The sequence below is a fragment of the Giraffa tippelskirchi genome, chromosome 9 (assembly GCF_054371585.1).
Source record: "Giraffa tippelskirchi isolate mGirTip1 chromosome 9, T2T-mGirTip1v1.2.pri, whole genome shotgun sequence".
Classification (NCBI taxonomy): domain Eukaryota; kingdom Metazoa; phylum Chordata; class Mammalia; order Artiodactyla; family Giraffidae; genus Giraffa; species Giraffa tippelskirchi.
Window position 1 is genome coordinate 86,541,009 of NC_137283.1, and position 281,658 is coordinate 86,822,666.

The window sequence follows — 281,658 nt, forward strand, 5'->3', positions numbered from 1 at the left end:
GGCTTGCTTTGTATCCTAGCATGTGCTTTATCCTGGAGAATGTTCCATGTGCACTTGAAAAGAATGTGTGTTCTGCTGCTTTTGGATGGAATGCTCTATAAATATCAATTAAGTCCATCTCATTTAATGTTTCATTTAAAGCCTGTGTTTCCTTATTTATTTTTCTGTCTGGATGATTTGTCCTTTGATGTAAGTGGGGGTGTTAAAGTCCCTCACTATTATTGTGCTTCTATCTATTTCTACTTTTGTCTGTTAACATTTGCCTTATATTGCAGTGCTCCTGTGTTGGGTGCATGCATATATTTACTTGTTGACTATCCATTATTTGTGGCAGCTTGGAAACTTTTTAAAGTTCAGAACAATTCCTTCAGAGAAAGGGATTTGCAGAGAAACAGTGTGTAAAACAGATTGAGTTGCTTGGATTGAAAGTTGTGGGAAGCCACGGTGATCTAGGGAATCCTGCTGTCCACGGAGAGCTGGAGGGCAGAAAGAGCTGGGTTCTAAGCACACAACTTCACTAACTAGACCTGCCAAGATTCAAAATTCCACCTATAAAATGGCAAATGCTACCTATCTTGTTGAATTGTTATGAGAACTATATGAGATAACTGATGCATTCAGTGCACAAGTTGCAATAAAGGTCACTGAACAGCGTTATGGCAGAAAATGTTGGTACACAGCCACTTCCCCTAGGATCTTCATTCACCATTTTAGTCCACGTCCCCCGCTACCTCCCCTTCATCAGCAGTTATACTTACTTTGAGGAGAACCCAGGCCAGGACAGGTGAAGTGCCTAAAATGTACATCACCAATTCATTGCATCCCCATGGCCCGCACCTTGTGACCAACTGATGGGAGCAGAAGTATTTCATCATCTTGCCCCCTTCAGGATCAAGCTAAAGCCACCTCTGGAACTTGCCCAAGAAGAGTACTCCCCTACTTGACATCTCACTCTCCCCTGTCTTGCTGCCCTACTCCCTAACAGGTCTCACAAGCATGCCTCTGTAACAAATCATTTACACAGAAACTATCTTCTCAGGGCCTGCCCCTGAGCAATCCATCTAATAGGGGTTAACAAATGGTTATGAGAATGATATACAAGGCACTGGATCATAATCCCAATTTCATTTTCAAACACCCAGCCCCATTATTACATCCTCAACATGGTTTCTCTAATTCTGCCCCTAGAGGAGCCACAGGGCTTCCAAGGCACCATGAATGTGCACACCTCCCTCACTAATGTTTAGAATACCTTTCCCTATAAGAAACACCACTCATCCTTCAGGATCTAACTCAAATTTCCAGTGCTCTGTGATACACCCTGAAATCCCAGCAGAAATACCTGCTCTGCGAGTGTACTTAAATTTTTTCACCTATATCACCTATAAAATATGCCATATTGTATCAGTATTAGTGACTATGTCTGGGAACTCAGAACAGTGACCTGATCCTATGTACCTTTGCATTTCATCCAGTTCCTCTCCAGCCATTCTCCACCATCAACCTAATCAGGTACATGTCCAAAACCCTTTCCCCAAACCCTAAGAACCAGATGAGCTTTGGAACTCAAAACCTCCCAGGCTTTGATTATTACTGACCATGTACCACACTTACAGAACATTTTTGGTAGGTTCTGGAGTAACACTCCCAAGGTGAATATAGAATATATCATGTTCAAGTGTCATGTTGTACACATTATAAATAGCTATTTCCTTGGACTGATATTTTCATGTTTAAATTCCATGATTAGAATTTAATTCAAAATCCCATTTCATCCACGAGAAAAATGTGTATTCACACAAATGAGATAAATAAAAAATTCATGTAGCCTCATATCCATTTGGGTTAGGTTTTGCCACTAAATGAATTCAGCCTTCTTCGACTTTTTTGAGTTGCAAATTTATAAATAAAAGATTGTAAACTTTTAATAGAAGCTCAATATGTGTTTATTGAACTGGACTCCAGAAAACTTCCTCTCATTGTGGTGTAATATTTATTTTTTTGCTTAAAACTATTAAGATTAGCTTTTTCAAAGTCCCTAGATACAACTGCTTTTTACCAGAAGCCAAGACGAACTGCCCAAATCACCGGATTTCCTTTCCCAGTTCCTGGAGAAATAGGTTATGTTATTTTGCTCCTTCTCTGAATGTCAGACCATGTAAAGTCAGGTCTTCTGTTATATATATGGATACATAAAAATTGCAGAGCCTGGAATACTACTAATTTGACTAGCAAATCTGAGGCTAGCAAATCACTTAAACACAGTTTTCCTTGGTTTGCATTTGGCTATCAATAATCTCACAGACATGAAAACCAAATCCCCCCAAAAGGTGTAATCATATTTGATGACTGGAAGCATCTTAGAGGGTACCTTTTAATCCTTTCACTTTATAAATGGTGAAACCAAGGCTCAGAGAGGTTAACTGACTTTCTTGGGTTCACACAGTAGGTTAGCAGCAACACTGAAGCTAGAATCAAGATCTCTGGGATGAGTTTGGTTTGCTTGTTTGTTTGTTTGTTTTTCCATGCTATCTTGCCTGAATAAGAGTTCTTCTAACCCTGATCCTTTCAGCCTGCTATTCTAAAGGCACAGCTATCCCATTCTGTTCTCTGAGTAACTTCATTGCAGGCATGGTGTCCTTCCTGATTTTGCATACCAAGAAGGTTGTTTGAAAATGGTGATAACAGCAGCTTCCACTTTGCTGAGTCTACCCAATATGTCAAGGTGTGTGCTCAGAGCCTAAAGAAAGGAAGACATAAATTGAAGATGATAGTACTAAAGGTAATTATGGTTCTCAAACATACATTAAAAGCTTAAAAATTGTTTTTTAAAATATTCTTAGGTTTAAAAAAGGCTATATTTATAGTAAATTAAAATGTATTAGGCTTATTCATCAAATTCTCAATATAAAATGATTCCAGAGTTCAAGACCTTGATAGCCACTTTATTGAAATACTGTCACTCATTTAAATGCTACACACGTTTTAATTTGCTGGCTCTGTGGTATCACTTAAATAGAGATTTTGAATTAAATTCTAATCATGGAATTTAAACATGAAAATATCAGTCCAAGGAAATAGCTATTTATAATGTGTACAACATGACACTTGAACATGATCTTAAATATTATTACCTTATGTAAAGAGGTACAAGTAATTCCCCCAAGCATCAGGTAGCATTAAACTTCAGAAAGAGTTAGAAATTTTTAGTTAAGTTTTATCTACAGAAAAACCTCAAGTTTAATGAAGAAAAAAAGAACTCTGCATCTCTGTTTCCTTTCACATCACCTATCCAGAGAAGATTTCCTTCTCCACTGGCTACCCTCTTCCTTTCCACTTCAAGAAAAGTGAAGAGAAAAAGATAGACTACAAAAGTGTACTTGTGGGTCCACACCTACCCAGAGAATGTGAATACACGGGGGATGTGAATATACAGAAATGAAGACTTTAAAACATCAGTTTCCCTCTGACATAGGCCATATGAACTACAAAAGATAATCTAAAAATATTCTCCCATTAGTTCTTTCCTTTAGAAGAAAGTACTGGTTCTCTTCAGTGAAAGCGTGTGAATCCCTCCAATACATCAAAGTTACTTTTGATTGGAAGTAAAATCAACAATTAGCCATCCTGAGGTACCCAGTTAAAATATCCTGTCATCAAACCACTGATGACAGGTTTAGTACCTCTCAGAACTAATTAAGCAGAGCTACAAATGGATATCATACATACATTTGAAAGAAAATCCTACAAGAATCCAAGAAGTGAGACCCTGCTCCACTGAGCCTCCTGTGAGCAGGAAGGAATCATCACATCGATTCTCCCATGGACCAGGCCACATCTCATTTGGGTTACTTAAGACAGTGGTTTAGCTGAGTGTTGTTTCATTTCACTAATGACAAAATTTCCCAACCAATATAACTAGAACAGCCCAGTCACTGAGCACTCTTAATTAATGAGAAATTCAAAGCTAATTCCACCACCACCTAGGTTTAATTTTCTATTCCCCTGTTTCTATTCATTTGAAAGTGTAAGATCTCTGAAACGTTGGCCCCAAAGTAAGATATTTTACTTAAGTTTTTGTCTTCAAAATAGCCACTGGCACACATGGCTGCAAACTACTGTCTACCCACTCACTCATATGTGCACATATACACTTCTAGCATTTCTATAATCACTATGTGAAGTGATTTGTTCTATTGATTATAAGAATAAGCAGTGCAAAGTGAGATGCACCTTGAAGTGTCAGGTGAGCAAGAGATAATGTGAAGGGAATATCTGAATAAAATCAAATGCAATGCTTTTTGTTTTGTATTGTTTTTACACTCCCTTATCTTTACTACCTACAATAGCATGCAGTACATACTAGACACTATGTAAAAACTTATTTTTATTTATATATTTATTTATCTGCATCAGATCTTAGTTGTAACGCAGGATCTTAGTGTATCATGTGGGATCTTTTGTTGCAGTGCATGGACTCTCTAGTTGTGGCTCATGGGCTCAGTAGTTCATGGGCTCAGTACATGCAGTGTATGGGCTTAGTTGCTCCACAGCACGTGGGATCTTATTTCCCTGACTAGGGATCAAACCTGTGTCCCCTGCATTGCAAGGTGGAATTTTAATCACTGGACCACCAAAGAAGTCCCTGTAAAAAATTTATTGAATGGAAAAAAAAAAAACATTGAATGAATAACTGTATTGTGCTTTGGTTCACACACTTGCCACATGGTCCCAAGAATTGCCTTTGAAACTCTATTAGCTTCTCTGCCGGTCACACCCAGGTAAGCATCAACCCTACAGGATGGTCCCAGGGAGTACTCATCTCCAATCACCTCTAGCATCATCTCAACATGAAACATCTGCTGATCCAAAATAAGCATGGCCCTCAGCATACTTTGCTGGTTTCCACAAAAGTGTCTCCCATTTCAATCAGGATGCTACTGTCAACTAAAAAAAATACACTCAACCTAAAAGTTGAGAGTTAGGTTTACTAGGTGGGGATCATAAAGACTCCGAGCCCAGGAGAGCTGTCTCCGAAATGAAGGGTAGGAGCCAGGCTATATACAAGTTTGCAGCAAGGGGCAGGTAATCTGAATATTAAAAGATTACTGTTAATTAAGGAAAACCAGATTCATTCTCTCGCTCTTACACACACACACACAGACACACACGCACGCACACACACGAAGAGATTTAGCTCTTTTCTATGTATGGCACTTTTCTATGCAAGCATCTGGGCTTACTGAAATCATTTCTTTCATATGAATCTCAGCTATCTGGGGCCAAATCCTGCTTTTGGATTGTTCACATCCTAATTCCTCATTTACTGTAAGGGGTGGTGGATGGGGTGGATGACTGCCTCTTGTTCTTCTCACATACCCCCAGCTCCTTAGCACTTACCGGGGAGGAAGTAGCTGATGGCTTGCCAAATAGCTGGTATTGTTTTACCTGGGCTCAGGAATTTGCATTTGGAAGGCCGAAATCCCAGATGGGGCTGTGACATGCTTGTTCACAGATAGAGCAGTAAACATTTCATTTCACAGAAATTTTCATTTCACACTACTCTTGGAAGTCACTATTTTATGCCCATATGAACAATTGAGATTTGACTGGGAGCAGCCTGGGTTCAGTTAGGAGATAGAAACCACAAAGTGGGTTAAACAGAGGAAGATTAACACAAAGTAAAAGCCATGATAGAAGGTATAATATAGTAAAACTCTACATGATGCAACATGGCTGAGAGAAAATACTCAAAGAAGAAATAACTTGGGCATGGGGTCCCCTTACCAAGGCTGGGGATCGGACCCCAGGGGAAAAGGTATATTTCAGTCCAAAGTGTCAGGGGAGTGTGTAATTTCCTCAGTTCTGTCTCGCCACAGCAAAGATTTGAAACGGTGGACCAGTGTTACAGTTCGGTTTCAGCTCAGTTTTATTTGGCAAGCAAAGGATAGTATACCCTTGAGGTGTGAGGGCAGGCCGACCCCAAAGGGAGAGAGCTTCAATCTCTTTTGGCTTCCTCTTTTTATACATTTTGTCTCCTCCCTCTTGAGACTTCCCTATGCAAATTGGGCTAGCCAAGAAGGGGACGTGTTTGTTTCACGTGAATTTCTCACTCTGGTCCACGGATTTTCTTTTGTTCCATTTTCATGGGATTTTCCCTTTCTTTGTCTTTTAGCCACTGCCATTTTGGACTCCTTTTTCCTATTCTAACTACGTAACATTTCCCCTTCAAGAGATGGGAGGCCCAGTTCTTTGGGAATAGGGGCGTCGAGGTATCTCTGGCTACTTCCTGCTGAGCTGTGACTGCGAGGGGCATTGGGCATCCTCTTCTTGCTAGTCTCAAGCCTCAGAGTCCCTATAGTGGTGTCCTTCTAATGGTTAGTGATATTTTCCGTGGTCGGCTGTGGTTTTAGACATCCTTGTTGAACTGGCACTGCATGTTGTATTTTGTTGACCTGGGCAGAGACAAAACAGATTAGACAATTGATAATACATGGAGCACTCATAAGCAGCATAAATATGGTGATAACAGGGATTAGTAGGGGCATTAGCCAACTCCAAATCTCCCTTCACCAGGAGAAGGATCCTCCAAAGAGAGATTGTAGCCACCCCAAGAACTCTCCAGCTCATTCTTTGATATCCCATAGGATCTGAATGTTTTTCTTGATGACTGTGAGATTTTCTTTAACTCGGCTGGAGATATTTACCCAGAAACAACACATCTCATTCAAGATGGCTCAAGTCCCTCCTTGTTCAGGGATCAGGAGATCTATCTCCTGTCTATTTTGGAGTACAACCCCTGCCAAGCTGTGTTGGCTCTTTATAGCTATCCTGAGACTCTTATCCCCAGAAACTTAATTTTGGGGATGTTCATTGGAATGATACTCATTTGCAGTCCTGAATAGGAATCTGAGAACTCCCAGGGCTCACCGGTGTATTGAGTGTCCTCTTCTGTTTTCTTCCACGGCTTGACACGTGAGTAGTATATCCAGGAGTTGTGTCCTGGTACTTTGACTGCTATGGGGGTAGAAAGTATTACAGGGTAGAGGCCCTTCCATGTGGGCTATAGTTGAGCCTTTGGGGACCCATCTTTCCAGACTTTAGTTAGGACTTGAGTCCCTGGAGGATATAGTGGTGGCTCTTTAAAATCTTTTGGGTCCTGGTTGACACCTCACAAGCATATTTCTTATTGCAATTGCCCAATGGCCATGGTGTAAGACCAATGGGTCCGAGCCTCTGGATCTAGGAAGAGGTCATTGACATAAACAAAAGGTCTCCCATATAGCATCTCATAAGGACTAAGACCAACTTGTTCCTTAGGGGCAATACGAGGGCAGAGGAGAGCTGTTGGTAAAGCCTCCTTCCATCCAAGGGTGGTCTCCTGGGTTATCTTTTTATCACTGATTTTAAGAATTAGTTGGCTCTTTCTACTTTTCCTGATGACTGAGGCCTCCAGGCACAATGGAGATAATAAGGAATGCCCAATGCTTTAGAGATCCCTTGGGTGACGCTAGAAGTAAATAATGTCCCATTGTCACTTTGTAATGACCTGGGCAGACCAAATCTCAGAATTTCATGGAGCAGTTTTTTTTAACACCTCCTCAGCCTTCTCACTCTGGGTGGGAAAGCCTTCAATCCATCCTATGAATGTAACTATCATGACCAGTAGGTATTTATATCCTTGAGAAACTGGAATCTGGGTGAAGTCCATCAGCCAGTCCTCTCCTGGGTAGGTCCCACACATTGGACGGGCTGGGCCAGCTGGGGTCTTCGAGCTCCTTGGGGGTTGTTTAATTGGCAAGTGGGACAAGAGAAGACCACTTGCCTTATAGTCGTTTGGAGGCCTGTTCCTCTGAAGGACCTTTCTAGTAATCTTTGGAGGGCCTTTCCCCTAAATGAGTGGTACATGTAAGGAGTTAACCAACTTCCACTGGAGGTTCCCAGGCAGAAAAAGGAGTCCCTCCTTTTGGAACCACCCCATATGATCTTCTTAAAAGCCCTCACTCTTAGATTTAAGAGTCTCACCTTCAGTATATGAAGGAGTTTCTGGCAAATTAGTCTGAGGAAGTAGGGTGGCAACCCCTATTAGGTCATTGTTCTGTAGTGCTGCTCTCTTAACAGCCTGATCGGCTGCTTGGTTTCCTCGTGCCACTTCCGTGCTCCTTTCTTGGTGTCCTTTACAGTGGGAGACTGAAACCTCAGCGGGCAGATGGACTGCCTCCAAGAGCCTAAGGATTTGATCACCATACTTGGTTGAGGACCCTCGGGTGGTCGAGTGGCCTCTTTCTTTCCAAATAGCAGCATGTGCATGGAGCACCACAAAGGCATACTTGGAGTCAGTGTAAATGGCTCCTCTTTTTCCTTTTCCCAGCTCTAAAGCTCGAGTCAGGGCTATGAGCTCAGCTAATTGGGCTGAAGTACCTGGTGGCAAAAGGTTAGCCTCTATGGTCTCAAAATTGGAGACTACTGCATATCTGTCTCTTCTTTTTTTCATCTAAGACAAAACTTACTGACAATTCTTGACTATTGTTAAGATTGCTTTAAAACTTTAAGCACAGAAGAGGGAAATGAAAGAAGTTGATGTTTGTTTTTTAAGATGATCCAACTCTAGGGTTTGTACATCTACCTGTCTTCCCCCCCCCCAAAAAAAAGGTAAATAAGAAAGAAACCTTTCAGGCTGCTTTGTGACTCTGAAACTGTGGGAGAATCTAGAAGGCGATAGCCATAAAACCTATTAAGGGGACCTCCCTGGCAGTTCAGTGGTTGAGACTTCGCCTTCCAATGCAGGGGTTGCAGGCTCAATCCCTGCTCAGAGAGCTAAGATCCCACATGCCTTGTAGCCAGAAAACCAAAACATAAAACAGAAGCAATATTTTAACAAATTCAATAAAGACTTTAAAAAGGATCCACAGCAAAAAAAAAAAAAAAAATCTTTAAAACAAACAAAAAAACCTATTAAATATTGTTATCTGACATGACCTGAGAAAAGAACTCCAATATTAGAGTATCGGTAAAGTGTTTCTCCCCCAAGAGTGAATAGCATCTTTAAAGAAAATAATTCATTAATAAAAAGTAGGCTCCTGTCTTGAGTTTTCTGAACTAATCCTGATTATAGCAATCTTCCTCAAGTATCCCCTTAGTGCATTTTTAAATGTATTTGTTTTAAAATAATTTTCATCTAGATTAGCCACGCATGGTTTGTGGAGGAAGGTTTGAATTCCTCTTGAAAACAGATTTGATAAATTGCTTTTTACTGCCCAGGGAAGGTATGAAAAAACTTGGTGAAAGTTAATAAATAAACACAGTGAAAGTTAGATTATATTCTCAGTTTGTAAATTTTTGAAAGGCACTCTAGTGGTAGAAAGTGAAGAGGAACTAAAGACTCTCTTGATAAAGATGAAAGAGAGTGAGGAGAGTGAAAAAGCTGGCTTAAAACTCAACGTTCAAAAAACTAAGATCATGGCATCCAGTCCCATCACTAGAGGGGGAAAAATGGAAACAGTGACAGACTTTATTCTTGGGCTCCAAAATCACTGGGGATGGTGACTGCAGCCTTGAAATTAAAAGATGCTTGCTCCTTGGAAGAAAAGGTATGACAAACCTAGACAATATATTAAAAATTAGAGACATCCCTTTGCCAACAAAGGTCCATATAGTCAGTTATAGTTTTTCCAGTAGTCACATACAGATGTAACAGTTGGACCATAAAGAAGGCTGAGTGCCAAATAATTGCTGCTTTTGAATTGCGGTGTTAGAAAAGACTCTTGAGAGTCCCTTGGACAACAAGGAGATCAAACCAGTCAATCCTAAAGGAGATCAGTCCTGAATATTCATTGGAAGGACTGATGCTGAAACTGAAGCTCCAATACTTTGGCCACCTGATATGAAGTGCCAACTCACTGGAAGACTCACATGCTGGGAAAGACTGAGGGCAGGAGAAGAAGGGGGTGACAGAGGATGAGATGGTCGGATGGCATCACTGACTCAATGAGCATGAGCTTGAGCAAACTCCGGGAGAAAGTGAAGGACAGGGAAGCCTGGCGTGCTGCAGCCCATGGGATCTCAAAAAGTCGGACATGATTGAGTGACTGAACAACAACAACAGATTTATTAAGCAATTGCTAGAACTTCCTTTTCCTTACAGCCCCAAGAACCCTTCCTTGTATAAATATTTGCAACTAGCAACAATTAATGAAGCACCAGATGCAAAGAACATATGTTTTGTTTAGTTATGCCATACATTCAGTTCAAACTCTCCAATGATGTAGCTGGAAAAGAGAATGTTGTGTAGGGGCTTAGTTTACAGGTATATATGTTCATTTCTCCTATTGAAACTCCAGTCTCTTTTTAATAAACTGACAAAAAGCAACTGCACTTATTTGACTTCTAATTGTCTATCATGTGCTTTATGACTAGAAACAGTGAATGTACATTACTTAAAAATCACATCTTCTTCTGACTTACTCTAAGAAGACTCAAATAAGACAGCTCTTCACAAATACCTGTTCTATGAGCAGTGCTTATAGGAGAAAATAAATTACATTCTAGTTGTGGTGATGCTAAACTGTCAAAATTAATACTTACCTGAAATGCACAGTCCTAATGTTCTGGACCATAATGGCACAAGGTTAACTGAAAAGTCTCCAACTTTTCAGATTCTTCACATATATCAATGATAATGGTAATGATAGCACACATTTAACGAGCATTTATTATGGAATAAATAAAAATAACTATGTAGATTTCCCTTTATTAGACTTCAAGGAACCTTTGGTTGAATAACATTAAGTCAGTGGCTTAACATGTTGATTTTATTTATTATACTGGATATGTGCTTCCATGTGGATAATCCAGTTTTATATTATCTTAAATTTTTAACAGAAATTTTACTTTAATTGAAAAAAAGAGGATGAATTTTAGAAAGGTGATATTTTTGCATGTATGTTATCTTGTTATGGGCTTCCCAGGAAGCTCAGTGGTAAAGCATCCACCTGCCAGTGAAGGAGACGTGAGAGATGTGGTTTCGATCCCTGGGTGGTGAAGATCCTGTGGAGGAGGAAATTGCAACCCATTCCAGTATTCTTGCCCGAAAAATTCCATGGACAGAGGAGACTGGCAGGCTACAGTCCATGGGGTTGCAGAGTTGAACATGACTGAGCATGCACACACATCTTGATATATTTCACATATTTATATAAAATGGTAACACAGTGCCTTTTGCCTTTTATTTATACATGTATATATCCTGTATTCCCATCATGATGCTGAAAACAAGAACTCTGTACTTGCCTTGCATGATAGCTAACATGAAGAATTCGAGACTTTCATATAAAGAATTGTTGATTTTTTTTTATACCATTCATAAAGATTCAGAAGACAAAAAATTGGACCAAAGATGGTAAAAAGAACACTAAGAATATCTAGAAATGTTTCAGTTGATATCTCCTACAGCTAAAGCTCCCACAGCCCTGCTAGCACTCCAAATTTCCTTAATATGAAAAAGTGTTCCATAAATGCATACACCAGAGTCACGGTGCGAACAAGAAGCAGGATTCCAGGTCGTCCTTTGTTTTCCAATAAATGACGGCTGAGGCCCTCTTGCAGCCAACGCTTTGCCTCAAACAACCTTGGTAGCTCCAAGCACGTCCCAGAGGCATCCTGGAGTGTCTGATCCGGACAGGAGGAGCAGAACCAGAGGACCCCAGAGGCTAGCAGGAAGGCTGGCCCCATCCACCATGCTCCATCCCAACTCCCTCCTTCCTCTCTGGAAGTCAGGGCTGCACCGAGCTCCACTGGACACTACCCCGAGCACTTGTGTCAAAGCTAGTACACGTCCCTCAGCGGCACAGCTCTGGGATCATCCTCAGACAACTTGCACAATTTCCTTCTCCACTCCCAAACCTTGAAGATCTGTAAGACACTCAATGCAAACAAAGGGAGACTTTCCTTGGGGGAGATGGTACTCCATTCCCACAATGCATCTGTCCACCAATGCTACAGCCAAACATCAGCAGGACTAGGGGTCCTTCACGGTCACCGACTGCCCAGGAGCAGGGAGGCTCTGAGGTGCTGGGGAACATACCAGAGCTTTTCTTTCTTGGCTTACTTTTAATCACCTAAATGTGGTTCACTAAGCACCAGACCTGAACCCAGGCGCCAGATTACAGTGCCTTTCCCAAAGGCCTTCTTCCTGTGCGTGACGAAGTGAAGGGTGAGGTAGAGCTGTCAGGTCTGTGTCAATTCCTTTGCCACTGGAGGCATGGCCTGTCTCGCACAGCCCCGCGACCTTCCTCTGGCTGCCAGACTCTTTTCCTGTCACAGAAGTTTGAAGCACACAACCACATATAAAGGCTGAGTCTCAGAGAGGTACAGAAATGTCCATTTACATTTCAAAGGTGTTTTTATCTGTTTCAGGGAGACATATCATCTGTTCATTAAACATCCACCTACCACCCGCTCTGAAGCAGAATGGACCTTGATCCATCTCTCACAGATTTCTCGAGAGTTTTAAACCCCTCCCCTAATCTCAGGCTGGTTCACATCTAATTGCTAAGCTTTTTAGCTGAGTATTCAGAAGCAATCACCACTTCATTTGATCATTTAAATAGAGGAATGTATCTTTCCTCTTGATGCCTTTAATCTTTTCCTTATTAACAAAAAAGGCCTTAAGTCAGACGGTAGGCAGCGATATGAAGGGAATTACTAATCTCTTTGGGAGAGAGCTCTGTACAAACATAAGGCGTTATTGCATCTGACCCTTCTAAAACTGAGCTTCCTGCCCTTTACAAAACTTTCACCTGTTTTAGGGCTTTATAAACCATTGAAAACACCCATATTTGTGTCTTCCTAAGTACTTCCTACATATCTCTTTAGTATTATAAGACTTTATGGTGGAGTGGAAACAGATTGAAAGTGAAAGTGAGGGTCACTCAGTGTGTCCGACCCATGGATATACAATCCACGGAATTCTCGAGGCCAGAATACTGGAGTGGGTAGCCCTTCCCTTCTCCAGGGAATCTTCCCAACGCAGGGATTGAACCCAATGGAAACATTACCTGGGTTCATATGCCAGCTCTGGTAATTTCTAGATGTCTTAACCTTTCTGTGCCTCAGTCTGTTTATCTGTAAAATGGCCATATAATAGTGCTTTTTCTAATAACACTGTTTGCAGAATGAGTTTAATATATGTAAAGTATTAGAACAATCACTGGTGCAGGTTTGGGTTCTATAATGTCAGCTATAATTTCATGAAATAATCTGTCTAAAATGATACACCTTAAAAATTTTAAATGAGGTTAAACTCTGAATTTTCACTCTTGTTACTGACCAAGTACATTTGCCAAAAGGGAAGCAAGCCAAATACTGAAATGCCAAGGACTGTAGCAAAGAAAAAGTTTGTTCAGACGTCAGCCAAGTGAGGAGATGGCAGACCAAGTCCCAGCATCCCTAAAAGCTTAGGGATTAGAATATTTATGAAATAAAAAAGCAGGTGCTCTGAGGCCTGAAGAAAGATGCTTGAAAGCAAGAAAAAAGTGAAGTAATGAGCATTCTGTACGGGTGTAGCTGAGTTACATGCATCTTTGTGTTCAGAAAACGGCAGTGTTAACATGGGCTGAGGCTGGAGCTTTCAGCCCTCTGAATTCCACACTCAGCCTCTGGACACCTGCACAGGCCCAGCTGAATGGCCGGTGGTCTGACCGGTTTGACCAGTCTGACCGGTTTGGGCAAGACCAGCTCCGTGTTTCAAAAAAACAAATTAATCAACAGTTTCCATACCATCTATACGTCTCTGGGGGATGGTTAAAGAGTCTTGTGATATATTGTCTAAGCTGCATGAAGCCAGGAGGGTATGAAATTGGCAAGCACAGTTAAGGCGAGCTTGATTGGTGAGGGCAGATTCCAGGATATTATTTATTAAGCAGGTTATGGTTTAAGGAATCTAACTGATGCCTGCCCTTGGCTTCTCTCTCTTTGACGTCATCCACCATCGGATGTGTCTACCTCAGCAATAAGTTCCAAGTCTGTCACCTTGAAGAAACACTTCAATTCTTTCTTAAGTTTTGGTGTTTTAGCCTGTAGAATGGAAATAATCATGATGGTTAGCTCATAGGATTATAGGGAAACCTGGTGTGCTGCAGTCCATGGGATTGCAGAGTTGAACATGACCAAGCAACGGAACTGAACTGAACTAAGCACAAAATTAGTTAAGTTTCTACAGAACAGCGATGGGTCTGGCTGCAGACAGGCATTTATTCGGGATTCAAAAGTCAAGTTCAAAGCAGGGGGCTGCTCTTCCCTGGTCAGGAGAGCTTCTGGCAGAAAATTTCTGTTCCAGTGAATCGCTACGTCTCTTACCTGGGGACCTTGCTAGAATAAAGATTCCTAGGGGGAACCCGAAAATATATATTTCAGTGAGCTCTCAGGTGATGCCACTGTTGCCACTCAGAGGTTCACATTTTGTGGAAAGAGGTCTAGTCCTCAGAGAGAAAGGGTTTTGATGGTGGGTGACCTGGATCTGAGAGATTCTCATTTATTATTTTGCTGTATCACTTTGGAGATCTCTAAACGTTGAAAGGGTTTGTCCAGGTTTGGTCTTTAGGGAGTGGGTAAATTATTCTCATTCCTTCAAGAAGCTGTGTGCTGGAAAATAAGATGTTTGGCTTCCCTGGAGATTTTTCTGAATAGGATGCCCACTTAAGACCTAAGAGCACTTTAGGGCATTCTTCCAGGCATATTCGATCCCTGTGCCATCTTTCACAGGTCGGAGATGTCAGATCAGCCCCCGTGGTCTGATCAACCACTGCGTTGGAGCCAAAATACCCAGTTGTCACATAATGGGTGTGACTGGATAATCTCTTAGGAGTCATTCTGCTCTAAAGTGACCTCATTCCAGGTTCTGGTTTCTCTCGTCAAAGTATGGGGGCTCTTATGTTTTACTTACCGTTTGTTTTCATCAGATTTAATGCACACTGTGCTGTGCTTAGTCGCTCAGTCGTGCCCAGCTCTTTCCAACACCATGGACTATAGCCCAGCAGGCTCCTCTCTCCATGGGGATTCTCCAGGCAAGAATACTGGGGTGGGTTGGCATGCCCTCCGCTTAATGCACACTACTCAGAAGCAAAGAGGAGACATCAATACAAGCTGCTCATCCAGCGGTGGAGGAGATGGTGCCCCTTCTGAGATGTCCATGATGGTAAGTAATTTAAACAAAGCGTGTGGTTAACCCAGGGGAAAACAACCTCCTGAAAAATCTGTTTTAAAAATTTCTGCACAGGTATGCATATGGATTCACCCATTTTCTATGGCATAGACATAATTAACTTTTCCTTTTTACCATGAATAACGGTGCAGGATCCTTTTCAACAAAAAATATATGTCTAAACAGCTTGTGCTCACCTCCTCCACGTGTTCACTCTCTTTTTTTTCCAGTAGCATCTTTTAACATCCCTCTAACAGACTATGTAATTTAGGGATTTTTTACATTTATATTTTGTTGCCCATCACCATACTGCCACCCCACAGGGGTGGGGATCTTTATTCTTGTTAACTGAAAAAGAAGATAGTGTTTGGTACATAGGAAAAAAAACCCTAAACCATATAAAATCTTCTAAATCCAAACCCCCTGATTCTAGCCTCATGGGAAGAAAGAAAGAAAGATGATTAAGAAGAGGAAAATGAAGCATTTGTGAAAACAGATTAAAGTTCTGCATTCTGCATGATACCTGCTGGATGATTAGAATTCTTCAGAGCTTTAGAATAAGCTTTACTAAGAAACAGTCATGTTAACTAATGTCAATTGCTTCACTGGAAAGATATTTAGAATTCAAGCAGAAGAAATAGCAATATTTGCAGCAAACAGTTTATTATAACTGATTTCTTGATAGAGGAGCAAAGGCAGATGAGGGCAGACCTTTTGTGTGTGTGTGTTAACTACAGTGCGTGCATGTTAAGTCACTTCAGTCGTGTCTGACTCTTTGAGACCCTATAGACTGTAGCCCACCAGGCTCCTCTGTCCAAGGGATTCTCCAGGCAAAATACTGGAGTGGGTTTCCATGCCCTCCTCCAAGGGATCTTCTCAACTCAGGAGCTGAACCTGCATCTCTTGCGTCTCCTGCATTGGCAGGAGGGTTCTTTACTACTAACAACATCTGGGAAGCCCATATTAACTACAGACATCTGCTTTATTGTTTGTCAGCGTTTCTCCATCTCTGAAGACAAAAGGATTTCAGTAGCCTACCAAATACTGACAAAGCAAAGTCCAGCATCATGGGAATCCACAAAGAGACAATGGGGCAGGGGAAAATGGATGTGAGCTCTGAGCTGGAAGAGGCTCCAGGAGGAACTAAGGAATGCCAGCTGCACCAGGAGGAACTGAGCAGGGCCATCCCGTCTCTGTTGGCTTCTCCAATCCATGAAGCCTAAGTGTCAGTCTCCTCATCTCAGGATTGTTTCAATTCCCACTACAAAGCCCTTCATTCGATCATCTTCCATGTATTAGTGCCTTGGAACAATCCTCTTTCATGCAGAATTCATCAGTTTAGTTAGCTGAAGAAACATTCTTTTTACCACTGCATTCATCTCCCAGTAATCCACTTAATAATAATTATTATAATAACATCTTGGATTTATATAGCGCCTTTAGCACTACTGTCTCATCAGTCAGTTGCTATTTCTTTGATGGTTTTCCTCTTGATGCTTACATACAAAATGGAGAGATGGAGAGGACAGAACCCTTGAATTATAAATATTACTTTATAGGATCATTTAGTCGAACACGGTGATGCTCAGAATACATTACTGCAGACTGGGTTGTGATTTATTGCTTATGTGCCAAACTGCTCATGAAATTCAGGCTCAGTAAGAGCCAGAGGCCTTTGAGAAGGGATCATCTGCTATAAACACTGTCCACCAAGAGAATACAGGGCACATTCTCCATGTAGCAGCCTGGCATGGAAGAAATAGCACTAACTTCAGAGTCAGAAAGACCAAAAGTGAAACAGAAATTCTGGCTCTGCCCTTACTAGATTTGCAGCCTTGAGCAAATTTCTTAACTTCTTTAAAAGTTAGTTTTTTTCTACAGAAAGTTGCAGTGCAGATTAAATTAGATAATGCAAACAATCAGTGGGCAAGCAATAAAAGGTAGTTGGCATTTTTACGCTTCTCTAAATCTCAAAGATATTAGCTCAACCAGCTTCTATGGCATATTATTATTGAGAAAAATAGTGATTATTACTAATAAACATGTATTGAGCATTAAATATGTGGTAAGTTGTCATTTTCACAAAAACAGAATATCTTTAGAGACAAGATACATTATTACCCCATCTTAGAAAAACGTGCAAAGTGTGCTCAGTCACCCAGGAGTTGTGTCTGACTCTTTGTGGCCCCAAGGACTGTAGCCCACCGGGATCCTCTGTCCGTGAGATTTCCCAGGAAAGAATAGTGGAGTGGGTTTCCTCCTCCAGGGGAATCTTCCCAACCCAGAGACTGAACCGGCATCTCTTTTATCTCCTGCATTGGAAGTGGGGTTCTTTACCACCAGCACCATCTGGGAAACGCCATCTTAGAGTTAGTAGTAGTGTTAATAGTGTTAATCACTCAGTCGTGCCCAACTCTTTGTGACCCCATGGACTGTAGCCCACCTGGCTTGTCTGTCCACGGGATTCTCTAGGCAAGAATACCAGAGTGGGTTGCCATTCCCTTCTCCAGGGGATCTTCCCAACCTAGGGATGAAACCCAGGTCTTGTGCACTGCAGGTGGATTCTTTACCACCCAAGCCACCATAAGTCTAGTATCCTAGAGCTAAGAAGACAATAAATCACAATCTTTTAGAGTCCTGTCTTGAAGCCTCCAGAGGTTCCCCATTGCACTTGGAATCGAATCCTAAAACTCAGATTCGCCAAGTCCAACAAGAGCTGGTCCTTTCCTCCCTCTGTGACTCACCCCCCACCATCCTCACGCTTCACCAGCACCCACACCCCAGGTTTCCCAAACTCAACAAGCTTATTCCCTCTGGGTAGAGTCCCTGCACTGAGGTCCCCTTACCTCCGTCCCAATTCCCATTTTTATAGGGCTAGCTCCTTGTCAGGAGTTCTCAAAGTAAATGCCATTTCCAGAGAGGCTTTTGTCAGCCAGTCAATCGTAGCCACTGGGTCATTCTCTGCGACATTACCTGATGTTATTTTTCTGCACAGTTCTTATTACTCTCTGATTATCGCTCTGGTTTAGATATGTATTCATTTGTTGTCTACACACACACACACATAAGTGCACACATCAGCCCTGGGACCCTCAGGAATGTCTGTGTCTCCTGTTCTTAGAACACTTCCTGGCACCTGTTGGATGCTCATAAATACTGTTCACTGAAAGTGATAGTGAAAGTTGAAAGTTGCTCAGTCATGTCTGACTATTTGTGACCCCATCGACTATAAAGTCCATGGAATTCTCCAGGCCAGAATACTGGAGTGGGTTGCCATACCCTCCTCCAGGGGATCTTCCCAACCCAGGGATCGAACCCAGGTCTGCCCCGTTGCAGGTGAATTCTTTACTAGCTGAGCCACCAGAATACTGGAGTGGGTAGCCTATCCCTTCTCCAGGGGATCTGCCTGACCCAGGAATTGAACCAGGGTTTCCTGCATTGCAGGTGGATTATTTTACCAGCTGAGCTACCAGGGAAATCTGACACCTATTGGATGCTCATAAATACTGTTGCCTGAATGAAGGAATAAATGAACAAGTGACCTTATCACTTTGATATGTAGAGGCTTTCCTTGTGTCTAGGCAAAATTTAAATTTAGTCATTTCCTCTGGTTTTCTTGTCTATAGACACAGAGAACAAACAATTCACTCATGCATCAAACATCCTTTATTTGCTAAAACATAGTTAACTAGCTCACCTCTTAGGCTTTCAAATGTAAAGTATCACCTCAACATAAACATAGCCACCACTTGCTCCTCTCCCGTGACTCAATTAGGTGTAATACATTGATTTCTCTTACATCTTCTCTAGTCTTGGTTTACACAAAGGTACTTTTTAATCTTCAGCTGATGAGATGGTTAGATGGCATCACCAACTCGGTGGACGTGAACTTGGGCAAACCCTTGGAGACAGTGAGGGACAGGGAGGCCTGGTGTGCAGCAGTCCATAGGACGGCCAAGAGTCGGATATCACTTAGCAAATGAACAAATCCACCATGTACGTCGCCACTTGGCCACTCTGCCCCCTTGAGGCCAGCACGGAGATGACACCCAGCACTCACAGTGATCAGGACACCACCCCAGGCTCTCTGTGCTGTTCCTGAACTTCCCAGCTCTAGCTGAGCAGAGTTCATGACCATTTGGTAACATCGCTATAATGTTTCCTTTTGAGATACTATCCATCCTGTTAATTAGAATGAGAATTAAATGAGGTAATGAGTGCAAGGTGCCTGTGGACACTAAAAAGTGTACCTCATTTTGTATGAGCTTGACAAGATGATAATGTCAAGAAAGAGAAAAATATCAGAAATTTCTTAAAGTTGCAAAAAAGCAGAGTTCTCTGGTAGATATAAATGTTCCCTGCCTAGAGTGCTGTAATAAATAATTAACCTTGGAGCTATTTGCTTCTAAGAGAGAAATCCTGTTGGACAACAATAAATTATTGCTATAATATAAGGAACAAAACATGTTTTGTATTTTTTATAGGTATATGTTTTAGATTTTTTTTTCAAAAACAATCCAGATGACTTGAAAAGAGACTGTCTTAAATCCCCACATACCAGGAGCCCTTCAGAACATACTAGTGACTACAGATAAACTGCAAAGAGGGCAAGACTGGGGTTATGTATGGGCAGCAAGATTCTCTCCAACAGAGCAGCAGAGCCGCCCAAACTTACAAAGATTTTTTTCAGAATCAATTAAAATTATCACAGGCTGTAGGGCTTTTCCCAGCATACAAAATTAACGACAACCAAGAGGCAGACAAGTAGAAAATAATTCAGAAATAAGTCTCTCTTGCCTTATTTCTATGTGCTCTCAGGTAGAAGTTAATATAGGTCAACACGGAGATTAGGCAATCGACAAAAACCAGAGATAAAAGGATATTTAAGTGATACCTCCAAAAAATTATCCAAATACTTGTTCTTAATGCTTATTTAGCCTCTTCTATATAAAACATTGGGCTTCCCTCCCATGGCTCAATGGTAAAGAACTCTTTGTGGCCCCATGGACTGTAGCCCACCAGGCTCCTCTGTCCATGGAACTTTCCAGACAAAAATACTGGAGTGGGTTTCCAGTTCCTACTCCAGGGCATATTCTTGACCTAGGGATGCAGATTCTTTACCACTGCACCACCTGGAAAGATGCTATGTAAGATATTGGGCTTCCCAAGAGGTGTTAGTTGTAAAGAACCCACTTGTCAATGCAGGAGACAGAAGAGACCAGAGTTTGATCCCTGTGTTGGAAAAATCACCTGGAGGATGACATGGAAACCCACTCCAGTATTCTCGCCTGGAGAGTCCCCAGCGACAGAGGAGCCTGGTGGGCTACAGTCAATAGGGTCTCAAAGAATCAGACACGACTGAAGCAACTTAGCATGCACACACATATAAAATATTATGCCTGCTTCTCCATTATGTACATTATGATTCTTAAGACATCTCTCAGTTTAAACTTTCTCATAAAATTTTCTAAGCTTTCAGTTGTACCTTGACAGCTTTCACTCATTGATTTTGGATCTGAACTTAATATTAGATTAATAATGAAACTTGAAAGAAAAAAATCAACCAACGTAGTTAAAAATAATGTCTCTCTTTCCTTTTCCCCTTCTAAAATTGTAGTTTCCTCCTGTTGGTTCCAAAACTCAATGATAGTCTCACCAAAAAACCTGCTCTTACCACAATTATGATCTATTCATGCACAATACTTTTAAAATTCATTCCAGTTTATATAAAAATGTAAAAGAATCAAAATGAGGATTTACTATTCACATTGGAGACCACTTTACAAAAGGATTCATCATAGGGTTTCTTAAAATATAGCACTTCTTTATGTAGTTACTAAATTCATTTAATAAAATTGAATTTTCACAATTTTCAGGCATGTATCTATTGCCCAAAGTGCAATAAACAGTAATCTGTGAAAATCACTACATTTCATGACAGATTGAATAAAGTAAGCCACACAGATTTCTATTAAACACACACACAAACTTACTTTGAAGCAGTTTTGTTTGCTTTTCAAGGAAATTCAAGGGTTCACTGCTGCATTTAAGCATCACAAGATGCTCTGAATAACCTAAGACGGGTGGTCAAAGGAATGCTGATCCCCTAAGGAGACACATGGCGGGAAGAGAGAGAATGAAATGAGGGAGAGCAAGGAAAGAATCCCAAATAATGTCAGGATTCAGTGCTCTGTGAAAGCCTCCATGTTTCTGCACAGTCTGGGCATTCTAGCAAAGACTGCCAGCAACCTGGGTTAAAGGAGAATTGAAGAGCAACCCTACAGAGACCTACAGATAGCTCTAAGTCCTAACTATCTGTGAAGCCCCTCATTTCCTTTCTGGGCTTTGAAATGAGATCTTCCTCTCCTCTCTCCAGAGAGAAGTTGGTTGTATTCCAGAGCAAAGGTCTCTCTCCATCTCCTGTGGGGAAGATAAGCAGATATGCAGCCCCTCTACACGAGCTCTGAGATTCATAATTTTGGGGCTCCCCCCCCCCCCGGTGATGCACAGGCAGGGTAATTAGGCCTCCTTCCTTGTGCTCTTCCACGGGGGACATCAGGCCTGGGGGATTGGCACTAACAAGCTCTGTGAGAAGTAGTTTGTCTATTTTCCAGTCCATAATATGGTGTTCCCTGTCAGGACAAATAAATAAATATAGCTATAAGAATCAACAGATAAAAATGAGCATCTATGGATAAACAAAAAGAATTAAATTTATGGCAGATGGAAAACCCTCTAACGTAGACAAGAATTTCTCAATCTTGATGTTACTGGCATTTTGCATCAGTCAACTCTTTCTTGTGGGGGCTATTCTGTGCACTGTGAAATGCTTAGTAGCACCCCCCAGCCTCTACCCACTAGATGTGAGTAGCACCTCTTCAGTTAAGACAACCAGAAATATCTCAAGATGCTGCCGAATATTTCCTGCAGTGCAATACTGCCCCTGGTTGAGAACCACTGAAATAAATAGACTGAATGTCACCAACTGTGACCTCAAATTTATAACAGGTTTCAAATACAACCTATTAAGTGACCTTAGAGCAACTGCCCTCCTTTCACTTTAGCAATGCTACCTCAATATTAATTTGAGTCACTAAGTTAAAGTCACCTTATCCCAAACCAATACTTTAAGGGATTATCCTATTTAGAATGATAGTTCTCCTACAACAAATTGTGGAATAAAGTATGTGATTTCCTAGATAGAGCAGTCCAATTAATTGCACAGTATTAGTCCAACTAGGAAACAAAACACTAATATGTGAAGTTGTTCACCATGTACAAAATTTTAAAGTTAGAAGGAATCTAACTGTTCACAGTCTCTGACCACACTTTGAATGTTTTAATATTCTTCACAATATTCTTCACTGGGTGGTGGTCCATCCAGGTCTTGAACATCTTTACTGATATTCACTCCTCTTAAAGAGGTCCATTGATTTCCAGATAATTTGGAATTTTAGAATTTTCTTCCTTAAATTGAGGAAACACTATCTTCTCTTAGCTCCCAACCACTGATCCATTGGATCATTCAAACAAATGGAAATCCCTTCCCAAATGAAAAATTAATAATCATATTTCTCGATTATCTACCGCTTTCTTACTAAACACCTATAAACACCATCTTTTGTAGGCCAGGATTTTAAGTCCTTCCATCATCCTGGCCATTCTCTGGAATATTTACCATTTGTTCCTGCAGCTTTTATAATCTGGTTTTCAAAACTGAATGCCGTGCTCCAAGTGTGGTCTGAACATTATACTGTGAGAACAGAACCAGAGGGAATATCATGTCCCCTTCTAGACACTACATTTCTTTTACTGTAGCCTAAGATGCTGCATGTAGCAACGAAGCAAACAAAGAAGGGACAAAAGGATTTCTTGATGCTATAATTCTGGTGAATAATAAAAGGAAATAGATTCTGTTACACTTCTGTCTTCTCTAACAAGGAAAATTATCTCCTGAAAGAAAACTTTAAAAGAGAAAATGACTTCATCTCTTCTGTTGGACAAACCATACATATTGTTAACTCATATTGAATTTTTCCAATTTCAACTAGAAAAATTTCCCCTTCATATGTGATGCTGCAAAATCCTCTCCTCTACTTATTTGTGAAGCTTGTATTTGGATCCAAGTTTAGAATCTTACACTTAATTTCAATTTCATACCAGTAAATCTCTGTAATAATATTTTCTAGATTTATAAGATTAACATTGAACTCCAAGTTTAGAGTTACAAACTTGACATTTTCATGCTTTTAGAAAAATGCTCCTCTCTTGTAGCACTTCGTACGTTGCTTACATCTTCATACATATTCACTCATTTATAGACATTTTCTATAAATTTTTTTACTAATATGAGTGAATCACTTCAAGAGGGGGTGATCTTGCCACCAATGGATTTGTTCAAACATAAACTAAATATCAGTTTTTGATCATTCTTTTTCAGAAAATAATTCATTTTGATAGAAAAGACAAGCAAAATATCTAGTCTCTTTATTATTAATCAAAATTTTAGCATCAAGTAGTCCATCTATTCTTTATCTGTTTGCTCTATTGTCAATATAAGAAACTTGAGTCTCTTTTGATATTCTTCCCAGTTTTTCTGAGCCTCAGTTTTTGAACTCCAGTCAAGGTCACGTTTGACCTAAGATGTTTTTAGGAGATGTAAGCATGGCTAAACTCTGAGCTTGAAGCATTGTTCAAAATAAGAATGGTGTCTAAGAAACTAAACAGATGCATACGTCCAGGATTGCACAGATACACTGAATACTGGCCTTGTCTTCACTTACTATAAAATATAAATTTAAAGTTTTGTACTACTTTACCCGAAATTCTTTAGAAGTCCTCCAGCAAAGAATCAGAATTAAGAGTTTTATTAACAGAAAAACTGTTAAATGGCTTCCTCTGCAACTTCATACACACACACACACACACACACACACACACACACAAATATTAGACGTCTATCACAAAATGCACAGTGACTCTGATGTGCAGTCACCATCTCCTTTCTGTTCATATCTGTCCTATACTTTTAAAAGGCAACTTAAGGCCCACAGATACTGTTCAAGTTTTCTTGAACAACACTGTCATTTGTATAATGTCTTTCTTAAAGTTAATTATTTAGTGTCCTGTCTGGCCTTCCCAATACCCTGTAATCTATTGGAGACAGCAATGCTGTCTGATTTTCCAAGGGTACTCCCAAGAAACGAAAAGGAATAAGTAAAAGTTGTTGAACTGAGCCCTCCACCAAAAGCTGTACCTAGAATATATGTTTGAAAGATAAAGTTATTTTATGCACCAGTGTTTTTACTTTGTGGTAATAATCTGTCGACTTTAGCAAACAGTATTTTTCCTGATTCACTGCTGTTCCATTTGCTGTCCCTGATAGCCCTTTAATTAGGCTGCTTGTTTGTCAAATGCCAGTTTGCTGTGCTTGTTCTCCTCCACGGATTCAAAAATAATCAGGGCAGGTGTTGTATAAGTTGTATAGGATGACATGCTGTCATGATCAATTGCTAATTAATTTCAGATTATTTCTGCTTCTTTGATGTGGATGCACTCTCTCAAATGAAAAACAATAAACCATCATTATTCGTTTTGTGTTTGTTAAAGCACTTCATAATTAATAGCCAAGATGGGATTAATTTTTAAGCAAGTGTTTTCATCCAAGTGTTAGCAAAGACTCTGTTGGCTAGAAACTATTGCTGATTTTATTTTTTACTCTGAGAAGTCAGTGACTGTTACTAGGCAACATGCAAATAAATGGGGGGAGAAATCCATTCTGGAAAGAACTCCATATACTATTATAGGTGGAACATTTTAAAGAGGAGTCGATAAATGTTCGGGTCCTTCATATTTTTAGCAACATAAATAGTACCCAGCAACCACTGAGTTCTTCCTATGTACCAGGTACTTAACATGCCTGATGCCATTTAACCTCTACACCAACTCAGTGGTGTTGCTACCACCATGATATAGATGAGGAATCTCGTCCCAGGTACAAGATGAGTTCCGAAAAATCACACAGCACTGGCTAAGCAACAGGCTTTATTGGGGAAAGGGAAAAATGTCAAAAGCCAGAGTAAGCACCTATAAAGTGTAGTTCCCATCTGCTCGCTACCTCATAATGACACAGGCTGGGCAGGATATTAGGCTGAACTCTCACTGGGACCCCATATTCTTTATCTTTCAGGGGGTAGGTCAGATATAGCAGTTGTGTCACAGAGAAATAATTAGACCGTGTTTTGGGTACAATCTGGTTTGGATTGCCAGCAGTTTACAGAAGTTGTTTGGAAAGCCAGCTCCCAGATCCTAGGAACCATGAAGCCCATGAGATATCCCAGCCTCTTGTACCATAGAAACAAACTGTCTCCGCTGATGGAAGGAAGACCTGGGTCTCAGCAAGCTCATTGCCCAGGTGACTGGCGTGAACAGCCCTTAGTTACGCTTGGATTATTTTGTTCATCAAACCACAAAAATAAAGTATTAGAGAGATTAAAGTACTTACTCAGGATCAGAAAACTGTTAAATGATGTTATAGGAACGCCAGGAGAAACAGCTGACCTAGAATTTTGAAACTGCAAAACTACTTTTTTGGAATAAGATGGTTAAAAACGAAGTGTTTGCTATCAACAGATCTACATAAAGTCCTACCAAGTTGTACTCCAAGTAGAAGGACAAGGACAGCAAAAAGAATTATGAGATGTAAGAGGAAATGATGAGCAAAATAAGCGGCTAATATGTAGGTAATTCTCAACCAATGCTGTCTGAATTAAGAAATAAAAAGAAAATAATATCTAATTTGTGGTATTAATAAAATAACAAAAAATGGACAGTAGTTACACATATGTCAGGAGAAAGTGATTGGAGTTTATATATTCTATGGGTCACGTTTCATTGGGAGGAGAATTTCGATATAATATTTAGACTTATAATATTTCAAGAATAACCAGCAAGATAAATACGTACTCATACAAGACAGATGGAGGAAAATGAAATATGAAAGCAAAGATAGGCTATCAAAAGGTTAAAAAGGCAAGAAAAAAAAAAGAAAGGAAGACTAAAATGGAATATCACAAAGCAATATGATAGAGACAAATGTCAGCAATCAAAATAAATTTTTAAAAAATCTTGCCAAGTAAAATACAGAGAATTTCAAGCATTTTTTTCATTCAGTTATATGCAGGGTATAAGAGGCACACTGTCTCTGTCAGCTCAGGGTGCTATAACAGAATACCATAGACTGGGTAGTTGAAACAACAGACATCTACACAGTTCTGGGGGCTAAATCTAAGATACAGGCACTGGCAGATTCAGTTCCTGGTGAAGGTTCCCTTCCTGGCTTGCAGATGCCCACCTTCTCATCACCCTCACACAGCAGAGAGAGAACGCTAGTCTCCCTTCTTATGAGAACAGAGAACACTGATCCCATTACAGGGGTCCCACCTTCAGTCATGCCTGATTCTTTGCCACTCTATGGACTACAGCCCACTGGGCTCCTCTGTCCATGGGATTTTCCAGGCAAGAATACTGAAGTGAGTTGCCATGTCCTCCTCCAGGGTATCTTCCCAACCCAGGGATGGAACCCGTGTCTCTTATATAAGTCTCCTTCGTTAGCAGGCAGGTTCTTTACCACTATCAACACCTGAGAAGCCCATAAGAATATGGAAAAGCTGAATATAAAAGGATTGAAGATTCTATATATATTTTTTATATATTTATATTATATATATATATTAGGCTGATACTAGACACAATAAAGCTGTAATCTCTATTTAAATATGAGCTAATATAGCTCATATTTCTGTGAAAGCATCATTAGAAATTGATAAGGATACTACATTATGGAGAGAGATCCAATTCATCAGGGAGTTATTGCAGCTCTACTGGCCCAATAAACTATATAAAGCAAAAATGGACAGACATATAGAGAGAAGAGGGCAAATTTACCATTATAGTGAGTCGTTGTATCACTTCTCTGGCAATCTTTAACACAGGCCAACTTCCTCATTCGCAGATTGTCTGTGGTCCTGGGGCTTATAGGGGCAGAGGTGAGTGGTTGAGACACAGCTGACATGATACACAAAGTCTAAAATATTTACTATTTTGTGTTTTACAGAAAAGGTTAAATGTTCCTCTTTGCCCTAGAGGAAGATCCTAAGACAAATATTTTAATAAGTAGTTTATTTGCAAAGTACAGAAAACACTGACAGGGCAGTCTGGAAAGATGACAGGGAAAAGAAGACAGTCGCCAAAGTGTGAGTCAGCCACCTACGACCACAGGCAGCTGATGCTTCATCCTGTGGGATAACTCTGGGAACTAGCGCAGAACACATACCTCAGGGAAAGAGCCAGGTTTAGGACATCTACCAGACAGGCCAGAGGGAACAACAGTGGTCCCAGCTTCAGCCCTAACAGATCCAGCGCCATGTGCTAAGAAGGGAAGATAAGTCTAAAGAGCAAAGAAAAAGAGCAGACCCTCACACTCACTCTAGTCCTACCCCTCAAAGTACACGTTTCTGAGCCAAGTGCAGGTCTGAACTGAGGAAACGGGGAGAATTTTTTAAATTGGACAAGAAATCAAAATTTAAGATTTGAGTAGACTTTTTGACAACAAAATATGAGACAGTTCTAATACCTAAGTGAGATGGGAAAATCTATGAGATTTGTCTGGGGAATCTTCTGAGACAGGGCAGGAAGAGCCTACAGAGTTTAGGATTTTGAAGGGATTAAATGAATACTATTTCATAATTGCACCTCACCACGTCCAGCTCATTTAATTAAATGTTAATAAAAGATAATTTTCAAGATGCTAGGCTCTATGAAGATTAGAAAACAGCAAGCTGTGAAGGAGAGGTTGGAGTAGGAAGGGACATTTATTAGAGTGAAGGTTTCTCTAAGTAGGAGGCTTGGGCCACACCATGCATTGTGCTAGGGACTGAAAACACAGGCATGAAAGACCAAGATTCCACAGAAAGAGAGTCCTGGGAAAGACTGTCAAAGAGACCCAGTGTCTGTTGGTGGGAATGCAAACTAGTACAGCCACTATGGAGAACAGTGTGGAGATTCCTTAAAAACTGGGAATAGAACTGCCATATGAACCAGCAATCCCACTGCTGGGCATACACACCGAGGAAACCAGAATTGAAAGAGACGCGTGTACCCCAATGTTCATCGCAGCACTGTTTACAATAGCCAGGACATGGAAGCAACCTAGATGTCCATCAGCAGATGAATGGATAAGGAAGCTGTGGTACATATACACAATGGAATATTACTCAGCCATTAAAAAAATACATGTGAATCAGTTCTATTGAGATGGATGAAACTGGAACCCATTATACAGAGTGAAGTAAGCCAGAAAGAAAAACACAAATACAGTATACTAATGCCTATATATGGAATTTGAAAGATGGTAACGATAACCCTATATGCGAGACAGAATAAGAGACACAGATGCATAGAACAGTCTTATGGACTCTGAGGGAGAAGGGGAGGGTGGGACGTTCTGGGACAATAGCATTGAAACATGTATATTATCATATGTGAAACGGAACACCATTCCAGGTTCGATGCATGAGACAAATGCTTAGGGCTGGGGCAATGGGATGACCCAGAGGGATGGGATGGGGAGGGAGGTGGGAGGAGGGTTCAGGTTGGGGGACACACGTAAACCCATGGCTAATTCATGTCATTGTATGGCAAAAACCACTACAATATTGTAAAGTAATTAGCCCCCAACTAAAATAAATAAATTTATTAAAACAAAACAAAACAAAACAAAGAGACCCAGTGTCATAGGGAACAGTGTCACAAAAACAAAAATACAAAACTGGTATCTAACCAAGCCTGAAACACACGAACAAGCCACAAGGAAATCAATGGTTGTTGAAGGATTTTAAGGAGCACAGTGACATATCAGATCTCTGCTTCCTAAATTTTACCATGACAGTAAGACTCCTGACTCAATGGGCATGAATTTGAGCAAACTCTGGGAGACAGTGGAGGACAGGGAAGCCTGGTGTGCTGCAGTCCATGGGGTCACAAAGAGTCAGACACGACTTAGTGACTGAACAACAACAACAAAATGGAAGGTGGACCAGAGGAGCAAGGGCCGGGGAGTGGGGGGGTGGGGGGGAAGGCAGTAAAAACAAGAATATAAAGAAAGGGCATTAAGGAATGGAAACACAGTCAACCCAGTCTGGTCATTGTCTGGAGGTAAATACATGATTTCTCAATTAAATGATGAGTTCCATGATTGTCCCAGAAAGAGGAACATAGGAAACAAACAAACATATTTGGAACGAAGTTTCCCATAAAAGACCCACTGAATATATCGAATAGCTTCACAGGAACCTTCCCCTTCACCTATTCTTCAAGGCTCATGCCATACACTATTCTTGGGAAACAAATTTTCCCTTCTTGCAATTATTGTCTGTGTTATTCATCTATTGTTGCTCCAAAATTTGTGATTTTATTTAGTCCCTTTAATATGACCTTAGAAGTTTGGGATGAATTGAATCAGTTTTACTTTACACAAAGCTAAAGTAGGCATGAGACCGTAATAAGGTACTCAGCAAAAATTGAATAAGTGAATGAATGAATCGATGCATGACTACTTGTCTCTCAAACCAGGTTTACCCAGCAGTTCCCCTGCTGAGAGAGCTGCTTAATTCAAAGGGAGAAGGAAATCTAATTGACTGTTGGGCTTCCCTCATAGCTCAGTTGGTAAAGAATCTGCCTTCAGTGCAGGAGATCCGGGATCAATTCCTGGGTCAGAAAGATCCCCTGGAGAAGGGAATGGCAACCCATTCCAGTATTCGTGCCTGGAGAATCCCATGGGCAGAGGAGCCAGGCAGGCTATAGTCCATGGGGTCACAAGAGTCAGACACGACTTAGCAACTAAACCAACCAACCCAAACACTGAAATGATTGAAAATGATTTCAACCAAGAACTGAAATGACAATCAGTCCTCCCTCAACCACCATAACAGGATGCAACATTGAAGTCATAGCGTAAAAGAGAAACAGTACTTTTAATAATAAGTTAACATGTATTGAGTACTTTCCATTTACCAGCACAATACTAAATACATTATATCCATTATCTCATTTCATTCATTCAACAAACATTAGTTAAGTGAATGGTCCAGGTAATGCATTAGAGTCACAAAAGTTAACAAAACAGATATGTTCTCATGGATATGAGGGTTGTAGGTGAACAGGGTAACCAGTAATAAATAAGCAAAATTCAGATTGTGCAACTGTAGCGAAGGACATAAGTTGGGAGATACAACAGAAGAACTTGGAGGCAGGGGGCACAGGGTAGGTTGAAAGGCCTCTTTGAGAAGATAACATTTAGGCTAAAATCTGGATGAAAGGATATAACCCTATAAAAATCTGACCAAAACTGCCTCGGGCAAAGGAAAGAACAAGTAAAACTATCCTGAGGCAAGAAATACTTTGGTTTGTCTGAGAAGAGAAAGAAAATGAAAGAGATTCAAGCATGAGTAGTCAGAAAAAGATGCGTGAGAGGTGGATTAGGAAAGACAAGGAAGGCCAGGCTGCGGAGGGCCTGGTAGACCATGGTACAGAAGCTGGTATTACTGAACTTGCAATGGGAAACCACTGAAATGCATTTAAGTAAGAGAGTAACATGACTGGAAGACCATTCTCTGGCTGCAAGTTGGAAAATAGATTTGGAGGGTGGTTCAAAAATAGACATAGTTGGACCAGTTGGAAGGCTCTCTCCCCAGTGATGTGGAGAGAGATAAAGAAAAGCAGATACATGATTGAACTCATTCTTTGGAGGTTGAACATGCAAATCTTGCTGGTCAGTTGGGTAGGGTAATGGAAAGCAAACAGATAGCAAGCATAAAAATTTAGGTTTTGGTTTGAACAACTGAAACATGATGTTGCCACTTATGAACAGAAAATAAAAGAAAATAACTGGGGAGGTGGGGGAGGTAGAGAGGAGGAATCAAGACAACTGATTTGAGCAAGTAAAGCAAGATATACATCTAGAGACTTCCCAGGCAGTCCAATGGTTAGGACTCCAGGCTTCCATTGCAGGGATCACGGGTTCTATCTCTGGTTGGGGAATTAAGATCCTGCATCCGTGCAGTACAGCCAAAATAAATTGAAATGAAATAGCCATGAGGATATACTATTTAAAAAATAAGTTTAATAAATATATCTAACTTGGAGCAAATAAAGTGACACATACACCTAGAGGTAAATATCAAGTCAGCAGCTGAACTTATTAACCTAGAGTCAAAGCAAGAGATAAAAGGTTGCAGCATATTGGGAAATTGAAGTTATATAAAGAAAGAAAACGGTTTAGATTACCAAAGATTGGCATATTAGGGAGAAGAGGAGGAAGGGGAGGGAAGGGAAAGGAAAGGGGAGATAGGAAGAGGAAAGAGGAGGAAAAGAAAACAGAGGATGGCCCACTTTAGCTTCAGGGCACAGATAGAAACAGAGAGGTGGGGCTGGATGAATGGAAAGAAAATCAGGAGAGTGGCTTATAGTCAAAGCTAAGGGAAGTGTTACAAGAAGAATATAATATTCCAAATGCTGTTTAGCGGTTGAGTAATGTATGAACAAAGAAATAGCCTCAATAAATTTTCACAATAGCCCTGAGGTAATTAGTACTACTACAATGTCTACTATGTAGAGAAAACAAGTTTTAGAAAGATATCACTTAAAAATTAAACTCTGGAAATAGGATTCTAATTGAGGCTATCTGATATTAAAAAGAAGTTCATCATAAGGAGATAGATACTGAAAAAGAGCACATAGAAGATCTAATTTGGGAGAGAGAATACTCTAAAGTAATAAGAAATGGGGTTCAGAATACTAGCTTACTATTCAGGCCAGTGAAACATGGCTCATTTTATTTCAAATTAAGTGATTCACCAGATAACTTCTGAGTGTCCACTCTGCACCATACACTGGTCTAGACTCTGGACATACAGTGGATTCTGAACTCAAGGTGCTTATAATCCAGTGAGGAAAGCTAACAATAAGTGAGAATACAAATAATATTCCAGATTCGTGCTCAGTCGTGTCTGACTCTTTGCTACCCCATGGATTGTATCTCGCCATTCCTCGGTCCAGGGAATTTTCCAGGCAAGAATACTGGAGTGGGTTTCTATTTCCTACTCCAGGGGATCTTCCCAATCCAGGAACTGAACTCAGGTCTCCTGCATTGGTAGACGGATTCTTCACCACTGAGCCACCACGTTCAGCCAGTAACTAATGTTAAGAAGGAAAATAAATCAGAATAAGGAGGGTATGTTGGAGAAGCAAGGGCTGTTTTAACGAGATGGTCAAGGTAAGCCTCACAAAGCAGGTAATATTGGGGCACAGACTTAGAGAAAAAGAGTGAGTTATCTATAGGTCAGAAAGCAGGTCCACCAATGTAAAGGGCCAGGAATTGGCTGAAGTTTTTTCTATTTGACAGAAGAGCCGGAAGGTCAGAGTGACTGGAGAAGAAAGAATCAGGAGTGGTTGGGGGAAAAAATGTGGGCTACAGAAAGGAAATGGATGGTGTGTGGCCATGGCAGGGAGCTTTCATTTTATTCTAATTACAATCACTTAGAGAAATTTTGAGCAGAGTGGAGATCGGTTCTAATTTACACTTTCCAAGTTCATCCTATCTGCTGTGTGGGAAATAGACTCTGGGAACAAAAATGGATGGAGGAAGTTGCCAACTGAGCAATTTGATAGAACTCATCAGGTATAACCCAAAGCTTTAAATTCTCATAGGTCCTCATTACGCTGAGAGTCAAACTGTGCCTGATGTGTGATAGTGAAAAGAAGCTGATTATGAAAAGAAGCTAAGGTCAGAGTGAGGTAAGCTTGTTACCAGGATCACAAGCATTTGAATCCATAATTAACTGCCATGACTTTATAAGCATTTATCCAGACCCAATCTGAGGGCTTTATTAGATCCAGTTTATGTTTCCATAAGGTATAATAGGGTGTTTTATTTTGTTCTTGGAGAGACTTTAATTGTAAAATATTTTGTAAGTTATAAGCATCATTTACATGGCTGCTAAGATACAGCATTATTTACATGTATTAAGGAGAAAAGAGAAATATTATGAACCATTTAAATATTTTTATATAACAAGTGCATTTCAGTATTAAAGGAAAAAATAAGTATTAAGACATATGGAATAGGCAAACATATGATATAGAATGGGCTTCCCAGGTGGTTCAGCATGTAAAGGATCTGCCTGCAATGCAGGAGCCACAGGTTCGATCCCTGGGTTGGGAAGGTCCCCTGGAGGAAGGTATGGCAACTCACTCCACTATTCTTGCCTGGAGAATCCCATGGACAGAGGAGTCTGGCAGGCTACAGTCCATGAGGTCACAAAGAGTTAGACACGACTAAAGCAATTGAGCACGCGTGCACGTATGTTACAGAATAACCCGATAAAAATCACCCGTATTTCTAAAACTAGGATTTAATTAACTCCTTTTTATTAGTTTTCCAAGGAGGCACAATAGCCCTCAAGACTATTAGAAAAAAACAGCTAAATATAAACAAGCTTCCTTAAACAAAATTAGAAAATTCTTACATGTCTGTGTGCCTAGGACTAAGAGTATTAAAACTCCAAATAACTTAACTAAAACTAAATTTATCTTACTTTAAATTCTATTTTACCTTTAGGGATGCTGAATTAAATTTTAGTAAAGAGGATTATTTCTAAATAGGACTATAATGGTATATTTTTACTGATACAGCAATGTTCTTTAAGTTTATACTATTGCTCCCTGCCTTAAGCAGATTGAACATAGTTTCAAATGGCTCAAATGAGTTTAAGGAAATACCATAGATTATTTTCAATGTCCTTTTCACAGAGGATGGGTTTAGAGATGGAGAAAAATTAAATCCTTGTAGGCTGTACTCTCAGTGAATCAAAAAATAAAAGTTGAGAAAAGCCTGAGGAATCATCTACCTCTTTACCAGAGAGTATAGACTCCAGGCCTTCTAGTTTAAGAAAGAGTGAATACACCTCAAAGATCATGGGACATATTCCATTAAGTGTTTTTCCCCAGACTTTACAATTATTTTATATTAGCTTGGGAGATGGGATTTGAATTTAATCCTCCCCCCAAAACACACTTGGCTTCCTTATATTTCAACCATGGCTTTGACAGAACTTCCTACTCAGTCATGGGGCAGAGAGTGAGCTCTTAATGAAGACAAGCGGAGGTCTGCTATTCTCAGTTGGAGTAGGTAGAATTCACAGTACTTTCAAGCAAACTAACCTTAATATTTTCTAATATAGCAAAGGCCTGAAACTAAGCTATTTTTTCCATGGACGGAGGAGCCTGGTAGGCTACAGTCCATGGGGTTGCAAAGAGTCGGACACGACTGAGTGATTTCACTTCACTGGGTAACCTGATTTAACCAATAACATATTTGTATTAACGTGTGTGTGTGTGTGTGTGTGTGCACGTGTGCATGCTCAGCTGTGCCTGACTGCTCGATATCCCATGGACTGTAGCTCACCAGGCTCCTCTGTCCATGAGATTCTCCAGGCAAGAATACTAGAGTGGGTAGCCATTCCTTCTCCAGGGGATCTTCCTAACCCAGCAGGTTCTTTACCACTGTGCCACCTGGGAAGACCCTTATATTAAAACAATTCTACGAAAAACTAAAAGAAAATTATATGCCTAATTTAAATATACCTTGAACAATCTTTTCTACACTATTAATTTAGAAAGTTGGCATTTTATACATACATAGAACAAAGAAGCAACATTTTAAAGCAATAGATACCTTTCTTAGGAGGTCCGTGGGTCCCTGTAAGGAAGTTAACATTCTGAGAGTCAACATCTGAAAAAAGGGGAACAGTGATGCATAATTCATTATATTTTTGTGAAATCTAAATGAATTAGGGTTAATTAATTCATATTCATAAAGAAAGCATAACTCTTGGTGTTTAGTAGAACATATACATGAGTTCTTCCACTATTCTGACCAATCATTGCAAAAACATAAATCACAAGAAGTAGAATCTGAATTAATGAAGCACTATCCTGTGTAAAATGTTACTGATGAAAATTGACCAAAAAAAGTGACAAGAAGAAATTTTACATGAAAGTGACAAAAGTATGTCCTATCTATGTTTTAAACAGATTAAATAAATATGCTGAAGACACAGACTATGTGAGGGCAGGAAATCAAATTAGTGGAAGCAAAATCTAAAGTACAGTAAAAGAGGAAAGCTGGAGGGAAGATGAATTCTATGTAGCAGTAGAAATGCTCCCACCATAACCTGGAGATTGAGGAAAGAGAAAAGGAGGATAGACGAGATACAACAAAGGGATAATATTTTAAAATATAAAGAACCTTTGCAGATAAACATAAAAACCATGAGATTTATATAGAAAATGTGACAAAGACATGAAAGGACAGCTTAAAGGAAAAGAAATACATGCAGGCATTAAATATATGAATAATTGTTCTGCCTTTACAGGAATTAAGTAATCTAAGTGTTATTTGTTACCTACCAAAGAAGCAAATTTCTTAAAAACCCATGCTCTCACCAAATGCTGATGTGAATATATGTATACCCTTTGTTGACATCAATTTGGAAATATCTATGGAAAGCTGTCAAAAAGTTTGTATTCACTAAGTAATTTCATTTCTAAGAAAATAATCAATGCAAAAATGGTATGTAAGGATGTTATTTGCAACATTGATTTACAACACAAATTATCCAAATATCACAGACAATAGAGTGAATAGAAAAACGGTGTGTAAGCTATGATTATCTATATGGTGGTCTATTAGAGAACCAATAAATATATGTCTTTGAATCTTTGAGAAACAAGCATTGCTTTCCTTATCCATGAAAACACAAAGTGTAATACTCAGACACAGCTCAGGAGATGTAGAATCTTGAATAGATATTAATATGACACAGTCTTGTTATAACTTTGGTAAGGAAACACTATTTATTTAAGCCTAGATTACGAATACAGGAATAGAGATTTAAGAAAATATATATCTCAGTATCAAGAAAGAGCATTCCTGAGTTAAAGCTGTCATTTAAACATCCATACTAGATCAATGTATCAGGCTATTTTTTTAACTTAAATTGGGATTTTTTTTTCATTCATAAAATATATTGAGAAGCAATGTAACCCTTGAACTTTGAAGTCTATAGAGAACTGGGATGAAGGCCTAGTCTCTTTTCTGATAGTTGATGACTTGGGGTAAATTATTTAACTCTCCTACGTCTCAGTTTTCCACTGTAAAAAAAGACTATCATACTTGATAAATAGTGTTAGGATGAGATTTGAATTAAAATCAGATTGCATATAAAGTATGTTGCCTAGGTCTCAAAAGATAGTAGTGATTGCTAGTGTAGTTTCATTCCATTCTTTATTTCCTAGGCCCCAAAAGAGCTTTAATTTAAATGCTTTTGATATACCAATTCCATCCACAATTCCTAAAGCCCACCATCTGTCTGTGCTCAGCTCCATGGATATAAAGATAGAATCAACCCTCGCTTGCTGTGTTAGCTCTATAATGTGCTAGACTGTAGGGCAAAGGATGATCACGACCCCTGCCCTTAAACCTCCATACCCAGAAGAGTATACAATTATAATAAAGTATAAAAGCACCATTAAAGCATAATGTGAAAACCACTTCAGAAGTATAAAGTAAGAAAGGAATAATTACCTTGACAGTGAACAAAACCAGAGATTGAAAGCAAGTTTTGAAGTAGAATATTAGCTAGCATAGACTTTTGTATTCCTCCCTGTGACTGAAAATTGCATGCTCTCACTTTAAAAAATAAAATAAAAATTAAGATGAGAAAATTGGTTTCGTTTAGAGGTGTAAAGAAAGCAGCAACAGCATTTTAAGTTGTGTCGTGTCCATGAATAAGGAAATATCTGACATTCAAGAATTGTAAGCATCCCTAAACAAAATTCCATTCAAATTACCAAATATATATAGAAAAACAGAAGTCAGTGAAAAGGAATAACAAGTACCCACCCAGGTTTGACAAGCATCTGAAATGCTGTTGTTGCAATAGGGTCTTATACACAATTTCATTTGTATCATTCAGCAAGTTCTCCTACAATTATCTAGACAGAAAAGCTGCTGGGGAGGGAAGTAGGGAATATTTCAGTGCTCTATTCTGTTCCTGCAATTACTTTGCAATAGACAGGGCCCTGTTTTCAAGCGGGGGTGGTGGAAGGAGAGATAAGAGTTAGCATTAAAGATATAAGTGAAGGATAACTTTTAACAACAAAGAAAACTTTCAAGCTACAGGCGATCTATGTATGTATCCTTTTAAGCCAAATGTCCTTTGCAAGCTTAGAAAATTTGAGCTCCATCTTGGTTAGAAGGGTCACCCACAAGTTCTGATTGGAGGGCGAGGCCCAGCAGCAAGGTGGGCAGCAAGAGGAGTGGTGAGAGAGGAGCTGATCTCTGGGGTAAAGCAGGACTTCAGGCGGTAGCCACCGTGAAAGCTGCTAATTGCGTACTAGCTGTGGGTACAAAAATGGAAGTCAGCCCATGGAGAGAAACAGTTGGTCAGGGCTGGCAAATTTCTCAGGCTCAAACATGAGGGATGTTGTGTAGAATAAGGAATCTTAGGCCAAGTTCACTACTGGAAGTTGCCTATTTAACTCATAAACATTATGTGGTGAGGGTACTTGCTGACCACTCTTCCAGTTCAGGGTCCTCCTATGGAGCTTCTCTGCTCCGAGCTCATGTGTTTATGGGTACCCTGGGGCATTACAGGGGGCTGGGTGATGAATGGGGCATGGAAGAGATAAATGTGCTGGTGCTCCCTGGGATTGCAGAAAGTGTAGATGTGGGTCACAGCATGTGGTGAATGAGGGGCAAAAAGGAAGCTGAAGCTGGGAAGGTAGATGGGGGGCGTGGTTAAGAGGCCTGGTGAGTCACCTCCAAGTACAGACATTAATTGTTCTGTAGGCAATGGTGAGCTAGTACAAGTATTTCAAGGGAGTAATATGTTTCATCTGTACATGCATGCCTGCATGTTCAGTTGCTCAGTCGTGTATGTTTTATCCAGGAATTTTTAAAAGCATAATTATGGAGGATATTTTGGAAAAAAAAACAATCATTTGAGACAGAGAGGCCAGTTAGGAGATTTTGCTCTCTATAAAATGGTTCTACTAGATTCTTTCACATCCTGACTTTGCCCAATGCATCTTAGCTAAAGAAAAAAAATTAAAATGTTGAACCGAGATAGGGCAGCAGTAATGAGAGGGAGAAAGAAAAGGAGAGAAAAGGTTGGGAAAGAGAGCCTTAAATGTGAGCAAGAGGACTAAGGAGAAAGTGAAAATGACTGATGCTTTTAATCTAGGCAAATATGAAGCTAGTTGTGCCATCCATACAGGATGAGGGAAGGATGTTGGAAAAACAATGGCTATGAATTTGGTTTGAGGCATGCCGAGTAAAGAGTAACAAATAACCATTTATGCAAAACAAAAAACAAAGTTTACATTTAAGGACACTTTTAATTCCCATCAAGTAGATGACTAAAGGAAATCTCTAGTTTTGAATCCAAAAACTAGATGGTGATTTCTCACAATACAAAAGGATTCTTTACTCTGTAATAAATTCTTTATTCTGTTAATAAAACAGTTCCACTAGATTCTTTTATATCATGACTTTGCTCAATGCATCAAAACCATGATAAATTTTTAAATCTTAAGGCCTAGAGATAAATAAAAAGGAATTACTTTGTGACAGGATCAAGTGAATACAAACTAAAATTCTGTAAAGTAAGGATATCAAGAGAGGAACAGAGGGAAGGAGAAAGCAAAAGTGAGCAAAAAGGCAGAGAAAGTCACAAATGAAAAGAAGAACATGAATCTAAGGACAAAACCAGCCAGCACAGGATGAGCAAGAGGATGAAGCCTCTATACTTCGTAGAAGGGCAGAGAATCAGACATACGAGTAAAAGAAACACCCTGATGTGAAAGACCAAGATCACCTCTTTCTCAAAGTCCAATACTTAAGTTTGCCTAGTGTGCAATAATGTAGTATATATCATGAAAGTGAAAGTGAAAAGTGTTAGTCGCTCAGTCATGTCCGACTCTTTGCGACCCATGGACTGTAGCCTGCCAGTTTCCTATGTCAATGGAATTCTCCAGGCAAGAATACTGGAATGGGTAGTCATTCCCTTCTCCAGGGGATCTTCCTGACCCAGTGATTGAACCCAGGCATTCTGCATTGTAGGCAGATGCTTAACCATCTAAGTCACCAGGGAAATCCAAGGAGAGCATCTCTTTCTCAAAGTCCAATAGTCAGTTTGCCTAGTGTGCAATAATGTAGTATGGTACGCGCTGTGCTGTGCTAAGTCACTTCAGTCCTGTCCAACTCTTTGTGATCCTATGGACTGCAGCCCACTGGGCTCCTCCATCCATGGGGTTCTCCAGGCAAGAATACTGGAGTGAGTTGCCATGCCCTCCTCCAGGGGAATAGAAAGCATTAAATAAGTGTCAGTTTTTATTATGAACAAAAAGAGAACTCATAATGGGTTCCAAATAGTTTAATATTTCTCCATTAAGTATCAAATCATTACCCTTTCCATTTGTCTTTTATTAAATGAAAGTTCAGCCTGGGAAGGGTAAACTATTCCAGTCACTAACACTATAGTGTGGGGTTCTTAAACCAATCCCATCTTCCAAGCAGCAGGAGGAATTCAGGGTAGCATGGTTTGAAAATAGTATATGGAATACTAAAGAAAGATTATGAGAAAAATGAACAAAAATGCCATTTTAGAATTTGGCAGAGTCTCCCCGAACATCAAATGTCAGAAAAAAGAAATCTTAATAAAATCATTGTGTGTAAGAGACACGATTTTTCAAAGATGATGTTAAAGTTAGGAGGAACAAAGTAAAAGGATTATAAATTTAGCAAGAAGCAATAAAGACACAGAAGATGTGAGGTGGAAATGAAAATCTGATGCAGCTTTAAGGGTTCTCACTGGTGAGCAAAAATATTGAAGGTGAGTTTGGGTGAAAGTTCCTAGATAAAGCCTAGGTCTAGACACCATGGGGCAAAGAGGAAAAGGACTCAAGACTAGAAAGAATCTTGAGAGAGTTTAATGAAGAGGCCAACCTTCAGTAAAACAGGGATATCTGTTGGATTTCCCATCTAGGACTTTGTTCACACCTCTTATACAGCAAACTTGTCTCAATATTGTCATGAGATTCTGTAAATTATCTTTGGTAATGATACCACATTAATAATTCTTCTTCAAATCCCACCCACAGTGAAAATGGGTATTACAATTCCTTTTTAAAAAATAAACCTTTTTAAAGAGAAGGTAATTTTAAACATGAAGAAAATAAAAGTTATATAAATAAAATGTTATCATAAATTTCTCATTCAAGGCATGCCCATTTCTCATCTTAGAGCTGATTGATTTGTGAATTTGTGGAACAAAGAAATCAAGAAAATGACGCCAAGTACCATGTCTTTTCTATTGTCACAGTGTCACATTTTTCTTTACAGATAAATACATCTCAAATGTAATTTTAAATTCTATTTTCTCATATATACACTCTGTGGTACACTGATTGCACTGCCTGCTGGCCCGGTTTTTTCTCTCTCATGGTGGGTGAAGTGTCAACTATAAGCACACTCACGTGACTTGCTTTGGTCAGTGGACTATGAGCAGACATAATACCAGTCACAAGCATGGAAAACTCTTGAGCATTTTCCCTGCTTGCCCTAGCAAGCATCTCCTTTCTTGCACCTGTGTTCTCATAGCTATGAGAACATATCTGGTCTATCCTTTTAGAGAATGAGACATGGGAAGAAGAGCTGCACCTTCCTGCATCCTATCTGAAGCATTCTCGATACTAGCCCCCAATCAATCCATGGCTTTCTGCAGATACATGAGTGAGTCCAGCCAAGATCAGCCCAACCTGCCAGTCAGTCTACAGATCTGTAATAAGCAGTGCATGTTGCTTCACACCACTAGCTTTGGTATGGTTTGTTACTTAGGATCATCATTCCAGTAGCTCATTGATTGACACACACACACACACACATTTATTTGGCCACCTCAACAGAACCATAATTTCATACTTCTTAGTTTCCACCATGGTAATCTATACTCTGAATATAGCTACCAGGTTTTCTACATGTTGATTAATAGATGAATTATAGAGAACTGTGTTAATCAAATGTTTTATCTAGTCAAATGTTCTAGCGGTGATTTTTTGTTTGTTTCAGGACTCTTTCTCACGTTCGAATATTACTGAGGACCCTAAAAAGCTACTGTTTATGTGTATTATATCTTTAGATACCTATTGTAGAAGAAATTAAGACTGAGAAATATTTCAAAAGCAAGCATCACAAGCACACATGCATTAGCCATTGGAGAGCTGATGTCATCACAAGTCATATGTGGCCTCTGGGAAGCCACTATCTGTTCTTGAGAGAATTAAAGTCAAAAAGGTAGACAAACTAATATTTGCAAAAGACTTAAAATGAATACCTGACAAATAGTGATATTTGATGTCAAATAAATAAGAATATTTCATAGTGATCCTGTGTTTGTTTTCTGAATATCACTACCGTATAGTCTTTAAAATTATCACATATGAGATGATTTACAATAATATGTCTGCCAAGGAAGATATTTAATTGTTTTAAGCAGGAAGTACCACAATATTCACATTTCTGCATAATGAAGTATTCTTTCCAACATCAATTTAATTAGGATGTTACTTTTCCACCGAAAAGCAAATCAGTTAAAAATCCCTACATGTCAGAGGCAAAACACAAAGGCAGCTAAGTGAAACACACACAGACACTGCTCAAAGCCACAGCCTGACACAAATAAAGAAATAGCTTTCAGTTATAATAACTGATTAGCAGCCTGCATTTTGCAGATTGTGTGGAGGGATACAGAGTTCCTATCAATATCCATTATTCCAGTCCCCCTTAATTATAAAACCCTGGTTTAACTCAGAGGCAATGTTCTCCTTTTTAATTGCCTGCTGCTTGAGATGAAGATGTGAGGGTTCTAGCCCCCAAAGCCATCTCAGACCACGCAGAAGCATAAAAGCCAGACACTGAGGATGAACAGCATTGACAAGGAGCTTGTATTTCTGATGAAAATGAGGATGCATCAGGTAACGGGGAATTGCCTGCCTCCAGACTTCTTTTTACATGAGGAAGACTCTTCTATCTTGTTTAAGCTATTATTTGGGGGTATTCTCTTAGTCACTGAGGTGCAGCCAATTTAAACTATATAATATATGTGATAATTGTGTGTGTGCTCAGTCACATCCGACTCTTTGTGACCCCTGGGACTGTAGCCCACCAGACTCCTCTGTCCATGGGATTTCCCAGGCAAGAATATTGGAGTGAGTTCCCATTTCCTCCTCCAGGGAATCATCTTCCCCACAGGGGTCAAACCCATGTCTCTTGCATTGGCAGGAGGATTCTTTACCACCGAGCCACCAAGGAAGCCTCATAATTGATAATAAATGTTTTTAAATTGAACTCTAAAAAATCATGGGGGTGGAAAGACATAATTCTAAAAGAAAAAGAAAACCAAAACATCTGACTAAAAGTCTTCAATAATTTCAATTTAGATGAATAGGAAATTAATAGCAAAACTTAACTATATATCATTTGGAGTGAAATGTTTATGTTTTATGTTACCATAGATTATATATATGTCTGTTCATAGCTTATTTTCAATTAGCCTAAATTAATATTTTGCCATTTCCACAAAGGTTGAGTGTTTATGGAGAAAACTTTTTGCGATGTTTACAGCAAGATTGGAGTCAAATAAAATAACCTGTTAATTAACTCTCAATACTGAGTATTGCTAGGTGTGTGCATATGTGTGTGTGTGTGTCTATATACCCCTCTATGTGTACATATGTGTTTGTTACATTTAACAGCTTTTATTCAAAGTTTTAAAACTTTCAAAAGCATAGACATATTGAATGAATACTTGGAGCAAAGTAATACTCAGTAAGAATCAAACTAAACATCCATCAACAGAGGAATGGATAAAGAAAATGTGGCACATATATACAATGGAATATTACTCAGCCATACAAAAGGAACAAAACTGAGTCATTTGTAGTGATGTGGATGGACCTAGTGTCTGTAATACATAGTGAAGTAAGTCAGAAAGAGAAAAACAAATATTGTATATTAACACATATATGTGGACTCTAGAAAATGATACAGATAATCTTATTTGCAAAATAGAAATAGAAACACAGATGTAAAGAACAAAAGTATGACTATCAAGGGGATCAAGGGAGGTTGGGATGAATTAGGAGATTGGATTGACATAAATACACTATTGATACTATGTATAAAATAGATAGGGCTTCCCAGGTGGCACTAATGCTAAAGAACTCACCTGCCAATGGAGGAGACATAAGAGATGTGTGTTGATCCCTGGTCAGGAAGATCCCCTGGAGGAGGGCATGGCAACCCACTCCAGTATTCTTGCTAGAGAATTCCATGTACAGAGGAGCCTGGAGGGCTATGGTCCATAGGGTTGCAAAGAGTCAGACACAACTGAAGCAACTTAGCACAGATGGATAAAATAGATAACTAATGAGAATATACTGTATATGTCAATGTATGGCAAAACAAATACAATATTCTAAAGTTAAAAAATAGACAAATAAACTAATTTAAAATTTAAAAAAGATAAATAAATAAAAAGAATACACTGTATAACTCAGTGAACTCTATTCAGTGCTCTGTGGTGACCTAAATGAGAAGAAAATGCAAAAACAGAGGGGATGTATGTATACATACAGCTGATTCACTTTTCTGTACAGCAGAAACTAACACAACATTGTAAAGCAACTATACTCCAATAAAATTTAAATAAAGAAAAATCAAAGCACTAGACTCAACTCTGAGAATGTTACTTTAGCAGGGTATTTTCTGTCCTGGTATGTTAGATCTTCAGTAACTAAATTATATTGATAAAAATGCCTCAAACACCCTTCCTACCATTAATCATAAATCCTCTCTCTGATCAACTCCTCAAAATTACAAAATTATACAATAGGGATGCAGGGGAACTAGACACTACTAGGATTGTGTGACTTTAAAAAAGTATCATTGTATTAAACATTTCCCCAACATTAAACATTCATGCAGGTTTCAGTTTTGTTCACCAATTTTATCTTAGATTACACAGCTATGATACTTAATTTTATGTCAATTCAACTGGACTAAGGGATGCCCAGATAGCTGGCAAAACATTATTTCTGGATGTGTCTGTGAGGGTGTTTCCAGAAGAGATTAGCATTTGAATCACTAGACTGAGTAAAGAAGATTCTCTACCAATGTGGCATGCATTCATCCAGTCTGTTGAGGGCCTGGATAGACCAAAAAGGCAAAGAAAGGAGGAATTTGCTCTTTTCTTTGGCTGGGGCATCCAGCTTCCCCTGCCCCTAGGCATTAGCTCCCCTGGTTCTTAGGCCTTTGGATTCAGATCAAATTATTTCACCAGCTTTCTTAGTTCTTCAGCTTGCAGATAGTGGACTACGAGACTTCTTGGCCTCCATGTTCATGTGAGCCAATTTCTATGATAAAGCTCCCCATATATATTAGACCTAGATATAAACTTCCAGTTGCTTCTATTTCTCTGAAGAACCTTGACTGATATAACAATGATAAACATATGTTTATTTATGCTGCTCTTCCACTTTGTTATTTCTAAAGTCACGTCATCAAAACTGTCAAAGTTTTTCATAGTGGAAAAAATGGCTGAAATAAAAAAATATACCTCCCAAATATTTTTATTTGTACTTTCTCAATGAATTATCTGCAAAATATATGGAGGTAGAGAAGAGTATTTGAGGAAAAAAGTACATATTGAGGAAAAAAACCTTGAACCTAATGGTTATAGAGACATGAAGTTACTATATATTTCTTTCTTCAATCTAATCTTAAATTTCTTCATCCTTAATTTATTATCTGAAAGATGCAAGCAATAACACAGATCACTCTGTCCTGCCCTAGATGAACAATACTAGATGAAAGTATACGGAGAATATTTGAACTCTGTTTGTAGATACTTGCATTGAACAAAAATCTTAACTGACTTTCTGAAAACAGACTGTACAGAAAGTGGCATAAAGAGAAACATTATATTGAGTATTACTTTAAGTAAATTAACTCCAGAAAGGAGTCATCCAAAACTGTTAAGCCATAGAACTTCAAAACTTCTAGGATTTAACATAATCCATGATTGTTCATCTGAAATGTTGGTTCATAAAGAGCTATGCTTTAACAGGACATGTGCAGAAAAAGATGCTCATATTATAATTCATGTTGTTACATCTAGTCAAAGCTATGGTTTTTCCAGTAGTCATGTATGGATGTGAGAGTTGGACTATAAAGAAAGCTGAGGGCTGAAGAACTGATGTTTTTAAACTGTGGTGTTGGAGAAGACTCTTGAGAGTCCCTTGGACTGCAAGGAGATCCAACCATTCCATCCTAAAGGAGGTCATTCCTGGGTGTTCTTTGGAAGGACTGACATTGAAGCTGAAACTCCAACACTTTGGCCACCTGATGGAAAGAGCTGACTCATCTGAAAAGACCCTGATGCTGGGAAAGATTGAGGGCAGGAGGAGAAGGAGACGACAGAGGATGAGATGGTTGGATGGCACCACCGACTCAATGTTTGGGTAAACTCCAGGAGTTGGTGATGGACAGGGAGGCCTGGTGTGCTGCAGTTCATGGGGTCGCAAAGAGTCGGACACAACTGAGCAACTGAAATGAACTGAACTGAGAAAACAGCAAGGCCATATCATGTTTACAAAGAAAGGCATAAAATGTTCTCCAGAAAATTGCATGATTTCAAGAGTTTGGAGGTCAGAGGATAGGGGTTGGCCCTACATCATGATGTTAATATTTCTAGTTATTGATGAAATCCTTGACATTTTTTATACAATCTCCCTAAACATCTAGGTTTACCTAGATATTAACATATAAGAAAGACAGTGAAGAAAATCATTATAAAAGTTGTCAAAATGCCAAGGGGCTAGAGCTAGTATCACAGTGATGATTAATAATGACATAACCATATGAAGTTACTATTATTTACCCCCTTTAAAGATGAACAAACTAGGGCTTACAGGCATTAGGTAACAGGGCCTTCAACATGCTTCAATTAATTTGAACCTAGGTTTCTGGGAATCTAAATATTTTTCTGTCTATTCTGCCACACACTGAGCATACTATCTTTGCCCTCAAGGAACAAGAGTAAACCCTAGGGGAAAGAAAATACCATGTACAAACAATGTGACAGGTGACATGAGTGAAAATCTAATAAGATATAGGCATGGATGGAGAGGGGTCGAATAACACACTCCTTAGGTGGAGGAGGTAACTCTAGAAAGACACAGTGAAAAGAGCATCTGAATAGACTCTTGAAGGACAAATTGTGAGAGACAGAAATGAGAGATATTCCAGGCCTGATAGTATGAATGAACAGAGGTAAAAAATTATAAATGACTTGTACATAGCACTCTCCTTATGCCAATCACTGTCCTAAGTGCTTTACATCTACCAGCTCATTCATTTAGTTTTCGGCATAAACCTAGGAGATACCTACTATAGTTATCCTCACTATAAACAAGAAACTGAGGCACAGAGAGGTTAAGTAACTTGCCTAAAGTCACATAGCTAGGAATAAGTAGAAGCAAGATATGAAACTTGGGTATCTGGCTTAAAAGCCTACACTTTTTTCCCCTCTCAGTAGTGAAGATATTTCCTAAGAATTGAAAGACAGCCAGGTATTGGTAAAGCGCAGAAGGAAATAAAGGGTGAAAACACTAAATAGGTAGATGGAGGCCTTGAATGTCCTTCTAAGGCTCTTCATTCTCATCCCATAAGCAGTGCGTCTCTGAAAGAGCAGGATCACATTAAGGATAGGGTTTGGAAAAATTTCTCAGTTGGTTCTGTGAAGAAAAACAGGCTAAAAACAAAGTAACAGAGGCAGAAGTCTCAGAAAAATTACTGGAAAGGTTCTTTGACAGTTCAGTGAAAAATGGAAGGCTTGAGCCAATCTCAGTTGGAAGAAAAAGTCTGTATAAAGCAAGAAGAATCATCATCAAGACTTCTCATTGAAGTTGTACCTCCGTTTGGGATCTGGAAAAGCACTCTATAGAAGTGCTTTATGTAATCTTGTCAGTATTTTCCACAGGATCTTACTTTCATAGCTATAGATTCAGCTCTGGATCTATGGTCATTTCTGAAATCCTTCAATGGCTTTCCAAAATGCTCTTTTATGGGTGGTTTTTTTCCACCACTAAAATCAGACAAGGACCTAGCTCTAATAACAGAATTGGTTTTTCTCATGAGGAAGTGCATGGGTATAATAAGATGACTTAACAACTGATTGTTCAAAAGACTGAATGAAATAATATGTGGAAACTGGTTAGGATAGCATCTGGCACCTAATGGGCTTTGCAGATAGCTCAGTGGTAAAGAATCCACCTGCCTGCCAATAAAGGAGATGCAGGTTCACTCTTTGGGTTGGGAAGATCTCACGGAGGAGGGAATGGCAACCCACTCCAGTTTTCTTATCTGGAGAATCCCATGGACAGAGGAGCCTGGAGAGCGACAATCCACAGGGTCACAAAGAGCTGGACATGACTGAACGACTGAGCATGCAGACACGCTGGCAAGTAATAGGCACTTAAAGTTTCCTGCCTGTCGTATTATCGCTATTATTATTAGAGCTTCACTGGGGCCCATTTCTTCAGCCCTAACTCTTCAATAAGGAGTCCTGTGTCTCTGACCTTTCGCTTCGCAGGAGGGTGTCACTCAAGGGGCTTAGAGTCATGGTGACACACTGTAGCTCTCCCTCCTCTTGAAGTGCTTCCGGTGTCGGTCTTGCTCTTTCTTCCAGAAGGTCACTCACCTATGAGATCAGAGTATGTTAGGTGCTCAGTAAGGGCAAACCCTCTCCCAAACGAAGGAGCGAGGGCGTGTCCCTTCCACTCACATACCAGGTAAACAGAAAAAATGGGGAAAGAAACAGAAGTGGAACCGGAAAAAAAAAAAGATTATTTTAAAAAGAGACTAACGATTATAACCTATACACTGCATGTTTTATTTACATATATATATATATATATGTAGCTGTACTAATCTACATAAGAAAATAATGCTAACTGAGGCAGGTTCTTTGTGGAAGAAAATCTGAAAAATCATAGAAAATCTAGATATTGGTTTCTGCCTCTGGTTCCTGGCACAGAGCTCCTAAAACCCCTTGCAGTTTCCTAAGTGATAAGAGCATTAGAAGCATTTTTTGGTCAAATATTTGGTCTTGGACCTCAGTCTCTGACACAGAGTTTCTAAATCCCTTAGAATTTCATGGGAGATAGGAGTGTCTTTGTGGGCTCCTGGATGGCTTCAGGATGGGGCTGGTCACAAGAGCAAGCCATGATTAGGAGCCAGCTCCTGGTGGCTCAGTGGTAAAGAATCTGCCTGTAATGTGGGAGACTTGGGTTCAATCCCTGGGTCTAGAACACCCTCTGGAGAATGGAAAGGCAACCCACTCCAGTATTCTTGCCTGGAGAATTCCATGGACAGAGGTGCCTGGTGGTGCTACAATCCATGGAGTCACAAAAAATCGGACATGACTGAATGTCTAACACTTTCACTTTTCAGGTAGGGAGAAGGGCTGGAGAGTCACGATTTCATGATAATAAGCAATCATGTCCCTACATGATGAAGCCTCCATAAAAATCTGTAAAGGGTTTGGAGAGCTCCTGGGTTGGTGAACACACCCACAGGCCCGGAGAGTGGTGCACCCCAGCTCCACAGGGACAGAAGCTCCTGTGCCTGGCAACCTTCCAGATCTTGCCTTACATACCTCTTCATCTGGCTGTTTATCTTTATCTTTTACTATATCCTTTACAATAAACCAGTAAACTTAGGTGTTTTCCTGAGTTCCATGAGTCATCCTAGAAAATTATGGCACCCAGGAGGGGGAATCCTGATTTATAGCTTATTGGTCAGAAGCACAGGTGACAACCTGAACTTGTCATTGGCATCTGAATCACTGAAGTGAGGGACAGTCTTGCAGGACTGAGTCCCCAACCTGTCAGTCTGTGCTAACTCTGGTTAGTGCTAGAATTGAAATGAATTGTCAGACACCCACATGGTGTTGAAAAATAACTTGGTTTGACACATCTGGTCACAGAAATGTTCTGTGTGAGTAGTAGAGGAGAAACACAGCAATATTTTTCCTTTTAAATGAGAGCTTGTCTGAAAAAGGAAATATGGCTATATATGTATTGGTATAGGATTTGTCACCAAAAAATGGAAATATTCTTACTAAGCCCTTTTGAAAATCAGATGCAATGAATTACCTTCAGAGTCTATGCCTAAACCCTTAGTGGGGTTTGTAGAAAAGTGTAGTAAGTACAATATTGTAAAAAGGATTAAAAAACACATCATTTCAATAAAGATGTTATAGTTTACCCAATATTCTATAGACAAAAACAACAAATAAGAATAACTTGTATAAAACAATGTTTTTCCAGAATGCTTTCACACAATGAAAAAAATATTCAAGAATTATATTCTACCTAAGAATCTAGTCATATTTGGTTATCAAGGAGAGTAACCTACCCAAATTTAATAGTATTGGAAAATGCCTAGGCTCAAATATCAAGTTGATTAATAATTAAGGAAAAAATCTAAATTTGAAGGAAAAAAACTGGAGTGGTATAATTTTTAAGAAGGCCAGTATAATTGCTTCTTGCATTATGCATTAAGTCTCTTACAGCCAGCTTATATTTGGATTACATTTCTCCAATTATAATTTTCTCCATAACTGACCGAGGTGTTTATCTGAGTCTTTCTTAAATTTTGTTACAATTCATTAGTGACTGCATAATATCTAATTAAGATAATTGTTTAAAATCTTAATATAATCTAACTCATAAGAATAAGTTTAACACTACAGGCCATAAATAACGTTACAGGCACTAAGGGAAGATGACAAAAAGGATCAGGTTAACACTGTGCTGTGCTGTGTGCTTAATCTCTCAGTCGTGCCCGACCCTTTGCAACCCCATGGACTGTAGCCACCAGGCTCCTCTGTCCATGGGCTTCTCCAGGCCAGAATACTGGAGTGGGTCATCATGCCCTCCTTCAGGGGATCTGCCCAACCCAGGGATTGAACCCAGGTCTCCCGCACTGCAGTCAGACTCTTTACCATCTGAGCCACCAGGGACACTTGAGCTATTCAATTATATATCCAAATATTTTAGATAATGCTCCTTAGCTTTGCAGGGCCATGGGCAGGGCCCTGAAAAAAAGCTCATCCCAATTAGACCATAAAACTTGACATTCCCTACATAAATTCAAATGATATATATCTATATATATATATACAAACATCTTGAAGGTTGAACCATTTGTCACAGAGCTTCTGTTTCACAGTTCAAACCTTTTCTCTAAAATTTAAAAGTATTAAATAGATTTTAAAATATCTAATAAAATTGCATAGATATTAACATAAACAAATGCAAAAGCTCTAATGACAAGCAAAATTTATAACCACCAAACTTTAATACCAAAAAAGCCAATAAATCAACTAGCTCTTACTAAGATCTTACCCTGCCTATAATGCTAGGTGGAATGATATCTTAATACATAATAACTACATTCATTCACAATTTAATAGTGATGGTTGATGGTATTTAATTTATTTATTTTAATTGAAGGCTAATTACTTTATAATATTGTAGTGGTTTGTGCCATACATTGACATGATGATATAATTTTGAATTTAATATTAACATTTACCTAAAAATGTAAAGTATCTGCAGTCATATGGTTTAAGAAATTGGCAGAGAAGGAGGAAACAATGAAAGTTCAGGAGGAAAATTGGCAAAATGTAGAATTCAAAAAACCTCAGATATGCAGATGATACCACTCTATCGACAGAAAGTAGAGAGGAACTAAAGAGCCTCTTGATGAGGGTGAAAGAGGAGAGGCTTAAATCTCAACATTCAAAAAACTAAGGTCACAGCATCTGGTCCCATCACTTCATAGCAAATAGATATGGAAAAAGTGGAAGCAGTGATGGATTTTATTTTCTTGGGCTCCAAGATCACTCCAGATGGTGACTGCAGCCATGAAATTAAAAGACACTTGCTCCTTGGATGGAAAGCTAAGACAAACACGGACAACATATTAAAAGGTAAAATATAGCTTTGCAGACAAAAGGCCACATAGTCAAAGCTGTCGTTCTTCCAATAGTCATATACAGATGTGAGAGTTGAACCATAAAGAAGGCTGAGCACCAAAGAATTGATGCCTTTAAATTGTGCTGCTGTAGAAGATTCTTGAGTCTGTTGGACTGCAAGGAGATTAAACTAGTCAATCCTAAAGGAAATCAACCCTGAATATTCATTGGAAGGATTAATTCTGAAGTTGAAGTGCCAATACTTTGGCCCACCTGATGTGAAGAGCCAACTCATTAGAAAAGACCCTGCTGCTAGGAAAGATAGAAGGCAGGAGAAGAGGGCCGCAGAGCATGAGATGGTTAGATAGCATTGCTAACTCAATGGACATGAATCTAAGCAAACTCTGGGAGACAGCGAAGAACAGGGAAGACTGGCATGCTGCAGTTCACAGGGTCTCACAGAGTCGAACACAACTGAGCAACTGAACAACAACAAGGATTCAGACAGCATCTCCAGAAAGACAGATCTTTTTATTTCTGTAGCAGAGTGCTTGTCAAGAAGCATTTGTTTAATAAATGTTTGTGGAACTAAATTCAGTTGCTCATCATATGAAAAGACATTTCTCTGAAGCAAAGTACACCACGCACAACTGGAAGAATGAGGGAAGAAGAATCATGTGCAAAGAATTCTAACTCAGAGACAGGTGGCAGTGTGGAGAGGTAAGGTTGAAGATGTCAACTTTTGATCATCTCTTCCTCCTTTAATGTTCTTGGCTGCCCACACCTAAGTTTTCTGATGTTTCTTTCTTGAGTGTTTAGTCTACTGAGTCAGTCCTGTGCCAGTCCCGAATAAGATAAGAAGTACATCAACAATCCTAGCCCTTCTGCCTAGTGGAACTTAAAGTTAAATCATCCTCATAGAAAGTCAACGTGTCACTCAGTGACACTTGTGTCCAGCTCTTTGCGATCCCATAGACTGTAGCCCGCCAGACTCCTCTGTCCATGGGGATTCTCCAGGCAAGAATACTGGAGTGGGTTGCCATGCCCTTAAACAGACCCAAAACTCAGTGACTTTTCATTGGAAGCTAAGAATATGCTACTGCTGCTTTGTCTCTACCAGATTCTAGACCTGCCCTCTAGATGGAACCCAGCATCTGGTCTGTCCTTTACTTCCTTTGGGAGCATCTCTTGCCTCTTCTTACTTCTGATCAGCTACACCTCCACTCTGTCTTCTGTAGACTAGAACCTGATATGTTCACAAACTACTAGTGTGAACCAGTGAGTTCTCCTGTCTCACCCCATGTTCTCTAGTGCTGGACATCCTTTGTGCATGACTGGCTCCTCTACCCGCAGAGCAACCCCTTAGTGAAGGCTCTGTCTCCCATCTTCTGCCGTGCCTGCTGTGTGAATCTGGATTCATGTCTCAACTCCCTTCAATCCTGGACTTCTGTGATGTGTGACTACAAGAAAATGTTTTTGTTTTGTCCCTAGGCAGTGAGGCTTGGCAGGAATGCTAAGTTGGAATTAGGTTTCAGTGAGTCTTGAATGCCACATGAAAGGAACTGGGAAACATCTGATAATCAAAGGAGAGTCTTTGCAAAATTTGGAGTGGAGACATGGCACAGAGAACTGGGATTTTAGCATGATGAATCTGGAAATTAATTATAGGTTAAAAAAATACCACCTGCAATTGGTACACACAGCCTGGTTGAGCAAGATGAATTCACTTTTCTTCCTGTGACATATGCCATGGTGATGATGGACATCTTTTTCTGGACATAATTAAAAGTTCTAAAATATCTAAAAGTAGCTTGACAAATTGCTAAATTGTTATGGAGAAATTTCAATTAAAATACTATTGTTTTGGTTAAAATAAAGAAAAAGCTATATATGGAGAAAATAATCACTAATGAAAATGTGATTGCTTTCAAAGTATTTGAGAATAAAACTCATCTGGAACATTTTCTGAAACAAAATAGAATATTTTTCGAAGGATAGGTCAGTTAGGCATCATAATGAGGAAGCTTAACATGTTAAGTAATATAATTCTATAGCGAGGCTTTAGAATAGATGCATTGTATTCTACCTTCACTGTCATAAGGTACTGTACACTTAAAAGTTGGTTGAGAGTATTTCGTACATAGTCACATACATGAGTTGGATTTTATGTATGTGCTTTTTATCACAATAATATAAAAATAAAATTGTCTCATACTTTGGGATGAAGTGTATTAATGTTTTCTTCTGTGAATAATAAAAACATAACCTGTATCAGAGAATATTTTTTCTAATCAAATTATGTAACACTGTTTTCTCCTGAAATGGCTTTACTTTGATTTTCAAACTAAGAAATATTTTCAGTATATACAACAGTATTTTTTAACACTATGATCAAAAATCTAAAACATTAAATTATCAATTTTCTGCTTAAATAAATCATATGCCATATACTTTTAGATTATTTTAACTGAATATTTGTCCTGTTAAAACAAGACAATATTAAACACAGTCATAGAAACTTTCAATACTTCAAAAAGCAATGAGCTAGAGGCAGAAAAACCTAATATGTCTGACTCCTAAACAGCAGACCTTGCCAACTGGTTTGTTATTACAATTCTCCAATTAAAATTGATCCATGTTAGCTATGTTGTTAATTATTAGTAGAAGTGAAAAATGCCTTCATCTTTTCCCTAGATTTATTTAGTCTAGGATTTGAGTACATAAATCCTTTTTTCAGTCTCACCCAAGTAAGTTACAACGGACTCCACATAATTATATACCTGAGAAAATTCAGTATAATTTATGTGAAGGTTAGAGCTAGGGAATTCATGCTAAATAAAAAAGGATTTTTCTCAAAACCCCATGTCCTTATTATTTTGGAGTGTTAAATAAGTTTAAAGCCAGGACTATTTGACTGATCCTCTTTTCCTAAATGGAAGACCATGGGACCACCTGTGTTACTTTGCTATACACCTAAAACTAAATCAACTATACTTCAACAAAATGTTGTTTGTTTTGGGAAAAAAAAAATTACTTCCATGGGAGATGAGATCTGATCTTTGAGTTTATCATTCCCTATCTTGACAAATAGAAGATTACATTGTTTTTTTTAACCTCACTGAAATCTCTATTGATATGTTCTTCTTTGGTTTTGTATAGAATGCCTAGGATATGGTAGATTCTAAATAGTTAGTCATGAATTAACAAAACAGAACTAACATTTTTGTGTAACTTCAGGTATTCATTTTGTCAAATATAGACGTACCTTGGATTTTGTGGTTAGATAGATTAGGATTTCATTCCAGGCTCAACAACTTACCAGTCGTGTGTTCTTGGGCTAATTACTTTCATTCCCTTTCCTGTCAAATGAAGGTAATATATTGAGGTTACTGAAGACTGCATTAGATAAAATAAGCATTGAACATGGTGCCCAGTAGATGTGTGAATGAATGAATCCCCCTCAAAACTCTAAAAGGGTAGCATAGGGAGGCCAGAAAACTAAGGTTCAAAAAGTTGAACAAGTTGCACAGAAAATAAGTAGTGGAGTTGGGACCCACACCCAGCTGTGAGGGCCTGCAATCTGAAGAAAGTTTCCACTGTTGCAAGACATGTTAGTGACACTTTCCATTCCAGTATTTCCTTAACGGATGTGTGCTGATGAACTCCAGTTCATTTGTCAGATTCTGCCTCACCGGAAATCTCTTTAGGTTGGAGTTAGTATCATTTATTAACATTTCACACCCTGCCCAACATGTTTATAATTGGATGGTCTGATAAATGATCCTGTACGAGCCAGCATACTAACATCTTTGACCTTCCTCTGACATTTTTTATGCAGAATTCCTTTTAAGTGCCTCACATACTGTTTGATGTGCCCTCTTTTAAAGCAGATATGCATTGATCTCAACATCTTCATTGTCTAAGCTACCACCTGACTATAAATTAGCACTTCTGGAATCTATTATTTCATTATTTTATTGATGTCACTCTTAAAACAGGTACCACATTTGTATCTAATTGTTTGTTTCTTTTTATTGCCCATCTTTTAGCTTGACTGTGAGCTCTCATAGATGGGAACAACTTTCTCGTCTTTTTATATGTAGCAGCTAGCATGGTGCCTAGCACATATTTGATGCTCATTAAGTACCTAAATCAACACTACTATCACAGGTTATAATAGTTATGCTTTTATTATCCTTTATTAAGAACCCAGAGAGTGATAATTATCTATACTTTTATGATCCTGTCAGTTTTATAATCTCTCTCCTAGAAATTTTGTTTTCCCCATCTCATTATAGAAATATTCAGAATTCTCAAGCAGCTATTGCAGAAATTGTTTGGAGTTTAAGCCACATTTCCTTTAACAGGTAAAGGAATACACACAAATTCCCTATATTTCTGTAAAGTGTCAATATTCATAAAACATGATGGTTAATCAAGAATGCCTCTTTTGGAACTCTTAGTCTTGATGTGATGAGGTAAGAGTGGGTTGGGGCAAGCAGGGTATATGTAGTCAAGAAGAGAGGCACTGATTTCTAGTTATATAATGAGTAATTTCTGGAGATGTAACATACAGCATGGTAACTCTAATTAACAATACTGCATTGCATGGCACCCCACTCCAGTACTCTTGCCTGGAAAATCCCATGGACGGAGGAGCCTGGTGGGCTCCAGTCCATGGGGTTGCTAAGGGTCGGACACGACTGAGCGACTTCACTTTCACTTTTCCCTTTCATGCACTGGAGAAGGAAATGGCAACCCACTCCAGTATTCTTGCCTGGAGAATCCTAGAGCTGGTGAGCGGAGCCTGGTGAGCTGCCATCTATGGGGTCACACAGAGTCGGACACGACTGAAGTGACTTAGCAGTAGCAGCATTGCATATTTGAAAGTTGCTGAGATTCAATCTTCAAAGTTCTCATCACAAGAAAAAAATTGTAACTATGTGAAGTGAAGGATATTAAGCTGATTGTGGTAATTATTTCACAATATATACATATATTAATATCACCATGTTGTACACCTTAAACTAATCCAATTTTATAGTATGTCAATTATATCTCAATTAAAAATGGTAAAAAAGAATGAAAATGAAGAGGAGAGAGACAAAGGACTCCCAGCAGTTTTGGGGAACCATGGTGATGGGCTGTGGATGGAACACTTGTCAGCTTTTCTTGTCTTTTCTGATGTTCCTTGGGCAATTCTGACCCCACAGTAAAGTCTATATTTTTTGATCCTTCCCCTAACTATACAAAGAATAATTTCCTTAATTGAAAGAAGGTGTGTTATATTACATAGTTTTTAAAGGATAAAAGAAGAAATTTTAAGAGTAAATAAAAACATTTTAGCAAAAATAAAAAGGGTAGAGCCTAGAAATAAGTAATTTATATAAGAGACGTTCTATAATAAAATTTAGCATTATTATACTTAACAAATATTACCCAGGAAAATTGTTCCTCTGAGTCCTATAAAGGAAAATAAACTAAATTAGCTATAAACTATAAAGGCTAAGAATATATAAAAATATACTAATTAAATAAAACAGAATAAAGTTAATGATACATATTTCTTCTGGTAATTGAGAATTAATAACAAAAGATAGGAAATTTCCTATTGTGTCATATAGTCGCTAAGTCATGTCCAACTCTTTTGTGACCCCAGGGACTGTAGCCCACCAGGCTCCTCTGTCCATGAGATTTCTCAAGCAAGAATACTGGAGTGGGTTGCCATTTCCTTCTTCAGGGGATCTTCCTGAGCCAGCGATTAAACCCACATCTCTTATGTCTCCTGCACCGGCAGGCGGATTCTTTACCACTGAGCCACCTGGGAAGCCCTGAGATTTCCTTTATGAATGTCAAAAACATCCAGCTGTTGTAGGACTTGAATTACCTAAATGTCTCCCCAAACCCCTCAAATGATACAGATTTAAAAATTACTTTGAATCTTCGGGATTGCAGCCTCCAAAAAAAATAGGGAACCCTCTGTCTTGACCACCAGCATGCCTGGCATTGGCTCTTATGTGACTTCACTGAACCAGAGACAACATTCCATTCCCCACCATATGTATTTCAATCCTTTAGTAGAAATTCAGTTTAGTTAGATTACTTTGATAAAACATGATATTAATGAAAACAGTGGGTATGAGGTGAGGTTTTGTTGCTTGTTTTAGACAATCTCTTGAGTGTGAGTGCTTTATACATCAGGTTCTGAGCCCTTTTACAGGATTGTCTGCCCCAACCTCCCCAGCCCAGGGAAGCGCTCAGTCTAATTTTCTCTGTCCCCTTCATCCTTTCAGTCTCCCCGATCCTTGCCTCTGGAAGATAGAAGGTCATCATGTATAAGGATGCATCAAAACTATGCTGCGAGAGAGATCAGTATTAGTAAAAGAATAGTTGGTTCTTGTTACAGATGTCCTACTGTGATGAAATGTAAAGATCTGGGGTAATTTAGAAATAAACGAGCTTTGGCTACATGAGGACAGAATTTAGGTAGAGAGAGGCAAAGAAAGGGGAAATAAAGGTGAGAGAGAAATAGGAGGGCTTCCAGTACCCACAGGAAGTGACATTGGCTCTAAGAAATGACCCTGAGGGGACACGTACAAATTGTTTGTACTGTTCTGGACTCTACATATATTTCTAAGTAGCTGCGCTCAAGATCAGGTCTCTCTGGGGGATGAATTGAGGCAATAACTTTTTCCAGCTATTGCCAATATATATATAATCTAAACAATTTCACCCACGTAACTCTATGGGTCAGGGTGTTACTTGCACAAAACAGCTAATAAAAGGGAACAAGTCAAGATTTGCACTTAGTGTCTGTATGAATTCCAAGTTTGCAATATTTTCTCTCTTTATCTTGCTGAACATTTTATTTAGGAGGTGGAGAAAGGCAGAAGCAGAGAAAAGAAAGGCCAAAAGGAAGAGGTAAAACAAGTAAGAACTAATTTGAGCTTTTCCCAAAAGAGCAGATCTCAGTAGAGTTCAGTTACAGTAGTCTGAGAAGAGAGAAGAGAAATTGATCAGTGGAAAGTGGAAGAGCAGAGTGAAAACCCTGTTGTCTAAGAGGAGGGAGATGGCACAAAATTAAAAATACCTTAGTGGCAACTTTTCTTTTGAATTTCCCATGAAGTTGGAGTGTCCCTTAGTGTCCCTTCCAATTCTATTGGCTAAATCCATAGAGTTTATCCCATATAACTACACTAATTCTACCCAGTCCACTCCAGCTCCTCTCAGATCACTTTCTTGACCCTGCCTAAGGGAAGGTTTTCAGAGAGATAGTTAACTTCCTCCTCCCAACAGTACTGGTGATTTTATACAGATGTGATTGGTTGAGATTACACCCTTCAGGGTAGTAATGAACTCAGCAATTAAGCTGGTTTATGCTAATATAAATACTGTTCCATGCAAAGCATTGCTCCCCAAAGCAATTATTACTATAAACTTTCTGAGTGTCTGTTCCAAAAACCAAGCTTCATCAGTCCTCTTTCAATTGTGTTTATTACTATCTTCCAACATAAGAGTCTTTACAGAGTCTTTCAGTCAATAAACAATAAAAAAAGCCTGATGATTATTGATGAACATGACAAGGAGATGTGTACCTAATCCAAAAAGAAGCAAAAAGCTACTTCCCCTGAAAGAGGATCTTGGAGGTTTTCTTGGCCTTCTAGAAAAAAAAAGCTTTTTAATTTAGAAGAGAAGGGATTCAGTATTAGTTAACATTCTTTCAGACACCCCATCTTTCACTGGAACAAAATCTAGACTGTCTGGTATAAGTTATTCATTATATTATTTTTATTCAATAAATAAAAAATATTTATTAAATATCTGCAGAATGTCATCCTATTGAGAGACTGGGCAAACAAAATAACTAAGCTAAAGAAATGTAGTAATAAGTAGTAGCCAAGAGCTCAAAATCACTATTAAAATAAAGCTATAGTCAACTTTATAATATATTATGGTTCATGCACAGCAAGTTATAAAAGTGAAACTGAAAGCCGCTCAGTAGTATCCAACTCTTTGCAACCCCATGGACTATACAGTCCATGGAATTCTCTAGGCCAGAATACTGGAGTGGGTAGCCTTTCCCTCCCCCAGGGGATCTTCCTAACCCAGGAATCAAACCCAGGTCTCCCACATTGCAGGCAGATTCTTTACCAGCTGAGCCACAAGGGAGGCCCAAGAATACTAGAGTGGGTAGCCTATCCCTTCTTGAGCGGATCTTCCCAACCCAGGAATTGAACCGGGGTCTTCTGCATTGCAGGCGGACTCTTTACCAACAGCAAGTTATAAGATAGGCTCATTTTCTCATGCTGCTGCTGCTGCTGCTGCTAAGTCGCTTCAGTCATGCCCAATTCTGTGCAACCCCATAGACGGCAGCCCACTAGGCTCCCCCATCCCTGGGATTCTCCAGGCAAGAATACTGGAGTGGGTTGCCATTGCCTTCTCTATTTCTCATGGATGGTAGTCAATTAATCATCCATTGATTGCATATTCTCACCAAGTATCAATGCTTTATTACTAATTGACCAGTCCCTGCCAGTTAGAGAAATAGATACATAGATAGACAGATACAAAGATAGACAGTTATAGGTGACACCATTTTGATCTAATGAACCCACTTAACATGAGCAAAAATGCTTTGAGTGAATCCATATGTTTAAGATGAGCACATTCGTAGAAAAAAAGAAAGAAAAAATAAGAAAAATATGTGTATCAGCCTTGCATTCTCCAAAGGTAAAGATACTAAAGTAAAAACAAAACACGATTTTTGATTACCTGAAGGAATGAATTCAATCTTTTCCATAGTATCTCCTCATAGTTACTGGAATCTACTTGGGTACATTTTGCACAGCATCTAATATATCTTTGTTCTTGCTTAAATATAAAACTAACAATAATGGCTTTTGTAACAAGAATCATAACCTTGAATAATTAAGGAAATCATCAGAGTTTTGGTTAGATAACATCATCATAAACCAAACAGATATTTCTTCCTTTAAATCACCAAGTGCCAGTGGATCTTACAAAGTAAAGTATTATCCTTTTGCTTCTAGTCGACAATATTAAATACTTCCATGCTGCTGCTGCTGCTAAGTCGCTTCAGTAGTGTCCGACTCTGTGCAACCCCATAGACAGCAGCCCACCAGGCTCCCCTATCCCTGGGATTCTCCAGGCAAGAACCTGGAGTGGGTTGCCATTTCCTTCTCCAATGCATGAAAGTGAAAAGTGAAAGGGACGTGGCTCAGTTGTGTCTGACTCCTAGCGACCCCATGGACTGCAGCCTACCAGGCTCCTCTGTCCATGGGATTTTCCAGGCAAGAATACTGGAGTGGGTTGCCACTGCCTTTTCCGAAATACTTCCATAGGAATGGCCTAAATAAAATCTAGCCTTGGGGCCCATTAGTTCACTGTTGGGAACTGAAATTGTGTGAGTATATGAGATCCCAAGAAGGTTGCACAGAACAAGAAAAGGCAAGTGTGAGGCAAATTAAATCCAAATGATATTTGAGTACATGGCACAATTTTCAACTGATCTAATAGCTCAGGTGACATAAGCACAATTGTTTCTACTGCATTCATTCCTTTGGGATGAGTAACTCACTAAAATTTAAATTCCACAAAACATCTTCCACCGTAAAATGCAGGATTTAAAGCAATGAGTGAAAAAAGAGAAATATTTATAAAGGAAGTTTCTACAATGCACCTCGGGCACACTGGATTAAAGCAAAATACACCCATTCTCCACTCTTTTTTTCTCTTTACATACAAACTCAGTGATTCTGCTATGAATTCTCTCCTTTTCCTGAGCCAGATGCTTTCTGCTTTTCATCCACTATTTATCAGTCCTCAAACAACTAACTCCAAGGACTAAAAGAGATACATGGGTGGGGGAAGGTGGCGAGGCTAATCCAGGAAAGAAAGGTTTAACCTTGTGTTACTTTCACAAAGAAATACTAAGGCTTCCTTACACATAAGGCAAGTGTCTCTTCTATTTGTTGTATTTGGGGAGAAACAGAGAGTGACTCTAAAATTCCTGGATTTTTTTCTCTCCTTTCCCCCTTTTTTTGTAAGGAGACCCATCTGCCCACTCTCAGGTTTGCGCATTAACAAAGGAAAAAGCACAATCCCAAACGCCCAAGAAAACAAAGTTCTACTCTTGTCGTTTCCTGTATCACATAATTTTTCTTTAACTTAGGGCTCCATGACTAAGATCTGCCTCATGAAGTCTGTCCTGTGTAACTGTAACAGTGTATAAGAATATGGGAGTGACTAGGAAAGAGGGCAGTCATTGCTATCTAGGGGACAAATAGAGAATGCAGGACTGGACTGACTGGTCGCTACAAGCCCTCTCCAGCTCTGCACTGCTGGTATTTAGAGCACAATGTAAAATTGTACCAAGCACTGGGCACAGAGCTTCTGATTCTAACTAGAGTAAGACAAGTCTTCATGTAAGAAGTCTCTTAGCCCAGCTGCCTTGACTGATTCACAAACCGCTTATGATCCTTTTTGATTTATTCTCTAGGATCCAACAAGAAACGGTTCATAAGGTAAGAAATTTTGGAGCATGCTAATAGCTCCAAAAACAAATCAGGTAATAAGTCTGTCATTTCCTATGAATTTTCATAACAATGAGTTAACATATTAACAGTTACTATGGCATTGGGTCCCAACCCTTCATGGCAAATAGATGGGGAAAAAATGGAAACGGTGACAGATTTTATTTTCTTGGACTCCAAAATCACTGTGGATGGTGACTGCAGCCATAAAATTAAAAAACACTTGCTCCTTGGATGAAAAGCTATGACAAACCTAGACAGCGTATTAAAAAGCAGAGACATCACTTTGCTGACAAAGGACCATAAGTCAAAGCTATGGTATTTCCAGTAGTTATGTATGGGTGTGAGAGTTGGACCATAAGGAAGGCTGAACACCAAAAAATTAATGCTTTTGAATCATGGTGCTGGAGAAGACTCTTGAGAGTACCTTAGACAGCAAGGAGATCAAACCAGTAAATCCTAAAGGAAATCAATATTGAATAGTCATTGGAAGGACTGATGCTGAAGCTGAAACTCTGATACTTTGGCCACCTGATGCAAAGAGCTGACTCATTAGAAAAGATCCTGATGCTAAGAAATATTGAAGGCAAGAGGAGAAGGGTGTGACAGAGGATAAGATGGTTGGATGGCATCATTGACTCAATGGATGTGAGTATGAACAAACTCCAGGAGATGGTGAAAGACAGGGAAGCCAGGCGTGCTGCAGTCCACAGGACCGCAAAGAGTCGGCCACGACTGAGAGACTGAACAGCAATTCTGTGGCATGCACCACAGTGAATTTCAAATGTTCACTCAGAAGTATAAGAATATTTGTGAGTGTTTGATAAAAGTGGAGATTTCTAGGCCCACCCCTGGGAATCTGACTAGGTAGAAATGCCAGGAAGCCGCCAAAAGCCTCAAGATCATTCTACGCAGCACGGTTACAGAAACCTCGACAACTATGATTTAAAAGTGGCGTGAAGGGGTTTTGTAAGCAGAAGGGTGCTTCCAATCTGAGGCAGAGGCCACATAAAAGATTAATAGTAACTGTATTAAGAGAGTTAATTGTTTAAATCTTGGCTCCTTTGACCTGCAGGCTTGGGAAGAGATTCAGTTTTCTGAAGCAGCCCTGGGGAAATCACAGGCTTCTCTGTTGAACTTGGCCTGAAACCCCTTTAGTCGGAGGAGCTGAGCTGAGCGGGGAGACAGGCAGCCCAAAAGCATAGATAGTTTTCACTGTGTGGGTCAGTGACCACAGCTGCTGCAGCACTTTCAGAGACAGGAAAAGCAAGTGGGGAAGCAATTGCCTAGGCAGCATGGTTGGTCAGCTCACCTTGCGTTATTGACTAGGGCCGCCAGGTTAAAAAGGGCGGCAGGCCTGGCAGCTTTTTGCAGAAGCAGGGCAACAGCAATCCAGCCACAGCCCAAGGTGAGTGATGCCCATGGCCAATGCAGAGCAAGCAAAAACCAACTGCCTGTAGTTGAGTCAAAACTAATCAAAACTAATATCGGATCATAAATGGGAACCAACTTTGTGGTCTGTGAGTGAGGACAGACTGGTTTGTTCCCAGAATTCTTCTTGCTCAGTCCCGGGGGGAACAGGGAGGAGGTGGACAATCTATTTAAATCATATTATTTACGGCATTCTGTGCCTCATTAATACCACTGTGCAGTGAGCTCGCCCCTGTCATCACTAATGCTATTCAGGCTCATAGACAGGTTTGTTAAGGGCATTTAAAAAATAAAACTAGTAACTGCAGACTTAAAAAAATATTCACAACTTAAAAGTTGAGAGTTATAATTTTATTCAGTGGGAATTTTTAGGGCTTAAGACACAGAGGCAGCATCTCAAGTAACCCTGAGGGAACTGCTACAAGGAGGAGTCAGGTTATAAAGAACTTTTGCAACAAAGGGCAAGTAGTCTGACATCAAAAAACTATTGTTACTTAAAGAAAAGCAGATACTCCAAGTCAAGGAATTCAGCTCTTTTCTATGTATGGGGAGATACAAGAGTCTGGGCTCAGTGAAATCATTCCTTTGATATGCACCTCAGCTGTCTGGGGCCAGTATCCTGTGTTTTCACAACCTGAGTTTCCTCTGGGCTCACCATAGGGAGTGGCTGTATCTGATGGTTTCTAGATGACAGGTATTCTTTCCTTCTTGAGTTTCCTCAGGGCTCACCAGCTCACCATTAGCCATTCTCGGTGGCTGTAATTGTTGATGACTGTGACATTCTATGTTTACTAATATGGCAGGAAATATTCCATTTCTCATAACCACTGTTGTGAAGCTACCAGTGTGAAGAATAAATAAATAAAACCAAGTGGAAAACACCAAAAGAGTTCACAAACCATTTACCTAGAAGCAACCTTGTTTGTCCAGTCACATGCTTCATGAGCATTAAAATCCCTCTTTCTTGAATTTCTTCAGTGAAATGCATGTCAGTGGCCAGCCTCTCCCCCAGGGACCTGTCGTGGCTCAACACTTCCTTCAACCAGACTCACAGCAAACCCAGACCACTGTCCACCTAACTGAGGTGGGAACTCTGCCATACCTCGGGTATGACCAGTAAAGTGCTGACTTCCGATGCAAGCTGGAAAGCATTCTGATGGTTTGACAGATGGAGGAGAGCTCTTCTCACTTCTGAGGGGTGCCTAAGCTCCCCAGCGTGCCACCAGCTGTGGCCGGGCTGCAGGCCTCGCCCCATAGACTGTAATTTAACAGACAGTCAAGAAAACCAGCAAGTTGTCAACTGGGCTTCATAGGTTTTGAAGCACTGAAGTTGTTCTAGTCCCCAGAAGTGCAGTGTTCTACATGCATCCCTTCAGTCCAGCCCTCCCACAGGACAGAGCACAAACAGGAAAAGGGGGACAACTATTTAGATATATTTCCCTTTAAGATGAGCTTCAGTGGAGTCCCACGTAATTAGCAAACAGCTGCTGAGGATGTACTGTGTTTCAGATGCCAGAGTGGCACTGGGTTTACAGTGATGTGGGGGTGGGATATGCACGGTCCCTGTCTTTGTGCAACAAACATGCAATGAATAAATAAATACATGGTTATGGATGCTGATAAACTCTCTGCTCATAGAAAAGGGTATAATGCTGTAAGTCATAAGACCAAACTAACTCCACCTGGGAGAAGGGTAGCTCCACAGAAGGTATAGTTCGGTTAAAATTGGTTGAGTAATAAACCACAGGGAGCGAGGTAAGGAGCATTCCAGGCCAGGTGACTGGCAATGGGAAAGTCCTAGGAGGGAACAAGCTTGGTACATTCAGGGAATTGAAACAGACCAGCAGGGCCAGAACATAATGAGCAGGCAGGAGAGAGGCAGGGGCTCTCTGGGAGGATGGAAAAGGGCCAGACCGCCCAGGGCTTGTAGGACTTCGGGTTTCATTTGAGCCACAACGGGAGGCACTGCAGGATTTTAGGAAGAGGAATGACATAAGCTGAACTGCATTTTTAAAAGGCCACAGGCTAACTGGGCAGAGGAAGCAAGAAAAGAAGCAAGGAGACAAATACTGAAGGCAGGTAACTAGGGCAAATGATGTGGTGGGACAGAAATGGACAGAGAGAGAGAGGTAGATATTTATAAATCAATGTAATTAAAATCAAAAGCTCCCAAGCCAGAAATACTCTCCACAAAGGCAATGGAGAAAGAAAACTTCCGTTACTGAATGAGCATCAAACCAGAATGCTATGTGCATCACAGGCAATCTGCACACGTCATACGGCTGAGCAGATACGCCCTATTCCATACAAGTTCTCAAGAGAAACAGTGACTAGTCTTAAATAAGAAGACTTGACAACTCCATTTGTCACATACAGCTAATCCTAGATTCACCCAGTAACTGGGGTAGCCATTTGTGTTTGCTAATTGGTGTTACCCCACCCACCCCCCCAAAAAAGAATAAACTTCTCACATCTTTAAGGAGGTAGCTTTGCAATGAGGTTGGGGGCTTCCCAGGTGGCAAAGAGGTAAAGAATCCACCAGCCAAGAGACAAAGTTTCGATCCCTGGGTTGGGAAGATCCCTTGGAGAAGGAAATGGCTACCTGCTCCAGTATTCTTGCTCATGGGGTCGCAAAGAGTCAGACATGACTGAGTGTGCGTGCGCACACACACACACACACACACACACACACACACACACAGCCAAGTCAGACTACCCTCACACAGAGACTGGGAGACAGGGGCACTATGTCCCTAGATGTTTATATTTCAAAGAGATGGCTCCCAAGTCTCAGAGTAAAGCATGTCTTGTCATAAAGCTATGAAGAGAATATTTAGCTTTTAAAAGATTTATATATATATATAAAGAGAGAAATTACAAGTTTTCTAAAGTAAATGCTCTAGGAAAAGAGGGAAAGGAGGCCAGTCTCTTCCTTTATTCTCAAAAGAGAGACTTAAACCCCGTATTTTTTAATTTGTATTTGCCCTTAACAATAGCAGATAGATAAATTGATAGAATTAAGATTAGTGTAATTGGATTAGATGTGAGGATTGAAAAAGAAAGAGAAGGCACTAAGACTACTATCAGGAGTTTATGTCAACTTACTGAAAACAAAATGTTTCTCTGTTCTAAACGTCATGGAAGGCTCATCTGCAGCCTGAAGAGGCTGTCCCATTTGAATGTGGTGAAAATTACATTAAGTGTACACAGGATCTCCAGGGAGCTGATTTCACTAAGTTGTCCCCCAATAACCTCAACAGCAAAACACAACCATGCCTGGCTCAGCAATGACACAGGCAGTTGGCCCCTATAAGGAGCAGGCCTGCATTTGCAGAGATTTGGGCACATCTAGAGGCCTATCCCTGAAGCAGGCAAATGACTTGTTCTGGTTACAAAATAACTTTCTCTCAGTAACAGACCTACTCCTGCAACCTAGGCTCCTGCTAGGCTCTGTGGTAAAAGCTCTAGAGAAGGACTGGAGGAGGAAGAACAGCCCTGCTCCCCTCTTGCTTTGCTTCTCAATCCTTTCAAATTGCTTCAGCAATGATCCTTCACCCTGTTCAGTTCAGTTCAGTTCATTTCAGTCGCTCATTTGTGTCCGACTATTTGCGACCCCATGGACTGAAGCACACCAGGCTTCCCTGTCCATCACCAACTCCCAGAGTTTGCCCAAACTCATGTCCATCGAGTCAGTGATGCCATCCAACCATCTCATCCTCTGTTGCCCCTTCAAGTTTCCTGCCTTCCAACTTTCCCAGCTTCAGGGTCTTTTCCAATGAGTCAGTTCTTCGCATCAGGTGGCCAAAGTATTGGAGTTTCAGCTCCAGCATCAGTCCTTCTGTTATAGCCACGCGTTCCGGGAAACAACCTCACTCAGAAGGACGATGCAGATAGTGAAGTGCAGCTTATTACACCGGCGGGCCCAAGGCAGAGTATCCTCTTAGCCAAGGACCCTGACGAGCATTTGTGAAAATCTTTTATACCCCACATGTACCTGTCTCAACCCACCACCCCAATTTCCTTGTGACTTACATAAACAAAGGAAAGGTAAATACAATCACAATAACCCCATTATGTGTTCAAACAATCAATTATCAATAAGCCCGAGGTGACAGAAAAAATTTATGACCTGTCCGGAGGAAGGGGGATCAGTGTATGTTTTCTCTTAGGTGATGAGTAACCTGCATACAATCTTCAAGATTCCCCTGTCCGGAGGGGGTCTTATCCTTCTATTGTCGTTTCCACAGGCACTAAGCACAGAGTTCAGGGTCCATTAGAGAGGTGGCCGAACATGATCAGCACAAACCAGCCTAAGATGGAGTCCAGGCCCCATGAATTCCTTCTTCACTTCCAATGAATATTGGAAGTCCTTCACCTTGTTCAGTTCAGTTCAGTCGCTCAGTCGTGTCCAACTCTTTGCGACCCCATGAATTGCAGCACGCCAGGCCTCTCTGTCCATCATCAACTCCCGGAGTCTACCCAAACCCATGTCCATCGAGTCGGTCATGCCATCCAACCATCTCATCCTCTGTCGTCCCCTTCTCCTCCCGCCCCCAATCCTACCCAGCATTAGGGTCTTTTCCAATGAGTCAACCCTTCACATGAGGTGGCCAAAGTATTGGAGTTTCAGCTTCAACATCAGACCTTCCAATGAACACCCAGGATTGATCTCTTTTAGGATGGATTGATTGGATCTCCTTGCAGTCCAAGGGACTCTCAAGAGTCTTCTCCAACACCACAGTTCAAAAGCATCAATTCTTTAGCGCTCAGCTTTCTTCACCGTCCAACTCTCACATCCATACATGACCACTGGAAAAACCATAGCCTTGACTAGACGGACTTTTGTTGGCAAAGTAATGTCTCTGCTTTTAAATATGCTATCTAGGTTGGCCATAACCTTCCTTCCAAGGAGTAAGTGTCTTTTAATTTCATGGCTGCAGTCACCATCAGCAGTGATTCTGGAGCCCAAAAAAATAAAGTCTGACACTGTTTCCACTGTTTTCCCACCTATTTCCCATGAAGTGATGGGACCAGATGCCATGATCTTAGTTTTCTGAATGTTGAGCTTTAAGCCAACTTTTTCACTCTCCTCTTTCACCTTCATCAAGAGGCTCTTTAGTTCTTCTTCACTTTCTGCCATAAGGGTGGTGTCATCCGCATATCTGAGGTTATTGATATTTCTCCCAGCAATCTTGATTCGAGCTTGTGTTTCTTCCAGCCCAGCGTTTCTCATGATGTACTCTGCATATAAGTTAAATAAGCAGGGTGACAATATACAGCCTTGACGGACTCCTTTTCCTATTTGGAACCAGTCTGTTGTTCCATGTCCAGTTCTAACTGTTGCCTTGTTAGGGACTGTTAATTCTCATCTCCAGCTTTCTTTCCCATCTTCCCAAACAGCCTCACTGTGCCCTGCAAGGTACCAGAAGCAACACTTCCTCAAAGGTCTTGGTCCCAGGACATGGGGGCCCACTTGTTAGCATCTGAATTCTGACAACCCAATTCGTTCCCTTTGTTTCCCCAGCCCAAGGGGTGGAGCTGCTGGCTTCAGTCATTATCTCTGGTCCCTCTCTTTGCTTTTCCAGCTATCCAACACTTAACAAATTTCCTACCTTAATTTGCCCCTGTCAAAATCCCTACTATGAGTTTTGTTTCCCTGACTGACACAGGACACAAGTGGAGAATCCTGTCAGTCATAGAAGTAATGGAGTGTTCTTCAGTCTGCCTTTAAAAGTTTGGCAGTGATGATCTCATCTTGGAAAAATAGGAGAACAGAATAGTGAATTGATTTTAAAATAAGAGGGATTTTCTAAATACTAAAATGTGAGTTTATTTCTACTGTTGCCTTATTTTGTACTTCTTTAGATGAATTTAAAAGCCATAATCCAAGGAAAATCAAGTTTGCTTGTGAGTCATCTGACTTGGGGAAGGTGAACTAGTGAAAGAGATTCCCAGGTCCCAGATGCAGGGCTCCAGGAAAGTAGAAATCGGAGCCAGGGATGTTGATGTACTCAAAGGAAGCTCTGAATACCAAATCTATCCCTTGCCTCCCCATAGAAAAATCTACCAAGGTAGAAACTCGGAAATAGACATCCCAAGGTTCAGTAGGAGTTGCCAGCATCCACTCCATCTCTAGCCACAAAGACAGAGAATCCCCTGTGTGGTATAGGGGTAACCAGAGACAGGAGCTATAGAAAAAGCCATAATACTCTTTTATGCCCAAATGGGGACTCTCTCAGTGAATCCGTGCTCATTTGATTTAACCATTTGGGTGATGGGAGCAGTTTAAGATAACATGCTCCTCTTTTTCAATAAACTTATTTTTATTTAGTATAGTTGATTTACAATGTGTTAGTTTCAGGTGTACAGCTAAGTGATTCAGTTATATTTTTGTTGTTGTTATTTTGTTGCTAAGTTATGTCCGACTCTTTTGTGACCCCATGGACTGTAGCTCATCAAGGTCCCCTGTCCATTGGCCCAGTTCAGTTTTATACACACACACACACACACACACACACACACACATATATATATATAATATTTGGGCTTCCCAGGTGGTGCTAATGGTAAAGAACCTGCCTGCCAATGCAGCAGATGTAAAAGATGTGGGTTCAGTCCCTGGGTCAGGAAGATCCCTTGGAGGAGGGCAAGGCAAGCCACTCCAGTATTCTTGCCTGGAGAATTCCAAGGACAGATGAGCCCAGTGGGCTACAGTCCATGGGGTTGCAAAGAGTCAGACACAACTGGAGCAATGAGGCATGCAGGCATATATAATATTCAGTTATATATTCTTTCTCAGATTCTTTTCCCATATAGGTTATTGCAAAATACTCGATATAGTTCCCTGTGCCATATAGTATAGAAAAAAAAATTTATGATTACCAAAGGAGAAAGGTAGGGGGAGGGATAAGTTAGGAATTTGGGAGAAACATAAATATATTCCTCTTTGAGAGTAAGTGTTACCTTTCCTTGAGTTCAGCCTAATGACAGTAATTATAATAGTAACAGTACTGGTTAACATTTAGTGGCTGCATATTATGCTCTAAACACTTCAGAGATTAGCTCATTTAAGCCTTACAATGCAATGAGGCAGTCACTCATTTCGCAGATGAGAAAAGTGAGGCATTGAGAAGTGACCTAGTTAGTATGTAGCAAGGATGTAAGGTCTGGTCTACTGCTGGCAGACGTTGTCTGGGGCTCTTTAGTTTTCCCGCCTCCAACAGACAGCTTTCCTTCTGCCTGGGGCTTTCTCTAGGTGCTGCTCCCCATGTACCCCGTGGAGTTTCTCTGTCTCCCCTCGAAGAATGAAGTCTTTGTGGCTAGATATTGCATCTTGTTCACCACGGTCTCTCCTAAGCCTAGGACTATACCTGGCTTGTAATAGACACTCAGTAAATAGTTGATGAATGAATAAACTTTTAAATGTCGTCTCCTTAGTTACTTATCTCAGCATTTAAGCACTTTTTTAGTCCACCATGTTATGTAACTATGGCTAATACAAACTTCAAAAGAATTACTTAGGACTCTGTGAAACTTGATTTCTCTCTCCAGGAAGGGAAAATGCAATACAGGAAGCTAAACAAGACTTAAAAATCACACTTAAGGTATTATCTTCCATGTTGCACTTCGAGAATTTTCATGCCTTTAGCTTTCTTCCAGATAGTTTCCCAGTAGAGATAGTGTGACCGTATAATATTACGACTGTTCAAAAGCTAGACAATGTGAGAGACAGAGGAGCCACTTTCTTAACTCCTCAGAGTTGGTTATGGACCAAACAGAGCAATGCTGACTTTAAAAAAAAAAAAGAATAACGTGAGAGTTGTGGGTTAAGTTTTATTTGGGGCAAAATGAGGACTATAGCCTGGGAGACAGTACCTCAGATAGCTCTGAGAAACTGCTCCAAAACCGCAGGGCAGGGAGGACAGTATGTATGTGGTTTTGATGAAGGGGCAGTATAGGCAGTCAATCACATAATTTTTTTGCAGAAGGCTTCTGCCAGTCATGAGAAGCAGTTATCAACATGAAAGACTTTAATGTTTTTCTAGATACGAGAAGATATAAGAATTGGGCTCATAAAATTGGCTCCTGAAAAAAATCTATCTGAAGACCTGTTCTGCCAGTTTTTCCCAGAGCACAGAGTGCTTCCTTTCTGCTCTCCACCCTGATCTTTCAGGGAGTGTTGAAAACCAACAGCTGCAGTAGCACATGATTTAAGCCTTATAATGGTAGATGGCAACTGCCAGTGGCAAGTGCCAACTTGTAGTTGCCTAGAGGAAGGCATGTGGCACAGTGGCTACACCCAGTGCAGGGGAGGCTGACTACTTTGGCTGAAATCCTGACTCAATTCCTCCTACTATGTGCATGACCTAAGTTACTAAACTCTCTGTGTCTTGGTTTCTCCAACTCTACAATAATAGTATCTCATAAGCTATTGATTACATGAGTTAACATATGTAAAGCAATTAGAACACAGTGTTTGGCACATAACTAGTGCTTATTCTTAGTTTTACCTAGAAGAGGTAATAAAATAGTGCATTAGTATCTAATACAAGTATCACTGTGGTACTTTGTTGCTAGAGTAGATAGAAATATGTTTTGGAATTTAACCAACTTTTGAGTAATCTAGTAGTTGTGTGATCTCAGGCTGGCTTCTTTAGCTCTCTGAGCCTCTGTTTCTTCACCCATGAATGCATTTTGACAATTGTTAGCTTGAAGCAAAAGCGAGAGTCCTAGAAATAAACATATAACCAACAAGCCTTGCTTTTAGGAAATGCTGAGTAAGCAGCAGCTATTTTTAGCAAAGATGAATTTCTCTTCAATCTTGGAAGAAGTGTGGGCTCTGGAAAGTAAGATCAGGTCTATGGACAGAGTGAAGTGCCAGGATGACACTCAGAGCTTAAGATATGGATTGGGCAGGACAGTCAACACACAATGCGATGAAAGCCACAAAAAAGGAAGCGCGTGAATGGCAGGCAGAAACCCTGAAACCAATGTCCCCACCCTCCAGAGCACTAACAGTAAACCAGGACTAAGGAGGAGGATCCTGCAAAGCAGACTGACAGGGAGACAGGAGGGAAAAAGGGACACATACATGGTCACAGCTGCAGGGGAGAGGAGAAAGGGGAGTAGGAGGAAGGAGAGCTTGATGGCGGCTAACGTGGTGGTGAATACAGGGAGGACAAGCCCTGGGGAGCAACCTGAGTTTTGCAGCAAGTCGGTCACGGTGACCTTAGGGTGATCAGCTGACCTTAGTCAGCGTCCAGTCAGGAGAGGCTACATCATTTTCAGGGCTCAGTGCAAAATGAATATGTGAGCTGGCAAGGGTCAGGGAAATCCATCTCCCCTTTCCAAGCCACAGTCACAGTGGACCAGCTCCTCCAAGGAATTGCAGTCTCGGTGGGGGACGCCCTAGGGATCTCCACTGAGGGTCACTAAGAGTCATCCCCGCAGATTCCCCCACCCAACTCCCAATGGTGCTGCCAGCACCAGTAGGGGATCAGCTCTTGCTGCCTTACCACCACACCCCCCAAGACCCTGGGTGCCGCCCCCACAGGGCCCTCCCTGTGCTCGTGCCCAGGGGACTACTAGGGGTGGAGGGCAACAGCAAACACATCCCCCTCTCTCTCATCAAGCAACCTGGTGGCCGCCTGGGGCTGGAAGTGACAGCAATTCCCGGGCAGGGACCTGGAGCCCCTGCTTCCAACCTCTCCTCGGGGAGGAGGGACTTCAGGAGGTGACCCCACCCAAGTCAAAGCTCCAAGTCTCCCGAAAGCATCATCCAGTAACTGAAGCATCACCTACTATCTCAATAGACTTCCAACAAGGCAAGCCTTCAAACACAAAGTTCCGAAGAACCTGAAGACAGCCACTGTGATCACCAAAGACCCAGTGCGAGGAGCCTTGTGTGACCTGCCTCGCTCCCACCCCTGAAGCCCGCCCGGGGTGCAGTGGAGAGGCAACTGCAGAGCAAAGCAGTCATCAAACCAGCCCCCTGGTTGAAGCAAGTTTGCTGGGAAGGAGAAGCCAGGTAGAGCTGTAGATAGGAGGGTCAAAGAATTATTTTTGAATTTGTTTTGTTGCTATTGTTGTTTTAATCCAAGAAAGATGAGAGTAAACTTAAAAGCTTCTATGCAAAAAAAAAAAAAAAAAAAAAAGCTTACAGAAGGAAAAGGTGAAGGGAGACGGAAAAGTGATGACAACGGGGGTGGTTCCTAACCGTATCCAGAAGAGAAGGGACCCAGAGCGCAGGTAGGAGTCGCTTTAGTTACAGGCTCAGGGACACCTGGTATAAATGGCAGTGGAGAAGGTCTTCAGAGCCAAGGAGAAGGGAGACAGCGCCTGCATTCATCTCTGATGAAGACGCGCAACCGGGACACACTGAAGTATTGGTGGTCCAAAAGTGGTGTTTGACAAAAACATCAGTGGAGAAAGTGGCCCTTAACATGACTAGCCAACATCCTGGCTGGAACCGCAGTCCCATGGGCATTCAGTCTAATTTAATGTGTCAATTAAGAAATATTATGACCACGGCAGTGGATTTTATTTCTGTTGCCATTGCTTTTCTCAATGTTCTATTCATAAAAGCAGTTTCAATCTTTTTCCAATAATTTTCCCTGCAACTAACTCCACTGCCTGTCAACTTCTGAAATACGGTTTTTATTTTAATGGAGCAGACACTTTTTCTGCACCCTGATCTTAAATTGAACATTGTTCATTGCTTCGTTTAGAGGCAGGAAATTATAGTGGAGACTGGGTGCACAAGGAAATCAAATGTCAGCTTCTAAATGAGCACAGTTTCATTTCAAGGTTACCTCTTGTCTTAATGGAATAACTGGGCCTTCTTATACAATAGGCCTATCTCCAAACTCCTTTTGTCTGCTCCAACAAATAGCAAACTCTGACAGTGAGCAGCTCTCTTCTGATGCTCCACGTGCAATCACAGGAGATATTGATGCTGCTACTCAGGTATCCTGGAGAGGAAGGATGCCTGGATGCTCACCATCCTCTTCCTGAAAATTACTCTCCCTCTCCTTCTGCCTTTCCTTTTTTCTCTTCCTTGATTCTTATTTTCTGCCTCTCCCACTCCTTCTCTACTAGAAAACCTGAAATGTATCACTGTTTTGAGCTGTTCCTTGGTTTGTCATCTGAGACTGCTTAAATTTAAAAAAAAAAGTCTTAAATGACTAGAAATAGAGGTAATTATTTGTATAAGCAAGTAATTACTTAGTAGTAATAATACACAGATTTGTAAAGGCTACTTTCTTTACCTCAAACTGTGAAAATGTAACAGATTTTCACATTTGGCAATGCTTTTCCTTTTTAAAGTTTAGATCCTCCTTCCTTTGAAACGCATGTTGCATTTGTATGTCAGAGTTTGAGACAATTTTTTGAATCATCTTGCAACAGATAACCCCCCAAATCTATGAGAAAGTTGAGTTGCATTTCATTCCCAGTCCTAAGGTAGGTATCTACAACCTAAACAAACAAAATTCATTCAGAGTCCCTCTCTTATTCATCTAATTTAGTTAACTTTTTAGAGACAAAAAAAAAAAAGAATATGTTGCCACTCAGACTTTGATTTCTGAAAAATTCACAGGTACATATATATATATGCAATATTCTGCACACATGTTCAGGGTGTTCTTTTTCAGGTAATGATTTGATTTGAATAGGTAGGGAAGACAAAAGTGTGGGTAAACACAAAAATCAATATTTTTTCAAAACCCAAGAGTGATACTCACTGAACTGTATATTTACCTATACTTCTGCCTGCCCCACTTAAACAGAAAACCTGAAAAAAATAATTACCTGAAAATGTTTGCACAGTGTTGCATATATTCATGTATGCACATAAACAATATTGCATGTATACATATGTCTACATAATACAATATTTTATGAGTATTAAGGTATGCACACAGACATCTATATTACATATATATGCATATATATATGTGTATATATATATGTATACACATATATATACGTACATATGGTCTATATATAATAGAATAGGGTTGTGGTTGGTTCTCCACAATAAAACTAAAAAAAAAACCCAAGTGCATTTAAAGGGAAAATTGAATTAACTAATACTATTACATTGGAATCTCCTATAAGTTTATGTTGTGTTAACAGTGTGGGAAATACGTGTGAACTTGAACTGTCTTGCAGTTTATGCCAGAAATCACAGTGTTGTTTTTGAAAAGCCCAGAGAAACTCTGAATTCTCCACACATATTTCATGTAAGAAAGCAGAGAAGAATTTGCCAACTTGCATATTTTCTATGCACGCACTTAATTTCTTCCCAAGGGCCCAATTTACTAGTCATTTGGTCTCAGCATCAGGGAATGGACATGGAGAAGCAGAGCTGGAGCAAAATGAGGGCTGCACCTGAGCCAAGAAAATCCTCCTCAACAGAGAGCACAAACTCAAAGAAAGAAAAATCCTCAATCAGCCTAGGGAAGTGAAAATCAAATAAAGAGGCAATGTGGTCGAAAATAGCCTTATTCCTGAAAAGTAAGAAATCTTAAGACATTCCCCATTTATTCTTTCTCTCATTTTCCCAGATCTGCTCTATTAAGGCCTAAATAAACTTAACATTATACTTTGGTTTCCTCTTAGACCACTGTTTTTGAAGCTAGGTGAATTTAAACTAACATCAGTTATCCATCCGAGACTAACTCTTATTCAAAGGAAAGGAAAGCAATCAGCAAAAGATTGAAACTGTGTTCTAGCTGAAGTTTCACATCCAAGTAATTGCTCTGTTTCTAATAGCTACAGAAAAGCCTATTATCTTGATTATAGCTGTTAGCAAGTGAAAATATATTTATACTTCACAAATGTTAGGAGTTTCACAAGTCTCAAGTTTCAGGGAGTAATATCAAATTATCCATTTATTATTAATAATTAGCACTTTAAAAGTTATTTGTATTTGCTTGCTACTAACAAATATTTTTATTTAGTCATTACATATACAAGAAAAATTTTAATGTACCTAAATATCAAAATGCATAGTTGTCTCTATATTTTATTTAGAGTTTATGACTCCAACATAGACTCACAAAAATATTCATAGATCCAGTGATTGTCATTGAAGTTTATAGCTTAATATAGAGAGACAGCTACATCAAAGAAATAAAAAATACACCAGAAAACAAAAAGTGCTGCCAAGGGGACTTCTCAGTGGTCCAGTGGCTAAGACTCTGTGCTCCCAATGCAGGAGGCCCAGGTCCCACCCTGGTCAGGCAACTAGATCCCACATGATGCAATGAAGATCCAAGGTCCCACCTGCTGCAACTAAGAACTGGTGCAGTCAAATAAAAAAAGTACTATGACGAAAATTCACATGAAGTGATGTGAGAACGATTGGGTGGCTCTTTTAGCTGTGTGGAAACCAGAACACCATCAAATGTCACTGAGGAATGTTGAGGAAGTGACTAATCAAATGCCAAGACAGATGTCAGAGGCAACTGTAGAAACCCTGTAAAGAACCACATCAACCAAGAGAACAGGGCGCTCTAGCATGATTCGATAGGTTGGAATGAATATGAAAGGGAGCAAAGAAGACTGGCAGAGTTAAATCACCCCAGATTAGATTTTTTTTTTTTTACTCTGGAATATAGGATTAGTCAGTCAACAGTTCACAAAACTTTATCACTCTTGTCATGGAGGACTCGAGCCTAAGATTCTTTGAGGAAAGAGCTTGTTGTTGCTGCTGTTTAGTCAATAAGAAGTGTCTGATTCTATTGTGACCCCATGGACTGTAACCCACCAGGCTCCACTGTTCATGGGATTTCCCAGGCAAGAATACAGGAATGGGCTGCCATTTCCTTCTCCAGCGGATGTTTCTGCCCCAGGGACTGAACTCAGGCCTCCTGCTTTGGCAGGCAGATTCTGTACCACTGAGCCACTAGGGAAGCCCTTACTGAAAGTAGGATAGTATATAACAACTGCAGCTTTACTCTATTTAAAAAGTTGAAAACCCACTACAGCTTTGTAGTCACTTACTATATGTATGCATTCAAGGTATTTGTTGTACACCACAATAAAATCAGCTAATTCTGTATTTATGAACCTGCATGTTTCTCTGAGTCTTGATTTCTTTTTCTTTTCTTTTTTTTTCTTAGCGGAAGGTTAGGGGAAACCTCTGAAGACATTTAATATGATATTTGAAAAACCATGCAAATGGAAGCAAAGATCATTAAAGAAAATTTAAGAAAAAAGAATAACCAGTTAAAAACAACTACTTTGATAAATAAGAACAGTTATCAACTAAACAACACCTTCTTTATCTTTGACTTTTGAATGCAACTTTTTAATTGTGTATTTAGAGTTGAAGGGGCATTCTTGGTGTGGTTGAAAGCAAGGCATTCTTTTTCTTCTTTTCCATAGCACTTCATACAACATATTCATAAGGAAAACTCTACTTGCTTAACTCTGGGTTTTATAGTAAAACAGATGGTCTTACTGCATAATGATCTCCCTCTTTGGTTCTGACTGAGCTAACTTTTCTCAAGTGTCCATGCACAATAAAATGAAATGAAAGTGAAATATATATATATATATATAAATATATATAATAAAAGCTTTAAAAATTAGAGGTTGAACTTGAAAAGGATTGGGTAATATGTGGACATTTTGATTATGTCAATTTAAAGTCAGTTTTATCTTCAATCTTCATTTCTACCATCTATGTGTCCTGTCTGGAAAAGAGCTACCACCAAAAGTACCCTATCAAAATCTCTTACATCTTTTTAAAAAGATGTAATGTTCCTCAAGTTGGGAAACAAAGTAATCTCCATTGAAAATTAACACAAATTGGGGTTTTGGGGTTTTTTTTAGTAAAACGATAAGTATATTCTAATCTGGTCTGAGTGCTCACAGACCACGTTAAAACCAAGAGACTGTTCCGGCTAGGCAAAGATGGATCTGCAAAAGCTGAATTCTAATTCTCCAGGTGATTTGGCTGTTTGCCTTGTTCATACATGCTAAGTCTCTTCAGTCGTGCCCAACTCTTTGCATCCCTATGGACCATAGCCTGCCAGGCTCCTCTGTCCATGGAATTCTCCAGGCAAGAATACTGGAGTGGGTTGCCATGCCCTCCTCCAGGAGATAGTCTTGGTCGAGGGATTGAAATGTATCTTATGTCTACCTGCGTTGGCAGGTGGGTTCCCTACCACTAGCACCACCTGGAAAGCCCCATTTTGCCTTAGACTGGTTCAAAACTGGGAAAGGAATATGTCAAGGCTGTATATTGTCATCCTGCTTATTTAAATTAAATGCAGAGTACATCATGCGAAATGCCAGGCTGGATGATGCACAAGCTGGAATAAAGATTGTCAGGAGAAATATCAACAACCTCAGATATGCAGATGTGTGAAACGTGAAAGTGCTCAGTCATGTCCAACTCTCTGTGACCCCATGGACTGTAGTCCATGGAATTTTCTAGGCCAGAATACTGGAGTGGGTATCCTTTCCCTTCTCCAGAGGATCTTCCCAACCCAGGGATCGAACCCAGGTCTCCCGCATTGCAGGCCAATTCTTTACCAGCTGAGCCACAAGGGAAGACCAAGAACACGGGTGTGAGTAGCCTATCCCTTCTCCAGGGGACCTTCTCGACCCAGGAATTGAACTGGGGTCTCTTGCATATGCAGATGATACCACCCTTATGGCAGAAAGTGAAGAGGAACAAAAGAGCCTCTTGATGAAGGTGAAAAAAGAGTAAAAATGCTGGCTTAAAACTCAACATTCAAAAACTAAGATCATGGCATCCAGTCCCATCACTTCATGGCAAATAGATAGGGAAACAATGTAAACAGTGACGGACTTTATTTTCTTGGGCTCCAACATCACTGTGGACAATGACTGCAGCCATAAAATTAAAAGATGCTAGCTCCTTGGAAGAAAAGCTATGACAAACCTGAACAGCTTGTTAAAAAGCAGAGATGTTATTTTGTTGACAAAGTGCCATATAGTCAAAGCTATGGTTTTTCCAATAGTCATTTACAGCTGTGAGAGTTGGACCATAAAGAAGGCTAAGTGCCAAAGAATTGATGTTTCCAAACTGTGGTGTTGGAGAAGATTCTTGAGAGTCCCTTGTATAGAAAGGAAATCAAACCAGACAATCCTAAAGGAAATCAGCTCTGAATATTCATTGGAAGGACTGCTGCTGAAGCTGAAACTCCAATACTTTGGCAACCTGATGTGAAGAGTCAACTCATTGGAAAAGACCCTGATGCTGGGAAAGACTGAAGGCAGGAGGAGAAGGGGGTGACAGAGAATGAGATGTTTGGATGGCACCATCAGCTCAATGGATATGAGTTTGAGCAAGCTCCAGGAAATGGTGAAGAAAAGGGAAGCCTGTGTGCTACAGTCCATGAGGTCCAAACAGCTGGACACAAATGAGCAACTGAACAACAGTTATATAATGTGGAACATTTTGTCTATGAAGCCCTTAGTTTAAAGGCTAAGCTCATACAAAAATCTGCCAAACTTTGTTAAACCAAAAATGTTTGCATATTGACTCAATATTTGGAAGTCATTCTTCATCTAAGAGTCTGGTTATTATTTGCAGAGTAATCAATTTGGAATCAGGCTTCCCAGGTGGCTCAGTGGTAAAGAATCCACCTGCCAAGCAAAACTTCTAGAGTTTTGTTGTGTAAAGCAGTTAAGCTACTCAGAAAGAGTGTGATGCTCTAGAGACTTGCATTTAAGTGTTTTGAGGTGGGTGCAGCACAGAATTAGTCTTTTCCCCACTACTTAGGTAATGTTGTTCTGAATATTCCACTCTCTGCCCCATGAATTATGGGCTTTTCCACTCTGGCAGATGGGAACACAAACTCTTTCCAGGTTTTTGTGATCTCTGTATACTGCTCCTTTTGGGTGGTTCTATCCAAGCCTCAGAGAGTTTCTTCACATTCAGAGGAATTGTTGGAAGCACCAGTGGACGAGGGGAACACTCTATCCACAACGCTCTCTACTTGCTAGAGTGTGGATGTGAGAATCTCCTTACCCTGGACCTCCCTTGACTTTCAGCTTGGTGTCCTCAACTCAGAAAGATGGCTGGGCTCCACCTGGTCTCTCTCTCTGCACAGCAGCCCAGAGCACTATGAAGGCAGGAGGCTGGAGAGATTGCAGGGGGCACTGTTTCCCTTCTTTCAGGGGTCACTGCCCTTCCTCACCTGAAAACCAGTGTTTTGGAAATTGTTTTATATCTATATAATACTTCATAATATTTTACATATCATACTTATATAAATATATAAATTTTTATAAATTATATGTAATATATATTATAGTTGATATTTATAATATAATATCTGTATTCCATATAAATATATACTGATAATATTAATATAAATATGTAATATATCATAAATTATAAATTTCTATATTATAATTTTAAATGTATTTATATAAACATAAATTTATATAAAAATTTAATATAAATTTATAGTATTTATATTATATATAAATACATAATATTTATATGAGTGCATAATTTATATATTATATTAATATTTATATTTAATATAATATTTATAATATTTTAAATGTATATATCGGAGAAGGCAATGGCACCCCACTCCAGTACTCTTTTGCCTGGAAAATCCCATGGATGGAGGAGCCTGGCAGGCTTCAGTCCATGGAGTCGCTCAGAGTCGGACATGACTGAGCTACTTCACTTTCACTTTTCCCTTTCATGCACTGGAGAAGGGAATGGCAGCCCACTCCAGTGTTCTTGCCTGGAGAATCCCAGGGATGGCGGAGCCTGATGGGCTGCCGTCTATGGGGTCGCACAGAGTCGGACACGACTGAAGTGACTTAGCAGCAGCAGCAGCAAATGTATATATATATATATATATTTACCTAGCTTTTTAGTTCTTTTCAGTACTTTTATTTCCTTAAAATGATTCTTGTTTCTTCATCTTGGCTAGCTAAGTACAGAAGTTGTGATTTTTTTTTAATATTCTACTTCAGTAAGGTGGAAGGAGACAGTATCAGGCTTTCACTTGGTCTTAGTTAATATGATGGCTTTGGCTTTGACCCCTGGGCAGACTCAGTGTAAACTTTTCTTCAACTGCCAATATGTCAACTCCAGTTGTGCAACCAGATGTGGGAGATCAACCACAGAGTGAAGCCACAGACCCAGCAGACCCACAGCAAACTGGATGTTGCCAGGGACTCTATGAACCCAGCCCTCCATTTGTCATCTGTCTACTGGAGGAGCCATGATGACATTTCACGTTTCCTGACTTCAAAAGCCCAAGAGATCTCTGAGTATTATCCTTTCCTCACTGCATAATCAACCAAGTGAAAAGCTGTGAACCTCTTAGGAAGACCTGGAGAATCATTATAGTACACACTTGCCATGGTATTGTAGGGTTCTACCTCCTGTCAACCAGACCACACCTACAGTCAATGGGTCCTGGGTCTAAACATTGCTTCTTGTCTGGAACCATGGTAAGATCATGGAATTTTATTGAGTTGATCACTCTCAGCTTCCTGATCAGTCATTCTTGCTTTCTTTTCTTTTAATTTTTATTTATTTTGACAAATAAGAGTTGTATATATTTAAGGTTTTAAAAATACATATGAATTACTTCAGTAGATCATTTTATGTTAAAGAGCTCTGGAGAACTTGCAAGGTGACAAAAAAAGCTGCAAAGGAAAACCAAAGAAAAGGTAAAAGGAAACTACAAACACACGCAGACAAGAAAACGATTTATGAGAGGCCAGGATGGCCCTCAATTTTTTTCTCTATAATATTTAAACTGAATAATGATCATCTGAAAAAGCTAGCTTAAAACTCAACATTCAAAAAACTAAGATCATGGTATCTAGTCCCATCACTTCATGGCAAGTAGATGGGAAAAAAATGGAAATTGACAGATTTTATTTTCTTGGGCTCCAAAATCACTTTGGACGGTGACTGCAGCCATGAAGGTAAACAACACTTGCTCCTTGGAAGAAAAGCTATGACAAAGCAAGACAGAGTTAAAAAGCAGAGACATAACTTTGCCGACAAAGGTCCATATAGTCAAAGCTATGATTTATCCAGTAGTCATGTACGGATGTGAAAGCTGGACCATAAAGAAGGCTGAGAGTGAAAGTGAAAGTCATTCAGCCATATCCAACACTTTGCAACCCCATGGACTGTAGAGTCCATGGAATTCTCTAGGCCAGAATACTGGATGGGTAGCCTTTCCCTTCTCCAGGGGATCCTCCCAACCCAGGGATCAAACTCAGGTCTCCTCCACTGCAGGGGGATTCTTTACCAACTGAGCTATCAGGGAAGCCCTGAGCTGATAGCCCTGATTTGGGTGCAATCTCCTTAACACCACAGCCAAAGATTTGATGTTTCGAACTCCGGTGCTGGTGAAGACTCTTGAGAGTCCCTTGGACAGCAAGGAGATCAAATCAGTCAATCCTAAAGGAAATCAACCCTGAAAATTCAATGGAAGGACTGATGCTGAATCCAAAGCTCCATACATTGGCTACCTGATGCAAAGAGCCAACTCTTTGGAAAAGACCCTGATGCTGGGAAAGATTGAAGGCATAAGGAGAAGGGGACAACAGAGGATGAGGTGGTTGGATGGCATCACCAATTCAATGGAAATGAGCTTGGGCAAACTCTGGGAGATGGTGAAGGACAGGGAAGCCTGACATGCTACAGCCCATGGGGTCACAAAGAGTCGGCCACGACTTAGCAACTGAACAACAACAACAAAAGAGACTAGATTTACCAAATCAATGGAGATTCCTGATTTAGTCCTTTTAACCATACTAAAGTGAAGTGAAAGTGTTAGTCACTCAGTTGCGTCCGACTCTTGGCGATCCCATGGTCTGCCCATGGAATTCTCCAGGCAAGAATACTGGAGTGGGTTACCATTCCCCTCTCCAGGGGGTCTTCATGACCCAGGGATCGAACCCAGGTCTCCTGCATTGCAGGCAGATTTTTTACCATCTGATCTACCAGAGAGTTCATTTCAGTTCAGTCACTCAGTTGTGTCTGACTCTTTGCTACCCCATGGATTGCAGCATGCCAGGCTTCCCTGTCAGTCACTAACTCCCAGAGTGTGATCAAACTTATGTCCATCAAGTCGGTGATGCCATCCAACCATCTCACCCTCTGTTGTCCCCTTCTCCTCCCGCCTTCAATCTTACCCAGCATCAAGGTCTTTACAAATGAGTCAGTTCTTCGCATAAGGTGGCCAAAGTATCAGAGTTTCAGTTTCAGCATCAGTCCTTCCTATGAATATTCAGGACTGATTTCCTTGAGGATTGACAGGTTTGATCTCCTTGCAGTCCCAGGGACTCTCAAGAGTCTTCCTTAACACCACAGTTCAAAAGCATCAATTATTCAGTGCTCATCTTTCTTTATAGTTCAACTCTCACATCCATACATGACTACTGGAAAAACAATAGCTTTGACTAGACCGACCTTTGTTGGCAAAGTAATGTCTCTGCTTTTTAACATGCTGTCTAGGGTGGTCATAGCTTTTCTTCCAAGGAGCAAGCATCTTCTAATTTCATGGCTGCAGTCAGCATCTGTAGTGATTCTGGAGCCCAAGAAAATAAAGTCTCTCACTGTTTCCATTGTTTCCCCATCTGTTTGCCATGAAGTGATGGGACCAGATGCCCTGATCTTAGTTTTTTGAATGTTGAGTTTTAAGCCAGCTTTTTCACTCTACTCTTTCACTTTCATCAAGAGACTCTTTAGTTCCTCTTCACTTTCTGCCATAAGGAGTAGCCCTCATAGTCAACAAAAGAGTCCAAAATGCTATATTTGGGTGCAATCTCAAAAATGACAGAATGATCTCTGCTCGTTTCCAAGGCAAACTGTTCAATATCACAGTAATCCTAGTCTATGCCCCAAACAGTAATGTTGAAGAAGCTGAAGTTAAACAGTTCCATGAAGACCTACAAGACCTTCTAGAACTAACACCCAAAAAAGATGTCCTTTTCATCTTAGGGGACTGGAATGCAAAAGTAGGAAGATAACAGATACCTATAGTAATAGGCAAATTTGCCCTTGGAGTGCAAAATGAAGCAGGGCAAAGGCTAACAGAGTTTTGCCAAAAGAATGCACTGGTCATAGCAAACACCCTCTTCCAACAACACAAGAGAAGACTCTACACATGGACATCACCAGATGGTCAACAACGAAATCTGATTGATTATATTCTTTGCAGCCAAAGCTAGAGAAGCTCTACACAGTCAGCAAAAATAAGACTGGGAGCTGACTGTGGCTCAGATCATGAACTCCTTAATGTCAAATTCAGACTTAAATTGAAGAAAGTAGGGGAAACCACTAGACCATTCAGGTATGACCTAAATCAAATCCCTTACAATTATACAGTGGCAAATAGATTCAAGGGATTAGATTTAATAGAGTACCTGAAGAACTGTGGACTGAGGTTCGTACATTGCACAGGAGGCAGTGATCAAGATTATCCCCAAGAAAAAGAAATGCAAAAAGGCAAAATGGTTGTCTGAGGAGGCAGACACCTGTAAAATAGATGAGAAAAGAAGAGAAGCTAAAGACAAAGGAGAAAAGGAAAGATATACCCATCCAAATGCAGAGTTCCAAAGAATAGCTAGGTGAGATAAGAAAGCCTTCCTCAGTGATCAATGCAAAGAAACAGAGGAAAACAACAGAATGGGAAAGACTAGAGATCTCTTCAAGAAAATTAGAGATACCAAGGGAACATTTCATGCAAAGATGGGCTCTATAAAGGACAGAAATGGTACAGACCCAGCGAAAGCAGAAGATATTTAAAAGAAGTGGCAACAATACACAGAAGAACTATACAAAAAAGACCTTCATGACCCAGATAACCATGATGCTGTGATCACTCACCTAGAGCCAGACATCCTGGAATACAAAGTCAAGTGGGCCTTAGGAAGCATCGCTATAAACAAAGCTAGTGGAGGTGATGGAATTCCAGGTGAGCTATTTCAAATCCTAAAAGATAATGCTGTGAATGTGCTGCACTCAATACATCAGCAAATTTGGAAAACTCAGCAGTGGCCACAGGACTGGAAAAGATCAGTTTTCATTCCAATCCCAAAGAAGGGCAATGCCAAAGAATGCTCAAACTAGTGCAAATTGCACTCATCTCACACACTAGCAAAGTAATGTTCAAAATTTCCCCAAGCCAGGCTTCAACAGTATGTGAACTATGAACTTCCAGATGTTCAAGCTGGATTTAAAAAGCAGAGGAACCAGAGTTCAGAATGAAAAACATCCGTTGGATCTTCAAAAAAAGCAAGTGAGTTCCAGAAAAATATCTACTTCTTTATTGATCTACCACGGAAGCCCATACTAAAATATTGATTTAAGTATCAGGTGCTGCTCACAGATTGAGGTAAGTATAGTAGAGGGGCCTGGAAGCTGTGAATGTTGATAATCCTGTTTTACCATAGGGATCGGGATTTCATTCCCTGTGCTCAGTGAGAGAAGAACGTCGTTTCAAAGCTGCATCAGTCACATTGAGGAAAATCTAATGTTCCTTCAGACTGAGAAGATAAATCAAGAAAAAGGAATGATAAATGTTGCTTTATTAGGATTCTCTCTAAGATCCATTTCTTCTTCATAAGTGATTCATTGTTTTCTCTCCTGATTCTTAGGTCATCTCATAAGCATTTGAAGAACTTTTGCTCAGTGATGAAAGGAAACAATGCCTGAAATTTCTTCTCTTAAATCATTGTTGACACCTGAAATTGTACTGAAGCCACTCTCTGTAGCCTCCATGCTTTGAGAAGGAGCAACTGCAGAGATGCAGTGAGCTTCTAATGACATCACAAGAGGCACTTTAACTTTCCTGTGCCTCTGTTCTCCATTGCCTTTCTGCATATTGAAAACAAAAACAGATTCTACTTAATGATCATTTTGATACTCAACAGAGAAGGCATCTTAGAGACTATCTAGCTTCTCTATTTTGCAGATAACTTTTTAGGGCTTTCTAGGTGGCGCTCGTGGTAAAGAACCCAACTGCCAGTGCAGAAAACTTAAGAGACATAGGTTCCATCCCTGGGTCAGGAAGATTCCTTGGAGGAGAGTGTGGCAACCCACTACAGTATTCTTGCCTGGAGAATCTCATAGACAGAGGAGTCGGATGGGCTACAGCCCATGGGGTCGCACAAGAGTTGGACACAGCTTAGTGACTAGACAACAACAACAGCAAATGTAAGTTCATGAAAAATGGACTTTTACAGTTAAGTAATGTAAGTTCACTTCATGCAAGGAATTGTCCAAAACCACAGACTCAGTCAGTGACAGAGTGAGTATGATGCTAATCATAGAGTCACACTCAAATTCAAGATACTTTCTTGGTACCTTCCTGGTTGTCCAGTGATTAAGAATCCACCTTGAAATAGAGGGGACATAGGTTCAATCCCTGGTAGGGGAACTAACATCCCACATGGCTTGGAGCAACTACGCCTGTGTTCTGGAATTACTGAACCCACGGGTCACAACTAAAGGGTCCTCACAACACAACAGAAGATCCTGCGTGATGCAATAAGATCTCATTTGTTGCAACTAAGACCAGACACAGCTAAATAAATAAATACATACAATACTTTAAAAAAAAAAAAAAGATACTTGCTTATCTCTATAGTTAAGTTTATGTAGTTTAAGCAATTTACTGCATATTAATAGCTGCAAATCAATACCGAAAACAGAGGCATATTTTAATACAGCAGTGAGGCAAGTGAATTCATTCAGTCAAGGTAATGACTTGCTTTTACTGAAGAATAATGTGACTTGCAGGTTAGAAAGTAGAAGAGTTGTTCAAAAATGTTTATCAAATTAATCCAGTGTGTATATAACACAATAGCTTTGGTGATGGTATACTTTTAGCCTGATTGGCAATTATCTAGAGTGGCTTTGATGTACCTTTATTTCCAAAGGCCTCATTTAAAAAAAAAAAAATGTTTATGAGACAACTCATTTTTTTCTACCGAAAAAATATTTAGTGAAAACTACTGATTCCATGGATGTGACTGAATGCCTATGTCCTGATTACCAACTCATCAAATGTCAACGTTTTTAGTCACAAACTTCTTCAGGTTTCAAAAAGATTTGACAGCTACCTGAAATTTTTATCACACTTTATAATAAATGTTATGACAATCCACTGGATGCATTACAGAATAACCACTGACTATGTGATAGGCACAAACTTGAGTAAGAGCTACAGACTTGTGAAAGATTTGGTATGACTCATTTAAAGAGGTGATATTAATAACATTCTTACCATAAGAAAGCTGGACTTCAGAGATTATCATATGACATCCCAGGGGCCTTGCTAGTTTATCTGCCACATAGCAGCAGCTTCTACAATACCTTTTAAACTTTTCTTCTCTTCGTACGTCAGTGCTTCTAGTTTTATAAGTCATGAAGCTCAATACAAACATCCCTCCCTAGATTTCAAGGTAAAGACAAGTATAGAAATCTGGAAGGATCAATTTTTTTTTCCAAAATGGTAAATTCCTATTTTGTTTTGCTTTTTAATAATTCCAAAAATAATGCATAAACTTCTCTTATTTGAGGTCCCACTCTTACAGGATTTAAACCTATCTTCAGCCTATTTGCAAGGAGACTCTAAGGACAAGCTCTGCCTCAGCGTGTATGTGTGCTTAGTTGCTCAGTCTTGTCTGACTCTGCAGCCCCATGGACTGTAGCCACTTGGCTCCTCTGCCCATGGAATTTTCCAGGCAAGAATACTGGAGTGGCATGCCATTTCCTACTCCAGGGGATCTTCCCAACCCAAGGATCAAACACGTGTCTCTTGCATCTCCTGCATTAGCAGGCAGATTCTTTATCGCTAGCACCACCTGGGTAGTCCCTAAGTTATGCCTCAGAGTTGTCCCCAGATAAGCAAGATATCCAGAGTGAAATGGGAGCTCTAATAATCACACAGAACTCAAGATAATGAGTCACAGCCTTCACCCAGACTTATATCCTTCAGAATTCTAGATGGGCTGCCTTCCCATGCTGTTTCAGATATATGAGCCCTGCCAATTAGAAGCCCTGGAAACTGGTATAATTTCAAGTCATCCATCAGGTATTCAGGTGGACTTCTGCACAAATGATCCATTATTGCTGAGAACTGAGTAGCTTTGGAACAACCCTAAACCAGTGGCACCCTCCTATCTAAAGAGGGAGTTCAAGCCCCCCTCTTCCTCCATCACTTGGTGTCCAGGTTAGAGCTGTTCTCAGTGCGAGAGGAAAGGTTTTGGAGATGTTAAATTTCTTACTTGTTTGTGTTCAGCCTGCATTTGAGAGTTTCTTCTCATGACCTTTCCTTCAGTATTGCTTCAGTTCAGTTCAGTTCAGTCGCTCAGTTGTGTCCGACTCTTCGAGACCCCATGGACCACAGCACGCCAGGCCTCCCTGTCCATCACCAACTCCCGGAGTTTACTCAAACTCATCTCCATTGAATTGGTGATGCCATTTAGGATTGCTTAGTGCTCCTATTTTCTAGGTTCTCTTCTATGCATCTGGAGCAGTAAGATGAGTTAGAACTTCTATAACTTGTCAGGACCAAGAGTCTACTTTTAAAGGTTAAAGAGGGATAAGGATGAGAAAAGATGCCAGGGGGTGAATGCTTTAGGCCAATTACCCTAAGCTTCATGGCATAGTATTCAGGAATAATATTAAGAAAGGACAGTGAGGGTGAATTACTCTTCCAAGAAATTGTCAGGGAAGCCAAAGCAGGAGATGAGACAGGTAAATTAAAATGTAAAGGTTTAAGCTCTCAGATGAGTTAAGTTGCTGATAGAGAGGCATTAGTAAGAAAGAGGGTTGGAAGATGGACAATCAGAAGGGAGCAATTCATAACTTTTTAGAGCAGTCTGTGAAGGAATAAACTGAAGACAGAGATAAAGAAGTCAACCTTGGAACTTCCCTGGTCGTCCAGTGGTTAAGACTTCATAAACCCACTGCAGCAGGCATAGGTTCAATACCTGATCAGGAAACTAGGATCCCTCATGCTACACAGTGTGGCTAAAAAATAAATAAATAAAATTAAAAGTGATGCTGAACAAAATAATCAAACTTAAAAAAAAGAAATTAACCTTAAGATGGAAGAATCTTCCTCTGAGACTGGGATAAAACAAAATATGTAAAGAAATAGAAAATTTGTGAGGCAGAGATAAGGGAAGTATATACAAATTTCTCAGTAAAATAAGAATTGAGTTTATCTGCTGAACTTAAGATAGACCAGAAGATATAGAAGACTTACAAATTATGGAAAAGTTTAGGTGCATTTACCCTAAGGAAGGTCATAGGGGGTAATCAAGGGACTGAATAAACATTTTAGTAAACAATAGCAAGAACCTAGATAAGAAGAGAGAGCTTGAATTTTTAAAGTATTTATTCAACAGAATTTTCTGATCAAGTATTGACCCATCAAGAAGGGGAAACTGAGGAAATGATTGGTTGCCTAGATCTGGAGAGCGATCAGAGTGGATGGGGGATAAAGGTCAGAGTGGGTAGAGAACTCATAGGTGCCAGCCAGTGCAGAGCTGCACTGGATGGCTACTGACTCAATGCTGAGGGAGACAGAATGGAGAAAGGATAAAAAAGAGAGGAAGGGATCAGGTTGCTGAATGACATACTAAAGGTTACAACAAAGAGAAGCAAGGGGCTAGGAGAAGCGGCAGTCAGGGAAGTTTGAACTAGATGAGTACAATTCACTGACTAGCAGTGTCAGTTGAGTTCAGCCACTCAGTCGTGTCCAACCCTTGTCGACCCCATGGACCGCAACATGCCAGGCTTTCCTGTCCATCACCAACTCCTGGAGCTTGCTCAAACTCATGTCCATCGAGTCAGTGATGCCATCCAGCCATCTCATCCTCTGTCATCCCCTTATCCTCCTGCCTTCAATCTTTCCCAGTATCAGGGTCTTTTCCAATAAGTCAGTTCCTTGCATCAGGTGGCCAAAGTATTGGAGCTTCAGCACCAGTGTAGACTAGCAGTGTAGACATGTTCTGAAGCCAGGGGCTAAATTCTAGTTCCACCTCACTAATTGTAGGACTGGGGGAAATGGGATTGTTTTTTAGTTAATATGTATAAGGTACTTAGCATCTTCCCAGATGGTGCAGTGTTAAAGAATCCACCTGCCAAAGCAGAAGAGGCAAGGAGACGAAGCTTCAATCCCTGGGTTGGGAAGTTCCCCTGGAGTAGGAAATGGCAACCTACTCCAGAATTCTTGCCTGGAAAATCCCACAGACAGAGGAGCCTGGTGGGCTACAGTCTATGGGGTTGCAAAGAGTCAGACACAACTGAGTGACTGCGGAAACACACATATAAGGTATTTACATCAGAGTCTGACATAGTATACACTCAATAAACGTTAGCTATGTAATGACATTCTAGAGTTTCCCATGTAGGGGTAGCATAACCCCAAATGGTGAGACATAATTCAAAATGATGACGCACAACTTCAAAGTATGTGTGGTTTTGCTGATGAAGAGGCATCACTGAGAATAGATGACTTTGTGTCACCAGGGAGCTGAAGTTTAGTGAAGGTAAAAGTCTATGGATTCAAGGAAATAATTTATATTCCATCTCCTGAAACATCTAATGTCAGTGACTAGGGATGACAGAAAGAGAATTCATTAAATTACTTCTTTTCTGATTATTTTTGCATTTGGGCTTCCCAGGTGGCTCAGTGGTAAAGTATCTGCCAGCAGTGCTGGAGACACAGGAGATGTGGGTTCAATCCCTGGATTGGGAGGATCCCCTGGAAAAGGAAATGACAACTCACTCCAGTATTCTTGCTTGAAGAACTGCATGAGCAGAGGAGCCTGGTGGGCTATAGTTTATGGGGTCTCAAAGAGTCAGACATGACTATAAATACACCCACACCACCTCAAAACTGCAGCATTAAACATGTCCACCTGACAAAAGATGTGTGCACTTAGTTCAACATGGAAAAGTTCACATTTCGGCGGCATCCTGCATCAGTGCTGAGTGCCCTTTTCTGTGCACTGCCTGCCAGGGTTCAGAAAATCTCTGAGCAGGCCCACTTGCATGCCCATGAAACTCTCTCATTTAAACTGAAAATGAGCTTGATGTGCTTCCTAATAAAATGTTATGGGAATTCAATTCTAATTATGGGTTAAGACATACCTTGGACACATCTCACAAAATTAAAATCGAACTGATATACTAATTGGACTCGGCATACTAAATATCATCTTATGGGCAGGATGACAAGAGAGTCTCTTCTGATCAGAATGACCTAAGGTTTCAACGTGATTATATCCAGTTGATTAATTATGCCATGTCCCTTTTCATTCATTTATTCAACAAGTGGCTCTCCATATCTATCAAGTGTAAAGTGAAAGTGAAAGCCACTCAGTCGTGTCTGACTCTTTGCCACCCTATGGACTATACAGTCCATGGAATTCTCCAGGCCAGAATACTGGAGTGGGTAGCCTTTCCCTTCTCCAAGGGATCTTCCCAACCCAGGGATCGAACGCAGGTCTCCCACATTGCAGGCAGATTCTTTACCAGCTGAGCCACAAGGGAAGCTCAAGAATACTGGAGTGGGCAGTCTATCCCTTCTCCAGCAGATCTTTCCGACCCAGGAATCGAACCAGGGTCTCTTGCATTGCAGGCAGATTCTTTACCAACTGAGCTGTCAGGGAAACCCAGATACACACTTATCATGTGTAAGGCATATGTAATTGCTACCAAGAATAAGTGACATAAAATGGGTTAAAACTTCCTACCTTGGAACATACATCTGTGGTGGAGACAGGCAAATATATACATTAATACTAGAATAGAGGGCAGAATGTATAAGTGTAAATATTGAAGAATCAGTTGATTCCAGCAGGGAGAGCTCATAGAAGTGACATAAACACACACATTCATGAAGCAGATACTCCAGGCTAAAGACAAATATGAGGACAAAAGATGTGCGGGGTGTGACTTGGGGACCGTTTGAGAAAGGCAGCGCGTGTCTTCGCAAATTCTTAGCTCGTTCAACAATGCTCTTTGTCAACCAGCATTGTGTTAAAGTTTAACACGTTTCTTAAAAAGCAGCACCAAAACAAAAATAAATAAATAAAAGCAGTACCATCTCTGGCCCCAGCTTTGTTAGATACAAGTTTATAGGCAGGAACTGGCACCTTTCTTCATAAATTTGATTTGACCTTTTGATATCATATTTATTTTAATCAAGCATCAGAATGATCACTCATTTTAATCATCAGCCTTAGCATTTTTAGAAATTTTACTGATTATATCCAATATAGAATGTAAATACTTTTTATTGTATATATCAGATTTGATTGAGCATCAAAGATTTGTTTGTATGTTTTTTGTGGCTAACTGATTTTAGCTGCAAAGTTTTACTTCTCAACTTTTAAAAAGTTAATGTGTACTTTGCTGCTTTAATTATAGGAAAATAGATTGTTTTAATTCTGAAAAGAACTGATTTTTTGCTCCTTGTTCATAAATAGTCTGGGGAGAATTCTATTTTTATCTTCCTTAGACCATGCCCTCATTTTTCTTGTCATAAGTTTGTTCAGTCTATCCCACTGTGAGTGAGTGCATGCTATGTCGCTTCAGTTGTGTCTCTGAGACTCTATGAACTGCAACCCTGCAAACTCCTCTCTCCATGAGATTCTCCAGGTAAGAATACTGAATTGGGTTGCCATGCCCTCTTCCAGGAGATCTTCCCAACCCAGGGATCAAACCTGTGTCTCTTATGTCTCCTGCATTGGCAGGTGGGTTCTTTACCACTAGCGCCACTTGGGAAACCCGTATCCCAGTGTAGGGAGTTCCGAGTGCTTACAGAAGTTATATACCTTTCTTGCAGAACAAAAGCAACACTAATTCAAAGCAACACTCATTCTACTGTGCATAACATTCTCCTTCCCTTTTCAGAGACTCTACATTTCCATGACCCCTTCCAGATATGGGACATGTTGACAAGTACAACTTCACTCTTCACTGATTATAAAATACCACAGTCTTCCATGTCAAAAATTCTATCATTCCCAGAAGAAACCCTCATCTAGAGTTCTTTGCATTGCAAAAGCTAACCTCATTTCATTCTCCAGCAAAGTTATTGCAGATTTCAACCTGATGTCACCCATTGATGTTACCTGTAAAATCTGTCCTTTAACAAGCAGCACAGTCACTTTTTACTAACAGATTCTGACAGGACAACTGGCACCCTGACTCTCACTCCTGTACCTGCTTCTGGCTCTGTTTAGCTATATCAAAAATTATTGAGCTTTCTTCTTTGGACTTAAAAACAAAAATAAAAAATCAAGTATACACTCCTACTTAATCCAATGATAAAACAATGCTCCTGAAGGAAATAGAGAGTAGAGAGAAATTTCCAAATTCACTGGAATTGGAATTCCAGAGTGTCCTGAGCATTAATGAAGCTCTCGGAGTAAATCATTAGGAACTTTGTTTATGTTATCATGGCTTTTTCTAATAAAACATGCAAGGGGCAAATAGATTGCTTACTATATTTATTTGCGTGTTTATAAACAATCATGTTTATAAAAATGGAAAATGTTTAGTATGTGGCTCTTCCACCTGAAATCTAGCATGAACATTACCCCTGGATGGCTTCCCGAGTGTAGATGTCCAGAAAGAGAACCCAAGAGTCTGGTCTGATAATATTCAAAAGATACCAAGTATATTTATATATATGTAAAATTCCTCTATACATTTATAAATTTAATATTTACTTATATGTTTATAAGTAAATAATTTATCATTTCCTTTTCACCACTTCCATTTAATCAGCTGCCCTCTAAGTATGCCAGCACAGAGAAAAATCAAATCCCAGAGATGAATATAATCAGTCTAAAATGATATAAGCTTTCTTTTTACCTTGTCACGCAATCTCTAGCTTACTCTCTTGTTATGTTTTACACACTGGATACCATCGGAATAAAAACAACCTTTAGAGATAGACCATGCAGTCAACAAGTACGGAACATTGAACAAAACACTTAAGATTACGATTGCTAGGATTGGGTCAAAAATACTCTTCCCTTGTGGCTTCACTATCTCCTTACATTTCTATGGTATCGTTTAAAGTTCACATGCCCAGATTTTCATTTAAACTCAACAGCTCAAACATGAATGGCAAAATAAAAATAAAACCACCACAGTCTTTTGAATCACAATCAGATCTGTTTCTCTTAATGCCAAAGATCATAGTGTAGAAATAGCTTCTCCTCGAAGGGTTAACATATGTCTGAAAATAGAATGTTGCACCCAGAGGTTTGCAGAAGCTATCTACTGCTTCTCAGTTTCTGCTCTCAATGGACCTTCCCCATTACATGCACTGTCCCCCATCATCCTGTCTGCACCCCTTATATTGGCCAGTGCCATCACCAACATCCTGAAGACAGGCTCCAACCTCACCAGAGTAGTTCCTGGGTCCTTTCTCAACCTCTGTCTGCTGAAGTCCGTGCTCCAATATCGCCCTCATCTGAACTACAGTTCAGTTTTGCAGTTAGTCTTTTTCTTTTTCGTTTGCAACGTGGCATGTGGGATCATAGTTCCCTAACCAGGGATTGAACCCGTGCAACTTTCATTGGAAGAGTAGAGTCTTCACCACTGGACCACCAGGGAAATCCCTGCAGTTAGTCTTTATGTTTCTAACCTCTCCCTTTCTGATTCATTCTGGGTTTTGCTGCCATCGAGTCCTTAAAACAATGACTTGTAGAATTCCCTGTTCAAAATTCTTATACAGTTTTCCATTAAATACAAATGAGATACAACCTCCTCTTCAAAGCTTCAGACCTTGAATTCAAAGCCTTCTACAATATGGACTCAGGCTTAACAACTATTTTCCACTAGACACACACTGTACACTCACATACACAAATCACACTCCTCTTCAGCCCTTCATTCTGTGCTTCACTAACTCTGTGTGGCTTTTTTTAAGCCATTATTTCAGCTAGAAGGTTCTTCCTCCTAACCTTTCTCTCCATTCCTCAATGTCCAGTTCAAGTGCTACTTTTCCTCACATCTATTATTTCAAATAAATATTTTCTCTGCATTTTTATTGCACTTTTATTTTGATAATGAGCACAGTTTTTCCTATAATATATATGGGTGGATCCATATTATTTTATACAGATTTTTTGGGTTTCTTAAAATTTAGGGACTATGCCATAGTAATCTTTATCATAGAAAGTTTGGAAAGTTAGTATTTATTTATTAATTTCTATTTCATTAAAGTTATCAGACACTGATATTTTCCAAATAAGGAAGACGAGAGGAGAACATTATTTTAATTTGTTGATATTTTGACTAATTGACTTATAAAATGCAGATTGGAGTATAACGAGGAGACGAGGTAAGATGAATGTAACTGTAGAAATACCCAGAAAAAAAAATGTTTTAAAAGAGACAAGCTCAATTACTTGGCTCTTCATGGGAAAAAACGTTCTTTTCACTAACATATGAGTCCAGCTATTCTTTCTTTCCATGTAAGATGGAAAAAAAAACGTCTGATTCAGTTTGCACCAGTCTCCTGACCACTCCTGCAACTTCAACAATGTTGCCAGTGAAGAGTATGTCACAATTAAGGACAGAATGGGTCTAAAACCTGAAGCTGAGAAGGCATATTCAACAAACACATGAATTCTTCTTACACTTCTTCTAGTTTCTTTAGTTTCTTAAAATCATGTGTCTTTAGTTATTAACGGTTCTTGATAGATTTGACTTCATCCAGTGTGTTTACATATTGCTTATTCTTCAATTCACAGTCAAAAAGGCAAGTTCAGTAAATGTATTTGTGCTTAACCTCCTTCAGATCAAAGCATAAAGTATATTTGATGGAACTAAAAATACAATTTTCTAGAATCAGAAAGCTAGAAACAGATAATAATTTACTACTTTTACCAACTTAAATAATTTATGAATTTTAGAGAATTTGGTATTTATTCAAAGCATATGTTTCTTGACTGTGATTAATAAGAACAATTTTATTCATTTATTCATTTCAAAATGAAAATCATACAGTGTCAAGAAGAGCAGGGAAAACTTTAAGCATCATTACCACAGAATGAATCATCGTAGCACACTCAACCTTAAAACAGCTTCAGAATTTTAAGAACCTAGGTTCCTTGCTTGCGGAGAAGGCAATGGCACCCCACTCCAGTACTCTTGCCTGGAAAATCCCATGGGCGGAGGAGCCTGGTAGGCTACAGTCCATGGGGTCGCTAAGAGTCAGATACGACTGAGCGACTTCACTTTCACTTTCCCTTTCATGCATTGGAGAAGGAAATGGCAACCCACTCCAGTATTCTTGCCTGGAGAATCCCAGGGACAGTGGAGCCTGGTGGGCTGCCGTCTGTGGGGTCGCACAGAGTCGAACACGACTGAAGCGACTTAGCAGCAGCAGCAGCAGGTTCCTTGCTTCAGAACAGGGAGCAAATTCAACTTTATCTGTGACTGTAACTCAGGATCTGTTCATGCTATCATGTCAAATGCAGGCCTCATATTCTGGAGTTCATTTCCTGGATTTCTTTTGTTTTGTTTTGTTTTGGTGGTGGGGCAGGGGGCCTGCAATTTGGCTCAAAATTGCGTGAGTCAATCTCTTATAGGATGGCAGTTGACTACACAGGCCTTTCCTCAACACAGAGAAAACCAGCCAGCCACTGCGCCATTGGGAGATATTTTGTCATTTAACAACCTACAATAGAAGTAAACAAGAAAGTCAATTTTTCATGTCTTTTTTTTTCCTTTTAAATATTTCACTGAGAGGTACAAACCATTATATTGTAAATACATCCTTCGGCACACAGCCAATATATTTTTTTTCTCTCTAACTCAAGTAACTCCTATCTTTGTTGAGAGGACAGCATGTTACCTATGCCTTCTGGGGTCTACAATTTATCTCTGACATTTTGTGGTGCAGAGATTTGTCTAGCAATCTTTCCTCCAACTGAGCAAAATAAAGGGCATATATGATGTGAATTTTAGCACCTGTTACTACAAAGGGAATGGAAATGAACATAAAGCCTGTAATTTTTTAAATAAGAAACTGAAGTGATCACAAAGTAGGCAGGAAGCTAGATTTATCAACCCAGCAATGTTAAAAGCAATGCAAAAGCAACGATAATCTCAGACATCTGTAACTCTTGTTCTGTCAACCTTTAGTTTTGGGAAGAAATGATTGGAGAGGGCACAAGATTCTATAAAATGAAGCATTACCTCCCTAAAGGGCTTCCCTTGTGGCTCAGACAGTAAAGAGCCTGCCTGCAATGTGGGAGACCTAGGTTCAATCCCTGGGTCAGGAAGATCCCGTGGAGAAGGAAATGGCAACCCACTCCAGTATTCTTGCCTGGAAAATCCCATGGATGGAGGAGCCTGGTGGGCTACAGTCCATGGGGTTGCAAAAAGTCAGACATGACTGATGGACTTCACTTCCACTATCAGCTCCCTAAAAGGGCTGTTGAGAGGACTCAGTGAGATTACGTTTCTGAAGCACATATCCTGACACGAGGAAAGCGCGGGATACGTGACAGCTGAAAGAAGCAGTAGCAACAGTTGCCAGTGACCAGGATCTCTGTGTAATTTCCCTCACCTGCTATTAGCCTTGACCATGTCATGTAACATGTCTGATCCTCAGAGATAGAAAAAATTATAATCCCTACTATGCAGACCTCCCTCACGTTATGAACTCAAAAGGGAAAATCAACGTCACACCCAATAGAGAATCATTTCTAAAGAAGCTCTGGAGGATAATCATTCAGATCATGTCTGAATATCAGGATGGTAAGTAAGTCACTACTTATAGTTCCAGCCAGCTCAAGGCAGGCAGGAACACATACCCACAGACATCGAAACACTTGTAATTTCCTTGTCCCTTTTCCTGCTGATATTTCCCTTTTGTCAGTAACCCAGGACCTATCTGAGTGGATGACCGATGGTGGCCGGAGTTAGAAAAAGGGCACGGAGGATGCATTTCAAAGTCTTCCATTCTTCTCTGAGTCCATTCACAAACAATCAAGAGTTGACTACAATGTATGTAGTCAACATTCAATTCAAGACAAATTACAGGACAGTAAAAGGGAAGAGAAGTCTGTGAACTATTATTGTCTTCCAAGTCTTGTCTTGACTTTAGACAGAATATTCGGGGGAGTTTGTTTGATTCAGGGAATAATTGGTGTTCCATTAGAATTTCTTATTTACTTGGTTATTACACTCTAGCTGTCCCTACTGAAAATAATTTATCAATACTTTCTCTTCCAGGTATGTGTGCCTTTTGTTAAAGTTGAATACATAATGCTAGTATAAAAATTAGATAGATTATAAAGCCATAAGGAGACGGAAAGAAAAAAGAGATAATTGCAAATGCTTTTAGAGTCTGCTAATATTGATGGATCTCTAAAAGTTAGTTAAAACATCAGGAAGCTGAGAAATTAGACCAACTCTTCATTTTCTTTGAAGTCTAAGTGGCATATTGATCTGTGAGTGGGTTTTAATTTTAAAAGGCACCACACACTGATTAGGACTGTGACAGTGGAATAATTCTTCTCTTACCCATTATAGAGCTGCTTATGCCTGAAATTCAGTGCTGCTCTTCACCTTAAACATAAATAATTATTCTCTATAAGCAAGAAGCACAAAGCCGTATACTGCTATTGTGTTATTAAACAGCCACTAAAATGCTGTAGTATTTGACAGCTATATGGCATAATTACATGCTAGGTGAGAACATTCATTTTACTAAGTATATAAAAAAAGTAAGGGCTTCCCAAGTGGCACTAGTGGTAAAGAACCCACCTGCCAGTGCAGGAAACATAAGAGACTCGGGTTCAGTCCCTGGATTGGGAAGACCCCCTGGAGAAGGGCATGGCAACCCACTCCAGTATTCTTGCCTGGAGAATCCCATGGACAGAGGAGCCTGGAGGGCCACAGCTCATAGAGTTACAAAAGTTTGGACACGATGAAGCAACTGAGCCCACACGTGCAAACACATGAGGAATTCTGTGTATGTAGGAGGCTTGAGAGTTCCTAACCATGGCCTGAGGAGTAGTTCAGCAGACTACAGAAGAGCATGTTACCAAGAAAGGTAGCTGCAGGACCTCAGCTACTGTTAGAATGTTTTCCTACCCGGCCCCCATCAGAGGGCTCTGTTGTACCCAATCCTGCTAACACTTGGGCCTATTTGCCTTCGCTGGAAAAGTTCAATGAGAAGCAAAAGTCAGCAGCAGAACTAGGAATACATAGAAATATATGACCAAGCTTTCTATTCTCTCTGGGCTCTTCCTAAATTAATAAGGTAATATCTCACCTTTAGAGTCAAAAATTAATAGAGAAACTTTTATCTCTAGGGGAAGTATGGAAAAGTTGCCTTTAGATTTTAGATTCATACTCCTCATGTTTATTTGTTGTTCATCAGCTGTATATCAGGGTTGGCTGCATATGTGTTGGGAGAAATGGAATATTGAAATTAGTAGAATTAAGGCATGAAGTGATGTAACCTTTAAAGAAAGTTAGTTAAATTGATCATTTACGTGCAAGATGAAAGTTCCGTGTTAATAAAACACTACCTTGCATTTCATTTATAAGCATCTCTTTTCCTCCCAAAGTGTACACACAGACACACACACACACACACTCATCCATGTGCGTGTTGGAAGAGAAGGAGCGAAGATAATTTGGGGGTTTTGGAACAAAACAAATAATTCATAAAAATTAAAATCTATACCATTCTATGGAATTTATATTTTATAGGGTGGGAAATAGCATATATTTCATAAAAAAGGTATCAGTGACTGAAAACTAAATTCAAAGGCAGGTGATACAGTGAAAGAACTGGGATTATAAAAATTAGAACTTCCATCTTTTAAGTGTAACCAAGTTCCTTCATACTAGATTATGTCCTCTTTGGAAAGTATTATTTCAGGTTAATGGGACAGTCTTTTCAAGTGATAACTTCCTTTACTTAAATAAAATGATGCCCTCTAGTGGCTGCGTTTATAACAGCCTTAAATTAATTTTACAAAGTCATCTTGACTCCAAACTATGAACATCAAAAAGTCTCACTACTTCGATATGGTGGGACAGGAATTATTGAACAACAAGAATCCAATACACCACTGCATTTCAAGAAATAGTGTTATGTGGATGGAAGAACATTTGTGTGAAGGCCCAAGTCCTTGCCCTGATCTACAGTTGTCACTGAGCTGTACTGTGTATGTCCTGCCATGAAATTCAAGAAATAACTATTTGAATGGACAATAAGTAAAATCCATTAGACTTTTATTCAAAAATTCATTGTCTATAGTTTTTCACCATTCAGTCTTTAATCTTCAGTGCTCCTGCCAGTCCTTTCTCTAACTGATAATAAATCTAATACTCTCTGTTTAGTCTACCTGGTCTTCCTTCTGGAGCATTTGATCATGTTGACAATTCTTCCTTATGTAACCTCTTCCCCAATAAGCTCTGCCATGCTTTCCCTTGCCGCTCTCCCTTCACACCAAAACCAAATGGCCTGACATTTCCTCTGTGTACCTGAAGCATGTCCATCTCTGAATATCCAAAGTCTACCTGTCATCTAGAACCTATTTTAACACCATCTCTTCATGAGGTTTTATTGCCCCTCCTAGGCAGTACTTTCTCCCTTCCTTGGAATTTCCACAGCACTCTATACCTGCCTCCTTTAGAATATTTACAATTTCCTGTGAACACACACTTACCCCCAAAAGAGTTTCGTATATGACCACCACCACCAGCACTGGTTGTTTTCGAGTATCCTGAGATAAAAATCCAGCCACCGACCACATCAGCTCTCCTTGCTGGCCCTGATGTACAGTGTTCCTCCTTTGTATTGCTGCTTCTATTCTGCCTTCCACTTATCTCCTGAATCCACTTTGGGACCTCAAAGTACCTGTTGCCCAATACTTGATCATCTTCAACTAAGAGAGAATTCTTCAAGCCCCTTTCGTATTACACTCAAATGCAGAGCCACCAAATTGGTTCTGAGACCCCAATATCTTACCTAAAAGCACTACATGCAGCGTCCTTATGTGGCTTATCCATGGACATGAGTACATGGTGGGCTGAGCCAGAAACTAATTTATGATACACTGAAATCTTTCCTCCTGCTGGATAACTGAGGCTTCATTACTAGATGGTCTTCCATGTAAAATGAGATCACTTCCAAAAAGCTCCACAGTCACTATTAAAACAGACTTCCAGCACACTCACCAGTTTGTCTAACAGGGCTGTATGCATTTACAATGTAGGCTAAAACTGGATTTTGCTCTCCCATCCCCACTCCACCTGTGCTATTTCCCAACTGGACCACTGTCAGTTATTTCTCCAATCACCCTTAGCATAGTGTTTCCCATACAGTAGGAATGAAATAAAAATCTAAAGAATTAATGACACAATGCAACACCAAATTCCTTTTTTATCTGCTTCTCCTTTCCATGTTTAAAAGGCTGTTCACAAATAAATAAGTTTTCTGTATGTAAATGACATGTAGAGAATGCAAATAAGCCATTATGCTAATAATATTCCCCAAATTTTATCACAGAATGTGTTACTACTACTGTTACATGAGAAATAGTCTCTATAGCTGATTTCTGTTAAAATCTGAATACATTTAAAGGAAAATGGAAAGCCAGGGGTTTTGCTTTCCAAAGACTTGCTCTGTTTTAATTAAATAGGTGAGAATTTTAAGTTTTGGTAAGTAAATGCATATAAGATATTTACATTAAGGTAAATTTTTGTTCCCCTATGCTTTGAAGTCTATGTTTTTACTCTCTGTAAGAATAAGGTAGAAAATAGTATATTTCCAAAGAGTTTTGCTTTGGGGTGAGATATTTCTTGGTTCCACAGAGGGGTAATGTTCTTCTGGTAGATGTTTCTATATTAAATAATCATTCAAAAGTGTTAAAACAAAGTACTTACAAAGTCCAAGTTTGGGGAACAAATACAAGTCACTGAGGGAAACAAGAAATAAGTGTTTATGAGTTACGATGATCGGATTCTTTTCTCTATTAAACAAAATTGATAGGGGAAAATTCTGTGGTCTTCTCTGCAAGGGATCAGTTTAAGAGTTTGTTTGTCTCAGAGATTTTCTTCATCACAAACTGAAAACACGATAAGGACAATCAAACTAGACTTCATTATAATAAGTGGAAATATACCATGCATTTCATTATTTCCATAAAGTGTATTTGAACACTCAATAACTGATTACTATAGCCAGTATTCTTTATAGTTGAGAATCATCATTATATTAACATTGTCATCCTACATCTAAAAATTTGCAGTAAATCAAGTTACTTTTGTAGGTATGGTAGAATCTGCTAGATTTTTTTTCCAATATTCACTTTCATTTTCTTCCTTAATTGTACCCTAACTTTACTTCAAGATATTGCTACCTGACATCAAAACTGTTCTTCCCATTTTGGAACTAGGTGTCCATATTTTGTTCTGTTTCTGTATGCTAAATTTATTGCAGTATAAAATTATATTTTTCCAAACCTTCAGACATTTTCTCCTGGACCATTTGATTAAAATGTAATACTACACTATATCCTGGCCTCTTGCAGTTTCCAATCCAAGTTTCCAAAACATCTCTGGTGTGGGACATTGAAGACAGAAAATTTTTTGGTATTTCATATTTTGGCTTGTATTTAATGTTGCCTGGTTCTTTACTTTTCAGTTTCACTTTCTTTCTTCATGGCAATTTTGAAGTTCACTATTTTCATGACTAGAAAGTCTCAGTAAATGCTAGGGAGGGTGTGGAGAAAAGGGAACCCTGTTACACTCTTGGTGGGAATGCAAACTAGTACAGCCACTATGGAGAACAGTGTGGAGATTCCTTAAAAAACTGGAAATTGAACTGCCATACAACCTAGCAATCTCACTGCTGGGCACACACACCAAGGAAACCAGAACTCATAGAGACACGTGTACCCCAATGTTCATCACAGCACTATTTACAATAGCTAGGACATGGAAGCAACCTAGATGTCCATCGGCAGACAAATGGATAAGAAAGCTGTGGTACAAATACACAATGGGATATAACTCAGCTATTAAAAAGTATGTATTTGAGTCAGTTCTAATGAGGTGGATGAAACTGGAGCCTATCATACAGAGTGAAGTAAGTCAGAAAGAAAAACACCAATACAGTATATTAAAGCATATATATATGGAATTTAGAAAGATGGTAACAATGGCTCTATATGCGAGACAGCAAAAGAGACACAGATATAAAGAACAGATTTTTGGACTCTGGGAGAAGGTGAGGGTGGGATGATTTGAGAGAATAGCATTGAAACGTACATTACCATAAGTGAAATAGATGACCAGTCCAAGTTTGATGCATGAAACAGGGCACTCAAAGCCAGTGAACTCTCATCATATGGAGAAAGGGTGGGGGGGAGTTCAAGATGGGGGACACATGTACACCCGTGGCTGATTCATGTCAATGTATGGCAAGTTCAGTTCAGCTCAGTCGCTCAGTCGTGTCTGACTCTTTGTAACCCCATGAACCGCAGCACACCAGTCCTCCCTGTCCATCATCAACTCCTGGAGTTGACCCAAACTCATGTCCATTGAGTCAGTGATGCCATCCAACCATCTCATCCTCTGTCATCCCCTTCTCCTCCTGCCTTCAATATTTCCCAGCATCAGGGTCTTTTCTAATGAGTCAGCTCTTCGCATCAGGTGGCCAAAGTACTGGAGTTTCAGCTTCAACATCAGTCCTTCCAATGAACACTCAGGGCTGATCTCCTTTAGGATGGACTGGTTGGATCTCCTTGCAGTCTAAGGGACTCTCAAGAGTCTCCTCCAACACCACAGTTTAAAAGCATCAAGCTTTCTTTATGGTCCAACTCTCACATCCATATCTGACTACTGGAAAAACCATAGCCTTGACTAGATGGACCTTTGTTGAAAAAGTAATGTCTCTGCTTTTTAATAACCTGTCTAGATTGGTCATAACTTTCCATCCAAGGAGTAAGTGTCTTTTAATTTCATGGCTGCAGTCACCATCTGCAGTGATTTTGGAGCTCCCCAAAATAAAGCCTGCCACTGCTTCCACTGTTTCCCCGTCTACTTGCCATGAAGTGATGGGACCGGATGCCAAAATGTATGGCAAAAACCACCACAATATTGTAAAGTAATTAGCCTCCAATTAAATTAAATAAATCAATTTTTTTAAAAAAAGAATGGGAACCCAAGAAATGGGCCCCCTATGAATTCTTCTGTGGGAGTGAGACAGAAAGAAGTTGGGTTTTTTTCCAGATTTACTGAGATTGACATACCGTGTAACTTTAAGATGTACAATGTAATGAGTTGATAAATGTATATATACTGAGAAATGATTACCACAATAAGGTTACTTAGCACATTCATTGCTCACAGTTACCTTTTTCACATTGACAGAAATTTTAATACCTATTCTAACAACTTTCAAGTACACACTATACCATTATTAACTATAGTCACCACGTGGTACATTAGGTCCCTCAGGACTTCTCTTATAACTGGAAGTTTGCACCCTTTGACCACACCTCTTTCCCACGCTCCTGCCCCGGCAATCACCAGTCTACTCTGTTTCTACCAGTTTAGCTTTTCAGATTCCACAAGTCAGTGACGTCATACAGTATTTGTCATTCTCTGTCTGACTTATTTCACTGAGCATAATTTTCCTCAAGTTTCACCCATGCTGTCACAAACGGCTTTTGTATGGCCAAATAATATTTTATAAACGTATTTCTCTCACATTTTCTTTACCCAGTCATCTGTCACTGGACACTTAGGATGTTTCCATGCCTTGACTACTAGAAATAATGCTGCAATAAACATGGAGGTGAGACAGTTCTTTGAGATAGTGATTTCATTTCCTTCAGATATACACCCAGATGTAGGATTGCTGGATGACATGGTGGTTTAATTTTTTATTTTTTGTAGGAACTTCATAGTGTTTTCCATAGTGGCTGCACCCATTTACAACAGCAACAGGGTGCAAAGTTTCCATTTTCTTCACATCCTTGTTACCTTTTGTCTTTTTTATAATAACCATTCTAACAGGTATGAAATGATATCTCACTGTGTTTTGACTCATATTTCCCTGATAACTAATGATGTTGAGTACTTTTTCATGTACCTATGGGTCATTTGTATATCTTCTTTGGAAAAATATCTAGTCAAGTCCTTTTTCATTCCAATCCCAAAGAAAGGCAATACCAAAGAATGTGCTGTTGGAAGGTCTTTGCTATGACCAGTGTGTTAGTCTCTTCAATAAAAAGCACTGGGAAAACTGGACATATACATGAAAAATAATTTTTTCTTCCTTGCATCATATGCAAAAATAAAATGTACTAAAGACGTAAATGTACAACCTGAAACCACAAAATTCCTAGAAGAAAATATAGGCAGTATGTTCTTTGACATCTGTCTTAAAAATATTTTTTTGGAACTGTTTCCTCAGGCTAGGGCAATAAAAGCAAAAACTAAACAAATAGCACTACCTCAAACTAAAAAGCTTTTACACAGTGAAGGAAATTATCAACAAAACAAAAAGGTGGCCTACTGAATGGGATAATATATTTGCAAACAACATATCTGATGAGAGGTTTATACCCAAAATACATAAAGAACTCATCCAACTCAACATCAAAAGGACAAACAATCCAGTTAAAAACTGGTCAGATAAACTGAATAGAAATTTTTCCAAAGAAGACATCTAGATGGAAAACAGATGCATAGAAATATGCTTAACATCACCAAAATGCAAATCAAAATCGAAATGAGCTACCACTTCACACCTGTCAAAATGTCAATAATCAAAAAGACAGTACATAACAAGAATTGGTGAGAATGCAGAGAAAAGTGAACCTTCACACACTGTTATTGAAACTTTAAGTAAGTTGGTGCAGCTACTATGGGAAACAGTACAGAGTTTCTGAAAAAATTAAAAGTACAACTACCATTTGATCCAGCAATTCTGCTTCAGGGCATTTATCCAAAGAAATAATCACTGATTTGAAATATACACAATTTTCATTGCAGCATTATTTACAACAATTAAGATATGGGACTTCCCTGGTGGCTCAGATGGTAAAGAATCTGCCTGCAATGTAGGAGGCATGGGTTCAATCACTGGGTGGGGAAGATCCCCTGAAAAAGGGAATGGCCAGCCACTCTAGCAATCTTGCCTGGAGAATTCCATGGACAGAGGAGCCTGGTGGGCTACAGTCCATGGGGTCGCAAAAAGTGAGACACAACTGAGCAACTAAGTTCACTTTTTGCAAGATATGGAAGTAACCTAAGGAGCAGAAGAGACAATAACTTGAACCATGCTTTGGAAAATGTGTAGATATTTTCCATGCAGAAAATGTACAGAATATCATCTCAGACAGAGAGATCAACATCTCTATAACACAGAATTTTGCTTTTAGAAAATGCAAGGAATTTGTCTTTGGGAGGTCAACGAGATATTCGGTTGAAGAAGTAGGCAAATTCATATCCCTAACTTTGAGTCATGTTTGAAAAACTTATGAGAAATAACATTATTGGTCAAATCAGAGATTATATACCATCTGTGTTAGCACCATATAAAATGATGAAACGAAACAGCATTGATTCCATTTCCCCCAAGACGTAGAGTGTGAAAAATAAATTAAATGTAACCTGACATTCAAAGAGAACTGGGAAAGTTTCAAGTGACAATTTACATTATCATCCTTCAGGGGCCAATTTTAAAATTCTCTTTTGGATTAAGAATGGAGAAGTGAGTTCAAAATATGGGTACTTACCATGAAAAAAGAGAATTTTGACTTTAGAAAAAGAACAGATTTTATGGAAAAGAGGTATTCCCAATCTGCCTGATAAGCTACAAATTTTCACAGTGTACAGATTTTCACTGAATACATTTGGAAGCTTGTCTTCCCCATTAGCTTCTTTCTTCATCTACAAATATGATAAAGGTTCTCTTATTCCATATCAGGTGTTCCTCAACCCTACCTGTCTCCTTGTTTGCACGCCTGTGAATACCCATAGGAGTAACTCACCCTACTTAAAAGTCCTGAGAAGTATCACTGCTAAACCCAAAATCCTTGCCTTTTCCCAATCCTGCTTTTATCAAAACCACTGGACGGGGACTTCCCTGGTGGCCCAGGGGTTAAGAATCTGTCTTCCAATGTCAGGGACGTGACTTCAATCCCTTGATGGGTGAACTAAGATCCCACACACCATGGGGCAACTAAGCTTGCACATCCCAAGTAAAGAGCCTGTGCCGCAACTACTGAGCCCATATATTATGACCAGAGAAGGCTCAAGGAAGAGCCTGCGTGCCCCAGTGAAGACCCACCTCAGCCAAATAATAATCTTTATTAAAGCACCTGACAATACTAAACTGAGGCTCCTTAGTGAGACTCTCACCTCTCGCTCCAGTGACCTCCAACCTTTCTCCTATTTCTTATTTCTTTCCTAACAAGTACATCACATGTTCCTTAAAGTGTTCACCTTTCCTCATTTCTCTTCTCTATACTTTGCTTTTATTCTCTCACCTTGGACCACCACAGAAACCCCCAAATTGGACTTTTCTGGACTTTGTCTCTTCAGTTCATCCTTTAAACCAGTGCCAGGATTATTTTACCAAAACAAAGGTCAGGTCATCATAGCAATAATAATAACATTTAACTTCTGTATAGAATCCTGTAGTTTTCAAAGAACTTTTATAGTCACTGAATGGATAACATGTACAATCAATATGACTATACTTACTTACAGAATTGTATATTAGGACCCTGACAGGGTAAAAGACTTGCTCAAGATCACATGATTTATAAAGAGCTTGGGTGACATCTGAACCTGTGACCTTTGACTTTCCAGTATTACCCAGTTGCCTCCATGCCACGTCCCTCCTACCAATCCCCTTAATCTAGAGTCTAGGGTTTGTTATGTAAGTCGCCTACCTTTCAGCCTCCTCTTCCACTGTACACATCCCATACATGTAAAGTACTAAGAGTACTTCACAGAAGATAAGCACTGCAAAAAGTTTATTCATTTTTTTATTATTATCTGTCTCAAGCTTCCCTGGTGGCTCAGATGGTAAAGAATCTGCCTGCAATGCAGGAGACCTGGGTTCGAACCCTGAGTCGGGAAGATGCCCTGGAAAAGGAAATGGCAACTTACTCCAATGTTCTTGCCTGGAGAATTTCATGGACAGAGGAGCCTGGTGGGCTATAGTTCATGGGGTCACAAAGAGTCAGACACGACTGAGGAACTAACATATACACACACACACAATTTGCTGTGGGTTTCATAACTTTCTATCCTTGCCCATGCCTTTCCTCTCTTCCCTTCTTCGCCTTCTGAATCCATGTGTGAAACGCATTGCTTCTGTAATAGTACTGCTGTGATGTGTGCTCATTCTGCTTGTGACTATGTCTTCCCCAATAAACTCTTCTTTTTTTGCAACAGATTATACTTTTTAAATTCTCTTCTCACTCTTCCTAACCTAAAACACTGCTATTTGCACACTTTATGCATATAAAAGTATGTTTGTTGATATAAATGTTATCACAACATTATAGCATAGCCTGTCCTCATGTCTTTAAATATTTTATAAACACCATTTTTAATGCTCTCAGAGTATTCCATCATGGATATATCATATATTTATTCAATAATTTTTCTAGTTTGGTATCTTAAATTACTTTCCACTATTACTAATTCAAATAATGCTGTGATGAGTATCTTTGTACATAAATCTTAATTTATGCTTCAGATTAAAGAATTACAAAATCATAAATTGATTCTTTGATTCTTCCTTGTTTACAACTTCACTTGAAATTATTGGCCCTAATTTACTAGAGTATTTAATGAGAAATCTTAATATTAAAAGCATTTGAGAACGTAAAACGTTCGGCTAGGCAATTTAGTTTGCTACCAGTTGAAGGATGGTTAAAGAATTTTATAAAACAGATACCATGAAGGTGCCAGGAGGAAAGCATGAGCAACTTGGGTTGAAAAGTCCTGTTTACATTAGATGTACACGTGTTCTGTACTTTGTCATCATGAAATTCAATGTGTCTAGATGGTTTGTTGAGAAAAACTAAACAGATTTTCTATAATAGTCTGCTTTTAGATACAAAGATTCTTTGTCATCACTTATGGAATATACCAACTCGTAGTCCTTGAGGCTACAAATACTACAAATCTGCTTTTACATATTTGTTGTAAGAAACTGAATTTATTCACTATATGTTTGTTATAGTGAATTGTATTTATTGGAATATATTTGCTGTAGGAAATTGAATTACTTCCCTAACTTGTAACACACACAATAGCACAGTTATGACTGACTAACTCACTGTCTATGCTATCACTAATTTTTTTATTAATTTATTTAAATTGGAGGCTAATTACTTTACAATGTTGTGGTGCTTTTTGCCATACACTGACATGAATCAGCCATGGGTGTACCTGTGTCTCCCATCCCGAACCGCCCTCCCACCTCCCTCCCCATCCCATCCCTCTGGGTTGTCCCAGTGCACTGGCTTTGAGTGCCCTGTTTCTGCATCAATCTTGGACTGGTCATCTATTTCACATATGGTAATATACACATTTCAATGCTACTCTCTCAAATCATCCCATCCTCGCACAGAATCTAAAATTCTGTTCTTTACATCTGTGTCTCTATTGCTGTCTCATATATAGGGTCATCATTACTATCTTTCTAAATTCCATATATATGTGTTAATATACTGTATTGGTATTTTTTTCTGACTTACTTCACCCTGTGTAATAGACTGCAGTTTCATCCACCTCGTTAGAACTGACTCAAATGCATATTTTTTAATAGCTGAGTAATATCCCATTGTGTATATGTACCAAAGCTTTCTTATCCATTCGTCTGCCAATGGACATCTAGGTTGCTTCCATATCCTAGCTATTGTAAACAGTGCTGCAATGAACATTGGGGCACACGTGTCTCTTTCAATTCTGTTTTGCTCGGTGTGTATACCCAGCAGTGGGATTGTTGGGTCATATGGCAGTTCTATTTCCAGATTTTTAAGGAATCTCCACACTATTCTCCATAGTGGCTGTACTAGTTTGCATTCCCACCAACAGTGTAAGAGGGTTCCCTTTTCTCCACACCCTCTCCAGCATTTATTGCCTGTAGACTTTTGGATAGCAGCCATTCTGACTGGCGTGAAATGGTACCTCATTGTGGTTTTGATTTGCATTTCTCTGATAATGAGTGATGTTGAGCATCTTTTCATGTGTTTGTTAGCCATCTGTATGTCTTCTTTGGAGAAATGTTTGTTTAATTCTTTGGCCCATTTTTTATTTTTACTTTTCTGGTATTGAGCTGCATGAGCTGCTTATATATTTTGGAGATTAATTCTTTGTCAGTTGCTTCATTTGCTATTATTTTCTCCCATTCTGAAGGCTGACTTTTCACCTTGCTTATAGTTTCCTTCATTGTGCAAAAGCTTTCAAGTTTAACTAGGTCTCATTTGTTTATTTTTGCTTTTATTTCAATTACTCCGGAAGGTGGGTCATAGAGGATCTTGCTGTGATTTATGTCAGAGAGTGTTCTGCCTATGTTTTCCTCTCAGAGTTTCATAGTTTCTGGTCTTATATTTAGATCTTTAACCCATTTTGAGTTTATTTTTGTGTATGGTGTTAGAATGTGTTCTAGTTTCATTCTCTTACAGGTGGTTGACCAGTCTTCCCAGCACCACTTGTTAAAGAGGTTGCCTTTTCTCCATTGTATATTTTTGCCTCCTTTGTCAAAGATAAGGTGTCCATAGGTGCATGGATTAATCTTCAGGCTTTCTATTTTGTTCCATTGACCTATATTTCTGTCTTGATGCCAGTACCATATTGTCTTGATGACTGTATTTTTGTAGTATAGCCTGAAGTCAGGCAGGTTGATTCCTCCAGTTCCATTCTTCTTTCTCAAGATTGCTTTGGCTATTTGAGGTTTTTTGTGTTTCCATACAAATTGTGAAATTATTTGTTCTAGTTCTGTGAAAAATACCATTGGTAGCTTGATAGGGATTGCATTGAATCTATAGATTGCTTTGGGTAGTATACTCATTTTCACTATACTGATTCTTCCAATCTATGAAAATGGCATATTTATCCATCTCTTTGTGTCATCTTTGACTTCTTTCATCAGTGTTTTATAGTTTTCTATATATAGGTCTTTTGTTTCTTTAGGTAAATTTATTCATAAGTATTTTATTCTTTTTGTTACAATGGTGAATGGGATTGTTTCCTTAGTTTCTCTTTTTGTTTTCTCATTGTTAGTGTATAGGAATGCAAGGGATTTCTGTGAATTAATTTTATATCCTGCAACTTTACTATACTCATTGATTAGCTCTAGTAATTTTCTGGTGTTGTCTTTAGGGTTTTCTATGTAAAGGATCATGTCATCTGCAAACAGTGCGAGTTTCACTTCTTTTCCAATCTGGATTCCTTTTATTTCTTTTTCTTCTCTGATTGCTGTGGCTAAAACCTCCAAAACTATGTTGAATAGTAGTGGTGAGAGTGAGCACCCTTGTCTTGTTCCTGATTTTAGGGGAAATGCTTTCAATTTTTCGCCATTGAAGATAATGTTTGCTGTGGGTTTATCATAAATGGCTTTTATTATGTTGAGATATGTTCCTTCTATGCCTGCTTTTGGAGAGTTTTTATCATAAATGGGTGTTGAATTTTGTCAAAAGCTTCCCCTGCATCTATCGAGATAATCATATGGCTTTTATCTTTCAATTTGTTAATGTAGTATATCACATTGATTGATTTGCAAATATTGAAGAACTCTTGCATCCTTGGGATAAAGCCCACTTAGTCACAATGTATGATCTTTTTAATATGTTGTTGGATTCTGTTTGTTATAATTTTGTTGAGGATTTTTGCATCTATGTTCATCAGTGATATTGGCCTGTAGTTTTCTCTTTTTTTGTGGCATCTTTGTCTGGTTTTGGTATTAGAGGCCATCACTAATTTTATTCTGGAATTTTATCAAATGGCATGAATTCATTGAGAATTACAATCTTTGGCCTTTGATTTCTTTTACATCTCTAATGAGAAAAATTAATTAGTAATTCCAAGAACTTTAACATACAAATTTTTTTCTTCATCAAGATTCACTCTTAAAAATTAGAATAAAAAATCCTATGAAATTTCAAAGCTTTTTAATACTTTTTTGCTAAATAAATTGTATAAAAGTTTATTTATTCAACAAATTCATACTGAACACAGATTATGCCAGGCACTGTTCTGGTTACTAGGGATAAGGTTGTTATGAACAAAATATTTGTCCCAAACCATTCTCTCAGTGATAGCCAATGAGGGTGACCCTGACACTGTGCCTTTGCCAGTACCACTGTTTTAAATCTTTATGATTTTATTTACCAAATAAAGCATATTATTTTATTTATTTGCCTATCTATTATTACTACTAATGTTAAAATTCTCCTTGTATCTATTTCCTTTTTCATTCACTCATTTTTCTAATGGAATTTTTAACTTAGTCATAGAAGGTGATTATATATTAATGACTTCTATTCCCTGTCTATATTATTTATGGTAAATATAGATTTCATGTCAAATATATAGATTATATATGTTACACTGAGGAGAGCTTTTATTTCTATCTACTGTTTTTTTCTTTCTGTTTCCCATCATTTTATACTTAGAACTGGTTTTCTCATCCCCAAATCAGACACATATACATTCATATTTTCTTCTATTTCTCTTGACTTTATCTCATATTAAATCTTTAATTCCTTAGAAAGTAACTTTGGTTTATAGTATAAGATAGAGCCATATTTATTTGTTGTTAAATTTCTTACTAGAGGACTACAAATCAACTTATTAATTTTTTATATCCCACAACAATTATACTACTTTCTCTCTTAGCATCTTTAAAAATGTTAATATAGACACAATATAGATATAGATATTTGTGTTATCTAAGGCAAGAAGACCAAGACTTTTAGCTCCATGATGGATTGCGTATTAATTTTTAATTTCATTGTTGGTCCTTTCCCCCTCACAAAGCAGTTTCAAAGGTGACTGCCAATTTCATATTAGTTAGTGAGTATTAAGGAGTGACTAAAACTCTTTTATTTCTCACTTTGTTTTGCTGCTGTATTTTAGCCCTAAGTATGCCTTAGTTAAAAGGATTAAAATAATCACTTTAGACTGGAGAGAGAGTTGCCATGGCCAGATTTTTTTCTCCTATTACCTCACTTTTCAAGGCCTAGCAATTACTTGTATCTAGCCAGGGTGGACAAAGATAACTATATCCAGTCTCCAAAATGCAAAAGTTATAACTTTCTTTAATTTTAAATAAGGAAATTTAATTTCTATTTAGGGCATCCAATGCATCAGATAGCAGTAGCCTGAATCACTTCTTTGCCCACCTACCCCCTGTCTCAAAGTACACTTTTAAGTTATATTTGTGTGTAATTAAAGCGTGTAAGATGGGCTTGGGAGTGGGGAGGGTGGCATCTTGTCCGTATTAGTCCATGCTGTCATTCTGGCATCGAGCGTTTTCCAGTCTAGTGATAATACACTTCACTGTGTCTCTTGCTCCCATCCTAAAGGCCCTTAAGTACAGAGACTCTCCTCATACGACCTTGCTGTAAATTATTCTGCTCCCCGCATGACTGGCTAGGCTAAGCCACTTGCCCATTCTTCTCCCAAGCCCAACAGTTCATCCTGCTTTCTGCTGTCCTGGAGTCATTCTGGGGTAATAGCATTCTGTGAACCTACCCCAGGTCACCTGCCTGAACAACACAGCACACCCTTAGAGGTGCTATTCACATGAAAGACAATGTGAACAGCCCCTTCAGCAGCTGTGAGATGTAGTATCTCTGAACACACTATCATGCCACACTTACTCTGGAGTGCTTTCAGATCCACAGGTCTTGACTGCTCTCAATATCCCAAACCTTTATGTAGTCTCAATCATGCCTCAACACACACATACAACACACACATACACACACACACAAATAGAACATGGCTAAGGGTGAGGTACCAGAAATCTCATTCTTTGCAAGAAGACTCTACCAACCTCTGTTCACTCAGTCCTTCCTCTCGTTTCTCTAGGACTGCCAAATTTGCAGGGCCTTTGTCTAGACTTGGGTGTGAAAACCTAACTCTGATTTAGCAGGAATTCTAACTTCTGAGTTCTTGTAGTTAGGATTTTTAACCTCCAAAAGTCCTTTTTATGCTCTTATTGATATAACAGTTCTAATTAATTATCTTACTGATGCTTGAGCCTAACGAGGATCAATAATGGTCATTCATTTCTCTTCATCCTCACTTCCATTCCCTTGTATCTTAAACCCTGTCCAGTCATAAAGAACAGAATTTTTAAAAGTTAATAATATGGCCAACAAAGCATGACAAAGGCCAAGAAGAAGAATCGGTGAAACCCAAAAGATGGTACAGAGGAGAGGGATTTAAGAACAAAAGAGGCAGTGGAATAGGTGCTAAGGAAAAAGAGTCCTTACAGAGAGGAGAGGCTCCCAAAGAGATCCAGAGATGCTTGACCCTTACAAATAAGAAGAAAGACCCTTCGGGGAATAGCTACTAAGGAGCAGAAGAGACAAGATCAATAGAGTAGAGGCGCATGCCCGACTAAGGGAGACTGTGTGGATTAAAACAGGCAACTTCAGCTCCCATCAGTTCAGTTCAGTTCAGTTCAGTCACTCAGTCATGTCCGACTTTTTGCAACCCCATGGATCGCAGCACACCAGGCCTCCCTGTCCATCACCAACTCCCGGAGTTGACCCAAACTCATGTCCATCGAGTCGGTGATGCCATCCAGCCATTTCATCCTCTGTCGTCCCCTTCTCCTCCTGCCCCCAATCCTTCCCAGCATCAGGGTCTTTTCCAATGAGTCAACTCTTCGCATGAGGTGGCCAAAGTATTGGAGTTTCAGCTTCAACATCAGTCCTTCCAATGAAAACCTAGGACTGATCTCCTTTAGGATGGACTGGTTGGATCTCCTTGCAGTCCAAGGGACTCTCAAGAGTCTTCTCCAACACCACAGTTCAAAAGCATCAATTCTTTGCTGCTCAGCCTTCTTCACAGTCCAACTCTCACATCCATACATGACTATTGGAGAAACCATAGCCTTGACTAGATGGATCTTTGCTGGCAAAGTAATGTCTCTGCTTTTTAATATGCTATCTAGGTTGGTCATAACTTTCCTTCCAAGGAGTAAGCATCTTTTAATTTCACGGCTGCAATCACCATCTGCAGTGATTTTGGAGCCCAAAAAAATAAAGTCTGACATGGTTTCCACTGTTTCCCCATCCATTTCCCATGAAGTGATGGGACCAGATACATTGATCTTAGTTTTCTGAATGTTGAGCTTTAAGTGAACTTTTTCACTCTCCTCTCTCACTTTCATCAAGAGGCTTTTTAGTTCCTCTTCACTTTCTAGCATAAAGGTGGTGTCATCTGCATATCTATGGTTATTGATATTTCTCCCGGCAATCTTGATTCCACCTTGTGCTTCTTCCAGCCCAGCATTTCTCATGATGTACTCTGCTGCTGCTGCTAAGTCGCTTCAGTCGTGTCCGACTCTGTGCGACCCCATAGACGGCAGCCCACCAAGCTCCCCGTCCCTGGGATTCTCCAGTAAAGAACACTGAAGTGGGTTGCCATTTCCTTCTCCAATGCATGAAAGTGAAAAGTAAAAGTGAAGTCGCTCAGTCGTGTCCGACTCTTAGCGACCCCATGGACTGCAGCCTACCAGGCTCCTCCATCCATGGGATTTTCCAGGAGAGAGTACTAGAGTGGGTTGTCATTGCCTTCTCCGAAGATGTACTCTGCATATAAGTTAAATAAGCAGGGTGACAATATACAGCCTTGTACTCTTTTTCCTATTTGGAACCAGTCTGTTGTTCCATGTCCAGTTCTAACTGTTGCTTCTTGACCTGCATACAGGTTTCCCAAGAGGCAAGTCAGGTGGTCTGGTATTCTCATCTCTTTCAGAATTTTCCACAGTTTATTGTGATCCACATATTCAAAGGCTTTGGCAGCAGAACACAGTCAAAGGCTTTGGCATAGTCAATAAAGCAGAAATAGATGCTTTTCTGGAACTCTCTTGCTTTTTCGATGATCCAGCAGATGTTGGCAATTTGATCTCTGGTTCCTCTGCCTTTTCTAAAACCAGCATGAACATCTGGAAGTTCATGGTTCATGTATTGCTGAAGCTTGGCTTGGAGAATTTTGAGCATTACTTTACTAGCGTGTGAGATGAGTGCAATTGTGCGGTAGTTTGAGCATTCTTTGGCATTGCCTTTCTTTGGGACTGGGATGAAAACTGACCTTTTCCAATCCTGTGGCCACTGCTGAGTTTTCCAGATTTGCTGGCATATTGAGTGCAGCACTTTCACAGCATCATCTTTCAGGATTTGAAACAGCTCAACTGGAATTCCATCATCTCCACTAACTTTGTTCATAGTGATGCTTTCTAAGGCCCACTTGACTTCACATTCCAGGATGTCTGGCTCTAGGTGAGTGATCACACCATCGTGATTATCTGAGTCATGAAGATCTTTTTTGTACAGTTCTTCTGTGTGTTCTTTCCACCTCTTCTTAATATATTCTGCTTCTGTTACATCCATACCATTTCTGTCCTTTATTGAGCCCATCTTTGCATGAAGTGTTCCCTTGGTATCTCTAATTTTCTTGAAGAGATCTCTAGTCTTTCCCATTCTGTTGTTTTCCTCTATTTCTTTGCATTGATCACTGAGGAAGGCTTTCTTATCTCTCCTTGCTATTCTTTGGAACTCTGCATTCAAATGGGAATGTCTTTCCTTTTCTCCTTGCTTTTCACTTCTCGTCTTTTCCCAGCTATTTGTAAGGCCTCCTCAGACAGCCATTTTGCTTTTTTGCATTTCTTTCCCATGGGAATGGTCTTGATCCCTGTCTCCTGTACAATGTCACGAACCTCCATCCATAGTTCACCAGGCACTCTGTCTATCAGATCTAGTCCCTTAAATCTATTTCTCACTTCCACTGTATAATCATAAGGGATTTGATTTAGGTCATAGCTGAATGGTCTAGTGGTTTTCCCTACTTTCTTCAATTTAAGTCTGAATTTGGCAATAAGTAGTTCATGATCTGAGCCACAGTCAGCTCCCAGCCTTGTTTTTGCTGACTGTATAGAGCTTCTCCATATTTGGCTGCAAAGAATATAATCAGTCTGATTTCAGTGTTGACCATCTGGTGATGTCCATGTGTTGTTGGAAGAGGGTGTGGCTCACATCAAAAACAATTATACTCAATGCTCTGGATTTCAAAATATTCACCTACATAATGGAACATGCAAGGCTTAAAGAGACCAAATGCTTTTAGAAATGATAATAAAAGGATGCCAAGGAATAGGCCTGCACTTCGGTTGATATCATTAAAAGAATATACAGATTATTCCCTAGTGCACATTTGATAAACTGGAAGAAGAAAACTTTAATTTTCATTTTTTGCTAAATCTTGTGTCACATTAAAAGTATGCTTATATTTCTCTGGTAAGAAAACAAGATTTCCTATTTTATGCTTCTATCTCATTTTCACAGTTTTGTTTTGTTTTCAGAATTCACATTTTCTAGGAGTCCTATCTGAACTCCATTCACATCTAACCATATGGCTCTGACAATTAAATTTTCTTTCCCTTATTATGAACTTCTCCCTATGGATCAAATTCAAAATTAGTCTCAAATAAAGACATCTATGTCTTCAACTGTTTTTAAAGTGCACATCTTTTTTAATCTACATGAACCTAATAATATCTTATAAAACTATATAATTTCCCTTACTTTATGAAAGAAATCAGTCTTTTGCCTTAATCTAGCTCTGGATTTGTTTTTATTTATATATCAATATCTTCATTGCTTAAACCAGAAAGCCAATATCCAATATTAATATGAACTTATATCAAACATATTCAATATGCCAAACTATTCTTGACCTCTAGTTCCTAGAGCAGATGGATTCATCTTTGGGTCAGATGGTAAAGAATCTGCCTGCAATGCAGGAGACCTGAGTTTGATCCCTGGGTTGGGAAGATTCCCTGGAGAAGGGAATGGCAACCCACTCCAGTATTCTTGCCTGGAGAATGCAATGGACAAGGGAAGCCTGGTCGGCCACAGGCCATGGGGTCCCAAAGAACTGGACACAACTGAGCAACTAAAACTTTCATTTTTTTTTTTTCACTTACCAGAGTGGAGAGGGAATTTGCATTCTTTTGCACTGAATATTGCAGTGAATATTGCATTCTTTTGGAATGCAGTCTCCCCTGCTTCTCAATTCCTCACCATTCACTCCCCATTCTCTCCTAGACTCTACTCTGTACCACAGAGGATGGAAGCCTAGGAAATGCATTTCCCCAACTCCTCTCCTCTCCCTAGTATTCTAAATGCAATTACTGTTCTGCCAAAAGGAGGCATTTACTTAAGATTTGGAAAGACGAATGGAATCACTCTGGGTTTATTTCCCTTCTCCAACATGAGGCAGACACATGGATTTTTCTGATATAGGTGTTCACAGCAGCCTTCGGTTCCCTACCATTCAGTTGCCTTGGAGTCAAGTTGGACTGATTTAGAGCTAAAGGATATTGACAGTTTTTCCACACCTTCAATTTAAACATCTAGAAACTACTGATTAAAAAATCTGAAAGGATAAAGTTAGAATAGGAAAACAATTTCCAATTAACTAACTCAAGTCAAAGAGATCAACAGTTCTAAAAAAAAAGAAAAAGAATGAATTGCCCTAACCAGACCAAAACATAAAATACAGTTTCCAGGATTCTTTTCTCCATCTTATGGTTTCTAAAAAGGCAGCAATGCACAAAAATACAGGAAATATTCTCAGTTATCCTCAGGGTGATCTGTTCCCTGGAGCACTGAGGTGAGAAGGGATAAGGTGGAAAAGTCAGAGAATTGCTCATCTTTCAAATCTTACCTTGGGTTAGGTTTCCTAGAAGCAGAGCTCCAAACAGCAATACTTGTATGAGAGATTTTTTTTTTAATTAATTATTTATTTATTTTAGTTGTGCTGGTTTATTATCTTATCTATGTTGCTGTGCACAGGCTTTCTCCAGTTGCAATGAGCGGGGGCCACTCCTCGTTGCAGTGTATGGGTTTCTCACTGTGGTGGCTTCTCATATTGCGGAGCACAGGCTCCCGGCACTCAGACTCAGTCGTGGCAGTGGACAGCTCTAGGGCCTGCAGGCTACAGTCGCTGTGGCACACGGATCTAGAGCATGGGTTCAGAAGTTGTGGTGCACGGGCTTGGTTGCCTCGCGGCATGTGGAATCTTCCTGGACCAGAGATCAAGCCCATGGCCCCTTCATCAGCAGGCAGAGTCCTATCGACTGTGCCACCCAAGTCTGAGAGATTCTTTTTGAGGAGGGAAATAAGCACTGGACAGTGGTTTTAACTGGTCTAGCCTCAAGCTGATCCCCTGAGGAGCATGGATGGTTCCACAGAGTTTTCCACTGGAAGACAGGGGGCTGGGCTCTAGGCTGGAAAACACACAGTAGCTCGAAGACCAGTCCACCTCTCTGGTAACGAGATCTAAATCAGGCACAAAACCTGCCACAAACCCCGTGGCAGTGCTGTCTTTTGCTCATTTGCAATGTACACCTATACTCACACCCAGCCAGACCCCAATCCATGTCCTATCACAGGTGAAATTCCACGCCTAGAATACTAACATCAGAGAAAAATGAGAACCATCTAATCACTGATTCTGTTCAACTTTTTAGAAATAAGATCACTTTAAGAAGTCACTAATATACTTTAAGATGTCTTTTGACATTGCAAGGAATAAGTGCCACCAGAGTTGTATTTTACACAGTTTGCAAGCAATCGATCCAAGACCAGGTTAAAGATCACAGTCCATCTTTAAAAAGAAAAGAAATATTAAACAGTATCTTCACAATAAAAATATATAATATTCTACAAGGCATACTAGTTTGGAGTGGGGAGGGAAGCTGAGAAAATAACATAATCATCTTCCCTATTTCGTCTTTCCAAAAGGTGTTAAAACAAGGTGGAACAAGAAAACAGGAGGGTTGCTGCCTTTAATTGGTACAGATGATCCCTGTTGCAAAAGACTTAACTCGTGCTACCTAACTCAAATCAAATTTGTGAGCATGTTGCTGTGTTATACTGGAAGATATCAACCTGAAAATTGAGTTCCTGATGTGACTGATGCCAATTTAATAATTGAGCATGAAATGTGCTTTCTGTTTCTCCTTTCAAGCAGTTGACATGAGTCTTCATCACGTTCCTGTAAAGCTTTTAGTTTTCACCAATAGTTGTGTTATTAATGAAGAAAAGCTGAAACTTCTCATTCAATCTTTTTTATATACAGTATTTTTAAATAGGAAACTCATCCCAAAATAACATACTTTTTTGTCCCTCATTTATTGACACCCTAAGCATGTCTTAAGCATTCCTATTGGGTGGCCCCACAGAAGAAAGAAGTATTGGGGCACAGAGGATCCATACGCCCTTGAGGGTCATGCCCACCCAGCCCAGCAGAGGGGTAAGAACAGAAGACCTCTCTCCACCGTTGGAATAGAGATGAGGAATCATAGGAAAGAGAAGAGAAGAAAATCCATGCAAACAGGCATTGTAGGAAAGCTTTGTGGGCACAACTGAGAATGCGAGTTAAGAGGAGAAGTTTCAGCACAGCTACTGATGTGTGGGAAAGCTGGCTGAAGAAAAAAGATTTGAATATATGAAGTTATAAGGAACAAATTAAACCCTCTTTAAAATTCTTAGAGGAACAGAAATGAAGTTTGGAATTACATTTAATTTTTCCTCTGCTGAACTGTCTTTCTTTTGAGACACAAGATTTTTTTCATGCATTCAGTCAACTCATCACTTACTCAACAAATGTATATTGAGCATCTATCAGGTTCCAGGTCTGTTCTTGGCACTGAAGATACTATGATGAATAAAACAAACAAAAGTCTCCTTGCCAGTGGAGCTAACATCTTAGTTGAGAGAGACAAACACACAAATTACTAACATCATTTAATATGTCAGATGGTGATTGCGCTATAATCCTATAGAGAAGTACTATACTTTATAGTGGAGCTTCCCCAGTGGGTCAGCGGTAAAGAATCCACCTGCAATGCAGGAGATGCACAGGAGCCGCAGGTTCGATTCCTGGGTTGAGAAGATAGAAGGAAATGGCAACTTACTCCAGTATTCTTGCCTGGAAAATCCCATGGACAGAGGAGCCTGGTGTGACAGTCCTTGGGGTCACAGAGGTGGACATGACTTAGTGACTAAAAACACAACATGCTTTATGGTATAGTATAGAGTACTGTGTGCTACACTGTGCTTAGTCCCTCAGTCATGTCCGACTCTTTATGACCCCATGGACTGTAGCCCGCCAGGCTCCTCTGTCCATGGGGATTCTCCAGGAAAGAATACTGGAATGGGTCCCCATGCCCTCCTCCAGGTGATCTTGCCAACCCAGGGGTCGAACCCAGTCTCCTGCATTGTGGGTGGATTCTTTACCATCTGAGCCACCAGGGAAACCCAAGAATACTGGAATGGGTAGCCTGTCCCTTCTCCAGGGGATCTTGACCCAGGAATCAAATCAGGGTCTCCTGTATTGTAGGCAGATTCTTTTTTTTTTTTTTTAATAAATTTATTTATTTTAGTTGGGGGCTAATTACTTTACAATATTGTAGTAGTTTTTGCCATACATTGACATGAATCAGCCATGGGTTTACATGTGTTCCCCTTCCTGGACCCCCCTCCCACCTCCCTCCCCATCCCATCCCTCTGGGTCATCCCACCGCCCCAGCCCTGAGCCCTTGTCTCATGCATCGAACATGGAATGGTGTTCTGTTTCACATATGATAATATACATGTTTCAATGCTATTCTCCCAGAACGTCCCACCCTCACCTTCTCCCTCAGAGTCCATAAGACTGTTCTATGCATCTGTGTCTCTTATTCTGTCTCGCATATAGGGTTATCGTTACCATCTTTAAAATTCCATATATATGCATTAGTATACTGTATTGGTGTTTTTCTTTCTGGCTTACTTCACTCTGTATTATGGGCTCCAGTTTCATCCATCTCAATGTAGGCAGATTCTTTACCAGCTAAGCTACCAGGGAGGTACTACAGAGGGAAATAAAGCAGCAAATGTTGGGGAGGTTGAAAAGTTAAATAGGATGTTAAGGAAAACCTAACGTAGGCCTTCTTAAGGAAGATACTTTTGAACAAAGACCTGAAGTGAGTTGAGTAACCCAGTAAGCATTTCAAGAGGAAGCAACAACCACTAAGGCCCTGGATGAGGGTGTATTAGAGGCAAAATTTTCTTCCTCCATTTGTTTAAGAAAAATTTGCATTCTAGATAAAGGTATTGACAGATATAAGATACATCATTATTCTTCAAATTGTGGGTTACTCATTAATAGACAGCAGCAGCAGCATTAATAGACAAAAATTGATTTCACTGATTAATACCACCACTTTTAAAAATACGGTAGAAAAAAATGAGAAGATAACAGAGAACACCATGGTGTTGTTTTGAATTTAAAATGTTATTCAGTAGTGTGTGTATTTGTGTTTGTATGAGAGAGAGAGCAGGTTTGAGTATAGAGAGTTGTGGTATAAAATATAATGGGTTGACCAAAAAGTTCATTCAAGTTTTCCCATTATATCTTATGGAAAAAACCCAAACACATCTTTGGTCAGCCCAACATTTCTTAGTATGGATCTGTCAAAAAATGTTTCAGAAATATGGAAGTTGCCTGTGCTTCCCTTCTAGGAGTTAAAATTCTTAGTTTTCTTTCTATCTTCAGAGTAGTGATTCTCAATTGAAGTGAACTCTCCCACAAGTAGGAAAAGGAAGACATTTCAGAATCATCTAGGATGTACTACCTCCCACCCAGAAATTCTAATATTTCCTCATTCTGACAAAGAATCACTTTCAAGATTGATCCATCACAAACACTGAAAGCTGTTTGTCACATCTTCCCCCTAAGCAGAGGCTTAACCATTCTAGATTGTCCTGGCGACTGGCTGGGCTAAATCTAGCCTCCCTGTCACAAACATCATTGCCAATGAGAGTGTGAGCCCACAGACTCAAGGCTGTGATCAGCACTGTCCCAGAGAGTGAGGAGCATCACTTCAGACAAGCTGAGATGGAAGGGCTACCCCTGCCTGACCTCTCTGAGTGCACACCTGTGCAGGCACGGTCTTTGATGTATCACAGTCTACATTTGAAGAAAAGAGAAGGTCTCAATTCATGTCTAGGTCTCTATTTTGGGGAAAGGAGAAGTATTGAAAATACTCACATGCATATGAAAGACTGCATTTGTTTTACTTCGTGCTGAGTTTATCTTGTGATTTCAATTGCAAGCCCGTTTGTTGTTTCTGGAACAATTAACAGCAACTTTTACACATTAAATTGCCCCTTACTCCTTTGCTATGAAACAAAATATTCATCCTAATGGGCTGAGGACCTGTACTCTTTATGAACCTTTACCCACTACCAGCTTCACAAAGTTTGTATTAACCATTCTACTTTATTTTCTGTTGGTGTATCATTATCATCTTTTGTGCTAAGTTGCTTCAGTCGTGTCCAACTCTTTGCAACCCTATGGACTGTAGCCCTCCAGGGTCCACCATTCATGGGATTCTCCAGGCAAGAATACTGGATTGGGTTGCCATGCTCTCCTCCAGGGGATCTTCCAGACCCAGGGATTGAACCCACATCTCTTGAGTCTCCTGCATTGGCAGGAGAGTTCTTTACCACTAGTGCCACCTGGGAACGGTTACAAATATTCAATAAGTTTCCAGCTCCAAAGTGATACTATTTAGTATTCCTAAAAGTGAAACTTGGGAGGTATACCTTGTACATACATAAATCACAAGCTCTGGATCAAGATTTTGTTTATATTCTGTAGACTTCTTGCAATGTTGTATGTTATCGCCATCTACAGGACCAAAATTAATCTAGTTCCCCATGCTTTTCCAAAAAATGCTTTAAAAAATATGAAGTCATAGCTCACATGATATTGTTGTACTATGTAAAGAACGGGTTTCCCTGGTGGCTCAGTGGTAAAGAATCTACCTACGATGCAGGAGCCACAGAAGACGTGGGTTTGATCCCTGGTTTGGCAAGAACCCCTAGAGGAGGGCACGGCAACCCACTCCAGTATTCTTGCCTGGAGAATCCCATGGACAGAGGAGCCCAGAGGGCTACAGTCCACAGGGTTGCAAAGAATCGGACATGACTGAAGCGGCTGAGCACACACACATGTAAAGACCAAAGGCATAGGTCTGATCTCTTGGGAGGATTGTTCCATTCCACAGGTACAATTCCATACGCATTAGCAACTTTGCATCATGACTGACCACACTAGCACCTGAAGAAAAATAACTTCAACATGTGTTCTGCTAAGGTGTCAATAACAGTATCACAGACTACAATTAGCCCTGTGAATAACTATCAGCTAATGTCGCTCACATAGTGGGACTGAGCAGTCCTATCAATTTTAAATTTAAAAATTTTAAAGGTTTAATTATGTTCTATTGTGGGTAGCATTAATGGTGTAACAGACAAAAATAGATTCCTGTATAATTTTATAATCTAAATCTGGAAAATAAATATAAGAAACATTACAGATTGAAGGTTCTAATCCTAAAAAACAAACATCAGACACATAGGTAGATCTTTCCCCTACCAGTTAAATAAATTCTGGCTATGAGAAAAAATTAGGAGTAAAAGCCTACATAGTAAAATCAATAATACTAAATGTTTGAAGTACTCACTAAATCTTACAGTCATGTGGGTGAAGCACTTATGTATTGTTTTATCCATTCAGTGAGTGAAGCAAGCAATAAATGGTTTGGTAAGACTACTATATTACCAAATTAATAGAGATTTATGTATGAGAATCCATATTTGTACTTAGATTAAAAAATATTTGTGAATACATTTCTCTAATATTGTACATTCAAGTGTTCACTATTAGAGGCCATATTTCTAAACAATCAAATGGAATAAAGGAAAAGCTGTATGGTTTCTTGAATTGAAAACTTTAAAATATGAAATTGCAACATAAATTTCCCAACAAATGTAACGTATTTTATAGGAAAAGTGTATATTTTACCTTCCTGAAATAATTTGCTTCTCATTTTAAATTGATCATGGAAGGATTTCCAGAGTTACTTGAAAAATAAAATGTAAAAGGACATGGAACAATGGGACATAACTGATGTATGAAAAATGAAATTATAATACATGTACAATGCCTTTGAAATAGTGATGTCTGCTTGATATTGTCTCTGCTAGAGACAAAAGTATATAAATTTTCTATTCTTAAATATTGTCTCCACGTTTGAAAACAAAACCCATCTGGCCTCCTTTGAGAACCATCCTCTCCTCCAAAATCCTCAATGCTTTCATCCAACAAAATTCATACATCTTAATCAGATCCTATAGTGCTATAAACATCTGGCCTCAGATTATGATACATACTTCAAATTACAAAGAAATAGAGGAAGTTACATACGTATAATCAAAACCCATTGACTCATAAGCAGATTTCCTCCCCCCCACACAGACATTACCCTAACTCAGAGGAATTCATTATTCTCTCATCAACCAAGTCCTGATGAAACAATCTTCTTACAAAAGCAAATGCATATTGGCAGGGGTGGGGGACAGGTGTTGTTTGGCGAAGTCTTTCCCTTCATCCCACCTGACACTAAGTTCTTCTGGGAAGTCAGTCTATCATATTTGCTTTCATGTAAGAAATTTTATTGTATTCTTGAAAACATGAAATTTAACTTATTCCTGTCTCTAAGGAGGTAAGGATACCTGAGGGATTGTTTAGATGAAATTAAACTGTGTTCACAAAGACAATATCAATTGGTATCAATTCTCAAAGTCCTAGAACACAACAAAATAAAAGAATAAAATACCTCTAAACAAACAGTCTCTCACTGATGATTTGGCAAGAAATTCAGTATCTCATTATTCTTGAGAGTTGTTGTTATAAGTTCTTTTTTTCTCTGCATACTAGAGTAGATATATTAAGTACATATCAAACTAAGTTGATGTGGACTGTATAAAATGTTCTGGAACTTAGATTTTTAAATAAATCTCTGAGACCAGCTAACTTATTTAATAGTTGATTCTAATTTATTTAAAAGAAAAAAGTACAGTTTGGATCTATTCTAGGTCTTGAATTCAAGATAAATGAGAATATGCTAAAATGAAAAGCTTAAAATCAAGTATCACCCTTGAAAAGATGTAAGACACACTTTGTTCTGTATTTATGGTGGTTGTATGTGCTAGACTGGGTTCAATCCTCACACCTTCACTTACTAAGTAAGTATACAGCCTTCTGCAAGGCTTTATTCTTCTCAATGTCTTGGTTGTCTGTAAGTTGTAGACAATAGTAACACTCACCTCCTAAGGTCATTGTGAGGACTAAAACAACTGATGTGATCCTTGATTTCTCATTTTTTATCTCCCTTATGTCCAATTCATCATGAGGTCCTGTTTGTCTTCCTCTAAACATACCTTGAGCCCCTCCACTTCCCTCGGTCTTCTCTGTGCCCCCATATGTAAATTAACAGATAAAAGAGTGAATATAAATAACTTGAGGGTATCGCTTTTGCTATTGAAAGAAATTTACCAACTCAATGAATAAACACTATAATAGCGGGTAGCATTCAAATGGATTTTATCATGCAATTATATTCTTTGATATCTTAGGAAGAAAAGTTTGAATCAATGGAGACATTTGAGTTTCATTTGTAAAAACTGCAGAAATAATAGAATAGCAGATAACAGAATCTTCATTCCTTTCTCAGGGCTCTCTACTGAACTCCATAGGTAAATTTCCCACAGATAGGCACAATATTCCCCTTAACACAGAAACACACACACATGTTAACATGCAGCTGAACAGATGGTAGGTGCTCAAATATTTGTTGAATTGAACTGATTTTGATAGAAATAAAACAGAGACAATACTACAAAGAAAGAAGATTGAAGATTTGTTATCCAAAGCCTCATAAATGATTGCATAATAGCCTGGATCATTAATTAATCAGTGACTCTAAACAGCTAATCCATAGAAATAACCATCTAGAAAAAAATCCACAAGTTATTTCATTGCAGGAGATCTCTCGTGTGCTTTTAATATAATGCGAAGCAGTGGAAATGTTCTTGGATGGGAGGGAAAGTTGAAAATGGCAGTGGGGTTGAAAATATGCCTAGACTTGATTAGAGCAAAGAAGAGAGATTATTGTCACAACACAGAAAGAAGAAAAATAATAAAGAGAGAGACTGTGTCAGACAAGTAGAATCAAGTGGCTAGATTGCACGTGTTGGGGTAAAATGCAATTTCAACTACAGAAAACAAGAAGAGCTCAGAGAAAAGCAGATATTGCAGAAGGCAAACAAGAGGGAAAGAAGTTTGGGGAGTTTGCATCAACAATCAAGTACTCAAAACATCCTACTTATTCCTTCGTAATACAATATAAAAGAACATGCTTCAGTTTTAAAACTAAATCTTTGATTTTAAGGAGTTAGCAACCTATGCTCAAAAAGTTACATTTAGAAAAAAGGATTTAAGAGATATACATACTCTCATGGTTATTATACCATTATTCACAATAGCCAATACATGCAAACAACCTAAATGTCCATCAATGAATGAATGGATAAGGAAGATGTGAGATGGATGGATAGATAGACAGACAGATAGATAGACAGACAGACAGATAGATGTGCATTTGTGCTCAGTCACGTACAGCTCTTTGCAACTCCATGGACTGCAGTCCGCCAAGTTCCTCTGTCCATGGGATTTTCCAGGCAAGAATACTGGAGTGGGTTGCCATTTCCATCTGCAGGGGATCTTCCCCACCCAGGGATCAACCTCAAGTCTCTTGTGTCTCCTGCGTTGGCAGGCGGATTCTTAACCACTGATCTGTCTGGGAGGCATAGATAGATAGATTGATTGGTGGTGGTGGTTTAGTCACTAAGTTGTGTCCGACTCTTGCGATCCCATGGACGGAGGAGCCTGGCAGGCTACAGTCCATGGGATTCTCCAGGCAAGAATACTGGAGTGGGTTGCCATTTCCTTCTCCAGGGGATCTTCCCAACCCAGGAATCGAACCAAGGTCTCCTGCATTGTAGGAGGACTCTTTACCAACTGAGGAGTATTATTCATCTAGGAGAAAGAAGGATATCCTGCATCTGCAACAATATAGACACACCTAGAGTACATTATGATAATGAGCTAAGTCAGACAGAAAAAAACAAGTACTGATATGAACCACTTACATGTGGAATCTAAAAAAGCCAAACCTGTAAAAACTGAGTAAAATTGTAGTAACCAGGGAGTTGGAGAGTAAGTTAAATGTTGTTTAAGGGTACAAACTTAAAAGTAGTAAATAAGCCATAGAAATCTAATGCACAGTATAATGAATTTAGACAACAATATTGTACTATAATCATCAAACTTACTAACAGACTAGAACTTAATTATTTCAACCACTAAAATGAAAGGATAATTATGTAATATGACAAAGGTGCAACATATCATTACAATAACAATCATAATACATAAATTTATCACCGGTTGCCTACCTTAAACTTATACGATGTCATACATCAAATTTACTTAATAAAAAATTCACATGAATACCCAATAAGTTATGAAAATGAATAATTTTTAACATTTATATTTGAAAGAAAAAGAGATCTAGATGAATGGCAAGTCAGATATCTTAAAGGTAAAGTAAAATATGTATTTTAGACACAAAAACTTTCAGCAATACCTAAACATCTCTGTGGTTTCTCAAATGTTATAGAGTAAAATATCCTATATATAGACAGCATGTATAGAACTGAATAATTTCTAAAAATTCCCACAGTTTTCACAGATGATATCTGTGAAATATTATCTCTATTATTCCAAATAATATTTCCATTAATTTAAAACTTTCTTCTCAGGATGTCAAAGTATATCACAAATAAATTTCATTTGTTATACCTTCTCAAGTGACAACAGATGTTACATCTATTTTGTAGAATGGAAAATTGAGCAGATTTTGTGGGACTTGTCCAATTTAAAGCAGTAACTCAAAACAAGTTATGATCTCAGACCTGAAGATCCAGTTCACCAGGTCTTTCTTTCTTTCACCAGATCCAGGTCTTTCTTCTCTCTCTCTGATTGCAAATAATTAAAATTAATACAATATCGAGCCACCCACTAGAATTTCACCTACTCCTTGTATACACTATTATAAAATAAGCTCAAAAAATTGAAAAGTTAAAAAATAAAATTCAAATTTTACCACTAATTTCAAATAATGTTGTTTATTGAAAAATGTAATCCATGGGTGTTTCTAGATTAAAATACATGAAAACAGACACACATGCTTGGGGGAAATAAGACTCTACGACTGACTCTCCTCTTTCTTCTTAGAAGTCATATCCTTGAGCTTCTGGCAAAAGTATCAAAAACTTTAGCATTACTGATTTCTATCCCCATTGAGGTGCAAATGCGTGCTCAGCCTCTCTGGTACTTCACATATTGCAAAAGAATTAAATGAGAAGCTTGTTAAACATCCAAGCACCTCAAGTGGTTCTGATCCAGGCAGTATTGGGATCCAACTTTGGAAACACTTGATGTTAGAGTTAACAACCCAGTCATAAGACAAGAAAAACACACAACCCAAGAAAATACATAGCCATCAGTGCAAGGTGGATGTTTGCTATACGGTGAATGGTGTGATCAGTGGAGACAGATGGTGAACATGGCCAGGGCTTGCTCCACACAGCTGGAGTTCTCCAAATTACAAGTACAACTCTCACTGAGATTTAAAGGAATCAGGCATAATTAAAAGGATGAAATGTCTGTCTTCCTCCTTCCCATAAAAAAGCCTAGGGAAAGTATCCCTCTGGCTAAAAATGAACTAAGTCTTACAAGTGATCCAGCCAAGGCTTCTACTGGGTCATACTGGAAAAAACTAATTCTAGCCTCAAAATTCATGAGCATTTAGGAAAATACTTCTCCCATAGTCTTCCTTTGGAATTTGGACCAAAAGTTGTTCTTCCTTACAATTCCCCAGTAAGTAGCTCCACACAGCTCTCAACTTCAAATTCAAATGATATTGCAATTATGCTGTAATTATTTGTGAAAATACATGAACAGAAGTATTTCAGAGACTACTGAGAGAGAATGACCATGGCTGAACACAAAGTGTGATGGGTGAGAAAGTGCTCTGCATCTTAGGGGAAATGAGTTGAAAGGGAGAAAGGGTAAAAATGAATAAACAGCCTCCATTTCTTGTATTTCAGATAGAAACAACTCAATCATGACTTGGTGTCTTCAATTGGCAAACAAATAAAGGACAAACCAAAATACATATATTCAGATAGTAAAGAACCTACCTGCAGCGCAGGAGACCCAGGTTTGATCACTGGGTCAGGAAGATCCCCTGGAGAAGGGAATGGCTACCTACTCTGCTATTCTTGCCTGGAAAATCCCATGGATACAGGAACTGGGCAGGCTACAGTCCACGGGGTCACAAATAATCGGACACAACTGTGCGATTAACACTTTCACTTTCAAGATACATGTATTGAACTCAATGAGGCAGCATTGCAACCTGGGAATCCTTTCATGTCCCAGGACAGTCTTGGGAGGAGACATCACTAAAATGAGGCCTGATATGAGTGGGTGTGAAATTTTCAGAAAATATCATCCTCTCCACTACTGAATCACTTCAAATTAGATAATAGCCTGCGGAACACTTGAAAAGCCTGCCTCTTTAGTCTAGAATCTCACAGATGACATTGGCTGTGGAAAGAAAGACGGAGAAGTGAAAAGAGTCTCCTGTGACCCTGATTGAGAATGATGGAGGTTATTCATGGTTGATAGATTCATTTCTGTTCAGTCGCTCAGTCGTGTCTGAGTTTTTGCGACCCCATGGACTGCAGTATGCCAGGCTTTCCTTCACCACTCCCAGAGCTTGCTTAAACTCATGTCCATTGAGTCGGTGATGCCATCCAACCATCTCATCCTGTGTTGTCCCCGTCCCCTCCTGCCTTCAATCTTTCCCAGCATCAGGGTCTTTTCAGTTTTTTGCATCATGTGGCAAAAGTATTGGAGTTCAGCTTCAGCATCAGTCCTTCCAGTGAATATTCAGGACTGATTTCCCTTAGGATTGACTGGGTGGATCTCCTTGCAGTCCAAGGGACTTTCAAGAGTCTTCTCCAACACCACAGTTCAAAAGCATCAATTCTTCAGCGCTCAGCTTCCTTTACAGTCCAACACTCACATCCATACATGACTACTGGAAAAAACCATAGCTTTGACTAGATGGACCTTTGTCAGCAAAGTCATGTTTTTGCTTTTTAATATGCTGTCTAGGTTGGTCATAGCTTTTCTTCCAAGGAGCAAACATCTTTTAATTTCATGGCTGCAGTCACCATCTGCAGTGATTTTGGAGTCCAAGAAAATAAAGTCTCTCACTGTTTCCATTGTTTCCCCATCTATTTGCCATGAAGTGATGGCAGATTCAGTCAAAAGTAAATAAGTACCTCAGAGTGTGAAGCTCTCTGATTCAAAGTTGGCTTTAAATCTTCAAGCAAGATACTTGATGGTGTCCCCAAAACAATTTATAAGAAATTTATCATCAATTAAAAAAATTCCTTTCAAAAAGGTTTTTTTTTTACAAATACTCTTATTAAGCACTTTTACTATAGTCATTTAACTATATTTAGTTAATTAACTATATTTCTCTCACTATGTTAGGAGAATAAATAAGTATGCAATGTAGGAGTTTACCTCTATATACACTGGAACCTTTGCCTGCCATCTATCTTCTTACAAAGTACAAGGAAGTAGGTCTTTTAGTGACTGTATATCAATATCTGTTTCAGTTTGCAAATGTGTCCAGTTTTCACTGCAAGGATTAGTATTAACTGTTGCACTTAAAAAAGTATATTTGCATATTTACTTTAGAATATTTTTTTAACTAGAGCATGCAGGACACACCACACTGCATGGTGAAAAATTAAATACAGTATATTATGAGAGGTTCTGCCAAAACGTCGGTCTTTTATTTTTTCGATGGCCTCTTAATGTTTAGCAATTTCTTTAAAAGGTATGGTCTTTGACTTTATCCTCCTTACTTCCTGGTGTTAAAGAGATACTAACGTAAGAGATAAGTTCAACAGAGGGTTTTTTTTTTTTTTCCATTTTGAGTGTCAAATTTCTACCAGTCTCAATGAATTTCATCTCCATTCAGAAGTTAATGAGGCTAAATTAAATACCACTAAGTCAAGTCATTTCGATTTTTGGTGACATAAAGAAAATAGAGTTGGAAGGAAGGAGTCTTAAAGAACACCAACAACTGGTCCCAATGTGGGGAATTCCTCTTCAGCTTTTCTAATGAATGATCGCCATGGCTCTCTTTGAACATGAGCAGTCATGGAGAACTTCCCCTCTACAGTGGACATGATGATCTGCCACCAGGCGCCCTTCAATGAAGTGCTAACAGCTAACAGTAAACAGCCTTATCCAGGGATTGCCTCAACCGCACAGAGCTGCCATGCCCAGCACCATGCCTGTTTCAGGATGTCTAGAGTTCATTAAGGGATGGAGGAGTCAGAAAGGCTAGCTATTGTGGCCTACCTGAAGACATTTCTGAAGGACCACTGGGCTTCCATTTAAACTCAACTTCCACTGTTAAATCCTACTTAATTTCCCTGCTTTCCAAAGGGCATTTTTCAAAGAAATTCCCTGAACATTATACTGTGTCTCAGAGGCTGCTTCCAGGGAACAGAACCCGCAAAACTGTCTTTCTGTGCAGCCCCATCCATTGTTTGCTTTCTCTCCTGCTGGGCCCATAAAAATACACTTTCTGCATTTTCACTTAGTAATCCTTCTTCTGTTCTCAGAAACAACACAAATAGGAATTGTATATTCTGCTGTTGTTTGAAATTTTCTTTAAATTTGTTGAGATTTCTTAAAACATGCAGGAAATAATTAATTCTATGACAATGTAACTAGATCAATATTTATATCAAAATATAAATTGCAATTCTTCCTCTTTAAGTATTAAAATAGAAATTCACTACAATGGAATATTATTCAGTCATAAAAAAAGAATGAAACCTTGCAATTTACAACATGAGTGGACCTTAAAGGTGTTACACTGAGTGAAATAAATCACACAAAGAGACACAAACACCATGTGATCTTCCCTATATGTGGAATCTAAAAGAAAAACACAAGTCCAAAGATACAAAGAACAGATTGGTGGTTGCCAGGGGTAGGGGTGGAGAGTAGATAGGCAAAATGGGTAAAGGAGGTCAAAAGGTACAAAATTCCAGTTATATTATAAATAAATCATGGGGATGTAATGTACAGCATGTATACTTGCATATATGAAAGTTGCTAAGATAATAAAATTTAAGAGTTTTCATCAGAAGAAAAAAATGTTTTGCATCTATGTATGGTGACAGATGTCAACTAGACATTGCAGTGATCATTTCATACTATATACAAATACTGAATTATTATGTTATATACCTGAAACAAGTGAAATGTTATATGTCAATTATATACATAAGTTAATCAGTTAAATAGAAATTCACTAGAAGTTGTTGCAAAATTAATCTGGATTTTTTAAAGTATTTCCAATATATTTATACTATTGAAAGACATATTTTATCATTTGGATCCTCCCTTTCCAAGATGGAAGCCACAATATTCATTTTAATAGAGTCAAAATGGGGGGGATTTGCTATTGATTGGTGTTTCAACCCACGACATAGGAAGAGTAATATCTCGCACTGTCTAATTCCTAACTCAACCTCACCCTGCCTCTGTCTGGGGATTTCTGATGGAGATTAATGCAACAGCAGCCACCAAATAAGGGGAAAATTTTAACACTGTCTAAGCCAATGTCTGATAACTCTTAATATACAGCTCTAATGAAAAACTGGGTGGAGCCTAGAGCCAGACACCTGGAATGAAAAGTCAAGTGGGCCTGAGGAAGCATCACTACAAACAAAGCTAGAGGAAGTGATGGAATTCCACTTGAGCTATTTCAAATCCTAAAAGATGATGCTGTGAAAGTGCTACACTCAATATGCCAGCAAATTTGGAAAACTCAGCAGTGGCCACAGGACTGGAAAAGGTCATTTTTCATTCCAATCCCAAAGAAAGGCAATGCCAAAGAATGCTCAAACTAGTGCACAATTGCACTCATCTCACACGCTAGCAAAGTAATACTCAAAATTCTCCAAGCGAGGGTTTCAACAGTATGTGAATTGAGAACTTCCAGTTGTTCAAGATGTTCAAGCTGGATTTAGAAAAGGCAGAGGAACCAGAGGTCAAATTGCCAACATTCGCTGGATCATTGAAAAACCAAGAGAGTTCCAGAAAAATATCTACTTCTGCATTACTGACTACACCAAAGCCTTTGACTATGTGGATCACAACAAACTGTGGAAAATTCTTAAAAAGAGGGGAATATCAGACCACCTGACCTGCCTCCTTGAAGTCTGTATGCAGGTCAAAAGACAACAGTTAGAACTGGACATGGAACAACAGACTGGTTGTTAAATCGGGAAAGGAGTACATCAAAGCTGTATATTGTCACTGCTTATTTAACTGATATGCAGAGTACATCATGCAAAATGCTGGCTGGATGAAGCACAAGCTGGAATCAAGATTTCCAGGAGAAATATCAATAACTTCAGATGTGCAGATGACACCACCTTTATGGCAGAAAGTGAAGAAGAACTAAAGAGCCTCTTGATGAAAGTGAAAGAAGAGAGTGGAAAAGTTGGCTGAAAACTCAACATTCAGAAAACTAAGATCATGGCATTTGGTCCCATCACTTCATGGCAAATATATGGGGAAATGGTGAGAGACTTTATTTTGGGGAGCTCCAAAATCACTTCAGATGGTGACTGCAGCCATGAAATTAAAAGACTTTTGCTCCTTGGAAGAAAAGCTATGAACAACCTAGACAGCATATGAAAAAGCAGAGACATTACTTTGCTGACAAAAGTCCTTCTAGTCAAAGCTATGGTTTTTCCAGTAGTCATATATGGATGTGAGAGTTGGACTATAAAGAAAGCTGAACACATAAGAATTGATGCTTTTGAACTGTGGTGTTGGAGAAGACTCTTGAAAGTCCCTTGGACTGCAAGGAGATCCACCCAGTCAATCCTAAAGGAAATCAGTCCTGAATGTTCATTGGAAGAACTGATGCTAAAGCTGAAACTCCAATTCTTTGGCCACCTGATGCAAAGAGCTGACTCATTTGGAAAGACCCTGATGCTGGGAAAGATTGAAGGTGGGAAGAGAACAGGACAAAAGAGGATGAGATGGTTGGATGGCATCAGCGACTCGATGGATATGAGTTTAAGTAAGCTCTGGGAGTCACTGGTGATAAATAGGGAGGCCTGGCATGCTGTAGTCCATGGGGTCGACCATGAGTCGGACATGACTGAGCAACTGAACTGAAGTGAACTGTGGCTTTAGGTCAAGCTCAAATTGAGGTAGCTTCCCTTCCCTCAGGGGCTTCCCAGATGATTTAGTGGTAAAGACTCCACCTGCCAATGCAGGAGATACTGTTTGATCCCTGGGTCGGGAAGATTTCCTGGAGGAGGAAATGGCAACTCACTTCAGTATTCTTGCCTGAAAAATTCCACAGACAGAGGAGCCTGGCAGGCTACAGTTGATGGAGTCGCAGAGTCGGACATGACTAAGTGACTGAGCACACACACACACACACACACACACCTTCCCTCAAGTGTGAATGCAACACTTAGCGTCTACTACCTTCTAACTGTTAAAAAGAATAGGAACTAGATGCAAAACCAACATGCTCAATTATGAGCAGCGAGTCAAGAGACAAGTCATCCATCCAAATTTACAGAAGAGAAATAGCTATGTATGGATACAGATTTTTTTAAAGAAACAGAAATCCTACATACTAGTAATCATGGTCTAAATGTTGTACAGAAAGTTGAGTGATATAATTGGAACTGCTTTATCCTTAAAAGAAAACACTTAGGTAAGGAAGAACTCTGAAAACATTTTCTATTTGTGATTGTCTTCAAATATGAAAATATATACTAAAAAACAAAAACAAAAAATTCTCTTGATTATTTTAATTTCTCCTCTCTAAAATATGTCTTAAAACTTCTCTTCTAAATGCATGTATTTTCTTTTTGTATTAACTAACTTTCCCTACATTTACAGATATAGGTTTAAATTCTAATGACCTACTTACTAGCCACGTGATCCTTGGCAAGTATCTAAACTCTGGGTCTGTTTTCTAATCTTAAAAATAGAAATAATAATAACATCTATCCCAAAAGTGTATTTTGAGAATAAATTTTCACATGTAAACTGACCCAGTGGTTGAGAGCACTGAAGTCAGATGTCTATGCATTTGAAATCCAGTAAACTTACTTAACCTTACAAGATATCATTTTTCCCATACATGGACTGGAGATAATAACAATATTTTCTTTATAGTTATGTTGTTGGGAATGAGTTTAAATACTCCATATAAACCATTGTGTATGAAGACGGCTTAACTATTATAAACTACTATGATTTTTTTAAGCACCTGGAATACAGCAGACACTCAATAATTGTTGGTGTTATCCCTCTCCTCTCTATTCCCAATCCCTATCTCTTTTACTTCTAACATAACCTTTGTGTATGGAACCTACATACGTCTTTTTATTACCTTGTTTTGCCACAAATGATGGAAAAGAGATACATGCCTTTGGTTTTTGGCAAAGAACTTTAGTTAAAGAGACCTTTGGGACTTCCCTAGAGGTCCAGTGGTTAAGAGTCCACGCTTCTAATGCAGAGGGCATGGGTTCCATCCCTGGCTGGGCAAGTAAGATCCCACATGTGTGTGGTGCAACAACAACAAAAAATGTTTAAAAAGAAAAAGAACTTCGATGCTAGAGTCCATCTTCTGAGGGTCCTTTTGAAAATATCCCGAAAGCTTAATCCAATTCAGGCCACAGTTCAGTTCAGTTCAGTTAGATCGCTCAGTCATGTCCGACTCTTTGCGACCCCATGATCCGCAGCACGCCAGGCCTCCCTGTCCATCACCAACTCCTGGAGTTTACCCAAACCCATGTCCATCAAGTCGGTGATGCCATCCAACCATCTCATCCTCTGTCGTCCCCTTCTCCTCCTGCCCCCAATCCTTCCCAGCATCAGGGTCTTTTCCAATGAGTCAGCTCTTCGCATGAGGTGGCCAAAGTATTGGAGTTTCAACTTCAACATCAGTCCTTCCAATGAACACCCAGGACTGATCTCCTTTAGGATGGACTGGTTGGATCTCCTTGCAGTCCAAGGGATTCTCAAGAGTCTTCTCCAACACCACAGTTCAAAAGCATCAATTCTTCGGCGCTCAGCTTTCTTCACCGTCCAACTCTCACATCCATACATGACCACTGGAAAAACCATAGCCTTGACTAGATGGACCTTTGTTGGCAGAGTAATGTCTCTGCTTTTAATATGCTATCTAGGTTGGTCATAACCTTTCTTCCAAGGAGTAAGCGTCTTTTAATTCCATGGCTGCAATCACCATCAGCAGTGATTTTGGAGCCCAAAAAAATAAAGTCTGACACTGTTTCCACTCTTTCCCCATCTATTTCCCATGAAGTGATGGGACCAGATGCCATGATCTTAGTTTTCTGAACGTTGAGCTTTAAGCCAACTTTTTCACTCTCCTCTTTCACTTTCATCAAGAGGCTCTTTAGTTCTTCTTCACTTTCTGCCTTGAGGGTGGTGTCATCTGCATATCTGAGGTTATTGATACTTCTCCTGGCAATCTTGATTCCAGCTTGTGTTTCTTCCAGCCAAGCGTTTCTCATGACGTACTCTGCATATAAGTTAAATAAGCAGGGTGACAATATACAGCCTTTATGTACTCCTTTTCCTATTTGGAACCAGTCTGTTGTTCCATGTCCAATTCAGGGCACATATTGGTGCTAAATCTGGGACACAAGGCAGATGGATAGATAAACATATTCCATATTTTTTGCCTTAGGCAACTTTTCACATAAATGGCACATATAATATTTTATTTAGCATAACCTTGAACTATCTCTTTCTATGCAAAGTGTAAGCATGCTTGAATAGACATCATTTTTAAGGCATATAAGCATATTACAAGGCTTCCCAGGTGGCACAGTGGTGAAGAATTCGCCTACAACATAGGAGACGCAGGAGATGCAAGTTTAATACCTGGGTCAGAAGATCCCTTGGAGGAGGAAATGGCAACCTAATCCATTATTCCTGTATGGGAAATCCCATGGACAGAGGAGCCTAGAGGGCTACAGTCCATGGGGTCGCAAAGAATCAGACATGACTAAGCAAATAAACAACAACAATAACCCTATTATATGCACTTTAAAGACTCTCAGACATCAGGGATGGGGGAGGGGAGGGAAGGAAGTCTGTGCCATCCAACGTTATCTTTCATAGCTCGTCAGAGCTTTTACTGAGTCATTTTCTTTAACTCAGATTCACTGAGTTAAATCTGCTTTTTTGTCTCTTAATGAACTACTCTTATACAAAATTACATGACTAGTCATATACTTTTAAAAAGAATGCTTTCTTATCAAGGCCAAGTTAGCAACAATGTAATTATTAAGTGTTAGCACTTTTATCCAATGTTGGTGTGACACAGCACTAAATTTGCTATTAGTCCTATATGTTGTTACTATTCATGGCAGACCAGTAGGCACTATAAAAATAAATCAAATAACATTTATTTAGTTCCACTTCAATTCAGTAATGCTTTGACTTCACAAGTTCTCTTTAAAACTAAGGAAGATGATTCTGAATTGAAATAAAAATATTCATTTCCCCAGCATGCCAAAATGCTTAAAATTTTCTTATGGTAAATGACAGAAAATTAATTTTAAAGAATCAAATAGCCCATAAACTCCATTATGCTAATACTAATTAAAATTTCTAACTTAGGGTAAATTCAGATCAATGTGTTCAGAAACAGTGGTGTCTCTTGTTATTCAGAATAACATAATGGAAACAAGGCAACCAGAGCTGCATCTATGCATGAAGAGAGTCTGAAAGAACCCTAACTTCTATGTGCCTTAGTTCCCACTTCATTATTAAGCAACAATATTTTCCCTCCTCAGAGAAGGCAATGGCACCCCACTCCAGTACTCTCGCCTGGAAAACTCCATGGACGGAGGAGCCTGGTAGGCTGCAGTCCATGGAATCGCTAAGAGTCGGACACTACTGAGCAACTTCACTTTCACTTTTCATTTTCATGCACTGGAGAAGGAAATGGCAACCCACTCCAGTGTTCTTGCCTGGAGAATCCCAGGGACGGTGGAGCCTGGTGGGCTGCCGTCTATGGGGTCACACAGAGTCGGACACGACTGAAGCGACTTAGCAGCAGCAGCAGCAGCATTCTCCCTCCTGACAAATTTGCAAGTTTGTACGTGAGTCATTCCCATCAGTTGTGAAATTAAAATTCTTCAACTAACAGAGCTACAAAAGATAAATCTAGTACTATGTATTGGTCACTTGGGTGTCAATAAAATTCACTTTTATCTTCTCCTTGGTGAAAATGCTTTAGATAAAACAAAAATAAAAGTTGAGGCCTGCAAAAAGAAATAAACAAGTCCAATAATATATGTGGAAACTTCAACTTTCAACTTAGAGAAAAAATTCAGGACAGACTGTAGAATTTGATAAAAAAAAAAAAATCTAACCGCATAACAAATGCATCAAACAACCTTGCTGAAAGAGGCGGGGGAAAAGGTGATGCCCTAACTAACTTTGGAAATAAATGGAATTTATAAAACTAAAGGTAAAAGGAACGGCACATAAGCATTGTACTCTAGTTGATAAAGCTGTTTCTGTGATCTCCAGGTTAACAATTCTGATACTGCTATACCTATACACTGGAACTAGACAATTAGCTAAATGGGAAGACAGATTTCTCACTATTGGAGTGGAAAACTCACAGATAAGCAAGGAAGAGGGTTGTAATGATTGATGTGGTAATGGATTAAAGTTGGAGACATCAATAACAACTCATATTTTACTGGTTACATACAGATATGTGTGCGTGTAGGTTAATATTGAGAGAGCTGAGAAGCAATGACATCCCAGTAGCAATAAGAATGCCTAAGGCCCAGATCTTGGTGTCTAATACCATTTTACAGTGAAAAGAACTGGGGCTCCTTGCAGAAATGGATGATTCTTGGACTGGAGCAGGACATATACAAAGTAAGCTCTTCTAATGACAGAAAGTAACTACTTCAAGACATACTGGAAAGAAAAAAAGCAAAGCATAAGGATAGGGGTATGTCAAACAGATACAGGAGCCAACTGAAAGCCCTCCCAATGGCCAAAGCAGGAACAATTTGAACAAAAATAAGTAAAGTAGCATTGAGTTATAACCCAGAATATGAAACAAATGTCATGAGTCCATGCTAATATAAATGCTTAAATGAATTAATAAACTAGGGAGAAGAAACAAATACTCTTGCAGAAGAATTCTAAATACATTTATACTGATATTTTACCCTAAAGGTAGGAGAGCATAACTCTTGCTCCTTAAGTGTAGGCTGCCCATAGTGAACTTTCTTACAAAGAGTACAGTAGGGAAAGGAGGAGGAAAGAGTAACTTGAAAGTGGAGAAACCTGAAAAATACTATTTCAACGAAGGGATCAAAGTCTACATCAACAATCATAAATCATGTTGACAGTACGCACCCTTGATATGATGTAATGAAATGACACCACCTCTGATCTTCCTCCCCAAAACCCACAATCCAGGCTAGTTATGAGGAAAACTTCAGAAAAACTCCATCAAAGGGGCATCCTACAATATACCTGGTCAGGACTCCTAAACACTATCAAGGTCATCAAAAACAAAGAAAGTCTGAGATGTCACAGCCAAGAGGAGCCTAAGAAGACATGACAAATGTAGTTTGGTAACATGGATGGGATCCTAAGACAGAAAAAAAGTCATTTAACAAGAAAAATGGAGAGATGAATAAACTATTGACTTTTGTTAATAATAATGTATCACATTGAGTCATTAAATACAGCAAACATAACACACTAATGTAAGAATGTTACTAATTGGGAAATGTAATACACAGTGTGGGACATATGGGAACTCTACACTACCTGCTCAATTTTATCTGTAAATCTGAAACTGTTCTAAAAACTAAAGTTTACAAATAAAAAAATTTAAAGGCCATTTTTCATGAAGAGCCTCTAGAAATTTCAGAACCTCAGAAAGAAAGAGAAAAATTTAACAAGTTTTCAAAACAGAAAATGTGGATGATTTCCAAAGTGATGAGACTCAGAAAAGCATAAGACTACTTGTGAACAATATTGGATGCTAGAAAAAATTTGAGACAATGCTTTCAGAGTTTTGAGAGAAAATAATTTTGAGACAAGATAAATAAATAATTGTGAGCCTAGCTAAACTGTTACTCAAATATACAGGCCTACAACCTGCCCAATGGTGTCATCAAGTTAAAGATCCCCCAAACAGGGCCTGTGCACACAAAAAACAATCATTTATGGAAAGGTGACTTTTCAAAATGAAAGAGTCTGTCTGTACTGAGACCCAAAAATATTTTTTAGGTGCTATTACAGTCCTGGTCTGACCATATGGGGAGGGACAAGTAAACTTCCCTGCCAACCTGGGGGAGGAACAGATGATGGAAATGTGATGTTTCCTCAACAAAGATCTTCTTGCTCTCCCCTCTCTTCTTCTTATTATAAAAATGTAACCCACTGAACACTCAGGCCAGTTCAATGCTTGCCTGTCCACTTGTGAACCCTACAAGAATCCTATTCTAATAAAACCTTCTTATCTCTCACTTTGCCTCTCACTGAATTCCTTTCTGAGTTGAGACATAAAGGAATGTGGTGCTGGAGCTCTTTGGAGCCCTGGAAATGACACTTAACAGTTTCACTGTGGCTTCAAAACCCTTCCTGTTTCCTTAGTAAATAATATCTATGTACTCTACATTTTGAGCTCCTTATGGTAAATTGTTTAGAATAAATCTGTAGACATAGCACAAAAGATTTAACTATAATTAAGGATAAAATGTAGATGCTATAAATACATATAATTAAAAGTCAATATACATGTATATATATATATATACACATATATATGTATCTATACATGGAGGTCAGAGGTTACAGAGGTGAAAAAGTCAGAAGTGGTGAGAAGCACAGATGTGCTGGTTCTTTCATTGTGGACACTGCAGAGTCAACAGATATCGCCTGAGGTTAACTGGTAAAATAGAATTCTAAGTATATTGTGTAATGGTTTAAAGGTAAACAATAAAATAACTAAAAATAAGTATGTGACAGACTGAGGCAGTGACAGTTTAGACAGGTTGTTGGAGGCATAGGGAGAAGGTAATATAATGAGCTATACTCCTCATTTTTCAAAGTATGTGAATGATAGATATTCACTAAAGTTTATAAATTAAGAAATGTAGGTAATTGCACATTAGTAAAAAATATTTAAAACAAGATAATGTGTTTATTATTTTGAAGGATTTTTTAAAAATTAAAAATGATAAAAGTAAGTTTTTTTATTTGAAAATGTTAAATGCTTATGCCCAAGTTCTGAAGGATAAATGATACCTAAGTTGCTACTTTAATTACATTTAGAAATCAACAGGCTCATGAAGCAAATTAGAGTAACTTCCCTGGTGGCTCAGACGGTAAAGAATCTGCCTGCAATGTAGGAGATCAGGTTCAATCCCTGGGTCAGGAAGATCCTCTGGAGAAGGAAATGGCTACCCATTCCAGTATTCTTGCCTGGAGTATTTCATGGAGAGAGGAGCCCGGTGGGCTACAGTCCATGGGGTTGCAAAGAGTCAGGCACGACTGAGAGACTAACAGTTAAGCTGAGCTCAAAGTATGTATTGAGCTTTAAGTCTTCACTGTTTAACAAAAAAGGCAAGCACGAAAATCAGCCAACTAAATACTCAGCTCATAGGAAAAGAAAAACCTAAGAATCGTAAATATAAGGAAAATAAGAGGGGAGAAATATAGTCCTAATTAGAAAAAAAAAAAAAATCCATGAGTACAAAAAAGGGAAAAAGTAGATTTGACAAACTAAATTTTATTTGAAACATAAAGCAGACATATTTCTGGCACGTCAGCTTACTTTAGTTTTCCTTTGAAAAGGACCACACAGTAGTAGTACATAAACAAAACAATAAATGGAACATAGATAAAACTGTATTGCTTTTAATTACAACAATAAACTCTGAGGGATTGAGGTGGGAGACAGATGGGCCCCAGGCTAGGCATTCACAACTGGCTTCCTGTTTCCATTTCCTGAGACAGTGGCTAAGTGGGCTCCAAGGTTAGACACAGCCGTCCTCCTGTTTGCTCTCCAAAATGGAAGCAACAACTGAAACCGGGTCAACAGCCAGGCCTTGTCTCTTGTGGACATTGTAAGATAACAGTCATGGTAGGAACAGAGAGGGGCGAAACCTTGTTTGAGTAAAGGATCAGGAGGTTATATATTTCCCATCCTCGAGGCAAGGGAGACATTTCACATGCCCAGAAAGCCTTCTTGGGGGTCAAAAAGGAAAAGGCACTATCCCATAATATGTGATGCTAAGGCAGTCCCATAGGCCTCTGGGCTGGAATCCCTCTTGGGAAAAAGTCATGCACACATGTCAGGGAGGGTCCTAGGGCAGGTCAGGACCTAAAACAAACCACATAATTGGCCAAAGGTAAACAAAGGCCCTCAAGAACTGTCCTATACAGATGACTTAACCGCCTCTTTACCACGCTCCTTCTCACTGGGAAGGACACGCCATCCTTTCTCTCCAGGCTTGCATCTCTGCCTTGCTTCCATCTTAACTAGACAGACTTTCTGTGTGCTCTCGTACTTGTTGACTCCTGCCATTTCAGGACTCGGGAAGACTGCAGAGATGATTTTCTGATTCCTCTTCATTTCACACATGAGGAATAATGTGTCTCAGACAAGGAAAGTCACACCTCTAGACTCCAGATTAACAGTGCAGTTATTACTCCACCACACTGCATCATCTCTTGTTTATTCCAACACAAGATACAAAGTAAGGCTTCATCATTTTCCACTATTTTTCAATTTCCTTATGATATTTTAATTTTTCATATGTCTTGAGCAAACCTACATTTCAGTGGGGTGGGAGGAACAAGGAAAGGGAAAAAGGAAGCATCCTCCAAACACCACCTGGCTCAGTTTCTAAGGCTGCTGCTGAACCCGAAGCACTCAGGCACTTACATAGAAATACTCTGGCAAAGCACCCGTCCTCGTGGGACATCAGCACATCAGTCCTGATTCTTATTCAAATGTGTAAATCTCAAAGCCCTCTGTAACAGAATGTAAATACAATTTTTGCTTTCCAATATAAGATCAAGCCACAATTTAAGGTTCTCTGTAATACTCCTAACATCCTAGTCCCCAGGCCTCTAAGAGCACTTCAGGACACAAACCTGCCTCGGGCAGTGTTTCGTAGTTCAAATAGGATGGAACTAGGAAGTAATTCTAAGACTCTGAATAGGTTCTTGATGAAAATATTGGTTAGGAAAATGAGTGTGCCCTCATGCCTATCCAGCACATCTGGTAGGAAAGGACCATCACTTTATTTGCATTCCACGAAAAATTAAAAAGTAATCTGCAGTTTGAAACAAACCAATGTGAAACAGCATATGACTAAAATCTTCCCCCATGAAAGAGTGCATGAGTGTGTGCTCAGTTCTGACTCCTTGTGACCCCATGGACTGTAGCCCACCAGGCTCCTCTGTCCATGGGGTTTTCCAGGCAAGAAAACTGGAGTGGGTTGTCATTTCCTCCTCCAGGGGATCTTTTCAACCCAGGGATCAAACCCGAGTCTCCTACATAGGCAGGCAGATTCTTTACCACTGAACCACATGGGAAGCCCTCATAAAAGAGTAATACTGACTAAATTAAAGACTTTTTTTTTCTTTAAAAACTTCATTCATTGAGTTCCATTATTTTTAGATTTTTTGATTAATTCTAGTTTGATCTTTATCTTTGCACTCAGTAATTTTCCAGAAGCTGGAGGTGGAGGGGGACGATGCCATAGAGAGAGGAGTTGAGAGACATGAATGGGAAGAGGTTCAGGAAAGATTGACTGGGCAGAAGGCTCACCATCAACCCTGAGGGAGGGGGAGGAGCGTGAGAAACAGGGAGGACAGAAGGAAGGTGACAAGACATGGGACAAACAGAACAGAAAAGATAACATGGGGTGAGAGGAACAAGAGCTTCTCCCATTTCAGAGGAAGGTGAGCAGAGGATGCTTGAAGAGTGTAGACAGATGAGCAAGCAGCGAAGTCCACATCCTCAGTGGTGACTCCTGTGTGACTGCAGGTCCCGTGTGACTCGAGGTCAGCTAAGGACCTGCCTGTGAATGTGCACTATCCTTCAGGCTCAGGGTTGGAGGGAGAGGCAACTACGATTCGGCTTTTGCTGATCTAAAGAGCTACATTTTCCTTAGGAAACGTCTGGCTTAATATTTGGTATATTTCACTTCTAATTTCAAATTAAATTTATATTAGGATAATTCTGGACTTCCTTCGTGGCTCAGAGGGTAAAGCGTCTGCCTTAAATGTGGAAGACCCGGGTTCAATCCCTGGGTCGGGAAGATCTCCTGGAGAAGGAAATGTCAACTCACTCCAGTATTCTTGCCTGGAGAATCCCATGGACACAGGAGCCCAGTAGGCTGCTGAAAAGTGCCCGGAACTCGTTTTCCGATTGCGGGGAAATAGCACGTAGCCAAGGTGGCGTCAGTCAGGCTCTCTAGCCCAACCTCTCACACTCTCACATCCTTTCCCAATACCCTGTTAACAGCGACCCCGCATGATTATGAACAGCTGAGTTCGCTTACAGCGCTGCGCATGCGCATCATGTTGTACCCCCCCTCAGTCACGGGCCGCTTTTGGGCTGAAGACAGACATAAGCCGCCCCTGAGAAACCCCTTTGCCCCAGCACCCGCCACTGGAGAATAAACATGTCTGGTCTCTAGTTCCTACAGCCCCTCCAGTTTTCTTCCGGCTTCCCGGCTGGTGCCTTGCCTACCCTGAGTTCAGCCAACAGTGTGAACAGAGAGACACAGATGTACTCATGTGTTGTAGAATAGGCCAACAATGGCTGCATGCTATGATACTAAATATCTGCAGATCAGAAACCTGAGTTGAGGAGATAAATTTCTTAGCAACAGGGTTTAACCCTGCAGTAATGAACAGAGTATAACTTGCTGAGTTGCAATACAGGTTACACTCTTGTCTGCAATGCTGGACAGACACTTCCACTGGATCCAAGACTTCTTTTCTATTAATTAATCTAGGGAGAACAGTTACAAGATCTGTATACCAATCTACATGCCCCCCCACCCCAGACCCTTTTACAGACATTATTAATCAATCACAGTGCTCTCTCCTGCCTGAGGCAGGACTCAGCCTCATTATAGCATTCAATTGATAAGAGCTGGTAGGAGAGTCAAAGAAAACGGCTTCCCACCTGTGAGTTATTATCTGCGATGCCTTACTCAAAAACTAGTAATTAGTAACTGTGCTCACTCCAAATACTTAGAACTGAAAAAAAAAAAATCATAGAACTGGAAACATTTAGAACTACAAAAATGTCTTAAAAATTGCTGTGAGAAACAAAATGACTAAGTACTACCAGAAAGAAAAAAACCAAGAAAATTGCTATAAGGATTCTCTGAGTGAGAAATTCTACCTTTTCTGTAATAAATATATAATTGTACAGTGTTTTATAAACTTCAAAGACCTTTCAAATACAAATTCGTTTCTCCTCTTCTTAGTTTAATACTAAATGCTCTCTTTAAGCTGCTGTATGTGGGCCAGCCACACCCATGGTTTTTCTTTGTATTTCTCAGTATTCATGGGGCTAAGAATAAAATTTGTTGACTGAAAAAAATACATGCAACCTAAAAGTCGAGAGTTATGTTTATTCAGTGAAAATTGTTAGGACTTCAAGCCCAGAAGGCAGCATCTCAAGCAGCCCTGAGAAACTTCCCCAAAGAGGCCAGGGGAGGAGTCAGGTTGTATAGAAGTCTGCAGCAAAGGGCAGGGAGTCTGAACATTAAAATATTATTGTTCATTAAGGAAAACTAGATATCTCAAGGTATTTAGTGCTTTTCGATGTATGGGAAGATGCAAGCGTCTAGGCTCACTGAAATCACTCCTTTCCTATGCATCTCAGCTGTCTGGGGCCAGCATCCTGTCTGTTCACATCCCCCTTGTTTACCAATATGGCAGGAAATACTCCAGTTCACAGACTGGAATCACAATTGTTCTAAGATCAGGAGCCAAACTTTGATCTTAGAAACATAAACAAATGTCAAATTATTATGCTTAAAGAACACTTCTACTTTTAAACCCTTTCTACTATAGAGAAAATGAGACACATTTTTCCTATATCTAATACAGTTGAATGCAAGTGATCGTAAGTACAGGCAATTAAACCAGACCTTTGTTATCACAGATTGACATCAAAGACATCCTTGTACTCCAATTAAAAAAAAAAATCATTCTGAGTAGAGAGTTTGAGATCCTTTCAAAATTTCAGCCTCCATCCCCACCCTCAGAGTTAGTTAATATAGAGAACATATACCAATTGATCCCACTGGCTTCCTAATAATGTGGTTTAATTGCTAATGTAGGTTTGTTATTCATATCCACAACTATGATATCTTTTATTATTATGGCTCAGATTACATATGATTAAAATAAATAAATAAAAGCCCTGACTCAGCATAAGCAAAAACCTATTGTAGAAAATCCCACAAATTCGATCAAATCAATTTTCTTTAAGATGTAGTATACTCTGGATACATATTTTCTTATATTTTATCTAAGACTTCACATAGGATGTTTTGTTGTGAATTACTGCTAACAAAAAAAGTTAACATGAAATCCAGCTTACAGAAATGCTAGTGAAGTTAAACAAATTCATCTCATTTCACTCTATGCCCCTGTCTTATTTTTCTGTGTGTTCCACTTTAGCACTTTTATTTAGATTTGAGAGATTAATAACAAAGTTGGAAATGTAGTTTCTGGGAAATGTTTCCATGTCATTGTGTCTTTTATTCCTAACCTGTCCTGGGGAGGAGGAAGTGACCATGCTGTTGCTCAATCATTAGTAAAAACGATTCAGAGATGTTTCCTTTTAAATACTATTTCACTGCTACTGCTAAGTCACCTCAGTCGTGTCCGACTCTGTGCGACCCCATAGACGTCAGCCCACCGGGCTCCGCCATCCCTGGGATTCTCCAGGCAAGAACACTGGAGTGGGTTACCATTTCCTTCTCTAGTGCATGAAAGTGAAAAGTGAAAGTGAAGTCGCTCAGTCGTGTCCGACTCTTAGCGACCCCATAGACTGTAGCCTACCCGGCTCCTCCGTCCATGGGATTTTCCAGGCAAGAGTACTGGAGTGGGGTGCCATTGCCTTCTCCGACTATTTCACTGAGGATGGGGAAATGTAGCCAGAGAAGGAAGCTGATCCTTGGCAAATTTATCTCACCTGGCACATCAAAATGCCCACCGAACTCTAACTTCACAGACTTGACTGCTTTCCAAAATTCTGTTAGCCTGAGATGGAACTAAAGAGGAAAAAAAAGTGGATACTTGCTTAGTAGACATCATAAAAATTTAATTGTACTGTTTTCCTCATCAATCTGAGAAAGATTTATTCATTGATTTTGAGAATTAATTCCCTTGTGAAATAAATAAAACATTACTTCCCAAGAGTAATTTATTTGGTTTTTCAAACCACCCTTCTATGCTGGCAAAACTGAAGAAAATTGAGTTGATAAAAGCACACTCATTCGCTATGAGTTTTTGTGTCCACAAGGCTTAGAGACTTCTGACTTCAACTCTTACTACCTACATGAGTCCTTTAATATTTCTAAACTTCTAAAATTTCTAAAATGAACAATTCTAATATTCTAAAATTCTAAAACTATAAATGGAAATTTTACTCTTTTCTCTTAGAATAGTGCTAAGCAAGTACACAGTTGTCCTTTGTCAATGGTAATCCTTGGTAACAGGGAAGAAAGTGAGTACAGCAGTAACGGAATCATGTAAAAAAAAAAAAATTAGATCCCATGGGACTTCTTTGGTGGTTCAGTGGTTAAGGATATGTCTTTTAATGCAGGGGACGTGGGTTCAATTCCTGGTTGAGGAACTAAGATCCCACCTACCCCAGGGCAAGTAGAGAGCCCCTGTGCTGCAACTAGAGAAGTGTGAGCGCCACAACTACCAAGCCGGTGAGTCCTGAATCCTGTGCTCCACAACTAGAGAAATCCTGGGCACTGCAGCGAAGACCCACCACAGCCAAAATTCAAAAATAAAAACATAAAATAAACTAGCATATGATCCCCATTTAAAACACAGGTCCCAATTTCAATTTCATCCAATTCAAAACCCTGCTAACAGTATGTCCAAAAGCTACACACCAGGGAATACAAAAGCTATTCACAAGCAAGCCTAGCTGCTCAGAGGAGAGATTAGGAAACAGAGTTTAGGATGGTAAAAGCGAAATGCAGTAAAAATCAGTGGTTTGCTGATTTGCCTCTTTTGCATAAATTTCCATGCAGATAATTGAAAGGTCCTGAAGTTCAAATGTATATAATGCATTCATTCATTCTTTAGAGATTCAAAATTCAAGCCGCAGCCAGAAGAGATGGGTAACATCTAATCATATGTCAATGAAGGGGTCAGGTTCCTGAGACTGGAGTTGAAGCTGAAAGGTATTGTGCTTGATGCCCTTTGTTCTGCGTGCCTGTAGACCTGAGTCCTGAGTGTCAGAATCCTCAAGAACCCACTGCCTGAGGATGATTGTCTAACCTGAACACATTACATGGGTGGGCAAGTGTCAGGGACCACAACCCTACCTAGTGCCCAGTAGATTTCTGACAACTTGCTGGTGTAAACAGTCATGGATAAAAGCTTTTACTCTTCAAACTCTGATTCTTTTTTCAATTGAGGAAAAAAAAAAAACAGCATTTGAATAAAACATTTAAGCATATACAACTGAATTTGAGTAGAGCAGTCCCTGGGCTCAAAGACTCAGACAAGTGATAAGGCAGACAGAGACTAGCCCTCTACTCTGGGCCCCAGAACCCTTCTTAGAAGCAGATGACCCCAAATGGGTATTACTATACCCAGACTTAGTGATTTAATTCGATTGACAAGAAAGCAATGATTCTTGGTGCTCAGTGAGCTTCCAGAGGCTTACTACCCAGGACCTAGAGGCAACCATCAACCCAGTTGCTTTACCATGAGCGAGCTTCTGAGGTTAAAGTGACCATCGCAACCTCTCCTGTAGCTGAGATTTCCAGTGACCCTCTCCCCTTTACTACCTTCTCAGCAGCACGTTCGTTCCTTCCTGCTCTTGCTCTTGGACTCTAGCTTCAAGCTATAAAGATGATGGCAAAGGGATTCTTCTTGTCTCTGTCTAATCCTCTTTAGCTGACACAGTAGCATTTAATGTGGTGGGAGAAGAGACGGAAAGTGAATATTATACCAAGAGGTAGTTCTTAGAACACCGCTTTGGAGTCAGACTCTGAGGGTTGACCCTGAAGTCTGCTAGTTTTACCTTGGGCAAATTACTTAGCCTCTCTATATCTCATTTTCTTCATCTGTAAAATGGACCTAAATAAGTAAGAAAGAAATGAGACTGTTGAGGGTAATCATGTATTGAGAATGATATAATCATTACATAACCATTAAGTATTAGTTGGTACAGTATTATCATTATAGAAACATCGAGTGTTGAGCTTAAAGACAATAGATCCTCAAGTGGTAAAATCTAAAAGAAGCTTGAAATACTTACCAAGGAGGACTCTAAGTAGAAGAGTCTTACCTATAAGAAAAGAAAAACATACATTTATTAAACACATATTCTCCAGACATTGTTAGTTCCTCACATGTTATCTCATTTTATTCTCAAATCAGTCTTGCACTGGTTGCAAGTATTGTGACTCCACACAAATGAAAACAAATTTAAGAGACTTATGACATTTTCACAAAATTACCCAGCTTATTGGAAGCAAAGGTGAGTTTCTAAAATAAGTAGATCCACCCTCCAAACTCATGTGTTTTCATCAAACCAAGGTGCCTTCAAAATACATTCAGTGATCACTTTCCACTGCTAATTGTGTCAGTTCTAATGAATCAATATGCCCACTGTAAAAACAAATAAGCTTATGAAACATTTTAATAGCTTCAGCAGTTTCAACAAAGAGAATACACAACACTTAACATACCTAACCACCAGGGAGTAAAGAGTAAAATCTAAAACTGTTATTAGACACATCAGCCATCATTCTGACCTTTACTACTAAGAAGAATACCCTTTGCAGGATAGTATAAAAGGAACATTAAAGAAGCTAACCTTTGTAAAACTTTTTTTTTCACAAGGAGGAAACTTCATAGGTGTCAATAGATTCAATGATATGCCTTAAGGCATGTGAAAACCAGGCTTGCCAGCTGCTGCTCAGAGGTTAGTATTTCACTATTAGTATTTCACTGAATACTAATTAGTATTAGTATTAGTATTTCACTGAATTTCACTATTATACAGTAACTTTTGCCTTATGAGGGTTTCTAAGAGGTTTATAATTTTATAAACAATCTAATGGGCTTCCTTGGTGGCTCAGGTGGTAAAGAATCTGCCTGCAATATGGGAAACCTGGGTTTGATCCCTGGCCTGGCAAGATCCCGTGGAGGAGGGCATGGCAACCCACTCCAGCATTCTTGCCTGGAGAATCCCATGGACAGAGGAGCCTGGTGGACTACAGTCTATGGGGTCGCAAAGAATCAGACATGACTGTGCAACTAAGCACAGCAAGCACACAGCAAACAATCTAACAACGCTAAAGTCGTTCCTTTCCTAAATGAACATAAACTCTGCTCAAATTCACCAGGGAAAAGTCACAGTGACTGTTCCATTGCTTCTTTAGCATTGGCTATGCTGGACACAGGACTCCAACTGCACTTTTTAATATAACTGTTATAACTCTTATTATCACATTGAAGCATAATTATTAACTTATACCTCTGTCTCATCAAATAGCCTGTGGGCAACCTGATGGCAAAGACCATGTCTTATTCATCTTGGTACAGTTTCTGTTCAATAAGTATTTAATGAACACTTACTCCTATGCCAGCTATGTGGTCAAGCTAATAAGACAAATGAGACTCGGCACTGGGCTGGAGAGACGCTGTGAACAGACGAAGGAAGAACATTGCTCATTTCAACACAGTACGAGAGAGACGGCACAGATACAGCATGCGCACAGGCTGGTGAGAGCATGAGGACCAGGATCCGGCCCTCAGGGTTCAAAGGAGACTCCCAGAGGGGGGGAGAATGTAGTTCTGACCTGAGGATGTCTTCTAGTGCAGAAAGGCCTTTTGTTGTTGTTGTTCAGTCACTAAGTCCTTGTCCAACTCTTTGCGACCACAAGGACTGCAGCACGCCATGTTTCCCGGTCCTTCACTATCTCCCGGAGTTTGCTCAAATTCATGTCCATTGAGTCGGCCTTGGTAAGGACTTTGTATCTTGTTCTAAAGTGATTAGAAGTCTTCAGGGGGTCGTTAGCATGCAGTGAGATTGTTTGATTTAATATTTTATAAGAATCCGTTTGACTGTGAAATTGAGGAAAAGCTAGAAGAGATCAGTCGAAGCAGGGGCCCAGGTTGAGTGATCTGGAGATTAATCTAAAGATTAAGATGGTAGAGCCAGAGGAAATGAAAACACTGAATTCAGGATATTTTAATATCACAGTTAAGAATTTGCTGAAAATTTGGATGTGGTAGATGAAATAAAGAAGTGAAAGACCAGTCCAGGGTTTTACTCTGAAGGACTAGATACACTGTGCTGCAAGGAAGCCAAGGGACTGAGAGCAGGCTGTTGCAAGGTGCATCTGCGCGGATATTTCAATAGAGAAGAAAGCTGACCAGGGTCATCAGGGAAAAAACAGTGGATGACTCCATCTAGAAGGCGTAGCTGGAGCGATTATGTGGTGTCATCAAGTACTAATAGTTCTTCCATTTGGTGGTGGTTTTAGCTTGTGTAAGACAATTTAGGAAATGTGCATCAGATACTGTGATCTAGGAACTTCAGAGAGGAACTAAAGATTCTGTGACCACCATGTGGCTGAGAGAGCTGATTCTTAGGTAGGTTGATAAGGAGTCTGGGCCCTTGAGGAGAATAAAGGGGCCAAAGGTTCTCAAAGAAGAGAAAAGGACAAAGGTTTTTTTCTATGTTGCTTTGTCTTAGTCAATATAACAATGTATCTTGCTCAGGGACATGTTTCTCCTTAACAAGAACCTTCTGACTAATCTTGTTATTTTAAGACTATATTGTGGGAGTGGGTCTGGTAAGACCTTTCTATTGTTAGTTCTAATCTTGTTAATCTAAGATGCATGTTGTGAGAGTGGGTCTGGTAAAAGTATATAAGGCCTTGATAAGACTAGTGAGTGGGGGCAGTCTCCATTCCTCTCTTGATGTCTATATCAGCTTTCTCTGTCCCCTTTTCACTTTAATAAAACTCTACTACACAAAAGATCTTGAGTGATCAAGCCTGGTCCCTGGTTCCGAAGCTAAATTTTCTTCTATGGAGATCAGGAATCTGACATTGTTCACCGTAAGCTATCAATTGTTACCAGTTCTCCTGGTCCAACTACGACTTTTGTCACTACGTGTTCACATCCCTTTCAATCATTAATTCTTGAATCAAGCTTTTGTGACTCAGGGAAGGTCTTATACAAACAAGAGGCAGGCAGAGGACATGCAGGAGGGGTTTGCCCTGGGAAGGACCCATAGTGTTCTGCTTGGATACACACCCCCAAGTATGAGCTCCACCAGGCTCAGCTACTTGCTGTTTATTACACATGATCTCCCAACACTCTCTGCCTGTGCTCTGCCCTCTGACTGGAATTTTCTTCCTCACCTTTACCCTTGGAGAGCCCCAACTCAGCTTTTTTATTTAACTCAGTAAATCTCTTCACTATGAGATCTTCTCTGACAATTGAGAAAAATTTAGCAAAGAATCTGCTCTGTTTCTCCAATACCTTCCTCATACCTCAGAGTTCTTGTCCTAATCTAGCACTTGTCCATGTTGACCTCCTTTCTAGCCTAGCATTGTGAATCTTCCTAGAATAGGATTTGTATCCAATTATTTTTGCACCACCAGGACTCAGTACTGACTGCAGAAAATTATGTGCCCAACAAATAACTTTGGAGGTGAATGACCCTCGAGAACCTCTAGTCTCTACAAGGCAGTTATTTCTCAGTTTGTTATAGCCTCTTCTTTCAAAGATAAACTTTGATTAATTGCAATATCTGTAGCCATAGGCATGTGGACACCTTCCACCAGCTGTAGGCAGCCATACTGCAGTGAGCTACCTTTTTCCCTCAGTAATTATGGATGCCTTTTTTTTTTTTTTTTTAACTTAAATCCCTCTGGCCCTTTCAACTACTGATTATGTTATCCAGCTGTGCAATCAGCCTGAATGAAAAACTGTCAGCAGTTACTTTTTTAATGTAAATGATTTCTTTATCCACAGGTCTGGGCTATATGTTTTTCAAGGGGTAGTACAGGATAGGGAATGAAGAGAGTTTTCTAATGAAGCATATTTTAGAGTTTCATAGTCATTTCTGATTTTCCACACAAATATGCATGCATCCTGGAAGTAATTACCACAAATTTTGATGTTGTTGTTTAGTCTCTAAGTCATGTCCAACTCTTTTGCAACCCCTTGGACTATAGCCCACCAGGCTCCTCTGTCCCTAGCATTTCCCAGGCAAGAATACTGGAGTGGGTTACTATTTCCTTCTCCAGGGGATATTACCGACCCAGAGAGCAAACCTGTGTCTCCTGAAGGCAGATTCTTTGCCATTGAGCCATCAGGAAGCCCTAATTATCAAAATGGTTCTGACCAAATTATGCTTGAACACAAGGAGCATTTCCCAAATTTGAGTCTAATACCTACTGCTAATCTGATTCTGTCATGACATTTCACACTTAAAGCCAGCTAACTTCTTTGCTGATGCTGCTAAGTCACTTCAGTCGTGTCCAACTCTGTGCGACCCCATAGACGGCAGCCCACCAGGCTCCCCCGTCCCTGGGATTCTCCAGGCAAGAACACTGGAGTGGGTTGCCATTACCTTCTTCAATGCATGAAAGTGAAAAGTGAAAGTGAAGTCACTCAGTCGTGTCCGACCCTTAGCAACCCCATGGACTGCAGCCTACCAGGCTCCTCCGTCCATGGGGTTTTCCAGGCAAGAGTACTGGAGTGGGGTGCCATTGCCTTCTCCCTAACTTCTTTGAGTCTCAGTTTATTCCATTAAGAAAATGACTCCCTAGTGATGATGAGAAAAATGGACAGCTACATGTGAGAAAATTAAATTAGAACACATCTTAATATCATATACATAAAAATATACTCAAATGGATTAAAAACCTAAAAGTAAAGCCAGATATTATAAAACTTTTATTAGAGGGAAACATAGGGAGAACACTCTCTAACAGAAATCCCACCAAGATCTTTTTCCATTCACCTCCTAGAGTATTGAAAATGAAAATAAAAATAAACAAATGGGACCTAATTAAAAGCTTTTGCACATCAAAGGAAACTAACCAAACACAACCCTAAGAACAGGAGATCTCTTCAAGAAAATTAGAGATACCAAAGGAACATTTCATGCAAATATGGGCTCAATAAAGGACAGAAATAATATGGACCTAACAGAAGCAGAAGATATTAAGAAGAGGTGGCAAGAACACACAGAAGAACTGTACAAAAAAGATCTTCATGACCCAGATAATCACGATGGTGTGATCATTCACCTAGAGCCAGACATCCTGGAATGTGAAGTCAAGTGGGCCTTAGAAAGCATCACTACGAACAAAGCTAGTGGAGGTGATAGAATTCCAGTTGAGCTATTTCAAATCCTAAAAGGTGATGCTGTGAAAGTGCTACATTCAATATGCCAGCAAATCTGGAAAACTCAGTAGTGGCCATAGGATTGGAAAAGGTCAGTTTTCATTCCAATCCCAAAGAAAGGCAATGCCAAAGAATGCTCAAACTACTGCACAATTGCACTCATCTCACACGCTAGTAAAGTAATGCTCAAAATTCTCCAAGCCAGGCTTCAGCAATACGTGAACCATGAATGTCCAGATGTTCAAGCTGGTTTTAGAAAAGGCAGAGGAACCAGAGATCAAATTGCCAACATCTGCTGGATCATCAAAAAGCAAGAGAGTTCCAGAAAACCATCTATTTCTGCTTTATTGACTATGCCAAAGCCTTTGACTGTGTGGATCACAATAAACTGTGGAAAATTCTGAAAGAGATGGGAATACCAGAACATCTGACCTGCCTCTTGAGAAACCTGTATGTAGGTCAGGAAGCAACAGTTAGAACTGGACATGGAACAACAGACTGGTTCCAAATAGGAAAAGGAGTACATCAAGGCTGTATATTGTCATCCTGCTTATTTAACTTATATGCAGAGTACATCTTGAGAAATGCTGGGCTGGAAGAAACACAAGCTGGAATCAAGATTGCCAGGAGAAATATCAATAACCTCAGATATGTAGATGACACCACCGTTATGGCAGAAAGCGAAGAAGAACTAAAGAGCCTCTTGATGAAAGTGAAAGAGGAGAGTGAAAAAGTTGGCTTAAAGCTCAGCATTCAGAAAACTAAGATCGTGGCATCTAGTCCCATCACTTCATGGGAAATAGGTGGGGAAACAGTGGAAACAGTGTCAGACTTTATTTCTGGGTGCTCCAAAATCACTGCAGATGGTGATTGCAGCCATGAAATTAAAAGACGCTTACTCCTTGGAAGGAAGGTTATGACCAACCTAGATAGCATATTTAAAAGCAGAGACATTTCTTTGTCAACAAAGGTCCGTCTAGTCAAGGCTATGGTTTTTCCAGTAGTCATGTATGGATGTGAGATTTGGACGGTGAAGAAAGCTGAGTGCCGAAGAATTGTTGCTTTTGAACTGTGGTGTTGGAGAAGACTCTTGAGAGTCCCCTGGACTGCAAGAAGATCCAACCAGTCCATCCTAAAGGAGATCAGCCCTGGGTGCTCATTGGAAGGACTGATGTTGAAGCTGAAACTCCAATACTTTGGCCACCTTATGCAAACAGTTGACTCATTAGAAAAGGCCCTAATGCTGGGAAGGATTGGGGGCAGGAGGAGAAGGGGACAACAGAGGATGAGATGGCTGGATGGCATCACCGACTCGATGGACATGGGTTTGGGTAGACTCTGGGAGTTGGTGATGGACAGGGAGGCCTGGCGTGCTGCGATTCATGGGGTCGCAAAGAGTTGGACACGACTGAGCGACTGAACTGAACTGAACTGAACTGAAGAGCAGGAGAAAATATTTGCAAGTGAAATAACCAACAAGGGATTAATCTCCAAATATACAAACAGCTCATACAGCTCAATATCAAAAAAGCAAACAATGCAATAAAAAAAAAATGGGTGGGAGAGCTACATAGACATTTCCCCAAAGAAGACATACAGATGGCTAAAAAACACACGAACATCACTAATTATTAAAGAAATGCAAATCAAAACTACAATGAAGTATCACCTTACACTGGTCAGAATGGCCATCATTAAAAAGTCTACATCCAATAAATGCTAGAGGGTGTGTGGAAGAAAGGGAAACCCTCCTACACTGTTTGTAGGAATGCAAACTCGTACAGCCCCTATGGAGAACAGTACAGAGGTTCCTTAAAAAACTGAAAATCCAGTTTTTGATCCAGCAATCCCACTCCTGGGCATATATCTGCAGAAAACCATGATGCAAAAAAGTACATGCACACCAACATTCATTGAATTACTATTCACAGTAGACAGGACATGGAAGCAAACTAAATGTCTGTCAACAGAGTAACAAATAAAGAAGATGTGGTACACATATACAATGGAATATTACTCAGCCATAAAAATAACAAAATAATGCCATTTGCAGCAACATGGGTAGACCTGGAGATTGTCATACTAAGAGAAGTAAATCAGACCAAGAAAGACAAATATCGTATGATATCGCTTATTAGTGGAACCTAAAAAAAAGGGTAAAAATGAATCTGTTTATAAAACCAAAATAGAGTTACAGATGTAGAAAATATGGTTACCAGGGGGTAAGGAGGGGTGGGAGACAGATAAATTGGAAGATTAGGATTGACACATACACATTATTATATATAAAATAGATAACAGTTAAGGACCTACTGTATAGCACAGGGAAGTCTACTCAGTACTCTGTAATGGCCTATATGGGAAAAGAATCTAAAACAGAGTGGATATATATATTTGTATAACTGATTCACTTTGATGTACATCTGAAACATTGCAAATCAGTTACACCCCAATTTAAAAATTTTTTTTAAAGAAAATGGCTCTCTACAGCTAGAAAATCAACCCAGGGCTGTGGAAGAAGAGAGCAGAGTATCAGGACTTGGACTCTCCACTGCCAGAGTCTCCTGCCTAACCTCGAGATACATCCATAAACCTAAATTAGAAAAACAGTTATCAAGTGCTTGTAAGATAGGAAAATCCGGCTCTAAAGTTTCTGGTCTGGAAGAGAATACATGCAAGACATTTCTTACTCAGTTAAAGAAAAGCCTCTCTTGTTTATTATCTCATCAACAAGCCTGAGTGAGCTTCCCTGGTGGCTCAGAGGGTAAAAGCGTCTGCCTGCAATGCAGGAGACTCAGGTTCGATCCCTGGTTTGGGAAGATCCCCTGGAGAAGGAAATGGCAACCCACTCCAGTACTCGTGCCTGGAAAATCCCATGGATGGAGAAGCCTGATAGGCTACAGTCCATGGGGTCGCAAAGAGTCAGACACGACTGAGTGACTTCACACTTTCATTTTCAACAACTCTGAAGATGGGATTTGTTATACACAGGAAAGAGAAACTTTCTCTTACAGAGAACATTCAAGTTCAATGCCAGCTAACTATTTGCCTGATAAGAATGAGCACAGTGCATCAGAAGTAATGCTAAGAAACAACTGACCCTAGATTCCATTAAGCTCTTAAGTAAGCCTCTACCTGGCACTCAGTGCTCACAACATGTTTTTAATGAATGAATGAATGAATGTATAAGCTGTTCCTGTGTGGGCAAAAGCCAGTTCTGAGTAACCCCACAGCCTTGGGTATTAATAGCCTATAAGGAGATTAACGTTTATTTTGCTATTTAAATTCTCACACACATTCCTGAAAGTAATATATTATTTACTTTAGTTTACAGAAGAGGAAACCAAGATTAAGAAATGCGTTCAGGATCATACGCTACATAATAAGTGGAAAAATCGGGATTAAACTCAGTTCTGACTATCTTCAAAGAACATGCTCTTCTGATACTCTACCATGATGCTTCTCTGAGTTCCCAGTAGCTAAGCATGATTTAATGCTGAACCTTGGAACATTGTTTCCTCTCTGACTCAAGATTCCAAGCAGATAGCGATTTGATTACACTACAGGACATAATAACTGAGCATCCGGAGAGGGTGTGGGGCTGCCATTGAGGAGGTCTTCCTGGTTGTTAAATTAAGGCAGTTCTTTAAAATGAGTATGACTAGCTTTGACTGTAACATAATTGGTCATGGTTTGTAAGTGACTTTAATGACTGGAAATTATTAACACTTTCACGTGCATGCTTAGTCGCTTCAGTCGTGTCTGACTCTCTGCGACCCCATGGACCATGGCCTGCCAGGCTCCTCTGTCCACAGGATTCTCCAGGCAAGAATACTGGAGTGGGTTGCCATTTCCCTCTCCAAATCTTTCACGTACTCTCACCAAATATTTCAGGGGTTAGTTGTCAGAAGGAAAGAGGAAAATGAAACAGGCATAAAGCTGCTCTGACCCTCTTCTAAAGACCTGCCTGATTTGAAGCATCAAAACTCATGAATGGTCCATCTATGAGAGTCACTTCCTGCCAGGCTAACAGCTAGAAGGAGATCCCCAGGCCATTCAGGTTTCTTTCACCTGCCTGTCCCCAAAGCCCACACATGAAGAATATTGAGTGCTCAGTCCCAAATTACCACCTCCATATTGGCTGAAATCACAACATGCAGAAATTAGTTTTGTTTAATAAGTGAGTGTCCCTGGTAGGTAGGAGATTATCAGACATTTACAACTTTGAACCAATTTGTTCAAGCAGCTCCCTCCTAATTCCTTGTTGGGATGAATATACTATAAATGTGGTAGTTCTAATAAATGGAGAAGAATGGATAAAAATTTTGGAAATAAGGGTGAAACAGAAAGAAGTGTCCAGGGGGAAGCAACCAGAGGTCAATGAGAAATTCAGAAAACCTAGGTTCTTTCTCTAACCTTGGCAATGGCATCAGCCTTGCAAGAGTGCTAAGGCAGGAATATATTGGGTGTAAGAAGCAAATACAATGGCACTGCCTAGAGGAGAAGATATACATATTGGGCTACAGCCAAGCTTCCCAATCAATGTGCTGCCAGTACTAAAGCCCTCAGGTCTCATCCTCAAGGCAAGCCGTTGAGGGCATGGGTTGTTGCTGGGGCAGCTGGAGCCCAATGTGAAGGATGTTGAAATACGCTGAGTTAGAGCACAGACTTTACAATCAGGAAAATGCAGCTTTACTAGTTTATCTGCTGTGTGATCGCAGGTGAGTAAGTTACCATCTCTGAACGTTGCAATTCCATGCAGGAAATAAGAATACTTGTCTAGGGCCATAAGTATTGTGCAGTTAAACATGCAAAAGTCTTAGCAGAGTTGCAGACTCATATAGATACTTATGGTGGGATAACTGGCTAATTGAAAGTATTACAAACATTTACAACTATAATAAGTTGTAAGAAAACATATGACTATTCTAGCCTTTCATGCATTTGTTGCCTTTTTACCATGTAAAATTCTAAGTCAGATCTGGAATCTGCACTAAGAGATAACCTAGAGTGCTGTGAACAGAAAATAAAGATTTCTTGGCTAACAATCTCCAGAGAAAAATGATTTCCACGCCATGTAGATGTGAAGGGCAGTGTACATGTCAGCTATGTTCCTGGAGCCGCTATTCCCGGCAGGGACACGATGTAACTATCTCTTTCCTGGATATTACTTAACACCCTGAATGTCTACCAAAGCAGGGTGCCCATAAACGCTCTTGTTGATGACTACCTTAAAAATCCTGCCAGCAGTACTTGTGGGGACCCAAGTTCCATCCACCAGGAGTTAACTGAAGAGGTGTAAAAGGTAAAAACGTAGTTTAAATTGTATTCTGGTCAGTACAATACTTTCATTAAAGCTTGAAAACTATGTTTGCATCTAAATAAAATATGTATGTGTACTAATCATTGCTTCTATTGCGGAGATTCAATTCTTTCCCTTTTTCTGATCTTAATATCAAAAAAAAGAATTTTTAACAGTTTCCTTTAACAGATTCTAAAAATAGTTCTTTACGCTCTGGTCAGCATTAGCTGCCTAAGAAAGCTGTGAGATAGCTTTCATCCTTCCTTCCATGTCTTTTATCCTCAAACCCTAGTCATACTGCGCTTGTGGTGTTAGAAGTACAATTTTACCCAATTATGGAGGTGCTGGAAGGAGAATGGAAAAGTTGAACTAGTTCTCTTCTGAGAGAGCCATCATAAAATCTTAACTTGAAAATTGCCTAAGAAAAGCCTTCTCAGCCAATGTAAGCAGAAGAAAATTCACCTAACTATACAAAATTAGTACCCAAACTTCACAAGTACTGTTCCTTAATTCACATATATCATTTCAGCCCTCAGGAAGATTCCACTGTTGTCCACTGTTATTAAAATGATTTTTTTTTCCTAGAAGCTGATAGCAACTATTCCAGATCTTGGAAAAACAGTTTTCTGATGCCAGATTTGTATACAGATGCTTAGAAAATCTCAGAATAAACCAAAGTATTTCCCAACAACATTTCCTGGAGTGCTTGCTCCTCCATGAGGTTTTATAAGAGACCTTCTAGAAAACCTAAATTCTGTCTTAAAAAGTATTCTTACTGGTACAAGGAGCAGCTTTTGCTTCCATAGAAAGTACATTTGAAAAAAAAATTGACACCTTATTTAAATTCCTAATGGGTTAGTCAAAAATCTTTTAATGACTGCAAGGATATAATTTTAGTTAGTCACACATTTTGCAGATAAAAACAGAAGTGATATTCTCAGTTTTAATTCTGGAAAGAGTAGAGGAGGTAACTTTTAAATAGCTTAGCTATATAGTGGGCAAAAACAAAAGATGTGCAAAGGAGTCAAATTTCTTTCTGTTTTTCCAAGTGATACAAAAAAAGAAGTGTATTTCAGACCCGGACCAATATATTTCTTCACAAAGTAAGTTGATAAAAATGTTGGGAAGCTTCAAAGCTTGAGGCCACATGAATCAGAAAGTGTTTAATGGTGTACAAATTTTCAATTTCTTTAATGTAATTCCCTAAAACCCAGCTAGAAATATGACTTGAATACTCTCATGTAAAACTAAAGCACTGCAAAAACTTAACCCAGAGTTTCTCCTTTAGCTGAGCACTGGGAGACAGATACAAAGCCCTGAGCCACATGAAAAACAATCATCCAAAAAGACTAATTCAAAAAGGTATTAGCATGATGGATGTGTCTAGTAGACATTGAATAAAGAGAGCCTCTTGGGAATGAAAAATAATTCATCCGGTTATAAAGGTTCATCAAAATACAATATATTATAAATTCTCTCCCTTGAAGCAGCTACAGTGGTCTAATTCTGTTCCGTCCATAAGAAGGCTATTAAACTATTGGGGACATAGCACGATCTATAAAACACAAAAGGGCCTTCAAAATGTGAAGAAATGAAGGAATGAATGCTAAGGACTAGGGTTTCTCCGACTTTCTCCTCCTAAACACCAAAGCTGAACCACTTCAGAAATTAACCAGACTGCCTTTAAGATGAGCTTGACATTTTAACATATTTAAAGGTGTTGGAGGGGGAGGGGCCCCAGAAAAGAGGAGACTAATGGATTTTAATGTGACTGACAGTGGGAAAGACTAACTTCACCCATTTTGTCTCTAAAATCATCCTGACACAGAAGCTAAAACATTCATTCATAGGGTCCCTTCTTTGATTTAAGGTTTGGTTTCTGTAAGCCACCTAATGAAATATAAATGCATTCCTTGAAAGAGAATACACGACACTGCCCACTGGCAGACTAACTTGTAAATCCATGTCTCAAATCAACAAAGACACGAGTTAACTAATGAAAAATGGGAACAAGAGTATTTCGGGGGTTAGGGACCACAGCCTTAAAAACGTGAACTGAGAACAGCTGAGAACAAGAGGGCAGATAGGACATGCGGAAAGCCAGACCTTGAGATGAGGGTTGAAGAGGGGCAGACAAATGAGCAGAAAGTCTTGGACAGTTTTTGCCCTTTCCACCTCCTTTTTCCCCAGGGATGGTCCTAGGTAGTGAGAGTCAGTGTTCTCTCCCTAACTCTCTCTCCAGCCCCACTGTTTTCTCTCCTCACTTTCCTGTCACTATCCCCCCTACCCCAAACATGCTGTCTTATATTGAACGTAATAATCTATTTCCTACACTGGGTTCTTGCTTTGTGCTAGGAATTGCTCTGTTTTTCATGTTGTATCTTATTTAATGCTCATATGATCCCTCAGAGATGATCGTTTTCAAGAATTAGGTAATAGTATGATTACATTGAGGACAAATTACATTCAAGAATTAGGTAATAGTATGATTACATTGAGGACAAATGATGGAGGAGGAAACGGCAACCCACTCCAGTATTCTTGCCTGGAGAATCCCAGGGACGGCGGAGCCTGGTGGGCTGCCGTCTATGGGGTCGCACTTCGGACACGACTGAAGTGACTTAGCAGCATGATTATATTACTTGACAGATGAAGAAACTGAAGCTATCCCATATCTCACAGGTTTCTTAGGCAGACTGAATAAGATTCTGCACGAAGAAAGGTGCTCAGTCAACACCAGGCCCATCTGTTTTCCTCACCCTCACTCTTGTGTTTGTCCTTTGGTGACTGGGAGATATATGTCCAGCTGCTTATCAAGTCAGGCTAACTCTTAGACAGCACAGACTTCTTGTTTCAAACTGGTTCCATTATCTGCCATCACACTCTTCAGTTAAAAATCATTTCAGACCCTCAGCTTCACCTCTTGCGACAGTGTATGCCACTGCTAAAAACTGCTTACTCTGAAGAGGCAAAACCTCACATCTTTAGCCATCCTCCGTCAGTCTATTATAAAATATCACTGACTCATTTTGTGTCCCAGGCTGCTCTTTGGAATACGAATTATATTACAGACAGTCTGTAATAAGAATGGTCATTCACAAGAATGACCAACCACCATGGAGCCCCAGCTGTCCAGTGTTTCGCATAGGTCTGGTATATAGGAGGCATGCAATGAGAATGTTTTTATAAAGAAGCTAAGTGATAGTCACTCAGTCGTCTCTGACTCTTTGCGACCCCATGGACCATAGCCCGCCAGGCTCCTCTGTCCATGGAATTCTCCAGGCAAGAATATTGGAGTGGGTTGCCATTTCCTTCTCCAAAAGGAGCTAAAGGACTTTATTATGTTTTTAAATCAAAGAAAATATTTTAGCATTCTTTGTGCCTATAATTCTGTGAACTCTCAAGCATTAGGGAGAGTTCAGAGGCGACTCTGGCTACTTTCATGTCCACCATCTGTCACATTCATTTTCTGATGAAGAATTTTTAGTGCAGAGGGAAATCTCAGGGAAGACATTTCCATTAAATGAGTTCTAATGATGTCTTATTTGAAGTTGACTATTAGGTGGAAGATAATTTAGCTAAATCAGTGTCTTGAAGGATTGCTCTCAGTGACATGGGCCTTCTAGTTCATTCAGGCCATTCCCTCATTGGGCAGAATAAAGACCTCAGTCACCTCAGTCCTAAAGTGATTTGATTGTGCAGAGGCTTGTCTCACTTTACATTCGTAGGAGACTGGAAATAAATCTAGGATTTGCTGACTAATTCTTCTGGCAGATATCAACTTCTAACATGCATGAGATATTCCCACTGTTATTTGCCTAAAGGGCATCAGAGGGAGAGAGGGAAATGGACTTTCTCAGAGCAAGCTTAGGCCAAGTGCTCACACAATCAATAGTATTACATTTTCCTTGGGCTCAAGACACAAGGAATTGTGATGGATAGGTAATAGAAAACGAAAAAAAATCCGTCACTGTTTCACCATCACATCCCAGTAAACATCAATGTGGAACAGCTCAGATGCAATCAGCAATTTCTTCTAATAGCATTCAATGGCTTCAGTGACACCTTCTGACTGGACAGACTCGGTCTGACAGTGACAGCTCATCCCAGCGCTCTAAGTATAGCCAATATAAGCACCTATGACCACGATAGGACTTGGACAGTTCACTATTATTCACCTCTTACAAACGGAAACTAGAACCATAGCTTATGACCACTGGTTGTCACATTAATTACCAACAACAAACCCAAGTCATTTGTTTTCTCTCTAAACTGCTGCTGCTGCTGCTGCTGTGTTGCTTCAGTCATGTCCGACTCTGTGCGACCCCATAGATGGCAGCCCATCAGGCTCCTCTGACCCTGGGATTCTCCAGGCAAGAATACTGGAGTGGGTTGCCATTTCCTTCTCCAATGCATGAAAGTGAAAACTAAAAGTGAAGTCGTTCAGTCGTGCCCAACTCTTTGAGACCCCGAGGACCACAGCCTACCAGGCTCCTCCGTCCACGGGATTTTCCAGGCAAGAGTACTGGAGTGAGGTGCCATTGCCTTCTCCCTCTCTCTAAACTAACTTAACCTAACAGGTAGCCCACTCTAGCTGTTAGAGAGAAAAGTGGAAGGCAAGGTAAGAAGATAACCTTTTTAAAAGTAGCATTGTTGTTGTTGTTTAGTCGCTAAGTTGTGACTCTTTTGTGACCTCACGGACTGTAGCCCACCAGGCGCCTTTGACCATGGGATTCTGCAGTCAAGAATACTGGCGTGGGTTGCCACGTCCTTCTCCAGGGGATCTTCTCGACCCAGGGATCAAACCTGTGTCTCCTTCATTGGCAGGTGGATTCTTTATTAATGAGCCATTAGGGAAGCACTAACATGAACATGACCTAACAGAATATAAAAATACATTTGAATCGGTTCTACTGAGATGGATGAAACTGGAGCCCATTATACAGAGTGAAGTAAGCCAGAAAGAAAAACAACAATACAGTATACTAATGCATATACATGGAATTTGAAAGATGGTAACGATAACCCTATATGCGAGACAGAATAAGAGACACAGATGCATAGAACAATTTTATGGACTCTGAGGGAGAAGGTGAGGGTGGGACGTTCTGGGAGAATAGCATTGAAACATGTATATTATCATATGTGAAAAAGAACACCATTCCATGGACGATGCATGAGACAAGGGCTCAGGGCCGGGGCAATGTGATGACCCAGAGGGATGGGATGGGGAGGGAGGTGGGTGGGGGGTCCAGGAAGGGGAACACATGTAAACCCATGGCTGATTCATGTCAATGTATGGCAAAAACTATTACAATATTGTAAAGTAATTAGCCCCCAACTAAAATAAATAAATTTATAAAAAAAAATAAAAAAAAAATAAAATAAAACCAGCTTGAACATCTGGAAAAAAAAAAATACTTACTAATAAAGAAGTGGAGAAAAGGTATACCTCAGGGTGTCCAAAAATTCAATACTGATAAATTACCAAAACAATCTCAATGATAGCACACTCTGCAAGCAGAAGAGCCCCTCAGCTTTACAGAGAAAAGTAATTCATTTCATTCCTCTGTGTGGGGGTTCCTGGGTGACACTGGTGGAAAAGAACCTGCCTGCCAATGCAGGAAACATAAGGCACACAGGTTTGAACCCTGGGTCAGGAAGATCCCTGGAGGAGGGCATGAAACCCACTCCAGTATTCTTGCCTGGAGAATCCCATGGACAGAGGAGCCCTGTGGGCTACAGTCCACAGGATCGCAAGAATCAAGTGAAGCAACTTAGCACGCACTCTGTGTGACTGACATGAAAACAAGCAATAAACATAAAGAAACTGGAAGAAACAGAGAGAAAACAACAACACCAAGAAAAAGAAAAACAGAAATGAGAATAAGACATAGCTAGAGAGAATGAAAAACTAGGAGAGGAAGACAGACAGGGAGACAGAAAGAAAGAAGTATGCACTGAGCAGAAGACCAAGACTTGGTTTGTACCCTTTCTCCCCCAATCCAATGGCCTGTGAATGTTTAAAACTCATTTTGGAATCTGTGCAAACAGTGGGAGTTGGGGAGAGGGAAAGGCTTCATTGATCCCAACTGTGAATGTCTCCAATAGAAATATGAAACCACTCCCAACATTTTATCTTTTCTAGGTAATAATCTTTTGGCTCAAACATCCTATGTTTCTTCCTCTATCTTTGAAGTTCTATGGGAAGTAATTAAATATATGGAAGACTGATCACCTGCAGAATGGCCTCCCAAAAAAGTGTTGCCCTCCTATAAACTCCTTGGCATTCAGCCATGAGCAGTGTTATGAAAATCAGTCCTGGTCAACTTCAAGGCTAGGAGCACAGTGCCCTAATCACACCAGAGTGAAAGCTGTGGTAACTACCTCATTGTGTCACACATACAACTGCAGGGCTTATCCCCAAACCCCATATTACATCAGGGGTACTCATTGGGGGCTCCCCTAACCATGAATGCTAATCTGGGAGATTAGGGTGGGAGCCAAGATTTTGCTACAATGAAAGACTATTGATCTTGATCAAATCAGAAGACCACCAGTGCTTCCTTAATCATACAACTTACAGGCTCTCCAGTTCAAGTGTTAGAATCCCAATCCTGGAATCTGACATTTAGCCCTGCCACATCTCTGCGCACTGACTCAGAACACAATCATTTTTCTTGCCTCCCTGAGCTTCCCACCAAGCCTAAAAGGTATGCTTCAGGGTTATGTGACATTGTTTTCATAATAGCCAGTGATTTTATAAAGTATATTTTATTATGGAAAGGTTACCCCGATTTTAACATGACAGACTACTAAAGATTTGAACTGGTGGCTCAGTGGCAAAGAATCTACCTGCCAATTCAGGAGGTGCAGGTTCCATCCCTGGGTCTGGAAGATTCCCTGGAAAAGGAAATGGCAACCCACTCTAATATTCTTGCCTGGGAAATCTCATGGACAGAGGAGCCTGGTGTGCTACTGTCCATGGGGTCTCAAAAGAATCTGACATGACTTAGCAACTAAACAACAACGACAACACTGCTACTCCATTCCCTGCCTCCAAAAACGTTTTTTAATCACTAGCAATTAATGGTATTAGAATCAACCTAAACTTTAGTTTGAATCTTCACTCCTGCTTCCCCCAGTCTTGAGGTAAGCAGTCAGTCCACACCTTCTTGAATGACTGCCCTGCGCACTCTGATTCTAGAGCACTTCTCATGGCACCAAAGAGAAATGGTTAGAGGGAGGTCACAAGAGATTGTCACTCATTTGATCTCCAGGTGCCAGGTAGTCATGGTCTCTTCCGGACATCAGATTGCTATTTTTACTGCAATCAGCCGCAGGTGACAAAAGTAAAAGAACAAGAAAAAAAAAAATTGACATAACCTAGTAACTCTACAGGAAAAAAGAAAGAAGGCATGCTGGTGATACTGGATAATCAGCATATATAATCTCTCTATAGAACAATCAGAATGCCAACATCACTGGTTGGGGTTTTTTCCACCCTCAGGTAGGAATATGAGCTCTGCTTGAGGAAGAAAACACCAATTTCCACAATATTCAAACCCATTACTCTCATAGCTTTCTGTCTTTTAGTTAGAGAGGAGCCTTTCTGGTTATGATAATGCATCACCACATCAGCAGTCTCTTTGGAGATGAACAATATAAGAAAAATAATAAAAGATTAGATAAAACAGCACCGAGGACCTTTTAGTCTGAAAAATACAACTTCATGTGAAAGTGGATACTTGTCTAATTTCAAAATGCAACTGAAAATTCATTTCTGCATTACTTTGAAAATTTTGATAGTTCTTTGCAATTGCATTTTTAAACTATTTCTTGCTTTGTTCTCAAAAGATTTTTTTTTCCTCCTATTTCTCTCTGAAAGTTTTCCCTCAAACGAAAATTTTATCTGAAGTTCTAAAAACAAGCTGCTCTGTCCTCCTTTTTTATTTTGAATTACTTCTCCCTCCTGGCTTGTTTTTTCTTTTTTTCTCTCTCTCTCTTCTGATTTGAAAGCAGAGTTGGAAAATCTATGAGATGTGGAAGCTTTGAAAAGTGAAAACCTGTGTAGCCTTCTATCAGTTAATAAAAATGAAGCCTTTTTTTCTAGGTGCTTTTGCTTGTGGAGGCTCACTTACACTGAAATAGTTTCTTTTTTTCACTGAACAAACACAAAAAAAATCTGTCAGCAGGCATTTCTCAGTGTGAGAGGTCTCAAAAAGGCAACAGCAAATCTACCTTCTTTGCTGGAGATATTTCTGCTATGATGTTGACTCCCAGCCTGTTTCAAGAAGAACTGCATATAAGCTGCTGTATCTTGCATGACTAAATAATCAGCTTGAATTTGACCCATGTTAGTACCAAACCTATATCCCAGCTGAAGACCTCTTAAGCTTCTCTCCCAGGAGACATTACTAAGAGTCTATGTGCCTGGAGACTAGAGTACAGGCCCTAGGATCCTAGCTCTAGCCCATATCAGCTGTGCATCCTTGGACAGATTTCTTAATGTCCTTTTGTCTTTATGTCCCCATTTGTATGTGGAAATGATTCTGATGAAAGCACCTAATAACTCACCTTACGAGAGTCCTTGGCACAAAGGAAGCACTCAAAAGCATCACTGATTGCTCTGAAATCACATATTCGGAGGGCAATCAATTAAGCTGTCTTGCCACAGTCCCTAACTTCATTTTTATGAACCTCTTTCTGATATTAATTATAGCATAGAATCACTCTTCTATAATTTTTTGGTGGAAAAATCAGTTATGGAGTAACAGCAGGTTCCAGGGACACTCTGAAGGCTCTTGTCTCATCAGATGATGGCTCTTTTCAGAGAAGTAAGAGACCAGCTCTATGAGGCTATGGATTTGTGAGCTCTTGATACAAAGGGTCAGTTTCAGAAATTTCCCAGAGTCAGAAGCCCAAAGCCTGAGCCTATTAAAGTGAGCAATTCCCTCAGAATACTTCAGCAATGAAGGGTCCATTCCCTTGACGAAGCCTCACACTCCCTTCCAGCATACTAACACTGGCATGACTAAGTTGTCTCATCCTCAATCCCTGATTCAACTGAAAAATACAACCTATAAAGATGTTTCTCATTAAGCCAGGCGTGTGGCAGTAGACAGTATATTTGCTTCAAGTTTCATGACTGTTTTAGACTCCTTCTCTATCTTGAGAGAATTCAGGCATACTGCTCACCCTACCTCAGTCTCATCTTTTATGGACAAAAAAATTGGAATAAGAAGAGCTACGCTGCAGCATTCATCATGGGAGTTTGAGGTAAAAATACTTAAAGCTCCTAAAACAGTCCTTAACAAAGAGTAAATTTTAAATTCATGGATATTACTTTTATTATTGCTATTACCGTTCTGATGAAAAAATAGTACACATGATTTCTTTATCCATAAGGAACTCTTGAGTGAATCTGATTTTAGGGAAGCTGGGGATGAGGAGGAGGAAAATAAGAGGAGAAGTGACATAGTAAAAGCTAAGAAAGAAATTAAGCTGAGAGGACAGATCTGATGAATGTGTCTTTTATGTATCTTTACATCAGAGGCCATAGACCTTTTGAGAATCTGATAAAACCTAAGGATCCGATCCTCAGAAAAACAAATCCACACTTGAAATTTTACGGCTCTAAGAACCCCAGGATATGAACTACGAAAGTCTAAACCAGCATTTTCCGAACTGCATTTTCCAAGCATTACAATTCACTGTGGGTAAAAGCAATCTAATCAGTTTGACTACCTTATTTTAAAGAAATACATATCCTATCTATGTTTATTTGTTATTCAGTCACTCAGCCATGTCCAACTCTTTGTGACCCCATGGACTGTAGCACATCAGGCTTCCATGTCCTTCACAATCTCCTGGAGTTTGCTCAGACTCATGTCCATTGAATCAATGATGCCATCTAACCATCTCATCTTCTGTTGCCTCTTTTCCTCCTGCCCTGAATCCTTCCCAGCATCAGGGTCTTTTCCAATATAGAAAGTAATATAATGACAATATTGGGAAGTATTACATATAATAGTATTATTTCATAAAATCTTTGTTTCAGGTATGTACATGTGTGTGTGTGTGTGTGTGTGTGTGTGTGTGTGTAATTCCTACATACACCAGATCACAAGGTTAAATGCATTTCTTCCATATTTATGGTCAAAAAACATTTACAATTCACTGTTTAGCTAGAGTGATCAATACAACTACTTACCTCCAATACAATTTTCTCTAACAAGAACACATCCATTAATTCGAACTCTCCTGTGATGAACTGCTTAAGAAATACCCAAATCTTCTCATCCCTTAAGTATAATAAGAATACAAACTCAAAGATAACCATGCCTTTTACTAAATAGTAGACATGTTAAAATAAGAAATATAGCATTGTTTCTGTGACTAATATAGAGCTACAATTTGAGGACATCAGAATAACAGGACTATTTTTAAAATTCAAAAGAAAATCCAAGTAATGTGCTGAACACAAGGCAATTTCCATGTTTCAAGAACATTATGAAATTTAACATATACCCTTCTGTTTCATGTGAGGGGCAAGCAAGCTAGCACTTAAGCAATCTAGATCATTACTTAGAAGTAATCTAGATTATATCTTTGAGAAGACCTTGAGGGAGAAGAGACACCGTGAAATGTGAAAACACTTCACATATGTGAAATGTGAAGCCGCTGTAGCAAGGGGAGCCTCTCATCTAGATGAAAATGAAGAACAAACAGGCAGAGAGAACACTGCTCTTCAAGTAAAATACCAAGAATCAAAAGGTAAGACTGGGTGCTAGGAGGCATGTTACAGAAATACATGACACAAGAGAAGCCATTGCATTAAGAACAGGCCACCAATAATCACAGCTGCTTTCATATTTACATAATAACATAAGAATACATCCATGACAAAAGTCTTCCACCCTTTCTCTTATTCCCCAGACCTTTAAGAGAATCTCACCTATGTTCATATCTATCTCCATCAGTCATTTAAAGCTTAGCACATTGTCATCCTCACTACAAATCCTCACTCTTAAGATGTATACTGTGCTCCCTTACAACAATAAGATTATAGAGTAGGTATTGTGGAAAAGAAAATTTTTAGTCTCAGTGTTTGTCCTAATACTGGTACTAAAACAATAAAAAATATATTCTTTCAGAATCCCCTAATATTTCCATATTTGTGTTTCAGGGACAATGCGCAGAGAAATGGGAGACAATGGGATGAGAAATGCTCTGACCTGTTTTGAATTCCATTGTCAAACCCAGGATGTATAAGGAAAAAGTTAAAAGAGATGACAGGGCATCTTGCAGTAGGGGAGTTTGAGGTGAAAGGATCCCAAGGTGGCAGCAACTTCTCAAGGGACCTGTGGTGACACTTTTTCCAATAAGCAGGCAACAAGTTTACTCATGCTTATGATTATCTTCATCAATGTCTTCTCAATATAACAAGGGAAAAGAAACCCACACAGCTTTATAAAAACTTTAGACAGTGTAAATCATTAACATCATCTTAAATCTTTAATATGATTAGTCTTTTTTATTACTCCGCTTGTATCAGCATTTTATGGCTGATACAAACCTAAAAATCTAGTATTGCAGGTGGTGAAAAGGAGGCCATCAGCACAAAATCTGGGGCAGAGTATAGTCATAATCACTCTACAAGTGGCAGCTCTTCTAAATCTAAGGGACATTGAGAAATTGAATACTAGCAAGGGCCACCACACCAGTAAATAAACACATTCTTAATTAGCAAGCAGTATGCAATGCTACCAACTTACAAAATGCAAAGAAATGATATCCAATCCCTGCCAAGGAGAACCCAAAAGAACATTTTTTTTTTCAAAAAGAAATGACAAACTCAAATCTGGCAAAATAGGAACACCTCCAAATACAAATTGGCTCAAATAATCACAATTTTTAAATGGATACTGAGGTTCTTCATAATTTCAATATATTAAAATAATAAAATAATTTCAGAATAAAAATAATTATGTCTAACAATAACATAACTAAAAATTACGGTTTTATATCCTTCCATAAGGTTCATGAACATAAAATAACTAGTAACAGAAAAAATATTGCTAGGAGAAGGGAAGGACATGGGGGAAAGGCCATCACTCAGGCAGAATGCAAAGAGAAAACATAAGATGAATATGGAGCTGACATTTAGAACAATCCCCTGGAAAGACAGCCTTCTGGCAAACAGAAGGTAATACTGAAGGAAGCTGAAACCCGCAGAGCACTGACAATAATAACAGGGACAACAAATTCCAAACCCAGCTCAACCTCTAACTGGACTGACTCAAAACCCCACTGAAGTCCTGGCAGAAGGACAAGAGTGCCCATATACAAGCATTAAAATCTACTTGTTCTATAGTTTGGAGATCAAGATGGCAGACTAGGAGGGCTAGGGGTTCAGCTCTCCTCAATAAGTGCATCAAGAATACATATACAAGTGGAACATGTGCACAGAGTACCTCCTGAACACTAGTGGAGGATTTCGGAAACCTAAAAGGACAATAAAAGATTCCCGTGTAAGCAGTTCTGTTTTTATTGTTTGTTTGGTTTGGGAGGTTTTCTGTTTGTTTGTTTGTTTTCTTGTTTTTTTTTTTTTTTTGTGGGCTCTTGATTCCCTGGGTGAGTGTCAAACCTGAGCTCCCACGGTGGGAGCACTGAGTACTGGCCAGTGGTCTTCCAGAGAATTGTCAGCCCCAGGGAATATTAATTAGCCTGAGCTCTCCTGGAAGTCCCCATCTCAGCCTAAAGACCCAGCTTCACCGAATGGCCTGCCAGCTCCAGTGCTAGAACACCTCAAGTCAAACAACTGGCAAGACAGGAACACACCGCCACCCATCAGCAGACAAACTGCCTAAAGTTGCACTCAGCTCAAAGACAACCCAAACGCACTCCTTGACATCCCTTGGCCCACAAGAGGGACAAGACTCAGCTCCACAAACCACAGTGCAGGCATCAGTCCCTCCCACCAGGAAACCTGCACAAGCCCCCCAGACCAACCTCACCCACCAGAGGACAGACACCAGAAGCAAGAGGAACTACAACCCTGCAGCCTGCAGAAAGGAGGCCACAAACACAGTAAGTTAGAAAAAGTGAGGTCACAGAGAAGTATATTGCGGGCAAAGGAGCAAGGTAAAAATCTACAAGCCAACTCAATGAAGAGGAGATAGGCAATCTACCTAAAAAATTCCAGAGTAATGACAGTAAAGATTATCCAAGATCTCAGAAAAAGAATAAAGGCACAGATTGAGAAGATACAAGAAATATTTAAGGAGAATATAGAAAAAGTAAAGAACAAACAGTGATGAACAATAACTGAAATGAAAAGTAGAGTAGAAGAAGGAATCAATAGCAGAATAACTAAGGCAGAAGAACGGATAAGTGACTTGGAAGACAGAATGGTGAAAATCACTACTGTAGAACAGAATAAAGAAAAAAGAATGAAAAAAAAAAGAGAGAATAGTCTCAGAGACTTCTGGTACATTAAATGTACCAACATGTGAAATATAGGTGTCCCAGAAGAAGAAGAGAAAGAGAAAGGGTCTGAGAAAATATCTGAAGAGCTTATAGTTGAAAACTTCCTAATATGGGAAAGGAAATAGTACCCAAGCTCAAGAAACGCAGAGTCCCATACAGGATAAACCCAAGGAGAAAAATATGACAGTGTTAATCAAACTAACAAAAATTAAATACAAAGAAAAAATATAAAAAGCAGCAAGAGAAAAGCAACAAATAACATACAAGGGAATCTGCATAAGGTTCTCAGCTAATTTTCCAGCAGAGACACTGCAGGGCAGAAGGGAAGAGCATGATATATTTAGAGTGATGAAAGGGGAAAACCTACAGCCAAGAATACTCTAGCCAGCATGGTTCTCATTTAGACTCAATGGAGAAATCAAAAGCTTTACAGACAAGCAAAAGCTAAGAGAATTCAGCACCATGAAAGCAGCTTTATAACAAATGCTAAACAAACTTCTCTAGGTGGAAAACATAAGAGAAATAAAAGACTTACAAAAACAAAACCAAATAATTAAGAAAATGGCAATAGGAACTTACATATTGATAATTGCCTTAATGTAAGTGGATTAAAAGCTTCAACCAAAAGACACTAGATGAATGGATACAAAACCAAGTCCTGTATACATGCTGTCTTCAAAAGACCCAATTCAGACCTAGGGACAAATACACACACAGAAAGTGAGGGGATGGAAAAAGATATTCCACTCAAATAGAAATCAAACAAAACTGGAGTACCACTACTCATATCAGATAAAATAGACTTTAAAATAAAGACAGTTACAAGAGAAAAGAAAGGACACTACATAATAATCAAGGGATCAATCCAAGAAAAAGGTATAGCAATTTTAAATATATATGTACCCAAAATAAGACCACCTCAATATATAAGACAACCATACAAGAGGATCATACTGACCCTGATAATCACAATGGTGTAATCACGCATCTAGAACTAGACATCCTGGCATGCAAAGTCAAGTGGGCCTTAGGAAGCATCACTATGAACAAAGTTAGTAGACGTGATGGAATTCCAGCTGAGTTATTTCAAATCCTAAAAGATGATGCTGTGAAAGTGCTGCACTCAATATACCAGCAAATTTGGAAAACTTAGCATTGGCCACAGGACTGGAAAAGGTCAGTTTTCATTCCAATCTCAAAGAAAGGCAATGCCAAAGAAGGTTCAAACTACTGCACAATTGCACTCATCTCACACGCTAGCAAAGTAATACTCAAAATTCTCCAAGCCAGGCTTCGACAGTACATGAACCGAGAACTTTCAGATGTTCAAGCTGGATTTAGAAAAGGCAGAGGAACCAGAGATCAAATTGCCAACATCTGTCGTATCATCAAAACAGCAAGAGAGTTCCAGAAAAACATCTATTCCTGCTTTATTGACTATGCCAAAGCCTCTGACTGTGTGGATCACAACAAACTGTGGAAAATTCTGAAAGAGATGCGAATACCAGACCACCTTACCAGCCTCCTGAGAAATCTGTATGCAGGTCAAGAAGCAACAGTTAGAACTTGCCATGGAACAACAGACTGGTTCCAAATTGGGAAAGGAGTATGTCAAGGCTGTATATTATCCCAATTATAGGAAAAAAAAAGACAACTGTAAAAAACACAAACACATGGAGGCTAAATAATGTGTTACTAAACAATCAATGGATCACTGAAGAACTCAAAGAGGAAATCAAAAAATGTCTAGAGACACATGACAATGAAAAGACAATGATCCAAAACCTCTGGGATGCAGCAAAAGCAGTTCTAAGAGGGAAGTTTATAGCAATACAATCTTAACTCGAGAAAAAAAAAAAAATCCTGAACATCCTACCCTTACACCTAAAGCAACTAGAGAAAGAAGAACAAAACCCAAAGTTTTGTTGGAAACAAGTCATAAAAATTAGAGCAGTGATAAATGAAATAGAGATGATGAAAACAATAGCAAGATAAATGAAACTAAAAACTAGTTCTTTGAGAACATAAACAAAATTGGTAAACATTTAGCCAGACTTCTCAAGAAAAAAGGGCAGAGGATTTAAATCAATAAAATTAAAATAACAAAGAAGTTACACTGAACACCACAGAAATACACAGGATCATAAGAGAGTACTACATGTGACTATACCAATAAAATGGACAATCTAGAAAAAAATGGATAAATTCTAAGATGCAAGCTTCCAATACTGAACCAGGAGAAAACAGAAAATAACAAACCGATCACAAGTACTTACATGTTATTAAAATCTTCCAACAAAGAAAGAGTCTAGGACCAGATGGCTTCACAGGCAAATTCTCTCAACGTTTAGTGAAGAGTTACCACCTACCCTTCTGAAACTCCTCCAAAGAATTACAGAGGAAGGAACATTCCCAAGCTCATTCTACAAAACCACCAATCACCCTGATACCAAAACCAGACAAAGATAGCACACAAAAAAGGAAAATTACAGGCCAATATCACTGATAAACATAGAAGCAAAAATCCTCAACAAAGACTAGCAAACCAAATGCAACAACACATTAAAAGGATCATACACCGTAATCAAATCAGATTTATCTCAGGGATGTAAGAATTTTTCAATATCCACAAGTCAATCAGTGCAATACATTGAAAAATAAAAACCATATGATCGTCTCAATAGATGCAGAAAAACCATTTGACAAAATTCAACATCCATTTATGATTAAAAAAAACCCTCCATAAAGTGGGCATTGAGGGAATCTACCTCAACATTTAAAAAGGCCACATATGACAAACCCACAGCAAACATCATTCTCAATGGTGAAAAACTGAAAACATTTCCCCTAAGATCAAGAACAAGACAAGGATGTCCACTCTCACCATTATTCAAAAATAGTTTTGGAAGTCCTAGCCACAGCAATCAGAGAAGAAACGGCAATAAAAAGAATCCAAATTGCTAAAGAAGAAGTAAAATTGTCACTGTTTGCAGATGACTTAATACTATACATAGAAAACCATGAAGATGCTATCAGGAAACTACTAGAGCTCACCAATGAATTTGGTAAAGTTTCAGAAGACAAAATTAAATCACAGAATCTCTTGTATTCTAATATACAAACAATGAACAATCAGAAAAAGAAATCAAGGGGAAAATCCCATTTAGCACTGCATAAAAAAAGAAAAAATACCTAGGAATAAACCTACTTAAGGAGGGAAAAGACTATAAGATGCTGATGAAAGAAATCAAAGGTGACACAAACAGATGGAGAGATATATCATGTTCTTGGATTGGAATAATCAATATTGTGAAAATGACTATACTACCCAAAGCAATCTACAGATTCAACACAATTCCTTTCAAATTATCAATGGCATTTTTCACAGAATTAGAGCAAATAATTATACAATTTGTGTGAAAACACAAAAGATCACAAATAGCCAAAGCAAACTTGAGAAAGAAAAATGGAGCTGGATGACTCAAGCTCCCTGACTTCAGACTATACTCTAAAACTACAGCCATCAAAACAGTATGGTACCAGCACAAAAATAGAAATCCAGTCAAAGGAACAGGATAGAAATCCCAGAAATAAACCCATGCAATTATGGTCACCTAATCTATAATGAAGGAGGCAAGAATATACAATGCAGATAAGACAATCTCTTCAATAAGTGGAACTGGGAAAACGGGAGAGCTACATGTAAAAGAATGAAATTAGAACACCCCTAACACCATACACAAAAATAAACTCAAAATGGGTAAAAGATCTAAATGTAAGGCTGGATACTATAAAATTCTTAGAGGCAAACATAAGCAGAACATTCTCTGACATAAATCCAAACAAGATATTTTTTCATCCACCTCTGAAATTAATGAAAATAAAAACAAAACTAAATAAATGGGACCCAATTAAACTTCAAACCTTTTGCACAGAAAAGGAAACCATAAACAAAATGAGAAGACATTCATCAGAGTGGGAGAAAATATGTGCAAATGAAGTAACAAGGGATTAATCTCCAAAATACACAAACATTCACGCAGCTCAGTTTCAAAGAAACAAACAACCCAATCAAAAAATGGGCAGAAGATGTAAACAGACATTTCTCCAGTCTACTGGAGAAAAATAAGACATAAAGAAGACATCAAGATGACTAAAAATCACATGAAAAGATGCTCAACATAAGTAATTACTGGAGAAATGAAAATCAAAACTACAATGAGGTATCACCTCACCCCAGTCAGAATAGCCATCAGAAAGTCAACAAATAATAAATGCTAGAGAGGGTGTGGAGAAAAGAAAACCCTCCTACACTTTTAGTGGGAATGTAAACTGGTATAGCCACTATGGATAACAGTATGGAGGTTCCTTAGAAAACTAAATATAGAGCTACCATATGATCCAGCAATCCCATTCCTGGGTACATATCTGGAGAAAACCATGATTCAAAAATATACATGCAGTCCAATATTTACTGCAGCACTATTCACAAAAGCCAGGACATGGAAGAAACCTAAATGTCCATCAACAGAGGAATGGGTAAAGAAGATGAGGTACATATACACAATGGAATATTACTTGGCCATGAAAGAGAACAAAATAATGCCATGTGTAGCAACACGGATGGACCTAGAGATTGTCATATTGAGTGGAGTAAGACAGAGAAAGACAAATATAATATGATATTGCTTATATGTGGAATCTAAAAAAGGATACAAATGAATTTATCTACAAAACAGAAACAGAGTCACAGATATAGAAAATAAACTTATGGTTACTGGGAGGTAAGATTGTTATTGTTATTTCTTAGTTGCTAAGTCATGTCTGACTCTTTGCAACCCCATGAACTGCAGCATGCCAGGCTTCCCTGTCCTTCTGATACCATCCAGCCATCTCATCCTCTGTTGCCCCCTTCTCTTGCTCAAAATCTTTCCCAGCATCAGGATATTTCCCAATGAGCCAGCTCTTGCAAAAGTTGATCAAAGCACTGGAGCTTCATTATCTGTCCTTCTGATGGATATTCACAGTTGATTTCCTTTAGGACTGACTGGTTTGATCTCCTTGCTAGCCACAGAACTCTCAAGGGTCTTATCCAGCACCACAATTCAAAAGCATCAATTCTTTGGTGCTCAGCCTTCTTTATGGTCCAACTCTAACATCCATACATGACTACCGGAAAGAACATAACCTTGACTATAAGGACCTTTGTTGGCAAAGTGATGCCTCTGCTTTTTTAATACACTGTCTAGGTTTGCCATAGCTTTTCTTCCAAGGAGAAAGAGTCTTTTAATTTCATGGCTGTAGTCATTGTCTGCAGTGATTTTGGAGCTCAAGAAAATAAAATCTGTCACTATTTCCACTTTTACCCCATCTATTTGCCTCTTTAGTTTCTCTTCACTTGTTGACATTAAAGTGCTATTATCTGTATATATGAGGTTGTTGATATTTCTCCTGGCAATCTTCACTCTAGCTTGTGCTTCATCCAGCCCGGCATTTCACATGATGTACTCTGCATATAAGTTAAATAAGCAGGATGACAATATACAGCTTTGAGGTACTCCTTTCCCAATTTGGAATCAGTCCATTGTCCCATGTTTGGTTCTAACTGTTGCTTCTTGTCCTACATACAGGTTTCTCAGAAGGCAAGTAAGGTGGTCTGGTATTCCCATCTCCTCAAGAATTTTCCACAGTTTGCTGTGATCCACACAGTCAAAGGCTTTAGAGTAGTCAAAGCCTTCTGAAGCAGAAGTAGATGCTTTTTGGAATTCCCTTGCTTTTTCTATGATGCAACAGATGTTGGCAATTTTGATCTCTGCTTCCTCCTTTTCTAAATCGAGCTTGTACATCGGGAAGTTCTTGGTTCATGTATTGTTGAAGCCTAGCTTGAAGGATTTTGAGCATAATCTTGCTAGCATGTGAAATGAGATAACATAGGGGAGGGACAAATTGAAAGATTGCGATTGACATATACACACTATAACTAGGGAGGTGGGTGAGAGGTTCAGGATGGGGGGACACATGTATACCCACGGCTGATTCATGTTGATGTATGGCAAAAATCATCAAAATATTGTAAAGTAATTATCCTCCAATTAGAATAAATAAATTAATTCTAAAAAAAGATAATGAATAAGGATCTACTGTATAGCACAGGGAACTTACTCAATACTCTGTAATGTTCTATATGGGAAAAGACATAAAAAAAAGAGTGTGAAAGAAAGTGAAAGTGAAAGTTGCTCAGTCGTGTCTGACTCTTTGCAACCCCATGGACTACGCAGTCCATGGAATTCTCCAGGCCATAATACTGGAGTGGGTAGCCTTTCCCTTCTCCAGAGGATTTTCCCAAGCCAGGGATCGAAACCAGGTCTCCAGTATTAAAGGTGGATTGTTTACCAGCTGAGACACAAGGAAAGTCCCAGAATAATGCAGTGGGTAGCCTATGCCTTCTCCAGTGGATCTTCTGGATGCAGGAATCGAACTGCAGTCTCCTGCATTGCAGGTGGATTCTTTACCAACTGAGTTATCAGGGAAGCCCAAAAAAGAGTGTATGTATGTATATATACAACTGATTTACTTTGTTGTACATCTGAAACTAACACACCATTGTAAATCAATGATACTTCAATAAAAAAATTTTTGAAAAAGAATATTCTCTCACAATTAAGCTCTGAAGGATCTATGCCAACAAATATGCAGTTTTAAAAGGCAACTAGGATGAAATGGAGTAACACAGGAAGACATAAAAAAGAGTTGATTTTTTTATTCAGTAAGCCATTTGAAATATTCCACATTTTTTATTCCAAAAAGGAAAACTTTATTAACAGCTAGACAAAAAAATTAATATACTACTATTATGCAACAGTAATTTGGAACAAATTGTACAAACTATAATACTAATACTGTATGGGGCTTCCCAGGTGGTGCTAGTGGTAAAGAACCTGCCTGCCAATGCAGGAGACATAAGAGTCGTGGGTTCGACCCCTGAGTCAGGAAGATCCCCTGGAGAAGGGAATGCCAACCCACTCCAGTATTCTTGCCTGGAGAATCCCATGGACAGAAGAGACTGATGGGCTACAGTCCATGGAGTCGCAAAGAGTCGGGATGACTGAAAGTGACTTAGCACTAGCACAATACTGTATAAGTATGTACATATATCCTCCACATGATATAACCCCAACAGTTGCTACATACTTATGAGATGACTATTGTTCTCATATAAATTTATGAACAACTACACTGATAAGTATTAAAAAAATTTACTACACATTTAGGTAAGCTTATTAAAACACGATTAGAGAGCACAATTTATTCAAAGAAACACAAATGAATATTTTTATAAGAAGGTATTATTGATGCTCTTGATCAAGACAAGACCATCTCCTATATTATTAAGAAATATATCTTACAGTAAATGATTAAACAACTAACAGTAGGAAAAACAAGTAGAACATTCAGTTCAGTACAGTTCAGTCGCTCAGTTGTGTCCAACTCATTGCAACCCTAAGGACTGAAGCATGCCAGGCTTCCCTGTCCATCACTACTTCTGGGATCAAGCTCATGTTCATCAAATCGGTGATGCCACCCAACAATCTCATCCTCTGTCATTCCCTTCTACACTGGCCCTCAGTCTTTCCCAGCATCAGGTTCCTTTCTAATGAGTCAGTACTTCGCATCAGGTGGCCAAAGTATTGAAACTTCAGCTTCAGTATCAGTCTTTCCAATGAATATTCAGGTCTGATTTCCTTTAGGATTGACAAGTTTGATCTCTTTGCAGTCCAAGGGACTCTCAAGAGTCTCTCCAAGACCACAGTTCAAAAGCATCAATTCTTCAGCGCTCAACCTTCTTTATAGTCCAGCTTTCACATCCATACATGACTATTGGAAAAACCATAGCTTTGACTATACAGACCTTTGTGGGCAAAATAATGTCTCTGCTTTTTAATATGCTGTCTAGGTTGGTAATAGCATTTCTTTCAAGGTGCAAGCACATTTTAATTTCATGGCTGCCATCTCCATCTGCAGTGATTTTGGAGCCCGAAAAAATAGTCTGCCACTGTTTCCACTGTTTCCCCATCTATTTGCCATGAAGTGATGGGACCAGATTCCATAATCTTAGTTTTCTGAATGCTGAATTTTAAGCCAGCTTTTTCACTCTCCTCTTTCACTTTCATCAAGAGGCTCCTTAGTTCCTCTTCACTTTCTGCCATAAGGGTGGTGTTATCTGCATATCTGAGCTTATTGATATTTCTCCCGGCAATCTTGATTTTAGCTTGTGCTTCATCCAGCCTGGCATTTCACATGATGTACTCTGCATATAAGTTAAATAAGCAGGGTGACAATATACAGCCTTGAAGTACTCCATTCCCAATTTAGAACCAGTCTGTTGTTCCATGTCCAGTTCTAACTGTTGCTTCTTGACTTCATACAGGTTTCTCAGGAGGAAGGTGAGGTGGTATGTTATTCCCATCTCTTTAAGAATTTTCCACAGTTTGTTGTGATCCACACAGTCAAAGGCTTTAGCATAGTCAATGAAGTAGAAGTAGATGTTTTTCTGGAATTCTCTTGCTTTTTCAATGATCCAATGGATGTTGGCAATTTGATCTCTGGTTCCTCTGCCTTTTCTAAATCCAGCTTGAAGTTCTCAGTTCATGTACTGTTGAAAGCCTGGCTTGGAGAATTTTGAGCATTACTTTGCTAGTGTGTGAGATGAGTGCAACTGTGTGGTAGTTTGAACATTCTTAGGCATTGCCTTTCTTTGGGATTGGAATGAAAACTGACCTTTTCCAGTCCTGTGGCCAATCTTGAGTTTTCCAAATTTGCTGGTATATTGAGTGCAGCACTGTCACAGCATCATCTTTTAGGATTTGAAATAACTCAGCTGGAATTCCATCACGTGAACTAGCTTTGTTTGTAGTAATGCTTCTAAGGCCCACTTGACTTCACACATCAGGATGTCTGGCTCTAGGTGAGTGACCGCACCATCATGGTTATCTGGGTCATTAAGATCTTTTTGGTACAGTTCTTCTGTGTATTCTTGCCATCTTTTCTTAATATTTTCTGCTTATGTTAAGTTTATACCATTTCTGTCCTTTATTGTGCTCATCTTTGCATGAAATGTTCCCTTGGTATCTCTAATTTTCTTGAAGAGATCTCGAGTCTTTCCCATTCTACTGTTTTCCTCTGTTTCTTTAGATTGATCACTTAGGAAGGCTTTCTCATCTCTTCTTGTCATTCTTTGGAACTCTGCATTCAGATGAGTATATCTTCCCTTTTCTCCTTTGCCTTTCTCTTCTCTTCTTTTCTCAGCTATTTGTAAGGCCTCCTCAGACAAGCAGTTTGCCTTTCGGCATTTCTTTTTCTTGGGGATGGTGTTGACCACTGCCTTCTGTACAATGTTACAAACCTACACCCATATTTCTTCAGGCACTCTGTCTATCAGTTCTAATCCCTTGAATCCATTTGTCACTTCCACTGTGTAATTGTAAGGGATTTGATTTAGGTCATACCTGAATGGTCTAATTGTTTTCCCTATTTTCTTCAATTTAAGTCTGAATTTTTCAATAAGAAGTTCATGATCTGAGCCACAGTCAGCTTCCGGTGCTATTTTTGCTGACTGTATAGAGCTTCTCCATCTTCAACTGCAAAGAATATAATCAATCTGAAATCGGTATTCACTATCTGGTGATGTCCATGTGTAGATTCATCTCTTGTGTTGTTGGAAGAGGGTGTTTGCTATGACCAATGCGTTCTTTTGACAAAACTTTGTCAGCCTTTGCCTTGCTTCATTTTGTACCCCAAGGCCAAACTTGCCTGTTACTCCAGGTATGTCTTGGCTTCCTACTTTTGCATTCCAGTCCCCAATGATGAAAAGGATATCGTTTTTTGGTGTTAGTTTTATAAGGCCTTGTAGGTCATCATAGAACCATTCAACTTCAGTTTCTTCAGCATTACTGATTGGGGCATAGACCTGGATTACTGTGATAGTGAATGGTTTGCCCTGGAAACGAACAGAGATCATTCTGTCGTTTTTGAGATCGCACCCAAGTACTGCATTTTGGACTCTTTTGTTGACTATGAGAGCTACTTCATCTCTTCTAAGGGATTCTTGCCCACAGCAGTAGATACAATGTTCATCTGAATAAAATTCTCCCATTCCAGTCCATTTTAGTTCTCTGCTTCTTAAAATGTTGATGTTCACTCTTGCCATCTACTGCTTGACCACTTCCAATTTACCTTGATCCACGGACCTAACATTCCAGGTTCCTATGCAATATTGTTCTTTACAGCATCAGACTTTACTTCCACCCCCAGTCACATCCACAACTCGGCATTGTTTTCGCTTTGGCTCAGCCTCTTCATTCTCTCTGGAGCTATTTCTCCACTCCTCTCCAGTAGCATATTGGGCACCTACTGACCTGGGGAGTTCATCTTTCAGTGTCATATATTTTTGCCTTTTCATACTGTTCATGGAGTTCTCAAGGCAAGAATACTGAAGTGGTTTGCCATTCCCTTCTCCCTTATTTAATAAGAAGTATAGATAAAGAGAGTTTAAGTAAGCTCTGGGAGTTGGTGATGGACAGGGAACCCTGAGGTGCTGCAGTCCATGGGGTCACAAAGAGTCGGACATGACTGAGCGACTGAAGTAAACTGAACAGATATAGAGAGACAAGTATTGGTCTGGCAGTTCAACAGAATCACTAAGACTCATACATGTTCCATCCATCTTATCAACCATTATCAGCATGTTAATATTTTTACATGATTCTAGGCATCATGACCACATTCAGGGGCAGGAAGAAATTCACAGCCAGGCTACTCTCTCCCTTTTTAAATTTCTCTGACACACAGTGAATTCCCTTTGTGTATCTCTGGGTAGAACTGGGTCAGATAACTCTCCTAATGAAAAAGGACTCTGGGAAATGGAGTTTGTGGCAAAAAACATTACTGTCATGATTGGCTTAGACAATAGCATGGTGCTCCATAACAAATTCAGGATTATATAAGAAGGGAAGAAACTGTTGTTACATACTGTCTGCCATGCATATATAATTACACAGCCAGTCCTACACTGAAGTAACACAAAGCTGAATGTGATGTTTCCACAAAATTCCCTAACTGCTAACAACATAGTTTTCCAGACTTTTGTCCATCCATTTAATCAATCCTTTCAAGGTTATGTTGCAAATATAGCCTGGGATACGTATATTATTTCCTGCATTCTGCCTGATTCAATCATTTCAGTTTTTAATTCTCTCAGAAACATGCAGGTGAACAAGTAACTAAAATTCCCTTTCAGGTCTTAGCAAAGAAAGAAAGGTGGCTTTTAATAACACTCTGTTCCATGATCTTATATGAAAGGACAGTTTTGAGACGGAAATGAGACCATACTTTTGTGGCATGCAGATAGTAACAATGGTGCTATCAGAAGCTAAGATGATCCTAAGACTTTTCAGAACTAAAGACAAGTTACCTCTCCACTACCTCCAGAGGTAGAGAAAGTTTTTAGCAATCCTAGCAGCATTCAAGGGGATAGAAGATAATCTGGGCAGTAGCCCCCAAAGCTCAACAGAATAGCAATTTGGGGGCAGCCTCCTTCAACTCTATAGGACTTCTCTAAGACTTGAAGGGTCCAAGAAAGCACCAGGACAACTTTAGGTTTCCATCCTCCCATGCTTCCTCGAAGAGTCACTGGTTTAAAAGAAACCAACCCATCTCCCATAGTCTGGAGGCGCTCCTCCAAAAAGGAGAAGAAGTTATAGGGTAGGAGAAATGAGAATGCTGAGCAACAGAGGCAAGAGGGGACTCAAGGCAGAAGTTTGTCAACACTGTGAAACATTACAGGGTGGTGTGATAAAGGGTGAAGCCAAAGAAAAAGCTATTTAACAATTCAACTTTTTAGAGGGAAATTTCTATATAGTAGTAGAGGTTGACACCAGGACGTAAGAATAGAATGTGAAATGAAGAAAGGAGAGAGCTTGTGGAGGCTACTTTTTCTAACTCTTCTGGTCAAGACCAGAGAAAATAGAGTGGGTATCACTGGCAAGAAGAATGTGAAATGAAGATTTTCCTGGGCTCCCATCACAGAGAGTTCAGCCAGGCATTTGGTTCTCTTCTAAGTATTTTAAATATATAAATTACCACCAGACATTCATTCTTAGTAACAGTCATCTGGTAAAATACTTTGTAGACAGTTGAACATGACAGAAATGATCTTCACTTAATTGCTCACAGGAAATAACATGAAATATCCCTTTATAGTTTCTCAAAGAAAAAAACATGTATTTGAAGCAAAAATAAAGATAAGTAAACATATAGAGATTCCCGAGAGAAAAATTAATGGTTCAAAAGTCAGATGACTCTATCAGGAGTGATGCTGACTTAAGCAGTGAACAAGAAAACTCTATTAGTGTGGCTTTTCTTTCCTCTGAGGTGCAGTGCTCTATCCCATGAGAACATTAAATGAATTATTACAGCATAAGGGCTTCTCCTGTTCTAAATATTCATTGGAAGGACTGATGCTGAAGCTTAAACTCCAATACTTTGGCCACCTGATGCAAAGAACTGACTCATTTGAAAAGACCCTGATGCTGGGAAAGATTGAAGGTGGGAGGAGAAGGGGACAACAGAGGATGAGATGGTTTGATGGCATCAGCAACTCAATGGACATGAATTTGAGTAAGCTCCGGGAGCTGGTGATGGATAGAGAAGCCTGGCGTGCTACAGTCCATGGGGTCACAAAGAGTCAGACACGACTGAGCAACTGAACTGAACTGAAGGGCTTCTCATCTATTGCAGTGCTTCTCCACCATTGTAGAGGTTTTGTTTAGTTTTTTTCTGAAATAAAGACCTGCCTGCTGTCCATCAAATGATTCAGTGGTTCTTACCAATGTTTGAAGTCAAAGTCTCTGAAGCTACTGCAGGGGCCTGTAGTATTTCACCTGCTGTAAACTCATCTTCATCTCAGTCAATAGGTTCAGGGCTGCATGGGTTACCTGCCAGGTACCTAAGTCTTAAGCAGCATGTCCAAGTCAAATTCCTCTTTGTTTTCCAGCTTTCTGGACTACCCTTTTTCCTTGCTCTTCAAAAGTATGGAGAAACTACAGACAATCATGCAGATAATGACAATGCATTTCTTTCTTAGAAAACACAGCCCAGTCACTAAATGTTACTGGAAAAAATACATTATTTGCAACCCCTAGTATAGCAAATGTTCAATAAGTATTCACTAAAATACAACTGCATTGTCAAAGACATATACACAAAGGCTGTCTCTTCTATGAGCATGTTCCTCTGGATACCCAAAAAGCCTATTGCTGTCTATATCATTTTATTATGTCTTATTTGGTAACAAAACTCTGATACAGATCTGCAAAAAGGATATCCAGGGATAACTAGCAACAGTCACAAAAACTGCCATGCAGAACCTTAAGCTTTTGGCAAGACGTTGTATAACCATCTTTTCTTAGCTTGGCAGATGGTGGTTACATATTGACTGAAGGCAAGCAGCTGGTTGGAAGAGCAAGCTCTAGATTCAGGCTGCCTGAGTTTGTATCACATCTCTACCACTTACCAACTTTGTGGCTTTGGGCAAACTATTTAACATTGACTAGCCTCAGTTTGTTCATCTGAAATATGGATAATACCTACCACAAAAGAACGTTATAAAAATTAGATAAGGTCTTAAGGGAATACCTAGCACATAGTAAAGTTTTTAAACTGTTGTTTACTTATTATTAATAGGAAAATACTTTTCTCTCATTATTTTAGTAATTTATTTTTGGCACCTTACTTTAAGAACTTAGCCTTTACACTCAGTCCCAATTTAGACTTGCCCTTGAAGGAAATATTGAAAGTCAAATTTGGCTTCCCTCAACAACAAAAAAACTAATAAAAGGAGAAATTATCAAAGATAGTCCTTTTCTGGTTGGGGCACAGTTTTTCTTTAAATCAACAATAAAGTAAAACATTTGGTCCATGTATTTTGGATCACAATACCCTGGATTTAGTCACCTTTGGGTTACAATAGCAGCAGCAACTTAGAAATTGGATGAAAAGAAACATTTAAACAAGAGAATATTTCCTCTTTTCTGAAACAGGATACTCACAGCCAGTATACTGGGACAACCCTGAGGGATGAGATGGAGAGGGAGGAGGGAGCGGGGTTCAGGATGGGGGACACATGTACTGATTCATGTCAGTACATGGCTGATTCATGTCAATGTATGGCAAAAACCACTACAATATTGTAAAGTAATTAGCCTCCAATTAAAATAAATTAATTTTTTAAAAAATAAAATAAATAATTATAAAAAGAGAGAGAGAGAATATTTCCTCTTTTCTAAATGCCACTCGTGGAGATTTGACATTCAAGTTACATATTAATTCTTCTGATTTGCAAAGCAGTTTGGCACTTTAAAAGCACTTAATTATGTAAGATTTATTTTTTTTAATATCCACAACAATCCCTGTAAAACAAAAGATAAACTATCATTTATCCTTTTATAGATAAGGAATTTGAGGCCTCTGGAGGGCAAGTTTTCATCCATGGTCATACCATAGTTAATGGTTGGCATGGACTGGAACTGAAGCTTTCTGTTCTATTACTGGTGCCCTTTGAAATATTCTAAGCTTCCTCCAAAACACAGTGATTAATCAATAGTAATAATAGACTCACTAATCCTTTAAGTAAAAAAATTTTTGAAATATTGAGGCAGTTCAACAATAGTGACCAAATCAACAGATGCTCTTAGGTAAAATCCTAGGTCATTTACTGAAGGAGCCTTGAGTCAGTTTATTGAGGAAATACACACCCCAAAGATGCCTATCACCCTTCTGTGTAGAATTCAATGTATTAAAGTCACTTCCGACTCCTTGAAACCCCATGGACTGTAGACCACCAGGCTCCTCTGCCCATAGAATTCTCCAGGCAAGAATACTAGAGTGGCCATTCCCTTCTCCAGGGGATCCTCCTGACCCAAGGATCAAACCCTGGTTTCCTGCATTGCAAGCAGATTCTTTACCATCTGAGCCACCAGGGAAGGCCATATTAAAGAGCACAACCTAATAAGTTGACTTTTGTGAGTACTTACTATGAACCAGAAAAATACAAAAACTAAAGCAGAGTGATTATATCAATTTCTGAAGTTCAAGGGCTAGTAGAGGTAATAGAACACAGATTGGATCATCACCATCATCATTATCATCATCATTAATAAAAATGTATTCTAGAGATAAGAATAACCCCCCAAGGTCATAGAGCTCAGAAGCAAACCAGCCAGGGTTTCAATTCTATATTTTCTTCTATTTTCAATTATAGCAATAGGTCTTATCTTTTGAGTATTATCTACAAATGACAAGTAAAATTTAGACCATGGTTTCTAAAGGAATTCTCTCTTTGATCTCTTTCAATAAGAATAATAAAAACATCCCATACTGCTAACTCTGAATGGAATTCTATCTTTTAACAGGTTGTTCTTCAAGATGAATTCATGCTAGTGACATATTTTATAGTGAAGTGTAAGGAATGAAGTCATTATTTCTTGGTTGATCCTGATGCCCTAACTGTTATCTTCCACTTTAGAATGACAGGCTCTAAATTATATAGTCAATAAATCTCATAGGAGTCATTATAATTATAGATTCCAGACATCAATGACTGATTTTGGGCACTTCTGGTGGTTAGCTGAATATCTAGACAGCACCAAACAAGTGAAAACAGCATTTATCTATGAGAGGCCTTTTACTCTGAAGAGCTGTAAATCTCTTTGTTATTGTTTACCAACTCTATTCAAGTCATTAAACATGGCTTCAGCACTAAGGACACAGAAGTGGTTGCTATTGTCCCAATGGCAAAATAGAAAGCCTGTTGCAAAACATGGTGGGCACTCAATAGATATCAATTGCATTTTTTTAAGGAATACTTATGACACCCATGCTGCTTTGTACCAGAGATTATGCTGAACACAATCTACACCTACACTATAAAGTGTAGGTTCCAAGTTAGATGTATGCGGTAGGGATGGGGTTTCAAAACATCACTTTGTCAGTTTCTTAATTTTGTGCTTGTCTCATTCCCAGATATACAATAAACAGAAAACAAAAGAACCAGAGATACAGAAGCAAAAAACTATCCAAAGCGGTCCTTTCACACTAGAAACACGAAACCACAAAATGTAAGAGAATATTCCTAGTCTCATTTTAACCACAAGCAAATCTGAATGATCTGAGGAGTGACTTGACTACACATAAACACTGGTTGCTCATCAGAGACACCAGATTTCTCTTGACATTTCCAAGATAGGAGTGACACAGCTGTGGATGTGAAATCCATAGTTCTGAAAGTAAAAAACTAGGCAATAATCACGGTGTTTGAGAAAAAGAAGTCAGACTCTTTTTTTTTTTTTTACTAAGTCCATTTGATCACTTGTTTTGGCCTCATTGCTTTGCAATGTTTTTGGTGGTTTTTTTTTTTTTAGTTTAAGAACAAAAGGAAGCTTCAAAAAGGTAGCATATCTCTTGGAGTCATGTTGGGACAAGAGGAGGACTTAATTGAAGACTGGCATGTCAGGAGAGGAGGCATTCCAGGGAGTGAGCTGCAAGCCTCAAACTGAGGGAGTACAGGGCTTCTAAGTCTTCCAGAGACAACACAGCTTGAAGTCTGCTGTTCCTTGACCTGTAACAGCAGAGGCTGTTTGATCCTTGAAGTCTGAAGGCGAGAGTGTACATGACTGTACTACACTACCAGAGATGCCCAGTACTAAAGAAGGGAGACAAGCTGCCCATGCAACAAGGCTGGGAACATGGCAAGGGCTCTTGAGGGAAAAAAAGATTTTTTTTTAAAAAGATTTTTAAAAAGTTGTATGAAAATGTCAACCAAAAGGATACTTTGCTTCTTTGGCTCTGTGTGTGGTCACCCTCAGCTAATTATGTTAAACATCAGAGATCTAACATCTTCCCCGCATACCTATTAGAGGGGGGTCTGAGAACATAACCGTAGGATGTTCATAAGGCTGAATCTCCAAAGTAGCTTCAAAGGGAATTGTAAGTAAAATGTGTGAACATCAGGAGAAATCAGTGCTGTATGTACAAAGGAAACGTACAACAGTAGCTAGGTATCTGTTCTTTTGTATACCTGTTCTAACAGGAGATTCATCAAAGCTTAATTGAAACTTACACAGTTACATGAGAGGATATGTTACATAAAAGAGTGGAATACCAGGATTTAGGTAGGATGTCCCAGTGTTCCTTGGTCAGTGACAGCTTGTTCTTAAAGAAAGGAATTTAAAATTCTGCTTATTCTCCTGCTTTTTATTCTCCCTCCTAATTATTAAACTAAACTCCCAGACACTAAGGTAACATTATTTTGATTAATTTGGTATTAAACAGAAGTAAAATACTTAAATATCTCAAAGGAAATTTTTACCCCATAAACACTCTTGTTAACCAAGATCAATCACCAGTTGATAGACAACTCTTTCTTCACTCTCCAAATGGCAGGCATTATTCTTGGGTTTCTCTTGTGGCTCAGCTAGTAAAGAATCCTCCTGCAATGCAGGAGACCTGGGTTCAATCCTTGGGTTGGGAAGATCCCCTGGAGAAGGGAAAGGCTACCCACTCCAGGATTCTGGCCTGGAGGATTCCATGGACTGCACAGTGCATGGAGTCGCAAAGAGTCGGACACGACTGAGCAACTTTCAACTCACTTCACTTCACTTCAGACTAGAGGGACTTTTTGTCAGCAGTCTTCAGAATAAACTGTGCTGTTGACTGTATGCACTAAGCCTAACACTAGGATCAGTACACTGGATTTATACCCTGAATTCCCTCAGGTGCTGATTAATATTTGCAAAATAGAATTTTGTGATTAAATTTTTGTCACAAAAGTACTGTAAGAATCAACATTTGTAAAAGATTTTGAGCTTCAGTGCAAAATAAATGAGGTTAATAACATCTCTTTATCACCATGTAAAATATGGGAAAGTTCTAGTCTAATATAATTACATATTTTTGTAAAATACGTAAAATTAAAGTTTTAATTACCAAGATCAAATAAAAACTCACGTATCAAGGACTCTTTTTTAAAAAATGCCAAAAATAAAGTCTATAAATCTATAAAGTCTATAAATCATTATATGCAAAATATTGCATCCCATCTCCCCTTGGAGAGCTAATTTTTTTAAGAAAAATAGAAGCTTACAAATATGAAATTTATGTCATAACAATGTAACTCCATAAATATGTTCATTGAAAATTTGAGTATCTTTAAAAGGCCCAACAGAATGATATAGGAAATATTACAAGATAAATGAATAACAAAAGAGAACTCAACCTAGCATATTTGTTTTAAATATTCATTTTTAAGTAATAGAAATCTTTAAATAATCTCAAAGGGTGAGAAATTTTACATTGCACCTTGAGCCAATATCAGGGACATTAATCAGGGACCCACTAAGTTATAGTTCTCGTCATCATTTCTAGTAACAAGCATAATTTTCTGTGTCAACTTAACTGGGCCTCTCAGTATACAGATGCTTGATTCAAACGATATTCTGGCTGGGTCTGTGAGGCATTTCGAGATGAGCTTAACATTTGAATTGGTGGACTGAGTAAAGCAGATGACCCTCCCTAACGTGGGTGGCCCTTGTTAAAAGCCTGAACAGAAAAAGAAAGACTGATCCTCCCTCAAGCCAGAGGGAATTTCTCCTGTCTGCCAGATGTTTCAGACATTGGTCTTCTCTTTCCTTTGGTCTTAGACTAAAACATTGGTTCTTCTTGAGTTTCAAGTATGCTGGCTTCTAGACTGGACCTACACATTGGCTCTCCTGGGTCTCTAGCCTGCTGATCACAGATTTTGGGACGTCTCAGCCTCCGTAATCACCTGAGCCAGTTCCTTACTATATATTTTATAGGATATAGGTATAGATATAGATATATCCTATTGGTTCTGTTTCTCCAGAGAATCTTGACTAATATGCTAAGTGTGCAAACTATGTTGTAATAAAAGAAACTCACTAAACCTGCACATGACCCAAACTTCCTTTTTCTGAATAACTTCAAAGAAGTTAATATTCTTAAAAACAGAATGGACTTCACTTCCTAATAACCAAAAAAACTGTTTTTTTAAACACTGAAAACAAAATTTGTGTACAAGACCAAAAAAAATCTCAAAATTTTTTATCGGTCAATAGATTCAAAATAAACATGAGAAATGTACAAATGAGTTAATGAGATCTGAAATTCAGTCAATGATGTCCTGTATTTAAATTAAAAAGCTTTTTAGGTATTTTATCAAGAATACAGTATCATACTGTTAATTTTTTTAAAAAAAGAAAAGTGGATCAAAAAGAAGACCAAAAAGAAACAGAAACTCATCAAAAGAAAAAAAAAATCTAAAAAGAAAGACAAAAATTCCCATTTGTCTATTTACCATGATCTAGAAAAAAACTGAAAGGGGAGCAAAGTTTGACCAAAAGCAACTCAATGCCTTCTTGATATTCTTTCAATATTTGAGGTGTTTACAGAAAACTGGAGCATTTTCTTCTCATTAAATTCATATTCATATCTCAACATCTCTTAAATCACTACCTATTCCAAATTTCCAATAGATTTTTTTCAATTCAAAACATTCTAGAAAGTATAGTCACTCAGCATCTGTTAACAGAATTTGTTATAGACCATTTTATCTAATATTTGTGCATGTGTGATAAATTGCTTCAGTCATGTCTGACTCTTTGCAACCCTATGGACCATAGCCCACCAGCCTCCTATGTCCATGGGATTCTCCAGGAAAGAATACTGGAGTGGGTTGTCATTTCCTCTTCCAGGGGATCTTCCTGACCCAGGGATCAAACCCATGTATCTTACATCTTCTGCAGTGGCAGGCAGGTTCTTTACCACTAGCACCACCAGGGAAGCCGTTTGAAGGTTCCTCACTATTGGGAAAGAGACAAACTATTCAATAGAGTCCTGTCATATTTGAGAGGAAACAAATTCTGTTAACAAATCTTCAGTTGACTATACTTTGTGAAATATTTTTAATCTAACCCCTATATCTCACACGAAATACAAAATAAATTCCTAATAAACTAAAAAGCAAAATATAGGGGTGGAAAACAGAAATTTTTTTATAGCCTTCTGATGGACTAGGTAACACCCCAAGTTAAGAAGTCATAAAGAGAAAGACTACTAGGTTAGATTATATAAAATCCCAAATATCTGTGAGGCAAAAACATTTATCTACTATAATAATAAGCTGTAGTCTACAGTCCACATTCCCAACCCAGTTAATTAACATTGACTCTTTGTAGGAGATGTCATCATTGGCAACATTCTAGAAAATCTCTCAGTACAAGATTCAAGCAGTAACATCAATCCTCACCCCATCCTCTCAGGCAGTCACTTCTTGCCTTGCTACTTGTTACTACAGGAGCAGATTCAGGTTCTGTGGGCCTCACAGGATATATATATTTATTCATAAATTTATATATAAAATTTCATGAAAAGTAATATCATATTGCTACTGCTACTGCTGCTAAGTTGCTTCAGTCGTGTCTGACTCTGTGCGACCCCATAGACGGCAGCCCACCAGGCTCCACCGTCCCTGGGATTCCCCAGGCAAGAACACTGGAGTGGGTTGCCATTTCCTTCTCCAATGCATGAAAGTGAAAAGTGAAAGTGAAGTCACTCAGTCGTGTCCGACTCTTAGTGACCCCATGGACTGCAGCCTACTGGGCTCCTCCATCCATGGGATTTTCCAGGCAAGAGTACTGGAGTGGGTCGCCAATGCCTTCTCCGAATATCATATTAAAGATATAAAATTAGATACACAAGTTAATCTTTGTTGAAAATGAGAAATCACAACTTCAATTTTTTAAAAATTTATATGCAATATAAAAGTTAATGAAAAAACAAAAATTATAGTATTTAATTAATTAACTATACAATACTATGGGCTTCCCAGGTGCACTAGAGGTAAAGAATCCATCTGCCAATGCAAGAAATATAAGAGATGCGGGTTTGATCCCTGGGTGGGGAAGATCCCCTGGAGGAGGCCATGGCAACCCACTCCAGTATTCTTGCTTGGACAATCCCATGGGCAGAGGAACCTGGCAAGCTATAGTCCATCGGATCACAAACAGTCAGAAATAACTGAAGCAACTTAGCACACATATCCATACCATACTGTATGTTTTCTACATTTTTGCTTCCTAGTCTTTGATCATTTTTTTAACGATAATTGTGTATTTGTTGTTGTCCAGTCACTAAGTTGTGTCTGACTCTTTGTGACCCCATGGACTACTGCACGCTAGTTGTTCCCTGCTCTCACTATTGCCCAGAGTTTGCTCAAACTCATTTCCATTGAGTCAATGTTGCCATCCAATCATTTCATCCTCTGTCGACCTCCTCTCCTCCCCTCTGTCTTTCCCAGCATCAGGGTATTTTCCAATGAATCAGTTCTTCACATCAGGTGGCCAAAGTATTGGAGCTTCAGCATCAGTCCTTCCAATGAGTGAGTATACAGGGTTGATTTCCTTTAAGGTTGACTGGTTTGTTCTCCTCGCAGTTCAAGGGACTCTCAAGAGTCTTCTCCAACACCACAGTTCAAAAGCATCAATTCTTTGGTACTCAGCCTTCTTTATGGTCCACTGTCACATCCATACATGACTACTGGAAAAACCATAGCTTTGAATATATGAACCTTTGTCAACAAAGTGATGTCTCTGCTTTTTAATAGGCTGTCTAGGTTTTTCATAGCTTTTCTCCCAAGGAGCAAGTGTCTTTTAATTTCATGGCTTCAGTCATCATCCTCAGTGATTTTGGAGCCCAAGAAAATAAAATCTGTCACTGTTTCCACTTTTTCCCCATCTGTTTGCTGTGAAGTGATGAGACTGGATGCCATGATCTTAGCTTTTTTAATGTTGTTTTAAGCCAGATTCTTAACTTTCTTATTTCACCCTCATTAAGAGGCTCTTTAGTTCCTCTTCACTTTTTGCCATTAGAGTGGTATCATCTGCCTATCTGTGGTTGTTGATATTTCTCCCAGCAACCTTTATTCCAGCTTGGGATTCTAATTGTGTGCTACTATTTTTGAGAAAAGATAAAATGATAGTTTAGTCTTCCTCTTACAAAAGTTAATGGAAATTTATTTTGTTAGTAGATTTACAAATATTTTTTGTAGCTTCACAACAATAAGCACCAGAGAACACATTGACATCCACTTTGGTCATGAATCTGGATGAAGTAGGACTTTCCCTGGAAACCATTCCTACACCAGATGGCCTAACAGTAGCTTAACTATGTATGGAAGTAACTGAGAATTGTCTACAGCCTACTAAATCCAGACTAAATGATAACCCATCTCAATTTCCCCCTAGCCAGATCCAAAAATATCCACAATAATTCCAAATCCACCTGACATGAGAAGAAATGGGATGGAGGGTAAATTGTGATGGAAAAAAGAGAACAGTTTAACTGATTGTGGTTAAAGTGTCTTACAATGCAAAGTTTATAAAAATATATAGCCATATAAAAGCATTACCAGATTCCCTCCCAGAGCCTTCAGAGGTAGCCTTGCCAGTGAGGGCTTGTGAAACTAAGGCTGTATTAGATTAACAGTAAATCCATCTCTAGCTTCTTCCCATGACTGGCAAGTGAACACAGAGTTGGAAGGATGAGAGGCAAATGAATTGTGGAAGCAGTGATTTTAAGAAATTCACAAGTCAGCATACATCCTGGCCAATTCTAGGCGGGTGGTGAGTGGGGAGAGGGGCAGCTGTTGGTGTGAAGTAGAGAAGGGAATACAAGCAAAGTGAAACACATTAGAAGATATCACTCAGTCAGAGTAGGACCCGTGTGAGCGCTGAATGGACTATATCATGCTGCAGATTCACATGTACAAAACATGCACAATGAAGAAGTCTACTGAGAGGGAGAAAAGAGAGAGGAGGTGCTTAGCACTGGTTAAATACAGATGTGATATCATTTAACTCTAACAACCATCCTGGAAAGTGGGTATTATTATGCCCATGTTCTGAAATAAACATCAGAGATTACATAACCTTCTCAAGGTCACAAACTAATAATTACAAACCACTGATCCCTCACTATCTTTGTGCCCCACTGCCCACCCTCACTGGTAGTAAAGTATCTTCCATGCATCTCAGAAAATAAACGCCAGAACCTACGGACTTTTCAGTACCAAGTCACAGCCATTCAAATGGGCCTATGAAACTGACTAAATTAGCAGTTGAAAAATAAATTGAGTGATTTAGTCTATGATCAATCTTGTGTAAAGTCATTGAGGACAAATGAGAGAGGATGTTCCAGAAAAACTGGCAGTTCAATAACAAGGCTGTTCTGCAGCTTTCCATCAAACTTTCTACTTATTAATAAATGCTATTGAAGTAATTATCTGTGCTAGATCCCTAGAGACTGTGAGCCTGAAGCAAGAGGGCACTGAGTAAGAAGTGTCCATGTGCCTAACTGGGGGTTTGTCAGCAATTTCTCATAAAATTCAGGTTCCGAGCTAGAAAAATCCAAAGTGTAATTGGCAGGTGAAAATTAAGTCAATATAAATAAGAAGTGGGCTACATAAATGAAAACTGGACAGAGTACACATATAAATGTCATATAGATTAGAAGAAATAAATGAGAGATCTGTGAGGTGGGGTTGAAGGGTTAAAATGTCAGGGTTAAAATTTAGAAATCACAAAATTATTATATTATTTCTAATTAGAAAAGAGAGACAGGAATCACTAATGACTCATTTAGATCTTAGATAATTTATGGCTATTTTCTCCTTTTTGAAATAATACTTTAAGTGATATAATTTCCAGAAGTGAGATACACACATGTGTATATATATTAATATCTTTCCAGAGCTTTCTCTTTTGTACATTACCAATACATGGTGATGTTGTAAAAGAGCTAAAAGCAAATATTTTAAAGGCAAATGATGAAGGGGGAAATTAATGTTAAAATAGAATTCTCAAAAATCAGATACAGAGGTAAATGGTAAATGAAATTGTATATTTCACTAATATAGGCATATAAAAGGAGATAGGTTTTGAAAGACTGAATTTCTTCATTCTGGAGAGAAAATAAAATGAAGGTTTTATTATACTTAGATGCTATGGAGTGGAGCTAAGTTTAGGATGAACATAAAACTACCTTTCGACTCTGAGAAGGTCATGTACACACTGCTATATCTAAAATGGATAATCAACAATTATAAATATATATGCATCCAACATAGGATCACTGCAATATGTAAGACAAATGCTAACAAGTATGAAAGGGGAAATAATAACACAATAATAGTGGGAGACTTTAATACCCCACTCACACCTATGCATAGATCAACTAAACAGAAAATTAACAAGGAAATACAAATTTTAAATGACACAATCGACCAGCTAGACCTAATTGATGTCTCTAGGGCATTTCACCCCAAAACAATCAATTTCACCGTTTTCTCAAGTGCACATGGAACCTTCTCCAGGATAGATCACATCCTGGGCCATAAATCTAGCCTTGGTAAATTCAAAAAAATTGAAATAATTCAAATCACATTTTCTGACCACACTGTACTAAGATTAGATCTCAATTACAGGAAAAAAAATATTAAAAATTCCAATATATGGAGGCTAAACAACACACTTCTGAATAACCAAAAAATCATAGAAAAAATCAAAAAAGAAATCAAAATATGCATAGAAATGAATGAAAATGAAAACACAAAAACCCAAAACCTATGGGACACTGTAAAAGCAGTGCTAAGGGGAAGATTCATAGCAATACAGGCTTACCTCAAGAAACAAGAAAAAAGTCAAACAAATAACCTAACTCTACACCTAAAGCAACTAGAAAAGGAAGAAATGAAGAACCCCAGGGTTAATAGAAGGAAAGAAATCACAAAAATAAGGGAAGAAATAAATGCAAAAGAAACAAAAGAGACCATAGCAAAAATCAACAAAGCTAAAAGCTGGTTCTTTAAGAAGATAAATAAAATTGACAAACCATTAGCCAGACTCATCAAGAAACAAAGGGAGAAGAATCAGATCAACATAATTAGAAATGAAAATGGAAAATCACAACAGACAACATAGAAATACAAAGGATCATAAGAGACTACTATCAGCAACTATATGCCAATAAAATGGACAACTTGGAAGAAATGGACAAATTCTTAGAAAAGTACAACTTTCCAAAACTGAACCAGGAAGAAATAGAAGATCTTAACAGACCCATCACAAGCACGGAAATCGAAACCGTAATCAGAAATCTTCCAGCAAACAAAAGCCGAGGACCAGATGGCTTCAGAGCTGAATTCTACCAAAAATTTAGAGAAGAGCTAACACCTATCCTACTCAAACTCTTCCAGAAAATTGCAGAAGAAGGTAAACTTCCAAACTCATTCTATGAGGCCACCATCAAGTTAATACCAAAACCAGACAAAGATGCCACAAAATAAGAAAATTACAGGCCAGTATCACTGATGAACATAGATGCAAAAATTCTTAAGAAAACTCTAGCAAGTAGAATCCAACAACATATTAAAAAGATCATACATCATGACCAAGTGGGCTTTATCCCAGGAATGCAAGGATTCTTTAATATCCGCAAATCAATCAATGTAATACGCCACATTAACAAATTGAAAGATAAAAACCATATGATTATCTCAATAGATGCAGAAAAAGCCTTTGACAAAATTCAACATCCACTTATGATAAAAAAAAAAAAAAACTCTCCAGAAAGCAGGCATAGAAGGAACATACCTCAACATAATAAAAGCTATATATGACAAACCCACAGCAAACATTATCCTCAGTGGTGAAAAATTGAAAGCATTTCCCCTAAAGTCAGGAACAGGACAAGGATGCCCACTCTCACCACTACTATTCAACATAGTTTTGGAAGTTTTAGCCACAGCAGTCAGAGAAGAAAAAGAAATAAAAGGAATCCAGATTGGAAAAGAAGAGGTAAAACTCTCACTGTTTGCAGATGACATGATTGTCTACATAGAAAACCCTTAAGACTCCACCAGAAAATTACTAGAGCTAATCAATGAGTATAGTAAAGTTGCAGGATATAAAATTAACACACAGAAATCCCTTGCATTTCTATACACTAACAATGAGAAAACAGAAAGAGAAATTAAGGAAACAATTCCATTCACCATTGCAACGAAAAGAATAAAATACTTAGGAATATAGCTACTTAAAGAAACAAAAGACCTATATATAGAAAACTATAAAACATTGATGAAAGAAATCAACGAGGACACAAATAGATGGAGATATATACCGTGTTCATGGATTGCAAGAATCAATATAGTGAAAATGAGTATACTGCCCAAAGCAATCTATAGATTCAATGCAATCCCTATCAAGCTACCGATGGTATTCTTCAGAGAACTAGAACAAATAATTTCACAATTTGTATGGAAATACAAAAAACCTCGAATAGTCAAAGCAATTTTGAGAAAGAAATATGGAACTGGAGGAATCAACCTGCCTGACTTCAGGCTCTACTACAAAGCTACAGTCACCAAGACAGTATGGTACTGGCACAAAGAAAGAAATATAGATCAATGGGACAAAATAGAAAGCCCAGAGATAAATCCATGCACCTATGGACACCTTATCTTTGACAAAGGAGGCAACAATATACAGTGGAGAAAAGACAATCTCTTTAACAAGTGATGCTGGGAAAACTGGTCAACCACTTGTAAAAGAATGAAACTAGAACACTTTCTAACACCATACACAAAAATAAACTCAAAATGGATTAAAGATCTAACTGTAAGACCAGAAACTATAAAACTTCTAGAGGAAAACATAGGCAAAACACTCTCCGACGAAAATCACAGCAGGATCCTCTATGACCCACCTCCCAGAGTAATGGAAATAAAAGCAAAAATAAACACATGGGACCTAATTGAACTTAAAAGCTTTTGCACAATGAAGGAAACTATAAGCAAAGTGAAAAGTCAGCCTTCAGAATGGGAGAAAATAACAGCAAATGAAGCAACTGACCAAGAATTAATATCAAAAATATACTCCTGCAGCTCAATTCCAGAAAAATAAATGACCCAATCAAAAAGGTCGGCCAAAGAACTAAACAGACATTTCTCCAAAGAAGACATACAGATGGCTAACAAACACATGAAAAGATGCTCAACATCACTCATTATCAGAGAAATGCAAATCAAAATCACAATGAGGTATCATCTCACGCCAGTCAGAATGGCTGCTATCCAAAAATCTACAAACAATAAATGCTGGAGAGGGTGTGGAGAAAAGGGAACCCTCTCACACTGTTGGTGGGAATGCAAACTAGTACAGCCACTATGGAGAACAGTGTGGAGATTCCTCAAAAAACTAGAAATAGAACTGCCATATGACCTAGCAATCTCACTGCTGGGCATACACACTGAGGAAAACAGAATTGAAAGAGATACATGTACCCCAATGTTCATTGCAGCACTGTTTATAATAACCAGGACATGGAAGCAACCTAGATGTCCATCAGCAGATGAATGGATAAGAAAGCTGTGGTACATATACACAATGGAATATTACTCAGCCATTAAAAAGAATACATTTGAATCAGTTCTAATGAGGTGGATGAAACTGGAGCCTATTATACAGAGTGAAGTAAGCCAGAAAGAAAAACCCCAATACAGTATGCTGCTGCTGCTGCTGCTGCTGCTAAGTCGCTTCAGTCATGTCTGACTCTGTGCGACCCCATAGACGGCAGCCCACCAGGCTCCCCTGTCCCTGGGATTCTCCAGGCAAGAATACTGCAGTGGGTTGCCATTTCCTTCTCCAATGCATGAAAGTGAAAAGTGAAAGTGAAGATGCTCAGTCGTGTCCGACTCTTAGCGATCCCATGGACCGCAGCTTACCAGGCTCCTCCATCCATGGGATTTTCCAGGCAAGAGTACTGGAGTGGGTTGCCATTACATTCTCCCCAATACAGTATACTAACACATATACATGGAATTTAGAAAGATGGTAACGATAACCCTATATGCAAGACAGAAAAACAGACACAGATATATAGAACAGTCTTTTGGACTCTGTGGGAGAAGGCGAGGGTGGGATGATCTGAGAGAATAGCATTGAAACATGTATATTATCATATGTGAAACAGATCACCAGTCTCGATGCATGAGACAGAGTGCTCAGGGCTGGTGCATTGGGATGACCCAGAGGGATGGGATGGGGAGGGAGGTGGGAGGGGGGTTCAGGATGGGGAACACATGTAAACCCATGGCTGATTCATATCAATGTATGGGAAAAACCACTACAATATTGTAAAGTAATTAGCTTCCAACTAAAATAAATAAATTTAAAAAATAAATAAATAAAATGGATAATCAACAAAAACCTATTGTATAGCACATGGAACTCTGCTCAATGTTATGTGCCAGCCTAGATGGGAGGGGGATTTGGGGGGAGAATAGATACATGTATGTGTATGGCTGAGTCCCTTCACTGTGCACCTGAAATTATCACAACATTGTTAATCAGCTATAAAGGGAAAGTTTTAGTCACTCAGTCATGTCTGACTCTTTGCAACCCCATGTATTGTAGGCCACAAGGCTCCTCTGTCCATGGAATTCTCCAGGAAAGAATATTGGAGTGGGTTGCCATTCCTCCTCCAGGAGATCTTACCCCAGTACAAAATGTTTTTATACTGTAAAAAAATAATAATAATAAAAATAAAATTTAAAAACCTACCATTCATTTGCTCTCTCAAGTACTGGGATGTGTAGCAGATCTCAAGACTGGGCTGCTGAACCTCCTGTAAAGAATATCATATGTTTGAAACCCATATAGTCCCAGAGAATGAAAGCAAACACCTGGGTTTTCATGGATACAACTAGTCCTTTAAATATTTTCTCAGGTAAGAGTTACACGAAGGAAAATTAGAATCTGCTTAGAAAATTACCCCATTTGGAAAAAGAGTTAACAGACAAATTCCATCCCAGTTCAGGGTTTTGTTTTGTTTTTTCTCCAGAAAATTAAAAGCTAGAGAATATTATATACTATGAGATTTTTTTTTCTTTTTTTAATAGACTTCAATTTTTAGAACAATTTTGGGTTCACAGCAAAACAGAGGAAGGTACAAAGATTTCCCATATACTGTTTACCCACACTTATAAGCCTCTCCCATTATCAGCTTCTTCACCAGAGTGATACACTTGTTACAACTGATGAACCGACTCTGACACCTCACTATCACCAAAGGACATAGTTTACTTTTGAGTTCACTGAGTGCTGTACATTCTGTGGATCTGGGCAAATGAGTGATGACATATATTATACACATAATGTGTCTACCATTATAAAAAATATTTTGAGATTTTTGAAATGTCACATTTATGTTTTAACTAAAACTATAGGATGTATTTTCTCCAAATCATCTTTTATTTTTCCCACATATCACAGTCTTTAAATGTGATAGTTACTAGTTTTGTCCTCTATAGTGTTTAGATAAAGGTCAAGTTACTTTGGTTAGGTAATCTATTAAAGACAAAATTACTATATCTATGATAATCAGAATGTAACAAAATATAACTACATATAAAATCTTATTAGACATAACTGAATACTTTTATTGTAATTTGAGCATGAAGAAATCACCATAAATCCCAGTTACCTCTCTACAGGGTAGCTATGGCAGTAACTGAGACACTTTATTGACAGAGACCGTGTTCTCCACATTCACTTCAATGAGCCAAGAGGTGACTAACCAAACAGCTAAGCAAGTATAGGGTACTTGTCTCCAAGTTCCCAAGGACAGATTTTCAATTGATTTGTAACTATTAAAAACTGGTGTATTATCAGAAGAAATACTTCCTTAAGTGAAAATGGGGGTAGGGGGAGACACGACTAAGAGAACTGTCGATCTCAACGCAAATGTGAGAGAAGTTGGAATGGAAGCATCCTGGAATGCTGTGCAGTCTGAAGGCCATCAGGGAATTGTTGAGTCAAAGCCGACTATCAGGGGACTCCTTTACCTACACAGAACTAAGTATTCTTGCCATACTCAGTCATTGACTTCAAATGCCCCTTGGGAAGGGCAGCCTCAGTGCTTCACATCATATATTTATTCTAGGATTTTCACTTCCCTCAGCCTCTGTCTTCCCACCTGTATCACCTGCCAGAGCAACTTGGACATTTCTGTTTTACTGAGAGGTGGTCATCTTTCCACATTTCCTTAGCCATCTCAATAGCAAGTCTGCCCCAACCTCTCGGTCTCTGCTAGGGTATAAAGTCTTGTGACCCAAGACAGTACTCCCAGATGAAAAAGTTCTAATAAGACCATTAAAACTCCCACTGAGCCCCCCATTTCCTGGTCTCAAGTGTACCCAGTCTAACTATTGCAGCTACAATCTGACGCTTAGAGAAGACAGAGGCTGGTAAGCAGGGCCTATTACACAAGCAACAGGGTTCACTGGCAAAATTAACATTCCTAATTAAGAATTACCCTCAATATCATACTGCATATACCAGTGGATCCCAAAACTAGCTATTCATCAAAACTACTTGGCAAGATTTACTTTTAATACCAATTCTCAGCTCTTCTCCAGATTACATTGAATGTAAACTCTTCAGAAGTATGGTTCATTAAGGCAAAAATACGATATATTGAAATTAATTCTTTATGAATTAACTGTCTTTGAGAGAAATTTCAAGAAAATAAAATGCATCTCAAAAATACTTTTAAGTTACAACAAAATTTTGAATAATGATTTGAATCTCTTTCACAGTTACATTTTATACTAGTGTTTTCTTTATTTCAATGACTAAGAAAGAATTTGCTTTCCTAGTAATAGATACCTGAGTAGTCTCTTTCAGCTGCAAAAATAGAGGTTTAACATCTTGACCTCCATGCCAATAGACAATCAAAACCACAGTGTTAAAATCAAATGCTAGTAAAGTAATAGATTTTACGATTAATCTAGTGTTCACTGACATAAGGACTTTAAAGACTTTTAGTCAAGTAGGTTTAATTACTCACGATTATTTTGCCTTTTGTGAACATACTAAATATTTATAGATGTTTTGAAACAGGGCAAATGAGAAAAACAATCCATCTAAAATCTAAATCCCAGCAGTACAAGCATAAACATTCCAATTCTCCGTCACACAAGCGCCAAGGATGCACTACAAAGCCCAAAATAATCACTTATTGATATTTCAGGTTTAAACACACATTGATTTGAAACAGCTTCAGGAAAATATGACACAATTTTAATACATCCCTAGGCATAGAAACTGCTTGTGTCTTCACTGAATCACCTCTCAATTCAATAGCAATCTAAATGGAGATTCAATACAGACACACAAAAGCAAAGCAAATAAGTAGAATTCCAGTAATTCCTGTGATACATAGTGAAAGAAATACGTGTATATTGGTGATGAGAGAGAACCACATGCCTCATACATGATAAGACCTTCCTAAATATTCTGTGTGTGCTCAGTTGCTCAATCGTGTCAGACTCTTTGCAACCCCATGGACTGTAGCCGACCAGGCTCCTCTGTCCATGCAATTTTTCCATGCAAGAATACCAGAGCAGGTGGCCATTTACTCCTCCAGGGGTCTTCCTGGCACAAGGATCGAACTCTCATCTCATGTTTCCTGAATTGGCACACGGAATCTCCACCACTAGCAGCACCTGGGGAGCCCGTAAATAGTCTGGTTTGTGTAAATAATCTGAATAGTTTGTCAGATTTTTTATATTAAATGAGTATCATTCACTCACTATTCAATATATGCCTATGTGACAGGTGGGCAACATATGCCTATGTGACAGATTTGCTGTGCTTAGTCGCCCAGTCGTGTCAGATTCTTTGTGACCCTATGGACTGCAGCCTGCCAGGCTCCATTATCCATGGGGATTCTCTAGGCGGAAATACTGGAGTGGGTTGCCATGCATTCCTCCAGGGATCTTCCCCAACCAAGGATCGAACCCAGGTCTCCCACATTGCAGGCAGATTCTTTACTGTCTGAGCCAACAGGGAAGCCCAAGAATACTGGAGTGTGTAGCCTATCCCTTCTCCAGGGGAAATTCCCAACCCAGGGATTGAACTAGAGTCTCCTGCATTGCAGGTGGATTCTTTACCAGCTGAGCTATAATAAAATGAAAAAATTAAGTGCCATGTAATTTCAGAGAAACTATGTGGCATCACAGTTAAAACATGAGCTTGAAGCCAAGCATACAGGAATTAAATTTCCTATCCATTTACTAGCTATGCAATCATATGAAGTTACTTAGATCATCTGAGCCTCAAGATCTTTTTCTGTGAATTTGAAGTAGCAATATCTACTTTGTAGGCTGTCTAGGAGGATTAAATAAACTAATCTCTCTCTCATACACACAAGTACTATAATTTACATGTAATAAATGTTATTAACAGTCTCCCTATTTTCTTCTGAGTAGTATAATGCACCTAAATCTAGCTATAGCAAGTATTTGGCATTTACCAATGATCCATAACATAAAAGACTTTTCCCAATAGATCTACAAAATGTAAATTAATTCTGCCTCCCCTATTAACTTCTGTTTTCAAAGAATGTGCTTGTATAGAAGAAGTACATGAAGCTGTAGACAGGAGTTCTGTAAATCTAAACAAAAGTCTTGACTAACATTAAATGACATATAGGCAGCACTGACATATATAAATTTTGTTGTTGTTGTTGTTGCTGTTGTTCAGTCATTCAGTCATGTTCAACTCTTTACGACCCCAAGGAACAGCAGCAAGCCAGGTTTCCCAGTCCTTCTCTGTCTCCCAGAGTTTGCTCAAACTCCTGTCCGTTGAGCCGATGACGCCATCCAACTATCATCCTATGTCGTCCCCTTCTCTGGCCTTCAATCCTCCCCAGCATCAGGGTCTTTTCCAATGAATTGGTTCTTCACATCAGGTGGCCAAATTATTGGAGTTTCAGCTTCAGCATCAGTCCTTCCAATGAATGTTCAGGCCTGATTTCCTTTAGGATTGACAGGTTGGATCTCCTTGCAAGGGACTCTCAAGAGTCTTCTCCAACACCACAGTTCAAAAGCATCAATTCTTCAGCACTCAGCTTTCTTTATAGTTCAACTTTCACATCCAGAATGACTACTGGAAGAACTATAGCTTTGACTAGACAGACTTTTGCTGGTAAAGTAATGTCTCTGCTTTTTAATATGCTGTCTAAGTTGATCATAGCTCTTCTTCCATCCTTGGGAGTGTCTTTTAATTTCATGTCTGCAGTCATCATCTGCAGTGATTTTAGAGCCCCCAAAAATCAAATCTGTCACTGTTTCCATTGTTTCCCCATTTATTTGCCGTGAACTGATGGGACCGGATTCCATCATCTTAGTTTTCTGAATGTTGAGTTTCAAACCAACTTTTTCACTCTCCTCTTTCACTTTCATCAAGAGGCTCTTTAGTTCTTCTTCACCGTCTGCCACAATGGTCATGTCATCTGCATATCTGAGGTTATTGATATTTCTCCCAGCAATCTTGATTCCAGCTTGTTCTTTATCCAGCCCAGCATTTCACATGATGTACTCTGCATATAAGTTAAATAAGCAGGGTGACAATATACAGTCTTGATGTACTCCTTTCCTATTTGGAACTAGTCTGTTATTCCATGTCCATATTGCAATATGTTATTTGGCTATAAGTTATGTGCTTGAGGATATCAGTGAAAACCATGGAGTAAGGAACTCCAAAATTCTGCCGCTCCATAAAAGTGATTAAGAAAACTTTCAGTGTCATTTTCAGAACTCTAGAACTTAACCAAAGCTGCAACAACCAAGAGAGTGTTTATTCAAGAAATATACACCATTTATTAAAGAAACTGTTCTTTTGCTGTTGCACATTCTTGGCTCATTTCTCCTAAATGAATCGACTATGTATATGTGAGTTCACTTCTGGGCTTTCTATTCTGTTTCATTAATCTGTGTGTCAGGGTTTATGCCAAAACCATGCATTTGATTACTATCAAAATCAGGGAGTATGTTACCTCCAGCTTTGCTCTTTCTCAAGATTGTTTTGGCTGTTCAGGGTCTTCTGTGGTTACACATAAATTTTAGAATTATTTGTTCTAGTTCCTGGGATACGTCACTGGAATTCTGATAGAAATTAACGTGAATCTATAAATTGCTTCCCTGGTGGCTCAGCAGTAAAGAATCGACCTGTCAGTACAGGAGATGTGGGTTCAGTCCCTGGGTGGAGAAGATCTCCTGGAGAAGGAAATGGCAACCCACTCCAGTATTCTTGTCTGGAAAATTCCATGGACAGAGGAGCCTGAGGGGCTACAGTCCATGGGTTTACAAAGAGTCAGACAAGACTTGGCGACTGAGACTTTCACTATGTAAACTCCTACTCTATAGAGATGCAGCAGTCAAAATCTTCTTGCCTGACACTTCAGTGCAAATTCATCACCAGGATAACAGTAGCTACCAACTCCATTTCTCGTGTAACAATCAATAAATATATCTTAAGTTTCTCTCAGAACCTATGTAGCATGTAATCAATTCTCCATATCTTCACAAATTGTTAAACAAAATATTTTACTCATTCTAATTTTCAAAAAGGCATCATAACCAGAATACGTAGACTTAAATCCAAATGTTGCAATGTCACATGACAATAACACTTCACTTTATTTAAAAACTGATTCTAAACTATAAAATTATAGATAAAAGTTTAGAAAGCAACTACCACAGCATAGTGGTACCAGACACCTGGGGTTCAAATCCTGCATCCACCACTTACTGGATGTGTGGCCTCCACATATTTCTTAACGTCTCTGTGCTTCATTTTATTTGTGCAGAAAATGTGAATAATAATAAGTACAAGGATGATATGGCTTCGTACATGTAAAGCCCTTAGTATCTGACACATGTACATGCATGCTAAGTCTCTTCAGTCGTGTCTGACTCTTTGTGACCCTATGGACTGTAGTCCGCCTGGCTCCTCTGTCCATGGGGTTCTCCAGGCAAGAATACTGGAGTGGGTTGCCATGCCTTCCTCCAGGGAATCTTCCCTACCCAGGGATCGAACTCTTGTCTCCTGTAGCTCCTGCATTGCGGGTGGATTCCTTACCACTGAGCCACCAGGGGAAGCCCCATAGTAAGCACTATAAATTGCATTTGTTATTTGTTATTATTGTTACTACCATTGTCAACTAATAAAAGAGACTGTCCATGAGCACTTAGGGGGAAAAAAGTGATGAGCATTAGAAGTCAAAATATATTCATAATGAATTACTTTTCTTTTATCTTATACAACAACCAATTCAAAAGACGTACAAATTTTGCCCATCTTTCTTTTTTGAAGTTTCAGTTTTTACCAGTGTAAAATAAGCAAAAAGAAAGACTACTTTCATAATTAAAGAGGTTTTTTTAAGGGATGTAGGAAGATAAGGTATTAATTCAACAACTAAACAGCCTGAAGCCTTTAGCTCTAAAGCACCTTGTTTCTTGCTGACTTAGACATATCATACAAGTTATTAAAGCAGTCAGACCGGCAAGAAAACGCCTTCAGCATTTCACAGAGCATAGACCCAGCAAGGACTCAAGGCTCTAAGTGAAGGCTAAGAACAGGCCAGCAATATTACACTGCAGTAAATGGCAGTTGTCAACAAGAAGAAAAAAAAAAAAATAGAAGGAAGCGGTAGTAGCTAAAAAAGGCAATATTTTACTGCCTTGCTTGATTTAGATGTTAGATCCATCTTTTAATGTTTCCTGTAGACTCTGGATTTATCCATATGCCAACCGTACATATCCAAAGCACTGTTGTCTGGATAAAAAAGTGTATGTAGGTGCTTGTGTATGTATGCATTTTAAACAAAACCTGTTTTCTTTGACTCCTTAATCTTTTTTTTTAGATCCTCAATAACACTCTTTAGAATAACTCTGGTCTGCAGAAACACGCAAGCACTGTCATCTAATGGCAGCTACCCATTTTAAGGCAGTCAGACAACCCAGACAGCTGTGGCATTCAAATACCTTTCTAAAGTGAAATCAATATCACACATTCAGGCATCATGGCTCAGGTTCTAAAACCATCCATCTATTGTGCTCTCTTAAGAAATAAGTAATCACAAGAAAAACATTCTCTGAAATTCTTCCTGGAACTTCTCTTCAGCCCTGCTTACAGGATCCTAAACCTTTCCTGTCTTTCTCCTGTCGGTGGTGTTCATCTTGGCTGCTATCTTCTTTTATAGCTTCTTATCTGTAAAAATTATTTTAAATATTAAAAAACTCTATCTTTAAAAATATAAAAATGGGTTTAATCTGACACACTAATGTCATCAGTTACTTCTTGGTCTTTAATTAGATGATGAACTTCATACGAATTCTTTCTCATGAATTTGAAGGGGGAGAAAAAAAACCTCAGTCATTCAATTCAATTTTATTTATCCCTTCTCACTTCTAGCCACCAAATATCAGCTTAGTAGAATGATGGCAGAAGCCTGGGGTGACACTGGATTCTAGAACCTTCTAATCATACTCACACACAACTTTTTCATAAAAAACTAAAACAGCCCCAAAAGCATTCACATTTGGCATCTCCTCCACACAATCTTGCTTCTTAATTTCTTCTCCTAAAACCACTGAAGCCCAATGAAAGATTTAATGTGTCTTCCCTTTCCTCTTTCCCCATTTAAGAAGGATTATTTGGCTCTGGACTCACCAATTCAGCAAAAACAATTAATTAACTTAAAGCAAGATTAGATTGTGTCCTATGACATTGTCTCCATCTGTCATAAAAGAAAATTGCAAACCAAACTTACCAGCTATCATTTTCGATTGAGCTGATAAAGAGTAGGCTTTGAAAGTCAGTAAACATTCTTGTGAGCAGAGCTGCCTACATAATTTGTGAGGTCTAGTGTAAAATGAAAGCACAAGTCCCTTGTTCAAAATACTGGGGATAAAACTGCTGTTGAAGTTACTGGAATATAAAGCTTTCTCCTTTCTTCCATGGCCTTTCTTTTGACTAGTTACAGTGTTTTTATTTGTTACTTAATGTCATTCTAAGCTAAAAAAACATTAAAATCTAAAATTATTATTATAAATTAATCAATTGAATTAAGATTAAATTATATTTTTAAATTATTAAGAGTTTTACTCCTTGTATTTATATTACTCAATAATAGTTTTTAAATACAAGAGGATTTAACTGCGTGCATGCATACTCAGTCATGTCCAACTCTTTGCAACCCCATAGGCTGTAGCTAGCCAGGCTCCTTCGTCCATAGGATTTCCCAGACAAGAATACTGGCATGGGTTGCTATTTCCTCTTCCAGGGAATCTTTCTGACCCAGGGATAGAACCTGTATCTCCTGCCTCTCCTGCACTGGCAGACAGATTCTTTACACTAAGCCACCTGGGAATCCCCTCAATTGATTGCAAATTCATCAAAATTACATAATCCCTGTTTCATAGCTCGTACATGCATATGTATTTCATTCTTAGCAAAAACTAGACACACTGTATAAAACTCAACTGTTTTTATTTCATTTCTTGATACCAGCATATTCTACCAACACTCGCTACCTTTGGCTTACTAGTTAGTTAAGTGAAAGTGAAAGTCGCTCAGTCATGTCTGACTCTTTGTGACCCCATGGACTATAGCCTGCCAGGCTACTCTGTCCATGGAATTCTCCAGGCAATTCTACTGGAGTGGGTAGCCAGTCCCTTCTCCAGGGGATCTTCCCAACCCGGGGATCAAATCCAGATCTCCCTCATTGAAGGCAGATTCTTTACCATCTGAGCCACCAGGGAAGCCCATGAATATTGGAGTGGGTAGCCTCTCCATTCTCCATGGGATCTTCCTGACCCAGGAAATGAACCAAGATCTCCTACATGCAGGCAGATTCTTTACCAGCTGAGCTACCAGGGAAGCCCACTAGGTAGTTAAGGAGGACAGAAAGAAAAATGAACTATCTCTTTCTATATTATCATTTCTTGCATAAGGACTTAGCTAGCAGAAGGCAGGGAGTCAATTGAGGTTTCCATAGTCATTTTGTACTTCTTAGAATGCCATTGTCTTTTATATTTCTGCAGTCTATTTTGTATTTCTTAGAATGCCATTGCCTTTTTTCCCCCCTTGGCCACACCACATGGCTTGTGGCATCTAGATTCTCCAACCAGGGATCAAACCCATGCCCCCTGCAGCAGAAGTGCAGAAACTTAACCACTGGATCGCTAGGCAGTCCCAACCATTGCCTGCCTTCTGCATTCTAAACAAGTTCTAGCTCAAAAAAATGTGTTCTCGGGGCTGCTGTCACCCCAACTTAGTCACAGACATAAAACGCATCCTGGGTTTGTGTCTTGCTAAACTCCCATGCATCATGAATTTGCTGGAATGCTGTGCTCAGAGGACACTGTGAGCACTTCATGAAAGTGGAGCAGCAAGAAAAAGTGGATGCACATGTTAAACTTGCCTCCTCTGTTCATGCACGCATGCCACTGCCCCACCAGACTTTACTCACACAAGTCCAAAATAAAATTATTAACAATTTCAAGAAAGGGACAGTAGAGCATTAAACCAAACATGGGCCCTACTAGGTACGGGGCCCGGTGTGACTGCACAGGACATAAAATTAGCCCTGCTTATAGACTGAGCGACTTCACTTTCACTTTTCACTTTCACGCATTGGAGAAGGAAATGGCAACCCACTCCAGTGTTCTTGCCTGGAGAATCCCAGGGACAGGGGAGCCTGGTGGGCTTCCGTCTATGGGGTCGCACAGAGTCAGACACGACTGAAGCGACTTAGCAGCAGCATAGGCTTCTTAGGACAGAAAAGTTTCATTTTCCTTTAAAGAGAGGGAAGAACAGGAACTTTGTTTACTCAGTATTCACTTTATGTTGAGCGCTAAGTTAAATCTTTCACATACATAACCTCATTTAATCACCAAACAATACTTTTGGGTAGGTATTTTTATCCTCATTTATAAAGGGGGAAATTGGAGGTTTTAGAAGCTTAAGTGACGTGCCCAATATCTCTCAACTAAAAGGTGGTGGAATAGGGATTTAAATCCTGGTTTGATTGATTACCAAAGCCTGTTATATCCCACCACCTCCTTAAGAGCATTTATTTCCCATTTTTAATTATAAATTTTTTTAGAATTGTTACTTATATATAGCCCTTCTCCAGGGGATCTTCCCAACCCAGGGATCAAACCCAAGTCTCTTCTGTCTCCTGCATTGCAGGTGGCTTCTTTACCACTAGTGCCACCTGAGAAGCCTCACTTACATATATATCACATACAATAAACACATATATGCTAACATGTTAGTAAGAACAAGTATGAATTAAAAGCATGATTCACACGGTATTAAAAAAACTCACATAGGCTTCTAGCTTTATATGACAGAGTAAGCATACACATACATTTACCTCCTTCTCCCAGTGAAGTTTCATTAACATGATAATAATGCTTTCTTTAAAAGATATAAACTATTGACTTCAAAGAACAGAGAATGGAAGCTGTTGGTGACAAAGCAATCACCAAATAAAGAAAAACAATTGATAAAGAGAAACATGCAGTGTAAATCCATTTATAAAGTTAAAAAACAGGCAAAGCTAAATAATCAGTGTTTAGGAATACATATATAGATAAAACTATTTTCAAAAGAAAAGGAATGATTAGCACAGCCCTCTGCATAGGAACTACCTCTGGAGGGACAAGAATATGGTTAAACAAGAGAAGACAGAGGCTTCTATGGTGCTGCTGTTTCCTTTCTTACCTGGAGTGACAGGAATAGGGTATTCATTTCATTACACATTTAAAATACATAATAATACTCTTGAATGTATACTGTATTTCTCCCAAAATATTATCTTTATAAAAAGATACTGCATTTATAAAATAACTACAAAAAAGTATGTACAAGATAGTATTAGATAACAAGAAAACTTTTGGAGATTAAAATTTGATTGCCACATAAAAATTCAGGAGAAAAGTTGGACAATAAATCTAAAAAAACTCCCAGATTCCAATACAAGGAGACTGAAATAAAGGAGAAAAGAGATTCGAAGGATTATTTCAAGACATTTTATACCCAAGAATTCCAGGAGAAGAAAAAAAGGAATGAGGGAAAAATTATCACAGAAGTGCTCATTGATAATGTCCTCACAGATAAAGTCAGTCTTTAGACCAAAAAGACTCATCTTGCACCCAGGACTTAGATACATCCTGGCAAAGAGTCACATGTCTGAAGACAAACAAAAAGCTACCCAGGAGAAAAAACAAGGGAATGAAAACCAAGGACATTAGCCATCTCATCAGAACCCAGGATGTGGAAAGGCAATAGAGCAAGGCTTTCAAAATTCCCAGGAAAAATGATTTTTATTCCACATTTCTGTTGCTGTACAGTCACTGAGTCACATCTGACTCTTTGTGACCCTACGGACTGCAGCACGCCAGGCTTCCCTGTCCTTCATTATCTCTTGGAATTTGCTCAAACTCATGTCTATTCAGTCGGTGATGCCATCCAACCATCTCATCCTATGTTGCCCACTTCTCCTGCCCTCAATCAGGTTTCTGTAGCCAACATAATAATCATTCATGAGGTCACAATAAAAACATTTTCAAACATGCAAGGACTCGGAAGTTGACCTTAAATGCACTCTTTCTTAGAAATGAAAGAATTAATATCCAAAATATACAAGCAGCTCATGCAGCTCAATGTCAGAAAAATAACCCAATCAAAACGTTGGCAGAAGACCTAAACAGACATTTTTCCAAAGAATACATACAGATGGCTAATGAACATGAAAAGATGCTCAACATCATTCATTGTTAGAGAAATGCAAATCAAAACCACAATGAGGTATCATCTCACATCAGTCAAAATGGCCATCATCAGAAAGTCTACAAACAATAAATCCTGGAGAGGGTGTGGAGAAAAGGGAACCCTCTTAGACTGTTGGTGGGAATGCAAACTGATACAACCACTACAGAGAACAGAATGAAGATTCCTTAAAAAACTAGGAATAAAACTACCACACAGTCCAGCAATCCCACTACTGGGCATGTAACCCAAGGAAATCAGAACTAAAAAGATACATGTACCCCAGTATTCATTGCAGCACTATTTACAATAGCTAGGACATGGAAGCAACCTATATGTCCATTGGCAGATGAAAGGATAAGGAAGTTGTGGTACGTGTACACAATGGAATATTACTCTGCTATAAAAAGGAACAAATTTGAGTCAGTTCTAATGAGGTGGATGAACCTAAAGCCTATTATACACAGTGAAGTAAGTCAGAAAGACAAATATTGTATATTAATGCATATACATGCAATCTAGAAAGATGGCACTGATGATCCTACATGCAGGGCAGCAAAGGAGACACAGACATAAAGAACAGACTTTTGGACTCAGTGAGAGAAGAAGGTGGGATGATTTGAGAGAATAGCACTGAAACATATATATACATTACCATTTATAAAACAGACAGCCAATAGCAGTTTGATGTATGATGCAGGGCACCCAAAGCCAGTGCTCTGTGACAACCTGGAGAAATGGGGTGGGGAGAGAGGTGTGAGGGGGGTTCAGGATGGAGGGGACACATGTATGTCTATGGCTGATTCATACTGATGTATGGCTGAAACTATCACAATGTTGTAAAGTAATTATCATCCAAATAAAACAAGTAAGTTTAAAAAACCAGAAAAGCATCCATTCAAAACGAAAAAAGAAGGCTACCCCTGGTAACTGGTGGGTTACAGTCCATGGGATCGCAAAGAATCAGACACAATTGCACGACTAACATTGACACTGGCTAGGGCCCCTCAAATAGTGATTTCCAACTCAAGAGAGCAGTTAAGGGAAGTGATGGCCACACAGCCGTCCTAGAGAGTCCTCATGGAGATGGCAGCTAGGAGACAGAGAGCTGGGACAGAAAGACTTGGGGAAATTTGAGAATATGTAGAATAAATAACATGGATGGGAGTTAGGAAAAACTTGATGATAAAATATTGTGGAAAATTCTGAAAGAGATGGCAATACCAGACCATCTGATCTGTCTCTTGAGAAACCTGTATGCAGGTCAGGAAGCAACAGTTAGAACTGGACATGGAACAACAGACTGGTTCCAAATAGGAAAAGAAGTACATCAAGGCTGTATATTGTCACCCTGCTTATTTAACTTATATGCAGAGTACATCATGAGAAACGCTGGGCTGGAAGAAGCACAAGTTGGAATCAAGATTGCTGGGAGAAATATCAATAACCATAGAAATGCATATGACACCACCCTTATGGCAGAAAGTGAAGAAGAACTAAAGAGCCTCTTGATGAAAGTGAAAGAGGAGAGTGAAAAAGTTGTCTTAAAGCTCAACGTTCAGAAAACTATCATGGCATCTGGTCCCATCACTTCATGGGAAATAGATGGGGAAACAGTGGAAACAGTGTCAGACTTTATTTTTTTGGGCTCCAAAATCACTGCTGATGGTGATTGCAGACATGAAATTAAAAGATGCTTACTCCTTGGAAGGAAGGTTATGGCCAACCTAGATAGCATATTTAAAAGCAGAGACATTACTTTGCCAACAAAAGTCCATCTAGTCAAGGCTATGGTTTTTCCATTGGTCATGTATGGATATGAGAGTTGGACGGTGAAGATAGCTGAGCGCTGAAGAATTGTTGCTTTTGAACTGTGGTGTTGGAGAAGACTCTTGAGAGTCCCTTGGACTGCAAGGAGATCCAACCAGTCCATCCTAAAGGAGATCAGTCCTGGGTGTTCATTGGAAGGACTGATGTTGAAGGTGAAACTCCAATACTTTGGCCACCTCATGCGAAGAGTTGACTCATTGAAAAAGACCCTAATGCTGGGAAGGATTGGGGGCGGGAGGAGAGGGGACGACAGAGGATGAGATGGTTGGATGGCATCACTGACTTGATGGACGTGGGTCTGGGTAAACTCCGGGAGTTGGTGATATACAGGGAGGCCTGGCGTGCTGCAATTCATGGGGTCGCAAAGAGTCGGACACGACTGAGCGACTGAAATGGCACTTGGTGAAACGTAAAAAGGAAAATCTATGTGAACTTGACACAAAGAGCATTCTCCATCGTGGCAGAGTAGTAATAACTTGTACTCCAAGGCATGGACATGTACTACTGGCTATTACTTGACTCTACAGTGAACAAATATGCGTGGGCACCTGTGTTGGCTCCGGCCCTCTGGGAAGCAGTAGTGAAGGCAGAGTTAGAATGGCAAGAGATGTCTTGGGTGAAGATGCCTGCGAAAGACAAAGGGGAGAGGGAGTAGGAGTAGGCACAAAAAGCTTTCAATGCCCAATGTAGGTCTGATGCCTGTGAAAAAGAGAGAGAGAGGCTTGGATAGGAAGAGCCCAGACTATGGTACCACTTGAGACACTCTCAGGGCTGCCAACAGGAAGTTACAAAGCAAAAATTGCCCTTTGCATGAGTTTCATGTTGCCAGGAATGGTCAGTACCTAGAACCTCCACTGTGCTCAATCATTGGCTAGAGTTACCCAGACAGTCAGGGAAAGTATGTCCTCTGCTCAAAGGCAGTACTGCTGACTGCACTCCTTGCTTGAGAAACTCTCTTTAAAATATACCTGAGTGGCCTGGTACACTTCTTCCAATATATGCAACAAACTCACCCAGACCTCAAAGGCTACCATCTCAAGGCTGTATCCAATTACTGCATCAACTCAAAATCCAGGTTTCGTTGTTTCATTTTGTACTTTTTTTTTTCCAGTAATATGCCCATGTCCAGACGTTATTTACCAGATACAAACCAAAAAAGCAGTTGTCTTACCCAATATACTCAGTGGTAGTGGAGGTACAGGGTAATCACAATAAAAGCTACCTGATTACCAAATATCTTTAGTAATATAAAATACACTTTACGTGGAAAACTTCATGAAGTGCACTCACATAGCTTATCTTCTAATTTATTTTTAAATAACACAGTTGTGGTGCTGAGTACCTCTTGGCACCATCGGTGGTAACTGAGACTGGTCCTCCTACCATCCTAGACTTCTCACTCTTCCTCATGAGGGCAACTATATTCTGCATCGAGCTTTAGTAGAGGAAGCAAATGCAGGTTCAAGGACCATAATAATGGATAAACCAGATAGAAAGCATCAAATATAAGTGATGATGTATCTTTAAAATGATTTAATATGGGGCATGTTTCATGAGATAATACTTTGATATGTATACTTTTTAAAACTAACCTTAAATTTGAAAAAAATATGAGCCTATATTGTACAAATTTCCAGAACTCATAAGTGTCTCCATTAGCCATTCTAGAAGACCTCAGTTCTGCTGTCTCCTTGTCCATTTTCCTCACAGGTATCTGGATTGGCCCTCCAGAGGTTTCTTTTTTGTCCATTATCCTCCTTGAAAGTGATAGCAAAAGTGTTTGATGCTCAGTCGTGTCCGACTCTTTGAGACCCCATGGACTGTATGTAGCCTACCAGGCTCTTCTGTCCATGGAATTATTCCAGGCAAGAATGCTGGAATGGGTTGCCATTTCCTCCTCCAGAGGATCTACCTCTAAATGAGGCTGCAAAGCTTTCCCATCAATGTACGCTTGTAGATTTGCAGACTGCTTTAGAGGTTAAAAAAAAAAAAACCACAGGCTTTTCTAAGCCTGATGTGTGGATCATTTATAACAGTATTCCCTGAAAAACTTGCTAGGATTCTAGTCTTACAGTTTTTAAGGGATGAACTCAGCCAAAGATTTCATCAAAAATTGCTTCAAGACTTGAGGACTGACGTTTATCTAACGGCGTCTGTAACTCTGCCTCCAGCACCTGCAGCTACAGGAAGTCAGCTGAGACTGGGGGACAAGGCAACCCTTAATCTCCTCTTCACAGCCAGACTGGTTCCCACAGTCTAACAGGACTGCTTGAAAAGGTTTGCGGCCCTATTCTTATCGCCTGCTAAAACTGACAGTTCTATAATTGCCTGAATTTGTATTACAGAATCAGTTTACTTCTTCAGTCCTGTGAGGCCCCAAATTACCAGAACCCCAGTCATCTGAGATTGCCTCAGGCACAGAGTCGCTCATCAAAATTGCATTTCCCTCCATCTCTACTTGCAAACTAGCTAGTTCTAACCTCAGCTCTCCTTTTTGTTGCAGGGCCTTTTAAAAGAGGTCAGAAGCAGCCAACAGACATTTCTTTTTTTCCCACCATTTCCCTGGAGTTTTTGGCTCACCTGGGCCATAATCTGCCCATCCAAGTGTCAGAGGTTTGTTTTGCCACATCATAAAAAATGTGATCCGGCTTATATTCTGCAGTGTTCGTATCCTTAAAACTGTCAAATAAATGTGCCTATTTAAGTTTCTGTTGTATGTAGTATTCTATTTTCACATACCAAATTTTGTTAGGGTATAGATTCAGCTGCATGAAATAGAAAGCTGAATTAACATACCTTTAAAAAGACAGAAGATAATTGCTTTCTCCCACATAGCAGCAAGATAGAAAAGGGAGGGATAAACAATACAGCCCCTTCCTTTAAGGACATGTCTCTGGAAGTATCACCTATCATTTTCCCTCACAATTTCCAGGCTAGTACATAATCGCATGGCCATCATTCAGTGACAGGAAAGCTGGGAAATGAATGGCTGTATGCCCTTCTTTAAAAAAAAAAAAAAAGGGGTTCTTCTGCTATAGAGAGAGAGAAAAGAAAAATCAGGGACAACTAGTCTCCTCTACTACTCTTTCTCAAGTCTTTCCCCCTATTTAATGGAGGATGTCCAAACTAATTCTCCAAAGACAGAATTTTCCCCATAATTCACTTCATCAAGACTGACGATGAATCCTTACTGCACGTAAAAAATCAGTACCTCAATGTCCTGACTTTCAAGGCTCCTTAATCACACTTCCTTCAAGATCAACCTCAAATCTCATCTCTTTCATAAAATCTCAGGTTGTTCCAAGCCAAACTCTCCATTCTCTGCACTCTCAATGATCCAGTTTAGCATTGATTTTTCCCTACTTTTTAATATGTCTGTTCTCTCTAAAAAGAATGATATTATGCTCATTACAAGAAAGTTCGCTGATTTACCATCATTTTTTTTTTGCCCCACTGTATATATTAAGATATTAATAGTCTTTTTGTTGTTCAACCACTCAGTTGTGTCCGACTCTTTGTGAGCCTGTGGACTGCAGCACACTAAGCTTCCCTGTCCATCACCAACTCCCGGAGCTTACTCAAACTCATGTCCATTGAATCGTTGATGCCATCCAACCATCTCATCCTCTCTGTTGTCCCCTTCTCCTCCTGCCTTCAATCATTCCAGCATCAGGATCTTTTCCCAGGAGTCGGCTCTTCACATCAGGTGGCTAAAGTATTGAAGTTTCAGCTTCAACATCAGTCCTTCCAATGAATATTGAGGACTGATTTCCTTTAGGATTGGCTGGTTGGATCTCCTTGCAGTCTAAGGGACTCTCGAGAGTTTTCTCCAAAACCACAATTCAAAAGCATCAATTATTCTGGCATTCAGCCTTCTTTATGGTCTAATTCTCACATCCATACATGACTACTGGAAAAACCATAGTTTGACAAACGGACCTTTGTGGGCAAAGTAATGTCTGTGCTTTTTAATACGCTGCCTAGGTTTGTCGTAGCTTTTCTTCCAAGGAGCAAGAGTCTTTTAATTTCATGGATCAGAATCCTGTTGTTGAACACACAGGAATTATAGGGGCAGTAACTTAAAAATATAATGAAGAATTTTTATTTTCTCTAATGCCATGGTTTGGTAAATGTACTGTTTGGGGTTGGTTTCCTCATACAAGTAAATTTCTTAGAGTTCACAAAGACATCACTTCTTTTTAAAAACATGTATTTCTACTCTTCTTAATATAAAGTATTATAAAAATAAGCAATAAATATTAGAAAATACAAACAGGAAAGTAAAATTATCTCTAATTCCTCTAAGAATAGATTATACCTAATAATACTTTAACATATATTCTTCAATGAAAGATATGATTTCAAACACATTTCAATCAGAATTACATGCATGGTGTTCAAATTGTTAGAAAACTATTAAGAGAATTGTCCAAAACAGCTTTAGTGATCTTTCTTGTTAGTATCTAACAGGACTTCATGAAGCCTGCAAACATTCTTCCTGCTATACTACTCTTTCCAAGGCTTATATTTAAGATGATTTTATGTTTCCAGGGTTTACGACAGACAAATGCTTGGCTTTCAGGGGTATAATGACATATCACCTACAGTCATAAAACAAAGCATATAGTATTTTATGTATTTCATTTTTCTGCTCTACAGTTTGAAAGCATCAATATATAAATTTTCAAGAAAAAAGAGATACCTACACTATAAACTTATATTTATATGTTTCATTGTATTTTATGGTCTCCACAATTCTTGGTAAGAAACAATGAGCTATATTCTCTTGACTTTCAAATAAACTACTCCCAAAATACATTTTTCCTTTAGAATATTAATCATTAAATTATATCTTTCCTTTCTTACCCACATCACAGAGTTATGGTGAAAGTAGATGAGAAATAAATTTGAAAAAAATTTGAGCTCTTGGAAGGAACAGTATCATTTAAAGGTGAAGTATTATGTTATTTACAAATTCAAGATTTATTTTGAAGTAGAAGTCACCCTACCATTATCCTATATATAGACAGATATTTCTCAGAATCATTGCTTTCCATATCAATAAAAATAAAAGCATTGATTGCTTCACTTTTCTCTATACAGGATTCTCAGATTCAAAGTGTTTCACTGAAATGATATTTTCTCCATACTGAAAAGTAGTGCATCCCACTGAAAATGAATGACCACCTACTTTTTTCAAAGGGAGAAATTACAGGCATGAAGATTACTCATGAAAAACCCAGAAAAGAATCCATTTATAATGGGCAAAAGAATTGCAAAATGAACACTAGGTGTAGCATAATATCAAGAAGAATCACTATCTTGATAAATAGCTCCTTTCTTTTATTTTTGACTTATTAAATTTTATTGCTAATTGAATATTTTCCACATTGGCATTTGGCAATATTAGAAACCCAGAGAAAAAGTTGATGTGAATAGTTATTAAATCCAGGTGATAACTACATAGATGTTTGCTTAATCACTCACTTTTCTGTAGTTTTTTAAATTGTCATAATAAAAAACTGCTTTATCTCAAGAGTTCAGACACTTCCATTTTACCAACTAATAGCTCCTTGTTGGCCAAATCAGGAACAGCAGAGCAGTTCAGTTTATCACTTTTATGCCTTTTAAAAATGAATTGTCAAAGTAGTGTCTGATTTTAACTGAATAAGCCAACTAATAGATGTCCAGATAAGGAAAAGGCCTGCCTTCTTATCTCTTTTCTCTGTTGAACTTCTGCTGATCTGTTTCAAGAGTACATTATACATGCTCATTTGCCCAAGCAGTCTCTGATACTATCTGACAATATCATTTATGTCCAGTTTCCAAAAGGATTTCCTGGGTATTTCTGCTTGTAGGTTCATAGATTTTTCTACAAGCATATATCATATTCATGAGTATCAAATTTCTTCTTGCCTTATAATAAGATATTTTCTTTTGATAGTCATATTGAAAAAAAAAAGACTGGCAAACTAGAGGTTTTACTGAGTTCAACTGGCCACTCAAGAAGTACCTTACCCCCCCAGATTAAACTTGAAAATACGTTTAAGTGACAAGATTGATTTGGGGGAAGGAGCCAAACACCTTGGCTCATTCATCATCTTCTTAAAAACCAGAAACGTTACTTGTTTACTACTAATCTCACACTGATGGATGAAGCTACAATTTGTGTTAAATTCTAAAGTAACAATCAGGACTTATATAACTAACAAGCCCAGAGTCAACTGAGGCCATGTGATGGGAAAAACATCCCCTACCAGACTGTCAATAAGACACACACAACACAAGTTATCAATCCTCCCTTGGCCCAGAATGACTCGAAAACAACATAAAGAGGAACAGATCTGAAGTCACCTGTCTTTTCCACCTACCTCAGACTGGGAGAAATATTCATATCAGTGTTCTAAGCCACTCATGAAACTTGGTTGTAGTGTTAAGTCCTGACCTATAGGCTTTAACAGAACCAGCATCATGTAATTTTTCTAGGCTTCAATATCTAAAAGTCCTTTACACTAAAATGGGAAAATCCTTTTCCTCCTTTGCATCAGCTATGCCTGCTTCCTAAGCCTTCTGGAGCCTGCTGTCATCCAATGAGGCTGCATTTGGCCCAAATACCCTGCTAAAACCAGAGTCCATAGAGTTCAAAATTAAGCTGTAATAGCTATACACCATTAGGCCCTAGACTCTTACTTTTGGTGCAGAGTTTAACAAGTCACCTCCCTTCACCTCACTGCCACCACTCCACTCTCACTCCTCCCCCTTGCTGCCTGCTACCACAGCCTTGCAGAGATCCGCACTGAATGTGACCCTTTTCTCTCACAGACCCCTGGCAATCACTGATCATTTTACTGTCTCTATAGCTTGACTTTTTCGAGAATATCACATAGTTGCAATCACAGAATGCACAGCCTATTCAGATTGACTTCTTTGACTTAGCAATATGCATTTACATTTGCTCCATGAGTTTTCACAGCTTTGTATCACTAAATAATATTCCACTGTATGGATGTACCACAGTTTGTTCATCCATAAATCTATTGGAGTCCATTTTGGCTGCTTTCAGGTTTGGGCAAAGCGTAAGAAGCTGCTGCAAACATGCATGTGCAGGCTTGAGACTAAATACCTAGAAGCACAATTTCTGGATCACATGGTAAGCCTATATTAAGCTTTATAAAGAACTGCCAAACTGCCTTCCAAAGAGGCTGTATATTTTGCATTTCCACAAGCAATGAATGAGTTTTTCTGTTGCTCCATCTCCTTGCCAGCATTTGATGGTTTCAACATTTTGAATTTTATCCAGGAATCTATTTTTAAAAGTGAACAAATGAATTCAATAAGACTGGTGGATTCAAGGTCAGTATACAACAAGAACAACAAAAAGTTGATGCTTTCATACTGTGGTGCTGTGAAAGAATCTTGAGAGTCCCTTGGAGAGCAAGGAGGTCAAACCAGTCAATCCTAAAGGAAATCAACCCTGAATATTCACTGGAAGGACTGCTAATGAGGCTGACACTCCAATACTTTGGCCACCTGATGCAAAGAACTGACTCACTGGAAAAGACCAAGATGCTGGGAAAGATTGAAGGCAGAAGGAGAGTGGGACAGAGGATGAGATGGTTGGATGGCATCACCGATTCAATAGACATGGACTTGGGCACACTCCAAGAGATGGTGAGGGACAGGGAGGCCTGGCGTGCTGTAATCCATGGAGTTTCAGAGAGTCGGACATGACTTGGCGACTGAACAACAACATACAACAATAAATTGCCTTTACATATACTAGCAACAAATAATTAGAAAATATCTTTAAGTACTATTAACAATAGCTTTAAAATACTTATGAATAAATTCAATAAAAGATGTGTGAAACTTCTACATGGTAAACTAAAAACCATTTGCTGAGAGGATTTAAGGAAAATCCAAATAAACAGAGATTTATGTCATGTTTATAGCATAGCAACATTAGTAAGGTATGAACACTTCCCTAAATTAATCTACATATCAAATTCATTCCCAATCAAAATCCAAAGAGGATTTTTAAAAGAAATTAACAAACTTGTTCTGAAATTTGTATGTAAATTCAAAGAATCTGGAATAGCCAAACAGTTTTTAAAAAGCACAAAGCTATGAAATTTACAGTCCCAGATTTCAAGGTTTACTATAGAGTTATAGTAGTCATTACAGCGTGATTTTGGCCTAAGTGTAGACAAGTAAATCAGTGGAACAGAATGGAGTTCAGCCATAAACCCATGTGGATACAGTAGATTAATTTCAACAAAGATCCTAAACTAATTCAATGAAGAAAGAAAGGTCATTTTAATAAATGGTATTGGAAATCACTGCAGATGGTGACTGCAGCCATGAAATTAAAAGATACTTACTCCTTGGAAGAGAAGTTATAACCAACCTAGGCAGCATATTAAAAAGCAGAAACATTACTTTGCCAACAAAGATCCGTCTAGTCAAAGCTATGGTTTTTCCAGCAGTCATGTATGTGAGAGTTGGACTATAAAGAAAGCTGAGCACAGAAGAATTGATGCTTTAGAACTGTGGTGTTGAAGAAGACTCTTGAGAGTCCCTTGGACTGCAAGGAGAGCCAACCAGTCCATCCTAAAGAAAATCAGTCCCGACTATTCATGGGAAGGACTGATGCTGAAGCTGAAACTCCAATACTTTGGCCACCTGATGCGAAGAACTGACTCATTGGAAAAGGCCCTGATGCTGGGAAAGATTGAAGGCAGGAGGAGAAGGGGACAACAGAGGATGAGATGGTTGGATGGCATCACCAACTCAATGAACATGAGTTTGAATAAACTCTGGGAGTTGGTGATGGACAGGGAGGCCTGGCATGCTGCAGTCCATAGGGTTGCCAAGAGTCAGACACGACTGAGAGACTGGACTGAACGGAATTGAAGGAACTAAATCTCCATTAAAGAAAAAACTTTGACCACTAGCTTATACCATGCTGAAAAAAGGTAGGATAATATCTTCATGACTTTGAAACAAAGGTTTCTTAGACCAGATTAAAAAAAAAAAATCACTGACCAATAAATTTTACTTTACCAAAATAAAAAATGAAAAGTTATCTAAAACACCATTATGAAAATGGAAAGACAACGAGACTGGAGGGGGAAAAAACATATATCTGACTAAGGACTGGTATTAAGAATATATAAAGGATTTTGTATCACTCAGGGTTTGATGTAAGAAACAGAAACCCTAGGAAATATGTACATGTATGTGTATGTGTGAGTGTGTATGTGTGTGTGTGTGTGTGTGTGAAGAGAGAGAGAGAAAGATAAAAAGGTTTTATCATATGAATTTGACCTTACGAAACTATGGGAGACTCTCTCGGTGAAGCAGTTGCCTCTGCACATGATTCTAGAACCTGAGGTCAGTAAATAAAGCAGTTGAGAAGGAAAGTCAGATGTGAAATAAGAGAAGCAAGGACAAATGAACCTTCAAGGTTGGCTTAGAATACCAAGGACAGATTGGAACTCTTGTCAGTCTCTCATCACCTTCAAACTTCCTACTTCAGGGATTGGAGAGATACAGCAGTTTGTTAGAGTTGCTGGAACAAAGGACTAAAAACTGGATGACTTAGAAATTGTCTTAGTTTTAGAGACTAGAAAGTCAGAGATCAAGAGAGAAAATATCACCCAGCTTTAGCTTCCTATCTTCTGCTGGTGCACTCACAATCTTCAGTGTTTCTCAGCTTCTGCTGTGCACGCACGTGTGCGAAGTCGCTTCAGTCGTGTCTACACTCTGTGTAACCCAATGGACTGTATGTAGCTTGCCAGGCTGTCTGTGGGATTCTCCAGGCAAGAATACTGGAGTGGGTTGCCATGCCCACCTCCAGGGGATCTTCTCGACCCAAGGATCAAACCCAAGTCTCCTGCAGCTCCTGCATCGCAGCCAGATTCTTTACACTGAGCCACAGGGGAAGCCCCCTTGGCTTCTGCTAAAGTAATCTCTTCCTTCCTGTTCAGAAGCCATTCTCCCTGCCTATGTGTCTGTCTTTGTATCCAAGTTCCCTCTTTTTAGAAGGACACTACTTGTGTTGGTGTAAGACCCACCCCAGTGACCTCATTTTAACTTGATTAACACCTTATCTCCAAGTAAGGCCATACTCTGGAGTCCTAACAGTTAGGACTCCAATACATCTTTTTTGTGAGGTCATGATTCAACCAATAACAGGAAACAAACATGTACCTAGCCTAGATTCAGTGTAGTATAAAAGAGAAGTCTGGCTAAACAAAAGGAACTACAACTCAGCTGCTACCTCATGCCAAGAGAGTGACCAGAAAATAAACAGCAATGTGTGTGAGCTGCAACAGAGCTACCTGTTTTCCTCCAATCTTGCTTGAATAAAAGGCTGCCGCTTTACACCCCTGAAGTATGAAATTAAATCAGCCATGAAATTAAAAGACGCTTGCTCCTTGGAAGAAAAGCTATGACCAATCTAGACAGCATATTAAAAAGCAGAGGCACTATTTTGCTGACAAAGGTTCATCTAGTCAAAGCTATGGTTTTTCCAGTAGTCATGTATGGATGTGAGAGTTGGACTATAAAGAAAGCTGAGCGTCGAAGAATTGATGCTTTTGAACTGTGGTGTTGGAGAAAACTCTTGAGAGTCCCTTGGATAGCAAGGAGATCAAATCAGTCAATCCTAAACGAAATCAGTCCTAAATATTCATTGGAAGGACTGATGCTGAAGCTGAAGCTCCAATACTTTGGCCACCTGATGTAAAGAACTGACTCACTGGAAAAGGCCCTGATGCTGGGAAATACTGAAGGCAGGAGGAGAAGCAGATGACAGAGGATGAGATGGTTGGATGGCATCACTGACTCGATGGACATTATGTTTGAGCAAGCTCCGGGAGTTGGTGATGGACAAGGAAGCCTGGCATGTGGCAGTCCAGGGATCACAAAGAGTTGGACATGACTGAGTGACTAAACTGAACTGATGGCTTTGCTCTAGGTTAGGTTTTGGTTTAAGTGAATGTTGTGGCTGATCTTCTATCCAGAACGCTAAAACTTTCTCCATTATCAGCAATAAGGCTGTTTCACTTTCCTATTGTTCAACGGAGTAGTACTTGTAATTTCCCTTAACTTTTCCTTTGCATTCACAACTTGGCTAACTGTGTGACAAGAGGCCTAGATTTCAGCCTATTCTGGCTTACAAATGTCCTCATCACTAGGTTTAATCATTTCTAACTTTTGATTTAAAGTGCAATTCCTCTCTTCACTTGAACACTGAGAGGCCATTGTAGCTTTATAAATTGGCCTAAATTTTGCATCATGTGTCTCAGGGAACAGAGAGGCCCAAGGAGAGGGAGAAATATTGGAGAATAGCTGATCAATGGAGCAGTCAGAACACAAACATTTGTCAATAAAGTTTGCTGTTTTAGGCATACCTATAAACCTCCAACAAGACAAACATTATTCTCTGTTACAAATGTTATACCATTAAAGGTCAAGCCTGGGAGGCAGAGCCTTGAGAATGGGCTATCATGTATATTTCAGGCTATAGCCATCATTCTTTTACAAAACATGCAGAGTCAGCATGACTAAGCACAGGCAACAAAGCACAAGGGCTAGAGCTAAAGGAATAGATCCAATATGGAGTCACATTGGTTCTCTATTACCACAACTTGGGCTACGGAGAAAACTGAAGCGCCAAGCAAGTCACAAAATCTATTTCTACGTGAACAGGGAATATACAGCCTGCATACCTCAGATTTTATAAAAAAGATGAAAAATCTTTTTCTTTTAGCTTGAACTTTGATCACTGACAAAATCATAGTCTGAGGGATAACTGCAAATAGTAAGGAATACAAAATGACAAAACAAAAACCCAGTGCAAACATCACACAGCAACTATTATGAAGCACACAGAGGATATCAGAATAACTGAGATAACACAAGATGTGTGTCACCAAGCAGGACCCTATGGGGCCTTCCAGGGACAAACCCCTTCCCCACATCCTCTACTTTAGCTCCTCTCTGAAGTACCTAGATAATAGTATCTGATGCACATTTCCTGAGGTTTTTTTTTTACAGATGCTAAAACACCCACCAAATGGAAGCTGTTAACAACCTGAAGAACATGAGCAAATAGCCCCCAGGCCTACTGGAGCCTAAGGACTGATAATGTGACACTGCCCTATTACTTCACCATCAACTAGTCAGAGAATTGCGCATGAGCTGACCACATACCATGACCCCCACACCTCACCTGGCCTTAAAAAATGCTTTGCTGAAACTCACTGGAGAGCTCACTAATTATTACAGACTCTTTAGGTGGTGCCTTACAATAAATACTGCACTCTCCTTCACCACAACCCAGTATCAGTAGATTGGCTTTACTGCCTGAGGGCAGTTGGACCCAAGTTTGGTTCCGTAACATGTGGAGAGCGGATCAGAACCGAGACTGTTCACTGTGAGAAATGGAGTATTTTCTGCCATATCAGTAAATAAGGATGTCACAGTCATCAGCAATTCCAGCCCTCCAGGGCACTCAAGAAGACCTGCATGATCTGGCAGCCATCAGGCTGCACCCACTCCCTACAGGGAGTCTTGAAGAACCCAGGGTGTGACAACACAGGATACTGGCCCCAGACAGCTGAGATGCGTATGAAGGGACTGATTTCAGTGAGCCCAAACCATTGCATCTTCTAATACATAGGAAAGTGCTAAATTCCTTAACTTGGGATGTCTGTTTTCAATTAACAATAATCTGACAATAATGTTTAGGCTACCTGCCCTTTTGTAAAACGTCTATATAACCTGGCTCCTCACCTTGCCTCCTTGGAGCACTTCTCTCAAGGTTACTTGAGATGATGCCTCCTGGCCTTAAGTACTAAAAATTTCTGCCAAATAAAACATAACTCTCAACTTTTAGGTTGTGGTTATTTTTCAAGTCAACACTTGGGTCACTTCTATCTAGGATGAACTGAAAGATGATATCATGACTGAATAATATTTGTATTTTTTTATTAACATGCATTAATTAAAAAATTAATACATGTTAAAATTAGCTCAAATTAATATTTTTCACTCATTTGGAAAACTAAATGTAAGACAACAAACTTTGGTTGTCTTCATAAAGTTTTTAGTTTATAAATCCCAATAAATCTTTAGTATTAAAGCATCAGCATAAAGACAGACCTTACCAATGGAAGTCATCACAAGAATGCAAATTGCATTTGCATTTCAAATGCAAACTTCATCTTCTTCTCCAATATGAGAAATAGCTGCTAAGTTCAGCACAAGGTAGATTGGAATGTAGAAGCTTTCAAGAAAGTACTTTTATGTGTGCAAATTTCAGACAGTTGAAAATTTTTAGTAGCTCAAAGTTAGTGGCACACCCAGAGAAGAGCAACAGAGAGTGATGACTAAGAATTCACATACTTACACACAGGAGCCTCAAGACCAGGCAGAGGGAAGACAGACACTCTAAACCATGCACATATTTGAAGTTACTTGGCTCTGTTGGCTGAAGTAAAACAAAAATTCATAGAAAGCATATACACTCAAACCTGTTTTATAAGGAAATTAAGTAGAACTTCCTGATCTGGAGAAAATTCATCTAAAGGTGTGTAAAAATCATATGAGACTCAGCATGAGATTTATATGAGTATATGATAGAAAAATAGAGGAAAGGACCATGAAAAACAAATGACAGATGGAAAATATTCATACTAATGCTGCCATTAAATAGATGAAAATGTAACTAAATATAAGGCATAAAACACTTAGTAAAACAAATGCATGTATAACATCATGCAAAACAGAATTACACATGATCAAAGAAGACAGAGCAAAACAACAAAACTAGTTAAAGCTTCCAAAAACAGAAAAGAAATTAGAAGGAAAAAAATCAAGCAATTTCAAAAATTAAGAACACAGGTGTCATGAAAAAAGTTCAGGCTCATGGACAGGAGGACTGAAAGAATACATTTGAAAAAAAAAATCTTGAGTGAAAATGATTAAAGATCAGAGGGAAAATGACAGCTGTGAAAGACAAAGGAAATTCAACATACATATAATTGATATTCCCAAGAGAACGGAAGTAAAGGGAATGGAAAAATATTAAGGTATCATTCAAAAAAGTTCTGCAGAAATAAAATAAGACGTGAATCTACAAACCAAAAAACTACATCATGTCTCTGGGAAAACTAACACAAAATGATCACCTCCAAGGTATAACTTTGTAAATGTATCAAGAGTCCATCCAGAGACAGAATCTATGCAATAACTCGATCAAAGAAAGTTTAATATAAGGAATTATGAACTATAACAGGGGATTGAGGTAATAAGGAATTGACAAGAAACAAAGATAACTCTAAAGAAGCCAGGAATAGCTGTTACAAAGAGCAGGCACCACCTTAGGGCTGAGATAAGAAGAGGCACCCTCCCTACCCTGCACCAGAACTAAAATCCAGACTTTGTTGGGAAAGACATGACGTGAGGATGGTTCATGACTGTTGAAGTCACTGAGAAGTAACACTAGCAGAACCTGCTGAAAATCCACCCTCTGGGAAGACTATCCACAGCAAGATGCTATGCCCTGGAACTCACTGCAAAACTTTCGAAGAGAGTGCCAGGAGAAGCCATTCAATAGGGAGGTGTCTTGTTGGTGGCATTACACTGAGAAGTCACCCAAACTGTATCAAGGGAAGTTGCTGGCCACTAGGTGCTGCTGACCAACACATATTACAAGAGCCAAGCACCAAGGAAGAGGTACAGTGTCAGAGCCAGGCGCCAGAGAAGCCACATGCTACAGGAGCCGGGCAGTGGGCACTGGAGAAGCTGCTGGTGCTGAGGGGCAGGCTGGAAACACTGCATGCTGGAGGCACTGCCCATACTTTAATAACCAGGCCAGGAGAAGCCACCACACTGCAGGAGCAAGGTGCTGGAGAACCCATTTGCCCCATAGAAGCATGGCAAAAGAGGTACACTTTCTCCTCCTACGCCCCTCCAGCACCCCCTACAGACAAAGTTCAACATCATACCATCTGACTAAGAAATATTCAGTCTCCTGCTCCCCACCCAAGGGCCTGGCAGCCTGCCAATGGTGACTTCTAGGTACTTTACGACGGACAGCACTGTTTGCACATTCAATTTTTCTTTCCTGTATTTGGGGTGAACTTATCAATATAAAAAAATTACTTCACGCATTCTGTGGTGTTTTCTTTCTTCAAAGGTAGTAGGACACGAAGAATGTATAAGAGGATAGAATACAAAAGGATGTCTTTGTTTAAATTGATAATAAAGTTTCCTTCCTAACCGTGAAACTGTCTTCTGAATACCTAGCCGGGAAATGAAAATAAAGCTTTCATTGCTAACAGTGAAGGTGATAGTCACTCAGTCATGTCCCACTCTTTGCAACCCCATTTGGACTGTAGCCCGCCAGGCTCCTCTGTCCATGGGATTCGCCAGGCAGGAATACTGGAGTGGGTAGCTATTCCCTTCTCCGGGGATTTTCCCAATCCAGGGATCAAACCCGGGTCTCCTGCATTGCAGATTGATTCTTTACCATCATTGCTAAATTTCTCTGTATTACTGGCCTACAAGGTCATCTCCGTGAATTCCCCTTTCATGCACCTAATTTGCCCCTAAGGCCACTCAGAGAGTTGACTCACACTGAGGAACTCATAACCCAGGGAGAAAGCTCTCGTAGGCTTCTGCATGGGGCTGGGGGCAGACCCAAACTGCCAGCTGCCCTGTCTGCAGCTCACATTCACTCCTCTCTTTCTGTTTTCTTCTTAAGGAGTGTTGGCATGTAGAATATCAAGAGCATTCACAGAAACAAAAATACAACACTAAATTTAAGACCATAAAAATCTTGCTTGAACTGGTGATTTTATTAATTCTTAACAAAAGGACTGAGAAGCCGGCAATGTCTGACAATGCTTCTTTCAGCTAATAAGGTTTTTAAGCATATAGCTGGGATACCAACCCAAGTATGAACATTGTTTTACATAAATTAATTAGTAGAACTTAAATATTGATAAAAAGTCTTACTCGGATGATAGTCTTATATTTTTGGAGTCTGAGAGTTATAAGAAATTTCAGGGAATAATGTAGAAAGGCATTTTTTTATGGTTATAGGAAAAACAGCAGGAGGGTTACAAGATACAGCACAGATTTAAATCTAACAACCAATTTCTTTTCCTAAAACTGAATCTGGATTTATTTTCAATCAAATGCTTTAAAGAGTATGCTCAGACTTCAGTTTTATCACAGGAGATTCTAATTGCTGTACTGCTTAAAAATGAACTATTTGAGCAAATAAGCATTATATCAGAAAAAAGCTTTTTCACTAAGCTTGCTAATTAGAGGTTTACAGTCCCTAGAACCTATTAGCCAGTATTAAAATAAAGATATATCTGTATGGCTAATGGAATCAAAGTGCAAACAAAGAATAGAATAAGGAATCCTGGTTTTTATGCTGAGACATTATGGGGACGTATAATACTGTGCATCCACTTCTTTGACCTTCATATCAGCTAGGGACTACCAGAGATCCCAAAGGACTTGGACTAGTTCAGATTCTATCATCTTGTTTAGTACTACTTATACGTCCAATAGCTATTTGAACCATTGAGACATTGATATAACATGATTTAATTGATCTTTATAACACTCATTTGTATGTACCATTTGTCTTGTTGGTTGTTGTTCAGTCACTAAGTCATGTCGGTCTCTTTGCGACCCCGTGGACTGCAGCACACCGGGACCCCCCCGTCCTTCACTATCTCCCAGAGCTGGCTCAAACTCATATCCATCGAGTCAGTGATGCCATCCAACCATCTCATCCTCTGTCACCCCCTTCTCCTCCTACCCTCAATCTTTCCCAACATCAGGGTCTTTTCCAATGAGTCAGGTCTTCGCATCAGATGGCCAAAGTATTGGAGCTTCAGCTTCAATATCAGTCCTTCCAGTGAATATTCAGGGTTGATTTCCTTTAGGATTAACTGGTTTGATATCCTTGCTGTCCAAGGGACTCTTAAGAGTCTTCTCCAGCACCATAGTTCAAAAGTATCAATTCTTTGGCACTCAGCCTTCTTTATGGTCTACTCTCACATCCATACATGACTACTGGAAAAACCACAGCTTTGACTATATAGACCTTTGTCAGCAAAGTGATGCCTTTGCTTTTTAATATGCTGTCTAGGTTTGTCACATCTTTTCTTCCAAGGAGTAAGGCCTGTCTTGTTGATGCTGTGCTGTGCTTAGTCGCTCAGTCATGTCCAACTCTTTGCGACCCCACGCACTGTAGCCTGCCAGGCTCCTCTGTCCATGGGGATTCTCCAGGCAAGAATACTGGAGTGGGTTGCCATGCCCTCCTCCAGGGGGTCTTCCCAACCCAGGGATTGAACCCAGGTCTCCCTCATTGCAGGTGGATTCTTTACCATCTGAGCCACCAGGGAATTCTCCAGGTAAGAATACTGTAGGGTAGCCTATCCCTTCTCCAGGGGATCTTCCTGACCCAGGGATCAAACTGGGGTCTCCTGCATTGCAGGTGGAGTCTTTACCAGCTGAGCTTACAGGGAAGCCCCGTCTTTGGGGGCTCAAAATCTCAAAATCTGAAAAAATGACGTATCTATTATGGATTGAATGTTTGTGTTCTCCCCCAAATTCATATGTTGAAATCTAATCCCCAGTGTATTTTGGGGTGGGGGCCTTTGATACATAATTAGGTCATTAGGGTGAAGCTCTCATGAGGGGCATTAGTGCCCTTAAAAGAAGAACCCAGCAAGGTAGCTCACACATTTTTTTCCTCCATGTGAGGATGCAATGAGAAGTCAGCAGTCTGCAAATCAAAAGAGAGTTCTTACCAGAACTCCTAGCCTTCAGAATCATGAGAAATAAATTGTTGTTGTTTATAAGTTACCCAGTCTAGGGTACTTTATTATAGCAGAAGGGACACACTACCCACTCCAATGTTCTTGGGCTTCCCTTGTGGCTCAGCTGGTAAAGAATCTGCCTGCAATGAGGGAGACCTGGGTTCAATCCCTAGGTTGGGAAGATCCCCTGGAGAACGGAAAGGCCACTCACTCCAGTATTCTGGCCTAGAGAATTCCATGGACTGTATAGTACATGGGTCACAAAAAGACACGACTGAGCGACTTTCACTTCACTTCACTTCAAACAGACTAAGACTTGCCTTATTAGGAAGTCTGAATGTCAGCCTTCAAAAGTGTGCAAGTGGAAATTCTAAGAGCTAAAGCCATTCAAAGTCCTTGATAACTGTGTCATTTCACCTCCAGAGCTTTATCTCCTTCTCCAAGCCCATCTCTCCAACCAATCCAAGTTTCTCGCCACTTGTGAGTACACCCTAAGTTTTCCCATAGTTGTGTCTTTTCTCCACAGAAATATCTGCTGCCCTTAGCTTTGTATGTCCAAATTTCATCATATCTTCAGAGTTCCTAGACAGAAGATTCCCCTCCTCTGAGGAGTGAGGGGTCTGAGCCCCACACTGTGTTTCCCAGCCTAAAGGTCCTGCACCACAAAAACAAGCCTCAAAACATCTGACTTTGAAAGCCAGCACAGCGGACATTAGAGAGACCCGGAAAACTGTAGGAAACTAAGACTCTGCTCTTAACGGCTGCACACAAAATCTCACACACTCTGAGTTTCAGCGAAAGGTGCCTGGGGCAGCCCTATTTGCTGATCTTGAAGAGCCTCCTGGAAGGGCAGAAGGCAGCTGGGACTCTCCTGGTGATTAAGAAGCTGGTGGTAGCCGTTTTTGTGATCTTGTCCTATCATGCTAACACCAGCTCTGGAAGGCATCATTTTGGAATCCTCCCTTTAGCTTACTAGTGCCAAGGACCTGCTCCACCAAGCCACACACCTACATCAGTCACACCCCACCAGGCCTCACAAACAGCTGCATGGGGAGCCTGCCTCACCCAACAGAGCATCCACAACACCACCAAGCTGCCAGGCCTCACCACCAGCTGTGCTAAGGAGATGACCTGCCCACCAGCTGCCCCATAGGAGTCACACACAGCTGGGATTCATAGCCCAGGGCTCCTGCCCCACCTACCATGACACTCTCAGCAACCACACAAGGCAGGGCCCCACAGTCAGGTGGGCTAACGGCCAGTCCCATCTACCAGTACCACTCGGTGCTTGGCCCAAACACAACAGAAGGGCACACGCAGCCCACATAAAGGACCCCTGGAGCTTCTTTCTCTGACAGTCAGAGAAAAGCACATTGATAAGCCCCAGAGAGCATCTCCTACATTGGGCTACTTCTGCAAGATCAGGAGAGAAAGGACCTACATAATACATGGAAATAAACAAGAGAATTCAGAATAATGAGGAGACAGAGGAATATATTTCAAATAAAGGGGTAAGACAAAAACCTCAGAAGAAGAGCCAAGTAAAATGAAGACAGGAAATCTACCAGATAAAGAGTTCAAGGTAATGATCATAAAGATGCTCACCAAACTCAGAAGAATGGATGAACATGGTGAGAATTTCAATAAAGAGTTAGAAAATATTAAATAACATCAATCAAAGCTGAAGAATACAATAACTGAGATGAAAAAATAAACTAGGGAGTATGAACAATAGATTACATGATATAGAAGAATGGATTAGCAATCTAGATGACAGAGTCCTGGAAATAACCCAAGGTAAACAGAATAAAGAATAATCTTTTTAAATAATGAGAGTTTAAGAAAGCTCTAGGACAAAATCAAACATACTAATATCTGACTATAGAGGTTCAAAAAGGAGAAGAGAGAGGAAAAAAAGCAGAGAAATATTTGAAGTAATAACTGAAAACTTCAGTAACCTAGGAAGGAAATGAACATCCATAAGCAAGAAGCACAGTAAGTATCAAACAACATGAACTCAAAGAAATCCATAACAAAACACATTACAATTAAAATGTTAAAATTTTAAAAGGGAGAATCTTAAATGCAGCAAGAGAAAAGCAACTAGTTATGTATAAGGGAACTTCCATAACACTAACAGCTGCCTTTTCAGCAGAAAATTAGCAGGCCAGAGTGGTACTATATATCAAAGAGTTGAAAGGAAAAAAGTTTCAACCAAGAATACTCTACCTGGCAAGGTTATAATCCAGAATTTTTTTTTTTAATTTGTTTATTTTCTATTTTTTAACTTGACAATATTGTATTTGTTTTGCCATACATTGACATGAATCCACCATGGGTGTACATGTTTTCCCCTTCCAGAACCCCACTTCCACCTCCCTCCCCATCCCATCCCTCTAGGTCATCCCGGTGCACCAGCCCCGAGCACCCTGTATAATGCACTGAACCTGGACTGGTGATTCGTTTCACATATGATAATTTACATGCTTCCATGCCATTCTCCCATATCATCCCGCCCTCGCCCTCTCCCATAGAGTCCATCATACTGTTCTATTTATCTGTGTCTCTCTTGATGTCTCACAACGGGACATAAAGAATTTTCAGAGAAACAAAAGGTAAAAGAGTTCGGCACGACTAAACCCTCATGTACTGTTGGTGAAACTATAAACTGGACCACCACTATGGAAAACAGTATGGCGGGGGGGCTCTCAAAAAACTAACATAGAACTACCATATGATTCAGCAATTCCATGCCTGGGTATATACCCAAAGAAAATGAAAACACTGATTTGAAAAAACATTTGCATTCCATGTTTATTGCAGCATTATTTAAAATAGCCACAGTATAGCTAAAAATAATGCTGCTAATATCCCTAAAAATAATGCTGCTTCATCCAATTGTTTTTCAGCTGTAGAATGGATAAATAAACTGCCATAGTCACAACTTTATTTGGAATGTTTTATAGCCATGAGAATGAACAACTGCAACTACATGCAGTAATATGGATGACTCTCAAAAACATCAGTTCAGTTCAGTCACTCAGTTGCGTCCGACTCTTTGCGACCCCATGAATCGCAGCATGCCAGGCCTCCCTGACCATCACCAACTCCCGAAGTTTACCTAAACCCATGTCCATCGAGTCGGTGATGCCATCCAGCCATCTCATCCTCTGTCGTCCCCTTCTCCTCCCACCCCCAATCCTTCCCAGCAACAGGTCTTTTCCAATGAGTCAACTCTTTGCATGAGGTGGCCAAAGTATTGGAGTTTCAGCTTCAACATCAGTCCTTCCAATGAACAACCAGGACTGATCTCCTTTAGGATGGACTGGTTAGATCTTCTTGAAGTCCAAGGGACTCTCATGAGTCTTCTCCAACACCACAGTTCAAAAGCATCAATTCTGTGGCACTCAGCTTTCTTCCCCATCCAACTCTCACATCCATACATGACCACTGGAAAAACCATAGCCTTGACTGGATGGACCTTTGCTGGCAGAGTAATGTCTCTGCTTTTAAATATGCTATCTAGGTTGGCCATAACCTTCCTTCCAAGGAGTAAGCATCTTTTAATTTCATGGCTGCAATCACCATCAGCAGTGATTTTGGAGCCCCAAAAAATAAAGTCTGACACTGTTTCCACTGTTTCTCCATCTACTTCCCATGAAGTGATGGGACAAGATGCCATGATCTTAGTTTTCTGAATGTTGAGCTTTAAGCCAACCTTTTCACTCTCCTCTTTCACTTTCATCAAGAGGCTCTTTAGTTCTTCTTCACTTTCTGCCATAAGGGTGATGTCATCTGCATATTATGGTTATTGATATTTCTCCCGGCAATCTTGATTCCAGCTTGTGTTTCTTCCAGCCCAGTGTTTCTCATGATGTACTCTGCATATAAGTTAAATAAGCAGGATGACAATATACAGCCTTGACGGACTCCTTTTCCTATTTGGAACCAGTCTGTTGTTCCATGTCCAGTTCTAACTGTTGCTTCCTGACCTGCATACAGGTTTCTCAAGAGACAGGTCAGATGGTCTGGTATTCCCATCTCTTTCAGAATTTTCCACAGTTTATTGTGATCCGCACAGTCAAAGGCTTTAGCATAGTCAATAAAGCAGAAATAGATGTTTTTCTGGAACTCTCTTGCTTTTTCGATGATCCAGCGGATGTTGGCAATTTGAGCTCTGGTTCCTCTGCCTTTTCTAAAACCAGCTTGAACATTTGGAAGTTCATGGTTCACGTATTGCTGAAGCCTGGCTTGGAGAATTTTGAGCATTACTTTACTAGCGTGTGAGATGAGTGCAATTGTGCAGTAGTTTGAGCATTCTTTGGCATTGCCTTTCTTTGAGATTGGAATGAAAACTGACCTTTTCCAGTCCTGTGGCCACTGCTGAGTTTTCCAGATTTGCTGGCATATTGAGTGTAGCACTTTCACAGCATCATCTTTCAGGGTTTGAAATAGCTCAACTGGAATTCCAACACCTCCACTAGCTTTGTTAGTAGTGATGCTTTCTAAGGCCCACTTGACTTCACATTCCAGGATGTCTGGCTCTAGGTGAGTGATCACACCATCATGGTTATCTGGGTCGTGAAGATCTTTTTTGTACAGTTCTTCTGTGTATTCTGGCCACCTCTTCTTAATATCTTCTACTTCTGTTAGGTCCACACCATTGCTGTCCTTTATCGAGCCCATCTTTGCATGAAATGTTCTGTTGGTATCTCTAATTTTCTTGAAGAGATCTCTAGTCTTTCCCAATCTGTTGTTTTCCTCTATTTCTTTGCACTGATCTCTGAGGAAGGCTTTCTTATCTCTCCTTGCTATTCTTTGGAACCCTGCATTCAGATGAGAATATCTTTCCTTTTCTCCTTTGCTTTTCACTTCTCTTCTTTTCCCAGCTCTTTGTAAGGCCTCCTCGGACAGCCATTTTGGTTTTTTGCATTTCTTTTTCTTGGGGATGGTCTTGATTCCTGTCTCCTGTACAGTGTCATGAACCTTCATCCATAGTTCATCAGGCACCCTGTCTGTCAGATCTAGTCCCTTAAATCTATTTCTCACTTCCACTGTATAGTCATAAGGGATTTGATTTAGGGCATATCTGAATGGTCTGGTGGTTTTCTCCACTTTCTTCAATTTCAATCTGAATTTGGCAATAAGGAGTTCATGATCTGAGCCACCGTCCACTCCTGGTCTTGTTTTTGCTGACTGTATAGAGCTTCTCCATCTTTGGCTGCACAGAATATAATCAATCTGATTTCGGTGTTGACCATCTGGTGAGGTCCATGTGTAGAGTCTTCTCTTGTGTTGTCAGAAGAGGGTGTTTGCTATGACCAGTGCATTCTCTTGACAGAACTCTATTAGCCTTTGCCCTGCTTCATTCTGTACTCCAAGGCCAAATCTGCCTGTTACTCCAGGTGTTTCTTGACTTCCTACTTTTGCATTCCAGTCCCCTATAATGAAAAGGACATCTTTTTGGGTGATAGTTCTAGAAGGTCTTATAGGTCTTCACAGAACTGTTCAAATTCAGCCTCTTCAGCATTACTGGTCGGGGCATAGACTTGGATTACCATGATATTGAATGGTTCGCCTTGGAAACGAACAGAGATAATTCTGTCGTTTTTGAGATTGCATCCAAGTACTGCATTTTGGACTCTTTTGTTGACCATGAGAGCTACTCCATTTCTTCTAAGGGATTCCTGCCCACAGTAGTAGATATAATGGTCATCTGAGTTAAATTCACACATTCCAGTCCATCTTAGCTCACTGATTGCTAGAATGTTGACGTTGACTCTTGCCATATCCTGTTTGACCACTTCCAATTTGCCTTGATTCATGGATCTAACATTCCAGGTTCCTATGCAATATTGCTCTTACAGCATCGGACTTTGCTTCTATCACCAGTCACATCCACAGCTGGGTATTGTTTTTGCTTTGGCTCCATCCCATCATTCTTTCTGGAGTTATTTCTCCACTGATCTCCAGTAGCATCAGGTTGGACCAAAGAAACCAGACATGAGAGGCACGTATTATTACAATTCTACTGGGTAGGCCAAAACGTTTGTTGTTACATTTTATGGAAAAAGCCAAATGAACTTTTTGGCCAACCCAGTATTTATTAAAAACTGAAAATAGACCAAAATAATTGTAAATATTGGTTAATCCTGAGGAAGATATCATATCTGGAAAGGGGTAGGTGAGCTATTCTAGGGGGAAGGGTGGTGACAGTGTTCTGTCTCTTGATCTGAGTGCTGGTTACATGGATGTACAACTTCGTGAAAATCCACTAAAAATTTTCTGAGTATATGCTATACATCAATAGCAGTTTTGAAAAAATAATAATAATGCTGTTGTCCACTTGTCATTGCTTAAATCTATAACTAACCAATTTTTAATGAAGGAAACTTAAAAAATAAGGGATTCCAAATATTCTTAGAAACAAAAATATATGCAACTGATTCTACTTCTACATTTCTGGTAGAATTTTTTTCCTGAGCTATAAATACTTATTTATAACTACACAGTTGGAACCTAGATTCTTTCCAGGAATCAACAACTGAAAACGTCTAACACTAAATTTGTTGTATCCCCAAAACATACATTCTCCTCTCCTATCTTCTATATCTCAATAAATGGCATTCACAGTCAAATACATCACCTCTTCTGACTCTACATTTTCCTTACTTCCCAAACCAATAAACACTATCTTCTCTGAATCACCCTCTTCTCTAAAAAAAAAAAAAAAAAATTTGTTTAATTATTTATTTGTTTTTGGCTGTGCTGGGTCTTCATTGCTGTGCACAGGCATTTGCTAGTTGCAGAGAGCAGGGGCTACTCTCTAGTTTCGGTGCATGGGCTCCTCATTCCAGTGGCTTGTTTTGTTGTGGAGTACAGTCTCTAGGGCACCCAAGCTTCAGAAGTTGTAGCACATGAACTTAGCTGCTCTGAAGCATGTGAGATCTTTGGAGACCAGGAATTGAACCTGTGTCCCCTGCATTGCAAGGCAGATTCTTAACCACTGGACCACCAGGGAAACCCCTAATTTCCCTCTTTACTACCATCTTTTTATTCCCCTGTCCTCCATTCACCACTTCTCTGACTTATTTCAGGACTTCATTATTTTCATTATGGATGACTGCAACTAAAGGTTCCCCTGCCTCTCATCTCACCAGCTTCTAACCTATCCAGCCCACTGCTTCAGAGCTCTTTCCGTACATATAGCCACACTTCAATGTAACCAGAAACTGTTTCACACAGACTGATTACCCACATTCTACAACAATGGCTTTAATATGTTCTCCCTTGAAAAAAATTTATTTTCAAAAATATATTTTTCAAGTTCTGATATTATGAAAATAATTAATAAACTCAATTTTCCAAGGCAACTGTGGTGAGAAATTTGTGATGATACAACAAACTACATGTCATAAAGGAAAAGGTAATTGATTTCATGCTCAAAATGGCCATGTTTGCAGCATCTGCCCAATCATTATGTACTCTATGAGAACGTGTCTTTTCCTATGGAAAGTGATAAGCCACTCAGCCATGTTCATACTATTCAACTTTGAGTTAATCATTTTCTCAAGAGAAACTACTGCCATTGTTTGGAAACCCACTTAAGCTGGGCCAATCAGTTTCTCTCCTCAGAGTGTGAATTTGTCATTGAAAGATGGTTAATGGTTGTCAGTCTCCACCAGGCACTTGAACGAGGGCTATGGAAGAGAGAAACATTAGTGTAGATACACAAAGAGCAGAGGCAGAAGACTGTGGGCTGGAATAACCGAAGGCAACCTCTTTCTCCCACTTTCCAGGTCCTGGATCAAAGCCTATACAGGTTCAAAACACTTTCAGCTTTTGGATTTAAGACATAGCCTGATTCCTTAAAATACGTCCTTTACATACATTGTTAACCTTAAAAATGTATTCCAGTATATACTAGGTGCAGACACATACTGTTTGATTCCAGTTAACAAGATACTTAGAACAGTCAAATTCACAGAGCCAGAAAGCACAGTGGTAGATGCCAGGGGCAGGGGGCGGGGGCGGTGGTCAATTACTGTTTAATGGGGACAGAGTCTCAGTTACGAATGTGAAAAAATCAAGAGATGGATGATGGTGAGAGTTGCACAACATGAATGTACTTAGTGCCACCAAACTGTACAGTTAAATATGATTAAAATAGTATTTTATATCATGTGACTTTCACCATAATAAAAAAAATTTAAAGTATGTCTTTTACCTGTAGTGTATTTCCAGTACTAATAAACAAAATGTTATAGAGTAAATCAATGTTAAATTCCTCTAATTATGCACCTCCCAAAATCCACTTAAACATATACTATTTTTTACAAATATTTTGAGTTTTCTCACTTCTATTAATGTATTAACCAAAGAATTGAACTTATAATCTGTAAAGATATATTGAACTGTCCAAAATGTCAAATCCTAAAATGAAAATATCAGCCACATTGCTTTATAGCAGTGCTTCCAACCTTTGCCAGGCCCTACTTCACGTAGAAAATGGTACTGTTTGTATGACAAACTGCAATAAATGAAATGTAAGAGGCCACAGTTCTAGAACCAGCCTGGCTTCCCAAGGCTGGTTCTTGGGAATAGAACCAATGTCTTGCAGCCATACTCATCCATGGCGCACCAATATGTCCCAGCACACCAGGCTGTGTGCGTGTGCTCAGTCGCTCAGGCACGTCCCACTCTTTGCAACCCCATGGACCAGAGACAGCCAGGCTCCTCTGTCAATGGAATTTTTCAGGCAAGAATACTGGAGCAGGCTGCCATTTCCTATCCCAGGGGATCTTCCCAACCCAAGGATCTCACTTATATATGGAATCTTTAAAAAAGAAAATGAATTCATAGAAACAGAGACCAGATCGGTGGTTGCCAGAAGATTGGGGTGGTGTGTGGCAGAAATGGATGAAAGTGATAAGAAGGCACTATCTTCCTGTTATAAGATAATTAAGTTCTAGGGATGTAATATACAGCATGGTGACTAAAGTTGTATGTTTAGAAGCTGCTGAATACATCTTAAAAGCTCACATCCCAAGAAAAAATTATAACTTTATGAAGTGATGAGTGTTAATCAAATTTATTGTGGTGATCATTATGTTGTATACTTTATAATAATACAGTATTATACATCAGTTGTATCTCAATAAAACTGGGAAAGAAAAAAAATGTGGTTATATACACATACTATGGAATATTATTCATCCTTAAAAAAGAAATCATACCTGCAACAATACAGATGAACCTAGAGGACATTCTGCTAAGTGAAATAAGCCAGATGTAGAATAACAAATACTATATGATCTCACTTATATGTGGGATCTAAAATAGTCAAACTCCTAAAGTAGAGAGCAGAATGGTGGTTTCCAAAGACTGGGGATGGGATGGGAAAATGGAGAGATGTGTCAAAGGCACAAAGTTTAAGTTATCTAAGATGAATAAGTTGTGGAGATCTAATGTGCAGCAATGCGACTATAGTTCACATTATGGTATTGTGTGCCTGAAATTTACTAAGAGTATAGACCTTAAATTTTATCACCAAAAAAAAAAAGGTAACCACATGAAGTGAAAGATATGTTAATTGGCTTGATTGTGGTGAACATTTAACAATGATGTATATCAAAACATCAAGCTGTACATATTAAAAATATACAATTTTTGTCAATTATACCTCAATAAATCTGAGGAGAAAAAAAACAATGCAGTAATTTGAGTTACTGTATAGAACAGGAAATTAAAACTTCTACTCAAATAGAACTCAACTTTATAAACATTTATTAAACGTTTTTATCTGCAATCCTGTAAAGTATGATGATAAATTAGGCCTTTCCCTATAACTTACTTAGAGAAAAAGGGAAAAAGAAAAATTTTGAAAAAGGAGTTAGAAAAACGATACTTCAAGACAAAATATAGGGCAAGTCAATAGTAAATTGTGTAAGGAATTAGTTCTGCCTGAGAAAATATGGCTAGAGCACTGGAGGAGGTACAGGTACAGTGGAGGCAAAATCTGGTCCAGACAGGACTGAAAGCCAGGGAAAGAAATTTCACCCAATACAAACAATCAGAAATTAGTGAACAAACAAGGGCATTAGGAGCCAAGATAGAAGAAATCAAAGCATCTGAGGAGCAAATGTGGAATTCAGTTAGGAGAGTCTCAAAAAGAGAGTTTAAAAAAAAAAAAAGATACAGAAACAGGAAGGCAGGTATGGGCATGATTTACAGGACTCTGGCCGGTGTCAAGACTATCACTCAAGGCCAGAGCTACCACAGTAATTCAGTTGCCAACTGCAAAGAACTGACAGGAAAAAAATTGTTAAGAAAAAGAAAGGGCAAAAGTTTACATAGCTGAGAATGTCTTTGAGTTGGAAATGTCTTTTACTTGAATAGAACTTTTACTCTAGAGATTTAGAAGTCCATCTTTCTTCTTTTACTGGCCTTTCTTCAAGGCCCTAGCCTCAATATTATTGACAAACCAGACTATTTTCCATTACACAAACACAGAATGTCCTTTCAAGTCTCCACATTTTTCCTTAGGCTGTTTTCTGTGCCTGAAAACACCTCCTTCTCCTTCAAGGCCAAGTACCCAAATATGATAGTTGAATTTAATCACAGTCTTCTGATTACACTGATTTTTCCTTTAGTAAAAGCCAAATCAGTGTCCCCACTGAGTTTAGTATAGCAAAATGAAAAGAAGCTAAAGAGAAAACTGTCTGTCTGCAAAGGATCAATATCCTAAGAAAGGACTTCTGTGATCACAATAAAACAGCTCCCAAAGTTACTGCCAAGTTGGGTCCCCTCACGTGTGCATGCTCAGTCATGTTCGATTCTTGGCAGCCCTTTGGACTGTAGACCACCAGGCTCCTCTGCCCATGTAATTTTCCAGGCAAGAATACTAGAGTAGGTTGCCATTTCCTACTCCAGGTGATCTTTGCACCCAGGGATCAAACCCAAGTCTCTTACATCTCCTGCATTAGCAGGTGGATTCTTTACCACTAGTGCCACATGGGTCCCTCTCACAAGGAAAGTGAAATTTCCTTAGTAGAAAGACTGGGGAAGCAGTATCCCCAATTCCTCATAGTTTCGAAAGCCTGAGGAATTTTCTGCACCTCAGGACCCACATCAAGAACCTGGCATTTAATACCCACTGGGCCATTTCCCCAAACCCACCAACTCATCATTGCCCTTTTCAGATGGAGCGTCTTAGTGTTACTTACTTCCCAGGCAAACTCTGTGGAAACACCACACTAATCATGTCACATATTTTCAAGGTTGATAGCACTGGCTGAGTTTGAGCTTCAGACTTCAAAAGATGGATTTTTAGATTTTTCCACAGTTATATGAAAAATTGCCTTTTTTAAGGCTAGAAAGATGAAAACATAATTAGTTTGCTGAAACTGTCCAATATCAGTGATTTCCTCCAGAATTTATGGAAATAGTTTAAGACTCTAAAGTAAAGGGCAATTTTGATAGATTCCTCCACTATGAAAAGCTGCCCAGAAAAGAACTATAAATGATACTAAAGGATACTCCCTGGGAAGCTTGCTGGGGAACTGTGAGTGGAACCATGATGCTCACTGGGTGGGTAAGAATTGGTACACTGTGGGTATGTCAAATAGAAAAAGACAGGGGTCTGACTGAGAAACTAGGATCACAAGCAGAATAATAATACAGTTTCTTTCAAAAATATAAAAATTTTTAAACCTCCTACTCAAGAATATTTTATTGCTGATTCTTTAACAAAACCTGGTCAAATGTTAATATAATACTATTAAATCAAAAATAAAATTTTGGTGTAACACTATGAAATACTTAAAGAAATATTAAGTAACTGGAAATAAAAGATCAAAAAATGTTAATACATACACTTGAAATGTATTTATTTATTTATAATAATTACATTATTTATTTATAATAAATAATTCCATATATACATATATATTTATTATAATATAAATATATAATTTAATAATATATAATAATTTTATTATAATAAACATATTATTTAATAATAATAAATAATAAACATGTAATGAACAGAAGTAAATTGTATTATATTTTCAAATTAAGAATACATTTTATTCAGAAAGCAATAAACATAAAATTACACAATTAAAATTTAAAATAATAACAGCAATCATACCTTATAATTTTACCTTAAATTATGGTTTATAATAGCTACATATTGACATACTCTAATAACTACCAATTCATAGGTCTCAAAATTCAGTTTGACCACTGTTATTAATAAAATGACAAAACAGAACACTAATACCAAATGCTGATGAGAATGTGGAGCAACCAGGACTCTTATTCATTGCTGGTAGAAATGCAAAACTGTAGTCATTTTGGAAGAGAGTTTGGTGATTTCCTCCAAAACTAAACATACTCTTAACATATGATCCAGCAATAGCACTCCTTGGCATTTACTCAGAGGAGCTGAAATCTTAAGTCTATACAAAAACCTGCACACAGACATTTGTAGCAGCTTTATTCATAACTGCCAAAACCTGAAAGCAACAAAGATATCCTTCAGCAGGTGAGTGGAAAAATAAACTGTGGTAGACACAGACAATGGAATGTTGTTGTTGTTTAGTCTCTGCTGCTGCTGCTGCTAAGTCGCTTCAGTCGTGTCCGACTCTGTCCGACCCCATAGACGGCAGCCCACCAGGCTCCGCCATCCCTGGGATTCTCCAGGCAAGAATACTGGAGTGGGTTGCCATTTCCTTCTCCAGTGCATGAAAGGGAAAAGTGAAAGTGAAGTCGCTCAGTCATGTCCGACTCTCAGCGACCCCATGGACTGTAGCCTACCAGGCTCCTCCGTCCATGGGATTTTCCAGGCAAGAGTACTGGAGTGGGGTGCCATTGCCTTCTCCGTGTTTAGTCTCTAAGTCATGTCAATTCTTTGAGATCTGTGGACTAGATAGCCCACTAGGTTCCTCTGTCCATGGGATCTCCCAGACAAGAATATTGGAGTGGGTTGCCATTTCCTACTCCAGGGGATCTTCCCAACCCAGGGATCATATCTGCATCTCCTGTGTCTCCTGCATTGGCAGGAGGATTCATTACTACTGAGCCACCAGGGAAGCCCAATGGAATATTATTCATTGCTAAAAAAAAAAAAAAAAAAAAAAGAACCATCAAGCCATGAAAAGACATGGAGGAAATTTAAATACATTTTACTAGGGTGAGAAAAACCAATCTGTAGAGCCTACATACTATAGGACTCCAACTCTACGACAGTCTGGGAAAGGCAAAACTATGGAGACACTAAAAATATCATTGATTGCCAGGGGCTGGGAAAGGCTTCCCTGATGGCTCAATGGGTCAATAATCTGACTGCCAATGCAAGAGACACAAAAGACGAGGGTTCAATCCCTGGGTTTGGAAGATCCCCCAGAGGAGGAAAATGGCAACTCACTCAAGTATTCTTGCCTGAAAAATCCCATGGACAGAGGAGCAAGAAACCACAGGGTCACAAGAGAGTCGGATGCGACTAAGCACACAGCAAGGGAAGGTGGGAGGGATGAATACGTGGAGCAAAGAGGACTGTTAGGGCAGGGAAGCTACTTTGTATATTACTGCAATGACGTTATCATATTCTTTTGTCAAAACTCATACAGGGAAAAACCCATAAAACAGCAAGAGTGAATGAATCCTAAAGTAAACTATGAACTTTGGGTTATTCTGACAAGTCAATCAAAGGTTTATCAATCCTATTAAATATACCACCATGGTGCAGGATGTTGATAGAAGGGGTGTTTGTGTGTGTGAGGTCAGAAGGTAATGGAAATTCTCTGTACTTTCTGCTCAGGTTGGCTGTGAACCTAAGACTGCACTAAGAAAAATAAAGTCTATTTTTAAAATTCCAGCCATCTAACAGATTTGTAATATGCCTATAAATTCATATATGTTTAGTTGTACATTTTATTGGGTTTAGGATACATGATGTGTAAAACAAAGCTATGCACCTTATTTTACCTCAAGAGATGAAGTCCCCAAATCCTCAGAGTTTATTATTTTGAAAGAAATACCACACCCCATAGTATTCTAGAGAGTTAATATGGAAAACTGAAAGGCAGTTTTCTTAATCTAAAAAGTAATAGCTGAACAAGATCGCATTTGTCATCTGTGAAGTGTTTCTCCCATGGTGACTTGTTCATTGCATTGTGGACCTCAGCTCTCCACAGATGACAACCAATCCACATAAAGATTCTATATAGATAGATTCAATGTTTCCAATCCCAACTTGGCTGACAAATGTGAGTGTTGTCCATGTTCTGATGAGCCCCTGGTGCTTACGGACTATCCCCTGGTGCTTATGGACTATCCCCTGGTGCTTCAGTATCATAGGGACACTGAAGTCATTTCAGAAAAGATAAGTGCAAATTTAATATAAGAAATTTTCCCTCCGATTTTTACTATTTATCAATATATAATCATTATGGGTCATCTTCACATGTGGGCTTCTCAAATGCAGAGACACAGAGCAATTTATTTATCCTTTTGGGAAGCACCAAAGGACATCAAGTTCATTGTCAGTCTCTTATATTCAACTATACCCTGGAAAACCTAGCTCATCTCAGACTAATTTTCTAAGATTTAAAATAATTGTATACTCTAAAAAAACAATTTAATCTAGTAACTTTTTTGGGAAAAACAAAAAGAAAACAGTTAATCTCTGGAAATATATCCTCTTAGTGGGGTTTATAGTGGCCAATGAAATATTCATGTACACCCATGGTGGATTCATGTCAATGTATGGCAAAACAAATACAATATTGTAAAGTTAAAAAATAGACAAATAAACTAATTGAAAAAAAAGAAAAAAAATTCATATATTTCTTCTAATTTTTGACTGTGCTGTGTTCTCATTGCTGCTTTTTCTAGATGTGGTGAGCAGGGCTACTTTCTAGCTGGATTGCAAGAGCTTTTCTTTGCAGGGACTTCTCCCGTTGCATAGCACAGGCTCTAGGGCACACAGGCTTCAGGAGTTGTAGCACATGGGCTTAGTTACTCCTTGCACGTGGGATCTTCCCGGACCAGGGACTGAACCCGTGTCCCCTTCATTAGCAAGGAGAGTCTTAACCACTAGACCACCAGGGAAGTCCTAAACTACTTACATTTCTAAGATGCTAAAATGTCCTAAGAAATCTTGATTTACTCTAGGAAGTCAGAGTTCCACAAAATCAAGCAAAATTTTGTTTTTAGAGAGTTAGGTAGAGATAAGTGATAGTATATAATTCCTTTAAAAATGTATGTGAACTTAAAATTAGAAGCTTTATTCTTTCCATTAAAAAGGGGGATAAAAAGTCAACGAAAATAATAATTGTAAGAAATCTGGCAAAATAGCTATTATGTAATCGTGTTTATTATACTTCACCGGCCAATTCATTGCAATGTGTCACCCTGAGAGGAAACATTTATAATCTCCTACTGCCATCTTATGTAATGTCTTGTCACTACACAAAAGGAGGAATATACATTAAGCAAAAACAAAAGCACTTTCTGGAAATTTTTATGTTAACCCAAATTTTCCACATAAAAATAAAATATCTTTTTCCATTCCTCATCTATCTACAACAGGATTTTTTTTTAAGTTCAGTCATTTAGTAAATTATTTATCATTCCTTTCCTATTAGTTTCTTAAACTTTCACTTCTGGTCATATTTATTATCTCATATACAGCTATTGTGATGTAAAATGCTATGAAGCATTATATATTATTCAAATGCATGAGAAATGCAAAAGCTGAAAATTAAAAGGTATAACTAAAGCAGAAACAATGAACAGTTCCACTCTTTAAAGCAACAGAAGTCAACAGATTTTCTTTAACAAGTTTATCCTGAAACCAGCCAGGTGAAAAGCCACCAAGTTGATATAGAAGAATTTTAATTTACTGTGTACTTATAAATATATGCCAAACTTTAACCTAAAAATAGCAATGCAAGTAGGCAAAGTGGTACTGTTTTTCTATAAATTCTGACAATTCTAATCTGACCAATTTTAATACATGGCTAGTCGATTACTATTCAGAAGACCATATAACCTAATGAAATTTAGAAATCTGTCAGTAAGAGAGCCTCCCCACTCATATTTGACTATCTAACACCAATATCCCAACTATTACAGAAATGTATCAATTAGAAATGTGTTTATCCACAAGAAGCAATAAAAATACCAATTAATTACGGTTTAAGCAACTAAAAGTTTTGTCTACACAAGCAGGGTATATTGCCTTTCATTCTATTTCTGAACAATGTCATCACTTCCTAAGGTTCTTTCTAGGTTTCCGTTTCACCATTTTTAGAACACTGACCTTGATTCTCATGTTTACAAAATCATTGCTGTAGCTCCAAACAATAAATTAGCATCAAGACTGGAACAAAGTGAAAAAAGAGAGTGCTAAATACATCTATTCTCCATATTCTCATTATTAGTCTTTTGGCAAAAAGTATGTCACCTGGCCATTTCTATATGCAAGAGAACATGGGAGAGAGTTTTTAGCTCAGCACAGTCATTGTGAACAAAGTTAGCAAGATACAAGGGAGGTATCTGGAGTGGAAAGAAACACACAATATCCACCACAAGGAATGAGATTAACACTGGCCTACAATTAAGACTTTGGGTCCAGGTGGTGGGTTAAACTGAAGGTGGAAGCTTCTTTTTCTTTCTAAATACATAATAATACTAGGTTATAGGAAAAATACTTGAAGCAAGTAAGGGAAATCGTCAAATGCCATAGACAAACAGAACCAGTAATAATGCTTTTGAGCACTTCACACAGGTAACTGGGGTGAATATACCCAGGAGACAGAAGTGGAGACCCAGTGCACAGGCAAAAGCCAGCACTGACCTGGGAAAGGCCTGGCCAGGAGAACATCTCCCACCAAGGTCAAGATCCACATAGATATGGGCAGCGAACCCAGGCCCAGGCCAAACCAGAATCTTTTGTAAGAAAGCAGGGCACCTGGCCTGTATTGCATGCATATGTATAGCCTGAATTCTCACACAACTCACTCAGAGTAAAAATCCCAAGGAGAAAACTAGTGGAAATGGTCTAGATCAGGTAAACCTTGTACTGCACTGTAACGGGCAACCGTAAAACCTCCTCAAAGGAGCACTTCCATAACCCAGAGCACACAGAAGATTATTGCTGCAAAAGATGAAGTGGCTGGAAAATAAAAGGAAACACACAAAGAAATGCCCTGAGTGGCACAACAAATGGGAGAAGTCATGCCCAGAGAGCCATTGACAATAGAGCAATCTCAAAAGGTCTTTTCCAAAACTGGTCTTTGTCAGACTCTTTCAACTTTAATAAATAAGAATGAGAAACACAATCCATACTAGCTCCTGGGAGTTAAGAAAGGGGAACAAGAAAAATATTAAAGAAACAGAAAACTTGACTTGCCCCTTTCCTCCCATGACCCTAAAATGAGCTTACTTGTCCTTCAGAAAAAAAACAAATGAAAGACCTAAAGGACACAGAGTCATTTACAAGAACAAATCAATATAAAACCAACTGCATTTTAGAGAGCTAAGGGATATAGAGCAGAGGTCATACAATTGAAAATTGCAAAGATAAACTCCCTGGTCCTGCAGATCTCCAAAACTTACTCACAAAGATGAATGTACTAGACCCCATGGACATCAGCTAAGGAAAACAAGGTGGATTTTCAGCTGAGTTCTGAAAAATCTGTAGGACTGTGGAAGAGACACAAATCACCAGAATACTGCTGACTCATCTTTTTCTATTCACAGGCTTGTTTCCTGTCATAATTTATATTACAAATTTAAGCGATTTTTAGAGAAAGTGGAAAGATCCAAAAGATGAACACATTTTCCCAGTAGATGGGAAATATCAGAATTAGGAGCAAAGATTGAATGGATTTGCCTCATTTCACACAGAACATACATGAGTGTTTTGTTTAAATTCTTTTAAACCATTTAAGGTGTTTCAAGAGGAAATTAGGCTATTGTTCTCAGTGATGAAAAAATTCAAAATTGGAACAAAAATGACACTAAAAAGAAGAATCTACGACTTTCAACAGAATAACCCCTGAAATCAAGCCAGGAACTAACTTCCATTTCTAGACATCTATTAAGAATCAACCCTAGTGGAATGATGGGTAATTTTCTTCTCTGTATCTTGCTGGATTGCCAAAGTGGGCATTACCTTTTAAAATAAAACAATATCAAACAATAAAAATTGAAATGCTAACTAACAGTTCAGATCATCAGTTGCCAGAAAAAGAGGGTGAAGATGTACAATCCCCCCAGGTCCTTTATTCTATAAAGAAAAACTTCTTCCACAAATTTGGTTCTGTATCAATAATGTTTGTTAGACTGTTAATTATCCTAAAGCAAAATCTAGGAATATTAATATATTCAATCAGTTCTTCAACATCCAAGTGATAATTATTAAGATCTTAACTGTTTGATCACTTGATGTTTACTTAACTTTAGCAACAGTTATGGATGGTAGTAGAGAAGGTGGGAGTCACAGATTTTTCCCTTCAAAATAAAAATATTCAAAAGAAAAAGTCTAGTAGAGAAATGACCACATTGTACTACTAGCTGTTTCAGAAAAAAAGAAAACTAACTGTCCCACATACTCACCTTCTGGGTTTTTCTTTCATATAAAGAAATAAGTATGACAATGAACATACAGGAATATATTCTGAACAATTTGCTTCATTATATAATAAAACTATAAAAACTGACCAACAAATTTACAAGAGAACATAAATTAAAAAACTCTTTCACAAACAGTAATAAATCACATAAAAACTGAACAAAGTTTAATTATAGTGATATAATTAAATAGTGATACTTCTTGCTAAGACAGTGACACATACAGGAACACATATACATAACATCAGTTTTAAGCCTGGTTTCCTAAGAAAAAAGTACCTATACAAATCACTGTTAAATCACCTTTAATTACTTAGTCAATTTAAACCAAATAGGCCTAAATCTAACTAGGCTTTCTTAGTTCCCTAGAGCTAGCAATATTATTTACTGAATAAACTGAGTCATTCCTCTAATTCTGTTTTGCAGGGTTAGCCTGAACTTTCTAAATTTAATTGAGTACTCATTTCAGAGGACTAGGCTGAGAAAACTCTATTTTGATGCCATCCTTTTTCTAAAGGACTTTTTCCTTATAGAATATTTGATGCTCACAGTGTTAAGGGACGCAGATATAGGAATTCAGAGATGGAAGGTTAATAAATACTGAGCAACAAAAAAAACACATCTTAGGAAATCAGGGCCTCTCAACATGGCTACAAATTTGCATCTCCTCAGGAGTCTTTTTTTAAGTACCAGATCAGTTAAAGCAGAATCTTTAAAACTTGAGTCCATTATTTTTTTAAAAAAATCACCAGATGATTCTAATACAGATAGAGAATTTCAAAGCATAGCAATAGATGAAATCAAGCAACAATATAGTCAGACTGAATGCATTCAAAACAGAGATTTGTATTCCAAACCAAGAGTCAATTTCAAAGGGAATTAGAACATAAGTGATATTTTTTGTAACTCCAGAATACAAAGGTGATAATTTATAATAGCCAAGGCACCAAGAAATTATCTGAGGGACTGACTGCTGAAAGACTGAAAGAAAATAAAGCAGAAATCCTCCCTGGTGCTCTTACTCTTCAAGGCCTGTGGGTATAAACATCTAATAAAATCAAGCAGTGGACATATTAAGCTCCTGGTATTTCTGTGCTAGTGAAAATCAGCAGTTTTTTAAAAAAAGTGCTTCCAGGACTAATACACCTGTTCTTATTTGGGTGTTGTTAGCAATCTCAAAGTAAAAAGCCTTGAAATCAACTATATGAGAGATTTTTAGGGCATTCATCCAAATTTGGATCATTTTCATCTAAATTCATTCGCAAATAAGGTATTTTTCAGCTTGAAAAATTAGAAAGAGAACTTCAGTGACTTTGAACTTTCACAGAAATGTTCCTCAACATTATGATGACCCTCAGAATCACCAAACTCAGAATGGATCAACAGTACAAAATTAAATTTTAACTATTAAGGGTGGAGATATAAAAAATATATTTCAGATAAACATCAAGGTACAGAGAGTAACAAACACTTCCATACCCATTACCTAGCTTAAGGAAAACATCAAAACTACAACTGAAGTCTTCAGCGTTCTTCCTCACCCATTGCCTCTCCCATTCCTACCAACCCTCTGTAAATGAATGGGACTGTCCGAAAATTGTTGCTTATCATTTCCATAAAAGTTTTTATAATTTAGCCATATATGTATAAATCTCCAAACAATATATACTATGGCTTCTTTTATGTTTAAGTTTTATAAAAATAGTATCATAATATATGTATCTTTCTCAGATAAAGATATTTTATTTGATATTATATTATTGCAAGGTTTATCCATGTTCATACAAATAATTCATTTTAACTGCTATATATTAATTAAACAGCACCACAGTTTGTCCACTGTCACACTACTACCATGTTGAAATATATATTCTCATGTATGACTCCTGAATAGCAGAAATTTCTCCAGACAGTGCTTCTCAGACTTTAATGTGCATATAAATCATTTGAGCATCTAGTTAAAATGCAGGTTCTAATTCAGCAGATCTGAGACTGGGTCTGATAGTTTATATTGTTAACAAGTTCCCTGGATATGCTATAGCCTGCACTGTTCAGCATGACAGTCACTAGCTATATGTGGTTATTTAAATTTAATTAAAATCATATAAATAAAAGATATAGTTCCTCACCTGCACTTACCATTTTTCAAGTACTCAGTAGTTATTGGACAGCACAGAGGACATTTCCATCATCTCATAAATCTGGACTATCGAACAGCACTGCTCTGGAGTCTTGTCTGATTACTCAAAATGTCATCTAAGGACCAGGAGGCAGCTCTTTCGAAACACAGAATCTCAGGCTCCATCTGATGAATCCCAACCTACATTTTAGCAACATTCCTAAGTGATTTGTTTCCCTCTTGAAGTTGCAGAAGCACTGTTTTAGGGTGTTTTAGACCTAGACGTGGAACTGAGGGGTTGAAGGGCATGCATGTCTACAACTTCACCCAGCAGGCGCAACACCTGAGCCCACATGCCGCAACTCCTGAAGCCTTCACACCTGAGGGCCCGTGCTCCCGAACAAGAGACACCACCTTAACGAGAAGCCCGCGCTCCGCCACAAGAGACGCCACCGCGAGGAGAAGCCCGCACTCTGCAACATGAGACACTACCGCGAGGAGAAGCCCGCTCTCTGCAACAAGAGACACCACCGCGAGAAGCCCGCACTCCGCAACATGAGACGCCACCGCAAGGAGAAGCCCGCGTTCCGCCACAACAGACGCCACCGCGAGGAGAAGCCCAGGCTCTGCCACAAGAGACACCACCACAACGAGAAGCCCGCGCTCCGCAACAAGAGGTACTACCACCAGGAGAAGCCCGCGCTCCGCAACAAGAGACACCACCGCAACGAGAAGCCTGCGCTCCGCCACAAGAGACGCCACCACGAGGAGAAGCCCACGCTCCGCAACAAGAGGTACCACCACGAGGAGAAGCCCGCGCTCCGCCACAAGAGACGCCACCGCGAGAAGCCCGCACTCCGCAACAAGAGACAGCATGGCAAGGAGAAGCCCGCGGTCCGCAACAAGAGGTACCACCGCAACGAGAAGCCGGGGCTCCTCAACAAGAGACGCCACCGCGAGGAGAAGCCCGCACTCCACAAGAGACGCCACCTCAAGGAGAAGCCCGTGCTCCACTACAAGAGACACGACCGCAAGGAGAAGCCCACTCTCCGCAACAAGAGACGCCACCTCAAGGAGAAGCCCAGGCTCCGCCACAAGAGACACGACAACAAGGAGAAGCCCACGCTCCGCAACAAGAGACGCCACCGCAAGGAGAAGCCTGGGCTCCGCAACTACTGAGCAGCCCCCACTCACCACAACTAGAGGAACACCCGCGCAGCAACAAAGGATCAGCATAGCCAAAAATTAAAACAAAAAAATTGTTTCTTTAGGTAGATATATGCCTAAGTATTTTATTATTTTCATTGCAATGGTGAATGGAATTGTTTCCTTAATTTCTCTTTCTGTTTTCTCATTGTTAGTGTATAGGAATGCAAGGGATTTCTGTGTGTTAATTTTATATTCTGCAACTTTACTATATTCATTGATTAGCTCTAGTAATTTTCTGGTGCAGTCTTTAGGGTTTTCTATGTAGAGGATCATGTCATCTGCAAACAGTGAGAGTTTTACTTCTTCTTTTCCAATCTGGATTCCTTTTATTTATTTTTCTGCTCTGATTGCTGTGGCCAAAACTTCCAAAACTGTTGAATAGTAGTGGTGAGAATGGGCACCCTTGTCTTGTTCCTGACTTTAGGGGAAATTTTTTCAATTTTTCACCATTGAGGTTAATGTTTGCCATGGGATTGTCATATATAGCTTTTATTATGTTGAGGTATGTTCCTTCTATTCCTGCTTTTTGGAGGGTTTTTATCATAAATGGATGTTGAATTTTGTCAAAGGCTTTCTCTGCATCTATTGAAATAATCATACGGTTTTTATTTTTCAATTTGTTAATGTGGTGTATTACATTGATTGATTTGCAGATACTGAAGAATCCTTGCATCCCTGGGATAAAGCCCACTTGGTCATGATGTATGATCTTTTTAATATGTTGTTGGATTCTGTTTGCTAGAATTTTGTTAAGGATTTTTGCATCTATGTTCATCAGTGATATTGGCCTGTAGTTTTCTTTTTTTGTAGCATCTTTGTCAGGTTTTGGTATTAGGGTGATGGTGGCCTCATAGAATGAGTTTGGAAGTTTACCTTCCTCTTCAATTTTCTGGAAGAGTTTGAGTAGGATAGGTGTTAGCTCTTCTCTAAATTTTTGGTAGAATTCAGCTGTGAAGCCATCTGGTCCTGGGCTTTTGTTTCCTGGAAGATTTCTGATTACAGTTTCAATTTCCGTGCTTGTGATGGGTCTGTTAAGATTTTCTATTTCTTCCTGGTTCAGTTTTGGAAATTTGTACTCTACTAAGAATTTGTCCATTTCTTCCAAGTTGTCCATTTTATTGGTATATAGTTGCTGATAGTAGTCTCTTATGATCCTTTGTATTTCTGTGTTGTCTGTTGTGATCTCTCCATTTTCATTTCTAATTTTGTTGATTTGATTTTTCTCCCTTTGTTCCTTGATGAGTCTGGCTAATGGTTTGTCAATTTTATTTATCTTCTCAAAGAACCAGCTTTTGGCTTTGTTGATTTTTGCTATGGTCTCTTTATAACCCACCTCCCAGAATATTGGAAATAAAAGCAAAAACAAATGGGACCTAATCAAAATTAAAAGCTTCTGCACAACAAAGGAAATTATAAGCAAGGTGAAAAGACAGCCTTCAGAATGGGAGAACATAATACCAAACGAAGCAATGGACAAAGAATTAATCTCAAAAATATACAAGCAACACCTGCAGCTCAATTCCAGAAAAATAAACAACCCAATCAAAAAGTGGGCCAAATAACCAAACATTTCTCCAAAGAAGACATACAGATGGCTAACAAACACATGAAAAGATGCTCAACATCACTCATTATCAGAGAAATGCAAATCAAAATCACAGTGAGGTACCATTTCATGCCCATCAGAATGGCTGCTATCCAAAAGTCTACAAGCAATAAATGCTGGAGAGGGTGTGGAGAAAAGGGAACTCTCTTACACTGTTGGTGGGAATGCAAACTAGTACAGCCACTGTGGAGAACAGTGTGGAGATTCCTTAAAAAACTGGAACTGCTATATGACCCAGCAATCCCACTGCTGGGCATACACACTGAGGAAACCAGAATTGAAAGAGACACATGTACCCCAATGTTCATCACAGCACTGTTTATAATAGCCAGGACATGGAAGCAACCTAGATGTCCATCAGCAGACGAATGGATAAGAAAGCTGTGGTACATATACACAATGGAATATTACTCAGCCATTAAAAAGAATACATTTGAATCAGTTCTAATGAGGTGGATGAAACTGGAGCCTATTATACAGAGTGAAGTAAGCCAGAAAGAAAAACACCAATACAGTATACTAACGCATATATATGGAATTTAGAAAGATGGTAACGATAACCCTGTATGCGAGACAGCAAAAGAGACACAGATGTATAGAACAGTCTTTTGGACTCTATGGGAGAGAGCGAAGGTGGGATGATATGGGAGAATGGCACTGAAGCATGTAAATTATCATATGTGAAACGAATCGCCAGTCCAGGTTCGATGCATGATACAGGGTGCTCAGGGCTGGTGCACCGGGATGACCCAGAGGGATGGGATGGGGAAGGAGGTGTGAGGGGGGTTCTGGAAGGGGAACATATGTACACCCATGGCGGATTCATGTCAGTGTATGGCAAAACCAATACAATATTGTAAAGTTAAAAAATAAATTTAAAAAAATTAGTTTTTTAAAAATCAATTCTTTACTTAGTCTAAATACTACTCATTTGTTTATTATATACACTGTATTTATCTTCTTCCAGTCTGTGGCTTCTCTTTCACTTTGCTTATGGTGTAATATGATATACTTAAGTTTTTAATTTGATCAGTATCATCAGTCTCCATTCAGGTTACAGTGGCAGGACAATCTTCAGATACGACTGAAGATACAATCAGGTACAATCTTCAGGGCAACTAGTTTGAAGTATTCTTTCAATGTAAATTATTTCTCCCTCATCTTAACTCAACTAGGACTAACGATTCGAATGATCCTATCTTCCACCAATGAAATCTTATCTTTATAAGCAAGCTTGGGGCTTCTATAAGCAACCAAGTAGTCTGGCAACTGAGTAAAACTGAAGGAACCACCTGATCCCTCTTCCATTTACAGCCATAAGTATTGGCCATACTTTGAAACAGAGATTCTAGATCTACTGAAGCTTTTCTATAAGGAGAATGAGAGGAGAATTCATTTATTATAGCTAATTTGATCCACAAGTGTTTGTTTTATATTGTCTTTTTTTCCCTAGATAAGCCAAAATGGGAAAATGTGCTAAGGCAAAAGGTGTGGGGCTTCCCTAGTGGTCCAGTGGTTGAGAATCCACTTTGCAATGCAGAGGACACCAGTTCAATCCCTGGTCCAGGAAGATTCCACATGCTTCAGAGCAACTAAGCCCCTGTGCCACAACTACTGAGCCCTCACTCTAGAGCCCTCAAGATGCAACTGCTGAAGCCTATGCACCAAGAGCCTGTACTCTGCAACAAGAGACGCCGCTGCAATGAAAAGCTCTCGCATCACAACTAGAGAGTAGCCCCCACTCTCTAAAAACTAGATAAACTCCAAGCAGAACAACGAAGACCCAGAACAGCCAAAAATAATTTTTTAAATAAAGAAATAATTTTTTAAAAATGAGTTTTCTGTTCTCTATTCATTAAATAATTCCATTAGGGAAAAAAATCAGTAAGTATAAATAGTAAACAAGCAGAAGTAACACAATTCAGATATAATTTTTTTAATTCTGAAACATGTATATGGAAAAGTTACTATTATAAAGGGAAAAATATGTTCACTATAAAGGGATTCCTCCTATTATTTATAATGACCTACTGATTATACTTAAAAAAATATCAGATGTCTGGATCAACACTGGGACATCTTTCTATATTTCTAAACATTTTCTTATTCTACAAAATATATAAATGTTTCATTTACATATAAATAAAATATATAAAATTATTCTATAAAAGTGAAAATGTTGGCTTAAAACCCAACATTCAGAAAACTAAGATCATGGCATCCACTTCCATCACTTTATGACAAATAGATGGGGAAACAATGGAAACAGTGAGAGACTTTATTTTTGGGGCTCCAAAATCACTGCAGATGGTGACTGCACACATGAAATTAAAAGAAGCTTGCTCCTTGGAAGAAAAGCTATGACCAACCTAGACAGCATATTAAAAAGCAGAGACATTACTTTGCCAACAAAGGTCCGTTTAGTCAAGGCTATGGTTTTTCCAGAAGTCATGTATGGATGTGAGAGTTGGACTATAAAGAAAGCTGAGTGCTGAAGAACTGCTTTTGAACTGTGGTGTTGGAGAAGACTCTTCAGAGTCCCTTGGATTGCAAGGAGATCAAACCAGTCCATCCTAAAAGAAATCAGTCCTGAATATTTATTGGAAGTCCATCCTAAAAGAAATCAGTCCTGAATATTTATTGGAAGGACTGATGCTGAAGCTGAAACTCCAACACTCTGGCTGCTGCTGCTGCTGCTAAGTCGCTTCAGTCGTGTTCGACTCCGAGCGACCCCATGGACTGCAGCCTACCAGACTCCTCCCTCCATGGAGTTTTCCAGGCAAGAGTACTGGAGTGGGTTGCCATCACCTTCTCTGAATACTCTGACTACATGATACAAAGAACTGGCTCATTGGAAAAGACCCTGATGCTGGAAAGACTGAAGGCAGGAGGACAAGGGGATGACAGAGGATGAGATAGCTGGATAGCATCACCAATACAATGGACATGAGTTTCAGCAAGCTCCAGGAGGTGGTGATGGACAGGGAAGCCAGGCGTGCTGCAGTCCATGGGGTTGCAAAGAGTCAGACATGACTGAATGACTGAACTGAACTGATTCTATAAAATCAGCTCCAATAGCAACAATAGTGTTCATTTATTTCACCCTTCCATTCATTTACTAAAAATATTTATTAACTATTTTAAGTCATAAGCTAGATTTATAGAGCTATGATGACAAATCAAAATGGAAAGTATGTTCTCCCAAGTCTTTTTAAAGTACTTATCAAGCACTTACTGAATAGTAGGCATAGTGCTAAACTTTCTACATTCACTCTCTCATTTTGTCTTCTCAAAAACTCAGCAATAATTCACTCAATGTTTATTGAGCACTCACTCTGTTCCAAAGACTATTCAAAGCACTGAGGAGTCAGTAGTGGAAAAGGTTCCTGCTCTCATGGAACTTTAGAAAAAGAAGATACACCACAAATACTTTTTCAAAAAGTATATGGTACTGTATACACATACAGTATAAATGGTCTAAAAAAAATTACAGAGTAATGAGTGCAATCTCAGACTTGGAGAGACTAACCTACCCTAGTCACATGGCCAGGGAGCAGCACTGTTTTGACTTCCACTCCATGCAAACTACTTCATCATCTCTTTATATTTTAGGGTTTACTTGCTTCTACATCTCATTTAGCACTGGACAGGATAAGGCAAAGAGGAGAAGGTGCAAAGAGTCCTCCCCAGTGTGGCTCAGACACCAGATCCACAGAGAAGCAACTTAGATTATATCACCATCTTTGCCTCTACTCCTCATGTCCTCCCCCTACTATTCAAACAAATTTGCCTCGTTCTTAGCCTCAAACCATTTCTTCAAAATTCTGGGTGCTGGTAAGGCAGCAAGATAATAATGATGTCCAGATCATAACAGAAGTTATGAAGAACAGTGTGACACCACAAAACTATGCATAACTGCCAAAAGGAAAAATTAATTAAGAAGAATGCAAAGTGTCAGTCGCTCAGTTACGTCCAACTCTTTGCAACCCCATGGACTGTGGCCCACCAGGCTTCTCTGTCCATGAAATTCTCCAGGCAAGAATACTGGAGTAGGTAGCCATTCCCTTCTCCAGGGGATATTTCCAGCACTAGCATTGAACCTGGGTCTCCTGCACTGCAGGCAGATTCTTTACCAACTGAGCCACCAGGGAAGCCCATCTTTAGAGTCTAAACGTGAAGACTCTATTAATTTTCTTTGAAGACTCAAATTTTCTTTGGGATACTGAAGAAAATAGAATATTTGAAATGGATATTTTATCTAACAGACATTTAATATTTTAGGTGATTTTTTTCAAAATAACTATCATTAACTAGGTAGTTCATAGTATACATCAGGGCTTCACATAATAGAAGAAATATAGTAATTCATTTACACACAAATATGTAAAATAAACACTATAAAACAGAGAATATAAAAAGTAAAGCTTATAAGTATCAAAATGAAAGTCTTTTTGAACAAAGAGCAGCCTTTGCACCCAAATTCTTGCTTTGAAATTCCATTCCTCACTATAAAGAATTCAGTGAAGGAAAAACTGACCAAAAGTATAGAGTAGGAAATGTACAAGATGAGTTTGGACATTTTGTCATAACAGATAGAAAGGAAAGGATCAAAGACTCTGAAAAGGGGGAGTACTAATCAAAACAACTTGGAAATCAACCCAAAGAGAGGCACCTACCAGTAATATAGAACAATGTAAGCATCAATAAAGATACTTACTGCAGTAGACTAAGAGACATCGTGCATTGTGCTTAGTCACTCAATCGTGTCTTACTCTTTGTGACCCCATGGACTGTAGAGCACTCCAGGCTCCTCTGTCCATGGGATTGTCCAGGCAAGAATACTGGAGTGCGTAGCCACTCCCTTCTCCAGGGGATCTTTCCAACCCAAGGATCGATCTTTCCAACCCAGGGATCGAACTCAGGCCTCCTGCATTGCACGCATATTCTTTACCATCTGAGCTACCAGGGAAGCCCTAAAAGACATCAAATATATGTAAATCATGACTTCATCATGATTTTTAAAAATACTTGGTCACTACTAGAGAAATAAGTGTGGATGAAACTATCTAATATCTAGCTTTTGCCTCAAGATAATATGACAAAGGAAGTTGGTGAAGGTAAAAACAAAATAACATTGGCATGAGTTGGTAACTGTTGAAACTGGATGATGGTACATGGATATACACTGTGATATTCTATCTACTTTGATATATGTCTTAAATCTTCCAAAACAAAAAGTTAAAAGAATTCCATTTTTACCTTAAAAGTACTTCCAAAATTTCTGAAGAAAAATCTACAGTAAAGAATGCTTGAAAACAGAAAAAAAAAATAGCATGAATGACAAGAATTCTGGTTACGATGCTATAAGACATAAACCAGAGTTAAATATTTAAATAATCAGAGAGGCAAGGTTATTCAAAACATCAAGATAGGCAGATGCAGACTGAACTATGCAGAGACACTGAGCAGAATTCAAAATAATCAGAACTATATTTTAAAATATTCTTTCTGAAAATTTAGAATTTGTAAATCACTTTGTTACCTAATGGTTTAACGACAGACTCCAACAAAACTAACATTCTAGTATAGTGAGTGCTAAATAAAATTACAAAGAAGATGAAGTTTGTCTTCAGTTTTACCTACCACTTCTACCGCCTTCCATTTACACTTTAAAGATATCCAGGATCTTCTTCCTCTTTCTTTTTTTTTAATTAATTAATTTATTTTAATTGGTTACTTTACAGTGTTGTGCTGGTTTTGCCATACATTGACATGAATCAGCCATGGGTGCACATGTGTCCCCATCCTGAACCCCCTCCCACCTCCCTCCCCATCCCATCCCTCAGGGTTGTCCCAGTGTCCTGTTTCATGCTATAAAAACCTTCTTTGAGAGAAGGATGTAATAAGCACATTCACACCAAACTGTAAATGATTCAAATGATTTACCACTGACTCCTGAGTGCCTATCTCACTCTTACACTTAGGTAGCTAAGCAAGCATATCTCTTACATTCATAAGAACCACAACAGTGATTATCACTAAAGACATAAAACAATAGATTCACCTGAAAAATGAAAATCAGGGAAAAAATTGGGAAGATTTTATTTTACTATAAATTCACCTTTCTTACACAAGGCATAATGCATATTTTAACAATTACATATTAAACAATACAACACTGTGACAGAAGGGGCAGTTTTAATAAGAATATATTGCAACTCACTTTTTATATAGCAAACTTACTGTAAGAAAAAAACTTGATGTAATAACTTCAATTTTGAAGAGCTGATGCTTCTTCAAGCCCCCAAGTGAAATCTAAGTTAAAGTACTTAATATTTTCCTAAGCTAAGCTTTCAGTAAATCAGTGAAAGGTGAATACAATTTACTGATAAATGTCCTATATCTTCCTTCAATCTTTTATTGATATTTTATTGATAAAAGGGAATCAAATGTGATAACCTGGTTGTACTATGCATACTGTTACTATACAATCCAGTAATGCACTACTTGATTATTTACCCAAGGAGTTGAAAACTTAAATCTACACTAAAACCTGTGCAGAGATGTTTACAGTAACTTTTCTGTAATTACCCAAACTTGAAAGCAACCAAGATGTCCTTCAGTTGGTGAATGGAAAGATAAACTGTGGTATATCCAGACAGAGGAATATAATTGAGCACTAAAATAAAATTAAATTAAATCAAGCCAAAAAAAAAAAGAAAGAAAGAAATCTAAATGGGTATTACTAAGTGAAAGAAGCCAGTCTGAATAGGCTTTGTATGATTTTGACTTAAATGATATTTTGGAAAAGGCAATGTATGGAGACAGGAAAAAGGTCACCAATTGAGGGGAGGGAGGGAAGAACAGGCAGAACAAGAAGATTTTACCAGTTGCTTTATTTTCTAAATGAAATATGTGTATACATATGAAATGAAATATATGTATATATTTTGGAAAGTATTATTAACTACTGGTACTGGAGTTCCATTTAGGAAACTGTCTTCATTTAGGAAAATGCTTTGATAAACTTCCATGCGTGTGGAAGGTGAGGCCTTGAGAGTGAGGTATAGAATGAGACTGTAGTACAAGGAAAGAATATTATCTCTAACTACTTTAATAAACTTTTCATTTTTTTATCCTGATGAAAATATCTGTATAATTACCAGGAAAGCCATGGTAAAAATCATGTACATTCAAATGTTATAAAAGATGATCTGAGTCTTTCAGCATCAGTGTCCCACTCATAGTGGGCGCTCAATAAATGCTGAATTCGGATTTCCCTGGTGGCACAGGGCTAAGAACCCGCCTGCTAATGCAGGGAAGACGGTTCAATTCCTGGTCTGGGAAGATTCTACATGCCGTGGAGCAACAAAGCCTGTGCACCACAACTACTGAAGCCTGCATGCTCTAGGGCCCTTCAAGCAACAACTAATGAGTGCCTGTGCCGCAACTACTGAAGCCCGCACACCTAGAGCCTATGCTCCACAACAAGAGGAGCCACAGCAATGAGAAGCCCATGCACCACAACGAGAGAGTAGCTTCTGCTCTCCGCAACTGGAGAAAGCCCATGTGCAATAATGAAGACCCAGCAGAGCCAAAAATACTCAGGTCTCCTGCATTGTAGGCAGATTCTTTACCGTCTAACCCACCAGGGAAGCCCCCAAAATAATAAATAAATATAAATATGGCAGTGTGTTGTTGTTGTTCAGTCGCTAAGTTGTGTCTGACTCTTTGCGATCCCATGAACTGCAGCACACCAGGTTTCCCTGTCCTTCACTATCTCCCACAGTTTGCTCAAACTCATGCCCATTGAGTTGCTATCTAACCATCTCATCTTCTGCTGCCCCCTTTTCCTCTTGACCTCAATCTTTCCCAGCATCAGGGTCTGTTTCAAAGAGTCAGCTCTTCACATCAGGTGGTCAAAGTATTGGAGCTTCAGCTTCAGCATCAGTCCTTCCAAAGAATATTCAGGGTTGATTTCCTTTAGGACTGACTGGTTTCATCTTGCTGTCAAGGGACTCTCAAGAGTCTTCTCCAGCACCACAGTTCAAAAGCACCAGTTCTTCAGTGCTCAGCCTGCTTTATGGTCCAATTCTCACATCCATACATAACTACTGGAAAAACCATAGCTTCGACTATACAGACCTTTGTCAGCGAAGTGATATTTCTACTTTTTAATATGTTGTCTAGGTTTGTCATAGTTTTTCTTCCAAGGAGCAAGCATCTTTTAATTTCATGGCTACAGTCACTGACTACAGTGATTTTGAAGCCCAAGAAAATAAAATCTGTCACTGTTTCTACTTTTTCCCCATCTATTTGCCATGAAGTGATGGGACCAGATGCCATAATCTTAGTTTTTTGAATGTTGAGCTTTAAGCCAGCTTTAGCAGTGTGTACATGTCAAAAAATTTTTTCTGATAAATATTTAATTCATGAATAAATTAATTACTGAAAGAACACATAATTTCATTTTCTTTGTTTTTTGGTTTTTGTTAGTCTAGAAGTGAAATTCATATATGTTGCTTTACACTTTTTGTGTCATGCTTTTCTGAAGACACAAATATCACACTATTTTACCAAGTGTTTGATGGAGTGGGAAGCCTGTCAATCTGAATTAGAGAGAATATTTGGAGTAATGTAAATCTTATGGTATGAAACCTTTTGAAGAGTTAATGGACTTTTGCTTCAGGAAGGAAAATAAGCACTTGTCATCTTAGCTCAGATCAAGCATTTCAAGAGTAATGTTCATAGAATGTTTGGTGAGGAAAAAAAAGGAAACAACAGAACAGAATAGTTCTTACAAAAACTATCTCCCTACAATAAGAAATCAACACAATAAATTAGACTCTAAAGTAAGTTAGAGGTGTGCATAAGATGCATGCAATGCAATTTAGTCCTCAACACTATCTCTTTGCTTTTCATTAATAAAATAAGCTTGATTATTGAAAGCATTGGCCCCTTTGATTTTTAAATATTGTGTTCAGAGAGAAGATCACGCTACAGAAGTACCGAACTATGAAGGCATAGGATAAAAGGTAAATGAGGAATCTGAGATGTAAGTAGGGTAGGTGGCTTGGCCAATTTCACAGAGCTCATCGGGAGCAGAGCCAGAAGAAAGAACGCAACAGAACCAAGAATTCCACCATTTCTTTCCTAGGATCCAAATAATCCAAATAATGTAACACTAGCAGGTCAGCTTTTAGACTTAACCTCAGGAATCTCATGATTTTAGAGATAACAATTTTAGTTTGGGACTTACTTGGCTGTCCAACAGTTAAGACTCCACACTTCCACTGCAGGGGGCACAGGTTCAATCCCTGGTTGGGGAACTAAGATTCCACATGCCTCACAGCATGGCCAAAAAAAGATTTTACTTTGTTCAATAAAAAAAGTCTCCTGCATAATACTGCCTAAAATTTCTTCAATAGGAAACAGAGCCTCTAATTAACAAAGAAAAGATTAAAAGGCCAGAGTGAACACATTAGTGTGAGTGTTCTCACATGCAAATGAAAAATGAAATCTCTTAATAGAGATAAACGACTAGAAATGTACTAGAAGCTGTGTACATGAAGGGTAAGAGTGAGTTCTCTGAAGGAGGAAAGGTTTTTAAAAGGTGACAATGCAGTGACTTCTCAGTTTTGCCCTGCACTAAAATCTGTATTCCTATAAAAATACATATGAATCAAAATATACTATTATCATTCCTATATATTTTTATAGGAATCAAAATATACTATGATCTAATTTCAAAAGCCTACAACACCACTGCTGAAACATAGTCTTTGCTGAACACTAATGAATGAGACTTGAACTAATGAATGAACTTGTCTGACTCTTTCAGACCCCATGGACTGTACCATACCAGGATCCTCCATCCCTGGTATTTTCCTGGCAAGAGTACTGGAGTGGGTTGCCATTTCCTTCTCCAGGGGATCTTCCCAACCTAGGGATTGAACCCCAGTCTCCTGCATTGTAGGCACACGCTTTATTGTCTGAGCCACCAGGGAAGTCCTAAAAATCTGTATAAAATACTGATTAGAAGCTTAAACTTGAGAGTGAGAATTCTACACAAATAATACCTACATATATGACCAAGGCCAGTCATTTTCTGAGCCTCAGTCTTCTCATTGTTAAAATGAGGACATCAATATCTATTTTATTTTATTTTTTTTACATTAAATTTCAGAACTTCTTTATGTAAAAAATAAATAAAGTGAAAAAAAGCCACAATTTTAATGAAGATGTTTGCAAGACATAAAACTAGCAATTCTTATCCAGAATGTATGTATGTATGAAATCCATTTTTATACAAGCTCACACATCTTTATGTGTGTTTGTGTGTTTTCTGTCGCTGTGTAACAAATAACCCCAACACTTATAAGTTTAAAGCAATGTAGATTTATGACCTCACAGTTTCTGTAGTTCAGGAATCTGGACAAGGTTTAGTAGGGTCCTCTGCTTCAGGCCCTCTCACAGGTGGCAGTCATCTCAAAGACAGACTGGGCAGGATCCTCTTCCAAGCTCACAGTCATGTGGTTGTTGGCAGGACTCGGTTCCTCGCGGGTTGTTGGACTGGGGCCTCAGTTCCTCATGAGCTGTTGGCAGGAGGCCTCTCTCAGTTCCTTGCCACGTGGGCCAGTCTACAGAGCCTCTCACACGTGGCAGTTGGCCTCATCAGGGGAGCAAGCCAGAGGACAGCAGAGGCTGCCAGCAAGAGAGAGCGTGCTAGCAAGACACAGTCACGGTGTTTTGTAACCTCATCTTGGAAGGGACACCTCACCACTTTTGACATACTCCGTTTGTTGGAAGCACATCACTAGGTCCAGTCCACACTCAAGGGGAAGGGTTACAGAAGAGCAGGAATATCAGGAATTGGGGATCATTGGAAGCCATCTTAGAAGTCTGCCTATTACTACATATTAACCCAAGAGAAAATTATGTGAAAGGCTTGAACAAATATTTTATAAAAAGAGAAACACAAATGACCCATATGCAATTGAAAAGCTGCTCATTTCATTAATAATTAATCCATTAATTATTAATACCACCATGAGATACCATTTCATGCCTACCAAAAAGCAAACTTGAAAAGTGACCATAACAATTGTTGACTGTTTCTGTATCTTAGAGCAATACTATTCTGTATACACTGTTGATAAGTGTGTAAATTGGTACAACAAAATTTTGGAAAAGAATTTGGCATTGCCTAGTAAAGTTCACATGCAGAAACCTTCAGCCTACTAATTTTACTCTAAAGAAACCCTTGTGCATGTCCCCCAGGAGAGAGGTATAGCAATGTACATAGCAGCCTTATTTATGACAGACAAAAACTGAAAAAGCAATGTCCAACACTGGTAAAATGAATAAATAAATTGTGACATAACCACGCAGTAGAATAATACACAGCATTGAAAATGGATAAGCGATGCCTTTACACATGAACATGGAGAAACATTAAAAAGCAAAACATTGAGTGAAATAAACAATGCACAAAAATATTTGTATAGTTTAAATGATTGTATGGGGATGAAACGGAGAAGGCAATGGCAATCCACTCCAGTACTCTCACCTGGAAAATCCCATGGACGGAGGAGCCTGGTGGGCTGCAGTCCATGGGGTTGCTAGGAATTGGACACAACTGAGCAACTTCACTTTCACTTTTCACTTTCATGCATTGGAGAAGGAAATGGCAACCCACTCCAGTGTTCTTGTCTGGAGAAGCCCATGGACGGGGGAGCCTGGTGGGCTGCGTCTATAGGGTCACACAGAGTCAGACACGACTGAAGCGACTTAGCAGCAGCAGCAGCACGGGGATGAAAAGAGTTGGTACATGGAAAAAATCTGGCACAATGTCTGGCATTATAATAAACAATTGATACATGTTTGTCATTAATATCAATTCACATACCTCTTGAGCACATTGACTTGTTAGGAATAAATATATTCAAGTCTCATTCATTAGTGTTCAGTGAAGACTGTTTCAGCAGTGGTATTGTAGACATTTCAAATTAGATCATAGTATATTTTGATTCCTATAAAAATATAGTCCCTCAAAGTAAACCTGGACTTCCCTGATGGCTCAGATGGTAAAGAATCCACCTGACAATGCAGAAGACACAAGAGACATGGGTTAAATCCCTGGATTGGGAAGATCCTCTAGAGAAGGAAATGGCAAGCCATTCCAGCAGGAGTTGCAAAGAGTAGGACATGGCTGAGCAACTAACACATAGAAAGTAAAGCTGCCTTATTCTTCTTAAAAATTTGTTTCAGTATCCCTGGAGAAGGAAATGGCAACCCACGCCAGTATTCTTTCCTGGAAAATCCCATGGGCAGAGGAGCATGGTGGACTACTGTCCATGAGGTCGTAAAGAATCAGACATGACTGAGCAACTAAGCAGGCACGCCGGGTAGCCCTAACCAGGGTCAATCCAGCTACAATTAGAGCAACACAGAGGCCTTCAGGGGAGACTTGACTTGAAAGATCCTTTCAATATTTCAACTCCCTTTGAAGAGATAAATCAAAATACCTTAAAGGCATAAAGCATTTTGATGAATTTAGATTCTGGGCTTCTAAACTATCAGATTGGAAACTGTAGGCCTCAAAGTTATTTCAAAGGATTATCAGTCTGTAAGCACACTAGTGCTTCCCTGGTGGCTCAGTGGTAAAGAATCCACTTGCAATGCAGGAAACTTGGGTTTGATCCCTGAGTTGGGAAGAGCCCCTGAAGAAGGAAATGGCAACCCGCTCCAGCTCCAGTATTCCTGCCTGGGAAGTCCCATGGAGAGAGGAGCTAAGTGGGCTACAGTCCATGGGGTCGCAAAAGAGTTGGGCACAACTTGGTGACTCGACACCAACAACAAGCACACTAGGCACTGTAAGTAGACAATAAATAACAAAGCAGTCAACATCCATTCATCACTCAGCCTGTGCCAGAAACGTACATGTATTCATTCACTCAAGCTTCCCAACAGCCCAATGTGATGGGTACTTGAACAGAGACTTAGAAAAGTAATTTACCCAAGGTCACATGTTTAGCAGGTAATGCTGTTGAGAGCAGTCTGATTAGAGAATAAATACTTTTAACACTACTGGGCTCAGAACTGTACAAGCTGTATCTGGGAAACTGAGTCGCTACACAAGAGAAATTTTTACATGAGGTACTAAGGAACAACAGAAGACAGGACGTATTTTAAGGCAGAAGAACCAGGCACAATAAGTTTGATCAAGTAATAAAGTCTTAGTTTGCCAAATTTTTTCACATTCTGCACAGGTGTCATTCAATCTGCCCCAGCCTAGCTATCTGCAATCGTGTCTGTGGCCTTTGAAAAAGAAGACTTTGGCGAAAGCTGAACAGTATTTTGTAAAATCTAGTAAAATTTAGTACTCCTAAGGATACCTCTAATGGAGAGTAACTCTAAAAGCAAATGGATGAGGGCATTTTTCTTGGCTTCCCTTTCCCTTCCCTTCCCAGACCTACATATAAAAGCAGTATATTAAGTACAGCCAGGCTTCTTGAGAACTAGAAACTGGAAAATCCAGAGCATAGATCCTGGACTTCCCTGGCAGTCCTGTGGTTGAGACTCTGTGCTTTCACTGCAGGGAGTGCAGGGTCGATCCCTGGTTGGCGAACTAGGATCCCACATGTGGCACAGAGCAGCTGAAAAATAATAATAAAACAGCATAGATCCTTCGTGCTGTCTCTCAGGAGCTGCCTAGCCGCTTATCTCTTTTTTTTCCTGCCATGGCTGAGTACACTGATGTTGATATCTATTATAAAATTGACCTTGAACCTCAATTCTAACCCCAGTTCTAGCCCTTACTATCTACAAGACCATAGACAAACAGTTTAACCTCTTGAGGCTTTCATTCTTTTATTTACAGAGTGGAATAATAATTAGTACCTACTTCAGATATAATGATATGTTACCCTGTAGACAGAATAAGGATGTATTCATTGTACCAACAAAGCAGGGATGTCAAGATGAAATGATAAAACATTTTAATGGGTATGAAAAAGCATGAAAACAGTCATTAAAGCAGTAATTTTTACAACTAATTGTTATTATTTGAAATTATACTTGGTATGTGCTCGCACTAGGGAAGTGATGACAAACCACCATGATCTTTTCAGTGCTTACTGCAATTGTAAGTCTCAAAATGAGCTGTGTTCATAAGCATAGATATGAGGGTCAAAAGAGACAGAATGTGCTTGAAGCAACATGTGGCCCAGAGTGAGCTCTCAGTAAATGCTGTTATCATAACTTGCATACTAGCTTCCACTCATACCGCCTGCAGCTTCATAACTTTGACTTGTAAAGCCAGCTCTAACTCTTCCTCTACAAAACCTTCCAACTCAAGTCCACCATAACTGAACACAACATTCTATGTCTTTTAGTTCAAATTCTCAAGGGGGAAAAAAAAAAGAGTGGATTGGACCCAAGTAATTGTAGGCTGAAGTGGAGGTTGGTGGAGCAGAGTTGAATATAGTTATAGACCTCCTAAGCCTCTTCCTTTTTTTCTTCCAACACAGGCAATAATTATAGTCTGAGAAGTCAGCTTTTGCTAGTTTCTGCTGTGGTTAGGAAGCAACCTTCAAATCTTGTTGTTTACAAGAATGATGGTTTATCTCTGGCTAACATCACATCATAAACTGGCTGCAGATTGACTGTGGTTCTGTCCCACACATATTTCCAGAAGCCAAGGAGAAGGAACAGCCCCATCCGTGAGGAATACTTCTTGTGAAAAAGGGAAAAGAACAGTGATAGAACGATTGACAGCAAGTAACGGTTCTCCTTAGATAACATACATCTATCACTCATGTTCACATCGGAGAAGGCAATGGCACCCCACTCCAGTACTCTTGCCTGGAAAATCCCATGGACGGAGGAGCCTGGTAGGCTACAGTCCACGGGGTCACGAAGAGTCGGACATGACGGAGCAACTTCACTTTCACTTTTCACTTTCACGCACTGGAGAAGGAAATAGCAACCTACTCTAGTATTCTTGCCTGGAGAATCCCAGGGACAGAGGAGCCTGGTGGGCTGCTGTCTATGGGGCTGCACAGAGTCAGACATGACTGAAGCGACTTAGCAGCAGCATGTTTACATTAGCCGAAGAAGAGCACAGGGGCAAGCCAGGGCTGAGAAAGCTAATCCTTCTACAGGAGAAGCCGTGAATAGCTGAGGAAAATAGTACAACCTAGCAATATGGAGGATCAAGTCTTTTAAAATATTATCTATGAAAATCATGTGAAAACAGTAATATTTAAGTACAAAACTTACTAAGTAACATACATTTTGGGGAACTGCCACTTTAAAATGTTACACCAAGTTCTCTCAAGCCACTGGACAATCTGAAGAAGTTTCTAGTCAGCATGATGGGATAGAAACTCATGTTTTTCACACTTAAACCAGTTAATATCAAAGTGTTTCAGAGACAACAAAGCTATAAACATATGCACGACACTAAATTTTAATAGACTGTACATAGCTTTCCATATTTGATGCATACATAGCTCAAGAGAGCCATTTTTAATTTTTTTTAATAAATGAAGAAATTTCATGAACTATTTCCTGCAGCATTAACCACTTGAAGCTTCTTAGGATTTTTGGCTTCATTAAAATGTGAATTTAGGAGATTATGGTTAAGTTAGTTTTAAATACTATGGGGAGCATCAATACTTAGGTGTCATAAAAATTAGTAATCATATATCATATACTTCCAGAACAGTCCAAAGATACTGTCAGCTCAGTTCAGTTCAGTCACTCAGTCGTATCTGACTCTTTGCGAACCCGTGAATCGCAGCACGCCAGGCCTCCCTGTCCATCACCAACTCCCAGAGTTTACCCAAACCTATGTCCATCGAGTTGGTGATGCCATCCAACCATCTCATCCTCTGTTGTCCCCTTCTCCTCCTGCCCCCAATCCTTCCCAGCATTAGGGTCTTTTCCAATGAGTCAACTCTTCGCAAGAGGTGGCTAAAGTATTGGAGTTTCAGCTTCAACATCAGTCCTTCCAATGAACACCCAGGACTGATCTCCTTTAGGATGGATACTGTAGATGATACTATATAATGAAACTATTCTTTTCCAAACTGACCATAATACAATAAGCCAAAAATGCACAATTTAGGTATCCACAGTTAGCAGCAAAAGGCATGATTGCATATTTCATGCTGTATGAAAAAACATGCTGACTCTAAATTTAACTTTCAAGGAACAGTTCAATCACTGTCCTCTCTATAGAAATCAAAGTTTTTCATTACTCTCCCTACTCTGTCTGTCTCTGACTTGTACAGTCGGCTGCTGCTTGGGTCAAGGGGCCATTATGGCTCTAGCTTCCAAGAGACCTACAGCAAATCCACGGTAGGAGTCACGCAAAGTAGTGACTGAAGTTTTACAGAGACAAATCAGTATTTTTATCCTACTTCAGTGAAGTATTTATTTGATAATGAAAGTAAAAGAAACTACCTCTCTGAGGAGTCATATTGCTTTATTTTCTACATATCTTTATTCTTCTTAAATTAAAGCCAATGATGTAAGATATGAAAAGATTATTTTATGCTAAAATTTTATTGCAAGCATTAACTTTTTGAGTATTATGGATCTTCTTTAAAAGCAAGGCAATTTTATCTATCAGGCACTATAACTACAGTGCTTAAGGCCTAAGTTTGTGTATGTGTGTGTGTGTGTGTGTGTGTGTGTGTGTGTGTGTGTGTGCTCAGTTGCTCAGTTGCATCCGACTCTTTGTGACCCCACAGACTGTAGCTCACCAGGCTCCTTTGTCCATAGAATTCTCCAGGCAAGAATGCTGGAATAGGCTGCCATTTCCTCCTCCAGGGGATCTTTCCAACCCAGGGATTGAACCCACATCTCCTGAGTCTGCTGTATTGCAAGCGGATTATTTTACCGCTGAGCCATTGGGGAATTCCCAGGCCTAAGTTTCCTTAACAAAAAACTTTTTTAAAACTTTCTTACCCCAAACTTTCTTTTCTCAGCCCCTTCAAACACACACACACACAGACGCACATACACACACATACACAGAGCCAGTTTTGAAAACAAAAAATCCAATTATCTAAAGCAGCAGTGTAATAATTATAATCAGGGATTTTTTTCTTAAGATCAGAATCATCTAATACTTACTGTGGCCTTAAAAATGTCATTAGTATACAACAAAAGAATGTTTTATTTTAATAAATGCAAATTTCTTGGTAAATCTTCCAAGAATAAAATACTGCAAAATGCATTCTAAGTCACCTAATGAATCAACTACTAACTAGGCTGATAGCTGCATGCAAATTAAAACCCAGGGAACATCTCCCCAAACCTATGGCGTTGCTTTTGGGTAGCTCGTCTAAAGTCCATCTCTCTCCTACCAGAAATAAAACAGCTTAACCCATCCTCTATTTCTAGTTTGTGACTGCGAAGCCATGACTTCTGCATTAACAAGTCTAGTCTTCAGTTCTCTGTAGCACGGTGGGTAAGGGGTAGCATGAAAATGACAGTAGAGAAATGGGATTGCTAGATCAAATGATAGGTCTATTTTTAATTTTTTGAGCAACTTCCCTAATAGTTGTATGCATCTATAGTCCCACCAACAGTGCATTCTAATTTTAATATACATTATGTTTAGAAGATAAATGAGCTCTGAGGATGTACTATACAACATGACTATAGCTTTTAAAAATATATAGTTATGTTAATTATGACCTCTTCCCATTTTCATTTAACAATCTGTATTTACTTTATTAATTTTTCCTTATATCATCTGATTTGTATATATTACTTTCCTCCTGAATTCTCCCCCTAATTTGCCTCATATCTAATCTCCTTTCTATGATGGAAGAGAAAAATAAGGTATCTTTTTTTTTCTTAAAATCCTATCTTTTCTAACCATCAAATGTTATCTCTGGTGTCTCTAGCACAGTGTGTTAAATCCTTTTCTGGTGCTTTGAATATCAAAGACATTAGTTCCTTTTCATGAAATGACATCTTAACAAAACCATTTTCTTTCAAACTTGCAACATATTATTTCCTTCCTGGGAGTGACTGCCCACCATCATTAAAGCAACCGTATTATTCAAATATTGTTTACTTTGGTAAATTCAATGTCTTAAATTAAACTCTGTTTTTTGTTTTATATACCAGAAAGTGATTCCTATGCTTTTCATTCCTATCCTTTCAACAAGGATAGATGGGCATTTTAATATACAGTAGTGGATTTCTAAAGTCTATGTTTTATACAAAAAAAGTTATATTTCCTTTGAAAACTCAGACTAGAAGTAGTTAACTTTTCCTAAGAAAAATTTATATTTTATTACTAACTTAGACTTTGAAGATCACTGTGTATCAGGCTCTTACATGGCTTCCCTTAGCACACAAGCTCAAAATGTTAGTTTTCCTATAAAAGTTATAAATATTTTTATTAAAAATTTATGAATATTGAAAATGTAATTGTATGAACATGGAGCATCATGTTGAAGAGCCTTTTAATACATACCAAGTACCACAGAAAGTTGAGCTGCAAAGAAGTTTCCTGACTTGTATCTCCAGAGAAACGCCACCCCATAAGTAAATGTCCATCTCCTGAACCTGGTGATGTGAATGTTTGCCCTTCCATGACTTTTCTCCCAGAACAATAAGAATAATGCTATTCTCCATCTACAAAGAAAATGTAGCACATAACTTAGATAGTTTTTCCTAACTGGTGATAGGTCTTTTCATTTGCCCATTCCTGAGCTGTCTAATGTGGTAGCCATTATACAGCTGTGGCTATTGAACACTTGGAATCAGGCTAGTCTAAGTCAAAATACGCTGTGTTAAATACACACTGATTTCAAAGAATCAGCATGAAAAACAGATTCAAAGGATACTGATTACATGTTAAAATGTTAATGTTGGATATATTAGGTTAGATAATTATTAAAATTAATTTCATTTCAGTTCTCTTTAAACTTTTTTTAATGTGACTACTAGAACATTTAAAATTATGTTTGCGGCTTACCCTGTATTTCTATTGAACAGCACTGGTCTGGTCCCTCTCCCCTGGATCCTAAATGGTATATAATTATTGGTATAAAGAATGTGACTTAAGTTAGGGTATCACATGTTACAATGACAGAAAATAAAATGAACAAGCCAACAAAAGAACTAAATATGTGATGTCGAAATCTATAACTGGCTGTTGACTAGACATACCATGGTGATTATTTCACAATATATACAAATATCAAATCATGACATTGTATGCCTGAAACTAATATGTTATATGCCAACTACAACTTAATTTAAAAATCTGTAACTAAATGAATTAATCATTTATACTTCTAAGGAATCTGAGAAGTACCAATTGGTCTAACTGTAAGAAGAGCAGCAAGAAGTCAGTCCTGCCAACTCAGATCCTATTGGTCTTATCATTTGGGAGAATCCTGATACCTGCAGTGCCTGAACGCTCACATGCTTATATCAATACATGTAAAGAATGATGATGACAATAACTGTCATTTACTGAACACTTGATTTACGTCAGTCACGTAAATAAATATTTCTTGTGTAATCTTTATACTAATCCTAAAGGTATATTAGAGGGTAAACTAACTGCTGAAACAAACATCCTCCAAGCATCAGTGACTTACCAAAATAAATGTTATTTCTTGCTTACATCTCATGTGGTGGCAAAGGAGTGGCAGCAGGCTCTGTTCCAAGCTTCTTCTGTCTTAAAGTTCTTATTTCTCTTTGGTCTCTAGGGTCCTTTCCAATCAGCAGATGAAGAAAATGCAAGAAGAGCACATGGGGGATTTTTATAGGTCAAGCAGGAAGTGCTGCAGTTTATTTCCAACCAGCATTCCATTGCAAGAATTCAGGCCTGGACACACCAGTCTGCAAGAGAGGCTGAAAGTATCTATTGTGCCCAAGAATAAAAGTAAAACATTAGCAGTCTCTGCAGCAGGTACATATTATTATCTCTGTTTTACAGATGAGGAAATTCAGTCTCAGAAACATTCAAATAAATTCCCTAAAGTCACAGATCTAGGAGAAAACATTCAACCACAGGTTTGTAGGACCATAAAGCCCATGCTCTTTCTAGGTGACACTGCAGAACTCACTGGGAACTGTCATCATCCCAGTATACTTACTTCAGTGGGAGGATTAAGCAAAGGGTCAGGAGCTGACAGAGGACTGAACTGTCTATCCTCTCTTACCATTGCAAGAGGGCAAGGTTGAGAACATCTGTTTAGACAGTCAAGATTTCACTTTGTATCACTAAAGAATACATCTATATAACAATAATCCTCAACAAACAAACAACATAGAACCAAGGAGGTGGATTATTTTATTGACAAAATAAAACAGCCAAATACGTAAGTACCTGTGATATCCCATAATGATTATAGTCTGACAGGATGAGTATGAGAAGACCAAAGAATATTTGTATTTTGAAGGCTAGAATAATCTCCTATTTATCCAGAATCCAAAACCACTCTGAACACCTGAATAATCAGATTTATTTTGCAGTGCTATTGAATCATGATTCTTGCTTGCATTTGTGAGCCTAAGCCACCCCAAGATTTTGAAGTTTCTTCTGAATTATCAAAGAGAGATTTTATTATATTGCATGCATGCTAAGTCGCTTCAGTCATGTCCGCCTCTTTGATACTCTATGAACTGTAGCCTATCAGGCTCCTCTGTCCATGGGATTCTCCAGGCAAGAATACTGGAGTGGGTAGCCATGCCCTCCTCCAGGGGATTTTCCCAACCCAGGGATAGAACTCACATCTCCTGTGTCTCCTGCATTGTAGGTGAATTCTTTACCGCTGAGCCACCAGGGAATAGCCACCCTCTATTATATTAATCTTATCATTATTATAAAATAATTCATTTGAGGTTGATAATTCATGTAGACTACTTGTAGTAAATCATCCACATTGTTCAAATATTCAGAAACATTCCATTCCTTCCTATTTCTGAGTGAACAAAAAGTGACTGCATTTAGGGGAAAGACAGAACATGAAGTGATTAAGAGGAAAGGAGATTATTTTCTTCATAGGCAGATGACTAGTGAGCTGGCTATGAAGTACAGATAAAATTGCAAGGTATATACAGATATCAGTACAATAATTTGGCTATAAATGAGATAGAAATCAAAACACATCAAAAGATTACAGATAAAAAGTGTTACAACTACATAAGAAACCATGAGGCTCAAAGATTTGAAACTTGAAATTTATATGAAAGATCATACTGGGATCTAAATTACTCATACAAATGATCAAATTTCTTTTAGTGGCCATTGAATTATGCAGTTGGTTTGGGTGGGAAAGTCTAGAAGCAAACAGATAGGAAAGTTATCTAAAAGGATAGCAACTGTGATAGTGAAAAAAAGAGTCAATGATGTTAGTCATTTGCTATTTTGTTTCTCTATTTCTGTATTCATCACATCTTAGGATCACTTCTATATCATGTTAGTCAGTATTCCTGACTGTACTAAATCTTATGGACATGTTTCTGAGATAATATGTTTTCTTTTTCAGTTCGTTTGTCATTCTCAGAAGGTTCCTTATCTAACGTTCACCCTCCTTGGGACAATCTTTCACTTTTCTCACAACACACAATATTTTCTAAACTTAATGTGATTTCACCACATTTCTACAAGTCTGGAGCAAAAAAAAAAATAAAGATTACATGTCTTAACTCTGTACTTATGCAGACATGACTTGAGTTAAATCTTTTCTCTTTCTGGGTGAATGGCATTTTCAGATAAGCAATTTTTCCCTGTGCTTTGTTTAACATGTAAGTTTTATTCCATCAGAGCTTTATTCTATTCCCTACTACCTTACTCAGAGGTTATCCTCAAAGCCAAAGCTGTCTCAGCTCAAAAAGTGATGCAGGACTATATAAGACCATTGGAAGTTGTGTGTTTAATACTGTGTCAAGTAGTGTGCTGCACACTTTCAGATATCCCCATTAGTCATCCTGTGAATCCAGTCATCTGATCTGTCAACTAGAACCTTATCCTCTCTTTGAGACAGGCTCCCAGGAGAAATTCCAAAGCTATAGAAGTCTTCTCTGACTTCTTCTCTATTATTCTCTATTATCAGTCAAAAGTCTTAGCTTTAGGATAACATAAAACTCAGCCAACCTACTTATGCATTAAACAAGGCAAGGGAGATCTTATGATAAGGACACAGGAATATTTTATAGAGCTCCGGGGTGTGAATGAAGCCAGGTCTAAGAAAAATTCTATAAACATAAATTGGAACTTCATTTGGATTCTTAATCTC

The 281,658-nt window shown here is 39.1% G+C and overlaps 1 protein-coding gene across 2 annotated transcripts; it reads right to left on the minus strand.

Moving 5' to 3' along the window:
- Positions 1-5,908: 5,908 nt before the first annotated feature.
- On the minus strand, positions 5,909-204,115 carry LOC145521624 (uncharacterized). 2 transcript variants are annotated; one of them, XR_014065543.1, is made up of 6 exons: positions 204,052-204,115; positions 149,081-149,159; positions 54,740-54,779; positions 48,017-48,138; positions 34,992-35,048; positions 18,850-19,381 (listed from the first exon to the last, which is right to left on the minus strand). XR_014065543.1 is itself a non-coding variant. In XM_081530390.1 (5 exons), exons 2-5 carry the CDS (start codon positions 43,709-43,711, stop codon positions 6,379-6,381), a joined length of 327 nt encoding a protein of 108 aa, XP_081386516.1. In that variant the 5' UTR covers positions 43,712-43,731; positions 48,017-48,138; the 3' UTR covers positions 5,909-6,378. The 2 variants fall into 2 exon arrangements, 1 of the variants encoding a protein (XP_081386516.1); XM_081530390.1 differs by lacking the exons at positions 18,850-19,381; positions 54,740-54,779; positions 149,081-149,159; positions 204,052-204,115 and adding exons at positions 5,909-6,455; positions 6,931-7,017; positions 43,606-43,731.
- Between the last annotated feature and the right edge of the window lie 77,543 nt (positions 204,116-281,658).

Bases quoted from the DNA above. Each gene is read 5' to 3' on its own strand.
- LOC145521624 (XM_081530390.1), bottom strand. From the start codon at position 43,711: ATGGAATTCTCTAGCAAGAATACTGGAGTGGGTTGCCATGCCCTCCTC. The intron at 35,049-43,605 runs GTGAGTTCTTTA...CCCTTTTTTCAG, and splicing joins TATGTCTCCTCCATTGGCAG to ATGTTGACTCTCAGAATGTT. The intron at 6,456-6,930 runs GTGAGCCCTGGG...GTCTCTGCCCAG, and splicing joins AGAGGACACTCAATACACCG to GTCAACAAAATACAACATGC.